The sequence below is a fragment of the Setaria viridis genome, chromosome 5 (genome assembly GCF_005286985.2).
Source record: "Setaria viridis chromosome 5, Setaria_viridis_v4.0, whole genome shotgun sequence".
Taxonomy (NCBI): Eukaryota; Viridiplantae; Streptophyta; class Magnoliopsida; order Poales; family Poaceae; genus Setaria; species Setaria viridis.
Genome location: NC_048267.2, coordinates 25,607,730 through 25,890,980, shown reverse-complemented (window position 1 = coordinate 25,890,980; position 283,251 = coordinate 25,607,730). Strand labels below are relative to the sequence as shown.

Here is a 283,251-nt window from a genome sequence, read left to right as displayed (position 1 = left end):
TTTTCCTATAATTTTTAGCTAATTTCCAATACTGTAGAAATAAAAAAGGAAAAAAAAGATGACGTTAGTGGTCGGCCGCAGGCTTACGCCAGCAACGAAGACGCGAGCCCGTGGCCGGCCGCGAGCGATCGTGTGGATGGGGTGATAAGGGGCGCGGTAGCCAACGGCGGGCGACGAGGCGCGATGGCTGTCGACGGGGGCGACGAGGCGAGGCGGTCAACGGTCGATGGTGGGGATGAGGAGGGGCGGCGGCGGTCGACGGGGGCGACGAGGGGGCACGGCCGGCAGTTGATGACGGCGACAAGGAGGGGCGGTGGCAGTTGACAGCGAGCGATGAGAGGGTGGCGGTGGGCGATGAGGGCAATGAGGGGTTGCGGCGCTCGACGGTAGCGATGAGGGGCGGTAGCGATCGACGGTGGCGACGAGGGGGAGCGGCCAGCGATCATCGGCAGCAATGAGGAGGGGCGGCGACGGTCGACGGCGGCGACGAGGGGGTGCGGCGGTTGACGGGGGTGACAGCGGCGACGGGATGACGAGGGCAACAACGGCGACGAGGCGCGCGACGTGGAGTAGGGCAGCGGCGGATTCGGACGACAAAGATCGCTCTAAGTGTTGGGGACGAAGCTCATGCTACTTTAATCCCCCATAGTACTGGGCAAGAACCCCACCCGGTACTAATGCCCTTTAGTACCGGGTGGTGGCAACACCCGGTACCAAAGGCTTTAGTACCAGGTGTTGCCACTACCTAGGGAGGTGCGCGCGCGTGAAACGAAAACCACCCCAATAGTATCGGGTGTAGCTACCACCCGGTACTAAAGGGGTTGCATCCTACTATTTCAGTTCCCACCTAAACATCTTTTTATTTTTGTTTCTTTTACAATTGCCATCGTATTAATTTATTGCATAGTACATCAAATAACATTCATAAAAATTGCAAAAATAATTTGTTATCTTGATTTTGATTAGATATACACTATAAAAATATTAGATGCATTTAAATATCAAACATAGTAAAATTATTAATTTTAACTTACTAATAGGGTATAATGGTTATAATACTTATGTTAACTTTAAACTTTGAAAAATAGATACTTTGACCATGAAAAAATTTAGAAGAATAGTGCCTATAGTGTTATTGACATGTTTATCGTGACTTAATCATCTACTTGTTTAATTGTACGTAAATTTAATGTTTAATATTTAATGGTGCTACAAAAAATTAAAATATTTAATATTTTAACCATGCAAAAATCAGTTCTTGTTTAATAGGGTAAGATTTTTGCAAATAATATTATTAATAAACCCAACGCATACATGACACATCAATATAATGCATTATTACATTAATTTGTTCCTTTATTGATAACCTCAAAACGCAGCATAATGGTTCTAATAGATTACACAACATCATCTAATGGAACCTTAATAACCTTCCTCTTGACGAACGTCCCTTGGTTGTCATCTCAGCGTAAGTATGGAGCGTCCTCTTTAGCTAACAGGATGCTTGGGTCAACCTCAACTGAAAATGGAGGAAGATCATCGAACTGATCATAATCTTCTGAAATGTTAGTCTTATCCTCAACTCCAATGATTTTTATTTTCTCTGGAAGACCTATGTGGCACTTTGGCTGGTCATATGACTTATTAGCACCCTTCCTTATTGGTTTGCTTGACATGTCCTTCATGTAGAAAACTTGACTCACATTATTGGCTAGGACGAATGGTTTGTCTCTGTATCCAATCTTGTTGAGGTCCACTATTGTCATCCCATAGTTGTCTGTCGTTATGCCTCCTCCAGTAAATTTCACCCATTGGCACCGAAATAGAGGGATTTTCAAAGGTCCATAGTCTAGTTCCCATAACTCCTCAATGACACCATAGTATCTATCTTTTTTTCCATTGTTCTCTATTGCATCTATACGGACACCACTATTTTAGTTTGTGCTATTTTGGTCTTGGGCTCTCGTGTAAAATGTGTACCTATTTATCTCGTATCCTTTGAATGTCGATACTGAGATAGATGGACCCCTAGCCAACCATGCTAGTTGTTCTTCAATCGTGTCATCACCCATCAGTCGTCGCCACAACCAAGAGGCGAAAGTGTCAATGTGATGACGTGTAATCCAGGCCTCAGTCTTCCCTTGGTTTGAGGACTATACAATAGCCTCGTGCTCCTCCATATATGGAGCGACCAAAGATGATTGTTGCAGGACCATGAAGTGTGCTTTGTGAAATGTATCCTCATCGAAGTCCATCCCAGCTTTACTCCCTAGTGTGCCCTTTCCCTTCAGTCTCCCCTCATGGCATGATACAAGGACTCCAATCGAACTCAGATTGTTAATAAAGTCAACACAAAACTCAATGTCCTCCTCTATTCCATATCCCTTTGTGATGCTTCCTTCTGGATAGGCACGATTACAAACATACTTCTTCAGAACTACCATAAACCTCTCAAAAGGGGACATATTGTGTAGGAATACAGGATCGAGAACAAAAATCTCTTCAACAAGGTGGACTAGAAGGTGGGTCATGATATTACAGAAGGAAGGTGGAAAGACCATCTCAAAGCTGACAAGGCATTGCACCACGTCATTCTGCAGCTTTAGTAGATTATTCGGATAGATTGACTTCTGAGAAATCATGTTGAGGAATGCACATAGCTTCACGATTGCCATTCTCACATTCTTTGGTAGAATACCCCTCAGTCCAACAAGTAGAAATTGTATCATCAGGACATGGCAGTGATGAACCTTTAGATTTATGAATTTCTTCTCTTTAAAATTTATTATTCCCTGTATATTCGAGGAGTAGCCTGATGGGACCTTGATACTATTCAAGCAAACATACTTTCCTTCTCTTCCTTGCTGAGAGTGTAACTGGTAGTATGCAAGTAATGTCCATCATCTCTCTTTTTCAGATGTAGGCTATCTCGTTGCTTCATATGTTTCAGGTCCTGACATGCTTCTATTGTATCCTTTGCCTTTCCATATGTACCCAAGAAGCCAAGCACGTTCACACAAATATTTTTCATCAGGTGCATCACATCGATTGCATTACAGACCACAAGGATTTCCCAATAAGGTTGCTCCCAAAATATAGACTGCTTCTTCCACATGGGTGCATATCCGTCCTCGTCGTCAGAATAGGTTGGCTACCAAATCCCTTGCTAAAGATTACCCTCACATCCTTTATCATAGAAAATACACATTTACCATTATGGTGAATGGGCTTAGTACATTTTTCTTCCTCCCCTTCAAAATGCTTCCCTTTCTTTCTTAACAGGTGCTTAGCAGGAAAAAATCAACGATAGCCCGTATACACAACCTTCCAACAATGTTTCAAATACATGCTACAAGTATCATCTAAACTGTACGTACAGGCTCGATATCCCTTGTTTGACTTTCCGGAAAGATTACCAAGCGCCGGCCAGTCATTGATGGTTACAAACAACAATTCTCGTAGATTAAAAATCTCCTTTTTGTCATCATTCCACACACGTACACCTTCTTCCTTCCATAACAGTAAATGTTCATCAACCAATGGTCTTAGGTAAACATCAATGTCGTTGCCAGGTTGTTTTGGGTCTTGGATAATTAACGGCATCATAATGAACTTCCGCTTCATGCACATCCAGGATGGAAGTTTGAAAATACATAAGGTCACATGCCAAGTGCTATGACCACTACTGAACTCACTGAATGGATTGAATCCATTTGTACTTAAATCAAAACATATGTTCCTTGCCTCCTTTTCAAACTCGGAAAATTTTCTATCAACTGTTCTCCAATGGGACCCATCAGTAGGATGTCTGATTATTTCATCTTGCTTACATTCTTCTTTGTGCCAATACATAAACTTTGCATGTGCCTTGTTTCTAAACAAATGCTTTAATTGTGGTACTACAGGGAAATACCACATTACCTTCGCAGGAACTGTCTTCTTGCTGGCCTGCCCCTCAACATCGTTGGGGTCATCTCGCTTGATCTTATAATGTAGCACTTCGCACACAGTACAAGTCTCCAATTTCTCGTATTCCTCACCGCGATAGATGATACAATTATTAGGACATGCATGTATTTTTTGTACCTCCAAACCTAGAGTGCAAACTACCATTTTTGGTTCATACGTTGACGACGGCAATTCATTCCCCTCGGGAAGCATGTTCTTTATGATTTTCATTAACTCATCAAAACCCTTGTTAGAAACTCCTTTTTTGCTTTCCATTGCAGCATTTCCAGTGTGGTACCCAACTTTTTGTGTTCCTGTTTGCAATCTGGGTACAACAATTTCTTATGATCATCTACCATACGCTCGAACTTTCTTGACTCCTTCATATTCTTGCAGTCTTCCTTTGCATCTCGCAACACCTAACCTAGATCATCGATAGGACCTTCTACCTCGCCCATCTCTTCTTCAGCCTCGCCTATTGGAGCATCTGCAAAGGCACCTCCTTGAATCCAGTCAAGAATGTTGTCATCTTCTTCTTCATCATCATCTTCCATCATAACTCCACCTTTCCCCGTGCTTGATCCAAACAAAATAGTTAGGCATGAATCCAAAACTGTATATGTGGGCATGAATATTCTTTCTAGATGAGTAAGTCTTCTCATTTTTGCAATTTCTGCATGTACAACAAATCCAACCGGACAGCATTGTGGCGGAACCACTCAAATTAACTTAGCTAAAGCACAATTAAGTCGTCTAACACGCGATCATGTACTTTAATTAAGTTAACTCGGCAGTCCGTCGGATTTCATCCAATAAACCACTTCACAGGATCGAGAAAGCATAGCTCACACGAAGGTGAGTGGTTCCAGAGATTACAATAGATCATCCAAATTAACCAAGTGCATTAATTTATTACAACATCGGGTTCGAAATTCAAACATAGTTTGCAGAGTTCTTAAGCAGCGAAAATAAACAAACGAAAGCTAACACCGATGCCGGACATCATGACGAAGCTGATCATGACATCAATGATCCCGGTCCTCGCCGTCCAAGGAGGGGTCCCACTCGATCGTCCACCCAGGAGGGAGCTGGGGAGGCCAAGTGCCACTTGTAGCAAGCTCAGAGACGTCGACATCACCTAAAAGAGATATGCCACAACAAGGCTGAGCGACTACACTCAACAAGACTTAACCGACCGATGGTACTATTTCATCAACACCTTGACATGCAAGCTTTTTGGCTAGAGGGATTTGTTTTTGCCAAAAGCAACTAGTGTAGGTCCTTGTTTTCAATATTTTAGCCACCAGTTCTATGTTCCATTACCAATCTAAGTTAGCAGCTATACTAAACAAGCATAGTTTCCAAGCAATTAATTACAGGTAACCAAATTTGATCATCGTCATCTTTCATTCTTACTCAGTGTAGCATAGCGATCAAGTAGTCCCAAACTGTGAGAGGCAGATGAATCAATTTGAATATCTTAACCATGCATGGCGAACCTAATCTCACGACATCCGCGCACCACGAAGGGTCACTTCATTTGTCAGCCGTCCCCATCAATTCCCAGACTCATGTCGGGCCCACTTCCCTTGGTACAAGGCTCCATAGATCTGGCCTCTGCCGTCCTATGACCGCACCTGTCACCACATGTGGCCGCAAGGGAACTCCGTTCCAGAGACAGTGGAACGAACCGCTCACGGCCTGGTTCAATCAGGTAGTAGGCTTCCCCATCCCATACTAGGTATGAAATTAGTACTTTCAAACACTTGATCACGAACACTATCACATCTCGACCTTAGTCCAATTTCATGTAGAAGGATGGGGTGATCCACCGGCCACCATAATAGTTCACCGAGCCCTGCCCCGTCCATCATCCTTATAGTTGTATCAAGGAAAAAAAGCAAACAACTCCTATAACTCGCGAGTGATAGTCAATCACTCGACTTTTACCGAGTCCTATTAAGCATTGCAACTACTCGACTTAACATACTAGTGTTCATATCAAAAGGGTACCTATCTCATGCATCTATGGTTCCAAACAAATCCTGTAATGTAAATGCACAAACAAGGCAAGCAATTGTAGTGCAAGTAATTAAAAGATAGGAATTTATGCTCCGAGGCTTGCCTTCAAGTGGGGCGGTAGCGAACTGGTCTTCGGTGTGCTCAGGCTCGGCTCCTGCAAGCGGCGGCTCAGCTACAGCTCCTTCTTCCGGCGCCGGGTGCAGCTCGTAAGTTCCGTCTCCGAAGTTCAGCTCTACACGAAATGCAATGCATCAAGTTACATTCCTTATAGGATGTGAACACGAGTTAAAGCTAAAGAAGAAAAAGTTATAACATGGCCACATTCACCTAACCAAGTTCCTGAACTTTCTTTAATTACATAAGGAAGATGGGGTGTGGTACACGCTGGGGGTTGATTTGATGGCGATTATGTACATATATACATCTCCACTTTATTTAACTTTAGATCGGAAAGTTATCCTATTTCTGAATGTTCTTTTGTATCTCTTCCAATATTGCCTTTATTACCTTAAGGTAGCTTGTATTTAATAATTTTTGCAAAGGGTATCTTTTTCTTTGCATTTACCCTATTTATTCTTCTCTAAACAGGAAAGTGGTTCACCTATTTATTTCTGGTGGTTTTCATATCTTTATCTTCTCAGGTTGAATTATTATAAAAAAGATGAAAATAAGCCTATTTACACATGGTAAAACTGAAACAGGGATTTAAACACCTGAGCCAAGCTCCAAAATATTTTTCCAAGCTTATACTGTTTGAAATAGACATATGAGAGTTGGATTCATCTTTTTATCATTTTACCATGATTTGTTATGATTTAAATGGCTTAAACAAGAATTAAAACATATCACATTAATTCCAACAGTGACATATGCCAAAAGTATTTTTATTCAAAACTACACTTTATACTGATCCTAGCAAAAGTGGTTTGACATTTTTCTGAATTTTCTACAAATTTTGGTGAATTTCCAAAGTTAAACACATTTTCTGCCAATTAAAACCTTTTAATCGAGGTAAACTTGCGGTCTAACCCTCACGTCTACACTTTATTTGTGTACTGGTCCCTGGTCTATGCACTAAAGCCCTTGAGTCGACTTTCGAAACCGCAATTGGGTCCTCGAGCACGCGTGCGTCGGCGGCGGGTAAAATCCAGGCGATGCGCTAGCGGCGGGTAAAATCCCGGCGATGCGCCAGCGGCCTTGGGACGGTGAGTGACCGGGAGGGCTTACGGGCTCACCTTGGTCCAGTTTGAAGCGGTTGGGGGCGACGGGGTGGCTTGGCCGGGGCGGAACGATGGAAGGCGGAAAGCTTCGGGTGGCGGCGGAGTTCGGCGGTGTTCTAGCGGTGGTGGCGCTTCTCGCGGGCAACAAGCTGCGCTAGAGCTGCGCGAGAGGGAGGCAAAGCGACTGGTGGTGTCGGCAAGGCGCGGGGTTGAGCAAAAGGGGGAGCTCCACGGAGAGGGTGTACGGTGGAGCGGGGAGTAGAAACAGGGGAGGCGCGGCAAGGTTCGGGCGAGCGGGGGGGGGGGGGGGCGTCGAAGGCGCTGGGCTCCTATTTATAGGGCTAGGGCAGAATGGCGAACGAGGTGGGGTCGTGGCTCTAGCAGGCGGGGCTGGAGGGAACCTGAGGTGCTGCTACAACCATTAATGGCGACGGCACCATTGGCGGGCAGAGGAGAGGGAAGTGGCGCGGCAGGCGAGGGCGCTGCAAGCAAGGTAGGCAGGCGCGAGCGGAGCGGGCGTGCGCGGGAGTGACGGCTTTGTCGGGGCATCGGGTTAGCGAGGCTAGGCCCGAAGCGTCGCGGCCGGGGTGGCAGTTGGCGGAGGTGGCGGTGTTGCAGGGCGCGAGCGAACAACGTGACCGGGGAGGAGTCTTGACGGGAGGGTCGGAAGGCGTTGGGGCGCGGCCGGGGATCCTGGTGGGGCGGATTGTGCGCGGGACGCAAGGCAGCACTGGCGTGGTAGCGGCCGGCTTCGACCAAGGAGTGGCAGAGGCGATGGCGGAGCTGCGGGCAGCGCGCCTGGTGCGGCCGGCAATGCCTCGAGCAAGACAAGATGGAGCGGAGGAGCTGCAGGGCGTCGTCGCACACTACTGGGAAGCGAGGTGTGTCGACCCATCTTGTCACGGCCGATGACGGGGCGAGGCGGCTTCGTCGGTGAGGTCAAGCCACATGGCGGCGACGCTCTGGGCATGCGGCGCGCGTGCGCGGGCACGCTCTAGCGCGACAGGATATGCGGGATCCTTTCGCCGGGCCGATTTCCAAGCGTGATTTCCCCATATTCTTGAACGAGACAACATTTACTCCCTTAACAAAAGTTGTAGTACTCCGATCCAAGATCAACTTTCATAATTGGATCGAGTTCAAAATTATGTTGGATTTGGAGATTCAAAATTTCAAAATTTGGAGGAACGCCGGTTTCCGGGATTTAGAGAAAAACGGCGACTTTGGGCTGTTTTCAAGGTTTTTGGCTAGCATGAGCTGCAGTTTTGAAAGGCTTCGGAGGTGAATTGGATCAGGGTCCAATTAACAAAGTTGTTGTAGAAACTTAGTTATCAAACTCTTATAAAGGTACTTTCTGATGTTCTGTTCCACTTTTAAGAGATAAACCCGCCCTAAGGTGCCAGGTTGGGCTGATTTCCAGACTTAGCCGAGATTACCAAAGAGGCTGAGTTGACCAAACTATGTGACTTTGATCAGGATTTTGAAGGCTTTCGGGGCCGATTTAGAACTGACTCCTTTAAGCAAAATTGTTAAGGTCCCGAAGATCTAAACCTTTTGTATAGAGCTTAGCTTGAGTTCATATTAGAAATTTTGAAATAGACAGGCCCAAAGTTTGAACTTTACCTGTTTTTAAAACAATAACACAGATTGGTATTTCGGGTTTTTGAAGGGCTTCTGCTCAGATCCAAGAAAAACACCAAAAATAAAATTTGTTGAGAAGGTGTAGTTCTACAATTCTTAGTTGGACAAATTTTTAAGTTCTTGTTGACGCCAGATTTCGTCACAAGTAAAATCGGCACCAGGGGAAGAGGAAATGGGAAGGTACAGAAGAATGCGGGGGTGACCGTTGGAAATCGGCCGAATGGCGCTACAGTTAGAGATCGGTTGGTTGGCGCTGCAGTCCAAGATCGTCCAATGCTACAGTACAGGATCGGCCGATGGATCTTTAGGACTTCTGCCTCGCTTAACCCTTGGGGTTTGGATCGGACACGCCAGGTTCCTGATCGGTTACCCTTTGCCAATAAGGAATCGGCCGATTAGGAGGTTGGAATAATTGGGCCGGTATGGGCTTGGAAGGGAGCAGAAGGATGAAGAGGAAATTAGCCCATGAAGCGTATAGTAACCAACCTAGTATGAATCGTACTTGTAAATATTCGTTTTCTATTTAAATTAGGAGTAGAGTTCTAGTCAGATAAGGAGTCGTCTGTATGGGGCTATAAATAGCTACCTTTGTAGATCTGTAATCATCATCAATTCAATACAACCAATTACTATTTCATCGTACTTACTTTCAAGCAGGCGACTTCGCCAAATACTTTCTTCTCTTTCACGAGTTCGTACGGGTTGGCAGGGCTGCATCAACTTGATCTCCGGCCGATCTTGTAAGTTCCGTTTACCGAGTAAATTCTAAGCTTTAACTTCGGGCGCATCGCTGTTGTTTCGTTTAGATTTATTCACTAGTTATCGATATTTACTAGAATTGTAGGTTTTACCTGTGTTTCTAGTTTTTATCACCAGTTATCCAGCTAGGAATCAGCAGTTTCGGCTTTTCTCATATTCTGTTGTTTAAATTACTTATTCCACACATAGCCGATTAGATCTGTTCCTAGTGTTGCCACTGTAGCGTTGTACCGATTACTTCAATTAGTCATCGATTCACGCTGCCTGATAGTCGGCTATTTCATAGCCGATTTCTTTATTACGGCAAATCGGCCGATTCGCTGATAAGCTCCCTCGAGATCGGAAATTTAGCCAATCGTGATTTTTGGATCTGACACGTATTCTTCCTTGCCAATCAACAGGTCAGATTGGCTGGCACGCCGCGCGAACCGCACCAGGGCAATCACCCGAACATGAGTTAAGCAGATTCTCCCGGGTCGTGTGTCAGACGCTGGGGATTCGGTTGACCGATTTCTAGCACCAACACACTTTTGGCACACCCGGTGGGACCAGTACAACCGCCGCCATGTCGAAAGCTGCTGAAGTATCCGAAGATAACGTCATCGAAGTGACAGAGGCAGATCTCAGGGACGACCAAAAGGAAGAACTCGAGAAGCAGACGGCACAATACCGGAAAGCTTGCCTACAGTCCTTCAGTCGCACCAGAAGCGGGGAGACTATCAAAAAGTCTCCGTTTCCAACTCCCCGCCAAATCACAATCACCGAGGACTCGGACAGGATGGCCGAGATGGTCTAACAGTCCGTTTATCACGCCTTCATTGATCAAGCCCCGGTGCTTGCAAATACGGTGTACAATGCCGTCATCAGCTCCAAGGCTAGCGGAGCATCTCAAGGATACAAGGGACCGGCATATGCTCAGCCGATTCCACCAAACAAGGGTTATTCGGCTTCTCAGCCGATCCAATTTCCCGTTGGGGGTTTAGGCGCTTCCTCATCGTCAAACCCTATGGGGTATAATGGTACACAACACCTTCAGCCACACCCCGTCCAGCTGTCCTCTGCGCCGTTCCCTCCAGTTAGCCCAGCGCCTTGGGGGGCACCATCAGCTACGGTCGTTCAGGATCAATCGGCTGGTCAGGGAAGTCCTCAATTCCAGGCATCTTTCCAAGCAGCCACTCGACCGACCATGCCGCCGTACCAGCCTGTTGCACCAGAGATGAGTAAAGCAGCAGAGCTCGTACTATACGATGAAACAAGTGGCTCATTCAAACAGCCGACCCTGAATACATAGCCGGCTTTCACTCAGATGCCACCTACTTTCACTCAACATCAGGCCATTCCACCTCCGATATACCAACACGTGCCAGTCCCTCAGCCAACAGTTTACCAGCAACAGCCGGACTGGTCGGCACGTATAGCAGAAGTGATTCAGGAACAATTCGGCTTGAAGCCGAAAGTACAGACTTACACTTATAGGACACCATACCCGTCTACGTACGACCTACTGCCGTTTCCCCATCGGTATAAAGTTCCGGACTTCACCAAGTTCTCGGGGATGGATGACACTTCAACCGTGGAACACGTTAACAGGTTCATCATCCAATGTGGAGAGGCAGCAGCGCAAGACGCTCTACGGGTGCGACTATTCTCGTCATCTCTGTCTGGGTCGGCCTTCCAGTGGTTCACGACATTACCGCCGAACTCGATTATTACATGGGCCGATTTGGAAAGACAGTTTCATAAATACTTCTACGCCGGGGTGCATGAGATGAAGCTGTCCGATTTGACCAGCCTCAAGCAGAGAAGCAACGAACCGATATCCTCATATGTACAGAGGTTTCGGGAAATCAGGAACAAGTGCTACTCTTTGGCTCTAAACGACGCACAGCTGGCTGATATAGCCTTCCAAGGTCTCCTGCCCCACATTAAAGAGAAGTACGCCTCACAGGAGTTTGAGAGCTTAAGCCAGATTGTCCACCGATTTTCTGGACAGGAGGTACGTTCTTTCGATCCACGGAGGAACTTCCAGAAGAAGGTTGCGTTCCTGGAAGAGGTTGAAGCCGAAGAAGATGCTGAGGTCGGTCTTGCGGAGTGGGTCAAGGGAAAGAAGCCAATATCATGCCCGTTCGGCAAGAAAGAGCCAGAAACGTTCGGTTTTGACACGACGAAGGCCGATAAAATCTTCGACCTTCTCCTCCAGGAAGGACAAATCAAGCTCTCGCCATATCATACAATACCTTCTGCCGAACAATTGAAGAAAATGAAATATTGCAAGTGGCACAACGCTACATCCCATGACACTAATGAGTGCAAAATCTTCCGGCAACAGATACAGTCGGCCATTGAGCAGGGCAGACTTAAATTCGACGTGCCGACAAAATCAGCCAAGCCGATGAAGATCGACCAGCACCCCTTCCCCACCAACATGGTTGACATAGGGAAGAACTCGCTCCAAACAAAGGTGCTAACGTCCGAATCGGCTAAAAAGAGTGGTGCCGTAGACCCCAGAAATCAAGCGACGCCTGAAGACGTCAAGGGGAAGCGGCGGATGGAGGATGACGATGGCAAATCAGGTGAGCCACGCATTACTTCCCAGTTCCTGCTGCAAAAATATCAGCATCAACATGAACGCTCGAGATCCCGGGAAGAAGCGATGCGACAACACGAAGATCACTGGAGATGCCCGTTCTTCATCCACTGTTGGGAAAGCAACCTCAGGCTACCTTCGGCCGATAATTGCCCGGAATGCAACGGCCCGTATCGTAACAATCGGCCGTTCAACAGGTCTCGCTCCAGAGACGGAAGACCAGAACCGATCAGCAGGAACTGGCGCGACCAAGACGACCGGCGCCCTCCCGTGCGTGATCGGCTGGGGGGCAGAAGTGACCGATATGACCGGTCGGAAGACAAACGCCATGACAGGCCGGGGGGCAGGTTCGATCAACGTGACCGATCAGAAAACACGGCCAACGTTCACAGTCGGCTTGAAGAGATGGCCGATGCTCGGGTGACAGACGAAAACCCTTTAGGACGTGAGCCGGAATGGGAACGCGCCAGGCCAAGAACCAAACCAGTAAACCCCAGGTGGTGTCCCGACGGATTGACCAAATCTCAAAAACGAAGGATCCAACATCTCCGCCAGTGGGAATAGCAGGAAGAAGAACAACAGAGCACGACGGACAAGAGGGAAGGTAGGCCTCGGGTATGGCGCCCCAAAAGAAACGATAGAGGGGGCGACGAATCGGCGGGTGATGAATCGGCAGCCGACATCGGCATGGTTTTCATACTGCCGATGGAATTTATGACTCCTGCCGATCGACAGGATGTATCGGCGATAGAAGAACAGATGGCACAATTGGCTTTGGAGCCAATGATAGCCACGTTTGAGAAGCCCGAGGACGACAAACGACAACATCTGAAAGCATTGTTCCTTAAAGGGCATGTCAACGGCCGCCCCCTCACCTGGTTAATGGTAGACGGAGGAGCTGCAGTCAACATCATGCCATATGCCGTGCTCCGGAAGCTTGGGAAAAGCGATGATGACTTGACCAAGACAGACATGATGCTCAAGGACTTCGAGGGCAACGTGTCTCCCGCTCGCGGCGCCCTCTGCGTCGACGTCACCATCGGCAGTAAGACCCTTCCCACTACCTTCTTTATTATTAATGGCAAGGGATCCTACAACATGCTACTCGGCCGAGACTGGATACACGCAAATTGCTGCATCCCATCGACGATGCATCAATGTCTTGTACAATGGGTCGGCGACGACATCGAGGTGGTCAATGCCGATTCCGCGTACAGCATCACGGCAGCCGACACGTAGCAGTGGAGCTGCGAAACCGTCAAGTGCATATCCGGTAGAGTATGGGATACCGACTTCCTGAAGGTGTCCGATTTTGGCCTACAGCCGATCCGAGCAGTCGGCTCCGAGGACTCAGATTAAATGGATCAGTTCGCCCGAGAAGATGGGAAGCTAGGGCACGGGTTCACGTCGGCCGATTCATTAGAGATGATAGACTTAGGCGATGGCACCAAATCAAGGCCGACTTATATTAGTGCAAATTTAGACCCGGAATACAAATGTAAACTAACAAATTTGTTAAGAGAATTTAAGGATTGTTTTGCTTGGGAGTATCATGAGATGCCTGGATTAGATCGATCTATTGTTGAACATCGGCTACCCATAAAACCAGGATATCGGCCGTATCAACAGCCGGCACGGCGGTGCAATCCTAAAATTCTACCAGACATAAAAGCCGAAATAACTCGGCTAATCGAAGCAAAATTTATTTGGCAATGCCGTTATGCCGAGTGGATCTCCAACATTGTACCAGTGTACAAGAAGAACGGAAAGCTACGCGTGTGCGTTGATTTCAGGAATCTTAATCAAGCCACACCGATGGACGGGTACCCCATGCCAACGGCCGATGTGCTGATAGACGCTGCCGCGGGACACAAGATTATTAGCTTCATGGACGGAAACGCTGGGTACAATCAAATACTTATGGCCGAAGAGGACATACCCAAAACGGCCTTCAGATGCCCGGGCCACTCTGGTTTATTCGAGTGGGTGGTGATGACCTTTGGTTTGAAAAACACCGGTGCCACGTATCAGAGAGCCATGAACTACATATTTCACAAACTCATCGGCATTCTGGTAGAAATCTACATCGACGACGTCGTAGTCAAGTCCAAAGGACACGAGGAGCATCTGACCGATTTGCGAAAAGTGCTGGAATGCACTAAGAAACATGGGCTGAAGATGAACCCGAATAAATGTGCTTTCGGCGTGTCCGCCGGACAGTTCTTAGGATTCATGGTGCACGAGCGGGGAATAGAAATCAATCGGAAGACCATAGCGGCTATCAACAAAGTCGTGGCCCCGCAGAATAAAACTGAATTACAGTCTCTAATCGGCAAGGTGAATTTCATCAGAAGATTCATATCTAATTTATCCGGGCGGATCCAGGCTTTCACACCACTATTAAAGTTGAAGCCTGACCAGGAGTTCATATGGGGGGAGGAGCAACACAAGGCACTGGAAGATATCAAGCAGTACTTGGTCTCGCCACCGGTATTGGTTCCTCCTCAAACTGGTAAGGCATTTAAATTATACTTATCAGCCGATGAAAAGGCTATTGGCTCGGCTCTAGTCCAGGAATTCGAAGGAAAAGAACGAGTAATTTATTATGTCAGTAGAAGACTTCTGGACGCTGAAACAAGATATCCTCCAGTAGAGCGGTTGTGCCTGTGTCTTTACTTCTCATGCACCAAACTCAGGCACTATTTACTCTCGGCGGAATGCGTGGTCATATGCAAAGATGACGTAGTAAAATACATGTTGTCACTGCCGATCTTGAAAGGACGAATCGGCAAATGGATCTTAGCTTTGTCAGAGTTTGACCTGCGGTATGAATCGGCAAAAGCCGTCAAGGGTCAGGTCATGGCCGATTTCGTCGCCCAACACTGCGGACCAGAGACTACCTTCGTAGAACCGGTGCCTTGGACGTTATACTTTGATGGATTGTCATGTGGGGTCGGATCAGGAATCGGCATCATCCTCATATCACCTCGGGGGGCAAGTTATGATTTTTCTCTGCCGATAGAAGCCACCGCCACTAACAATCAAGCAGAGTACCGGGCTATATTGATGGGTTTACAACTACTAAGAGAAGTCAAGGCCGATTCTGTTGAAGTCTTCGGAGATTCCATGCTTATTGTGGATCAATTAACCGGGAGGTCCGAATGCAAGGACGATGTATTGAGAATTTATTATGAAGATTGCCTGCAGCTCTTAAAAGAATTTAAATCGGCAGTAATCGAGCACATCCCAAGAGATTACAACGAGGACGCCAACAAACTCGCCCAGCACGCATCTGGATATTGGCCAATTCTAGGCGCTATGGCTCTGGAACTTGCGGCCGATGACTGGCGAAAAGAAATTGCCGACTACTTGAAAGATCCGTCTAAGAAAGTGGATCGACGAGTGCGTTTCCATGCTACTAAATACGTACTGCTTGAAGACGACTTGTTCTACCGAACAATTGACGGCGTCCTACTCAAATGTCTGGGAACAGAGGAGGCTAAGACTCTGATGGGAGAGATCCATGAAGGGGTATGTGGAGCCCACCAATCGGCCCACAAGATGAAATGGATGATTAGGAATAATGGGTATTACTGGCCAACGATCCTCGAAGATTGCTTCAAATATTATAAGGGATGCCAGGATTGTCAGAAATTTGGGAATGTCCAACGTGCACCCGCATCGGCCATGAATCCCATTATCAAGCCCTGGCCGTTCAGGGGATGGGGAATAGATATTATCGGTCAAATTTACCCTCCATCAAGCAAAGGGCACAAATTTATTCTGGTGGCTACCGATTACTTTACCAAATGGGTGGAAGCAATTCCGTTAAGAGCCGTGACATCGGCTACCATGGCCGACTTCGTAAGGGACCATATCGTCTACCGATTCGGCATTCCCCAGACTATTACAACCGATCAGGGAACAATGTTCACATCAGAGGAGTTCGAAGAATTCACAGCCGATATGGGGATCAAATTGTTAAACTCCTCTCCATATTACGCCCAAGCCAACGGCCAGGCCGAATCCTCCAACAAAGGGATAGTTAAGTTAATCAAAAGGAAAATAGAGGAGCAGCCGAAGAAATGGCACCTATGTTTAACTGAAGCCCTATGGGCGTACAGGATGGCTTGCCATGGGGCCACCAAGTTATCCCCTTATCAGTTGGTGTACGGTCACGATGCAGTACTACCGTGGGAGTGAAGGGCGGGGTCGAGGAGCATTTCGCTCCAAGACCAGCTAACGGCCAACGATTACTCGTCACTCATGAAAAGGGAACTTGATGACTTGGCTAGCCAGCGATTGAGAGCTTTGATAAGCATTGAGCAAAACAAGAAGAAAGTGGTCAGGTGGTACGATAAGAAGGTCAAAGTCAAACAATTCTCCCAAGGGGACCTGGTTTGGAAGTTAGTATTGCCGATTGGGTCGAAAGATTCTAAGTTCGGAAAGTGGTCCCCTACATGGGAAGGGCCGTATAAAATCGGCAGATGTGCTCCAGGAAATGCTTATATTTTGGAAACAATCGAGGGAGAAGAGTTTACTAGGGCTCTGAATGGAAGGTACCTGAAAAGATACTACCCTAGTATATGGGTCAGAGCATAAAGGATTGACCACAAAACAACAGTACATAGCCGATACAAAACGGTTCATCTAGAGAAAAACATGTAATCGTCCAAATCGGCCGATGTATTCATTCGGTACGGACGGTGGGTTACACGGCCGACAAGGTACAAGTCGCCCTTAGAACAAAAAATAATAATTAACCATTCTTCTTCTTACGCTCTCTCTCAGCCCGACCTAATTCTATCATAAGACGGATGTACTCCTCGTCCATCTCTTTCATTGAAGCCTCACCATTCTTTTTCTTACGCTCTCTCTCAGCCCGACCTAACTCTATCATACGACGGATGTACTCTTCTTCTGTCTCTTTCATCGAAGCCTCCGCTTCGACTTGACGAGGGAGAGGGTGGCTCCGGTCCATGGCCAGGCGCGAAGTTCCTGCCGCCGCATCTTTAAGGGCGACTCGTGGAGAAAGCGGATGACTTCGGTCGGCTTGAGGTCGCCGGCGGGCGTTGCCGTCCAGAAAGTCCCAAATCTGATGGATGTCAGCAGGGACATGTTCTTGAAGTTCGTCACGATGAGCCCTGATTAGATCCTTGTCCTCTGACGACAACGGTTCATCAGAGTGCATGAGCTCGATGGCGCGTTCAAGCTCGGGGCTAAGTCGCCGTGGCTGAAGAAAAGAATGATTAAAAAGACAATTCCCTTCAGAAGAGTTAAATAGAGAAGAAGGATCGAGGCCAGACTTTCACCTGGTTGACAGAGGAAGAGGAAGATGGAAGACATAATTGAAGGTCACGCCGATGAGAGAAGGTCGAGAAAACAAAGTCGAGCCAAATTGGTACTCTCGGAAGGAGGGTCTAGGTCGGTATTTATAAGAAAAGAGGCGTAAAGGTGCGTCCCGTCGGAAGTGGGAAAGGTAATAAATAAAAGAGGCGTCATGAAGGACGGTCAAAGCAGTCATTAAAGGTTTGTACAAAATAGTCAGTACTTTTACAGATTACCCAGAAGGGCATCGATAGCCGCAATCGCTCGACGCCGGATCTGATCGGCAGAGTCCAAGACCCGTTGGTCATCATCCGCCGATCCGGGGACTTCTGATGCACTACGGTGGAGTTTCAGGGCTTCATGGGCCAAATGTTGCCTCTCCTATTTTAGATCGGCAATGACGGAGGGGAGCTCTTGGAGCCTTTTCTCTTCGGCGTTTATTGCTCTAGTCACCTGCTCCATCTCCTTGGCGAGCTCTGCCCTTCGGCGTTTGAGGTGGTCTATCTCGCCGACGATCCCTGGGCGGGAGTCCTCCAGAAAATGAATACGTTGGTGCACCTCCTGGGCCTGACGTTTGTACGCATCCTTTTCTTCACGAGTCTTGACCAACTTGGCGCGATCGGCCATGTGACGAAGGGCTCTGAAGACCGGGATCCTCATCGACTCGATGTATGCGGCCGGCGCCAAGGCTTCCTCCGCTTCTTCTGGCACTCGTCCACTGACGTCACCAAAGAGCTGCCGAATCGGCGAGGCATCTTCTACCAATCGGCCGATGTCTCCTTGAAGAAGGGATCGGATGCTGGTAAGCTTGGCTCGGACATCGTTGGGGATGGAGCTCAAGGTGACCTGGCGGGAGGCGACTTCTTCGTCGTCAGAGAGGGTGACCGCAAAAGAGAAGAGGCTGTTGTCAGGGGTGTCCTGTTCCTGGAAATAGTTAAGAAGAAAAATAAATCGGCTGATGGTGATAGCAAGTCGGCTAAATTAAGTTGAAACATTTCTTACCTCTTTGAATCGGATCTCCTCAAGCTGCATTTGGGAAGCCGTCATCCTCGGTTCAGGGGCTGGTGCCATGGGTTCATCAGAAGAAGAAGACTCCACGATGATTGGCATTGTGCTTGGACCAGCTTCCCGAGAGGGGACCAGTGGTTGAGGAGCGCTTGGCGTGCCGATGACCTGTGTCAGAAGGTTGAGTAAGCATATTATTCAAATACTAGGGGAATCGGTGAGATGGTGTTATACCTCAACAGATGGAAGCAGGGGCGCATCGATGGCCGATTGGGTTGCTGCCGATTGTTGTGTGTCCATGGGGGTAATCTGTGCAGTCTAAGATAAGAAGGATTAATATCGAAACGACAATCGGAAGGGTTAAACATAAGTTTACCTGCACGGCCTCTAGCAGCAGTGATGCGGCGGCTGCCCCAGCTTGCGCGACGACTTGAGTGTCGATCTCTCTGGTAGCTTGAGGGGGTGGTGCGGCCGAAGTCTCTACCGATACGAGCATGGGAGGATCCGCCGATTCTATACGGGCCCGGACTCGGCGACTGGTCTTCTTGGTGACCTTTTTCTGCGCTTGCTTCGATCGGCCGGCAATTACGTCCACGGAAGGGGCGTCATAGCCGATAAGAGGAAAAGTGGTGTATGGATGATGATCTTCTATTAGCCGACCACTCCGGCTGTGTGTTGGGGGGACACGGTTCTCGGACTGAAACAATAGCAAAACGTTAGTGTTCAGCTGCGTTGATAAAAGAATAAAAATCGGCTAACGAAAAATACCTCGGCGTTTGGGTCGATGTTGGTTGGGTCCAGGAGATTGCAGTATGCCGATGCGGAGTTGCAGAAAAGGAATTGTTTCCATTCGGCCCACCAAAGCTTGAATGGCTGGACAGCGAAGGGAGCTACTATCCAGTTGTTCAGGTCAATGGTGGTAGAGTCTGGGATCCGGTCTCGCAGCCGACTGTAGTCCAGACCTGTTGTGAGCCCATCTCTGAACTTGGCTCGGCCAGCAAAATATACTTGAATCGGCAGCTGACCCATGCCGAGTTGGCGTGCTGCAACAGATGGATTGTAGAACTCATATGTAGGGGCATCTTTCCCCGAAAAGAAGTTGGCTGGCAGGATTCCTGGCTTGATTAACTCATCGGTGAGTTCTTCGTCGAATCGGCCAGTGGTCGAGTCGAAGCAAGTTGGAAGTTCGAAGATTGGGTCATCTCGCTGATAAGGAAACCAGGCGGTTGCATCTTCATTAAAGCCGTTGTAAAAGCATCGGAAATACTCGGCCACTTTTGTAGCAGAGTACAAGCAACCCGGGAAGGCCGACGCCGCTTCACCAAAAGATGTGCATCGACGACGAGCAGTAGGATCTTCTGCCGATTCAATGTTAGGGAATATCATATGTTCCACCCTCTGCTGAGAGATCTTGCTCATATAAAGGTTCAGCCACAAATTGATGAACCACCAGGGTCCGCCTGGATTTCCAATCGGCTCCCCCTTGGAAAGTTTGATGCCGATTTGGTGGAGCATGTGGTAGGCCACCCCTAGCAAGCGTTTTCCAAGGGGAACAGGGGTTCCTGCCGATAGTGCTTCAACTAAAGCCTGGGTGTTGGTTGATGGGCCGGCTGCTCTTCGGCAAAAGAAATGTTTTTCCAACCACATCATTAAGAAGGCCGTGTGCTCCCTGTTCTCAACAGACCCGGCCCTTTTGTTACATCTGATAAATCCTTTCCACCCGCCGATTCCTCTCGTGTCCAGCCGATGCGATGTTGCGGCTAAAAGGCGGAAAGGTGTGTTCGGGGAGGAGATGTCAAGGCCGGTCAACAGAACCACATCGACCAGTGTGGGGGTCATAGGTCCATGCCCAAACAAGAATGCATTGAGGGCATCAGACCAAAAGTAAGAGGCTGCTATCACCAATGGTTCATTTCGCTCCATCTGGGACAAAGACAGGTTGATGCATTGGCCGATTTTGAGCTCGTCCCATTGGACCCTCTTCGGTTCGGCTATCCGTTGGTACCACTCCCTCCAACCAGGGGTTTCATTCGGCCAAGACCTAAAGGTGCCCAACCAGTGATCCAGGTCCATGGTGGATTGTTTGAAGGGGATTCTGTGGGTTTCCAAATTGATGAGCTCGGTGGGATCTGGGTTCCCCATGGGTCCGAGACAGATAAGGCCGGGATTTCCCGTAAGATGGATAGTGATGCGATGTCTAACCTCCTAAAAAGGAAAGGGGGGGTGCAAAAGTAAGAAATAGATCTAAAGTAAATGCATTGCCGATAGAGGAAGGATTCGGTAATAACCTCTGGGATGAAGTTCCTTGTGGTCGGCGTGACCGCCGGTGCAGCTGCGGAGGATGAGGCCGCTATGGGGATCGCCGTTGGGATCTCCGTTGAAGCTCCTTCTTCTGACGACGGAGCCACCACTGTCGCCACTTCCGCCGGAGGCGCCATTTCAGGAGCATTGCGCGCGGGAGAGTTGCATGAAGGTGCCGCCATTGGAGGGGAGGAGGAGAAGCAACAGGAAGATGGTGCTAGGAAGCTTCGGAGCTAAGGCAAAGTGCTGGGGGAAGAAGAAGGCGCGCGCGCTGAGGAAGAAGGACGTGAGCTCGAAAAGGAGGTACGGGTGAACTGCTATTTAAAGGGTGCCTGATGAAGGGTAAGAATGGAATTTTTACCGCGCTGGCGTTTCGAGTTTTTCGGGAGTAGTGGTTGTCGTGGGCGCCCGTTTCGAAAAGATTGCAATCATCAGCTGGAAGACCGCGAAACGGAAGGATATTTTCATTGCGGCTGTTTCGGAGGGGAAGTTGAAAAGAATTTCGAAGTAAAAGACTATGTTTTACTCCGAAACTGGGGGGCATGTGTTGATGCCAGATTTCGTCACAAGTAAAATCGGCGCCAGGGGAAGAGGAAATGGGAAGGTACAGAAGAATGCGGGGGTGACCGTTGGAAATCGGCCGAATGGCGCTACAGTTAGAGATCGGTTGGTTGGCGCTGCAGTCCAAGATCGGCCAATGCTACAGTACAGTATCGGCCGATGGATCTTTAGGACTTCTGCCTCGCTTAACCCTTGGGGTTTGGATCGGACACGCCAGATTCCCGATCGGTTACCCTTTGCCGATGAGGAATCGGCCGATTAGGAGGTTTGAATAATTGGGCCGGTATGGGCTTGGAAGGGAGCAGAAGGATGAAGAGGAAATCAGCCCATGAAGCGTATAGTAACCAACCTAGTACGAATCGTACTTGTAAATATTCGTTTTCTATTTAAATTAGGGATAGAGTTCTAGTCAGATAAGGAGTCGTCTGTATGGGGCTATAAATAGCTACCTTTGTAGATCTGTAATCATCATCAATTCAATACAACCAATTACTATTTCATCGTACTTACTTTCAAGCAGGCGACTTCGCCAAATACTTTCTTCTCTTTCACGAGTTCGTACAGGTTGGCAGGGCTGCATCAACTTGATCTCCGGCCGATCTTGTAAGTTCCGTTTACCGAGTAAATTCTAAGCTTTAACTTCGGGCGCATCGCTGTTGTTTCGTTTAGATTTATTCACTAGTTATCGATATTTACTAGAATTGTAGGTTTTACCTGTGTTTCTAGTTTTTATCACCAGTTATCCAGCTAGGAATCGGCAGTTTCGGCTTTTCTCATATTCTGTTGTTTAAATTACTTATTCCACGCATAGCCGATTAGATCTGTTCCTAGTGTTGCCACTGTAGCGTTGTACCGATTACTTCAATTAGTCATCGATTCACGCTGCCTGATAGTCGGCTGTTTCATAGCCGATTTCTTTATTACGGAAAATCGGCCGATTCGCTGATAAGCTCCCTCGAGATCGGAAATTTAGCCGATCGTGATTTTTGGATCTGACACGTATTCTTCCTTGCCAATCAACAGGTCAGATTGGCTGGCACGCCGCGCGAGCCGCACCAGGGCAATCACCCGAACAGGAGTTAAGCAGATTCTCCCGGGTTGTGTGTCAGACGCTGGGGATTCGGTTGACCGATTTCTAGCGCCAACAGTTCTTAAGTAAAAATTTGAGTTACTGTTGGGCAGCGTTTCAAGCTTGTGAGGGGCAAAAGTGTACTTTCACTCGCCTTATTATTGCCAAACTTCTTCTTTAAGCACTAATGACTTGTTTAATACTCCCTCCGTCCACGGATACTAGGCGCGATTCAAAAATTGCAAAGACCAAGGAAGACATTAATCACGGCTCGTTGCCAGAAAAAACATTCGGTTCCTCCCCGTAATAACTTCACGCTCCGCATTCTCCGTAACGCGCCGTTAACCGAGCACGCTCCGCATTCTCCGTAACGCGCCGTTAACCGAGCACGCTCCGCATTCTCCGTCTCTAGTGCATGCATGCACCATGCATCTCCGTCTCCAGTGCATGCATGCACCATGCATCTCCGTCTCCAGTGCATGCATGCACCATGCAGCCGCTCGCGCGAGTTTTTCTGAGAGCCCGCGTTCCTTCCCGTTTCCACGCGCGTTTTTTCCTTCCAATTTTCACACCTGCATGCAGATCCAAATCTCACCCGCGCTATTTTTTCGGCTTTCATCTACATCCGCTAATTTTTCAGATTCATCTACGCCCGCACTATCTTTTCAGCTGTTGGCGCCTAACTAGTTTGGTTTTTCGGCATGCAAGTGGCGCCACTAATGGCTCGTTTGTGTTCCTATAAATAGGCAATGCAAGCACGCGTGCGGCTGACAACATTCCTTTCTCTAATCTTCCTTCTTTGTTTGAACACCATGCCTGGTTTAGATTTGAATGAACCTATCAACTGGGATGAGATTGGGGAATTTGAGGGAGAAGTACATGAGTTGAACTACGACTATGTTTGGGACGACGGCAACGAAGGTAATCACAGAGACTTTTCTCTGTTTTTTTTGTATTCTTTCATTGTACGAGCGGTGTACTTATTGGCAATGATACAGCTGACGGCGAAGACAACAACGACCAAGATGAAGATGGCCAAGGTGAAGGTGACGGCAACACAGCTGAAGCAGAAGCAGTCCATGGCGAACCTGAAGCAGTCCATGGCGAACCTGAAGCAGGCAGCGGTGCACACACAGTGCAGCAAGTTCAAGGGGCGGCCTCTGTGCAGCAAGTTGAGGAAGCTGGTTACGTGCCTCAAGCAGACGCCGGCGATGAAGCTGATGTTGTGGCATTTGACTCAGGTACTCCATTGCATGCACTCATTTTTTTATTTTTATTTTTATGCATGCAAAGCTGAATGAACAGTCCCATGCAAAATTTGAGTATGCCAATGTCTTTGTGTAGGCACTCCTGCCAATATCAAGAGGAGGCGGTACTACCCTCCTGAATTTAAAAGAATCATGTACGCGATGTGCTTAGAAAGAACAACTCCAGGCGTGCTGAAGGAGGGAGTGACGAAATCTGTTGCTAGTGATATGGGGGTGCCGTTGAGAGTTGTCCAGCGTGCATGGCGTGAAGGGAAAACTGGTGGTGGAATTTCAGCTTTTGATTCCAATAAGAAAAAAAATTGTGGCGGTAAAAAACATCCATTTAACCCAGATGTAATCAAAGATGTGCCACTTAGAGAGCGTCAAACTATCCGTAGCCTAGCCAATTCCATTAAGATGCCAAAGAGCACATTGCATAAGCGTCTACAAGAAGGAAAGTTTAGGCGCCATACAAATGCCATAAAGTTCACCTTAACTGAACAAAACATGAAGGAACGTGTGCGATTTTGCACACAAATGCTTGACAACCTTAGCTTACCAGATGACCCAACATTCAAATCTTTGTACAATGTCATTTTCATAGATGAGAAATGGTTTTATAGGACAAAGAAAAACCAAATTTATTACTTGGCGCCGGGCGAAGAGATCCCTCATAGAGCTGTGAAGAGCAAAAATTTCATTGAAAAGGTGATGTTTCTTGCTGTGACAGCCCGCCCAAGGTTTGAGAATGGTGTATGCACATTTGATGGTAAAATAGGAATTTTTCCCTTCACTAAATTGGAGCCGGCCAAGAGAAAAAGTCCCAATAGGCCGAGAGGTACGAATTTTAATTTTGTTTAAATAGGAGCACTAAGTATAGCAACTCTACTTATCTTGGTTACTCTACTTGCATGCATGGTTGATTACAGGAACCATGGAGCTAAAGGCCATGACATCGGTCAACAGAGAAACTATCCGTACGTTTCTAGTCGACAAGGTCTTGCCTGCCGTCAAAGAAAAATGGCCTGCTGAAGAACGAGGACGCCCAATATTCATTCAACAAGACAACGCGAAGACTCACATTGCAGTTGATGACCCGGATTTTTGCCGTGTTGCAAAAGAAGATGGGTGGGATATAAGGTTGACGTGTCAGCCACCCAATTCTCCTGATCTTAATGTTTTGGATCTAGGCTTTTTTGCAGCCTTGCAGGCATTGTTTGAAAAGTCATCTCCGTCAACCATCCAAGAAATTGAGGCTAATGTGGTTAAAGCCTATCTAGAATACCCGGTGGACAGGGCAAATCGTGTGTTCCTTACACTACAAGCATGCATGAGGGAGATTATGCTTGCAAAAGGAGGACAGCATTACAAAATTCTGCATATGAATAAGGGAACATTGGAGAGAACTGGTCAACTTCCAATAAGGCTGCAAGTAGAGAAGGAAATTTATGTAGATGCAGTGCGTTTCATCACTGCATAGCTTACAACATGTCTCTTTTTTGTTTGATCTTCAGCAAACTAGACTGCATGTAATCGATTACATCATGAAAACATTTAGATCATTCATGCAATTCAGGAAAACTAGGAAAAACGATTTTGTACATCATAGGACGGACGATTGCAAGGGCCTTCTCATTTGCTTCCCTTTCGTTTTCTCTTTCGGCAGCAACAGCTGCAGCAATGCTAGCTTCTTCCTCGACGTCCTCAAATGAGTCTGGAACATAGGTGTCGCCGGCTAGTGAGTCAGGGACATACCGAATGCTGTCAAAGTCGATCTCGACGCCATGATCGACATCGGCCTTGGTCGCGAGCGGATGACCTCCAGATTCACCGTTGGCTTGCTGCTGCATGGAGACGGCATCTTCATAGCTTTTCTTCGCCAGCTGCCGCGCGCGGATGGCACGGACACGAAAGGCTCGAGCGCGGCGGAGCTCTAGCTGCGCTTGCTGCTGCATGCATCGGGCGCGCATGCAACGGGCACTCACGACCTGCCGCTTCGCCATCGTCGGTCAAATGCAAGTGAAGTGGTAAGAGATGAGAAGCCAGCGAGAGATGCATGCAAGGACTACTACTCTGGGTAGATATATGGACTCAATTAACGCCGTAACGTGTAGATTCAACGGGAGGGGAGTGGTACGAGGAGTCCAGCGCTCCAGCAATTAATCCAGTCGCCGATCCAGCGCATGCGCAGCCCCTTGCGCCTAGTATCCGTGGACAAATAGAAAAAGTAGTTGCGCCTAGTATCCATGGACGGAGGGAGTACTTAAACATGGCTTAGTTAATCTAGGTTTTTACAAGCATTTTGTTGGATTCTGCCGGATCGAGAAAACCACGCAAGCTATTATTGTACTCCATGGAGCGTTTGTCTGCATTGTACATCCATTGTCGATTCATCTACAAAGTATTACCGAACGAAAGATATTCTAATCATCCATATAATTATACATGAAACATAACAAACATAATACAAATATCATTAAACTCAAATGTTGCTAAAACTTTACATAAAAATACATAAATTTAAATTTCAAACCCAAACAAAATGATACACTACAACAAACCATCGACTGAGTAATATCTAGAAGGATTTTAAGCATCCTTGGGCGGCGAAGACGAAGATTTCGTTGGCCTAGCCTCATCCTCTGGTTTATTTGTGCCTCCTGCAACGGTAGTACTAAGTGGATCTGAAACACTCGGGACTGGCAGTGGAGCATAACGACTACCAAAAGGAGATTCCTAACCCGCCGCAACAACATATTCATGACATCTTTGCAAATAACGAAGCATTGCTTTCTCCCACGTGCTCATTTTCTTCGGCTTATCATGAGGGCCAACTATGAATTTCCCCTTGCCACGAGAGAAACGACAATCACCCCTACCATCACCACTACCTCCAGCAGAAGAAGCCATCTCTATGTACCACAATTTATTTAGCTCATATTTGCAAATGACTAAACTATGAACAAATTATATATTTTTCCCACAATTTAGTTAGCTCAAACACAATATATAAATGAAAATTTTTACCATTGTAGTTTTTTCTAAAAATGACTAATTACGTACCTCTATTTCATCTTATAATCTCTATGTACCATAATTTATCTCGCTTACATTTGCCATAATTTATTTAGCTCATATTTGAAAAGTACTAAACTATGAAATTATTCCTCTAACCTCGTATCAATTTCTTTGACTAATACGAAACATAGCATCCAAAAAATTGTAGCTTATTCTAAAAATCACAAATATGAGCTCTAAATAACACATACATATAAATAAAAATTTTCTCCATTGTACCTTATTCTAAAAATCACAAATTACTCTATCTCTAAATCATAAAACCTAGTATACTAATTATGTATCAAGGGAGGATGAAGTTTCTAACCTTTAAAACACTTGAATGAGTAAAATCCCCATGAAATGGTCTTCAATCCGGCAACACCTTCCCTGTGGCGCCGTGGATAAGATGAAGCCCGAGCTGTGGTGAATGGCTCGGGCAGAAGGAAGAAGAAGACGGATTTATAGGAGGGAAGTTAGTACCGGGTGGAGGCTCCACCCGGTACTAAAGGTTGCATATTAGTATTGGGTGGAGCCTCCACCCAGTACTAAAGGTCTGGTGCCACATTAGTATGCAACTATCCCTAACCGGTACTAAAAAGGGTCACAGGTGGCTCCTAAGGAACTAGTCGTTGGGTTCAATACTAATGCTCACATTAGTACCGGATCATTTACAACCAGCACTGATACAGTAGATGGAAGGTACATTCACCTGTAGTGGTCGAAGCAAGTGGCGAAACGGGGGCGGGACGGTTAACAAAAATTATACCATCTCTGATGCTGTCAGCTCGATGAATCGATCGGGTCCAAAGTCCAATAATTGTCCAAACCTGTGTGGCTGTGTACTAATCCCATGCATCTGACAATTAACCAGCAGTAGCAAATAAAAAAAAGTACTGTCAAGATGACATGGTGTGGTAACCTCCTCAAATCGAAAAGTACAATACAGTAAAAAGGTGTGCCTTGTCTCTTCTTCCGTTTAACGGGAAGGTCCCGTCGTCTCCGCGTCCGCTGGGGCGGGGGCGCACCTTGACCGCACCGGACCCGTAGGTCCTCGTCGCCGTCCATCTCCCGTTCCGTCCCACTCCGTTTTCCACGGCTACGCTCCCGATACGGCTACAAGCTGCCAGAAACGAACGCTGTCACCTGCCAGCCTGCCAAAAACCCTTGGACAATCGTTCTCTCTCTTTCCATAAAGATCTCCACGCTGACCGACCATCTGATTCACTGACAATCAATTCTGCTTTCTGCAGCAGCAGGTCAAACTGACCGGGATCCCAGTATACGGCGAGGACAACAGCTAGAAAAAGAGACGAAGCACAATCCAAAGAAAAAGTTGCAGCATGAAACTGCTCAGAAATGAACATGCAAAGTTGGCCGGCCGCTCAGGTCAGGGGAAGCCGTTCTCATCTTCCAGGCTACCGGTCACTGCACGACTCTACTTTATGCTTCATTTTTACGACCACACAAATTCATTCAACTGCAGTACTGCATCTGCATCCCATCGAAAAGGCAAGGGCCTTGTTTATTTTGGGGGTGAAAGCTTCTACATTGTGCTCCACGTTTAATCAAATTACTAGCATCGTTAGTGTTTAAATTGATTCCTATTTCGCTTACTTTCATTTTAAATTTGTTCTTATCGGATGAAGCGACTTGTCACTACTAAAGAACTGACTTTAGATCCCACCCCTTTAGCCTCGGTTTAATTTCAGCCCGGAAGAAAAGGGGTGCGTCACGGTAGGCTGGAATGGGACGCACTTTTACCCTTAGTTCTTTTTTGCAACCGGAACTACAGGCCACCCTTTAGTCTCGGTTAAAACGGCTAGTTTTCGGGCACCGACGGAGCCACCCTTTACCTGCAGTTGAAGCCATCAACCCTTTAGTCTCGGTTAAAACGGCTAGTTTTCGGACACCGACGGAGCCACCCTTTACCCGCAGTTGAAGCCATCAACCGGGACAAAAGATCCAACCTTTTGTCCCGGTTGGATTTATCAACCAAGATAATCGGTTTACTCCCAGTTGGTAATTCCAACCGAGACAAAAGGTTGGAACTTTTGTCCCGGTTGGCGTTACCAACCAGGAGTAAACACCAACCGGGACAAAAGCTCTAATCTTTTGTCCCGGTTGGATTTACCAACCGGAATAAAATCTTATCTACAAGACCCTCCTCCACTCCTCCAGCCCGAGCCACTCCACTCCACAGAGACAGAGAAGCTCATCCTCTCCATGGCGCCGAAGCAAGCCTAGGGGAGGTGCTGCTGAATTTTTTTCCTCATTTCCGTGTGGATTTCACTCATCCAAAGTGTTGTGAAGGTTAGCTACTTCATGCTCTGTTCATTTATAGTTGTTAAGCTTTGTTTTATACTTTAGAGAGGGAGAAAAATGAGTTTGTTTGTTGTTAAGCATGTAGAGGATTTGTATTTATACATGTTTTTGAACTACAATGTGATGGATAGTTTGAATGTAAGGGAGAATGGAAAGTAAATGTGAGGTAGAATTGATATTATTTCAATTTTATGTATTAGGAAAAAATTAGAGTAAATGTGTTTTTAATATTTATAAATTAGCCATATAAATTGTACTGTAATTTCATACTTTAGTACTTTTCAGATAGAGGTATGGAATAAGACATTTTTAGAATAAGTAAATTATGTGAGAAATATTGAATTTTTTAATATTTTAGTTATTTGTAAATTAAATATGAGCTAAATAATTTGTGTATTTCTATGTAAATTTTCAGCAATATTCGAGTTTGTCGTAGTGCATCATGTTGTTTGCTTCTGAAATTTTAATTTGTGTATTTCTATCTAAAATTTTAGCAATGTGATGGATAGTTTTATTGTAATCCATTTTATTGATGGCTTGCGTAATACGATGCAGATGGACCGGCAATGGATGTATAACGCGGACAGGCGGAGCAAGATGTTTATTGCTGGTATGAATAATTTTCTTGAAGTGGCCAAAGCGAATAAGCCAGAGAACGGGTTCATATCTTGTCCATGCTCCCAATGCAGTAACCAGAAGTGCTATCAAAGGCTTCCTGGGGGACTATTCACAGCCACTTGTTTAGATACGGTTTCACACCTAACTATTTGGTTTGGACCCATCACGGGAAAGAGGGGCTGTAATGGAAGATGGTGAAGAGGAGGAGGAGGATGACAACATTTCGGATTGCGCTATAAGCCAAGCTTTTACAGATACTACAATGGGTGAGGCTGATCAAGATGAGTTTGCAGAACATGGTCATACTGATGACCTCGGTCAAGTGCTTAAGGATGCACACAAAGATTGAGAAACTCATAAGGAAATATCAAAGTAGCAGCGCATGATAGATGATCACAGGAAATTGCTATACCCAGATTGCCAGGGAGGCTGCTAGGTACCACACTAGAATTTATGCAATGGAAGGCCAAAAATGGTGTGTCTGATAAGGCATTTCAGGGAATGTTGGAAATTGTCAAGAAGATTCTTCCCGAGAATAATGAATTGACATCCACAACATATGAAGCTAAACAGATTATTTGCCCTCTAGGATTAATGATAGATGATAGTGATGCAGTAAAATAATTATTTAAGAAGGTAATATAACTAGTGTAGAATTAATTAGTCATTCAAACTTAATATAATTGCTAATTAAATATATTTTTGCATGTTTGAAATATGTAAAGTTTTAATTTTTGCTTCATGAAATCCAGCGAAACCCGGCGAGATCCGATGCCTACAAGTTTCATCGATGAGAAGAAATAGAATAAATTTTTAAATAGAAGCAAAAAGAAATAGTATAAAATTTATAACTAGTTAAACTTATTGTAAACAAACTTGCTAATTTAATATATTTTTCCATGTTTGAAATATGTAAATTTCTTATTTTTGGCTTCGTGAAATCCAGTGAAACATAAATAGAATAAAGTTTTAAATAGAAGAAAAAGAAATAGTATAGAATTTATGACTAGTTAAAACTTATTGTAAATAAACTTGCTAATTTAATATATTTTTTGATGTTTGAAATATGTAAATTTGTTATTTTTTGCTTCCTGAAATCCAATGAAAATATAAATCGAATAAATTTCCAAAAACCACTCGGGAGATGGAAAACAGGAGAAGGCCCCCATTTATCTCGGCTATAAAGTAGAATCGGTATAAAATGGCACTTTTCGATTCCCGTCTGGAAGTCGGTTGATCATAAACCGAGATAAAAGGGGGCCTTTTATCGAGGGTGATCATAAATCGAGATAAAAGGCCCCCCTTTTATTTTGGTTTTGTATTCGAAACCGGGGTTAAATGGCCTTTAATCCTGATTTCAGTTACAAACCGGGATAAAAAGGGGTACTGTATAAAAGTTATAGCGTCTTCTACACCCCCGCGCCCAACACTTAGTGCATTTTTCACTCATTCTCATCGTCCTCGTCCCGCCCGTTGCTACCTCCGTCGTCACCGTACCCGTCACTGCCGCCCGCCTATCCTATTCGCTAGTGTAATGACTTGGGTTAATCAGCCGAGTTGATCTTAACCCGAGTCCCAAATCCCGCTGACTCAGCTTTCCTGAGCTTGAGCACTCAAAATCCGGTTCTCAGCCCCGACCCTTGAAAACCCAAACCAAAACCGCCGGTTCATCACTGAGTCCAAAGCCAGTGTTCCTTTCCAATCTTGAAGCAGTGGACAACCCGAGACTGACTGGTGGACCCGCAATCTTTTCCCCCGGTTCTCTCGAGACCGACGTGCCTGAGCAGCATGCGCCGTTTCAGAGCTCCCCCGCCGCGTGGCTCAACTCTCCTACGCCTGCCGCCTCGCCCAGTCGCCGGTCGCGACAGGATGGATCAGCGCATCCTCCTCCCCAATCGCAGTGGAAGCCCCTACAACCCTTTCTGCCTCGCCTCGTCTCGCTCGCGCCCTCGCCGGCCGCGCCAAGGTGCCCTGTCGCCGCCATGGCAGAGTTTTGCCGTTGCTGTGTCAGACCGCCTCGCGACCCGCGCCCATCATCTCGCCCGGATCCCCGGCTGCAAGACCCGATGCCTTCCGGTTTTTCCCACCCCTCCACAGTTGCGCCGCCCACGAGCTCGCTCCGCGACGATACCTCCCTCGCCAACCACGACTCCGACAGCGACAGCTCCTTTTTCCGCCTCGCCAGTAATGTGCCCCGGCAAGCCGCTGTTTGTGCTTTCCCGCGCCGCCGCTCGCCCTGTCACCTCGCCTACTGCAACCTCGCTTGTAGCGCCTTCCTTCCTGTCACCCGCCAGTCAAATCTGCCGCTCGACGTGACCAGACTACGCCCGCCTTCGCCAAATCTAAATCCCAGCAAAGCCGCGCCTGCGCCGGCCTTGTCTCCAGTGCCCAATAGCCGAAGACCCTGTCTCCAAGGCTCTGTTCCGCCGCCCATCGCCGCTCAATCGCCGCCATGTCCGCGCACTCCATCCTTTTTCTTTCTGGTCTTCGTGCTGCTCGAAATCTCTCTCTTCCACGCAGATATAAAAAGGCATACCAGAGTTCCACCGGAGTTTCCTTCACCATCGTTGTTTCGCCGCCCCTACTCTGAGCGCACTTGAGCACTCCCGCTGAACTCTCGAGAAGTTCCCCTCTCCGCTCAAACCCGCTTCTCCCCAACCCACCAGCCGTCTGCTCCTCCGCGCTGTGCTAGAGCTTTCTTGTTGCCCACAAGTAGCACCGTCGCCGCCGGAGCACCGTCAAACCTCACCGCCACCCAAGCCTTAGTGCTTTAGTCTTTCTGCCCAAGTCTGTTCCTTCCCGACCCCAAAGCTTCACTAGTAGACTTGAAGGTAAGCTGCTGACCCTTTCCCAGTTCGGCCGACCCCTTTTCCGTCTCGCCCGACCCTGTCTGTTCCGCCGACCCTTATCCACCTCACTCGAGGGCTCGGCTGTATCTTTTTCCTTGACCCGAGGGTATATGTGTAAATTATTGGGGATTTCTCTGCGTTAAGTATGAGGATCCCGGCACATCATTCCTTAAAGTTTAAGGGTTAGATCACAAGATTATCTCCATCCGACCCTTTTACCCTGTTCTCCCCCACCTTTCTGTAGCTTTGCTACAAGTGTCTGAGCTTAAACGTGCAAGTGTTGTTGAAATAACCGTCTAAACACTAACTCCTGCATTTGCATTCGTGTAGAGTTACATCTCGCCGACGACACCTACAAGCTACATCCGACGCCTGAAGACGGAGCTCTAGCTGAGCTGCCGATCCCAGAAGCCGAAGCAGCCCCCGCTGAAGACTAGTTCACCTCCACTCCGCTTCAAGGCAAGCTCCGGAGCATGAACCCAATTTTCTAAACTTGCACATGCCTTCCTTCTTATGAATGTGCATTTACGTATAGGAGTTGTTTGCAACCCTAGATGCATGACTTAGTTCCGTTGCTTGAACACTAGTCTGTTGGGTCGAGTAGTGGCAATGCTTAATAGGGCTCGATAAAAGTCGAGTGATTTCCTATCACTCGCGAGTTATAGGAGTTGGTTGTCCTCTTCTGTTTACAACTATAAGGACGATGGACGGGGCAGGGTTTTGGTTAACTCTTTTGGTGGTCGGTTGATCGCCCCGTCAGTTTACTAAATCTGTTAAGGACCGACAGTGGTGGTGTTCGTGATCAAGTGTTTGAAAGTACTAATCTCATACCCATTATGGGATGGGGAAGCCTAGTACCTAATTGAACCTAGACATGAGTGGTTCGATCCACTGTCCCTGGAACGAAGTTCCCTTGCAGTCGCACGTGGTGGCAAGTGTGGTCACAGAACGGCAGAGGCCGGGTCTGTGGAGCCTTCCACCAAGGGAAGTGGGCCCGACACGGGTTAGGGAATTGATGGGGAAGGCCGACACAGGAAGCGACCCTCGGTGGTGCGCGGATGTCGTGAGGTTAGGTTCACCATGCATGGTTAAAGAACTCAAATCGATTCATCTGCCTCTCACAGTTTGAGACTGCTTGATCGCTATGCTACACTGAGTAATGAAGGAGTCTGATGATGACATGGTCTTGATGATAAGCTTATATACACAATGTGTTGGGATACAAGGTAGGCTACACTAGCGCAAAATAAAATTTCTACCGCGTAAAACCGGGAAGAACTGCCGTATAAGGATCACGGGATTACCACTCGACGCACTACTGGTGCGCAAGATGTAGATTTGCGTCGATGCAGCGAAGACGATCAACGTAGTCGTACGTAGTCGATCAACGTAGTCGTACGTAGTCGATCACGTCAACGTCCAGCAGCTCCTCAGCAGCTCGTCCACGTGCAGCAAGATCGCCCTCGTGCCGCGGCTCGTCGTGGCTCGTCGGCGCCTCGTCCAAGTGCTGCAGGCGCAACACCTCCAAGGTATCCACACATGTAGGGAGGAAGCGTCGCAAGCCAGACTGCTAGATCCGTGAGTTGCAACAGGCGAGGGCGTGGGAGGCACGCCAGATGTGTTTCGCCAAAAAGGTGTAAACCCTAGGGCACCTCCACCCCTCTACTTATAGAGGTTCCTAACGGGCCTCTAGGTCCGAGGCCCATTAGTACTTCTAAACCTAATCCAACTCAGATCATATCCGAATTGGGCTTCCAGCCCCTTAAGTGTGTGACCCTATGGGTTCGGATACATATAGACATGGCCCGAGTACTCCTACTCGGCCCAATAGTTGGTAGCGGCCTCTAGCAAGACGTGCCAACTCCTATACGCACACGGAGATCATATCAAACGAACCATCACAACATAATATACATGCTATTCCCTTTGCCTCACGATATTTGGTCTAGCTTCAAGTCGACCGCTCTTTCTCGATCCTGTGATTCGGAATCCCTTTGTAGGTTAACTCTTAACCGTACGTAGCATGGCCATGCATTTTCGGATCCGATCACTCGAGGGGCCCAGAGATATCACTCTCAATCAGAGAGGGGCAAATCCCATCTTGATTGACCATGTCTCATAGCATGCTTCTTGACAAACCCGAAAGCTACCTTTATAACTACCCTGTTACGACGTAGCGTTTGATAGCCCCTAAGTAGGTCGATCCACATCTTGAATACATGCGACAATCTCAGGTCTAAGGACAAAGCGTATATGTTGTTTAAAGAGAGAACTACTTCTCGTGTTGGGTCAGTCCTAGCACATGTCTCCACATGTGCCCACATTACTAGTTCAACATCTCCACGTCCATGACTTGTGAAACATAGTCATCAACTAATACATGTGCTAGTCTAATATTCATGTGTGTCCTCATATGAACTCCGACTAGGGACAACTTTAGAATAACCATACAAGTAAAGAGTTTCACACACAATTCACATAATTGCAAATCAATTCAAGTAGCCTTTGATGGATATTCAAGGAACACAATATAAATCATGGATACAAATGGAATATCATCATCTCTATGATTGCCTCTAGGGCATACCTCCAACAGTCTCCCACTTGCACTAGAGTCAACCTAGAAGGTACCTAATACCCATAGCTCTTACATGCGCATCATGCTCAGCCTGCGGGAGTGGTTTTGTCAACGGATCAGAAATGTTTAGATCCGTGTGTATTTTGCATATCTTGATCTCACCCCGGTTAACGAAGTCTCAAATGAGATGAAATCGCCGCATTACGTGTTTGTTCTTCTGGTGGTTCCTTGGCTCCTTTGCTTGCGCAATTGCCCCATTGTTATCACAGTAGAGATTCAATGGGCTGGACGCATTCGGGAACACACCAAGCTCAATGAGGAAATTCCTTATCCAAACACCCTCCTTCGCGGCTTCCGAATCCGCGATGTACTCGGCTTCTGTCGTAGAATCGGCCATCGTCTCCTGCTTGGAACTCTTCCAACTAACAGCACCACCATTTAGCGTGAACACAAATCCTGATTGTGACTTTGAATCATCTCTGTCGGTTTGGAAACTAGCATCGGTGTAACTTGTTACAACGAGCTCCTCCTCACCTCCATAGACGAGGAACATATCTTTAGTCCTTCTCAAGAACTTAAGAATGTTTTTCACCGCTGTCCAGTGACTCTCACCTGGATCAGACTGGTAGGTCCGACTGGCTCATCATTGATCGAACCATGTCTAACAAAGTTCGATTACGTTGCTCGGATACACCGTTTCTCTGAGGTGTTCCAGGCGGCATAAGTTGTGGAACAATTCCGCAACTCTTTAGATGATTGCTAAACTCGTGGCTCAAATACTCGCCTCCACGATCAGATCGTAAGGCCTTAATTTTCTTGCCACGCTGATTTTCAACTTCATTCTGAAATTCCTTGAACATTTCAAAGGTTTCAGACTTGTGCTTCATCAAGTAGACATAGCCATATCTACTAAAATCATCAGTGAAAGTTATGAAGTATTGGAATCCTCCTCTAGCCGTCGTGCTCATTGGTCCGCATACATCACTATGTACGAGTTCCAACAAGTCTACTGCTCTCTCAGGAAATCCTGTGAAAGGCGTCTTGGTCATCTTGCCTAGCAAGCAAGCCTCACATGTCTCGTATGATTCAAAATCAAACGAAGTTAGAAGTCCATCAGAATGGAGCTTCTTCATGCGCTTTTCACTTATATGACCCAAATGACAATGCCACAAGTAGGTAGGACTCAAATCATTAGGCTGAGGCCTTTTAGCACTTACGTTACAGACAGGTGAACCATCAAGATTTAAAACAAATAATCCATTCACAATGGGTGCAAAAGCCATAAACATATCATTCTTAGAGATCACACAACCATTGTTTTCACTCGCAAATAAATAACCATCCTTCATCAAGCATGCAGGAGACAAAATGTTTCGACTTAAACTAGGAACGAAATAAGAATTATTCAACTCCATAATAAATCCTGACGGGAGGTGGAGTTGCATCATTCCGACGGTCAACGCAGCAACTCTTGCATTATTGCCCATGCGGAAATCAACTTCTTTTTTTTATGCTTCTACTTCTTATCATTCCTTGCATCGAATTGCAAATATGAGCAACCGATCCGGTATCAAATACCTAAGAATTAATAATTGTATCAGCGAGAAAAATGTTGTCTATAACATTAACAACAAGCGTACCTGAGGTAGAAGTACTCTTACTTTCGCCATTCTTCAATGAAGTTAGGTACTGCTTGCAGTTTCTCTTCCAGTGACCAGGTTCATGACAATAAAAGCACTTTTTATCTGGAGCAGGTCCAGCTTTAGCCTTGGGCGCTGGGTTTGGCTTGGACACTCCAGCCTTACCCTTCTTCTTCCAAGAATTGCCCTTCTTCTTGAAGGTAGGCTTGTTCTGTACAGCCATCACATGGCTGGTACTAGCACTTTTCTTAATGTCTACCTCTGCTGTCTTGAGCATACCACACAGTTCATTCAGACCCTTCTTTGTCCCATGCATATGGTAGTTCGAGATGAAGTTCCCATAGCTAGGCAGAAGAGATGAAAGAATGAAGTCAGTGGCCAACTCTTTGCCCATTGGGAAGCTCAGCTTCTCCAATCGCTGAGTGTAACCAACCATCTTGATTACATGTGGTCCTACTACTGCGCCTTCTGCTAGCTTGCACTCCAGAAAGGCTTTGGACACATTGAACCTTTCAGTCCTAGTCGGTGTCTGGAACATGTCCTTGAGCGCCACGATCATATCATGTGCCTCATGATTTGTTTCGAACTGCATCTGCAGCTCGGGTTCCATGCAAGCAAGCATAAGGTAGCTTACCTCAAGATTAGCATCAAATGTCTTCTTGTAAGCAGCCTTAACGGCAGCAGATGCATCATCAGCAGGTACTGGTGGTAGTGGGGTGTCTAGAACATCTTCCTTTTTATCAGCCCTGAGAACAATTCTCAGGTTACAGATCCAATCCGAGTAGTTTGTTCCATTCAACTTGTCCTTCTCAAGGACCGAACGCAAAGCAAACGGTGTGGTGTTGCTATGTGCCATTTAATCTACAACAAAAGTAATGCAAAATACACTAAGACAAACGTATCCATGATAGAGCAAATCACATTAAACTATTTTAACAGAATCTACTCCCACTAAAATCAATATCCCTCTATTGATACTTAGTGATTCAGGATCCACAACTAACAAGTCTACTAGTGAGCTTTAGCATCACCGCTAGCAAAACAAGGTAGATCGGTAAGAACCTTTTGCTAATCATATCACATATGACTCCTGTTGTTGGGTGACATCTCCATGTCTCGGCGCCCAACCTTTATGCCCCAAGGTCCTTAACCATTAAGTTAACCTTGTTAAGCAAACCAACCCTTATGCGTGTAAGTGTCCGACACAAACCCGTCTAATCAAGGAAAACTAGTGGCACCCTATTTTCATAGACCCACCGCTAATTGTACAAGACATGGGACGGTGCAAGTTTTAGTTGGGAGGGCATACTAACTTAAACTTTGTGAGGGATCGTTCTACTTCTAACATCACAGCATGCAGAAAGTAAAACATAAACAGAATAGCATTCACACAGTTGTGACACAGTATGGCCCATTTTCATATGGTGATCTCCATCTCCATAGAACCTGTTCACCATGGTGATCTCCATCTCCATGTTCCATGTGCGCCATCCTCCTGGTGATGAGTCCTCCAAGAACTAGAACATGCTATTACACCTAATAGCTAGTAAGGAAGCTAGTAATGAAGATTACATAGTTGCTTGGATCATCACAGATTGGTACGCAGACCATTAAATACAATAAAGTGACAACACATATGGCTCCTGCCGTGTTGCCGTACGCGCGACACGCAGGTCACGAATGAGTTACACACATGCATCACATACACAAAGGGGCCATACTGATCACAAGATACATACATCCTGCAAAACAGAGTTAGGCGTTCTTACGTACCAAACTTTGGATGCCCGAAACTCCATCTTCCAAGCCAAATTTGGGAAATCTAATTTCACTGAAAATGGCAAAGCGTTGAATTTCATGTGTAACTTTTTCTGTAGATCAATTTTCATATAAAATTCGCCCCAATCCGATATCGTACCGAAAAGTTACGGCTGATTTACCGAAGCATACGCACACGGCAAAAATCCCGACCCCGGTAGTAGATCCCATCTACTATTGCACATCTCATGCGCCTGGCGTATGAACCTGAATTTCGATTCGACCAATCACATTGATCTTCGCTCACTGCAACTGGAATTACGTGTATCACTTAACTCCGATGGCAGAAACCGAACGGTAGGAGTATGTCGTTACACTACCATTGCAGCAAGAACACGAAACCAGGATATAGATCAAACTGAAAACTCGCATATCTCCATATGCACACATCCCGAATCCAAAACAAGGCAGCTACGGCTCTGATACCACTGTTGGGATATGAGGTAGGCTACACTAGCGCAAAACAAAATTTCTACCGCGTAAAACCAGGAAGAACTGTCGTATAAGGATCACGGGATTACCACTCGACGCACTACTGGTGCGGAAGATGTAGATTTGCGTCGATGCAGCGAAGATGATCAACGTAGTCGTACGTAGTCGATCAACGTAGTCGTACGTAGTCGATCACGTCAACGTCCAGCAGCTCCTCAGCAGCTCGTCCACGTGCAGCAAGATCGCCCTCGTACCGCGGCTCGTCGTCGGCTCGTCGTGGCTCGTCGGCGGCTCGTCCAAGTGCTGCAGGCGCAACACCTCCAAGGTATCCACACGTGCAGGGAGGAAGCGTCGCAAGCCGGACTGCTAGATCCGTGAGTTGCAACAGGCGAGGGCGTGGGAGGCGCGGTAGATGTGTTTCGCCAAAAAGGTGTAAACCCTAGGGCGCCCCCACCCCTCTATTTATAGAGGTTCCTAACGGGCCTCTAGGTCCGAGGCCCATTAGTACTTCTAAACCTAATCCAACTCGGATCATATCCGAATTGGGCTTCCAGCCCCTTAAGTGTGTGACCCTATGGGTTCGAATACATATAGACATGGCCCGAGTACTCCTACTCGGCCCAATAGTTGGTAGCGGCCTCTAGCAAGACGTGCCAACTCCTATACGCACACGAAGATCATATCAGACGAACCATCACAACATAATATACATGATATTCCCTTTGCCTCACGATATTTGGTCTAGCTTCAAGCCGACCGCTCTTTCTCAATCCTGTGATTCGGAATCCCTTTGTAGGTTAACTCTTAACCGTACGTAGCATGGCCATGCATTTTCGGATCCGATCACTCGAGGGGCCCAGAGATATCACTCTCAATCAAAGAGGGGCAAATCCCATCTTGATTGACCATGTCTCATAGCATGCTTCTTGACAAACCCGAAAGCTACCTTTATAACTACCTTGTTACGGCATAGCGTTTGATAGCCCCTAAGTAGGTCGATCCACATCTTGAATACATACGACAATCTCAGGTCTAAGGACAAAGCGTATATGTTGTTTAAAGAGAGAACTACTGCTCGTGTTGGGTCAGTCCTAGCACATGTCTCCACATGTGCCCACATTATTAGTTCAACATCACAATGTTGGATCTATACTTGCTTAGTGTAAGTTGCCAATGTAGACTAGTTAATGAACTGAGAATTTGAGCTAAAACCTTGAAAGTAAGGACCTACCATAGTTGCTTTTTGGCAAACAAACCCCTCAGCCAAAGAGCCTTGCATGTCTAGAGGTGGTGGAGTAGTTCTTCCCACCGATCGGTTAAGTTTTGTTGAGCCTAGAAGCTCAGCCTTGTTTGTGGCATCTCTTTTCAGGTGAAGTTGAAACTTCAGAGCTTGCTGCTGGCACTTGGCTGCCCCAGCTCCCTCCTGGGTGGACGGTCGAGTGGGATCCTTCCTCGGACGGCGGGGAATGGGATCATTGATGTCCTGTCTGGTCTCACCAGGGACATCCGACCCCGACGCTAGCTTCCGCGATGTTTTTATCTTCTGTGGTTTCCTTCATAACTTGTAAAACTCTAATTTTCAACCAGCGTGCCATGAATTGTTAATCAAATGGTGAATCTGTTGTATTCTCTGGAACCACTCACCTTCGTGTGAACTATGCTAACTCGATCCTGTTAAGTGGTTAAATCGGATGAAACCCGACGGCACATCGAGTTAACTTGATTAAGGCATGAGTATCGCGTGTCAGGCGACTTAACCCTGCTTTAGTTAAGTTAATCCGAGGTGTTCCGCCACAACTGGTATCAGAGCTGGTTTAGCAGGATAGAGAAAACAATGGGTTCCAAAATACGTCTTTTTGAATAAAATTTGCAAGAAAACTGTTGAAAAATCTCATACAATCGTTAAGGATGACTTTAGTACGAGAGGCCCTAGGGGATTTTGGGGTTATTTTAGGTGGCTATTACTTATTGGTTATTTTGCTAACCCCCAGCACTTCGCCACGTGTATCATACGTGTGCCGAGTTCCGCATCACAAGTATGTGAGGGTTGATAGGGAGTTCTATTCAAAGGACCCTATCATCGCGGTTGTTTCGCCCACGTTTATCATACGTGCGCAGGTTCCGTATGTTAAACTCATACGAAGGGTGGTATGGTTCGATTCCAACGAGCTTATCATCACGGTTGTTCGCCCACATCTATTATACGTGCGCCGATTCCGCATCTCGAGTATGCGAAGGGTTATATGGTTCCATTCAAAGGGGACCTATTTCCACGGTTGTTGTGCTGTCCATGCAGCGTTAAACGCATGGGTGCCGTTTCTATAGTGAACGGTAATGCTTGGGGACGCTTTCGTGGGTGCTGGCACGAAAGGTTCGGGTGGTTGTGTTTTCTGCAAGTACACTAACCGCGTTCGCTTAGGGAAACGCTACTAGAAATCGACTAGTTACTACAGGGAGAGACGTACTGGTTGCCTTGCCACCAGCACTGACCGCGTAAGACCAAAGTTTTTGGCAGTTGTTTTGGTTAAGAGGACGAAGTAGGTCGTGCATGCGTCATGAACTAAAATCTGTGAAACCACCTCCCTAAAACAACCTTGCCTTGGTAAAAGCTCCTCTTCACTTTAAGGATTTCTAGCTACCTTTCCAGCTCGCGCTCTGGTCAAGGTCCGAGTGCTTTTCCTACCTGATCTGTTCTTCTTGGGGTTTCCATCTCACGCTTGTTTCGGTGCTTGGTTCCAGATGGCTGCTCCTGGACACGTGTTTTACGGCGCTGGTGGCACTTCCCACTCTACGTGCCTGCACTTTGAGGGCTTTCCTGCTATTTTGTGGGATACCTTAAGGTGGTTTGGGTACCAGTCCCCACCTCTGTACGTGGGACGGGCGTACCAGGAGCACGGAGTGCAGAGATGCAACGTGCAGGTGGTTGTACCTCCACCCCTTGTGCAGCCCGAGTGGCCCCCGCTCGAGGTCTTGACCTACGGTCACGCTCTCGAAGACACCTGAGAGTCGGCTGCCCTGCAGGCCCTCACCCAGTTTTGCCGGCTACACCCACTTGAGGTCCTTTTGGACCCGATCGGTTTGTTTCCCGCCAGGGATCGGCTGGACCCGGCCTGGCTTGACCGCGTCAACAACATGGAGGTGTTGGCAACCTCCCACTCGTTGGTCACCCTCTCCACCACCACCAGGTGCATGTCAGCCTGTATCGGCTGATTGAGCTTCAAGGCCGAGCTATGGCTGTCTTGGCTCGGATAGCCGTAGATACCCAAGAGCATTTCAACGCCGCCAAGAGGGACTTGGTGGAGAGGTCATATCAGCTCCTCCAGAGAGGCATAGAGATCCATGACATGCAAGCTAGGATTTCCAAGCTTGAGGAAGAAGTGACAGACATGGAGGATGACATGATCCAGCTTGCCGAATAAAAAATGGAAGCTGAGATGGAGCTCGCAGTTGCTAATGCTCATTTGGACGAGCACCACGCCAAGCTCGATGCCATCCATGCCCTGGAGATGCAGCTAGACGAACAAGAAGACCCTGCGGAGGTAGTGGGAGCATCCAGTATGGACATTGAAGATGGCGACGCCCCTTCTCCGACTCATAGTGTTCCCTCAGTAGGCAACCTAGATAACTTTTAGGTTGAAGACTGTAGGAAGCTAATCTTTTGTTGTACTCCTCGGCAACCTAAATTTTGGATAATAATGTAATAGGTTAGCCTTGAGTTGAGTGTTCCTCCCATGCTATGAGAACAGCAATGAAATGGTCTTGGTGGAATCAGTTCTTGACTTGACTTTTGACCCTTTGTGACCCGCCTTGGATACCAAGTTGTGTGAGTTTTGTGCTGTGACCACACACAAGTTTCCGTTCTGTGGGTCTGTCCAAAGCTTGGCCGACCCCGAGTCGCAAGGTCGAATGCGCTCGACCCCTCGAGACAGGTCTCCGCCTCGCCCGACCCCTGGTTGCACGGTTTCGCTTCACCCGACCCGAGTGCCTAAGGTCGGATATAGTGGAACCTATGGGATACGGTTTTGACTCGCCCGAGGTTGTGTGCAGAACCGAGATAGTTGCTGACTAAGATGGCAAGGAGAAGTGTATATCTCCTTAATGAGAAATGTTGTTGTGTTGCACTATCGGCAAGAGTCGCATTGAGGGTTTAACGTATACGTTCCCGCATGGTTGGAATACTTCTGAGGTTATGGAAATTAATGGAACGTTGACTCTTGCAGATGGCGCACCGCACCCGATCTGGCTTTGTGCCCAGTGGTAGCGAGCAGAGGTAGGACCTTCCTCCGCCTCTGCCCCCACCTTCGCTGGAAGCCATCTTAGCGGCTCAGACTGAGCTGCTAAGGCACATTCTACAAGGGCAACAACAGCAGCACCATGAAGGGAGGGCTCATCAGCAACCTCAAGTTGCTCGTTATGAAGACTTCCTGAGCACGCAGCCCCCGACCTTCCACAAGACTGAAGACCTGCTCGATGCCGATGCATGGGTTCGTACAATCGAATCCAAGTTCGAACTCCTCACCGCCCCGTGCCCCGACCAGAACAAAGCCCGGTTCGCGGCTCAAAAGTTGCGTGGTTCCGCCCGACTTTGGTGGGACCACTACCATGCCATGCTGCCGGCCGACCATGCTGTCTATTGGAACAAGTTCAAGACCGCTTTTAGAGGGCATCACATTCCAGAAGGTCTTCTGGAGCGCAAACTCAATGAGTTCCTGACCCTTACCCAGGAAAGCCGAGACGTCCTACACTACGCACAAGCCTTCAACGACCTGTGCCGCTACGCCGGCTATCATGCGGATACTGACGAGAAGAAGAGGGATAGGTTCCGTAGAGGCTTGAGCCTGGAGCTCAAGGAGAGGTTGAATCCTATCAAGGTGGATACCTATAACGAGTTGGTGAATCTGGCCATCTCTCAAGAAGACTGCATGCAGGCCCTCAAGGCCGACCAGAAGCAGAAGGCCTCCGTGGCATTACCGAGCTCGCCCGCTCGAAGATTCAGGATGGTTCCCCCTCAGGTGCCTCACAGGCCACAGCAATCGGGACGATGGATTGCTCACCCTCCACCGCCAGCGGCACCTCGTTTCCCCGGTTTCCAACCGCAGGCGCCCCGGCCGATCTTACCGCCGCCGCGCCCTGTGAATGGCAACCGCTGTTTCACCTGCGGTACGGAAGGACACTTTGCCAAGGACTGCCCCAGAAACAAGAATCAGCGACCTGACCAAAACTCCACGGCCAACAGAGGAAGAAGGCCCAAGGTGCAGGTTCGCCAAGGACGGCTCAACTACACCAGCCTGACCGAGCTCCCCGAAGGTGCGCCAGTGATGACGGGTACCTTCCTTGTCCATAATCAAACTGTTGTTGTTTTGTTTGATTCGGGAGCCTCCCATAGCTTCATCGGGAATAAGAATGGTGAGAGATGTAAGCTGAGCGTTGGTCGCACAAAAGGGTCATATGTGCTCTCCACCCCGGGAAGGAAGATAGCTTCAGACAAGATAGTTAACCTTGTACCTATCCAGCTAGGCCAAACTCTTTTTAGGGAAAATCTCATCATCCTTGACCTAGAAGGAATAGATATCATCCTTGGGATGGATTGGATGACCCGACACCAGGTGGTTATAGACGTAGCTGCCCGAGCTCTCCACATCAATTCCCCCTTTCATGGCAGCTCTGCCCTACGCTTGACCCACCCTGAGTATGCAAATCCTTGTGCATACCCCGTATCAGAAGCCCGGATAGAAAAAACTTACATGAAGAATAGAGCCGGTACGTATGAAGTCTGCACATTTTGTACATTCTATAGCGCGAATATTTAATAACTTAATTATTTTTCCCACTTAGTGCTTAAGACAGGAATCTGGGAAGATAATCTATGTGGCTACTATGTCTGTGAGCACATGCACAATTTATTGGGACCCAAGACCATCAAGGCCACGGAGCACGAATTTAAAGTATGTAAAATAAAACTATTAATAGTTATTTATTTTCTACAATTGTTCGTGTAAAATTCACATATATGTATCCAAATTACAGATGTGGAATATTCAATGGGAATTCTTGAAGAAGGAAAGAGTAGCGGCAATATGTGAAGGTCTCGTTAGATTCCTGATGGACGAGGTGGTAAATCCACAAGGAGACTGTCATTACGATGGACAAAAATTAGACATTCCCAGCACCTCGACGGGAAGATCATCGTAGATATATATATAGTTTGATTTAGTTTGTATATATATGTAATGCGTACGCTAATTAGATTTGTATATATATATATATATATAGTACGCTAAGAATTGTATAGTATTTGTATAAATACTTGTTTGATTTATTTAAATACTAGTTTGATTCGTTTAAATACTAGTTTGATTGATTTCATTATAAAAAAAACTTCTCAACTACTAAAGGTTAACTAAAGGGGTACGTGATATGCAAGAAATTATAGGTGCCATGCAGGCGCCTGCATGGCGCTGTATGCACGAACTTTAGTCCCGGTTTGTTTTACAAACCGTGACTAAAGAGGCGACCTTTAGTCCCGGTTTGTAACACCAACCGGGACTAAAGGGGTCTGTCCAGCGCTTGCCGTGGTAGCCCCGTTAGTCCCGGTTGGTTTTACAAACCGGGACTAAAAGGGGTTCTTATATCCCGGTTGAGGGACCCGTGATAAAAGATCCTCCTTTTATCTCGACAGATTAATCCCGGATGCATTTTCGGGAGATATGCACCCTATGAACCGGTACTAATACTGAGTTCTCTAGTAGTGTGTGTTATTTCGAGATGAAATATATATATGCACCATAATGCTGATGCATCCTACCATTACAAATGATAATGGAAGAAGAAAAATGATACACCGAAACTAATGTACACTGAGCGTCAGAACCCAGACTTAGAAATCTACGCGTGCAGCAACATGCATACGACTCGAAAGACCGAAATCAAACATAATACTGCATCCGATTTTAAATATACGTAGTTTGGGGCAAATTTAATTAGTTTACTCCTAAGCACTAAGGAGGACGTACATGTGAAGCGGGGCCGTAAATGGAGCGTCTAGCAGCCGTGCCTTTAGTTCGAAATTGACTTGACTGTTTAGACACTGCACACAGGTAACTACTACTCTCCATTTAGGAAGCCACCGAGCACCCATCACAAAACTGTTAACGACACGCTGACATTACCAAGGATTCGCGTTTTCTAAAGGTGGCATCCTGATGTACTTTGTGCAAACTGTGTGGTGGCTGCTACGGCGCGGCTTCGCACGAGCTTGCCCTGCCATGCACGCATGCTCAAGTTGCACCAATACAGTGTTGCAACTTCTGATTTTGTCCGGCCAGTACTTCATCATAAAGCTTTATTTCTCTAATATCCTCTTTTTGAATGGAAAACAGTGCCTTCGACTAATTTCCACAGAATTTCCAGACCCAGCTCCACGTTGACTGCAAGATAGTATGATTGACTGATAACTCTGCCGCAGGAGAGCAGCTCATCGATCAAGTGGGGTTCCGGCGTAACAAGAGAACCAAGGCTATCTAGTGCTACCATGTTGCATTCTTTCTTCCATTTTAATGCCTTCTTTTCTGTTAATTTGTGTGCATTCTTTTCCTTTCTTCTCTGTGGGCTGGTTCATCAGCAGCACCTGTAATTAAGCATTCACTTGCATCTTAAGACCTTGGTTTCATTTGTTTCATGATGAAAATATAAAAACTATGCCACGAGATTACATGAAAGAAAAAAAACAATACACAACCACAAAGAAAGTGTACCTGCTTTCTAAATGACATTCAACGTAACCGAATTGATGATATATTATTTTTCAGGCACCGAACTGAGGATACCCTTTCTTTTCTAATTTTCCAGAAATCAAACAGTTATGTGGAGTCACATATATACCAGAGTCTGAGCAATTTATCTCAATCATTTTTCCTTCCACAAATCAAGACGAAAGGACAAAAAAAAAAGGCCGCTGCTGTATAAGTTGCTTGCCGGAGGAAACTGCTCAGAAATGGGGACTTCACAAAGTTGGCCGGCTGCTTTATGAGGTCAAGACATTCCTCTGTGATCTTTTGGCCATTCCACACGATTCTGCTTCTAGTGCATGATCCCCCCCTAATTACTACCACAGAGTAAGTTACAAACCACCACACTGTAACTGGGGTAGTAATAATAACCATGTATAAGGTTAGGAGTTGACTGATTGTTTGATGCAGATGATGATTCTCTCTTTTTTTGAAAGTACTGGGCAATGATCACATGCCCGTTGCATGCATGCAATGTTGTCTATAACACCCATGTACTAATTAATTTACTTCTCAATCCTTGCCAGTCCAAAAGGTGATCATAATTCAAATGATTCATGATCCAAATTAAATTCGCAAAATTCCAGATATTTAGTGTAATTAAATGATCACTTTATATATGCAGAAATCAATTCTATAAATAGATGATTGTAAAATTTCTCGACTTATATACTTTTTGGGGCCCATACTTTTTACGTGTTTAATGTGATAAAACACACAAAGACCCCACGGTATGATTGGTGCATGGATACACAAAGTCAATCACTTTTAATAGGAGGCAACTACTTGTCTCCTTCACATCCAGCAATCAACCAGCTGGTCATCATCACCATTAATCCAATCGACATCCTAATGGAATGTGACCGCTGGTACATCTCCTTTGGTTTGCTATCATCAATGCAGGTGCGGACCACGGCTCATGATAAAGAAAAAAGTGACCGCTCAATTTTGCAACGAGCTAGCTTTAAGCATCTTGCTAGCATGGAATGAAAAATGTGAAATGTAGTAGAGGACTCAATTCGTCACTTAGTGTCCTTGGCATGCTTGAGGATTAGAGGATAATAGATCGCTGTGTTTAGAGCTCCTTTTTCCACACGATACTCATCATAAGGAGTGAAATGTTAGTATCAATATTCTTGACAAGTGATAGCAAACACTCAACGGATGAAATTTTCATATAATGCATACATTGGCATACAAACTAAAAAATATTCTATTAATGTATTTTAATTCAAAAGTGGCATGTGCACAGTTTTGTTTACTTTTTCAAATAGTACGGTCACCAAATTATTTTAAAAATTGAATGAGTTGCCGAGCTCTCATTTCCCATACATACTAGTCTTACAAAATAAATGTCATGAGATTGTCAAGTTGTCTTGGGCCGCATTAACTTCTGGTATCACGATTTCTTTATTTTTCTTGCAATAACTCTATATATGATCCTTGCATTTTTTTTTCTTCAGCAAATGCATGTAGTTATATAAACTTTGAATCTATTATGTACATCATTCTTGCGATATAAAATATTGGAACACAATTAACTCTTCCTTGTCACTTACACGTATCTAAAGTGTCGCAATATATATGAAGTATGCACAAATATGCCAATATAAACATAGTATTTTAGTAGCTGACATTTTCATACTATTCTATGGCATTTCCCTCTGCAAAGTGATGAAAATATACAGCTCAGGAAGCACTTGATAGCTTTATGTGGGTGTTGGGCTATATATATATATATATATATATATATATATATATATATATAAAAATTCAAGTCCTATAAATACTCAATTGTCAAATGACTCATTGAAAATTTGAAATATCCTAGTGAGTAGAACTACCAATATCACATAAATCTAATAGGTGCCTAACGTTTCGGAAACATTTACCAAATGACAAACATAATTTCTTAGCAAATTTATATTGTTGCAGGACGTTACCCAATACAAATCAGCTAATATATGGCCCATACCTATAAGAAAGCTTTAAGCAATTGGTATCAAAATATTCTACAAAAATAAAAAACAAAAGAAAATAATGTAAGCTAGCTGTAAAGAGTATGTAGCTTGTGAATAAGCTTATAAATTCTATAAAACATCTTTCCAAGCCATTAAACTATAAAATGATTGTAAACCTTCTAATGAGGATAATAGTGTCATTTAGTTCAAAAGAATAGCTTTCTAGAAGATAACGCCAGCCTTGGACAGCTAGAAGATCATAGGCACTTACATGGAACTTGCGGTAATGTTGCTACATATTATAGGTATTTACTCCCCACGTTTTCTTTTGTTTGAAATTTTGACTTTGACGATCTCTATAGGAGAGAGATGTAAGCCTTACACCTCTAGTAAATATTTCAATGACTCGGAAAGACGCATGTGGAACGGCTCACAATATTGTACCACCGGGGGAGTTGAGAGTCAAAGCATTGTGGAACAAGATAGCAAGATAACTAAATCAATGCCACATCATGCATGGCAGCCATCATGATAGTGATAGTATCTAGTAGTAAGGCGAAGCAACAGTATCATATTGAGGATCATCATCAGGATACGCATATATATTTGATAAATGTCATGGCGCGTCAACAATCCATGAAATAAGCTTATATAATTAATAAATGTAATAATACATGGTACGGAATCTAAACAAGAAAAGTCCATCCCTTCTTGTCAGATTGTAACTTTTTTTCTTTTAGACAAAAAAGATGTAGCCTTAGAGTTCTCCCCCAAGTAATCTAACGTTTTCATGATCGGTGTGGCATCGATATTAATATATCATATGTTTCTTTTCCTATGTAGACTCTACAAATATGTAAAAATAAATAAAATTAAATGAAAAAAGTTGTTTTTTTAACCTTGTTCTTGCTGAGAACAGCACTTATTTATGACCCAGAGAAGCAGTATACTAATACAGTGAACCGTAAATGGTCAAAGTTAGGGAATGCGGTAACTCTCGGAGTCTCTGGGCCCAAGAGACCAGCGAAAGAAACAAAAAGTTGACTGTACGTGCTTGGTCGGCAGCTAGGTCGAGCGCGGTAACAAAAGTCGTGTGTTATGTGTACGTGTCCAGTGTGCATCCATCAAGAGATCACTACTGCATGGTACCGTACGTGTTTGGTTGATGTTTCCCCGGTTGATCGCTTCAACCGGCCAACCAACGCCGAGCATCCCTGTCGTGCATACGGACCTTTGCTGGGCGAGGCGGACTCGAATGGACGCCTGGCTCGGCTGCTCGCTTCCGTTCCAACCAAGACCAAACAACGCCGGATACGGCCGCGCTGACGTGCGAAACCGGGCTGGGCAGGGACGCGGAGGCTTCGTCGGCAACCCCAGGGCCATCCCCCGCTCGCGCGGCAACGACCGGTCGCTCGGTCCCAGTCGTCGTCCTCGTCGTCTCCCGCACCAGACCGCACGCCCCCTGCCTCCGCAACGCACAACTTGGACTCGTACTCCTCTGCCTCCATAGTCTCCATGGAGCTGGCGCATGTATATATGGGCGCCCCCATCCTGCCCCGAGAGTGCCAGCCACGGACCAACAACAACTGAAACCTCAAAGCAACGCCACACCTACGGGCTACGGCGGCGAGCTCTCGACCTCCGGTTCTCCTTCTCCCATCCGCTCTCTGGGTATGCACCGATGCTACGAATTTACCAGTTACCACCTGTTTTTTCTTCCTTCTTCTTCTGGTGTGCTGCTGGTGTACTCTGTTGGGAGATTTTAGGTCGTTTGAGTGGTTGTGATTTCTCTTAATCTCCTGCCCTGCCCTATAGTACGGCGCTCGCAATAAAGGCCAAGCTTCCGTTTTGCTGCCATTCCTGAGACTTTTCTTCTCTCAGGATAAGATAGATGCTGGTTTTATTTTATTTTATATAAGGCCAAGCATGTCCCTCGCTTGGATAATTGCATTTAGCTCTGCAAACAATTGCTGATATGCTAGCCCTGCAACCACCAGCCTGATTCTCTGACGAACTCCTAAACTACTAGGATTTTCGTTGTCCAGCAACATACTAGTTTCCTAAGCTGATCATCACCATGCCCATGATTCACCTGCAGGAACGATCGGCTCTCCGGCAGCAGCGACACCGTCCCTGCAGGGAGGACCCAGCCGGGAGATGTCTCTGAGTCTGCTCAACACAGAGCGCAACCACCTCCTGTCCCCGAAGCCGCGCAGCCCCCGGGATGGCTGCTTCTCGCCGGTGAGGACATCATCGCCCAGGGCCACCGCCAAGATGGCGCGCGGCGGCCTCGAGCGCTCGCTCAGCTTCAAGAACTGGGAGGCGCAGGTGGCGGCGCCCCCTCAAGAGCCTGAGTCGGCGGCCCCCGCCGGCCGGGGCGGCAGCGGCATCAACGGCGCGCGCCCGGGGACTCTGGCGCTGCAGCCGGCGCCGCAGCAGCAGAGCCCCCGCCAGGCGGCGTCCCCGGCGCAGGCCATGATCGAGTACATCTCCCCGCGGCCCCGCGTGGAGCTCGACGAGGCGGCCACCAAGCTGCAGAAGATCTACAAGGGCCACCGCACGCGCCGGAGCCTCGCCGACAGCGCCATCATCGCCGAGGAGCTCTGGTGGAAGACCTACGACTCGGTCTACCTCAACATCAAGTCCATCTCCTTCTTCGACGGGGGGAAGCAGGAGACCGCCGTGTCGCGATGGTCCAGGGCGGGCAAGAGGATCGCCAAGGTCGGCAAGGGCCTCTCCAAGGATGAGAAGGCCCAGAAGCTCGCGCTCCAGCACTGGCTCGAAGCGGTAAGCTGCCTTCTCTTGTTCATTTCTTTTCTATTTTTGTTCTTGGATTAATTGGAGGAAATGTTTCTCATCTGGTATCTGTTTCTTCTTCCTCCTCGATTCAATTAGATTGACCCGCGCCACCGCTACGGCCACAACCTGCACCTCTACTACGACATCTGGTCCGCCAGCTCCAGCTGCGAGCCCTTCTTCTACTGGCTGGACATCGGCGCCGGTAGAGACCAGCATCACCCCAAATGCCCAAGAAGCAAGCTCTATTCGCAACTCATCATGTACCTCGGACCGGTATGTACTGTGCCCACAACATCCTTCTAAATAAACATATCAAAAAAATAATTCTAATTGTATTGCAACATATATAAATAAGCTTGCGACTGATCTGAATGTTACTCCAAAATCAATCAATGGCAGAACGAGAGGGCGGCGTACGAGGTGATCGTGGAGGGAGGGCGTCTGCTGTACAAGCAGAGCGGGGAGCTGGTGAACACGAACGAGGAGTCCAAGTGGATCTTCGTGCTGAGCACAAGCCGGTCGCTGTACGTCGGGCAGAAGAGGAAGGGCAGGTTCCAACACTCGAGCTTCCTGTCCGGCGCCGCCACGACGGCCGCCGGGAGGCTCGTCGCCAAGGAGGGCGTCCTCAGGGCGATCTGGCCATACAGCGGGCACTACCACCCCACGGAGGAGAACTTCAGGGAGTTCATCGCCTTCCTCGAGGAGAACAGCGTCGACCTCGCCAACGTCAAGCGCTGCTCCGTCGACGACGACGAGTACCCGTCGTTCAAGAAGGCGCCGGAGGAGGCCGAAGCGCCCACCGCCGAAGCTGCGGCGCACGGCGAGACCGTGGAGACGGACCAGCCGGTGGAGCTGCCGGAGGTGGACATCGTGAAGGAGGAGGTGGCGGCCGAGATGGCCGTCGGCGGCGGCGAGGAGGAGGATGCCGCGGAGCCGGAGATGATGGCGAGGCGGCCGTCGTTCAAGTGGTCGACGCCGACGGGCGCGCGCATCGGGTGCCTCCGGGACTACCCGGCGGACCTGCAGAGCATGGCGCTGGAGCAGGTGAACCTGTCGCCGCGGGTGGCGCCGTCGCCGGGCGCGGCGGGCAGGCTGCCGCTGCCGATCCCGTCGCCGCGCCCCAGCCCGAGGATCAGGCTGTCGCCGCGGCTCCACTACATGGGGCTCCCGACCCCGACCAGCGCCAGGCTCCCAATCCCGAGCCCGGCGCCGGGGGCCACCAGGCGGTCGCCCAAGCAGCAGTTCATGGGGTTCCAGACGCCGGCCGTGGCGCTCACGCTCCCCAAGCACAAAGGCAAGTGAGCCGGCGGCGCTGCTCATTGACATGGCCGGCCGGCCTCGCCGTGTCGCCGCAGTTGCAGACTTTGCACCGCCGTTTTCGAAGGCGTTGCAGCGTTCGTTCAATTGGTTAGATGAGGGTTAACAATTTTGTTGGTTGTTTGTCGTAAGATGTTTTTTGATCTTGTACAATGCATTCTTTCGTATGTTTGTTCATCTTCTTCTTCTTTGACCTGAGGTGCATACTCTGCACGTTGTATAAGTGTAAACCACAAGCTGCGAGGCCTGTATAACATGAACCTGCAGTTCTAAGAGGAATGTAACACTGCAGATACTTTTTGATTAAGAGAACATCCTTCTTCCTTAAAAAAATGTTAATGTTCAGTGACAGTAAGTCATGAGTCTCATTGGTAGTGTGTGCGTGTTTAGATGCAGAAGCCGTGATGCTTCATTGCAGTGTCCAAATAGCTAAGGTGAAAATTGTTCTTTGCAGAGCAAATCCTTTTTTGGTTTCCCCTGCACCAGCTTCGGTGCAATGGGATTTGCAAATTTCCATGAGATGAAAACAGCAGCTCTCCTAAAAAGCTAAAACAAAATCAAATCTTGCCGAAAAGGTAAAGTTAAAGGCGATCGAAATCTGGGGTCACAATCCTGGTAGTAGAATTATGGAACCGGAAATCCGCAGGAAAAGGGTCATGCGACGAAACAGGCGCCCGGGCGCGTGTTTCTGACCCTCAATTCTTCCCTTATCTTGGGCTAACGTTTCGCGTCTTGCAGCTGGAATTCTGCGTTGTTTTCGAGCGCAACTTGGGTTCTGACTTGGAGAGGCCAACAAGTCCATCTTCTGAACCAGAGCTCAAGTGGTTAAGCCAGTAAGCCTGAGTGCATATACTACTGTATCACAAGTCTACAAGTCTCTGCTGCTGTGTGTGTGAACTTGTTCCACTTGCTTTTCATCTTTGGATCATGACATTTCTGAAAACTGGTAGGTCCCTTTTTGGCCCCAGTCCCAGTGTCTCCTTGCGTCTTCGGCTTGTTTTTTACGCAATGCCGTGTTGGACTTGTGAAGACTCGCTCTGATTACAATGACAGGGGAGCTAGCTTAATGGATTTTCTTAAGTAGTGGATGATTGAAACCTTGGGTTGGATTCTGAAAAACCTTTGGCTCCTGATTACAGTGGCACAAATGGGCTCTGTGGCACAAATGGGCTCTGCTGTTTCCTAACAATACTGCAGGGTGCTGTTCCCCAGATTTGTCACGGTGACTCCATATTCCAAGTCTCATTACATAAAGTTTTAGTGAATTCGAGTCATTTCTTTTGTGAAGGTTTCCAAATCACGTTTGACCACAGGGTCAATGTGGATGCGCGTCTGCTCGGCACGAGCGCCTCCTCCCGTCGCAGGGACAAGGCTACGAGAAAAGGTCCAAGTCCATGCTGTCTTTCCGGAATTATCTGTCACGTCATCTCAACGTGTCTACGGCAGCGAGATTGCCTGTTGCCCACGCGGTTCCGTCAGGTCATTCCTCAGAAACACGTGCCTAAGACTCTGTGCCATTTCTTTTTTTTTTTTGTGACAATCAAAAACTGTATCCAATCCCTCATGATCAAGGTTTTATTCATGATGAAACAGGCCGAGTCCCTTCACGACACGTCAGGTCCGGCTCTGTCCACACACGGGCAGCACGAGTCTAACTCACTGTTCCTTCCACATCCATATGTACACCATATAAGAAACTACTTAGTCGGATCAAAGTATAACAATTATGATTAACACCAAGTATGAAGTATGTGTTTGGTTGATTGTATAATTTAATTCATGTATGAAATGATTCAAAATAATAATGGTTTTTCTATTTGGTTGGGTGAATTATACCAACCAATTCACTCAATACATTATTTTATTAATAGTAGAGGTGAGCAATTTGGCTCGGCCTGATGGCCCAGCCTGTGACCTTTAGGGTCAAGCATGGTGTTCATTTTCCGGCCCGAAAAAAATCTGGACAGTCTAAGCCCGACCCAATTATTTTTTTGAATTGTTTTCTAATTGAAAAGGAGTGGGCGATCCAGCCCGAAAGCTGTTCGTGGGCCCAAATCATTCCGAGCTTTTTGCCAGCCCGGCCCGCATTTTGCTCAGCTTTAACTAATAGGAGTGCAAACAAATTGGTTGAACCACACCATCCAGGATCATCCATACATGCATCATGTGCTGCATGCAACCAAACATAGCTTATGTGTGATTCACAACAAGGATTAAAAAAATATGATACATACAAAGTGCAAATAGTCTGACACGCAACACTGGTGTACTAGTTGAATGGTGTACTAGTGAATGCACAGCACTCCTTGGCCTCCCTTAGGTAGCACAACACAACCCTCCTTGCCCATGATAAGCACCCGGTTAGCAAAGCGATGATACGATTCTTGATCTCCCTTTTGCAACATCAAACACCTACCTGCATATCCAAAGCCATTCACAAAGTCCAACAGTTCAAAACCTGAAGGTAACTTGTAATTACAGTGCTCGTACTAGGATCACGCAATCAGCTAATATAAGACCACAGTAGACTTTGTTCTGCGAACTGAAGAAACATGATGTATACGTTCAGGGAAGACTACTTAGACCAATGCAAGACAGACAGACAGTAGACTAGATGCTCACTACCATAAAAACTAAGAACATGGAGCGAGTATAACTGTGTAAGTGTCACGTAAGATATTTTTTTTTGAAAAGAAGCAGGAGCACTGCTCGTTCATTTAAGTGGAAAGAAGTGCATGATTACATAGAGTTCAATATTATAGAAATGAATAAAAACTCGTCTCTTGAACATGGAAATAAACTAAGATACACTACCCAATTCCGGGTATCCATGGGCTCTTTGTCTCAGCTCAACTTCTTCCAGAATTCTGCGAAAGACTTGCATTGCTCGAAGTTTCTATCCTTGAAGATTCTTCTGTTTCTCTCATTCCAGATGTTCTATGCTGTTAGTGTCAAGAAGGCCGCCTTAGATCTTCTCTTCTTTGCATTTGCCTTGCAATGTTCTTGTTCACCATGCTTCAATGTCTTGTTCTTCATTTTCTGGAATGGGGATCTCACTCCCGTCCAATTGCTCACTAGGAACCAGACTTCCTTGGAGTAGCTGCATCGTAGACACAAGTGTACTGCTATTTCTAGCTCTTGATCACATAGTGGGCATATGGTGCCAATGCTGAGTAACAATTTATCTACTGTCAATAGCTTGCTTTGTATGAGCAGCCATGCAAAGAACTTGTGCTTAGATTCATTATGAGCCTTCCAGATTGTGGCGCCATCAAATGAGTTGTATGTTCCTCTGAATTGAGCTTCATAGGCAGATTTGGCTGTGTAGTCATCTTCGTCACGTAAGATATCTTGGTGCAGAATGATAATGATGCTTCATCAGAAAATGCCTTCACCTGATCGTTCATCAGTTTATCAACCTTGGATTTCATTCAAGCATGAGGACCAATTAAAGCCGCTCGGAGCGAGGTTTACAGAGTAATATCGGAGCAGGAACAATCGCCATTGAGCAACCGCTTTCTTATGTTCAGAGTTTACAAACCTGGGAAGCCAAATATCAAAGATCATCGCGTCGGGAACCAAAGCGTTCGTGGTGGAAGACAAAATCGTTCCTGACGCCAGAGAATATTAGTTAGCAACAGAGAGGGTCAAACGATGGGGCACAGCTCTCCTAGGGTGGGTGCCATCCACAACTGGTCCACTTCAACTCTTCAAGGCACCACAGTTTTGAACGGTGATTGCCTTCCACAGGATTGAGCTTTCAGGGCAACCGAAGAACAGTGGCTGTCTTGATTCAGCAGCAGCACCATGCCGCTGGTATTCTTCAGAGTGGAGAACATGCTTGTAGTGGGTATCACGTCACTCTTACACACTGAAGGTCTCCAGTTTGATCCTGGGCAGCAACAAAAGCATGTATACTACTGCATTCTATAGGACACCGTATCCAATAGAATGGAGGTCTGACATGAGCAGATAATCTGAACTTTCTTGCCAATAACGACAAGCACAAGCAAATTAGTTCACAAAACAAAGTACAGTGTAATTAACAGCAGACCGAATTCAATCATTCATAAAACAATATCCAGGGATATGCTAATCATGTTTGAAGTAGTACAGACAATAGAATCATTGGTAGACCTAAGACGTTTTGGGCTCAGGACAGTAGCAAGGGCTGAATAAGTAGCAGAGCCAAAATACTTATTTATAATCATAAACAGCAGGATAACAAAGGCTACAGATGAAAACAACAATCTTGGGCTCAAGATTGGGCAAGATGCTGCCCACCCTAATCCATCAAGTTTTCCATTTGTCTAACATTCGACTGATACTGCATGCTTACATTTGGGAATGCATGCAGCAGGTGCATGGATGCTAACAAGTACACAATAATATCAAGAGATGTGGTTTTCGGTTAACGCTAGGCTCACATTACATGAAAAGGGGAGACCCCTCTAAGGGGCGGTTTGTGCTGCTGCTTGCAAGTCTGGTGATGCATCAGCAATTTGGAAGTAATCTTGCAACGCAAGGGTCTCGATTGACTTGTTCTTCAGGCTCTTGATGGCATCCATGGTTGCTCGTGCCCCATCCACAGTTGTGATTATCGGGACCTTGTAGGCCAGGGCCAGCCTGCGGAGTTGGAGGCCATCTTTTGAGTCTAGTGCGTCACCAGAGCTTGTTATAACCATGACCTGAATCTGACCATTCTTCAGCATATCTCTGGCATTTGGTCGCCCCTCATGTATTTTCAGAACTGGCTCCACCGGGATGCCCTCCAGCTGGAGCACTTTAGCTGTACCAGATGTGGCAATAATGTTGAAACCAAGGTCCTGGAATCCTCGTCCAATCTCAGCAAGGTGCCGTTTTGTCAGGTCATTGAGGCTAAGGAACACAGTGCCACTTAAAGTGAGCTTCTGTCCAGCAGCAATCTGCGCCTTGGCAAAGGCACCAGAGAACTCGTAGTCAATGCCCATCACCTCTCCAGTGCTGCGCATCTCTGGTCCAAGAAGAATGTCACAACCTTGGAATTTCTCAAATGGAAGAACAGCTTCCTTAACAGATACGTGCTTAGGAACCACTTCTTTAGTGAAGCCTAGTTCATGCAAAGTCACACCAGACATGACCAATGATGCATACTTAGCCAATGGATGCCCAATTGCCTTTGACACAAAAGGGACTGTACGTGAAGCCCTCGGATTCGCCTCAAGCAGGAACACCTCACCAGTAGTAGATATAGCATACTGGCAGTTCATCAATCCACAGACATTCAGACGCTTTGCTAAATTTGCGGTCCATGAACGGATAACTTCTAAACACTGAGCTGAGATTGTTCTAGTTGGCAGGGAACACGCTGAATCACCAGAATGAATACCAGCCTGCTCAATGTGCTCCATAATCCCACCAATTACAACATTCCCAGCTGAGTCAGCCAATGCATCAACATCAATTTCAACTGCATCAATTAGATACTTGTCCACCAAAACAGGTCGTTCTGGATCTACTTGCACTGCAGTTGCAAGGTACTTAATCAGTTTTTCATCGTTGTACACAATCTCCATTGCTCGTCCACCAAGAACATACGAGGGACGGACCACAACAGGGTAACCTATTTCTGAGGCAATTGCCAAGGCATCAGATTCACTTCTTGCAATCCCTCCCTTCGGCTGTTCAATTCCAAGCTCTTCAAGAATTGCATTAAATCTTTTTCTGTCCTCAGCAGCATCAATCGAATCTGGTGATGTTCCCCATATCTTCACATTCCCAGTGCCTGAAGCAGAAATCATTTTGTTCTCCTCTATATACTGTTGTATAGGAAGTGCAATCTTTAAAGGAGTTTGCCCTCCAAATTGCACAATTATACCATCCGGGCGCTCCAAATCAAGAACATTTGATACATCCTCAACTGTCAATGGCTCAAAGTACAAACGATCACTGGTATCATAGTCGGTTGAGACCGTCTCAGGATTGGAGTTCATCATAATAGTCTCGAATCCAGCCTGAAAAGAGTTGAAAAAGGAACAAGACATTAGTATCATCGACACTAAAATAGAAAAACAGAGGGCCATACAATATAATGTAGTTGACTAAGAAAACTTGCAATTTGGCTTTGCTCACTACAAGAATCCATTTATACAGATATAAACAGCACAAATGAGGAAAAATATTAGTGAAAGATGGAAATCAATTATGCAGAAACAAACCTCTCGGAGTGCAAATGAAGCATGACAGCAGCAGTAATCAAACTCAATGCCCTGGCCTATGCGATTAGGCCCACCACCCAATATCAGCACCTTCTTCCTATTGGTTGGAGCTGATTCACATTCATATTCATAAGAAGAGTACATGTAAGGGGTGTTTGCTTCAAACTCAGCAGCACAAGTATCAACACGCTTATATGTTGGAGTGACGCCTAATGCTAAACGCCTTGATCTGACATCACTTTCTGATGAAGAAGTCGCAAATGCAATCTGCTTGTCACTAAAACCCCTCCTCTTCACCTGATATAAGTCATCCTTTGACAATTGATCTAAGCTCCTTGATAAAAGGTACTGCTCAACATCCACAAGCTCCTTGAGCTCAGTGAGGAACCATTTGTCAATGAAGCTAATTTCGTGAATATCTTCAACCCCCATACCTTTCTTGAAAGCTGCATAAATAGCATGGATACGATCCGGATTAGGTACCCGCAAGCTATATTTTATTTTCTCCCAATCCCAGTCAAGTTCCTTGATAGGTCCACAACCCCATCCTGCAAAGCCAGTCTCTAGTGAACGTACAGCTTTCTGGAAAGACTCCTGGAACGTGCGCCCCAGTGCCATTGCCTCACCAACAGACTTCATCTGTGTGGTTAGTATTGGCTCTGAACCAGGAAATTTCTCAAATGCAAAGCGTGGTATCTGCATAGTAAATTCAAGGTGAGTCAGAAAAGTAGATCATGAAAAATATTGTGTGATAAACATATCAGGTATAAATATGGGCTTGTAACAAAACAATAAAAATAAGTTTATCCTAGAGCATATCCTGAAAAGGTAAATATTTTTATGCATGTCGAATAGCAGAGTAATATGCTTCGGATAGTGAAAGAATGATATCAGACAATATAGCCATGAGACAGAGAGAAATTCACAGGTTAAGACAATGTAACTGATCTCAGGTTATAATGTAAAGATTCATCAGGGGAAGGTTCAGTCAACATACAAATCTCCAAGATATGCACATATCGAGAAAAACTATTGATGTGATGATTTCATCCTTATTTGACAAATATGTCAACAAGAAAATATTACTGTTGCTAGACTAAGATGGCAATGACAGATATGCGAACAAGAAAATATTAATGTTGCTTGACTAAGAGAGTGATGGAGCACTACTCAGCAAGCATGAAAAATAAAATAAAATGATAACTGGACAAGTATATGCCTGCAAAAAGCTACTGCCTTCACCTTTAAAATGATATAAATGACTCTGTTTTACTATTAAGTAGTAGGTAGATGCCAGAGCATATGTGACAATTCATTCAGTCTACCAACATATTCAACAGTCAAACAATGCATGAAGAACAGGATAGGCAATCGGACGGACTTATCCAGTTCAATTAGTTTGATATTATTATTGAGGTATTAATCATTACAAGTTGATAGGTGACAACTGACAAGGAGTGAGCAAGCAAAGAAGATACAGAAAAGTCAAATTTGTACTGCAGATGCATATTTCCAGCAAAACTCATTTGTGCAACACTAAGAAACCTGAGAAATGGAGACAGAATCATACCTTTGTGACCACATAATCAATGGAAGGCTCGAAGCTGGCAGGAGTCTTCTTGGTAATATCATTGGGAATCTGGTCCAGAGTGTAACCTACTGAGAGCTTAGCAGCCATCTTGGCTATGGGAAACCCTGTGGCCTTTGAGGCAAGCGCCGATGACCTGGACACCCTGGGATTCATCTCGATGACCATCACCTCCCCGTCCGCAGGATTCACGGCGAATTGAACATTGGAGCCACCGCACTCCACACCAATCTCCCTGATGATGGCCACAGAGTAGTCCCTGAGCCTCTGGTACTCCTTGTCAGTGAGCGTCTGCGCAGGAGCCACAGTGATGGAGTCTCCCGTGTGCACGCCCATGGGATCGATGTTCTCGATGGAGCAGATGATGACGACATTGTCGGCCATGTCGCGCATGACCTCCAGCTCGTACTCCTTCCACCCAAGAAGCGACTTCTCGATTAGCACCTGCTGCGTGTGTGACGCGGCGAGGCCCGCCCTGCAGATTTCCTCGAACTCGGCCCTGTTGTAGGCGATGCCGCCGCCCGTGCCGCCGAGCGTGAAGGCCGGGCGCACGATGAGCGGGAACTCCCCGATTTCCACGGCGATGGCGAGGCACTCCTCGAGCGTGGTGCCGATGCCAGAGGGCGGCGTCTTGAGGCCGATGCGGTCCATGGCCAGCTTGAAGAGCTGTCGGTCCTCGGCGGCGCGGATGGCGGGGAGTGAGGCCCCGATGAGGCGCACGCCGAGGCGGTCGAGCGCGCCCGACTCGGCGAGCGAGACGGCGAGGTTGAGTGCGGTCTGGCCGCCCATGGTGGGGAGCAGCGCGTCGGGGCGCTCGGCTTCGATGATGCGCTCGACGAGCGGCGGCGTCATGGGCCCGATGTAGGTGCGGTGGGCGAGGTCCGGGTCGGTCATGATGGTGGCCGGGTTGGAGTTGATGAGCACCACCTCGTAGCCTTCCTCGGCGAGCGCCTTGCACGCCTGCGTGCCGGAGTAGTCGAACTCGCACGCCTGGCCGATCACGATGGGCCCCGCGCCGAGGATCATGATCTTCTTGACGCCCTCCAGGCGGCCGGCCTTGGTCGGCGCGGCCGGGAAGCGACGCACCGTGACGGCGTCGCCGCCATCGGCGCTGGCGCGCACGGAGAGGGCGCCGGCGCGGCGCGGGACGGGGCGGCGCGCGACGGAGACGCGCGGGTAGGGGACGAGGAGGTGGCCGCGGCGCACGGCCTGGGAGGGGGAAGGGCGGAGCTGGGACGGGGTGGAGAGCGAGGTGGCCATGGCGGCGCGAGGGGGGAAGGGGGGAGGCGGCGAGCGGGGGAGTGTTTGGATTGGATGGAGAGGGTGGAAGGTAGGGTTTTTTGTAGCGCGGCGGATTAGGTGGTAACCCCAGGGTTTAGCCCCGCCAAAGCCAAATTTTATATTTGCCCGAAGAAGCCAAGAAGGGTCCGCATATGCTCCAAAATTTGCTGATTCTCCAAATCTCACACTCTTATCTTATAGCACCAGTGTACGAATAGTATTTGCATCGGATGCGAATTCGAACATGTACTTCTTTACGTGCTAGGCTATTTTGCACGAATCTGGATCAAACATTTGATCAAGCTTTGCAAAGTTTGCTCAGTCGGATTAGGAAACGACGTCGGATTCAGATTTCAGAACGATGTACTGGAAAGAGGCAGCAGCATTTTTCCTCTTCTTTAGATGATGACTGCAAAGGTTACGGCAAGGGTTGCAGAAAGGTGAACAACAAAAGTGGCTGGAGAAGACGAACTTTTTTATCCTCTTTTTATATGATGATGAAAGACAAAAGATTGGGAATATTTTGTAGCTAGTTTAAAATATAATCTCCACGATCATGGGCTAAAGTGACATGTGGAAGGGTGTACTGTCACACTAATTACTCCACTCATGTCTCTGTAAACCATTCGTTTTCTGTCCTTCAAGTGGAAAAGGATGTGCGTGACAAAGTTTCGAGAAAAGTCGTATGAAAGGTTAAGTAAATTTGCTCACCCCCAGATCAAAAAAAAACATACAGAATTTCACGTATCGGGAGTCAAACCAAATTACATCCAAATCAAAACCAACATCATCTCGAAGAAATCAAATTAAATTACATCCAAATCAAAACCAACATCATCTCGAGGCCGGTCCATTCTTCAAGAAAATCGATTCACTTGTAGAAAAAAAAGGGCTCACAACTTAAAATTTGGAAAACTAATCTCAAGATTGCGACTAAAACGCAGTCGGGATTGGTGATCATTTTTGTTTAGCAGATAAACCAATTATAAATGGTTCCATTACGAATATACAGGTCAAAGTAAATCAGAAGATGAGTCACAATTTTGTAGTGGAACGTGTGAACACGGGAGCAGCGCCGGCGCACGGTGGACCCGGAGAGGCTGGCTGCCATATAAGTCCGGAGATTGTGATACTAATATACCAGGACAGTGAGATAATACCATGAATGGTCCCTCTAATCAAGAAGCCAAATATTACTTTGAAAAAAAAACAAGAAGCCAAATAGGAACGGAGCACTGGGGGTAGTTGAGGGTCAAACTTCACATCCAGTCAAATTGACCAATTATTTTTTTTCTCTGAAATTTGACCATATCCCTTTCAGTGCACTTGTTCACGCTGAGAGGGACGTTTGCCATATCTCGTGCGTAATTGAGGAACCTTTTGTGCCGATTTGCAGTTTGGATTAAGTTCGTGCCACCTAAACTGAAAAGATCAGCTTTATGCTATTCTTTTTCTTGGTATCTCATCAATCCTTAATATATTGAGTAAATGAAAGGTCACAACTAGTAATGAAGTCCAATCTTGTAATGATTTGGAAAAACTCTCTTGATCAGAACTCTGAAAACGATGGACAGAAGCAATGCAACGATTCACATGCCTATTCCATGCTTTCTAGGAAGGATATTGACTTGGGTGGCAAACTGTTTTAGTTGGATCCGATTGCCATTTTAATGACACAAAGCTGGTAAGGGCTGAGCAAACCGGTGTGAGGATCGTAGATTTACTACTGAGATACATGTGTATCGTTATACAACTTTTTGGAAGAAAAAATGGTGTGATATAAAACAGCTGGAAGGTTAAAACCCATGAAAATAATAGCAAAGTTTCAAAAAGAATATTTTAAACCGTTTCAAAAAAAGAGAGAAAATAACAGCAAAGGGTAAGGGTCCAAATATAACGCAATGGTCGAACGATTTCATTTTCATTCATGCATGAGCGATCGATTCCCATCTTTTTCGACATTTCTCCTCGCTTGCCGCTTCGCACCCTACTCGGAAGCAAGTGGCTGAGCTGCAACACCAGGGGGGGCACATTGTCAACTAAAGAAACAAAACGGACATGCTCACGCACTCACTTGCACGAGCTGGCGGTAGAAACGATTTGGATGTGACATGCTCGAGTTTCCACGAACATAGCGAATATCGCTGATGCAGTATTTTTCTGATTTAAATTTGTTCAAGATATATGACGAAAGCTTCAGCTCACCTACCAGGGATAGGTATGCGGACAGCGAGATCCGACTGGTCAGCAGCCCGACGAAGATGCAGCGTGCCTGGGTCGTTCGTCCATGCACTTGCAGGCTTGCAGCTACTACTTCCTACGATTTGATTTAGCACGTGTGTAAAAAGATTTTGAATTCAAGTTTATCCAAATTCGCAATTCCCAACTACTACGACAGCAAAGTTATTTGCCAAGACTACACATGTATGGAGGTGGCTCTTCTTCTCAGGAAGTCGTTTTTTCAACTCTCCACGTTTTGCTTTGGTGCATTCGTTATTTCGTCCGATTGCAGACTTGAAACTTGACGATTTGTTTGGTAGGGTTCTGAATTCTCAAAAAAAAAAACTTTTATGATTCAGTTCACGTTTCTTCCAAGTTTGGCTAGCTAGTTAATTTCTGATTCTGGAATGGGGGAAATGGTTCAATTGACCAACATACCCTGTAACCGTATCCGTACGCGCCCAATTTTTTTGGCAAACAAAATGAAAAATCGGCTGCGCAATAATAATAACACAAGAACGTAAAAGATCCATGATCCACCACCATCACAAAAGCAAGTGGAAGCAATTGTGTGATGGGCTGCCAATTTCCAAGCCCATCACCACTTCACCATCTCACTTCTCGCTGAAATGGGCTACCAATTCCCTCCTCGTCTCTTTTTTTTTTTTTGCCCTTGGTTTCGTTGGATGTCGATGGTGTTAATCCAGCCGCTGTATGTTCTCCTTTGTCACTTCTCACGTTATGACTATACATTTTTTTTTAAACGAGGAGAGCTGCTGCTATATTAAAAAAAGAAAAAGCCCGACAGATCGTATACAAACGTACTGTACAAGGTGTACACTCGCACGTTATGACTATACATGGGACCCAATCACCCGATCTAGTTAATTTCTACGGGACTCATTGGTTTATGGCGATATACTATAACACTTTATCATGTCTAAGGTCACGCAAGGTTGAATGTTTGATTGAGTTAAACATTTGTTTGGTTCATGGCCACAGTAATTATCCTACCTTTCTATTAAGGACAACCACAGTCAGAACTCAGAAGTGATGGCGAGTGAGGGTAGAATTGAGCCGGAAATGGATTGACAGATAATGTACACATATATACGCAAAAGAAATGACAATGGTAAAAGAAAATCATGCGCCATAGCCCATGAGGCAAGTAGCATCACACAACAAAAGAATAGAAGCCACGACGCACAGCGGTAGCACTGCACGCGAGGGGAGCCTGGAACTGCCTTCCATCCGTTTTGGCCTTTTGGGGGTGGACACGATAGCTGGTAGCGGGTTGACTGGTCAACCGTCCCCTTGCACGCGGCGCCTGCACGCTTCAGCTCCCATCGCGTCTCTTCCGTTTTACCGGCTGATGGAGCTGAACTGGCCAGCCCACTCGCGCCACCTTTCCCGGATCAACTGCCTCCATCACTCCTACGTCTCCATGCACGTCCGCACAAAAACATGCGTCGCATCTGTCGCAGTAGTAACTGCTCGATCTTCGCGCGGCCGATCAGACACCAGCACTACAGATTATCAGCAAACTAACCGGTAGCAGGGTAGCCAGAGAGACCGCTCTGCGCCTGATCATCTTCCACCTTGATTGGCACCACCTCCCAATGGCAAGAGCGTACCCTACTACCTCGGCGTCGTCGAAGCAGATCACGGCCGCCACCTCCTCCTCCCCCGCGCTCCTCCACGCCGCGTGGGTCGCGGCCGCCGTCGCCGTCTGCGTCGCTCTCTGCACCATCCACGCGCGCAAGCCTTCGTCGTCGTCGTCGCGCCGGCGCGGCTCGCGCTCGGCGTCCAACCGCTGCGGGTCCAGGGAGAGCGGCGGCGGCGGCGGTGGCGGTGGCGCGGCCAGCGGTGCCACGCCGGCGGCCAAGGTCTCCCCGACGCCGAGCGACACGGCCAAGGCCAGCGGAGCCGCCGTCGAGACTGACGGCGGCGGGGGGCCGGTCACGGTGATCGACGTCGGGACGCACGGGCCCATCGCGCCGGCGTTCCTGCCGCCGCCGGCGGAGCCGCTCCCGCCGCGCCGGAGCCTGTCGTCGAAGCACATCCGCTTCACGGAGCGGCTCGGGAGGATACGGTCGATGCGGCGCGCCGTGTCGTCGGGGGAGGCGGCCGCCACAGCCGCCGCGGAGGACGACGTCTTCGTGGGGTGCCGCCGCGGCGGCGGCGGCGAGGTCGGGGAGGAGGGCACGCTGTGGACCAAGACGATCATCCTCGGGGAGAGGTGCCGCGTCCCGAGCGCCGGCGACGAGGGCGACGTCGACGGCGGCGGCGGCGACGGGACGGTGCCGTGGAGGAGCTACCGGCCCAGGCAGCCGCGGTCGGTGCCCGTCACGCGGAGCAACTCCTTCGCCGGCGTGGGCAGCGCCGGCGCGTGCAGACTTGCCGATCCACGTTTCTAGCTGCCTCCACCAAGGGCCTCTTCCAAGTATCGATAAAATGCGATCGACGTGGCCGACGACGGTGCTTTGTTAATCTCGATCCGATGAACAACTGTATCCGCTGCGACGCATCGCATGTTCATAGGCTAAATTCTTGATTTCCGTTGAAGGTCATATTTTCCTTTGATGGGTTCTTAGCAGCTCTGGGTAGCTAGGGAGTATATAAGGTCATGTTTGTTTAGGCTTTCTAGCAGCTTTCCACCATATAAGAAGTTAAAAGCTCAAACAAACAGCTAGTTTCTGGGTTGAGCTTTTCGAAAGCTAGAAGCCCACAGAATCCTCGGCCTCTCCTCCCAGCTTCCGCTACCGCCACAGCAGATGCCCTCACGGCGCCGCTCACCGTCCCCTCCGACATCTCCCCCGGCCTCGACTCCGCTTGCCGTCGAGGAGCCTAGATCCGGCGAGCTCAGGAAGCCACTGCAGGGGAGCTCCAAGGTTGAAGAAAAGCTTGACACGTGGACCTCACAGAACAGACACTCCATCCCACCATTCCAAAAGCCAGCTTTCAGAAAGCCACCCTTCCAGGGAGCAAAAGCCAAAAGCCAGCTTTCATATGGCTTGTTACAGTGATCGGTCTGTTTTTACCTTATTATATCAACTCCATCAGTTCCTCCATAACTTTATATCCCAAACTAATAAAAAACGTTATCACTACTAGGGATTTCACCATTCTAACAAATCCTAAATAGGTCATCTTATCCCCCAAAAATTATTGATGATCAACAACTAGTGGGAAAGTTGGAGCTCCCTTAATACAATAATTTTTCCGTTTGCTCGTAGTGCGCGCAAGCTAATGTTGTGTGACTGTTGCTCACCGTAATCACCCTACATTGCAAACACCCTGTTCTTATTATGTTCCCCAGCCCTAGAAGGTCGGGCACCTACATGGCTCATGGGGGAGGGCGAGTGCCATTTCATTGTTGCACAACTGTGGGCTTTAGGAGCCCACTCACTATCATTTGTCCTTAGGCTCGAGGAAGCCCGCTGCTACCACCGGATGAGTGGCTCAGCCGTCGTTGCTTGAAGGAGCTTGGGTGCTTGCGCAACCAAAGGAGCCTTGACGACCATGAGATCCCTCCCCTGATCCTCTTCCTGGGTTCACGGGGGAGGGCGAGTGCCATTTCATTGTTGCACGACTGTGGGCTTAAGGAACCTACTCACTGTCATGTGTCCTTAGGCTCGAGGAAGCCCGCTACTACCACCGGGTGAGTGGCTCAGCCGTTGTCGCTTGAAGGAGCTTGGGCGCTTGCACAACCAAAGGAGCCTTGACGGCCATGAGATCCCTCCCCCGATCCTCCTCCTCCCTTCCCCCCCCCCCCCCCCCGGGGAGATCTCAGGGGCATGGATCAAGCTCCACTTCTCTGCCCAAGCCAATGGTACCCCGACCACTCGTGCTATAGCTAGGAAGAGACAGTGAAATAAATGGGGGGGATCCACTAACATGTGGTCCCGACACATGGATCCACATGACAGGTAGGTATATATTGGGGGGAGTGTGTTGTGTCTGGTTTGCCTGCACGATTTCATCACCAGGTGCCCTAGCAACACCCTCGGGGAAACTAAGGACTTCCCGAACCACATAGTGAGAACATATACTTCCTTGCATGGCATCAGCTCTGACAAGTCGACCTTGATGCTAGAAAGATCCTCCTCACTATCAGCACCAGCCTCGGAATCACTGCCACCTGCGGTACCCTCGTCACCGTAGGTTAACTTCGCGGCGTCCTCAACAGCCTTGCCCAGATCCAGGTCTTCCTCAGCCTCATTGCGAAACCCAGATTGTTAAGCAAACTCCTCTGCTGTCATGAGTCTTGCAGTTTGAATAATATGAGACAGTTGTAAGGCAGCAAAGCACCATCTCAGAAATAAAAACAAGGCAAAAACTCACACCAAAAGAGAGATGCAAATAACATCGTTACCTTCGAGATCTTCGAGGCCAAGGACAACAGCATACAACGCATGAATCTCAAAGCATGAAAGCAGCGAGCAAACTAGGAGCGCAAAGGTCTGAGCCGTGAGGGTAAAAACAAAAGCGACCCGCGCCACCCCTTTTATAAGCGCGATAAAAGGCGCGAAATGGCGCCTGAAACCTTGAGCCGAATACGAAAAGTCATCCAATAGGAAATCGACACGTAAGACTAAAAAGGTAACCGTTGGCTCGTTTCTAGCCAACGCTCGAGGGTGATGTTTTTTGGGAGAAGATCCTTAAGTCGCAGGTTCGGTCGTTGGTGTCGAGCCTCGGCCACGAGGGGCTACTATTGGGGATCGCCCAAAAAGATAGTCACCTTGGTGGTCGTTTTGTTTTGCATGTTTAACATAGCCCCGCAAAATAAGTAGCTTCGGGGGAGGGTCCCTAACCTTGGGCGAGGGTCCCTAACCTTGAAGGACAAATTTGACGTGAAAGAGTAGTTCCAACCTCGCCACGCTGCTAAGAGCTCTGCCTTGAAGCCAAGAGACAATCACCGATTACCAGACAATAACTAAGTTGGCCCTCGAACGCTCAAAGCTAACCCCGAGCGCCGAGTTGTCTGCTGTCTCGTGCAGGGTTATGAAACAAGGATCAGGACGCACGGCTGGCGCCTCTCCGGTGCGAAGTTAGGACGATCTCAAAGCTCGAGGTTAAAATGGCTTCGGGTCCGAGGTTAAAAGAGTGAAGGCATTGGAAACGTGAAGATGTGATTCGCGGAATCGTCTGAGAGCATGATTCACGGGGCTGATTGGAGGCGCTAGAAGCGTGACTCGTCGGAGGAGACCAAGTCGTACAAGTAATCTTCAAAAGATCTTCGTGTATAGCATATTCTAGGATTGTAGTGGTTGAATAAGGGTAACTGTGGAATATAAAATGTCCTTCGGGACACTCTAAAAGGGGAGTCCTACCCCGATGTAAACAGAGGCTCAATTTTTCCGAGTTGAACCACGAGTGCTTCCCAACATCGTCGTGTCTTAGTCTCCCTAAGACTTATTTCCCAACAAAGGGAGTAATAATTAACTGTCTCATAGCACCGGAACGGCAACAATCTTACACCGAGAAACCAGGAGGCTATCTCGTAGACACAGCCGGCACCACGGCAGCATGACCGTCAGGTTCTGCGCTTACCGGCGCGCCCATCATGCCTGGACCTATGTCGCTGCTCTCTCCTCTCGGCGCCACGATTGGCACTGCAGGAGCTCGTGTGCAGCGACTGGCTTGTCCTCGGCTCATTGCTCCCGCGCCATTGCGATTGGCACCCGGCCCCCTTAGTTTTACCTCATGGTTCATCACTGCTGCAAAGAGTTCATTGTCATGGATAAAACTGAAGTAATCAAAACGCACACATTTAAGCAACATGAAATCTTATGTATACCCGCTATTGTTGCAAGACATGTAACCATTGCTTATTTGGTTGTTTAACATCGTAATTTACTTAGCAAAGTGTCATGTATTGCAAAAAGCGGGGAAATAAATGATGAGCTCTGCGTGATGAAGGTTTGGCCAAAAAAAGGGAAAGAAAAAGAAAGAAAGAGGGAGTATATTGTCAACGCGTACGGTAAACGGGCTGTAAGGTTGGAGTGTTGCAGGACACTTCCACAACAATGTATGCGCATGATTGGCTTCTACTCCCTCTATTTCTTCCTATAGTGCAAATTGCAATTTTAGAGGAGTAAAACTTCATGAATTTTGACTAACAATTAGTCAAATTACATGGTTGAGCAATGTATAAAAAGTTACAGCAGTAGATTCATCATAATTCACAAATCTTCTAATATGACATTGATTTTGTAGCAGTTGATCATATACTTTGAACAATTGATGGTCAAAGTACACTAATATTAGATTTTTTCTAACCCAATATGTCTTGTTAAAAAAATGGAGTACGTAACAAATGCTAAGCATTCCAGCCTTTGAATCAAAACCAAGCACGCCCACATGTTGTCTCCTGCTCACTGAAACGTGAACACGGGGTTAACACTTTCACTTGAGATTGCATCCTTTTGTTCCACGTTTTATGAGATGCCAAAAGGCCACAACCTGCCCGCACATGACACTCCAAAACACTTGAATAACAATCACATTTGGTTACTTACAATTTGCAATCCTTCACAAATAGGCATTGCATTCAGAAACGAGCCGCTGGAGCACGAGCCAGCTGACAGCTTGAGACGCGATATTATGTGGAAAATACTAAAGCAGAATCTCAAAGCACAATAAGAACACATTAGAACCTGTACAGAGCCTAAAACATAGCCAAGATGCCTTTTTAAGGCAAAAGCTGCTCAAGAAAACAGACAGCCCTTTATTTTGCCAATCATTGCTTTGGATCAGCATGCTGCCTTGCTGCTCCAGCATGTAGCTTGTAGATCACACAGGGCATGAGACTAAAGGTAGCTCGGACACTACCTTGCACTTCATCTGGACTTCAAGAGATCATATAGATACTAGTAGTGGATCCTATCATTGGCATCGAAATTTAGACCTTGGATGCCCCTTAAAGTGGACTCGTAGTTCTTGGAGTTGGGCATGAGCCTGCCAGACGATGAAAGCCTGGGGTCCGAGTACTCCAGTGTTTGCGAGGTCCTACGTGGGGGAGCATTTCTTTGGAAAGTCCCTGGGCTTGTATCTGGTGTACGGCTGTGTGTTTCAGCTTCACCGGTTGGAACTCGGCTACTAGAAACAGCAGGACGCCTCAAGGATCCGCTTGACCGACCCAAAAAAGTCGAACTGGGGAACTATAAGTCATTTGAGGGTCAGAAATTACACAGAAAAATCTCAGGCACCTAAATAAGAAGATGCCACATCAGCAATTCAAGATAACGAAAAATTAAATAAAAACTCACCACAGCATCTTTTGATGAGGACTGTTCTTGTCTAATTGGAGATTTCTGTTTTGACAAGCTGACTACATTTATTCCTGCAGGTGGAACCTGACGCCGCAAAGGATCAGCTGACCACCCACTTCTCCTTCCCTCTTCAGTGGCTAAATTAATTCAGGAGACAGTTAGCCCTAAGCAGATCTAACCAACTATTTTTTTGTTGAATGCGCAGGAGGGCTATGTGTCGTTTCATTAAAGAAGAGAATAAGTTACAGTTCCAATAGCATCCCATTTAAATAATGCAAATCCATCAGAGATACATGATATTTAATAGTAACCAAACAGAAGAATGCTTTTGAAAATTCATCTGCATCAAGATGTTTGGCATGAACTAACAGTTTTTTTGGGCAAAAGTAGGTTATGCAATTAGCATATAGAGCAAATATGGTTGTACTTCTAATTGGTGTTACTGTTACATATTTCTAATTGTGCAGGTATTGTTATCATGTAGAACAAATATTTCATGTATTTATAATCAAACGGAACACAAGACATTGCTTGCTACCAACATGGCAACATATCCCACAATGTTTCCTATAATTTTGTTTACAACCAATTGGTGTTGCAGCTCATTTTGCATGAAATATCAAATCCTAAGTATCCATAAATTATACATGCATACAGTTATCGGTGATAGAAGTGATGGAATAAGAAATTATTGTTACATCAATCACAACACAGGCGCACCTGACAGTCTATTATTTGCCATAGGAGCCATCCCAGAGCTTTGACCTGCTGCTGCAGCCTACAAGAACAGAACGATGTCATAAGGATATTAACCCGTGGTTGTAAACAAGGGCAGAAAGAAAGCACCATGGATTGTACCAACCATAGCACGCGGTGGAACAGCCATTTGCGATTGCTGATACTTAAGAATGGTCCAGTCAAAAACATAATCAAACTGAAATCCTACAGGTAGAATAAATTCCCTCTTAGAAGGGTCTCCAATGGAGAATTTCCTGAGCATGCTGGAAAACAGTAGCTATCAAGTTATAAACAGAAAACCAACCCTCTCGAATAAAAAGGTCTCTGAATAATCTCTTCAGGTATTGATAGTCAGGCGTATCTTCGAAACGTAATGAGCGGCAGTAATGGAAGTAGGATACAAATTCAGTAGGGTATCCACGACATAGAGCCTGAAATTAATAAAAATCATAATAAGCACTGGTTCCTAGATAATCTTGATTAAATTTTCAGCAAAGAAAATGCACCTCAACTGAAGTAGCAATCTTCCTTTCACTAATTTTCTCGTACTTTTGTTTCTTGGTCCCAGCTTTTAGACCCTGCCATGGAAGGCTGGAACAATAAGGGCAATTGTTAGTACACAACAGGTTACAAGAGGCAGAAATAGAATAACAACACAGGAGCACCCATAAGACCAACCTTCCTTTTAAGAAGTACATGAGTACATATCCCAAAGATTCCAAGTCATCCCTCCTACTTTGTTCTATTGGAAAAGCAGAAGAAACAAAGTTACTATTTTGTGAATATACGCACAGCAGGATATTGAAAAAAGAAATCCAAAACTTAACTTGAAATGTTAACTTACCAATTCCAAGATGCGTGTTTACACTTGCGTAACGTGCTGTCCCAGTCAAATTTTTGTTCTCTCTGTACTTCAGAAGATAAATGTCATAGATCATCTTAGGCAGGGCAAATAGTATGCTTAACTAAGTCTTGGTAATTCATATCTATCCATCTATTGACAAGATCTAATATACATTAAACATCAGGAAGTACAACACTAAAATCATGATGCAGATGAAAAATAAAGAAAGGTTCACTGTCAACATCAGAGTCACAGATTGATGAACTGCGACATATTACCTGTATGGAATGTGCTGGTGTGTTGCACTGTCCCTGTATTTCTTTGCCAGTCCAAAATCAATCATGTATACCTGTAGGAGAATAGAGAGAATGTGAAAATCCCAACTACCTAAGGGAAGACGATCAAAACTATAGGTACATAAACTAAGCCTACATAAGTGAATGCCTCAGTGCTAAAGGACTTGCCTGATTTGCTCTCTTTCCGAGGCCCATGAGAAAATTGTCTGGCTTAATATCTCGGTGCAAGAAGGACTTAATATGAACATACTCGACCCGGTTAATCTACAAAAAGTTTGAAGTTAAAAACTCTGACATAGACTAAATCCGCTAGGATTATATTGTATAACAATGGAGGTTATGCTTGCAAATATAACCTACCATCTGATCGGCAAGCATCAAAACAGTCTTCAGGGACAGTTTTCTGTTGCAAAAGCTGAAAAGGTCTTCAAGGCTTGGCCCCAAGAGGTCCATAACGAGAACATTGTAGTCACCTTCAACACCAAACCACTTGACGTTTGGAATTCCAGCTGCAAGAGAAAACAGAATGTAAGTTACAACCTGAACAAAATAAATAAATAAATGCAGGACAACCAACTAAAAGGAACATGATTACTTCCGCCCTGCAGTATCCTATACAGCTTTGACTCATACAGCAACTGAGGATGTTTTGTCTTCACACTTTCCTGGACAAAACACAAAGAGAAAGGTCTTGTCAGTAAGTACAGTCCAAACCCTGCAGTTGATTAAAGTGATAATCAAGAGAAGTAGACTGAATGAGACATTATAACGATTCCTACACAAATAATCATTTTGCAAAGCATAACATAGTGAAGTGGGTTCCATTTAGGACAGAATCAAACAAGTTGATCATTTTCAAATAGGAACCAAACATGCTGTTTCTTTTTATTTTCTTAAAGAAAAAGAAGGGGACTACATTGATGCTTATGATTATGAGATTTATCAGAAGGGTCTGGCTGCACCTTCTTTCACATGAAATCTATCTATGAAGTTTAACTCTATGGAACTAACATGAATACAGTTTACTAAATACTCCAAGGTTGCTATGAAAGTGAGTTATAGGCAGCATTAGATTGACAAAACATACATATGAAACCACAGATAAGCTTTTGCTATCAATACCCTAATATTACATAATTCAGCAAGTTAAAACTCCACACCAAGTTTAGTACATTTTCCTAGAGACGGGATATACAATCAGTTAACAACCCTGAATCGAAACTGCGCGCATCAGAAGAAAGTATCTTAACTGACCAATGTATAACGGAACAGAACGAAGGGACTCGGGGACCATTGAAATAGATTATCGCTTTGCGTGAACTCACCAGCTTAATCGCGACCTCCTCGTTGGTCTGCACGTGGGTACCTGCAGCAACACCGCCAGACAAACCAACCGTCCATTAGAACCATGGGTAAAGAAAGATAAAAGGCGAGAGCTTTCGCATCGGGACGCAACATTTAAGCGGGGGAGCCGGCGGCACGAACCGAGGTAGATCTCCCCGAAGGAGCCGCTCCCAAGCTTGCGCCCGAGGCGGAACTTGTTGGCCACGCGCGGCTCCATCGGCGGCGCGTCCCCGCCCGCCGGCCGAACTCTGCCGCCCCTAGGCCGCGCGGGTCGGGGGCATCCGGATACGGGGCGAATTGAGGGAGTGCGGGGGCTGGGGATTTGGGAGCTGCTAGGGTTTGGGAGGAGGATCGGAGTGCGGCGGAAATTGGGGATTTTTGTTTGCTTTGTGGGGGCGGTGGTGCTTTGTTTCCGCGAGCGAGCAGGAGCAGAGCCGCACCACCCGGGCAGGCCGGCACCCACCTCACCTCATCGGCTTGCCTCGCGAAGGGAATTGGTGGAAAGTGGAGGGGTTGCAGTGGGAAAGTAACGTCCCCATCCTCCCAAGTTGAGAGCTCAAGCATCGTGGCGGTTGCAGTTCCGCGGTTTACTTCTTGGTGGCTACTTTTTTTCGTTTTTAGTGTATACTTCTTCATTTTTTTTTGGAGTCGCATGCAATCTATACCTACTTTATTATACTGTATGTAAACATCGCCTCCACTCCACGTACATACTCAAAATGAGGCAAGTACGAGCCGTCCCAGAGAACAGGAACCATATGCTTAATAAATATCTATGGCCCCGCGTACCATGCTTGTACTGAATATGTGATATGCTCCTGTGTCCCTATCCATTGACACACCCTCGTACCTTCACCCTGCTGTAGATACTAGACCAATTGCATCCCATCTACTCAATCCATACCACGTGAGGGAAAAGGGTACTCTGTAGGTCCCCACCGATCGGGATACTAGTTAGTCCTAACAAATGAACTCATCCGATCAAAACGTGCGGCCCAAGGACATGAAAATACTTGGATTACACGTCAAGGAGGCCGGCCGACTCAAATTAGCCCGGATATTACGGGACACGTATTGTAGTCTGACTCAGATTACCTTCCATGTAACTACCAGTAGATTAGATTCAAACCGACTTGTAATCCTAGGTCGTCAGCCTATATGGCGGCCACGGGAACCTCCCGAGGGTAATCCAATCCAATCTGTAAACCACGCACCAGCGCAAAGCAATACAAGCCACCAGCATACATGACGTAGGGTATTACTCTCCGGAGGTCCGAACCTGTCTAAAACTCCTGTGTTCTTCGTGTTCTCGTTATCACCTTCGAGTTCTCGGTCTCGCGATCCTCTTTGCCTACAAATCAACCAATTGGGTAACTCCCTATGGACTGTCGGGCTACTAAATCCAACAGTTGGTGCTCCAGGTAGGGGAATACCTGCATGTCTACATACGGCCAACAAAATCAAACTATAGGGAGAATAAGTGAACAGGGAATACTCTTTCTTCTATTTTCCTCTATCCCATCTCAAGTGTTATTTTATTTGTTTGATGAGCAAAAGTTTATTCTAATATCTCTTTTTTCTACAACATCATACATGCGTGGTCGTCCATAAGGCCGACTTGTCGAGCACCGAACAACGGATTGCGCATGCTCGGTGCGCTCGGAGACGGCATCCATGAGACGGCCAACAACGTCGTACAACCAAGGCAGTCCGACCTGCTGCCCCATAGCCGGCATCGTTGACACACCACCTACCTTTTTTGATGCCTCGATCCCGGTGTACAAGTTGGGGACGAGCCTCGGACGATCGACAGCCGACCACAACGCCCAAGATGATACCCACGAGCCTAATCACGAGGACGGTACACGACCCTTCGACTCGGCCACGAATCAAGTTAAGTCTTATTTACAATTAAATAGTTTATAGCTTTCGTATATCTACATATACCTCAGCTCTCCGATGTCCCCGTGACTTTTGCCGACCGCCTCGGTTCTCCCATGTTTCCGTAACTTTCACCGACTGTTTATATAGCTTGGTCTGTCCACTACATGAGCGGTTGGGGGCTACACCCCATAGGTGCCTAGCTCATGCTGGTGCTTTTCCGTACAGTTCCGACTGCTTTGCGGCTTGTCCGTCCCTCTTAATGGTTGCTAAAGTATTCGGGTAGCACACGCCTTAATCCGTGAAATCTTGACTCATCCTGCGCGCCTCCTATGCGAGCATCGAGTCAGCCCCAGCGCTATAGCCTGAGATAAGCCATCCTCTCCATGAGCAGTGATTAGTAGGGCTACGTGCTTAAACGTAACAGGCTAACTACGTGGGGAAATTAAACGACCTACGAGAGCAGGACGTGCATGAATTTACTATTACTGCGAATTAAACTTCCGAGTTGTTCAATTATTAAATGATCTACATTATGCTACATAATGTCTGTATTGTCCTTTTACAGCTCAAAAACTATTCGGCGCGCCTCCTGTCGCCCGGTCGATGTCTCTTGCTTGGGGCGGGAGGCGACTTGGCGTGCTTCTGTGGCTCGACCAGCTCCCAGGCTTGGGGGCTAGGCGCCACAGACGATTCGGCATGTCTCCCGCCCGACCGACCTCTCTGGCTCAGGGCGAGAGGCGACTCTACGTGCTTCCGTGACTCGTCCAGCTCCCAAGCTCGGGGGCTGAACGCCGCAGACGACTCGGCTTGCCTCCTGTCGCCCGGCCGATCTTTCTAGCTCGAGGCGGGATGCGACACGGCATGCCTTCGTGGCTTAGCCAGTCCTCGTGCTCACGCTCGGGGGTTGGATGCTTCTTCAGTTCGGCGTGCCTCCGTGGCTCAGCCAATCCTCGCACTCACGCTTGGGGGCTGGACACTTACTTTAGGTTGGCGTACCTCCGTGGCTCCGCCAGTCCTCACACTCCTGCTCAAGGGCTGGGCACCTACTTCAGGTCGGTGTGCCTTCGCGGCTCCACCAGTCCTTGTTCTTGGGGGCTGGATGCCTACTTCAGGTCAGCGTGCCTCGTGGCTCCGCCTATCCTTGTGCTCAGGCACTAGGACATGCTTCTAGGATCAATTTTTTCTTCTTTTTAACCATTGGACTGATTATACAAATTGCTTCAATGCTGGGGACTACTCCATATGCAGTGCGTCTTGCGAAGCCCTCCATATTCTTCGCTTCGACTTACTGGATGTCCGCCATCCATCAATTTGGCAATCGACTTTGCTTTGCACAGATGGCTCTGCGTTTGTTCGGATTTTCTTCTTTTTTGAGCACTGTGCAGCCTCTCCGTCACCATGATGCCATCGCAGCTTCAGCTGACTACATTCCGAGCTTCGCTGTGATGACCTGAAGTTTCTGTTTACCCACACATCGCTCGGGGGCTTAAGGGATATGGGTACCCCATGGGTCCCCACCGAACAGAATACTGGCCAGTCCTGACAAGTGGACCTGCCTGACCAGAACGTGCAGACTGAGGACATGAACATACTTGGAGTACACGTCAAGGAGACCGAGCGACTCAAATTAGCCCGGATATGGCGGGACACGTATTGTAGTGTGACTCAGATTATCTTCCATGTAACTATCAAGTAGATTAGATTCAAACCGACTTATAACTCTAGGTTGTCAGCGTATATAAGGCGGCCAAGGGAACCTCCCAAGGGTAATCCAATCCAATCTGTAAACCACGCACCAGCGCAAAGCAATACAAGCCACCAGCATACAGGACGTAGGGTATTAGTCTCCGGAGGCTCGAGCTTATCTAAAATCCCTGTGTCTTTCGTGTTCTCGCGATCACCTTCAAATTCTTGGTCTCATGATTCTCCCTACCTACAAATCAACCATTTAGACTATCAGGATACCAAATCTGACAAACTCATACAGAGTATCTCATAAGCCCTTAGCATGTGCCATGTGGAAAGAGGGTGAGAGAGTCGGATGACCATTATTTCAAAGGATGCCACTACTAAATGGCTAGCAGAACGGCCGATGGGCCGAAGAAAGCTGCTCCTTTGTGGGCTCAAGCCCAAGCTTTAATTTTTCACCTCCTTTACTTGGAAAGCTCGAGCTAAAAGCCCAAGCTCAGCGTACCACATTCTTCGTTCCCTTTTTTTTTATTTGTCGTCTCTCTCACTCCCTTGTCGTGATCTCAATCTCTCCCACCGCACCGACCAGAGCATGGGCTGAGCACGATTGAAAGATTTAGAAACAACAGAGCATAAGATTCAAATTCGGCCCAAGAATTAAACTGAAGAACATGAGACTGCAACATTTCCATCACAAGAAACCTTAGCTTAATAAAAATACTTAGGTACGAGATATGAGATCTTTTCATTTGAAAACGATATAGACACAGCCGCACATGCACTTACTTATGAAATTATCATAAGTGCATCGCTATAGAAGGACAAACATCATCTTTTTTTTTCCCGAGACTGAGATTCAATCCCATTTCCATTTCACAGAACAGAAAGTGTTTTGTATACATCACCTTGAAACAGACAGACAGGACCGGGAAAGGAAAGAGATTAACTTAATCTACGGGTCTCTAACCTGATTCGAAGTAGATACCGCAGAAACACAGGACATATGTGTCTCCCAGATTCCAGGAGAGAAGGTCCCACATACATCATGCAGACTTCTACAACCAAACCGTCCAAAAGGAAGAAAATAACTACTCACTGCAGAAGTCCTACGCGGTGAAGCCTGATGCCAACGGGCAGAAAACATCATATTGCACCCCACTGATTCCATTTGCGCCTCAATTCTGTTTCCTGATCCGCCACAGTTGCACGGGACGAGTATCACTGAATGACTGAAAGATTAGTTAGCTGAAATGCAAACACTTGTGCTGAGCGACATTGGCAAGTTGTACCGCAGAGAACCTAACCCACCACATACACGCAAGTTCGCAAAATATGCAGTCTTTGCATCTCTATTAGGCTCTCATCATCACCAGAATCGTGCATGTAACATGTTGCTGTAAGTGAACAATCAACTATGGTTTTGTTCGATTCCATATTTTATAAGGACCCATCGATTTTCGATAACGTACGCATACTCGCCCCTACGAATATACACACACAACCCTACCCTTACGAGCACATCCAAAAGATTGAGCCGGGTAATCCTCGAGATTGACGAAATCACCACTGACGCCTCGCTGTCAACGAGCACGTTGCCTACCACAGCTGAGCGTAAGTAGCTGACCTACTTTCCGAGAAGTTCCTCCAAGGCTTGATAAGGTGTAATAAGTCAAGAAAAGCCATCCAGTCTAGAAGGATTTTGCCGTTATGACTGACTATGATTTCAGAGATGCAGGCAAGCATGCACGTTTCTCTTGCTGTACTTAATGTGGACGTATGCAGCAACTAGCGATGTGTTCTCACGTTGATATAGATCGACAGGGTAAAAATTCGAAACTCAATGACAAGGGTGGACAATCAGTTATTTGGTGCGTCGTGTCTCTCTAGGCTATTAAATTTATATGCAGACATTGTGGATAGAATTGGCACTACCAGAATCATATTTCGAAATACCTTTCATATATATGACCATGATTTTATTGTCTTGAGTAATATGGTTTAAGAGAAATAAACTATTAGAGTGTAACGTTGGAGAGAAATTAACCATCAAAGTATTGAATCAAAGTTAGTATTCTCAATACTAACAATGGCAAAAATAGGTAATTTGAAGTTAATGGGGAGATCTGCCACTTGAAAACTACAAAGTTCTCTCTTCCTATATCGTAAGGATGAGCCCCAATCCCAGTCAATGGATCATAGAGATCTTGATATTTCAATTTTACCGTGTAGATTCGCTTGCTGCCATCACCTACACTCAACTGTATAAACAATCCCATGAAAAAGAAACGGTTGACCTAATAAGTAAATCAGTAGTAGGAAGCTTGTTTTTTTGAAACGAAGTAGTAGGAAGCTTGTTTAATCTTAACCTCCTGTCACCATGCCTTTTTTAGAACATTTTGAACACCATGTATACTTAACCGTGAAGTAACATAATGCTAATCCAGGGAGGGTTCGATTCCTTCTCCCAGCTGACTTTTTGAGAACATGAGCAGAAAGTTCCTGCAAGTCATCGTCGTTGCTGGATTGCATGAAAATTATCCGGATCAAATCGGAAACTCGTGGGAACTGGGAACTAACTAATGTCACATCTAGTGAACTAACTAATTCATTCCCCCTCCCACACACGGCATCGGTATAAGCATGTGGTCATAAGTTGACGTCATAATTTCAAAGGTTTAATCGGCACATTGCAACTAATATTTTCTCAAGATGAATACGCAAAGCTCTACTGTACACACACACACACGTAGCTATATATACACTACTTTCTTCGTAGCTGATACACCTTCCACCCACCATGCGCATCCAGTCCCTCCTCGTCTTCCTTACGGCCGTGCTCCTCTCGTCATCGACGCCAACAGCCGGCAATGACGACGACGGCGTGACGGCGGAGGTGACCTTGCTATGCTACAGCTGCCGAGGGGATTGTGGCCGTGTTGGCGGGAGGATTCTCGGGCCCAGGTGTAACCTGCGGTACGAGAAAGAACTGATCTTCAGGGAGAACTATGGCACACTCCAAATTGATTTGCCCAAAGGTATGGTCTGTATCACTATATGTATTCCCTTCATCCCAAATTACTATTTATTTTGACTTTTCTAGGTACGTAGCTTTTGACACAGTTGCTTGGGAAAGAAAATCTATACTATCACAAGAAATTCTTTTAAGGTGGAACGGGAGATCGTGGAGAGCTTGGGTTAGGCACATATTGAACAAGTGTGCACATATTGAGCTCCGGTTTGGTGTTAGCCAACAACATCGTCCCCATATCCCTTTCATCAAATTTATTTCCGGTTTGCAGTAGACTTGAACATGCATGACAGCCTGAAGAACTGAACAAAATTTTCGGGCCAATAATGGATATGACCAGATCTAGCCTTAGAGTCTCTCTTATTGGCAGCATAAAAGGGCATTGGTTGGACCGTCGGTTATTTTCACATGAGAAAATAATTAGAGGTACTTCAGCTTACAACTTGTTGCCCAAGCTTGTCCCAGACTCCAGCACAGGGAGCAACCAACTAACTAGAATTCTTAGGTGTGGGCGGAAATCAGTCTCTAGGCCTGTTTTCCCCCATTAGGTTTAGTTTTAATTAGGAACTGAAAATTGGATTATGTAATATGGAAGAGAGGAGGGGGCACACCAAATATATTTATTCACCTTTGCTGTTTTGTCGTTCCCCTCTGTTATGAAATAAAAAGAATTATTTTTTGCAAGGAAAATAAAAATAATATGTTTTCTTATCTTAGAAATACATTTAATTCCATCCAAAGAAATGGATAATATTAAGTAGCCTGAATTGTTGCTTATCTCATGATAGCTTATCCCTCTTTTCTACCTATCTAGCTAGTATCCCATTCCACAATTCCACTGGGATGCCAACAGGTACTATGCACTACTACTGTATTTTGGATAAGGAGCTCCCTCCTAGAATAGTGGTGGTGACCACCAGTATAAGAGGAAATGGCAAAGAAACTTTGGACACAGACTGGGGACACGTTTGGACTGAAAAAAAAAGGAAAAATACTGCATCTTTATGAAACCGGCTATTGTCGTATGTGGTCATTTTGGCTGAACAGGTTAGGATAGGAACAAGAAAAAAAAGAGTCCGAGGAAAATGTTCCACCATTGAGATCAATAAATAAGACGGACCTAGCTACTTAATACTCCCTCCATTCCAAATTGTAGGTCGTTTTGACTTTTCTATGTTCATAGATATCTATACACCTAGAAAAGTTAAAACGGCCTACAATTTGGAATAGAGAGAATACTGTCTTGATTGACTATTGAGTCATTTGCTCCTCCATACATTCTTAATTTAGTTCATTGCAGGTTTTACAACATATATGTGATTGACAACTTCATAGCCATTTATGCATGCATATATATTATATAAATTGTCACTTTGGGCAGACTAGTCTTAGGGGTGTTTGGATCCATGGACTAATTTTCAGTTCAGGTCAAATCGGATATTTGGATACCAATTAGAAGGACTAAACGTGAATTAATTATAAAACTAATTACATAAACCATGGCTAATTCACGAGATAAATCTATTAAGTCTAATTAATCCATGATTAGCACATATTTACTGTAGCATCATATGGTTAAATCACGTTAATGGCGAGGTTCAAAAGAGGAAAGGCTTGCGGTGGATACCTAGGCACCCAGAGACGAGGAAGGGCGTAGCAAGCGACGAAATGCTTCGGGGAGTTGAAAATAAGCATAGATCCGAAGATTCCCAAATAGGTCAACCTTTTGAACTGCCTGCTGAATCCATGAGCAGGCAAGAGACAACCTGGTGAACTGAAACATCTTAGTAGCCAGAGGAAAAGAAAGCAAAAGCGATTCCCGTAGTAGCGGCGAGCGAAATGGGAGTAGGTTTAATAGATTTGTCTCACGAATTAGCCTTTATTTATGCAATTAGTTTTGTAATTAACTTATATTTAATATTCCTAATTAGTATCTAAACATTCGATGTGATAGGGATTAAACTTTAGTCCTGTTGGCTCCTTACAACACTTGTTATCCTGTATATCTTCAGGTAAAATATTGAGCACAGTGGCTATCGCATTAATTACTGGGTCCATTGTTTTCATTCTCTGCCTAGTTCTGACTGGAGGTGTCATACAAAGAATAAAAGGTACCCAGCGTTTGACTTATTAGCAGAAGCATTAATAACTTGATACATTTAAGCTTACTTTTCTCCTTATCTTCTGTTCGAATAACTGCAGGTGGCAAGCTACAGAGAGAACTAGGTGACTGGCACAACGAAGTCACACGAACAATTGTGTCCAGGTTTTCACTTTGTCAATCCCCCATATTTAGAGTTACCAAAGCCAATTTCCAAGAAGATAACAGACTTGGACACGGCTCTTTTAGTCTTGTTTCCCGAGTAAGTTCATCTTAAATATTTCTTTCTGAAAAATTCCGTAGGATTAACTTAAGGTGAAAGTAAGGTCCAGCAAAGCTCTATAAATGCTCCTCACCACTTGCAGCCCACCCTCCTCCTGGTCATCGTCACGGCGCTGCCCCTCTCAACCACGGCAGTAGCAGCTGAATGCGACAGGCTCGAGGAAATGACGACGAGGGTGAACCCGCTGTACTACGACTGCGGCTGTTCGAAGTACAATCGCAGCGACAGCTACCACAACGACCTCGGGATTCTTGCCGGCAAGCTCAGGTCAAATATCAGCGCTTCGGACAGCAACTTCTTCGCCTTCGCCAATGTCGGCTCAGTTTACGGCTTCGTGCTTTGCCGCGGGGACTACAAGGGCCCCCAGTGCGCCAACAGCCTCAACCAGACCATCCAGGACGCCGTCTTAAATCCATTCATCTGCCCATTCTACAAGGACGTCACCATCTACTCCGACCAGCACATGCTCAGCTTCTCCGGCGACCAGTACCTGATCTACAAGGACGACAGGCCAGCATGGGTCGCCTCCAACATGAACTACGTGAAGAACGGCACCGCCAGTGATGGCGTGTCTTACGGCGAACGCGTCGAGGAGCTGCTCAACAGGACCGCCGACTACGCGGCGTTCAACTCGTCGGACCTGTACGCGACGGGGGAGTCCTGGTTCGGAGAAGGAGGGGTGAGCATGGTGTACGGGCTGGTGCAGTGTAGGCCTGACCTCAAGAGGGAGCTTTGCCGTCAGTGCCTCGCCGAGCTCATCTCGAGTATACCCAAGCAGTTTACTACTAATAGTGGAGATCACCGTGTGGGCGGGAGGATTCTTGGCGTTCGATGTAACCTGCGGTTTGAGAAAGATCTCTTCTTCAAGGAGACCAACGAAACCAGCAAGCTCCACATGCCTAAAAGTGAGTACTATACGTTTAGGTTTCACTAATGCTATTTTTACCTATTTTTGGTATATTAAACACATTTATCTTGATTTTATTTATATAAATTAACCTACTTATTGAAAGCATGCCAATTTCAATGCCACCAATATCAAAACATGCTATCTATTCTCTCCACTCCAAAAAAAATATCATTCTAGGTTTGTCCTAAGCCAAACTAATTTAAATCCGACAAGTTTATAGATGAGAGTACCAATATTCATGGTCACGAATGGCTCTTGCTCTACCTCTTCATCGTCATCTCCCTCTCCATCCCTTCAAAATTCATAATAAGTTAATAACCATCCATACATGTAAAATGGCAACCTTTGTCAGACTACTAACCTTCAAAAGTTTGTTATGAGTGTCTTTCAGGTCGACTAAGCAAAGTGAATATCACATTAATTACCATTGCTGGGTTCGTTATTTTAGTTCTTTGCCTAAACCTGATTGGAGGGATCATACAAAGAATAAGAGGTACCAAGAGTTTATCTCAGAAGATGCATTATCATGGTATTTGAGCCTAATTTTTCATTTTCTTTTGTTTACACAACTGCAGATCGCAAATTACAGAGAGAGTTAGGTGACTGGCACAATGAAGTCACACGAGAAATTGACTCGAGGTTTTCACTTTACCATTTCCCCGTAGTAAGAGATGCAACAGGAAATTTCTCCGAAGAAAATAAACTTGGGCGTGGCTCTTTTGGTTTTGTTTACCGAGTAAGTTTGTTCTCAATTAGTATTTATTTTCTGAGGAACTTGACATAAATTCATATGCACCGCATCATTAGTTCATATATAAAGGAATACACGTTCTATTGTTCAGGTTTGTAGTTTTTGTATATATTTTAGATTTATCAAAGAAATATGTATGAACAAATAAACATCAAACTATTCATGTAAATTTAAAGGATTCCTAATAAATACACCACCAGTCTTACAACAGCACTACAAGAACCGCTGGCTACATACCTGTGAAGTGCAAAATTGGGTTTAATTTGAGCAAATTCTCTGTTGCACGTTTGTATTATGCTTTCAGGGCATATTACCCGATGGAGTTGAGATTGCTGTTAAAAGGCTTGACGCATCTTCTTGGCAAGGTTCGAGTGAGTTTCTAAATGAAATCAAGCTTATTGTCAAGCTTCAACACGCCAATCTGGTTAGACTTCTTGGTTGCTGTCTTCAGCACAGTGAAATGATACTTGTCTATGAATACATGCCAAACAGAAGCTTGGACTATGTCTTCTCAGGTCTGTTTCGCCCCATCTAACTAAAGGTTCACGGACCCGAAACAATGTGCTAGTTTATTTCAAATTGTTCATAAGCTGTATCATCTTTGCAGATCCTGCAAGCAGGGACTCACTAAATTGGTCAAATCGTCTGCGTGTAATTGACGGGATAGCACAAGGACTTGTTTATCTTCATAATTTTTCAGAGCCACAAAAATTTATTATTCACAGAGACATGAAGCTAAGCAACATTCTCTTGGACAGTGAAATGAATCCCAAAATTTCCGACTTTGGGATCGCAAGGATATATGATTTAGGACCAGTGGAACCTGAACCGACAGATGTAGTAGGAACACGGTACAAGCCTGATAGCTGGCCTGTACACTTCGAATGCAGCAAAAAAAAAAAAAAAACTAGATGCAATTGCACTCATCGGTCTTGTGACAAGACTTAAGACAGCTATACTCCTATCTTAAGTGCAACTAAATCATTGACAAGTGCTACTAAAATAGTTTTAGTGAGAATTATGACCTGTTTATGTACTTTCAACTTCATTCATATGCTGTTAGCTTTTAATATCCTAGCTTGAATCTTGAAAGGGTTAGACTAGTTTCCGTCAGCTACTTTGTTTTTGTACTAATTACCAAATTAAATTAGTTCGAATTGCTTAACCAGCTAAGCAAATCTTAATTTTATATTCGTGTTAATAATTAATGCTGATACCATTTTAACTTGATTTGTTTTTTCTAGTGGTTACATGGCACCTGAGTACATGCGGGAGCGGATGTTATCTGTAAAATATGATGTTTTTAGCTTTGGTGTTTTGCTTCTTGAGATCATAAGTGGCAGGAGGGTGAATGCCGCAGTATTCACTGAATATGGAAGATCAGATCATCTGCTGACTCATGTGAGTGATCTTTCCCCACTCTGTACTAGCTTGTGCAGTTCGATTCTTCATTCTGTATGTATTGTATTGGTTGTCTGTGTAACAATAATTCACTTGATTCTGTACTTGGACTAATTAATTTTACGCCTGCTAATCTGATAGGCTTGGTATATTTGGCACTATGAGAGGTACAATCAGCTTGTGGACCCTTCTTTGCGTGGAGTATATCAAATGCTGGAACTAAGGAGGCGCATTCAGATTGCTCTGCTTTGCGTCCAAGAAAATCCAGACCATCGGCCTCATATGCGGGAGGTGACCACCATGCTGAGCAACAACGATGTGAGCCTGCCTGTCCCTCAACCTCCAGCCTACTTCAACGTGCAGCTTGGGGATGCCGAAGCATCAGCATCAAACAACAGCACGGTGTTTTACACCACACGGTCCCAGCAAGGCGCAATAGAATTATTCAGATGAACTACATGGATTCAAGTGTATTTGCTTGCCTTCGAAAAGCTAAATAAGATCTGCCCGATCCATGCACATCGAGGCAATTGTGAGAAGGCGAATACTTTTTTTCCCCCCCAAACGCTCGGCGAGAGACTTGCCTAGTATTTTATTAGAAGAGGACAACAGCAACGTGCATATCAGCATACTAATCATGTGGTCTTTTCATGTCTTGGTCTGTTCAGTTAATTATTGTGCTTCTGTTGTTGTGTGCGAACCATATATTCTTTTGTAGTCGAGGCTACAAAAGAATATATTTTGCTTCTGTTCAGTTAATTTAATTTTTATGCCACATCACTAATTTTGCTGATTTGACAACATATTTATGAGGAGAAAGAAGGAGGAGTTTCATCATATGTGAGAGAAGTTTCATCCCCATAATACTCAATAGGCATAGTTACTTAGTGCCCAATCTTGGTAATTGAAACTGTGCTAAGACTGACTTTAGGCAATCCCAACCCTCCAACTAGAATAGTTTCCTTAGCATTAATTTGATTGCCACATAGGAATTTTAGCTTACGTGGCACTATATTAAATGAGAGAGAGCATGGGGAGAGCAAGAAACTGGGTCTCATGCAAGACCCAGTGTCAACACGAGAACCTATGGAGAACCTATGCACTAGACACCACCAAATTTTACATTGGGAGAAGTTAATGTCTCCATAATTACTAATATGATTGGTTGAGGGAGAGATGATGAATTTATGAATGACCCATATAGAGAAATCATAGGTCGTAGAGTGTAATTTCTAAAGTGGTGTCTTGTGGGAGGGTAGTCGCCGAGGTAGTAGTGTGCATGTTAAATATTTTAAGATTTAGTTTACTTGTACTTATACCTTATTCATAGTATATTTTCTTTGTTACTCTGCTAATCATGCAAAGAAGCTTATTACTAATGAGTTTCGATTATTCTGTTTCAGGATGGCGGATCCAGCCTACCTGCTCTTGAGGCCATGTACGACATGAACCACCACGGCCACCTCCTTATCGACCGCCACGAGGTACTACATACTCCATTTAATCCCATTTATTTCCATTTAATTTCCATTTAATTTCATGTTTGCACTTATTTGATTGTTTTGCAGGAGTTGACGCCATTACGGTCGCGGGTGCACTTCCCACTTAGGTAACGTTCTGTGGCAGGTGAATATTATAGGCATCATGAGAATTATCAAAACACATACATGATTGCATTGCCAAATGTAGCTAAATAAATTCTCTTTATAGTATAGATATATAAAAATAAATATGATGACCTGATTAAGTATATAAATTGGACGGCAACTCAAGTTCACATAAACTAAGTTTTAATTCCGGTTGCTCTAAATATAAATAATTATAATGCCATTTTTTGAATTATATTCAAATGCATGTTATGTTTGAATTAATACAACATGAATGTGGAAATATGGCCACCAAAGCTCGTGATTAGATGCAAACCGAGGGGTGCACGGAGCATTTTTCGGCGACGCCAGCAGCGAGGGCGATCGTGCCGCAATCAACATCGGGATCATCGCAGCCGGCAATGATTGTGTGTCCCATCAGATGATCACAGGCCAATCATGTAAATAATTGTGTGTCAAATTCATTTGCAAATTAAATAGGACACAAATCAAATTGCGCTGTAGGCGCATGTGGAGACCAATATATATAATAAGGAATCAAATATTATGTAAGGAATCGCAGGGTTGTTTTCAGATCGCACGGTTTCATTTTGATCATTAATCAAGATATGTAAGGAATCTAATTCAAACACATATGCCGGTGCAAACAAGAATGTCGCGGTGGTTCATGAATTGGTTGCCATACATTAATGTTTGGTAATGTTTGAATTGGTTGTCATATTGACGAAATGATGGATCGGATTGCATTTGCTTCCATATAAAGCCTTCCTGATCCAATTGCATGGTTAAATATGACTTTGCTTTGTCATATTTAACCATAATTGGAACATAGAGATTATGGCTATTTCACTTTAGTTTCCTTCCAAACACAATTCTGAAGGCTCGGTGTGAGCGTAAGCCTCTATATAAACTCGTGATAATTGCAATCACATATCCACAGATTCAAATTGTACTCTTTGCCCAACGAAGACGACGACGATGATCTCATCTGCCTCGTTAGTGGATCTAGCGGATGCTATGTCAGAACCTCATGGTACCGAGGTAGACGTCTTTGCAGTTGTTGCTTCAGTTGGCCCTTGGGACTACCAACAATATAGTCCATTTGGTACTCGCGAAATTTGCTTGAAAGACACAAGGTTGGGCTTCCTATCTAAACTTCATGCAATCGATTATGCATTGTATCACTTTTCCTGTGTAGCTGTTGCATTGTATTCCTCCGAGTTCTAACTACCTACGGACAGGGGCATAGTGCAGAATTTGTTGAACCAGAGATGAAGAATAAGTTTGTAATTGCTACTAGGGTTCTTGTCAATCGGGATAGAAGTATGAGTTCATTGTTTAAATCTTATCTTAATCATAAATAAAACAAAATTGATTTTTTCTCCCATGTACACCCACAGGTTCTTTGGAGGCTTATTCACATAGTACCATTATTTTTTATAAGGAAACATGCCCATGGAAATCATTGATGCAAGCCGATATCATGATTTATTTATTTTTTAAATGATAGATATTCTACTAATATATAATTTTCATTTCATGATCGTGCAGTAATCAGAGAAGGGCTACAAGTTTACGATGGTGCATGTGATGATATAAAAAAAGCTGTTGACACCCGCTCTTACCGTGTAAGGAACCTAGGAAAACGTTCACGTGGAGGATGTATACCAGCATATGATTAACGGCAATCATCAGGACGCGGAGGTGTTCGAAGAAAATAATACTCGTACATGTGGGAGTGTCAATTGATCAATGTAGTTTGCTTATTTTTAAATAAATATTTGAATTTGGATTGTTAGTTATATGTTATTTCAGTTTCAATTTCAGTAATAATATAGTAACTATTTATTATTACATTATACATGGTCTTGTATGCAATCCTTTTTGTATCACGTGTGTGCCGCACGTGCACGTTCACTAGTGTTTTAATGCAAAGATACGCACAACTGTGTGCTGAAGGGGAAGATATCTATCTACAGCTCCTCATGGGCTTTCGCCTTATCAGGGGTAGCAGCAGGCTGCTCGTGCTCGAGCAGATAGTGAGCAGCCAACGCTGCTTGCGCAGCCGCGCCGTAGGGGAGGGCATCCTCATTGACGGTGAAGTAGGTGGAGTGGTGGGATGCCTGCGGTCCGCGAGTCTTGTTGTACATGCCTACAAAGTAGTAGTAGGTGGACGGGATCACCTCGGCATAGAAGGCGAAGTCCTCGGCACCCATCAGCGGCTGCCTGTCCCTCACGTTCTTGGAGCCAACCATCTCACCGGCCATATTCACGAAGAAACTGTGGAGCTCAGGGCTGTTGATGGTTGGGGGGAAGAAAGGGATACGATTGGTGAGGAAGTCCACAGTAGCATTGCATCGCTGCACGGATGCTTGAGACACAATCACCTGGGACAAAAAAGAGAGAGAGAGTAGTTGAGGGTCCTCTGCAGGACAATCCAGAGTGAACTTTTCTTTTAGGCCCCGTTTGGATCCAAGGAATTGGAATCTATTTAATGGAGTAGGCTAATTTATGTTGGAATGTGACATTCCACAACTTTCCAAAGTTTAGATATAAGCCTATCTTAAATTCATGGGGTGGGAGATGGAAATTGATTCTATAGATTATGGTTATTAGAATGGAATTCAATTCTTATAGCACGCTCTTAGACTCGCTTCTCTATAGTAGAAGTGCAGCATACAAGTATCTCTCCCATATTACCAACTATAATATACAATTATATTCCACATACAATTATATTAGCTTAATTAATTTGTATCTAAATTATGATTATTAGGATGGAATTCAATTCCAATGATCCAAACGGGGCCTTAGTAAAATGTTGAGATACTCTAGAGGGGGTTAGCTGAGAACTTGGCACATATGAATGTCCGAGTTCCGACCATTGTGACCCAGACACCTCCATCCACTATCCTACCAACCTGTAAAAACTATGAAAACTAGTTTTCTAAGAGCAGTAAAACTATCTACTTAGGTAAAAGCTCCAAACCTACATCCCTACAAGTGTAACTTTCATTTAATTAAAATGCGAAACAGCATTTTTTTTTGTGAGTACTCAAACAACAAATTACACATGAGCCTGTATCCATGTAACGTGGGTTCCCGTATTAGCAGCATGCGTAACTTTAAGACAACTTCAAGTACTATTTATTCCCAGTATAAAAAAAGTAGGTATTTATTTAAGGCAACTTTTTATCCTGTTTATTTCAGAACCTAATTTGCAGAAAATACTTGATAAATTGACTACTTAAATAGTAGCGCAAAATTTCCATATCATAATGCAATTACCTGTTCAATTCGCTGCTTCAACTGATTAAAACTTTCTTTCAAAAAGGCTCGGAAGGTGCCACCTATTGTTACAGAATCAGGGATCACATTGAAGGCCCCACCACCTTGAAATTTCCCAATTGTTACAACCTGCGGAACAAGCATGGACCCCAAGGAAACAATTGTATGCTGGAATGTAAAAAAAGGATAAAATCCCAAAGTTTCAACATAGCAGAAGTACTACAGTCAGTGCACTGAACAAACTGATGGGGACCTGGGAGTAACAAATCGAACAAGCAATTTGTATAATCCTTGTGGTGTAAACTCAATTTCATATACGAAACTACAAATGCCTATATTGAAAAACTTATGAGTGTAAACTTAAGTTTTGAATATTATGTAGCATAATGGATATGGAACAATCTGTGCAGTTATTATACATCCAGGCAAACTAGGGTTGGCCTCCTAGGTAGTTTACTACTTTCCAACTTTCCATGACAAAGTATCAGGAAAAACTTCAACCAGATCTTGAATGAATTTCCTAACACATGACAAAATCATTTTATGAAATTTCTATTCTTGTTCTGTAATACAGACCAACAGAACAGTATAGCAGAGAACTTCAGTAGAAAGGCAGACACGTAAATCATATTATGGCAACTGAGAACAGAAATAGAAAAGGTGAACCAAGAACATGCTTCCTTGCTTGGAAACTTATGTCATACAACAACAAATTAAGTCGGACAAAGATGGGACCGTACCTGTGAGTCCAATGGATCAGCTTCCCGCGAAATAAGTTGCTGAAGGCTCACAATAACATTAGAGGCAGCTAAGATCGGATCTATAGTATGATGAGGAAGTGCAGCATGCCCTCCCTTTCCACTTATTACGGCCTCAAAGCATCCACTCCCAGCCATGATAGGCCCTGGCCTGGATGCCAGCACACCAATAGGAACAGAGTCAGCTACATGAGCCCCAAAAATAGCATCTACGTTTTCCAAAGCTCCAGCTTCTATCATTTTCTGCGCCCCACCGCCACCTTCCTCGGCTGGTTGGAAAACCAGCACTACTGTGCCCTACAGTAATTAACAAGATATTCTTAACCATATATGGTTAATATTCAAAGATTAGAAGACAAATCATATAACTGTGATTTAACAACAAGGAATTTGTTGATGTGGACTACCAGGATTAGTTGTGTGCTTTATGCAATGAAACTAGCTTAATTCAATGGAAGTAAGTGAACGATCGCAATATACAAGTGTTAACATCTTCTATATGTTTTGAAGGCTACCCATCTCAGTATTTAGTTACACAAATCTCCGTTGTCATTGCCGGACATGCAGAACAGGAGCCAAGGAACCACGATGATTAATTTAATGTGACAAAAAATGCATCTAATCAAATAGATATCAATGTCCACTGGAATTCTGAAAAGAATCATCGGACATCCAACTGTTGCTAAATCTCAATACTTTAACTATTTACGATTTATTCAATTTAAGTTCAAAATTCAGAGATCTCACTCAAAGCTTGAAGACAAAATATCGATTATGTCAGAACTTCTCATTGTACAATGAGAATTCTCGTTTCGCTATAACCAAAGCAAAATATTTTAACCAACCTTCAACTCGTCATGATGCTCCTGAAGAATCTTGGCAGATCCCAATAGCATAGCAACATTCGCATCATGTCCACATCCATGCATCTTTCCAGGAACTTTGCTCTTGTGTTCCCATTCCACACTTTCCTGTAAAATAAGACATCAATTTTAACTAATGGACAAATACAGAATATTATACTTCAGATTGGGATACCAAAGGTTTTAATTTAGGGATTAGCACACTCTGAAGCAGCTCTCGACATATCGACTATGCACAAGTCTAGTTGTTTTCCGGTGTACAGCACAAAGTTCTTTGGATCCCCGGCGTTCCTCTGCCCTTAATTAAAGTCAAATTTTGTTATATGACCGCTAGAACACAAGTACGCAGGTCGATTTATAATCAAAGCTCACGATCGGAACGGATTCGATAACCAGAGCAAAGTATTTTGTTATATGGCCGTTAGAACATAATAGTACGCGCACTACGCAGCACCTTTGCCTCTATTCCTTCGAAAAACCAGTAATTATTTTACCAGGATCCGCAGCGAAATCAAGAAGCAGAGGTATCCAAACACAGTAGATGAAGAGCAGTGATGGACCTGCATAGGTAGCGCGTCCATGTCCGCCCGGAGAGCGACGAAGGGCGGGCCGCCGGTGCCGATCGTCGCCACCACCCCGGTGACGGCGAACGGGTGCCTGTAGGGGATCCCCATGGCGTCGAGCTCCCGGCGCACGAGCTCGCTGGTCTCGAACTCCTCGTACCCCAGCTCTGGGTTCTCGTGGATGCGCCGCCGAACCGCGACCATCCAGTCCGCGAACGCCGGCTCCTTGGCCCGTCGCAGGAGCCCCGCGGGGTCATCCAGCAGCGACGCTCCCGCCCCTAGCGACGGCCATACCGCGGCGGCGAGGACGGCGAGGGCGAAGCACGCGAGCAGTGGAGGTGGCGCCGCGGCGGCCATGATTCTCAGCTTGTTTCGGTTGGTTCACTGATGAGTGCTGAGTGATGAGGCCGGGGGTCAAACCGATCAGGTGAGAGTGTTGGTAGTCCTTGTTTCATAGGCCTAGGCAAGGCAATCGAAGTATGGAACGGTTTTTCCATTAAAAAAAGTATGGAACGGTTTGTTCTTTCTTTTGGTCATTTGCTGCGAGATTGGACCAGGAGGTGCACGGAGCTTCTCATGTTAGTTGGCCCAAATGGGCTTAGTGGCATGCATAATTGGAGATGAAATGTAGGTAAAGTTGTTATTAGAAAAAAAAAAGGTGTCTGCATTTTTTAAACAATTTGTAGAGGATGGTGTAGAACTCATAGCCGCTAGGCTTCTGCTGCTTTGAGAAGTCAACCGAATGCTTATTTGCTTATTTGTAAGGGTGTCACGGGTAGCCTTGAGCTAATTGAATTAATATTATATTCATCGAATATTTGGAAAAGTACAATGTAAATGCGGGATGGAGCAACAGTCTCGCATGTATCCTGATACTACTCCCTCTCACAGCACGACTGCCGAGCTACCTGCTACATATGTTCCTCGTTTCTCCATCCCAGCTTAGAGCTAGCAGCTATCTCATTGTGTTGGAGAAGTCCAAAGCGTGCTCTCTAGCTCAACCAATCAAACCATGTCTATCGATTCCGTTTTCTGTGTTGTTGTACCTCAGTTTAAATTTACACTAAACATCACAAGGTTGAACATACTTTTTATGTGCAAGATGCACACAGCACGAGCTTTAAACGGTGTAGATTTAAACATGTTTTAAACGGTACTTTAAATTTCCAGGATTCCTATGTAAGCATGTGTACTTTAAATTTATGATTAGATAAGCATCATTTTTTATTTAAAAAAAGATAAACATCACTTGATGCAAAATATGGTGTCCAGGCTAGTACATGTTCTACTGGACGCACCTCCCTGTCTTTCTAGGGTCCTACTCCTAGCTAAACATTCGACCGACATATTTGACCGACATATTTTTCGCGAACGCTTTTGTAAACAACATGATTCAAAATCGCCACAAAAGAACTGTGGCGCATGTACAAAGGTAGATGCATACCTTTAGAAATAAGAAAACAACGAACAGTTGCCATAATATACTTAAAATAAGTGATCTTAAGCAATAAATGCAATCTTGTGATACACCTTACACATTGTGCAAGGCAAAAGATTCTTATGGTGTACCTCAAGCTTATTGCTCAACCATAATCGAATAAATGACTGCTGCATGTTGATGTTTTTTATTCCAAGTGCAAACTATAAGGGAAGCTCCAGCGGTATAAGATAGTAGCCAGCTCAAACCGGGAGAGAGAAGTAAGGCAGTAAGGCAGCTTGGAGTTCATGCAGTGAGAGGGTGAAGCTACGGGAAATGTGCAAGACCAGCGCGGAAGGAAGCGCTAGCCTAATGCTTTTTCACCTGTTTATCGAGTAAAATAATATTTGGACTAGCTCAATGTTGGACCTGGACCTTGTTTAGTCCCCTAAAATTTCAACTTTGGCACTATGTAAAAAGAAGATTTCCCATCACATCAAATTTGCGGTACATACATGGACGAAATTAAAAACTAATTGCACAGTTTTGTTGTACTTTGCGAGACGAATCTTTTGAGCCTAATTAGTCAATGTTTGGACAATAATTCACAAATACAAACGAAACGCTACAGTATGCTACAGTGCTGACACAGTGATTTTGGCACTCTAAAATTGGGCAACTAAACAGGACCTGAGCTTTGTGAAATGTACTACAATAAAATTCAGCCATTGCCCTTACCTTTAAAGTGGTGTTTGGTAAAGATTTGGATAGGGAAAGGGAAAAATAGAATGGGATAAGAAGGGGGAGGGTTGGGGATAGGGATATGAGATCTTATGCCAAACCCATGTTTGGTTTTTCTTGAACCGGGTTAGGGATATGTTGTGGGACCCACAGTAATCAAAAAAAAAAATGGAGGGCATCCCGAAGACGAAAACTACCAGGATAGAGGTTTGAACGTATAACCTGGGGTCTACACAGGTCGCATGATACTACCATGCCATGCACATGATTTTGATTTTCCTAAGCAATTTTACTGGTTTGAAGTATGATACCATGTTTTTGGCCTAATGGCCAATCCATGAAATGGTTCAATAGCCGGCAAATCTTATTAATTATGCTTTCCGAGCACATGTGGTCATCACCAAATTAAGTATTATCTACTCTATGAGAGAAGTGGAGAGAAGATTTTGCTTCAAATATCTTGCACATATATACTAAGCTCAAGCACATATCATGTTTTATAGTTTTTTATTGCTTTTCTAACAATACGTATCAAATTGACAAAACATCCATAATTACATGATGAGTACAAATCTATTATTTTCTTATTGCTTTTTTAACAATATGGATTAATTGGATAAAATTAATATAGAAAATTTAATATTTTACTGTAGCATCGCATGGACATTATGCTAGTTATATTAAAATAAAATACCAATTTTTCTCCTCCGTCACGCCCAGAACACCCATGACCGTCTACAACCTTCTCCTACTCCATCTGATCAGCTCACTTTTCCCCACGACATGCTCCATCCCGCACCTTTGTCCGCCCGGCAGGGCAAGCAGCAGCTCCGCCGGTAACCATCTACGCTCGTCTCTCCATCTGAAATCTACAGTCAGCACGAATCGACCTTTCAATTCTTCGGCCCCCGCAATGGCCTGCGGGTGTAGCGGTCGAGCTGCGTCTCCTGCGGCGCAAGCACGCGAGGTAAGCAACGGCTTTGGCCGCATGGCGGCCTACGCCCGCACGGGCGGGCGGCGCGGATTTTACAGCCCACACGTGCGGGGCGGCGGCGGCTCCGGCGGCATGTGCGTGAGGGCTCCGACGACCCGTGAGGCAGCGCGGCTGAGGCGAGCGACGGCTCTGACGATCCAGGGAGCAGCGCGGCTGTGGGGAGCGACGGCTCCGACGACTTTGGGGGCAGTGCGGCTGACGGCACCCATACCTCACACCGGGATGAGATTGCGGGGAAAAGGGGGCCTGATTTCCCTATCCTAATCCCTGTTAATTTCCCTATCCCACTCCCTCCTCCTTTTCCCTATCCTAGCTCCTATTTCCAACTTACCAAATGTCACCTAAAATTGCTACTGATTAAAAGCCACAGCAAGAAGTTTTGAAGGTCTTCAACAATTATCAATCATCCAATAATTCCCGGTGCAGATCCATCGTCCAAAGAATTCCGGGTATAGATCAATTACGTTTTCTTTGTTTTTTTTGAATGGGTCAATTACTTTTTCTACCCAGCAGCTCGTTTGAAGCCGCGAGGGAAAAAAGCCTCCTACCATCCAAAAATACGCTTTCGATGGCGGTTTGCGTAAAAGTCCCCTGACGCTCACGGCCCCAGCCGTGTCCTCCTTCCCCAATTCCAGTTCCTTCGCCGCGACTCCTCCGGACTCGGTGGCCACAGGACGAGCCTGATCGCACCGCACGAGCGAAGATTTCGAGGGGTTTAGCCCGGTCGGCGTCTCGGATCGAGATCGGGACGCCATGAGCGAGGTCTTCGAGGGCTACGAGCGCCAGTACTGCGAGGCCTCCGCCTCCCTCACTCGCAAATGCACCGCTGCCGCAGCCCTCCAAGGAGGTAACCCATTCCACCCAAATCTCTCCGTCCAAGAAATCTTTGGTGGATCCCGCTCCGAATCGTATTATTCTCTCATCATTGGATGCTTGGTTGATTCCGTTGCAGAGAAGCTGAAGCAGAAGGCGGCGGAGATCAAATCTGGCATCGATGGCGCCGAGGCACTGGTATTCCCTTTCCCCCTTGTTTCTAGTAATGAAGCAATACACTACTATAGAAAATCGCACGGGGTTTGATTTTGGAATTTTATAAGCCGTTGTAAAAAAAAGAAACATGAAACTTCCTTCTTAGAAGAGCTGTATTGCATCGACCATGGAAGAATTTCAACGCCAAGGATTATGTCGTTGTGTAAATTTTCTTCTTAGAATCAGGCTAGGCAGTGTGGGAACTGGAGTTATCTTTTCTGGTGCTAGATATGTTGGATTGGATATTCTGAAATAGTGGTGATGTTGTTTTTCTTCTCAGATAAGGAAGATGGATCTTGAAGCAAGGAGCCTCCAACCAAGCGTTAGAGCTGGGCTCCTAGCAAAGATCAGGGAGTACAAGTCAGATCTTAATAACCTCAAGGGAGCGTTGAAGAGGATTACCAGTGGTAACGCACAGCAAGGGGCGAGAGAGGAATTGCTGGAGTCAGGAATGGCAGATGCATTGGGGGTATGTTATTATTTGGAAATCATGAATGATTCCTACTTTGGAGTGAATCGTGCTTGTTTGTTTGTTAACAAGGTTTTGCATGATGTGTCTATATTTGAACCATCATTTTCTATTGGTTACTAGATACACAGAATTGTATGTGTTTGGTCGGTGTTAATTTGGCTTAAGTTCAGGAATTTTACCCCTATGATTTGGATACAAGTGTCTCTAAGGCTCCTTCCAATACTGCAGTGAATGAAGCATTAAACCCTCCAAATTAGATATGTGGAGCTGATTGGGACAAAAACAATGCCTTGTATGAGTAGATAATGTCAGAATGTGCTCTTCGGTTGTTTGCTGGACTTACGGTGATGTGGACACTCTGAATGAAAAAAAAATACCTGTTTCCCCATGTTGTTCATCAAAGATAGGAATCAATATTTGTTGAAGCACTTCTTCTAGAAATTCTAAAGAGTACATCCTGTATAGCATGAATAAGCCAAAGCTATGAATAATGTCTGCAAAGTTCTACTAATGTGTGCTGCATGCTATAGCACATGCTGTCCGTAATCCAGATAACTAGGCTCTAGCCATATCATCTGGCAACATTCATATTCTGATGAAGTATGAGGTTCTTGTCCTTTCGGACAGGCGTATTTCTTACTTATCGTCAATTTTAGTTTATTTTACTTGTTATAAGCACATGGGTTTATTCTTCAACCTTGTCAATCAAAAGTTGCCGGTCTCCATGTAAGTCCATTGATGTATTTGGATAATAATGCAGGTTTCTGCTGATCAAAGATCAAGACTGCTCAGGACAACTGAAAGACAGAACCAAACAACTGATAGGCTCAGAGATAGCCATAGAACTATGCTGGAGACTGAAGATCTTGGAGTCTCCATCTTGCATGATCTGAGTCAACAACGCCAATCTCTCTTGCATGCTCATCGTGCAGTAAGTAACTGTTTACCTAATTCTACATGTTTGAACTAATTCTCTGTTTTTTGTGTGCCATTTGGTTTTGTTTCAAATCATTTTAATGCAACAGTACTATGCAATTTGTTGAAAGGAAGTCATTGACAAGCTTCTACTTACCTTAATGTGTGGCAGATTAGATGAAATGTACCTTTCCGTCATAGTCTACTATTAAAAAATGCTTATCCACACTAGTTTGTATTTGTATATTAATATTTATCATGCCTTTTGATATCAGAAAACTGTAAAGAAGATACTGTAGACCCTAACATACTTTTCTTCACCATTTTTCCTGGTTCTTTGTAGTTTGTAGTATCTACATAGATGATAGACTACATTGGTTGGGTTCTACTGATTCTTCACTGTTTTTCATTTCTTGTCATGCATAGACTTACTTAAAGTTCCCTCTTTCCATTTTTTCTTACTTGTGACTGATGTAATTGACAAGTACCACTCTGATTACATGCCTAAAGACATACATACAAACATACCATTGTGCGGCGTGTGCTTAAAACACTGAACCAAGTCACCAACTTATCAATTTGGAGAGAGGTTTAGAACAATTAATTGCTGAGTGGAGATGTCTTGTATGTTTTTTTAGCCCTTATTGATCTAAAGACAGCATGTGTTTTCAAGAACTAGCCCTTTTGATCACGCCAAAGAGCTTAGCATGACTCTTCAACTTGGTAACGCCAAGTTACTTGGCATGACTCCAGAGGCGAGGTGCGCCAGGCTACTTGGTGTCACGAATTCGACCAAGTTAAGGAGTCATGGTATAAGCAAAAGGGCTACTTATTGAAAATTTAGTTTGACACATGTTATTATTAAAATTTTAGATTAAAAGGGGCTGTCATTTTTAAAAAATAAGCAAGATGAATTTAACAAAATGTCACGAAGTGCATAAGGTTATAAGATCATCTAATGCTTCAACTTGTTTTATGGAAAAAAAGAGCTTCAACTTGGATTAGTCAAACGTGGTATAAGCTTTGATCATGTACCAACCCTTAGTACTTAGTTTGACTAAACAAAGTAAGTCCATGCTGCTATGCACGACTTAAATGTAGTTGGTATCCACCATTACCAACATGCGGATGTCTATTTTGTTCAAATCTCCTGTTCTTTTTAACCCCTGTTGTGCAATCCTTATTTGGCACTGCAGTTGGATGACGTCGATGTCAACGTTAGCAAGAGCAGGAAGACCATTGGAAGCATGGTGAGGAGAATGGATAGAAATAAGTGGATCATCGGTCTCATCATAGCCCTCCTTGTCTTGGCCATCCTAGTAATCCTGTATTTCAAGCTCGTGCACTAGGGGATTGCTTTGCATTGGACAGTAGTTTCTACCGCAACCAGGACGGAGGACGGCAGCTGTGAATTTCTTTTATTCTATCTGCATTTTGTAACCTGTGTGTATTTCTTTTGTATTTCCTATTTCTTTTGTTCAGACCATATTTGTGTGTTGTGTGCTTGTATGGGGTGCCAATGTTGAGGTAACAAGTTCAGACCATCAGTCAGAGTCTTGTATATCTGATTGGTTTCTGTTTGAAAGAAAAACTGAACAGATAAGCAATACGGAAGCAGATTTGAGCAAGTGCTGTCATTTTTTTACGTGTGAAAGCCCCATTCAGTTGAAGTCATTTATTTACGAGAGATCCATGGGCGTTGCGGCGTTGCTTTCATGGCATTGGCATTCAGTTCATGTCTATATGTTTGACATGTGTGTGGTTTCTAGTTATAGAGATTCCAGATTCCACAATTCAAGTAACCAATTCTTCTATATCCTGGCTCGTCTCTGTAATATCTACCGGATGTGTGTACATGTCACCACATGACTTATCTGTTGATTTCTCTCCATCCTACTACCTACCTCATGTGCTTCTCATCTACACATGATCTATCTTACCATTGATTTAAAAATGAATGGCTTGGATAGCTCATGATCACATTTACATGTGTGGTTCTATTCGAAATGCTGAATTATTGTAAGATCTGGAACATGGATTTTTCATATGTATATGTGACCACATGAGCTATCCATGATATTCATTTTTTTAATCAACGGTGATATAGATTATAGGTAGGTGAGAAGTACATGGAGTAGCTAGTGGATCGACAGTTGGATGGAGAGACATCGACAATTGAGATAAGTGGTCACATGTACATGTAGTTTTACATTTTTCTAAAGATCTGCACTTGTCTTGTCTAAAAAAATGCCCATATATTTCGAAAATAAAAGAAATGTCCGAAATGTTATTATCATTTTGCCGGACACGAAGGTATAAAAGGAAGTTTCGTGGTAAGCGATGACCAATAGTCTACTTGCCTTGAGGCTGAGATAAGCCATCCAGCCACAACCCACGAGTACATGTGATCCCGTGGAGCTGACTTGCGGTTAGGGATGAATATGGATGTCTGGAAATTTGAATTATCCAAATTTGTATTCACCAAAAAAGTTAATATGGATATTCGTATTCGTATTCATATTCATTATTAATATGGATGTCAAATGGATGTATCCGGATTCGATTTTAGTATTTTATAGATTCCAAATTCATATTCGACCAAAATGTGGAATATCCGACACTATCTGTATCCGTGAAGAATAAAGTATTTGATAAAACCATTTAAAACTTATTTTTATGACTAATAACTTATTACAAATGATGTTAATTTTAGTATTATTAGTAAAATAATGATGTACATCATTTAAACAATAAAAATATCTATATGGCAAATGAATAATTACGTTAATCTAATATTAGTAGCGATATACAATGATAAAGTTTAATTAATTTTAATATGGCTAATCATATTAATTTTAAATACATTGTACTATTTATTTAATGAATAACTTATATTTGTATGTATTAACGTACTTATTTTTATTTTTAAAGGATATATATTTATGGAAATATTTATTTTGATATATTTAATTATTTAAATCTTTACTAGTAAAGGCCCTCAGGCACATTAGTATCGGTTGGAGACCTCAACCGGTACTAATGGGTGACCTTTAGTACCGGGTGCAGGCTTCACCCGGTACTAAAGGGGGTCACGGTGGGTTCCTCGGGCCAAAATGCAACCGGTACAGAGCCTCAGGACGAATGTTGAGCCTCGGGACGAATGTTGATTTTTCCAGTAGTGTGGTGACAGACCTGTATGGAAGAAATTTTGGAGTTTGTTGATCCCTCGGAAAGTGAAAGTCTTTGCTTGGAAGCTTGCACACAGTGGACTGGCCTCTCAAGCAAACAAGAAGGCACGCAAGATGGAGATACTGAGTACTTGCAACATTTGTGGGGGCGAGGAAACAGATCATCATGCAGTGGTCCAGTGTCCGCACGCAAGAAGCTTGAGAGAAGCTATATATGCGAGAGAAGTGGGTGATCCCAGCGGAGGAAGAGCTCCAGCACGCAGGGCATGAGTGGCTGCTTAGGTTGATTGATCAGAACGATGTGGAGACAGCAGGCCGTCTTGTCCTCATTTTATGGCGGGCCTGGTTCATCCGTAATGAGCTGACACACTCCTCGCGTAAGCTGTCTATCACGAGCTCAGTTGGATTCCTTCTGAACTATTGGGCAACACTGTGCAGCATCCGACAAGAGGATGGGCTGGACGATAAAGGCAAGAAGCCAATGTTTGCTAGCCGGCTTCCCCGGGAGGGATGGATAAAGATCAATGTGGATGGTGCATTCACAGAACGAGGGGAGGCGGGCATTGGAGTGGTAATACGAGCTATCTTTAATGCAGCTAGCGCAGAGGAGGTGGAGATTACGGCTTGCAAGGAAGGAATCATGCTGGCAGCTGAGTGGTCCCCTAAACCGGCCGTGCTGGAGTCTGATTGCCTATCTGCGATTAACCTCCTATCGAAGCCAGAATGCCAAAGATCCCCCTCGGCGTTCATCATCAAGGAGGCGGCAAGGGCAGCTGAGGGTCTGCCAGCAGTTTTATTCAGACATGTAAAGAGAGAGCAGAATAGTGTAGCACATGAGTTAGCACAGCTCGCCAGAAGGTTGTTCCATAGTGCAGTATGGCGCACCCGAGCTCCGGCCTGTGTTGAGCATCTAGTTGCTCGAGATTGTAATTCTCCTTTGAGTAACTAATAAAGCTCTCTCTTTATTCGCAAAAAAAAAAAGAGGGAGAATCAGCGCAAGGAACCCCCACTTTCTGCGAGCGCCTGCTTTCTTGCTTCGACCTTTGCTCTTAATGTGACTACAATGTGAGAGCTCAAATGCTGATGAAGCCTGTAATTATTTGAATCAAGGTCAGGATTCAGGACCCTATTATATCTTGATATTGTGCCTGTTATACCAAGAAAAATGCGTGTCAAACGTCTTTCGCTTTCCGAAATCCGAAGGTTACTCTTAAAAATGAACTTTTGGTCCTTTTTCCTCCCCCTTACGTGAGACAGGATTTATACACAACTGCACATTAGGCTTCGCCATAGCTTTTGTGTCTATTTTTCATACTCATTTACCGATTTGGATCAATAAATTACAGCATAAGTGCTCTAACAAAGGTTTTGGCAGAATCAAAGCACATATTATTTTGAAAAAAAAAGGGAAGTACGGATGAGTTCCGCAGACGAAGGAAAGGAACAAGCAAACTTGGCTTCTTCGATCCTTCATCCCTATGTAAACAGAAACGAGAGATAGCATCGAGTACAAGTAAAGGCAGCTAACGGGGGTTTAAATGTCATAAGTTGCCTCACCTGCAAAGCCGTTTGTAACGGCTTAAGTATGAGAAGGTGTGCACTGCGTGACGCTAAAGCAAAACATGCAACACATGATAACATGAAGACCACCGCGCAAGCGGAGATGCGTCTCTGAGAATTTACACTGCACATGTCCCCTTGTGATGAATTCAGACCCATCAGAGCCATAGGAAACGGTGTTCAAAATTTATCAACATGTTTGAGCATTATAAGATCAGAAGACCAGTTCGGACTGCTGGACTCGAGAGCGCACATATAGAACATTGCAATCAGTCCAGGGTCATGCCTCTGTGAGCACTGTATCACAGAAAAGCTTCACATAGTTCACAGCATCCACAGAACCAACAGAAAAAGGAAAGGACATCTGATTATGCATGACCTTTATCCCAAATTCACGATTTATACACCTTCAGTTCCAATACCTGACGATTCCCATGTCACTGGGTCTAGACGAATCTAGTCTTCCCACCCCTCTCATGCTTCTTCACCTGTTGCCAATCACAGGAATTGCAACAACGATAAATATGAATTGTATCGTGTTTGCTGGTACATGATGCAAGTGCCTACTTACCACTTTGAATGTTGACTGCAGCTTGCCTAACTCAACAGGGCATTCTCCCTTCTCATCATACTCAGAAAATTCACCTTCAGAGCAGTCTATGTCAAAAGGAGTCCCATGGACCTTAAAATGAAAGAGATGATTGACTGTTAGCGCAACAGGCACAAGTGAACAATTGTGGCAGTGACGTACAGGGAAAAGAAAATAAATAATACCCTAGCAACAAATTCCACAAAATATCAATCAATTCAGTTGGTAGTGAACAAATAGGAGGTTTCCAATCAAGTTCCCAATTTGCTCAAAAATTGTAAATTTCCATTCAAAAGAAAAATTCATTGATTTACTGCTGCTAAAGAAAGCAAAGATGTATTCATATCTTCTTGGGGAATGAAGATAGTCAATTAATGTATGAACTTATGGGGAGTTTGGTTAAGGGAATTGCCTCATCCATCTAGAAATGGAATGGCGCATCCCATGAATTTTGGCGCATGAAACCATTCATCATTATAATTAAATTAACCATGTGCTTGTGAGGGATGAGGTAGTGACAGATCAAACCATTACATTCACCAAACCAAACAAAAATGTGAGGATTGAGAAAGTGATAAATCACCCCATCCCTCAAACTAAACACCCATTAAAGAATCAGCATATCAACTCAAAGAAAAATATATATGCAGCTCAGATGCCATACAAGCAGGAATGATAAACTGGAATGGAAAACTGGAACGAAAAACACAGGGCCAACCCTGTGCCAATGTAAAAATAGAAACCACGTATCCTTCTATGCTTAAGATAGCTCAATGTGAAAACAAATTACTCTAGTACAAATACATGTATGTTTCTAAGTAATGTGTGATGTGACCTTGCATTTCTTAAGTAAAGTGCCATGTGAAAACAAAAGGTTGTATCTCCAGATATGTGATTACGGAAAACACAAGACACAATCATGCATTTAACAAGACAAGTTAACAGAAGTGGAATAACAAGGCAAGATTACATAGAATAGAATATCAGACTGAGCTCATTTCTAGAATATGAATAACCTTGACGAGATTAATTGTTCGTTACAGATTAAATATTGGTTTTTGCATATTTAAGCAGTCATCAATATTCACGATGAAAGCTCAAAAAGTACTTACAGATTCAGCCTTCCAGCCAGCACCAAAGGAAAACTCAACAGGTTCATAGCCTCTGCAGTCAAAGACCATCAAACAAGTCTTTTCTTCTTTCTGGCTCTGCTCAATAGTTAGTGGCGTCCCCTGCCCAGGAATCATCACAATCGTTCCTTCTCTCCCACAAAGCTTGCACTGAGACAAAAGTAAACCAAAACATCATACATTGGGCATAATAACAAATAGATCTACTATATACTGAAACAAGTTTTTCCTCCTTTACGCCTTTCTTAGAAGCCTAAAGGCTAAAAATTAGACAAAGAACCTTTATTGCACAGAAAAGCCATTCAGCAATATAACCTCCACATCAGGCATTGAAAAGGACTGTTATCATTAAAAAAACCATGAACTGGAAATATGAGGTCTGTCACACATTGGTGTGTGCAGACATAACTACTGATAAGGTACAGTGGTGCACTCAAACATAATAATGCCACAAAAAGAATGTGACACATAGCTGTTTGCATTTGGTCAGTGAATAATAATAAAATAATTCATTCAAGAATTGTTTAAAAAATAGATTTTCTTAGCCTAAAAAATGGCATCTTTTGCATCTGGTGACGTTTGATATTCGTAGTCCTACACACACTAAGAAGTTTTATGCAAAAAAGCGATAATAGTACATATTCACCTAGATGACATAATAAAATAAACATGAGAGAAGAAGACATAGCAACCATAATCATGTATCTAAGTGCAGAACACACCATGATAAGATATAACTATGATTTATTAGGCTGTTTTCAGTTAGGCTACAGAAAATTATTTTTCTACTATGGATGAGGACAATGGTACAGAAACACAATCATAATAGGATAATAGCCAAAAATAACTGCATTGAATGCGTAGACAAAAGTCAACACAGACGCTGAGGTGCTTTCCCATCATGAACAGTGGCCAAGCAATCTTGTGTCCTATGGCTCACAGTGCACCTAGAACTTTTGCATCTTAAACTTTGTGTAGAATATTTAAAAAGATACGAAGAACCTCAGGGGAAAAACTATACTATCACAAATTAAGGAAAAATTCATCACTCTATCAACGATTACAAGTAAACAAATCACATTAACAAAGAAAATATCATTTCTTCCCAATCAAAAGGCATGTATCCCAACCCAAAAGCATATATTTGCAAGGACACCTAGTTGGCAAGAATCCAGGAGAAGGCAACAACCTTTTGCTGCTGCCTTTCTACACAAATATGACCCTCCTCTGCACAATGCAATCCCCATTTTAATCATGACAACAGAAGTTCTCACAGAATCCTTTACCAAAAAACATAAAAAGAAAGAAATGTGAAGCAAGGGAATCTCAATGAACCACGGCATTCTAGCCTTCTAAATTTCTTTCCTTAAACCACGCTAGTTCATCAAACAGCATAATAGCTAGCCAGTCGATATCAACTCCTATCAGAAACATTAACAAGCACACCCTGTCTCATCAATCACATTCGCCACAGGAAAAATTGCATTACTTACAGAAATACTTAGAAGGTTTAACCAAGTTAATAGCACAACTAGATTCCTTAAGAAGACAACAAACACTTGTGGTTACCTTTATACACGTATGTAACCCTCTGCTGCCCAATCTAATGCCCTTTTACGCAAGGAAACAAAAATCGTTCGCCAAATCCACAGTAAACAAGGGCAAACGGATGTATGCACAAAGGAGTCATCTACCAGAACCTACCACATTATAGACATACTAACAAGCCCGATTGATGCCATCTGCCATACTAACAAGTACTCTTCTTAGGCAAGTCTCATCAATCACACGAACATTACTGCATGACAAAAACCGAATCCATCTGGCTAGAGGAGGAATGTGTTGTTTGCGAGGGTACCTTCTGGACGAGGTGGGCGGTGCCGTGTCCTTTGGGGAGGTCGACTTGCTCGCTGAGGGTGACGTAGGTGGACTTGGCGGTGACCTCCCCGCAGTTCTCGCACTTGAGCTGCGATCCAGCACACAGAAGCGAGCGAGGAATCCCCCATCAGAGCGGTTCGCAATCAAAAGGGAGGGGAAGCGGAGCCGATCGAGCCAGGGAAAGGAGGAGAAGGGAAGGGGAACACCGACCTTGAGGTAGTAGGGGAAGTTGGGGTCGTCGCAGCCGCCGCGGGGCTGCAGGTTGGTGAGGCCGTCCAGCTCCGCACCCACATACAGCGCGAAGTACACCATCTCGGCCGCCGCCTTCCTCCTAGGGTTAGGGCTCCCGCTCGGGTCCGGTCCGCCGCCGCCGACGGAAACGAAGAGGAATGGGAAGGGAAGGGGGTTTTGCTTCGCTTCGCCTTGCGGGCTGCGGGGAAAGGAACGGAGGACGGAAGGAAAAAGTCTACGGGACCCTGACCCGCGGACTACTTCACCCCACGAACTATCGGATTAACCCACATTAAACTTTGCAATACCATTCCAATAACCTCTTGGATAGTTTTGCAGGATGATTTTGCCACCCTGGCATGCCATGCTGATATGGATCTACTTGCTAAATTATTCTTTATTTCTTCTACCTCCCCTCCCCTCCTTCGCCAGTTGCGCTCGACTCGCACTCAAGAAGGGAAGATAATGGGCGGTGGCTGGTTTTGGGGAAAAAACTGATAGGTGAGTCCAAATGCTACGTTGTCATCTCTTATCCAACATAGCATGCTAACTCACTGAAACTGGTATGCAAAACTACCTCAAGGGCTACATAAATGGTTTTACCTAATTTAGGGGTAAAAAGCCAGTTTTAAGGGTTAGGAGTGAGGTAAACCATTTAGTACATGTTAGGGGTTATATCGACTTTTTCTTGAGGACGGAACGGGAATACGTGAAGTCGAGATTCCCTAGAGTTCGTGCGTGCAATTGGATTGCGGCAGGTCGAGGGTAAATTAGTCATTTTCACTGCCCGAGTGGTGAGTGGGGTTCGCGAATCAGATTCGACGGGATTTTCAGTTCCAACCGCCCGTTTCGCTGCTCTGATCAAAATCCACTTGAGAGACACGAGCTGGACCCCGACTTTGAAGCGAACTTCGATAATTGTTTTAACTGAAAACAATATATAGTGAAGCTAGGAAGAGACAAAGGCCAAACCGTCGACAATGAACGGAAAGGAGTACGGGAGGCACAACACGCATGGTAACAAAATCTTGGCAAACAGCCATCATGAATGAGGATGAGATCGTTGATATCAAAGCATGAGATACCAGTTCTGCTTCCTGATGAACAGATGACACAAAGGAAATCTCCAGATCGTAAATCCATGGACCCTTGAATCAAATAAGCATAGCTAAGTATGACATCGTCTGCCCCCCAGACAGAACATGTACCAAGGCCGCACATATTCAAATATGCCTCTAAGATGTCAAACTCTTATGAAAGTTCGGTGCTCCATCAAACCAATCATCAAAGAAACCATACGGATCAAAGAGAAGCTAAGAATATGGTGACTCAGCACATCATAGTCAATAGGTGCACAAAGATATACACTTGACCCCTTTAGCAGGGTTTTTACTGTAGCTTCTCCTATGGCTTCAAGCAAAGCTGGACCAAACGAGCATAAAAAAAACAGCTTCTCATGGGAAGCTCAAAAGAAATCGGTCTTAGATTTGTACTAGAGGGGTGTAGCTCAAAAGAAATCGATCTTAGATTTGTACTAGAGGGGTGTAGCTGAAAAACTAGCTTCCCGCGGCTCCGCTCCTTGACCCCCACCTTTCGGTACGAAACTGCCCCCCACCATGTCCGTAATTACATCAAAATTGCCACCACATACCTCCGAACGGATATATGCCTCGTCCCCATCCGCGATTCTTTCGTCTCCCTCTCACGATCCGTCAGCGGCGACAGCGCATATGGATGAAGGGGCGGTGGCTGCGCAGCCGGAAAAGAAGCGCCGATGGCTCAAAGCGATGGATCCAGTGGCCCGGCGGAGCAGCAGCAGTAGTGGACGGGCAAACAGCAGCAAGCGGAGTAGCAACAACAGTGGACGGGCAAGAGCGGCAGGCCGACAGGTGGGGCAACAGCAGCAGCCAGCAGGAGCAACAGGTCCAACGAAGGAGTTTGCGTCGTGCGACGGTTCTAGCAGGGGCAACGATAAGAAAGGAAGGGAATGGATAAAGTAGAAAAAAATAAAGGGAGAGAATAAGTATTATTTGGAGAATAAAGAAAAATTAAAACACACTAATTATTGATTAAACAACACTAATCCTTTTAATTTATTTTTTATACTTCTAATGAACTCAAATTATAAAGTAATATTAAATATTCAATTCATTTATACAAACAAGCCACATCGTCTGAGGGCATACAGGACATTTGACATCCATTCTAAAAAAATATATAGAAGAAGTCGTTTTGTCAAACACTTTTCAGAGTGGCTTCAGCTCCACCAGAGAAACTGCTCCACCAGAGGAGCCACAGCCGGAGCTATTTCAACCACAGCCGCAGCCCTGCCAAATGAGCATACAGGACATTTGATCTTTCACATCCATTCTAAAAAAAATATAGGAGAAGTTTGTCAAACACTTTTCAGAGGGGCTTCAGCTCCACCAGAGAAGCTGCTCTACCACAGGAGCCACAGTCGGAGCTATTTCAACCACAGCCGCAGCCCTGCCAAATGAGCCTGGGTCGATCCCTGATGCAAAAAAAGGATGGGACTTGCAGAAGCTGCCCGCTAGGTTAGTGCCCACATTCAGCTTAGAGAAGCAATGCTTGCGATCGCAATTCACGGTACATCAACCCCTGAGGTTCCATCAAGAACATCATTAATACAACAGAAGCAACAATATGCTAATACTTTCTCCGTATCACTATCTATTTGGTACCAGTTCTGAAGCAAGCAAGAGAGCATTGCTCCATACAAACCAGATACCAAATAGTAAATCACAGTAATTCGCATCCATCTTAGAAGTAAGTACGAAACAACTGCTTGTCTGAACAAGTGAACATGCTGTAGCCGCGCGTCTGTCAGCTACCGAAGCACAAGCACACTCAGAAGAAACAAGATCAGAATCACTTTATACTATAGGATCTTTCAGGAGAAAAAAAAATCAATCAGTTCAAAGATCAGGAGCAACACCCAAATCTTAACTCCAATGATTTGCATTCGAATTCTAATCAGCAGTAAGAAAGAGACACTGTCTAAACTTGCATACGAGTGGTCTGAACTCTGAACTGTAAAGGCCTCACCAAGATCGCAGTTCCAACTAACCACAAATCTTATCGCCAAAGATTTGCACTCCAGTCACGATTACAATACAACAGCAACATAGCTAGTAGAAGCAAAGTAAGAGATAAATGGTCCGCGTGAAACGCAAACCAGATCGAAAGTTCGCATAAATTTTGTATGGTGTTGTATCAACTCAGAAGCCAAAGAAGCCCCTTCTGTGCTGGCTCAGATCAGTTAGGGCGGCCGGCGCGGAGGGAGCGGAGGCGGTCGACCCACTGGTCCTCGGGGACGCTGCCCGCCCACGCCGGCGGCGTGCCGGGAAACTCGACGCCGCGCATCGCGTCCACGATCCGCGCCGCGGCGCCCTCGGGAAGCGGGGCGCGGCGACGGCGCTCGTCCTCCGAGAACGCCCGCGCCGCCGCCTCCACCGCAGTCACGTCCTCCTCCTCCCGCTCCCCTTCCTCCCCATCCGCCTCCTCGTCCGCGTCGGAGGCGAGATCCAGGGCGGAGATGCCGTTGCCGGTCTCGTCGAGACGGTGGTGGGGCATGGCAGCGTCCGGGTCGGTGTCCGACTCGGAGTCGGAGGCGGCGCCGGCGATGGGGCTGTAGTTGGCTTCCGGCTCGGCGTCGGAATCGGAGGCGGAGGAGTGGTCGGGGAGGGAGGCGGAGGCGGGAAGGTGGCCGTTGCCGGGGATCGACATGGTGGCCGCCGGCGACGAGGAGAAAAGTGTGCACGGGAAAAAATTTGTCTGGAAGAATTTGGGAGCCCGGGCCCCCGTTGTTGTATCTGTAGCGACAAGCACTTGGCCTTTGTAGGCCGTGTAAGCCCATGATTGGAGCCTTTCTTCGACGAGTTGCTGCTCTGTTGAATGTGTCAATACCAGCCCAAAGACTAAATTCAAGTCTAATAGACGCTTTTCATACGGAATTATTTGGAAAAATAAACAAAAAGGAAACGTTTCGAAATTAATTTATAAAAATATAAACCTGACCAAAGTTCTAAAAAAACTGATAAAGCTCCAATGCTCTGTTTGTAACCACTAGCAATGAGTACACGGGGCAAAAAAGAAAGGCGAAGAGCATGAACCTGTCCAATTTTGGATTTGTGGATTAGATTTTCGTTGCCACCATCTGAACTTATGAATGCCATTTTTCTTCTACAATTTTTGCGTATGATTTTTCCCTCTTTCTAGTTCTTTTCTTTTGCGATATCTTGAATTCCAAAGCTATTTGGTGGTATTTTTGTTTGTCTATTTTGGCGCCAATTTTAGGTCATCTTTTGTGGCTCCAAGTGTTAGGACATGTGTGAGAACCCTATGATTATCCTTTTATCCATATTCCACACAAAGTACCTCACATCTATGAGTTCTCTAAAGAGTTACCATTTTTCTTAACCTTCCCGAAATCCGTAAATTTGAAACTTACATCAGGTTCCAGAGAAAACGGTCACTAGGAAAAGAGGAAGGCAATGCAGCATTTTGCCTGTGAGGCTGTGACTTTGAACCTAACGTCTCTAGGCATTCGTTGGGGAATGGATGCTCTCCATGAGCCATTTTATTACCTCTAATTACGCTCACTAATTGGCATAATCTCATTGTCGGCCAATTAACACCACGATTATGATATTATTATGTGGGTATAAATCAGCTAGCATTCAAAAATCAAAAGTAATATTATGCACAGGTGACAAAGGATTACAAAAGACTTGGTTGTTCACGGAGCCAGAATCGCATGTTATAAGTCACGTGGATTTTCACGTGGTATATACACTGATAATGTGACATGTGTCTGTGCACACATTAGCTCTATTCTCTCATTTCTGTATTTGAAAGAAACCGGACTAGACTCCATGTATGATAATATGCTATTGCTTTGGAATTCTCATAATTTACCATCTCATGTGCCAAATCCCATATAAATGAACTTGTATATCTTCCTTTTCCAATGGAAAATAGGGCAGGCCATTGGCCTGTCTTTCTAAAAATAATTGTAATGCGCTATTTGTTCTTCATCGTAATTGTTCTATCCCCGCCATTGGAAAAGCTTGTCCAGAGACTAAAACAAGAAATTAATATTTTAGTTTGTTGTTGGCGTCGCAGGCTAGCACCAAACTGCACTGCACTATGTGTTTGGTTATCAAAACAAGAAACTTCATAAGGGAGCGAGCAACATATATTGTAAGGGTTCATTATTAATTAATTAAGGAAACAACTATTTTGAAGGGTAAACTGTGGGAGAGTTCCCCACAGCACTTCATTTCATCAGAAAAAAGGTTAGGGGGTTAAAACAGTCATACTTACAGATATAAGGTTAGGGGGTTAAAAAAGCCATACTTACAGATATTTACAACAGGAAGATGTGTGTGTGTGGGGGGGGGGGGGGTTACTACGAGATTACAAATGAGATTCTAGCCATTGCGAAAAAAGAAGTCTACGATCTTCCCAAAAGCGTAGGAGCTAGAGAAGAACTTGTTCTTTAAACCTCAAGGTCCAAAGATGAATGCTGGGGTGTGCCGCATCAGAGATTACTGCATTACGCATTTTCCATATTTTCCATGATGCAATAATGAAGATGTCCATAAAGAAACATTTTGCTGACGCCAATCTTGCAGCTTTGATCTTGTCATGTATATCTAAAAAATTTCCCCATGAAATCTGCAACTTGGATCAGCAAGTTTTGGCAAACATGCAGTCAAAGAAGAGATGATCTCTATCTTCAGCAATTGCCATATCACACAGAACACAGTAAATGCCCATTTGGACATTGAAGTGTCTTCTTCTCATGATATCCTTTGTATTGAGACGATCAACGATGAGTAACCATGCAAAAAACTTCAATCTGGGGTACACTTGGACTGCCATAACCAAGCGAAGGCCGGTTGTGCCTGCCACCCAGAGAAAACACGCTTGTAGAGTCTGCTAGATGTGTATGTAGCATTGCTCCATATGAATGACCACTGGTCTCCCATGCTGGCATTGTAAGGCACATGTTGCAAGTACAAATGTAATTGTTGCAACTCTGAGAATGCTTCCTGGGAGAGAGGAAGTGAAAATAGGGTTTCTAGATCTTCTGCATTTATCACATCCCTTACTGATACTTGGGTGTTACTTGCAAAAGAGAATAACCTGGGGAATAGGTCAGCCACCACATTCGAGCTCCATAGATCATCCCAAAACAAAACTGTAGAATCATCCCCTAATTTACACATGGCCACTCCTCTATATAGCACGTTCAGTCTAAAAACATCTTTCCACCAGAAGAAACCCACTTCTCTTGCACCATGAGAAACCTTTTCTGTGTAGTAAGTTGACCATATTAGCTGGACCCATGGGATTTGCTTTGAGCGTAGCTAAGTTAATAAAGTTTGTTCTTTTAGTGATAATATGGTTGTAGGCGACCAGCCTATTGACAACTTGATACATATAATGACTTCATTGATATCAATATATGTTAGCCCAATCTCTCAAAAATATTCATAAGAGTGAGGATGCGTGCGTGTAGTTAGGATTGTGCCTTTGTTTTCGCTTCATACAAAGAAAAAAACTCTTTAGAACATCAACAAAAATTACTATTTAACAATGATGGTAGAGTTGGAAAATAGTATTACATAGTAAAAAAAAGGAAAATACTACTTCAGTGACAAGTTCCATATGCTAGTAACCTAACAAGTTGATCATGGCTTATGCAACTTCCGGAACAACCGTGCGCACTGACCTTTATTTCTGCAGTGAACATAAGGATTTGAGCCAAACTGGAGAGGGCCAATTCAGCACTGAATCAGGAAGTGACAGATCGGTGAAACTTCCATCCTCCAAATCCACGCAAGCCAACTGCCGTGCACAATGCAGATACGATTCGAGGTTAAATATAGTGGAAAATCTCGAGCTTGAAGCATGAACGCGTCGTTGAACTCGACACGTAGCACCTTTATCCCGCAGGTTTTGTACTTCAGTTGCCTCTCGTTTGGCAAGATCAACCCTGTGGACCGTTAGTTTTCCCGTCCTGTCCAGTTCATGCAACAAGTTGTTTTCCACCTCGGAATCGTCATTTGGTTGGTCAGTATCGTCAGAATCATCCTCTTCATCCAACGAACTGTCTTCTACCTCCTGGTTACTTGATTGATGGTATCCATCATCCGATTCTGCAATATCTCGAGGAGGGTCGGGATATTGCCTCTTTACACGAAGGAGATCACCCCATGGTGTCTGAACAATATAGTTCTTGGACATGAAGATGTGAGACTCAACTTCAAAGATAACCTTAACCACTGGAGAATGGTCATTGAGATCAATAGTATGGATCTCGCCATTGCCTTTGATAGCATAGAACAAGATGTCGTCATCATTGTAGAAGATATCCTCGTACCAATTGCAGCACTCCATTGCATCAAGCCAAGTCCATTTGGTGTCCCCAATCTGTGCAAAGGAGAGGTGTTCCTATGGCCGATGCAAAAGCAAGGCCGTGCAGTCACCACTAGATGGATGCGAAGACAGGATCACCTTCCTGTAGAGGAAGTTACGGGTCTTCTTCGATCGCCAGAAATGATCTAGCTCCCTCTCATCAACGATGAGCCGATCCTCGATATCAAGATCGTGGATGTAGTGGCCATGAAGCACCCCGTGTCGGTTGAAAGAAGCCTAACACCGACCGCAGACTCCGGTGGCGGAAGAGCGATCTGGGCGCTGGTGACAGGGTTGAGGACACTAATAGAGAACTGAACTTTCATCCAACTCTTTTTGTCCCGGTTAATTTTGGACCCGGGTCCCGGGTAAAAAATGAGGCATCAAAAGGACACCGACGGGAGGGAATTTAGTCCCGATGGTAAAGATCTGGCAGCGACGCCCCTCCTTTTGTCACGGTTGGAAATTCCGACCGACACAAAAACCCCTTTTGTCCTGGTTGGTAATTACAACCGGGACAAAAGATTTAGTCCCGGTTGGAATTACCAACCGGGATAAAATGAGGACTTTTGTCCCGGTTGGAATTTCCAACTGGGACAAAAGGGGGGCACGCGGCTCTCAAGGTAGCCCTCTCCACCTTATCTCCCTCCTACAGGCAACGCTCTCCACACACTTGTCTTCTCACCCTCACTCTCCTTTTCTCTCCATAGGCCTCATCCCCTCCTCCCTCTCCTCTCCTCCCCCTCTCTGCTCCGCCACCGTCCCCTCCCCCTGCTGCCCCTCCTCTTCCCCCTTTGCTTGCCCTTTACTGGCAGCGAGGAGCGGCAGCAGGGCGAGGGTGGGCGGCGGGCCAGCAGCATGGAGCAGAGCGACGCTGGCAGAGCGAAGGAGGGCAACAATGGACGGCGGTGGGTGGAGGCCAGCATGGGTGTAGATGGAGGCAGGCGGGCGGAGGTGGGCGGTGGACGGGCGTGGGGGCTTTGTTTTTTATTTTTTTTGAAATTTTTTTACCAACCGGGACTAAAGGGATCCTTTAGTCCGGGGGACCACTTTTATCTCGAAAAATTAATTTCGGTTGCGCATTGGAGAGATATGGCCCTTACCATCCGGGAGTAACGCTCGGTGGGAGGTGCAGGTTGGACTACACGTCGGCGGTGACGAGCCAGTCGTGGGAGGAGCCGACGATGTAGCGGCTGCGGAACGGAGGGTCCGGGAGCGCGACGTGGAAGGACCTGCTGGTGGAGATGTTGCGCAGGGTGGCCTCACCGGCGTTGCGGTTAGAGGAGTGGACAAGGTAGGGGCCCTGGTCGGGCCACCGCCCGAGCTCGCGGATGGTGGCGCAGCCGGCACGCCAGGCGAGGGAGACGGCAGCGGAGGAGAAGAGGTTGCGGATCTCCATGAGGCTGAGGATGCTGACGAGGAGGTTCGGAGGGAGATCGGACCAGTCGCTCGCAGGGCTTGAGTTGTCGCCCATGGCTTCCGGCCGGATTCAGATCAGTTCTCCAGCAGCGGAGGCGAATTCCGACGACTCCGGCACGCGTCGCTGCTCAGTATATTTTTTTCGCTTCCAATTTCCACCGTGTACGATTTCATTACGTTAAATATACTGTTGGTGGCAAGAGATGAAGTCAATACGACCTCATCAGCGCCTGCCGTGTTGTAAACAAATGCAAATAGCTGACGTAGATTCTTATAACATTGCAGGCACTAATAGCAATTAAGAACACTTTATTAGCACATATATAGCTCACTTTATTATCATTATAATTTTAGCAAGATTGCAATGTGTTTGGTAGAACTTCCAGAGCTGATTCTCTCCTGAATTCAAGCTCCGCCAATCAGTTTTTTTAGAGAGTTCTCTACTGATTCAAATTTTGTAAAGTGATTCTCTGAAATGACCCAAGAGGATGGGAGTTGAAAATTTGTGAAGTGATTTTCCATCCTTAAAAGTTTATGTTAAAGAATCAAAGAAAATCAATTCTCTCAAAGAATCAACTCCAATAGAGAATCATAATAAGATGGAGCTCTACAACAGACACACCTTAAGCATACTCGTGTTGGAAAAAATAACTGCATTTACCACCCCACAAGCCTAATCATAACGTAAAATTCCATTTCAGATTTCCTTCATGATGCAATATCTTGCTGCAATATGAACTTGAATGTTCCGTATGAGCTACTAGAAGGTTTGAATGCATATTAGGGCTTGCCAGACTTCTCCAGACTTCGTCGGCGCACCAGGCGAGGGAGACGGCGGCGGAGGAGAAGAGGTCACGGATCTCCAGGAGGACACTGATGAGGAGGTCCGGAGGGAGATTGGACCAGTCACGTGCAGGACTTGAGTCGTCGCCCATGGCTTCCGGCCGGATTCAGATCAGTTCTCCAGTGGCGGAGGCGAATTCCAACGACTCCGGCACGCGTCGCTGCTAAGTAGTTTTCCACCGTGTAACAATTTCATTGCGTTAAATATACTTCTGGTGGCAAGAGAACGTACTCAATACGATCTCATCAGCACCTGCCGTTTTGTTATACAAATGCAAATAGTAGCCGTAGTGTTGGAGTAGATTCTTCTAACAATTGCAGGCGCTAGCAATTAAGAACAGTTTATTCTCACGCGTATAGCCCACTTTATTATCATTATAATTTAGAAGACACCTTGAGCATACCCCGATAAGAAAAATAATTGCATTTACCACCCCGTGAGCCTGCAATCCCCTTTCATATTTCTTTCAAGATGCAATGTCAACATATCTTGCTGCAATATTTTTTTGAACGAACTGCACCTAATGTGTACGTTTCTATTGATATAGTAGAAAAATATAAAATTATGTCCTTGGAAGGTCATAACTAAAAAAATCAAAGAGAACTAATGGAAAAACATCTAAAACAAACACCAGTGGGTCAGATCATCGTCACCGCCAGCGTTGTCGTTCTGCAATATGAAACTGTATGAGCTACTAGAAGGGAGAAGGGAAGGTTTGAATGCCTATTAGGGCTTGCAAGACTTCTCATACATACATTGATCTAATTACAAAAGGAATTACAATGAAGCAATTGTCACGCCCTGTCACCCCAATAATCTCTGCATGGTGTACACATCCTCTTTTGGTGATACAGAACAGGCATACCAAAATGATCAGCCCCAGCCTAAAAGGGACGGTAGTTTTGTCCCAAATGATCGATGAGCAGAACAGGTTTTGGTACAGCCTCAGGGTAGCAGTGGTTCGCAATTTTTCAGGACACCTTCAAGACGTTGCACGTATCCATCTCGTTACCTATGTATGATCTAGAACTTGTCTACGACGACACCATCCCTGACAACCTCGTAAGCATCCCGATTCCGGGTCTTGTTCATGCCGGCGGCAAAGTGCACCTTGGTGGCCTCGGCCCTGACCTCCGTCACCTTGGTCCAGATCAGGATCTTGGTCTTGAGGCCCTCGACGTGGGTCAGCTTTCCCTTCTCCAGGTAACCCGTCACGTTGGTGGAGAACCTCAGGACTGACGAGTCCTTGAAGCCCACCTCGCAGGGAGATGTAATGTACACGGTGAGCAGCTTTGTGTCTTCAGCCAGCTCGTAGTTGGTCGCATCCTGGGGGAACAGGCCCATTGGGAGGTCATGTTCCTTGAGAAATTCAGGCAGTGGTTTCTGCATCTTCCCTGAAAGTCAGGCAGTGCTTATATAAGTGGACAAAGGAAGCAAGTTTGTGATGGGAATATGAAAAACAGATATATAGTGTGAACTGTATGCGGGACAGATCGTAAGAACTGGGATATGGCATTAATCAAATAGTAAGTTATTCTGAACTCAATTAAAAACTAAGATAAATTCCTCATTGTTGTATTATTCTTTGGAAATAAAAGAAAGGAGCATAAGCTCATTTCATCTCCCTTGTTCGCCCTCGAATAAAAGAGGGGGGCTCTTTTGATTCTAATAGGAAAAGAGGGGAGAGGAAGATAAGAGGGGAGAAGAGAGATCGAAGACATGCAAGAACAATGGGAGTTGATTTACGCATCATTAATTAGTCTCTCTAATGCTCTTTGGAGAATGGCACATTGAAGTTATGTTCATTGCAGTTTACATGACAAATGGGAGCTTTCAAGTGGAATATCACAATTCATCATCTCACTCAGATCACATCCAACAATGATTTAAAGGGTGCATGTGTTTACGTAGAACAGAAAGATCATCTTGTAACTTAAAATCTGCAAATCTAACTGTAACAGCGATACCTTTTATTTTGTTGACCATCCATTTAGCTCTATCCCCAATGCTGCTAGAGACTGACTGAAAATTGCAAAAAGGTTAGCATAGTCAATACAAAGGAGTTTCAGTCTGTTGCAAGAATGTCTCAACACAGCTTACAGCAATATAAATAGATCATATAGTTTGGATCTCATGCTAAGAAGTAGAACAAGGAAGACATTCACGAATTGCTCAAGCCAAGTAACAAAATGGAGAGCACAAGGCATGAAAAAAATTGATTTTATTTTTACAGTTCTTGAATTAGATGTAATTGACAACATGAATTCAATCCCCAATCCACAAGGCCTTGACCCATTGTAACCTGTTCAGGACGTTCTGGTGGCATCACTGAAGCAGAAGACGATCCTAAACTGACAGAAAATGAGAATAACTTCAATTATGGTACAGTTATGCAGCTCTGCACCATGGTCGACAATGATCGATACTTGATCGGGCGAATCCATTAGGAGAAAACAGGGTTCCTGAATGCTAAGTCTGTAACTTTTCTCTCTGCGTCGATTGATAACTAAAAGAATTCTGAAATCATGATCCAGTACTCATCTTTAATTATACACTGCTTAGTCATTTGGTTCAATGGATCTGTCCAATGTTACAAAAGCCCATGAAAGCATGTGTATTGTCCGATTTGCTACAGGTCGTTTAGTTTTGTTTTATTCCTACAGGTCGTTAAGTTGGTAAATATAATAGCAGCTTCCTGAGCCCTTGCGCCACCTAGATCGACCCGGCTCCATTAACACGCCCACATGCTACGCAGTTAGGAATCGAATTATCGAAATGGCAGAAATTATGGCACTGATTGCTTAAGTCAGGCTATCCTGCTACCATGGTCATGTTTGTTTCCGCTTATACACAGCTTGGTGAAAATTAGTGAGAATCCCATCAAATATCTTACTCATTTTTTTCAGGTTCTCACTTATATGGTAACACGCTTTAGAGGTTTGAACTATAAGAAGTGAGAAACAAGAAAATCTTAACTTAGATTATAATCCAAAAATGGCAGAGAGAAATGGAAATAAACAGGATCATGTCTAAATCGATGCCCAGTCATTTTGGGATGCAGAGATGATCACACAGACCTACCAAAAAGGCAATGGGTAGGCTGAAACGGCAGACATGTACTGGTTCAGATACAGTACGCAGAATTGATCGACCCTTGAAAAATCGGCGTCACCATTAATTAATATCATAGATCTCTATTTTCTATTATAAAAAAAGGGCATGGCATGTGGTGAGACCGATAATGCATAAGGAGAGAGCGAGCAAGAATGACGAATGGAACCAGAAACGAAAGCCAAGATATTTTTTCAAGAAAATCATGGAACCAAACGGAAACGGCGATCTCTGGGTGAGGAGTACAGCATCTTTTTCTTACGTTGAGGTCATCGCCGGCGCCGTTCATATTGGCGTTGGCCTTCTGGCTGAACCAGTACCCACCCACCTTCCCCATGATCTGATCCATCCCCTGCTTCCTCCGCTTCCCAGGATCAAATCAATTCCAACACCTGGTGCAACAATCCGCTTGGCCGGAAATCCACCAGCGCGGGGGATGAGGGAAAGAGGGAGGGAACGCCGGCAACTTCGTTCTTGTTTTCGTCGCGGCGCGGGTGGGTGGTGGCAATTTTTAGCACGTGGGGCCGGGTGACCTGGATACACGTGGGGCCACCGTTGCCCCCGGCAACTGGGCTGCTTCTGTCCATGGACCTTAACCGAACCCAAAAGTGAGTGGCTAGGGCTCGGAGGCCTGTTGGGCTGGTACGTAGGCCCACCACGTTAAAAGCAATCCGTCCGTGCACGACGAAGGCAAAACCGTTTTCCGTTTCGCTTTGTTTGCGGGCCGGGCTCCGACGACCCGACCCGTTGGTCGTCGCGTCGCGTCGTCCAATCAGATCGCGCGCTGCACGTCATCAGTCTCGGAGCGGATCTCGTTCCGGACCGGACGCCACCCGGAACCGGGGCGTATATGAACGCGGCGGGGTCAGACGCGGAGGGCGCACGCCGCGCTTGGATCTCGCTCGGGCATCAGACTTCAGACTCTGAAAGGAAGGACGAGAAGAGAAGAAACCGCGCATTCATCCCCGTCAGGTACGCGCGCCTCCCTCGATCCAGCACCCAGACGGTGGATTCGTACGCGATCTTCTGATTCAGTGCCCGTAGAAGGGGGCGATTCTCTTGGTTTGTTTCGGTTTAGATCCCTCCGCATGTTGTTGCGCTGCCGATTGCCTGGGAGCTTGCCTTAGATCTGCGTGTTTAGCCTCTTCGAATTCGTGCGTCAAGGTTAGCTGGATGGTTTCCGTTGTTTGGGTTCCGCGGAAATTGGATTCTAGTTGTACTGCTCGCAGAATTCCGCCGAAATTGTTTCACTTATCGGCTACTGATGCCTATGCCCCCGCGTGATTGAAAACGTAGATTAGATACATTTCGAATAGTTCACCTGATGGCCTTTGGTTGCACACTGAATGCTGATGGTAAATTCCGCGGTCCTGCTGGACCTGGTTAACGGCTTCTGTCTTGGTTTGTGTTGTTAGATCATCCCTATGTAGATCCAGTGTGAACATGCCTTGTTGAGTTTTGTAGTACTCTTTGCAATGAACATATCTGCCTGCAGTTGTGGTGTTAGAAATCTACGGTTTCAGGCTTTTGTACACGTTTGATATTGTTTTCATGCTTTGAGTCCTTGTGTTGCAGAATCTGATGCGATGTCAGGTCATTGCTTATGTAATTCTGATGTGAAGCTTGTGCATTATGCTTTAAGTGCAAATTAGGAACTGAGTTTCAGTTTAGATATCCCAGTTTAGCTTTGCCCCTTAACAGCAGGTTATCAAATCGGAATTTTAACTTGTGCTTGTTGCATAGTGCTGTAAATGTTTTTGTTTCATCAATGAACCGCCAATTGCATAAAGATGGCATACTGTAGGTGTCCTTAGGTGGAATATGTGGTACCTGCTATTTGATGATCAAACACTATGTATGTTGTGGCACTTTGACAATTTTAGTGCTGTGAGTCTTATGCCTGAACCTATTGTTGACATGCAGAGGGTGCTAAGACAAGATGGTGGCCAACGGTGATGCACCCGCGAGAGGGAGTGCAGCAGCAGCTGCAAGCCTGCGCAGGCGTAGAACAACAAGCGGTGCTGCTGGTGGTGGAGGCGGTGCCAGCTCGATGCTCCAGTTCTACACCGATGAGGCTGCTGGCGCCAAGATGTCCCCGAACACTGTTCTGATCATGAGCATTGGGTTCATTGCCGTCGTGGCTATGCTGCATGTTTTCGGGAAGCTGTACCGCACTGCTAATTAGGTTGCTGTTTACCATGCCGAAGAAAGCTTAGTCTATCAAGAGAGAGAAACCTTGTAGAGCGATTTAAATGGATATCAAGTGACTATCAGATTCTGAAAAGAATATGCTGTTGCAGAAGTTTATGCAGCTTGCAATGCTGAGCTGTCATGGTTAAAATCCTTTCCAGTCTTGTTTGGTCTTTTCTGCATATTTTGATGTCTATGCTCTGTCTTTCTGCCAACCAATCCTTGTTGCTCCTACTTGAACTGCCTGATGCAAGGTCAGTGGATCTGTTTTAGTTTCAAGTGGGCATCAGTATGTAGCTGATCATTAGCCGATGAAGATATGTTATGGGTAGTGTTTTAAATGTGCTAATGCCTAATGCTACCTGATGCGGTAACTGGTTAGTGGTTACTGGTGATGGCAATCTGATGCATGGTTACTGTTACTGGTGCACGATAATATCATATGGATTTATGGCTTCATTGCATGATTAGGGTGCACGTATGCTAAAGTTTTGACAGTACTATGTCATTGTGAGAAACTGAGAATGCTAGCCGTGTCGATGATCTCTAGATTTCTAAGATTGGAGCGATACTGCTGCAACCTGCAAGTTACCAGCAGGGTTGAATCCTTCTGCAAGACCGTGACCATAATGTACTTACTCAATAGAGTGGGAGAAGTTGATCAAACTAATGTGGGGCCTTCGGCCTTGTGGGCACACCTGACGAAATGAAGCCATAATCGCTGTGTTTTCAAATGATCGTCACTTTTGATCAGCAAATTATACTCTCTCAAGAACCTAGCGATGTCAGTCTGTCATTTTGCTACACATTCTCAAATAACAACACTAGTGCCAGACGCTCACATAAACAGCATTGGTCAGCCAAGTTTATAATAACCGGAAAAGGTAAGAAAAACACGTAAATAACAAACTACTCCAACAGATCATATGCATTAGATCAAACTCGCTAATAGCAAAACAAGCGCCTCTCCGATTGATTTGAGTCCTGCCAAGAAGTGGATCAAGTGGAACACAAAACCAGCTGCAGGCTTGAAGCTGGAACTGGAAGGATGAATCACAAGAACAGTACTGTATTTGCAACAAAACCACAGACAGGCTAACCGCACCTCAAGCTTAATCCGTAGTCTCACCATCCATATAAACATGTTTGTAGTATATAAAAAATGGGAAGCAAATCCTCTGCAGTTACTGCAGACAGACTGAGCCTATATAAAAATGGAGGCAGTAATCAATTAGCATGCACATGAACACCAGAAAAGCACGTGTTCATCATTGACAACATAAGCCTATAGGAACCAGGTACAGCAACTGATCCCATGCATCAGAACTCACAAGAGAACCAGAACAGGCTCACCACACCTCTCAAGTTGATTCATGTTCCCAGAAATTTGATCAAACACTACATAAAACCTTGTAAGGCATCACGTACGATTTATGAAGTCAGTACCAAACATGATGCAGCCCCAGGTGAAGCATTGACCAAGTAGGACTCACAAATCACAAGAACACTGCACCTTTCAACCCATTTTGATCCACCAGCCTGGCTGCTAACCATATTAAACCACCATTTGTGTTCGATAAAGAAGTTTATTAGTTTGTAAATAAACTGACACCTACTAACTACTAAATCATTTATTCTCTACTTTCTTGCTTTCAGTATTTTACCTATTTTATCTAACATACATCGCCTAGGTAAGCACATGAAAACGGAGGCAGTAACTGATTGTGATTTAGAAAAATTTATTAACATGCTTACGAATACACCATAAACACTTGTTCATCATTAACAACATTCTCTATGCAAAAATAACAATCACTCCCATAAACAATATTGAACCATAGACTAGTACCAAGCCCACAGAAATATCTAAACTATTTATAACCCATTGATAACGAAACAGGCTTGCCCCTCGGGTCGATTGATCCTGCCAAAGAAAATGGACTAAGTGGGATATAAAACCAGCAGGCCAGCCTGCATGAATGCTCATGATGCCAATGCTAAAGAAGATCCAGGCCAGAAGGCCTGACCAATTAGGACTCACAAATCACAGGAGCTGCAAACACAAATTGTTGAAACAAATCTCAACTAAACAAAGCATTGGTCATCCATTTTCATCCAAAATGTCACCAGCCATCAGATGCACATCAAACACATGATTCCATCACTTCATACTGGTTCATATGTAGCATCAAGTGACGCATAAAACACTTGATTCATGTTACCAGGAAATGGATCGAGCAAGGCATAAAACGTTGTAAGAATATGCATCACGTACTGACTTATGCAGTCAATACCAAGTATGATGAAGCCCCAGGTGAGGAAGCAATGACCAAGTAGGACTCAAATCATGCACTTGCAAACAGAAATGGTTAACTGACATAGTTAAACTGTCTCAAGTAAACAACAATCAATCCATTTTGATCCGCCAGCCATCAAGTGCACATCAGCACGTAATTCCGTCACATCATATTAGTAATTAGGTTGTACTTCTTACTGCTAACCATATTAAACCACCATTTGTGTTCGATCAAGAAGTTTATTTGCAAACACAATCACCTACTGACTACATCATTCTTCTCTGCATCCTCACATTCAGTATTTTTCCCATTTTATCTAATATACATCTGACGAGGTAAGCAATGACAATGGAGGCAGTAACTAATTAACATGTCATTTAGAAAACTAATTAACACGTTCACGAACACAGCATAAACACTTGTCCATCATTAACAACATTCATTCTCTGTGCTAAAAGTACCGCCACTCCCATAAACAGCATTGAAATATAGATTACTGCCAAGCCCGCACAAATATCTAAATAATCCAAACCACGTTAGAAATTTGGAACCACTGATACCACAACAGCTCGCCCTCTCGGGTCGATTAACGCTGCCACAAAAATGTATCAAGTGGGACATAAAACCAGCAAGCCAGCTTGTATGAATGCATCATGATGCCAATGCTAAAAAAAGATCCAGGCAAGAATGCGCTAACCAAATAGGACTCAAAAACACAGGAATTGCAAACACAAATTGTTGAACCACATCTCAGCTAAACAAAGCATTGATCATCCATTTTCATCCCAAATGTCACCAGCCATCAGGCACATAAAACGCATGATTCCATCACTGCATACTGGTTCGTAGCTTCAACTACTACTACCACCATATCAAGCCAGTATTTTGCATCTGCATTGCATATACTACGCCACTACTACTGATACCTTGCTACACCATACTGATAAGGATGATCATACCAACTAACGTAACAGAGCAAATTAAACGCAGCAGCAAAAACTTAGCGATCGATACGCCGAGCCATGTTCAGATCATGACGGCTAGTGAGACAGGACGGCGGCGGGGCGCACCATACCAACGGTCGCGACAGCCGGCTTGGCGCTCGAGCTCGACGATCCGGCGGCGTTGGGTTCGAGGAGTTTCTCGAAGCAGCGAGCCGCGATCTCGAAGCAGAGGTACGCGTCGCGGGTGGCGTACGCCCACTCCTCCTCGCCCAGGTAGTAGCTGCCCCAGTCCGCATGCGCCACCTTCGGCGGGCAGCGCGCGAGACGCATCTCCGGCCCGAGCGCCACCCTCGCCATGCGCTCGAGGCTCAGGCCGCTCACCACCTTGCGCGGCCGCAGCGTCCGGCCGAGATTGTTGAGCCTCTCCTCCTCGTCGGTGTCGTACTCGTCCCGCTCGGCCTTGGCCTTCTCCCTCTTGAGCGCCGCCTTCCCCATCCAGTACTTCTCGGGCTTCTTCGGTAGCAGCCTCTCCTCGCGCTCCACCCCGGCGACCTTCCCGTAGGCGCGCGCGAACAGATCCGTGAGCTCCTCCGGCCAGGCCACGTGCAGGCCCCACTCCTTGGCCAGCTTCCTCGTGACCTCCCGCGCGCCGAAGCAAGCGACGGTGATGCGGTTGTCGTCCAGGAACGCGCGGAGCTGGGTCATGTTGTTGTCGTAGAACTTGAGTAGGTCGCCGGCGTAGGCGGGCTTGCGGACGCGGTAGCCGTGGGTGTCGGGGCTGTAGACGAGGGCGCGGGAGCCGCCGAGGCAGAGGGCGACGCAGCGGATCGGGTTGGCGTGGTCGGTGGGCTTGAAGCCACCGCGGCCCCTCCCCCGGTAGTTGTCCCGGTCGGCGGGGTCGAGGCCGCGCAGCGCGACGAGGCCCGCGAGGAAGGGCTTGCGTAGGTGGCGACCGCGGGCCGCTGCGGAGGCCTCGGCGAGCCAGCGCTTGGTGACTTCGTCGGTGGAGGAGAAGGTGGTGTCCACGGCGGCCAGGCCGCGGCCGATCCGGAGGACGCCGACGTCGCCGTCGTCCACGAGGTCGTCGTCGCGCCGCCACCAGCAGCGGCGGGCGGAGGGGGTGTCCCTCGTCAGGGTGACCTCCACGGGGCCCTTCATGGCGGCGGCGGATGGGGGGGAGGTGGGGAATGGGGTTTGGGGTTTTCGTGGCGTGGGGGAGGAGTTGGTTGTCGACTGGCTCAGTGGCGTGGAAGCCAGCCAGGCTTTGGAGGAGGAGGGGAAAGAGGTTGTCTTATAGCAAGATCGGTGTCTCCACGTGTCTCGATCAGGGGCGTCCGCTTGCTTCCTGGGGTGCATCGATGGGGGCAGGCAAGCCGCGAGTCCTAGAAAGTGCGGCTGCCTGGCGTTGCGGACACGGTGTCGGAAATGGGCTGGGCTGGCTGTCTTTCTACAGTTAACGAGCTTTGAGCGAAAAACCACAGTCCACGACATATTGGATCGGTTTGTTTTCGCTTCTTTCAGTCATGCTTAGATTATAATCTAAAATCTAAATGAAGAACGGAAGGAGTGTCAAACTATTCCAGGCAAGCTCCTCTTCAAGGTTGATTAATTGGTCTCAATGCAACACTGTTAGTAGGAAGTGGCGGAGCTAGGATTGAAGTTAAGGAGGGGCCAATTTCACCATGATCTCAACAGCTACATAACTCCATGCAATACTATGTAAAGCTAAACAAATCAAATGCTTTCAAATATTAGAACTAGTATGAGAAAGCAATCAAATATGTCAAAGGCTTAAGGAGAATCGGCAAATGAACTGCGTAAGCTTACTAGCTTGCATACTAGCTGTTAAAAGCCAGATGAGAGCAAGCGAAGGTGCAGGCATGCATGCATCCATGCAAAATTATAGCGCAACGGGCAGGCATGCAGTACTAGTTAATGCGATTGGCTCTCACTTCTTCATAACTTTCTCCAAAGAAAGAGGGCGCCATGGCCCACCTTGGCCACCACGTAGCTCCACCAGTGTAGGATCGAAACAGGGAGGCAATGTGCAAATGACCAGGGTAGGAGCGGACTAGCAAGAAACATCTGCAACGTTGACGTTGTACTCCCTCCATTTCAAATTATAGATCATTTTGATTTTTTTAGATTTATAGATATTATTATGCACCTAAAAATACGCTGTATCTAGATGCATAATAATATCTATGAACTAAAAAAACTAAAACGGTCTACAATTTAGAACAAAGGGAGTAGCACGACAACAAAAACAGCATTCCGTGCACATCCCACAAGAACACGGCTTGATATCAGCACGTACTAATTAACTGACAAGCATCATTTGAAGTCTCCATTTGCATTGCTTAATGCCAAGGCATTACTGATCCTTGCAGAATTACAAACTAACGACAGAACCAACTAAACGCAGAAGCAAAACTGAAATGACGATGTCCAGAGTCCAACTGTCCACTGATCACCGCCGCGCAAGCCGCTTGCCGCGCCTCGATCAGGCGCCGAGCTTCTGCAGGCAGCGGGCGGCGGGCCGCGATCTCGAAGCAGAGGTAGGCGTCGCGGGTCGCGTGCAGGCGTGCAGCCACTCTGCCTTGCCCAGTTCGGAGCTGCCCCAGTCCGCCCCCGCGCCGAGGCAGGCCACGGTGACGCGCCTGTCGTCCAGGAACGCGCGGAGCTGGCGCATGTTGTTGTCGCCCTGGACGTAGCGGAGGCGGCGTGGCGCACGTGGTGGCACCGGCCGTACTCGTCGGGGCGGTAGACGAGGACGCGGGAGCTGCCGAGGCAGAGCGCGACGGGGGTGGCGAGCGCCAGGAGGTCCTCCAGGAGAAGAGGGCGGGGGGCTCGCGGCCCCGCAGCGCGACGACGTCGGCGACGAGGGGCGCGCGGAGGCTGCGCTCGCGGGCGACGGACGCGGCCTGGCGGATCCAGGCGCCCGTGACGTCGTCGTTGTGGGATCGGCTCGATGACGGCCGGGCTGCGGCCGATCCGGACAACGCCGACCTCGCCATCGTTGACGTCGTCGTTGTAGTAGTTGCACCGCGGCCACCCCTGGCGGCGCGGTGTGATGACCTTCGTCAGGGTGACATCCACTGGCCCCTTCATGTCGGCGGCGCCGGCGGGAAACGGAGGCGGTGGGGCTTGGGCTTTTGCGACTTGGGATGGAAGTTGGTGGTGAGGGCTTGGAGGGGTAATGGCAAAGCAGTTACGCTGTTACGCACGACGGCCTTCCCGGGGGGGAGGGTTTTATAGCAAGAAAATATGCTTCGATGCCATTGCCATGGCCCATGGCGCGAGTGCACGCCGTGAGTTCTAGAAGGCATGATTCCCTGCAAGCGTGGTGTTCAATTCAAATGTTTCTATCCTGAGGTTGCTGCATCGCTTCCACATCAGGTCTGATACATAATCTGGCAAAATCCTCGTTCAAGCAAACGGGAAGGGCAATAATACAAGAACGGAAGAACTAGTAATGGATACATAACAATCCAGAGCTTTCGTTTAATCCACAAGCAATGTTCAGAACAGAAACAGAGCAAAAGATGGTTTCCAGCATTAAATTCTTGCAATCTGATTCATTGCCCAGAACGCTTTACAAAGCTTGCACTTGCACATACTGTACAACAAGATAAAACACTGAATTGTACAGAAGCCTATACTACCAGTATACACCAAACATTCCCCCATACGAGCAGTCAGCTGCTTGTTCCTACTGTACCACTCACTGTCCATTGCATGCTACAGAAATACTGCTGCCTGCTGGTGAACTGAACACAATGGAAAAGTATCCTATATATACCAATTCCGGTCACTGCATAACCATGAAAGCCTCATAACTTCAGGGCCATCACTTTGGCGCAGGCCCTGCACTACAACTCTGCAGTGAACAGAAGATTGTATTATCGAATCTACAACTGTCAGGTATATCATCGAATCTACAACTATCAGGTAAGTGCAATCACTGGTCAGAATATAGGAGCTACCACAATATAGAGCTCGGGATGACCTGTAAACTGCATTTAAGCTGTGATTGGATGAGTAGATGACATAACAGCATACGGTCACCAGCTATGGGTCATTTTGTCGCCTCTCCATCTGTATTGAACGGAAAATCCGTGCTGCTGACTCTGAAGCAGTCTGCGCATTATGTGGGACAACCCTGATCACATGGTTCTGCTGGTCCCTGCTTCCAGATGAGGGCTGAGGCTGGGCATTCTGAGCTGGAGCCGAGGGAAAGACTGACACCAGGCCACTTCCATCACCTTGAACTTGAATTCTATCAAAAGGGCTGCTGGCGCTGCTGGCTTGTGGCTCTCTGTCCCTTGATGCATGAAATCTCCAAATGCCACTCGGATGCGACATGTTGCACGAGATCAGCGACTGTTGTTCCGCACGCCCATGAGGCTGCGGCACAGCAGCATGGCTCCCTTGCTCGACTGCAGATGCTGGTGCCCCTGGGTTCATCACCGGCACACTGAAAGGCGGGAAGTAGTTCATATGCATGGCAGGAGCACCAGGAGGGGCCATATGCTGTGGCTGGTGAGGCATAGGAACGCCATATGGTGTAGATGGGAGCTTTAACGGAGTACAATTGGCGTAAAATGGCGCCAACAAACTTCCAACTGGGGGACAGGGACCAGCATAAGGCTTATAGACAAGACCTTCAGAGGGAGACATAACTGGGACAAGCCACTGATTCTGTGGTGGATTCATGCACCAGTTATTCTGTTTGTTGTCAGGAGCAGCAGGCATGACTGGAGGGTTGCTTGTAAAGGTTTCGTTTGTTGCAGCTTGATCATGACCGTTGCCCCCAAGCCCATCATCACGACAAGGGGATGGTGGGTTTCCTTCAGTGTTTTGTTTCGATAATTCCGGTTGCTCTGGAGTTGGTTGGATATCATCCTTGTTTGCAATCGACAGGGTTTGCACTTTCAAATTTCCTTTAGGCAGTTTGGTCTTCTTTCCCACTAAGGCACTGCCAAGGACAGGATCTCCTTCAATAAGCAAATGTGGAGATGCTGCAATTAACTTCTGCACCTGCTTGGAAGTTAATACATTGTAGGTTATAATTACATCCTGCACAAGATTGCATCCACAAGCTAACCAACTTATGAATAGAAAAGGATGAAAGCTTTGTTTATTTTCTGAAGACTCACTTTTATCAGCTTATGCAGCTCGAATACTTGGACAGCAAAAACCCTCTGCTGACTGTAGACGTTTAGACAAAACAAAGTGTGAAGCCACAAAAAACAATGAACATTATACAGCAATTTAGAAAGCAAGAAAGCAATATTCATGGTATAAGTCTAACAAGCACACATGTACAGTTCTTTTGGATAAATTTGTGCTTCTGTTTTAAAAAAGAATGAAAACTAAAGGCATCGGCGATTTATCTTATATATACAGTTTTTTAAAAATTTAGACAGCATAGATGGGGCAATGAGAAACAAACAAAGATATATATCATCTTCACGTCGTCTTCTCATAAGACAATCAGCTGAAACTAAAAGAAAATGAAAATAACTAAACTGAAACAGAACATGGTAATTTTCTAATGAATGCAAGAAATACTTGACACAAAACAGTTACTTAAGTACTGTACACTTACTTCTGAATAGCTTTTCTTGCCTTCCAGAAATGCTTTGGACCAATAGCACCAACAATTTCATCTGGAGAGACCTCCCACCCAGGTATGCATTCCACTGAAGAGTCTGATAGATCATCATTTTGCTCTACATCCTGATGTCCTCGTTTTCTCTTTGAACCAGCTTCCCGCAAACTTCTATCCAGTAAATTAGAATTCTTGTTAGAGTCATTTAAATCAGTGCATGGTTTACAGGACACTGTATTTCTAGTTGTTGTAGGGTTCTTTGCTTCCATGGAACTTCCGTTCATGCTTGTAGGTTGACGCCTGCTATTCCCAAAATGTGGGTTATCATAACTATCTATATTAGTCGCATTATCCCCCATCTGACATGCTTTAGCATCTTTGTTTTTGAACTTTTCTTTGAATGCCTGAACTGGTAAACTCTTTTCTTCAACTTCCACAATTTTTGATCCTTGCACTGATTCTTTCTCCTTTATCTTTGAAGAGCTCATTGATCTCATATCAGATTCATCGATTCTCTCCAAGTGCCTGTTCACAGCACTATAACATTCTGCGGATGATTTGGGCATTGCAGAAGGACTTTTGTGTGGGTTTGTAGCGGATAGTGGATTTGATTTGTCTTGAACCCCTGCATGCTCTTGAGTAGAATATCGAGAAAATCTGGGAGAACAGATGGAAGGAACCATAAATTCATCATTATTAGCCACTTTCTTCCCAGAAGAATTCTTATTGATGTTGCCCACCCTATGCTGTGAGGTGGACTCAGCAATTGATTTTGAAGCATAAACATCGTTGTTCTTGGTCTGTGTGGGCATCCTCCCAGATTCTCTTCTTGTGCTATTGGACTGCCCATTGATAGAGTTTCCTTTGAACTTTTCAGATGAATGAGCAGGCCCATTTGAAGGCACGTCAAAAGGCTGGAACAGAGGCCTGTCATAACTGTAAACCTGGATGGAGAAAGTCTGTCAGCACTTTGTAAAATTCAATGAAAATTTGTTAATGGAATGCTAAGTTCATATCCACGTTTGCCAAGGCCCATCCAGTGAGGATTCCTCCATGCAAACTGGTAGATAGCACCTTTAAAGTATACAGGAACTTTCATTTAAAACTGGATTAGAGGTGAGAAATGGAATACCCAATGGTCAAAATCTCAATTCTTTCATTGTTCACTTCTCTACCCCCCAAAAAAGGAGAGAACAGGGACAGCAACACCTGTTTTCTTTTTCCTTTTCCTCTTCCCGTTTGCCTTTATGTCTATGGGAATCAAATTATCCAGTATGTTGAACTTTTGTCATTGATTCTTCTTGTCTATAACTAGTTTTCTACTTCCATATTTGCAAAGTAATTGATCTCCTGCAGGTGGTTGTCACATGTTTCTACATCGGAATATTCTTCCAGTCCAACAAACTTGTAGAGAATAGGATAGTCAAGCATGTCGCTACACTACACATATTGAAGATCATAACAAATGGACCTGCAAACCTTTCCATTTATGTACCACAAAGTACACATCTCAGAAAAGAAACTTCCTACAAAGTTTGGTCCCAAGCAAGTCATAAAATGGTAAGATGGTGGACTGAGCTCAAGTGAGCGGGAACCTACTCGATCCAAAAGCTTGGCTGCAAATCCACTAGCTAGGTATAGCCATAAGATAAGAACCTACCCACACAATCGGCCCCTAGAGAAATGGAGCCCAAGGGAATTTGTTGTGGACACAAAGATCACCCTCTTGTGTTTGCAAACACATACACTGGTTGTGGAGATAGGGCAAATGTGCGTATTGAAAGGTTCATAGGCTTCATGTCAGGAATTAATTATCTAACTCTATATATTTAAAAGAACTACTTACCAAGCATCAAAATTTGGAGCCTAAACTGTAATACAACTACAAGAGAGGGAGGCTCAACATTTCAGCCTCACATAGAAGAGTACTGGCTGAGTGGAGTGCACAGTTTCAGTGCAGAGGCCAGAACAATATTTCATCTTGAAATAAAGATTCCATTATCTAAAAAAAGATAGAAGAGAACTGAGAAAGTTGTGCCAAAGACACTACCAGCATGGATAGCACTAGCCAAATTAGGAAACCGACAGCAGCAGAGCTACCTCTCTGGGAATATTTCCCTAGACACGCAACATAATCACTCATTATCTGAAGGCATTTGGGTCAGCATTCTTTCCATTTGTTCTGTTACCTCTGATGGTCAAAGTGGACTAGCTCCTAAAATCATGCCATCTTACAGGTATCTATCAAGTATGCAACTACATACAACTTGCCCAATTTGCCAATTGCCATGAGCTCAACTAGCAGCAAACAACATGGTGAAGGGGGTATATAGATCAATTCTCCATTCCTCAAAATGGGAACCCAATCCTGAAAGGGTGGGAACTGGAAATTAAGTACCTAATAAGCAATTGACTGCTCTACCCCCCCAAAAGGGGGAGGGGGTAGAGCAGGGACAGCAACAAGACTGCAAGCAACCCAGTTTTCTTTTCTTTCCTTTTTGCTTTTATCTCTATGGGAATCTACTTATCAAGTATCTGCGGCTTGGACTTTTGCCATTGATTCTATTTGTCTATACCTAGTTTGCTACCTCCATATTTTCAAAGTAATTGGTGTATTGTGGGTGGTTCTCACACATTTGTTCTCTGGAATATTTTCCTGTCCTACAAACTTGTAGAAAAATGGACACTCAAGCATATGTATTTACACAGCATACATAACAAATGAACCTGCAAATAAATTTGTTTCAACCACTAGCTTTTCCTGCTGATTGCTGATCATTTTCCATTTGCTTCTGGAACTGTCTATTAATGTACTACAAAGATACATCTCAGTGAAGAAACTTCCTAGAAAAATTTGGTCACATACATTTCGCGAAATGGGTAGAATGGTGAGATTGTGGAAACCGAGCTCAAGTGAGTGAGAGCCTCCTCAATGCAAAAGCTTGGTTGCAAATAATGCCACAAGGGAATTTGTTATCGACACAATATGGCACTCTTGTATACTAGGCCGGCATATGCACTGTGTTTTTGCACATAGGGCAAATATGCTTACAGAGAGGTTCTTAGGCTGCAATGCATGTCAGGAATTGATTCTAGCTATTTGAAACACCTAACTGCCAAACAGAAACATTTGGAGTCTAAACTCCAAAGGCCAGTACATGAGGGAAACTCAACATTTCAACGAGCACCAAGGAAGTTGTGCCAGCGACACTAGCAGCCTGGTAGCGAAATAGCTGCTGCGGATAGCACCAGCAAAATTAGGAAAGATAACAGCAGCAAAGCTACCGAACAGAACCACGGAGGCACAGGCACTGACCATGTGAAGTGCTTACAGTCACTGCTGTTTCCATTTGCGCTGTTACCTTTGATTGGTCACAGTGTGGCCTAACTTCTAATCATACCATCTTACTGGTATCTATGCAAGTATGCAGCTACATACAACTTGCCCAATTTGCAATGAGCTCAACTCAGCGTCAAACAACACAGTGACGGGTGTGGACAGGTCAATTCTGCATTCCTTGAACCGGGAAACTCGATCCTGAAAGCAAAGCAGAAAAATCAGCGAGCGGCTGACCTGGCTCGCCGACGTGGAGGTCACGAGGCTGCCCCCCGCGGCGCGGGTGGAGGCGGCGGAGGAGCTGAAGCGGTTGGACGGCACGGTGAACTGCTCGTAGAGCGCCATCTTGTTCCTGGGCGGCGCCCGCGGTCCGCCGCCCTTGCCGGCGTCGCTGACGTGGAGGCGCGGGAACAGCGGGCCCATCACCTTCCCCTGCTCCTCCCTGCCTCCGCCTCCTGCCGCACCTCCCCTCGTCATCCTCTGCGCGCCGTATCAATCAGGAAGGCAGCTCAAAGCAAATGAAGAAAATCGCGAACTGGGAGCAGCAGCTTCGGCCACTTCCTTCCTGTCAGGGCCGGCGACGAGGGAGCACGGCGGGGCTCTGGCGCGTTGCTGCCGCCGCGGCCATGGCGGCTTTCTAGAATCGAGAGGGAAATCAAACCGGGAGAGCAGCAGGGAAGCGGAGAAGATTGGGAGCAGCAGCAGGAGGAGGGGGAAGCGTTTGTGGCCTTGTGGGATTGGGGGTCATTTTCATTTGGGCCCTTTTCTAATGGAGAGTTTCTGGATGCCGGAAAGAAGAGAAGGAGAGGGGAAGGGAGGCTCATCCATAGAGGCGGAGGTGGGGCCCACTCTGAGAGGGAGATGGAAAGGCAGGAGTGGACGCTACGCTCTGCACACACCAGTGTTGGTGCTTCCACTGATCCGCTTTTGCATAGTGCTTGCTCAGAGACGCAGGTGACCGTGTCGGTTCTGTTTTTTTTTTTTTAATTTTAGCAGCGAGGCGACTCGCTAATGCCAAATTTCCTATTTTGTACCTCCTTCGTTCCAAATTGTAGGTCGTTTTGATATTTCTAAATTTATAGTCTTTACTATGTATTTAGACATAAAGATAAATAACAAAATTTATGAAACCAAAAATACCAAAACGACCTATAATTTGGGACAGAGGGAGTATATGTTTAGCGTTCATGTTTTATCTAAACTCAAAAGAATTTTATCTATATATTTGAGAGTTGCTCCTAAGAATGTTGACTCTGTACGTCGTGTCATTATGAATTTCGTAACAAAAATTAGCTCGAGACAAGATTACATAATGTAATATCTTCGAGCCAATGATCTATATGATACTTTGTATTCGCATTAAATGTGACTATAAACAATTATTCATGGATAACAAAAGTAGACGAAAAGCCTAGGAAATAACAATTTCAAAATACAAATAAGAGCAATTAATTAGAATCTCTCTGTTGTAGTCTTTCAGTAGTAGCTTCTTATTTATCGAATTATCATGTTGACTATAGCACGTAATAATCATATTCGTTCCCACTTTAATTCTCTATTCCTTTTTCTTTTGATAAGGAATCCTCTATTCCTTAAAGTGGCAGTGGCAAATGCCTAACAAACCTTTTATTTCTAGGGCAAAGAAAAGAGTATGTGCTCCTTTCTAAGAACTATCTAGCCAAGCCGTGTGAGCTTAGCATTATCCACTAGTGAAGGTTCTTGCGCTACCCAGGGCCCACAGCGCTAGAGGGTGAGCTCCACGGCCAACACGTAAACACTTGGCCTTTGGATGAAAATCTGATATTCCTTTGCTTTGTTCATGTTGGATATCTCTGGGCCCACTTGAAGCGCCACCTGGGACGAGTGTCTACCTGTGCTGTGATGCTCAGTTGTCAGTCGTTACAGTAGAGAAATTTTGAAGGAATTTTGGAGCTTTGAATTTGTATAGGAACTTTTTAATGAAACCTTTTGGAGGTAACATAGGATTGCATTGAAGAAACTATATAGAATTCAGTACCATCTGTCACATTTTTGGACGATTTTAAGCATGGGCCTCATACTTATGATTTCTTTTTTTTAAAAGAACTGTTTCAAAGAAAACTGTGTTTTTCCTATAACATATCCAAAATTCCAAACAGTTTTGTTGTATAATTCCTACATCTTAAGATCACGTAAGCGCGTCCTGTAGACAAATTTGAAATCCTAAATTTCAAAGGAGGCCTAATGGGAGCAACTACAGCTCTGTTTGATTATAGCGAAACAATTTTGTCTTCGTACAAAAGATTGTACGTTCCTGTTATACATATATAGGCTCAACAACTGATAGGTCATAATTTAGTTAAAAGTTACAATCAGAGTTGCAAGAACCTGATCTAGTTGCTCAGTTTATGTTTGAGTATAATCTCTGGATATTTAAGCCGGAAGAATATAGAGAATCTTATGAGTATCAAACGAAAAAAAGGAAGTATACCCTTTTGGCGTGGAAGAAAGCAAAAAGGAAGAGGAAGACAATAGCCAGATATTTCCTCCTTTTTGATAGGCATATTTTCATTGGAATAAGACTGTGACCAACAACTACTCTACTGATATTTTACTTATCTGATATAAAATTATAATCATAAGTATTTTCTTAATACTACCAAATAACATCAATTTTACGTGATAAAATTATGTATTAACAGAGTAACTATGGTCAAAAGCTTGTCTTAGTGAAATAAAATAAGTCTTGTAATTTCAAATGGAGGGAGTTAAAAATTTTCTAATTTAGCACTATGACTAATGTCAACCATTGACACAGTACCCAATAATATATTGAACCAATTATCACATATCAAAGACATAATTTTTGGGTATAAGGTACTATGGCCTATGGGTAGTTTTCGTACTTTTTCTTTAAATTTTTGCTAGTACTCTAGTTGATCTATGTAAGGTAATTAAAAAAACAAATTCAATTGGGTACTCGTCCTACTATTTTTTGTACTTGGTCCCACCTATTTACTCTCTCTTGATATTTTTCTCTAGTTACCTCTGGGTATCTCCTATATATCTTTTCACCATACTATTACCCTGGATGGACGGATATCATTTTCTCCTACCATGAAAAGCAATTCAGAAGAAAAAAAAAGAAATGTGGAAAGGTTTGCAAAGAAAAATGGAGAAAAACATTCAAGAAAAGTTTTAGAAAAGAAAGAGATGTAAATTTTTCTTAAATATAAAACAAAAGCAAAGACAAGACACAGATTGTTCGAATCATGCACGAGTTGACCTGTGCACGGATTTAGTATGCGACTGGCCGTCTCCCATCCCTTGTCGTGGCATATATAGTTAGATGGACCTATGAATTAATATTAATTCCACGTTCAGCAAGGGACCTAGCAGTTGCAACCTGCAAACATACACCTGCCAAAATGCCAAAGAGTGGACATGCGCATGCATGCATGGCGATGATAATAAAAACAAAAAAAAACATTTAGGGAAGAGCAGAGCGGAGGTGGTCGCCTGAGCCTTTCAAATATTAAACAAAAGGGAAATATGTAGTCCACGGAATGGTAGTGGCTCCTCGCCGAGAGAAAAGATATATATCTATCGCATCATAAAGAAATCTGTATGATTCGGCGATGCATGTATGCATGATTAGATTGTGAGCGATCGAGCTGGCGAAGGGATGTCGGCACCGATAGGCGATGGCGCGCAGGAAAGAAATATGGGTAAGGTACGAGAAGCCGACCCAGAAGGAGAGGCTGCCAAGCGGCCAGCAGGTCACGGCGGTTCGCCGCCCGCACAGCCCGTCGCGATCTTGCATTGCATGCGCTGCAGCATGCAGGACGCATGCATGCAAATCCTAAAAGATCATTCGGAAGGCTGGCTGGACCCGGCAGGGCCAAGCATTCCGCTCCTATTCATGTGCTTGCTCAACGGCGGCGGAGCTGCGTGACCCACCGGTAGCACAGCAACTTGTTCGTCCTTGGCTGGCATTTTTTTATTTTGAAAATTTTCGTTCTTGGCTCTGGATGCATTGATGTTGCCATGTTGATGCATGCATGATGCCAGTGGCAGGGCGCACGCGCACGCAATGTAGTCGATCGAGCGTACAGTACACAACACGGTTTCAGTTTCAGATATCTCTATTTAGGGGTGCGTATATCTCTATTTAGGGTTGCGTGGATTTTAGTCCGAACTAAATTCATGTCACATCGAATATTTGGAAGCTAATTAGGATGATCAAATATGAGCTAATTATAAAATTAACTACACAGATGGAGGCTAATTCCCAAGACGAATCTATTAAGCCTAATTAATCCATCATTAGCACATATTTACTGTAGCACCACATTATCAAATCATGAACTAATTAGTCTTAATAGATTCGTCTCGCAAATTAGCCTCCATCTATGCAATTGGTTTTGTAATTAATCTATGTTTAATACTCCTAATTAGTATCTAAATATTCGATATAACAAGAATTTTAGAAACTCCTGAAGAAATAAAAAGAAATAAACAAGTCCTTAGTCCACGACTCCACGCTGCATTTTCTTTGGGGGCATGAGCCCGAACAGAACTTTATTGTTGGAAACAAAACTTTTCCTCCTGGACCTGGACCGTGTCCTCTTTTTTCTTGAGAGCAAACCTGGATCGTGTCCTGGGAATCGGTGCCAGAAACTACGCGGGTCATGGACTCGGTGTGGGCTGGGCCGCAATACATGGGGTGGCTAAAGCCCACGGCAGTAACAGCCTTACAAAAGAAAGAACAAAAAAGGAAGCAGCGGCCTTCTTCCTCCGCTGGTCATGCCCCCCACAAGTTAGCATCAACCCCTTCCTCCCTCCTTGTGCTCGCGGTGCTGGCTGCCGATTCCGCTTATCCTCGACGTGTTAGGGTTTTTTTTCAAAAATACGCAGAAGAGCTGCTTATTTTTATATTAAGAAGAAAAGAATAGTTCAAATTACATCACGGACCTTCCGGACCCATGCACACGGTTCGGTTTTATTAGGTATTACATTTCGGAAACAAACAACTAAAGGGTTGTGGCCTTGACAAGTGACAAGTTACTGACGTTGAGCTTCCACTGGTGCCGGCCAACATATGATGGAGAGCTGCTCAGCGCCTGCGCAAGACCAAAGCAGCGCCTCCTCCAAAATGCTTTGCACCAGCTGAGCCGGTTGCTTGGATGTGCCTCTAGTGAACACCCAATCTTCCGTTCCTTCCATAATTTCCAAGAGGTTAGCATAAAGGTGGAGTCCAAGCCTTTCCTCAGCTGAGCATTTGTTGCCTCTCGTTTGTAGATCCACCGGTCCATGATTCCCATACCATCATCAGGTGAGTGGTGTTGCAAATGCAGGAGTGCGTCGACGTTCTGCCAAACCTGCTGGGAGTAAGGACAGTGAGTGAAAAGATGATCAACAGTCTCAGGTTCCTGATTGCTCGACGTGTTAGGGTTAGGGTTTGGGTATTCACGTTCGATGCTTTGGGGTTGGGGTATTGAGGTTGGGGAGTTGTCTTTGTGAGATCCTGCTGTTGAGAGAACGCCTTGAACGACCACTACTAGAAATATTAGAAATATGAGCCTTAGTACCGGTTGTTTTTTAACCCGATACTAATGTTAGTATTAGTACCATGTCCAAAACTGAGCACCTCCTAAGACCTTTTAGTACCGGATCTAACACCACCCGGTACTAAAACCTTTTAGTACCGGGTGGTGTTATGACCCGGTACTAAAGGTCCTCGTGGCTTTTAGTACCGGGTCATAATACCACTCGGTACTAAAAGACCACGTTTAGTACTAAGTGGTGTTATGATCCGGTACTAAAGGCCTCTCCACGAGTTACTTCAAAAGGAAAGCATATCTAACTCCATCACATGTGCAGTGAGGTGAGATAGTAAGGAAGGCTCGCGCGAGGCTGGAGATCGTGGGTTCGATCCCACGAACCACGCACATGTATATAACGATGTGTGTGTGCGGGGGCCTCCCGGCGGTCAACAAATTTTTTTTCCTTTTTTTTTGCAAGAAACATATTATTATTTTTGGGAAAAAACATATTAGTATTGGTTGGTAACACCAACCGGTACTAATACGAACCCTTTAATACCGGTTATTTGACTCGATACTAAAGGGGGTCCTTTAGTACTGACATAGCAGTACTGGTTGCGTAACCAGTACTAAAGGGAGGTTGGGGACCGGTATTGAAGGTCACTTCCCCTGTAGTCGACGTCGGTGGTGGTGGGGTGTAGTTGGAGCGGTGAGGCGGCGAAGCACCCTCGGCGGCGGGTGGTGAGGGACATACGGTGAGCAATGGTGGAGGCATGGGCATCTCAACGTGATCCGAGCTCGCCGGGGTTAGGGCAACAAGGGGTGGTGGGTGGATTCAGCGGCTTTGGCCACCGAAGGCGGTAAAAGAGGTGGTGGAGATAAGACGGGGGGTTAGCATGCGGCAGCAGATTCGGTGGTACCAGCCGTTGGAGACGAAGAACGATGGTGGCGTACTAGGTGTCGGAAGATGACATCCTCGTGGGCCACATGGTTATTGAACCACGTGGTGGTGCTCCTTTAGACGACATTGATAGATTTTGTCACTTTCAGCGATATCCAACCGCTGTTGGAGGTATGCCCTAGAGGCAATCATAGAGATGATGATATTCCATTTGTATCCATGATTTGTATATTGTGTTCATTGAATATCCATTGAAGGCTACTTGAATTGATTTGCAATTATGTGAATTGTATGTGAAACTCTTTACTTGTATGGTTATTCTAATGTTGTCCCTAGTCGGAGTTCATGTGAGGACACACATGAATATTAGACTAGCACATGTATTAGTTGATGACTATGTTTCACAAGTCATGGACATGGAGATGTTGAACTAATAATGTGGACACATGTAGAGACATGTGCTAGGACTGACCCAACACGAGAAGTAGTTCTCTCTTTAAACAACATATACGCTTTGTCCTTAGACCTGAGATTGTGGCATGTATTCTAGATGTGGATCGACCTACTTAGGGGCTATCAAACGCTACGCCGTAACAGGGTAGTTATAAAGGTAGCTTTCGGGTTTGTCAAGAAGCATGCTATGAGACATGGTCAATCAAGATGGGATTTTCCCCTCTCTGATTGAGAGTGATATCTCTGGGCCCCTCGAGTGATCGGATCCGAAAATGCATGGCCATGCTACGTACGGTTAAGAGTTAACCTACAAAGGGATTCCGAAGCACAGGATCGAGAAAGAGCGATCGGCTTGAAGCTAGACCAAATATCATGAGGCAAAGGGAATAGCATGTATATTATGTTGTGATGGTTCGTCTGATATGATCTTCGTGTGCGTATAGGAGTTGGCACGTCTTGCTAGAGGCCGCTACCGACTATTGGGCCGAGTAGGAGTACTCGGGCCATGTCTATACGTATCCGAACCCATAGGGTCACACACTTAAGGGGCTGGAAGCCCAATTCGGATCTGATCCGAGTTGGATTAGGTTTAGAAGTACTAATGGGCCTCGGACCCAGAGGCCCGTTAGGAACCTCTATAAATAGAGGGGTGGGGGCGCCCTAGGGTTTACACGTTTTTGGCGAAACACACCTGCTGCGCCTCCCACGCCCTCGCCTGTTGCAACTCGCGGATCTAGCAGTCCGGCTTGCGACGCTTCCTCCCTACACGTGTGGATACCTTGGAGGTGTTGCACCTGCAGCACTTGGACGAGCCGCCGACGAGCCACGACGAGCCGACGACGAGCCGCGGCACCGGAGGCGATCTTGTTGCACGTGGACGAGCTGCTGAGAAGCTGCTGGACGTGATCGACTACGTACGACTACGTTGATCGACTACGTATGACTACGTGATCGTCTTCACTGCATCGACGCATATCTACATCTTCTGCACCAGTAGTGCGTCGGGTGGTAATCCCGTGATCCTTATACGGCAGTTATTCCTGGTTTTACGCGGTAGAAATTTTGATTTGCGCTAGCGTAGCCTACCTCGTAACCCGACAGTGGTATCAGAGCCGTAGCTGCTTAGTTTTGGATTCAGGATGTGTGCATATGGAGATATGCGAGTTTTCCGTTTGATCTATGTCCTGGTTTCGTGCCCTTGCTGCAATGGTAGTGTAACGACATACTTCTACCGGTCGGTTTCTGCCATCGGAGTTAAGTGATACACGTAAATCCAGTTGCAGTGAGCGAAGATCAATATTATTGGTCGAATCGAAATCCAGGGTCATACGCCAGACGCATTAGATGTGCAATAGTAGATGAGATCTACTGCCGGGGTCGGGATTTTTGCCGTATGCGTATGCTTCGGTAAAACAGCCGTAACTTTTCGGTACGATCTCGGATCGAGGCGAATTGTATATGAAAATTGATCTACAGAAAAAGTTACACATGATTACGACTGACTTTGTCAGTTTCGACGAAATTAGATTTCCCAAATTCGGCCTCTAAGATGGAGTTTCGGGCCTCTGAAGTTTAGAACGTTAGAACGCCTAACTCTGTTTTGCAGGATGTATGTATCTTGTGATCAGTATGGCCCCTTTGTGTATGTGATGCATGTGTGTAACTCATTCGTGACCTGCGTGTCGCGCGTACGGCAACACGGCAGGAGCCATAAGTGTTGTCACATGCTAGGAGACGCACTCATGAATCATGCAGGCACGGCCGTGGCGGAAATACAGCAGATTAATGGGGACCCCACAGATTAGAGCGGCGACATCGGCTCCGAGCGTCCACCGTCACTACATGTCATCCATCCTTTTGTTTGTATCACCAACTGTACTGCATAGCCCTGCTGGCTGCGACCTTCGGGCTCTTACTCTTCCACGCCCTGCTGGCTTCGACCTTCGGGCATCTATTTGTATCACGAACCTAAAAACTACCGTACAACTTAGGGGGCCTGCTACCCACGTCGTTATTAGGCCATGCCTAACAGCATCAACAACCACAAGCAGCACCGTCTACAAAACCACCGAAGAAACTTATCGACCAACACACTGCTGCGACAGATACTACTACATGCGGTCAAAAACTGATCCATGACGCACGGCAACGTGGACATTTTATCGTGGAACGTTCGAGGTCTAAACGCGGCAGCACGCTGCCTACCTGTACATGACTTGTTGAGATCGACACCGTGTCAAATTGCATGTCTCCAAGAAACAAAACTACAATCCATCGACTCCAGACTGGCCGCCTTTCTAGGAGCCTACAAATTAAACAGCTTTGCATATAAGCCGGCGTAGGCACGAAAGGAGGGATTCTCCTACTATGGAACGATACGGTGGTACAAACGCAAAACGTAACAATTGGTAGATATTCCATATCGGCGGAAATAACAATCCGCCACTGCATGACCACCTTCAAGCTGACCGCGGTATATGGCCCGGTACGACGACCTGAAAAAGAAACCTTCCTAAGACATATGCGGCCGCTAAAACCATCAGACGACACAAAATGGCTAATCCTAGGGGATTTCAATTTAATCTACCGCGCAAGAGATAAGAACAATATGAACCTCAACCGGCGACTTATGAATAGATTCAGAAACACCATCGCTTACTGTGGCTTAAAGGAGCTAAATCTGCAAAACAGACGATTCACATGGAGCAATGAACGTAGAACACCAACGCTTGTCCGCCTCGACAGAGTTTTCTGCAATCAAAGCTGGGACCTCCGATTTGATAATTGCCTTCTGCACGCGCTATCATCAGACCACTCCGACCACTCTCCCCTACTACTCACCAACCATGCCACCCTACAACGCCCGCCTACCTTCAAATTCGAAAACTTCTGGGTACGCTTGCCAAACTTCCAACAGATCGTCTCCACGGCTTGGAACAGGCCGACTCATCACACGGAGCCTTTTCACAGATTGGGCCATAAGCTTTACGTGACATCGCAGGCGCTCAGATGCTGGAGCGAATCCATGCTTTCGGATATGAAAATGAAGATGCATATGGCTCGAGAGGTCATACTACGTCTAGATGAGGCACAAGATAACCGTGCACTTTCTGCGGTGGAAACACTACTAAGGGGCAAACTCAAACAGAGACTCATGGGATGGGCAGTCATCGAAAGAGCTAGGAAAAAACAATGCTCCAGAGTCACATATCTAAAAGAAGGGGATGCCAACACAAGATTTTTTCACCTGAAGGCAAACGGTCGGAAGCGAAAAAACTTCATTCAAAAACTAAGTAGCGACAATGGCTGGGCCTTCACCCATAACGACAAACAACACATCGTGCAAGATCATTTCCAAAATGTTATGCGGGAACCGCCGCATAGAACGCTTGACTTAAACTGGTCAGCCCTAACCTTCCCGACTGTCGACCTGTCTTCGCTCGATAACCCGTTCTCGGAAGATGAAATCCGACGGGCCATCTCACAGATGCCAAAAAACAAAGCGCCCGGACCAGACAGTTATACAGGTCTCTTCTTCACCACCTGCTGGGAGACGATCAAAGGCGACCTCATGGCGGCAATATCTTCTTTCTTCAACTCTCGCTGTGCAGATTTCAACCTACTTAACAAAGCCACTATAATTCTAATACCCAAAAAGGAAGGGGCAGAGAGCATAACTGATTACCGGCCCATCAGCCTGATCCACGCCATTGCGAAGATCATAACTAAGACCTTAGCCCTGCGCCTAGCCCCCTTCATGAACCAACTAGTCTCACCGTGCCAAAGCGCTTTCATCAAAGGATGAAGCATTCATGATAATTTCCTCTACGTCCAGAACCTGGCACGCCGATTCCATAGACACAGTCAGCCAACCCTGCTTATGAAGCTCGATATATCCAAAGCTTTTGACTCAGTACGATGGGACTACCTCCTCACCATGATGCAACGAAGAGGATTCCCACCGAAATGGAGGGACTGGATCGCAGCTATCCTGTCCACGTCAACATCATGAATTTCACTCAACGGCCTACCCCTGGAACACATACAACATGGAAGAGGACTCCGCCAAGGGGACCCGCTCTCACCACTTCTTTTCATCCTAGCGATAGACCCCCTACAGTACCTGCTATCGGCCGCCACGGAAAAGAGACTGCTCCAAAAACTAAATAACCGTGCGGCAAAAATGAGAACATCAATGTACGCTGATGACGCGGTGATTTTCATTAAACCTACTACAAGGGACGTCACAAATCTGAAGAACCTCCTGCAAAATTTCGGGGAAGCGACAGGCCTCAAGACGAACATCCAAAAGACTAGCGTTACAACGATAAGCTGCTCCCACATTAACATCCCAGAAGCGCTCCGCAACCTCCCAGTGACACAAAGGAATTTCCTGATAAAATACCTGGGCCTTCCCCTAACGGTTGAACGGCTCCGTCGAATAGATTTCCAACCACTGATCGACAGAGTGGCGAGCAAGCTGTCAAAGTGGAAGGGAAGGAACCTCACGCAGGCCGGTCGATTATGCCTCACCAAATCCGTTCTATCCTCACAGCCCATCTACACCCTCACGGCTCTCAGAACTCCCAAAGAAGTGCTAGAGGAAATCGACAAAATCAGAAAACGTTTTCTATGGGCGGGAGACAGCAAGCTCACCGGGGGAAAAATGCAAGATCAACTGGACAAGGACAACTTTACCGAAAGAGCATGGCGGCGTGGGTATTCTGGACCTTCACAAATTCGCAAGAGCACTCCGCCTCAGATGGCTATGGCATGAATGGGTTCCCCTGGACAAGACGTGGGTCGGAACCGCAACTCCATGTGACGACCGTGATAGACTGCTCTTCGCTGCATGTACGACGATCCAACTCGGCAATGGGGACAGGACACGTTTCTGGCAAGATGCGTGGGTTGCAGGCCGACGACCAAAAGACATTGCTCCACAACTCTACGCAAAAACCAAAGGGAAGAAGAAGTCAGTGCGAGCGGCAATCGACAACAATAACTGGATCAGGGATCTTCAGCTCACAACAGGCCTTACAAACACCCTATTGAACGAATTTGTAGCTCTCTGGCCTCTAATCCAACAATCCCATTTAAACCCGACCTAGGAGGACGCCATTACATGGAAATTCACACGGAGCGGTCAGTACACCACTGCTTCAGCATATAAGGCCCAACTCCTAGGCACCGTGAAGACGCCTAATCTTGCAACAGTGTGGCAAACCTGGGCACCAGCAAAATGCAAAGTTTTTGCCTGGCTAATTCTCCAAAATAGGGTCTGGACTTCGGACAGATTAGCGAAACGGGGCTGGGACCACACCCCAACATGCACCCTGTGCCGATGCACGATAAAAGACTGCACACCATCTCCTAGCTGACTGCAGATACACAAAACAGATCTGGAAACTCGTAGCCCAATGGTTGTCACAGGAGAGTCTGAAACCAAACCAATGGAAACACAGCACAACGGCCATAGAGTGGTGGACCAATATCACATCAACAACAGGAATCCCGCGTAAAGCGTCCCGAAGCCTCACTCTCCTTATTATGTGGGAAATATGGAACGAGCGAAACTCACGCATCTTCCGCCATCAGGGTTCCCCGACGACATCGCTAATAGCAAAAATCAAACTTTCAACCAACATGTGGGTAGCAGCAGGAGCGAGAGCCTTAGCGGCGCTCCTTTTATAGATGCAACACGCGGGGTGCCTCTTAGCCTTTTCCTTTTATCCTTTTTTCCTTAACCGGCTAGCCGGCTGTAACCCATCTTTATCAATGAAATAGGCACACTCTCGTGCCCTTTTCCATCTTTATCAATGAAATAGGCACACTCTCGTGCCCTTTTCCTTTCAAAAAAAACAATCTCGCAGTGACCGCCAGTCAAGTGCCAAAAGGAAAAGGGCACCAGTGGCGGAACCAAGAGTACTTTGCAAAGCTCAACATAGTAGGTCATTAATGCACCACTGTTTTGCACCTCACTACCGTCCTGCACAGAATGACGAACAAAGCAAACCCAAAACTACACACATAGAGGACGGTAGGTGCATGTGATTCCCAACAGGCTAGCGACTCCTGGCCAACATTGCGGGCCGTAGCTAGCTGCTCGCGTTCGAACCTCTGCCCTCGGCTGACTGCAGTCTGCAGCAGAGAACGCAGCGAGAGCTAGCAGCCCAGCAAAAGCCGACCGCTTTAACCCCTGGCGAGGAGACAGGGCACATATGCTTCACACATATATAGGTCATTAGGCATAGTGATTCTTATTCTCGAATGTCCCTGTCTATTTTGATTGGTCTTAATGCAAGTAGTTTAACCTGGAAAGCTAAAACTAACGTTATAATCTTTTAAGAAAAATATGTTTAAACTGAAAAGGAAGGCATTAAATTTGACATTATTTTACAAGAAGAAAGACTCTAGTATGCCTAAATGAGACTTTTTCCCTATCTCAAAATTGTAATAAGTATTGGAAACTTTGATAAAAACATATATATAGTAGATCTTGATATGTTTTTATCACATGTATGTGGTATGAGGTGTCGATCATGTTTGATTGGTCTCCTGTTCAAAATTTCTAGTTCCGCCACTGGAACACTGGAAATGACCTTTTTCTTGTCTTTTTATTCAAGTTGCATTAAATTTGCATTATAGTGAACTGAGCATAGCTCAGCTGGTAAAGTTTCTTGTAGTGAAACCTGCCCATCAAGGTTCAAGTCCTTGACTCGATGCTGGTGCTCTTATTTTCCTAGATTTAATTCATGATTTAACTGGTGCTATTCTTTTAGTGGTAGGCGATATGCCCGCCGACGGCGAGACGCCAAACTTCGTCAATTTCGAGAATTGCCGGCTCAGTCTTTCAGAGGTGCTAATACGGATGGTTGTGTGCGTATGTTCGTAGGGATAAGTGTGCGTGCGTGTACGTGAGCGTCTACTTCTGTACCGTATGATTTGAAAAAAAAAAATAGTTTCGTACGGAGTATGAACTTATAAGTGGGTATATATATAAACTATAGACAGTTATTCAAACACCTCGTAAAACTCTACTGATGGGCCATGTAGGCCATATGGCATATTAGCTCGTTGGTTTGTTTTTATAGAATGAAAATGGTCGCTAAAACAAGTTCTATTTGACCACATGGTTAATTTTTAATTCTAATTTGCTAGCATCTATAAGTTTTGCGAGGTATTTGAGCACCTGTTTAGTTCTAATTAAGGCTAATTTACACGCACCTTACAAATTTGTGTATTGCACCCATTTACAAGTTTTGCGAGGTATTTGACCTGCTGTCACGATGCACGCCGCCTGTGCTATGCCGACAGTCGAAGCTGGTGGGCGTGGATGACATGCACGGCGCCGCCACCGCATGCGTATTCGAGGGAAAAGGAAGCACGCATGCCTTGCGGGCCAGCACAGCATGGCTCCCCTGCTATGCTGCTGCTGCTGTGTGGGCTGGTCGGACGAGGAGGGAGGACCATTGCCATTGCTGCTGGTGGGCTTCTCCAGAGCACGCTCACGCTCTCGGCTCGCGAATATATACACTGGACAGACCCTGCCACACCGTAGGCCTAGGCCCAATGGGACTGAATGTCCCTACACCCTTTTCATTTACGTTTGGGATTTGTGTCTATCTACGTGCTCCAAGACGCTTAAAACTAAAGGGGTGTTTGGAAAGCCCACTTTTAACTTTTTTTATCACATTGCCTTCCAAACAGTTGTGTTGAAAGGGTTGTGTTAAAGTTTAACACCCCCAATTTCATAAACACATCAAAAGGGTGTTAAAATTGGTTAAACTTGTTAAAAGTGGTCCTTAGTCCACTTATTCCATGGTTGCCCCCCTTCTCTCTCCTCTCCTCTCTCTCCTCCCCGCCACCAACACCGGCCATGCCTCATCCACCGGCCTCCTCCGCACGATCCCGCTGCCAACGACGGCCATGCCTCATCCGCCGGCGCGTGGATCTAGAGGGGGCGCGAGGGAGGAGCGGGGAGGGAGGCGGCGGCGTAGCTCTTGGCGCTACCACTGGCCCTCATAGAAGTCCCCATTAGCGTAGCTCTTGGCGTTGACGCTGTGGTGGCGGTCCGCCACCCACGTGCCGCGGTAGGTGGCGCTGTCGGGCCCGACGAATGTGCCCTGGACCTTGATCCGGCCGCCGCGGAACTCCCCCTCGAACATGGCCTGCCGCCTCACCGTCGAGGCGCAGCTTGCCGCCGCGGGGGCCTCCTCCGCCCGGCCATGCCTCCTCCGCCGGCGCGTGGATCTGGAGGAGCGGGGAGGGAGGTGGTGACAGTGGTGGCGGGAGGGAAGGTTGGGCCCAGCGCCGGCGTAGGCAGGGCCTCATCCGCCGGGCCAGCGCACGCGACGGACATGCATGGACGTCGTGTGAACCGGTCTGCTGGTGAGTAGGAGCAGCTGGAGGTGGAGCTGTGGCCGGCTGCTGTCTTGGGGGAGAGAGAAGAAGAGAGAGGAGGAAGGAAGGAAGGGAGTAGGGGTATAATTGTCATTTTCAACTTAAGGTGTTAAAGTTTAGCAGACCATCCAAACATCCCAATGTGCTAAACTTTAACACCTTGCTAAAGTTTAACACAAGGTATCCAAACAGGTCCTAAATTTCTTGAGCTTGAGAATGAAGCTTTTCGCACAAAAAGTTACTATCTACTGGGCCAGACAAAACAAATGACGTCGGCAAAATGTACATAAAGTTGAAGCACCTGCATTGTCCTAGTATAGGGTGATAATGGATCATGACCCTTTACCTTCTTCACGATCCAAACGAGTCTAATTAATTTTAGTTCAAAAATATATAATATTTTAGCTCGGTTCTTATGGAGCCAAAAATGGTTAGGGACATAAATCACCCCTCTCGTGTAACACCAGCAAGCTTCTGAACACAATACAAATGCAAGTTTTGGTTAAGACAAGGCATGCCAATTTTTGCCAACCACACAAAAATAAACACACACTACGGGAATCAGAAACTTTGCCGAGTGCCACAGGCACTCGGCGAAACCCCAAAAACACTCGGCAAAGGCTTTGCCGAGTGTACAGCACACGACAAATTTTGTGTCGGCGAAGACTAGTTTGCCGAGTGTCAAAACGCGAGCACTCAGCAAACATTTTGCTGACGGCTAAAAAACACTCGGTGAAAAGATGTACTCGGCGAAATATGCGCTGACGGCGTCGGGCGTAACGACGGGTTTGCCGAGTGCCACATGTATATCATCTGCAAAGTGTCTGGTACAATACAATGCTCCAAATCTGTAATTAGGAATTTGGGATAGGTTATTGGCGTTCACAAAGAGAGAGAGAGAGATCACGTCTTCTTTTTTCTTTTTAGTCTCCAACAAAAACTGTGGACTATTCCAAGCTCATGGCGATACCCGGTTATTTACACGTGGGTGAAGTGGTAGTGATGTCAATGGTCGTGGGCTCCAAAGAAGACTAAGCCGGTGTGTCGTCAAAAGTAAAGCAGATGCAGGTGGCTAGATGCTGTGAATTAGGCAATGTTGCCACCCTATCGAAGGCTAACGAGAGGTTTTCTTGAGAAAACAAGGATGAATGAGAGGAAGAGAAGATCAGACGAGGCAAATCATACCATCCTTCGTTCCAAATTACTATTCGTTTTTATAAATACATAATTTTTTATATGCACATAAATATGTATTATTCTAGATACGTAGTAAAATTTATGTATTTAGAAAAATCAAAACGAATAGTAATTTAATAGTAATTTAGGACGGAGTTGGTATACCTTTGTTTGGGGGCAGAAATTAAAGGGGAGGTCAAAAGAGTTGGTATAACAGCATTGATTTGCGATACCATTTGCCCCTGTGCACCTACCGAAGAGCAAGGATATTGATGCATATGGTTTAAATGATAAAACACCAGATTTATAAGAAAATCGAAGCTAAATAATTGCTCCCACGGTTTGTTTCTCATGTTTAAAATTAACATCCAAACTAAAGCTAAATACACATCGACTAGCTAGTAGCGAAATAAGTAAGAAAAAAACAGTAGAACGAATCCGATTAAGATTCAACATCCCATCAAGAATTTTTGGGCACGCTGCCCGAGGAGCAAAAGGCAGGCCGGCCCGTTTTCCTTGCCTTTTAAACAAAGCGCTGGATTGAATCAAAAGGGAAAGGGAATGATTCCTTTACATCCCTTTTGATGCAGTGTGCCGCCTCCGCCTGCAGGCTGCCCAGGCAGGCCTGTCTAGAAAAGCTCACCGCTCACCCGGCCGGTCCTGACCGGTGGGCCTCGGCGCATCGGCATCGCCATGGACACGAGGCTCCGTCGTCGTCCTCCTCGCCTCGGCGACGCCATTAAAATACCATTAAGCTATGCTTTTCACCGTCGCTTTTGCTTCGCCGCCTGCGACTGCGATGCCTTCCCTCCGATCGACGACGACGGCGACGAGAAAGTAAGCAATGATAGCCCTATGATAACCTTGAATCACCTTTGCTAGGGTTTTTGCACGCACGAAGGATGGGAAAAGGGCCTTTGATCTCAGCAGGTCGATAATGCGTGTTAGAAAGGCGCCATGATGGTGTTTGGAGCTGCAAGTACGACCTGATGACCCCCCTCTCTCTTCCATCACCTCGCCATTTGGATCGGGACTCGGAAAGCTCGTCAAGCACTTGCTGCTAGCACACACGCACTGGAAAGCAGCTTGCTTACTTGCATGGATACATGCACGCACATGAAAAGATGGAGACGACTAAGCTGCTGCTTGGACTCGATAACCCTAGAAAAGCTAGCTCAGAAAAGGCGTAAACTTTTCCAAGCCCCTTCTCCTTGTGCTCGGCAAAAAGGGGTTTTAATTTAGTTATATATATAATCTCCAAAATCAAGTTTCAAGACATGCACATGCAACTGGATTGATTTTTCAAAGAAAGATCTTTTTCTCAAAAAAAAGAGAGAAAAGAAACAGAGGCTAATAATTAACTAATTAAGCCAATTTGCATCCTTGTTGATAGATCCCATCATCGATATGATCATCATCTCCCTAGTCTTTGTCTCTTTGAGCTAACAATGATGATGAATACATACATCATAAGATGGTCTCATGCACATTGGACAGGCATAAAAAGTGTTAACAACAACATGCATGCGTGTTACAAATCTACCATGCACCATCCAACTAAATGACTAAATCAGTTGCTTGCTCGATCGTAGGGTTTCGGCATGGCACCGCCGTTGCCATTGTTGAAGCTCTCAGTGACCCAGCCATGGTGGCGGCGCCGCCGCTGCGGTGATGTTCACGTTGCTGGCGTTCGCGGCATAGTTCCGGCGGTCTAGGGTTTGCAGCTCCCGGACCTGGGACTTGAGGAATCGGAGGTAATTGGCCGCCTCGTCCAGCATGGAGGCGGTGTCCATCTTGGCGCCGCCGGGGACGAGCTTCTGCAGCACACGGAGGCGCTCGCTGATGCGCTCCCGCCGCTGCCGCGCCGCCACCGTCTGCGGGTCGGAGGAGATGCGCACGTTGCGCCGGCGCGGCCGCTCGCCGGCGTCCTCGGAGCCGAGGGAGACGGGGCGCATCGCCGCCGCGCGGTAGATCATCTCTTTCACCTGCGCCAGCGCCTCCGTGTCCGGCTCGTACATGGGGTCGTCCGCGCCGCCGCTGGCCCCGCCGGCGCCGCCCCTGCCGTCGAAGCTGATGCTCGACGACCCGCTGCCGCTCAGTGAAGGCTTCGCCCTCTTGGCCTGAGCGCCGCCGCTCGTGTTGAAGGCGATCTGGATGCCGCCCTCGCTCGCGGTGGTCGACGACGCCAGGAGGCTGCACAGGGTGCTCTCCTGTGCCGGCACAGAGGACGGATCGGCGGCGGCCTTGCGCTTCCTGTTGGGCCGGCGCTGCCTCCGTCCACCGCCTTTTCCTTCTTCACACTGCTGCTGGCTTGTCGTCGCCGTCATGGCCGCCACCGCTGGCGCGTCGGTGTCGTTGCTGGAGAAGACCGGCCCATCGACGAGGCCGCCGCCGTTGCTGTCAACCGCCGCTGCGGCGTTCGCGAACGCGGCCGGCACAGTAGTTACCGCGACAGCGGCTGTTGCTGGTGTGAGGTCGTAGTCGGGAGGCATCCCCATCGCGCCGTGATGGCGATGGCGATGCTGCTGTCGCTGCAGGACATCCGCGTCAACGTCCGCGTAGGCGGGCGTTGGCGTCGCCATCGCGGCGAAGGCGACGGTCTCCCCAACCACGCCGCCACCGGCCGCCGCCGGCACCTTGCCGGCGCAGGCGGCGGGCACCTGGATGCCCTGCAGCTCCAGGATCGCCGCCGCCAGGGCCTCGTCGAGCACCAGCCTCTCCAGCACCGTCATGCTTCCCCCCTCGACGACGCCCACCTCCGGTGGCAGCAAGACCGCCCCTCCGTCGCCGCCGCCGCCGCTCCACGCGCTCTCGCTCAAGATCATGTCGCTGAAGCTATGATCCATCTTGTAAATATAAAACCTATCAGGAAGAAGGAATTTTGCTCGTTAGCTAGCTATATCGAGGTGGTCTGATACGCAGGACGAAGCCAAAGTTGCAAGAAGAAAGCTGTGCTCCAGCCACAGACGCCATTAAATCCATCGATCAAGAACTTGCACAGAAGCATGATATACCGGCGCCAGTATGAGATATTGCGGCCAACGTACACATACCGTGATTAAATGCGAGGCAAGGCTACAGGTCTGATGGAGGTGATGAGTGCCGGCCGGTGGGGGGTGGCTGGCGCTACACACACTTTCACTGCACTGTTGATCTAATACTCGCGAGCTAGGTGATGCTGCTGCTGCTGCGAGCTATGGCGAGGGAGGTGCAGAAGGAGCATTCATGCGCTAAACGATATAGCTGGAGGGGAGGGGAGGGCCCTGCAGCTGCAAAAGCGCCATGGACGGATCAAGGAAAGAGCAACAAGACAAGATGCCTGCCCGCGGCGAGGTACTCTACTCAGGGCTCAACTTTTGGATTTGCAATGGAGCAATTTATCTCTCTCTGAGCCTGAGCTCTCTCTCTCTCCTCTCTCCAAGGGCTCTCTCTCCTCTCTCTCCTGTGTGCGCAGTGAGTGTGCTGTAGCAAAAGGCTGCAGGGAGGAAAAGTATGCTCATATAAAGAGGCAGAGGCCAACCAAGGAAATAGATGGGATAGATGTGTTTGTGTGCACGGCATTTGCATAAGCATAAGCATATATGGGGCTAGTAGGGAGGGGGGGACTACATGCACACACACTTGCAACAGTAGAGTACTTGGTCCTCACACAGTTGTGTGCACACTCGACACTTGCTTTGTGCAGTGACAGATGCACACACACATGACATCTAGCTAAGCTTAGCCGCTTGTAGTAGGATATGCTAGCTGCCCCGGCCTTTTAATGTAGTGCTTTGGTGTGCACCTATAGCTAATTAATGGCCTCATTAACTGGGTTCTGAAAGATAAGCTCTAGGCTCTACCTAGCTAGAGGGCCTCACTTTACTCGGCAGTCAGCACAGTCCTACTCGCTGCCTAGCGAGCTACCTAAAGAGACCCTAGACATGGATTGATAGGGGCAGGCAAGGCTCAATTATATGGTGCAGGCAATACTCCCTTAAGTCATGAAAGAGAATCCTTTGGACTTTGACAAAAATATGATTATTACTAATATCTAATATGATGCAAAATTAGCAAAGCTGTAGTATTATGGAAAAACTACTTTCTCAAATATAAACGTGTACATAGCTATATATACCATCTTTACAAGTTCAATGAAAATATTCAAGAAGATGGTATTGAAAATTTGAACTGCTGGCAACCTTAGGTATATAGAGACTAGAGAGGGGCATAGTACACACATCAATCCTATCAGAGCATATAGGAGGGCAGGGATCTGATTGGATTACTTCATCAGTTAACTTGAATGATCATACTTGTAATAGTCAGCAAAGGTAGTAGAGGCAAAAGACTAGAGGTGGCATTAATTAAATTAGGTGCATCTCTATCTAGTTGCATCCGCTATGATTTCATTATGATTAAGTGCGAGAAAGGGATCAATCAAAGTACCAGTGTCTTTTGGGCTACATGCATATATGTCTTGCATGCATGGAGAATTGGAAGAGAGAGGAGAGAGCTCATGGGCACCACTGACCCTTGTCGCCTATACTCTCATGGCATGCACATACATACCTGCTGTCTGCACATGTTGTATTAGCTACTCCTTCGTATTAAATTATAGGTCGTTTTAATTTTTCTAAATTCATAGCTATTGCTATGTATCTAGACATGTCGTATATCTATACGCATAGCAAAATCTATGAATCTAAAAAAGTTAAAATGATCTATAATTTGGGATGAAGGAAGCAGATCGTTGTTGATTAATTGTACAGCTAGAAAGAATGAAGAAAAAGAGGTACTAGCAGTCCTATCAGCAAATCAAAAGGTTTTTTACTTGCCTTTACTACTACCCTTAGTTACTGTGGCTGACAGCTTTATTAACTTTGGGCACTTTGATGCATACATGCATGAATGTGTGCTGCTGCCCTGCTGCTGCTGCAGAGATTTACCCCACAAGGACACTAGTATGTGCTGATGTAGCGTCTGGTGTGTGTAGCGTACAAAGCTACGACAACCAACGCCTGCATGACGAACGCTGGATAGACCATAGATGCATATATAGCATCTATCCTATCATGCCGTTATTGGCTACGACAGCTAGTGGACACCTGCGCGCGATAGATACCTGCAACTATGCGGCAGCCAGCAGGTATTCGTGAGTGGCATGCATGTAGGCTGACACGCGGTGATATATAATGCTCCAGCGCTGTGGAAACCGGAGCTAAACATTCGTACTGGCCGTGGCGTGAATAGGAGCGGCGCAGAGCAGGTGATCTAGCTCCATGGATTGGATGGACGGATCGGATGCCCGCGGCCGGGTGACATTGACGGCTTGGATCCTGCCGTGCGTGGTACGTGTGTATCCTGTGGTTGCTGCGAGGAGTGTCAGCCCGGCCTGGCCGTATGGCGGTGACACATCTGATCCTGCTATACTGCTAGCTTGGGGTTTCTTCCTTTCCTTTCCTTCTTTCTACTTTGGCTACTGATCGTTTCACATTTATGAAAGTCCAGATGAAATTGCAGAGATCTCTGTACTGCGCGGGCAGGTTTGGAATTGCAGGGGAGTTCAGGGGGAAACAACGTTTGAACTTTGCATTGGTAAGGTTTTAGGGTTCACTATAAAAAAAATGAGATTTCATATATGTGTTAGTACCGGTCACATTTTGATCCGATACTAATGCTAACATTAGTACCGGGTCCAATTTTAGGGTTCCCGGAGGCCTTTTAGGGTGTGTTTGGTTTGGGGGTCGATGTGGGTTGGAACAGGTTTGACCCCCATCGACCCCCTTTTGGTTGAAAATGCATCTAGGTTGGGTCGGACCCAGGAGGGAATATTCCTCCCAGATGCGGGTCGAATGCATCCGCCCAAAACGAGTAGACGCACTCGACCCGCACGGATGCCGTCGTCTCCGTTCGTGCGCGCCCTGCTGCCTGCCCGCCGCCTCGGCCGACGTCACCTCCTCCCGCCGCCACCCTCTGCCAGTTCGCCGGCCCCGCCGCCTCCTCTCACCGTCCCCGCCGCCGCCCTCTGCCTGTTCGCCGGCCCTGCCACCTTCCGCGCGCTCGCCGGTCCCCGCCCGCCTCCGCGCAGAGAGATGTAGAGACACAAAGAAGGGAGGCGGCGGTGGGACGAGCCTGGGAGCCCGGGGGAGAAGTGGAAAAGAAGTTGGATAAAAAAAATTATACGTACAACAGTTACAAACGGTGTTGAAATGACATCCAATCGATCCGTCTCAACTCTTTCAACCAAACACGAAATGGGTTGGACCCATCCCTTTCAACCAAACACGAGATGGGTTGGACCCAACCCACAAAAGTGGAATGGAGCCAACCTGTTTCACTTGATCTCAAAACCAAACACATGCTTAGTACCATTATATAACACTAGCTGGTACTAAAAGTGACCTTTTAGTATCAGGTGGTGTTACGACCCGGTACTAAAAGTCCTTTAGTACCGGGTCGTAACACCACCCGGTACTAAAATGTCACTTTTAGCACCGGATGGCATTAATTATGATCCGGTACTAAAGTCTCCTCAACGGGTTGTTTTAAGCATATCTAACTCCATCATATGTGCTGTGTAGATGCATGAGATGGTAAGGAAGGGTCGTGTGAGGCTTAAGGTCGTGAGTTCGAATCCTTGGCACCGCGTACGCGCATGTTACACGTGAAAATCGCGTGACTTGTGACTTGCATGTGCGTGACTGGTACTAATAGGTACCTAGTACCGGGGTCATTTGACCTGGTACTAAAGGATCCCCTTTAGTGCCGACATAGCGGTAATGGTTGTGAAACCGATCCTAAACGACCCCTTCAGTGCCGACATAGCGGTACTGGTTGTGAAACCGGTACTAAAGGGTGTTCCTCCGGTTGTGGTTTATGAAAATGCAATGTCTGTTCCAACTTCCAAATATTCATGTCCAAGAAAATTTGTGTCAAATCGACAACATAGCTTTATTCAGTAAAGAGGATTTGGGGTGCCAAAAGTTCCAAACCTCTTAGAAAACAAACCATAAAGATTATTTTGTTCAAACATGATGCGAATTAAGTTGAAAGGATTTAGATCCTAATTCAGGATATAAAAACTTGGCTTTGAATGTTTCCATTTTTTCTAACACCTACGCCAGGTGTTTATTGTGTCTGGCTGGCCGCAGGCAGGAGATATTAATCAAAGAGAAGTTAGGAATGCAGGATGTGGGGAGAGCTTGTACAAGGACCAGATCAATATATAGGGGGATCCGGGAGGGGCCGTAGCCCTGCTGCTACTGTGTCATCAACTCATCATTCTGTAGCTATATAGAGGTAGATCCAAGTAATAACTGCCGAGTTTTTTTTTTATAAAGGACTGCCGAGGTTTACTGTCACGGAAAACACATTCTCACGTGTACGTAGAAACCGTACTCCTATAAACAGACTCATATTTTCAAAAATTCTGCAACAATTATCCAACCATTTTCTCTTGTGTTTATTATTAATGTCAACTAGCTAGCAGAGGATCTCAAAATGAGATAAGCGCTCCAATGCAATATAATACCGCTGAATTTTGGTCCATCTTTGCAATTGCAAAAGAACAATGGCATGGCTACAAAAATGATATCCAAAACGATATATTGTTCAATAGTGTTATCTGCGGCATGCATATGGTAGAAATAGTAAGGCTGGTGGAAAAGCTCGAGGCTCGTGAGCTGACTCGGCTCGCTCATAGGTTCAGTTCGGTTCGGTTTGGCTTGACCTTTAAACGAACTAAGCCAAGCTTCAATTTCAGCTCATTTTCTTACTGAGTCAAGCTCGTAAACCGCTCGTGAGATGTTCAATTGGCTCATTAGGCTCGATAAAAATGATAATACTTGACTTATTTTGTATCAATACAGTTGCACTACTATTATTTGATTAAAATAAACTTTTCATTCAATTTTTAAGTTAAATTTGTTACTAATTAAGTCTATTTGATTATCCAAATATAGTATCCAAATTTTTTGACTTATATTATTTATTTCCGTAATATCATTGTGAGCTAAATTTTTAGGTATTATAAACATGTTTAAATTATTTTATATTAATTAATATTATTGTTGATCTTAATTTTAATGTTGAACAATGCTTGGCTCATGAGCCAAACGAGCCGGCTCGAACTCTCGAACGAAACGAGCCAAACTCGTTTTTTAGCTTGTCAAATATAACGAGCCAAGCCGGCTCGTCAGCCACTCCTAAGAAGTAGAAGTAAATATATTCCAAAAATAAGATGTTCAATCTCGTGCCGACAATTAAACCAACTGATTCTGATTCAGTAGATACATAGCTAGTAGTAGGTTTCAGTTCTTGTACTACATATTAGTTCGTTCACTGATAAAGAAAGACTTATTGCTAGTTACTACTTGTCAGCTACCCCAGCACAACATAATAAAAAAAACACACGAGAAAGGCATGTGATCAATTCGGGAAACAAAGGAAACGGCTAAACGGAGGATTAGACAAGGAGGAGAGGACAAGATTATTGTGGCCGGCCTTGATGTAGTATCTATCACGTTGTTGCTAGCTCTCCAGCCAGTGAATGACGAAGGTGGTGACAAGAGGGAAAACAACACTGCAGGAAAGAGGCTGCTGCGCTGCTTTCATTGGAGCCTAACAACTTCTCTGGTGTGATCCAATCCAACACTGCCTAACATCTAACTAACTGCAGCTATCTAGTAACTGCTACTGAGTATTACATCTGCATGTAAACCAAGGAGAAAGACACAATAGTGAGATTTAGGCACACATTTTTTTTTTGTATACACACACAAGATCATGCTCCACATAGTAATAGCTGCAGCATTTTTTTTAATGTGCTACCCATGAGGCCATATATGCTTGTGAGTACTAGACGACAAGTCTGGGGCATGTTGGAATAGCCCTGGGGAGAGAGAGTTTGTGGCGCAGCCTTGGACACCAGATAAAAAAAATAGATAGAGAGATAATTTTATCCGTGTGCGCAGGCAAAGAGACAAGAGCTGGGTGGAGTGCAAGTGCAGTTGTCGTTGAAAAGGGAGAATAAAAAATGCTTTTATCCAAATTATTTTACAGCATGACGACTATTTTAAGAGATCTCCATTAGTCTGCCGTCTCTCGACGATCACTGTCGTAAAATTCGATCTGCGGCGAGTAGCGTGTTGCAGGTGAGTTGTGTGCGTCGTTCTCCCGGCCTGTACCTCTCAACAAGGGTATAAAAAATCAATTCTGGAGTAATAGTGTTATCTGTTATTCAATTGAAGGGGCCTTACCTTAATTTTCTTTTTCAGAATTTCGTGTGCAGAAACTAATTAGTAGCTATAGCTATGGGTTTCTTATAAGTATATAGTTAGCGAAGCAGTTTTTTTTTTATGAAACTAGAGGATTGCCCCTACTATACAAGTTAATTACAGTATATTTATAAAAAACTGTAGTAAGGTTTTAAAAAGAGCGGAAAACAGAAAAGAAGAAACAAAATTAGTATGGACAGGCGGAGGCCGCCGCCGCGAGGCCCTCCGAACTCTGCCCCTCTTCTCCCTCATCGCCATCAGAGTGGCCCACCAGAAGCCCGTGCGGCCATCGGGATGGTGGCGGCAGGGCCTCTCTTTCGCGGAAGGCGGCTTCATGGTGGCCCGGCTCCGGCAGCTCGGGCAACCAACATCGACGGGGCTGCGCATATCCGTGACCAGTGATCGGATCCGGTGGAGGCGCCCCCGGCGAGCCTGGAGCTGCGGTGGCTTCGTCAATTTCCTCTTCTCTACCCCTTCCCTCCCTTCCTTCCCTCCTCCCCTTCTCACCGACGTGCTTCAGGGACTTCTGGGCGTGGCTGGTGGGCGTATCCGGTGGTGGCGTATTGGAGCTACGCGTTGGCCACCGGTCTTTCCTGGATCTGGTGGTGGTGGCCGATGCGGCGTCATGGGCAGCGGGTGTTGCTCTTGCTGCTCCGCGCTGCGCCGATAAGCTATGGTGGTTCGCCGTGGCTTCGCGTCGCCGCATAGGGGCGCCCTGGCGGGGCACCTACTGCGCCGGACGCCGGCTGCACCCGGGGGCGAGGGGCGTCGTGGCGGTCGGCGGTGGCTCCTCCTGTTGTCCGATGGCATATTCTTTATTGCTAGTCTATCTTCCATGATGAAAAATAGCCGGTCACAACGTTTAACTTTAAATGCTAAATACTTGAGAGAGCAATGTGTCTTGTTATGTATTACTGAGTGCAGGGACGACATCGAAGGGCAACACTGATTTCTTGATTAAGCAAGTATCCTAAACTTACTCGACGACGAGCAAGGTTCAAGCATTGGGGAATTGTTGATGCTCGTTATTTACACACTTTTAGTGCCATTTAAGTGATGTTTTCATACATATTCTTATACTAACCCGTCACTTGGCACATGAAATAACCCCGTTTTCGCATATGCATTGTATTTTGGAGGACATTCTATTTTTACAAGAAATTGGACCCAAAAATATATTTTTGAATAAAGTCTTGAACGAGCAATGAACCTGTCAAAGACAAAGGCCAGCAGACTCCGAAAGAGCCCAGGCCGATTGGCCTGGTGAAGCCCAAGCCGATCGGCCAGGGGTCTTCTGGCCTCCTCTGATGCTTATTTTTGGCAAACACTCCTCAAGATTACTTAAGAGCTAAGTTTATGAAGATATGGCAAGGATTACTTCGGGATCAAAGAGAATCAAGCAAAGATTTGGAAAGTTATTGAAGATCAATCTCATCCCGAAGCTACCGACGTGCCAAACCCATATGCAAGTGAAAATAAGACTTCAGGACACTTAGGGCGTGATTGGTTTGCGTACGTGACTAGCCTAGCTCGTATCTTGAAACCAGGCTCCCGCTGGATAGGCTGAGCGCATGCAACACTGCGATGTTCGGTTGCTTGTATGTACTCAACCTGGTTGAAATGAGATGATGTTTGGTTGGTTGCATGGAAACATGTTGCGTGAGATAAAAATAGAGAAACAACCATCACTATGATATTTAATATGTGTAACTATTCTCTTATAGCCTATGATTCATCTTATTACTCTTAATATTATTTAAAATAGGCTAATATCATTTAATATATCATATATGCTAATCATACACTAATAAAGTTATTAACTGATTAATTGCCCGCATCCAGCAAGCCTAGCCCAGGAGAAACGGCCACCATCCTCATTTCCCCGGAGCCAGGCTGGGCGATGCATTTTGCATCCGAAGAGCCAGGCCTCGAGCATTAATGCAAGCAACCAATCAAAGAGATCCTGCATCTGGCGAGCCTGGCCCGAGCGGAAGCAGGCAACCAATCGCACCCCTAAGAAGACTTGGGGATGAAGGAGGACGTGAGAGGCCACAAGGAAGGGCCAGGCCGATCGGCCTGGGGCTTTTCTTGCTCCTCTCACCTTCCAATTTCTGGCACGCGCTCTCCAGACTATAAATACTCCGATATTTATTAAGCACAGAGATCCATCCACTAGAAGTCGATGAATAGAGGGACACACACCAGAGGAAGCTGAGGGCCGCTGCAAGTCTTCGAGGTTGTTTAGGAGATGGTTTAGGCTAGACTCTAGCCGCCATGGTCGTCCCTACGCGGTGAAGCCATGGTGGAGTTCTGGAACCGAGCCTTGTGATCATCAAAACTTATGTACACACGATGGTGATATCATTCTAATCTTGTGCTTACTTTGATCTACTATGATGCATGCTTATTCTCATATATTTAACTAGTATATGTTCTTAGTAGGAATAGATGTAATCGTGGTGATTAGTCTATATCTTGCGGATACATCCTAGTAGTATGTAGGAAGTCGGCGTGATTACCCTTACATGATGACAACATGTGGGAGGGAAAAGGCCGAACGATTGCATAATGTTGAGTAGAATCGATTGCGAGTATTGTCGGAGTCATTTGAGGTAAAGCTTTGGGAAATCGGAGGCATTAACATGCACCTCGCAGTAGTGACCACAAGAAAGTAAGCTGCTTGCGAGCCTCCTTTCTAAGAGATTACTCTTTATCAAGGTGCTACATAGATTGGTTACCATTTTGGCTGGAACTACAACAAGAAGACAATAGACTCATGCTATCTTTGGTTGTGTTACCTCATATATATAGATTTGATCTGTTTACCCTATCTATAATACTTATCTCACGATTGGGTTTACCTTTATATGCAATGCATGCTTCATGATAGGATTATATCTGTTTAGCTAGATAGAAAACCCTAGTCAGTTCACTGCCGATCCACGGATTGATAAACCTTGGATGGAATACTCTAAGGGAAAAGCTCCGATGATCCGTGCGCTTGCGGTTCACAACTTGGTGTGCTAACTGCTGTCAACACCTGTAGGAGGGCGACGGCGGGGACTTCCAGCCGGGGTGGCGCGAGCTCCAAGGTCACTTCTTTCTCTTCCTTCTCCTCCTCCTCCCTTCACCCCACCTACCTTGGTCATGTTCTGGTCGCTCTTCAAGGATGGCGTGGGGGTGCTTGCCGCTGATGTCCCACCCTGTCGCTGTGGGTCGCTCGCTCTTTGGTTGCTCACTCTTCTACCGATGGTTGTCGCTCATGGGGCTATGCCTCCTCTAGCTGTCTTCTTCGCTGGTAGGGATGGAAGGATGGGTCTTCGTCTTCCCCGTGGTGCTTCAGGTGGCCACCTCATCATCGAGTGTTGCTGGGAAGAGGAAGGGCTTCAGCGTGGGCTCCTTTGGCGGGCTCGCCTGCTTCCCCTTCGGTCACCTGGTCACTCCTTGGTCGCTCCATGGTCATTTTTTAGTCGTCATGATGGTGACCCCTTTCTACTATGCCTGTGGATGTTCCTCACCATCGTTATCATGGATTACTCACTGCCATCCCTTTGCTTTGGCTATCATCCTGGCCTCGGCGGTCTGATGTGCGGAGTTGGTTTTGGGGGCCTTTGGCGAAAGCCTGGCCGGGCATTTGCCGGGGCTGATGACGGTTGCATCCTTGGACGTAGCTCACCTCGCTGGGGGCGTTGTTGCGGCCACTAAATCCAGTAGTTTTTGCTAGGTGAATACTTGGTCTGCTCCCCTGGAGACAGACGGACGATGGCGGCGATGGCATCGCTTCCTCCCTGGAGGCATCATTTTGCAGGACCTTCTCACTCAACCTCCGCTGGCTTCTGTTTGTTAGACAGTCAGTGACGTGCGTGTGTTCATGGTGTCTTTCTCTCCTGCGCTTCAGTCATCTTAGGTCGTGTTTTGTGTAGTGGTGGTGAGATGGTTTTCTTTTCTATTGTCATGTTTGTAGGCCATGGCTCTTGTAACTCTGCGTTTTGGGGTTTCTCCTGAAGCTACATCGTTGTAATTCTCCTCTTAAAAAACGTGCGTCTTAAAAAAAATTAGTATAGCTCAAGACAATTTCGCAAAAAAAAAAGTATAGCTTAAGACAAATCTTCAAATCATTCACAGTTTGTATCTATCTTTTGCCTTTGGATATATAACCATTTTCAAACTCCTTAGATATATTCAAGCCTTGGTCTGCAAGCCTCTATTATTGTTGGTTGGGACTGATTGAAGATGAAGCAATCTCATGTCGTCCCAAATGTTCCAGCACATATATATTAATAAGATGGCCACTTTCCATGAAAAAAGTGGAGACAAAGGTATTTTTGAAATGTTGCAGTGTCGCCAGAGTCGTGTTAATTGTAGGCTGGAGAAATCTTGCATTACTTCTACTATTGTAACCCAGGCAAAAGTGTATTATTCCATTGTGCATGCTGCTAAATGCTGTGAGATCGATATATCGGGCGGTCCTGTATACACATGATGCATGCCGTTTTGTAGTTGAGTCTCATATGATGGACTGGCGGGGACCGCTTGATTTTTCCTTGGATCACTTCGATTGCAAGTTGCAGCTTGCATTGATACAGGTTACATTGGTCCATGCATGATGATCATGTTTGAGGGAGACGCCTGCATGAGTTGAGTCATAGTAAGAAAATAGTGCAGAAGCTCTCCTGTGAGTAAATTATCCCTGCATATATGTGGAGTGTGTTCTTACTGCTAATTCAATTTCCCACGACATTTTGTCACCCCTCTTTGTGGTTTGATCCAGACATGTACTCCCTCCGATCCGTTCCAAAATACTATTTGTTTTGATTTTTCTAGGTACATGATTTTTACTATGTGTATCTAAACATAGCATATATTTAAGTGTATACCAAAAGTTATGAAATTTAGAAAAGTTAAAATAAATAGTAATTTAGAACGGAGGAATTAGTCATCTAGTATGCCAATTAATCTTCAGTTGATTCTGAAGTCAAGCTTGATACATATCGCCTTTTATTATACCATCTGGACAGTGCAATTCTATGGGGCCATGGTAGTCAAATATTTCCTTGGAAGTAGAATAATTGAGGCGGTGCCACTTGCAATTGACCTCAGGCCTTGTTTAGTTACCCCAAAATCTCAATTTTGGCACTATGCAAAAAAAAAGATTCCCCATCATATCAAAATTACGGTACATGCATGGAGTACTGAATGTAAACGAAATCAAAAACTAATTGCATAATTTTGTTGTACTTTGCGAGATGAATCTTTTGATTCTAATTAGTCAATATTTGGACAATAATTCACAAATACAAACGAAACGCTACAGTATGCTACAGTGCTGGCATAGTGATTTTGATTGTCCAAAATCGGGCAACTAAACAGACCCTCAAACTCAGGCTGATCTTTACACCATTAATATTCCCCTCCCGACCTTGCGTTGAGCTTTCACACACACTTCTCTTTTGTCATCACTTAGCTTCCACTCCCTTTTTGCCCCTGCTCATGCATGATGAGGCTTCTTCGGAACGCACGAATTTTCAGTGATTTTGTCAGAAACTATTTGATATGATGATTCACATTAGGAAAATGGTGAAAACAATTCTGACGTTCCATGTAGATCTTAACAAAGGTAGCTCCTCAAATGATTCTAGCTTGGCGCCATGGCATGATGACATCCTATTAACATGTAGATTGGGGTTTGAGCAGCGGGAAGATCAAGCTGAACTGCTTTCATCATGTGTGAACTCTGAAGTACTCAAATCCAGAAGAGATCAAGTGACCGGGATTGTGATCTGCCGGGGACCCCTTGTTCACCTAATACTTTTCTTCTGCAGTCCCTTGCATGCTTGCGGACCCTTGTACCTTATCATATTCTTACATGGATTGTGCAGGTGACCTAGAGAAGTGTCACATCCCGGTCTAAAGGGAGGATGGATAAGCACAAACGAGTCTTGATGGCGCCATGTCCTGATCCCTAGTTTTCTTTGCAACTCCTTGTTACAACCCAATAAACTAGATTGTAGAATATGTGGTCAAAGCTAGTTATTTGTTTCATCTAATCTAAGGATTATAAAAGCTATAATCCCCAATCTCTAGATAAAACAAACAGTCCCTTAAAAACATACTCCCTCCATCCTAAAAAATAAATGTCTTTTTAGCCTTCAAATTTTATCCCGGAAAGAGTGATATTTTAAAACTCATTTGATTGAAGCAGCACTCACAACAATAAAAAAATATACGGAGAAGCACGTCGAGCTAATCAAGTAATCAACTGATGCTATTTTTCTAGTTCTAATGCACATGCATTTATTCAGGATCTAAAAACTAAATAAACAATAAACAACTATGTATGAAATTTGCTAAGTGGCCACTTATTTTGGACGGAGGGAGTAGTCAGTAATCAATAAGGCCCTCTCCAATGGTTGAGCTAGTGCACTAGCTCAAAGCTTATCCACCTCATATAAGAGATAGTAAAAAAATTACCTCTCCAATGATTTATCTAGTAGCACATTGTTCAAAGTATTTTGGGTCCTACAACATCTCTCTTATCAATAAAGTGTGCAACCCACTTTCTCTCTATGAGCTATCTCTTGAAGAAGAGATAGTATACTCTCTCTCCTCACATTCTCTCTCTCCTATGTAAGCAAATTGAGTTTCCTATGAGCCAGCTGAAGTGGCATTGTTGGAGGAGGCCTAAGGATATTGGTCGATTCTTTAGACCATTGTAGAGGCTGGTCATTGACACAAATTTCGAAACAAATTGGATTTGGTCAGCTGCTCAACCTGCATTAAGTTTACATCAGGGTGTGATAGAGTATGTACAATTGGAAAAAAAAAACCCACTTTACCCTCCACACCCACCCTGTCACCAACTACCCAATATATTGAATATTAGTCTTTGTACGAATGTAAGCATGCCGATTGGCGCAGGAACTCTAGGAATTGATTCATGACATTCGTCGTTTTTACCTACTTTTAGTTAAAACAATCAATGAACAAAAGAATCACAAGGATTGACACCATAACTTATTATTAATATAAATTGGCATTCAAAAGTACCACCTTATGTGTATACGGCTTCTTTTTCTTATAGAGGGTTATTTAGCGCTTGTCAAGCATATTTCTCATGTGGTTTCTTGTGATGCCGTCATGGGCACATGTATGGTTAAAACAGAAACGTGCCTTGTAGGAAACTCAATCGGTTTTCGAAGTGTTTGTCCTTGATGATTGCGACTTTGTACTCAATCTGACCTTCAATTATTCAGTGTTAGTCATAGTGCTGTACATAATTTTGTACCACTAGATTGAAAGACCACAATAAACCAGTGAAAAGCTAGCACTCCAAGGAACATGGAAGTGGGAGTATGGTCGGTATTTCACCAAGCTCAATATAGCACTGTACCACAACGGCTGCTGTACCACAAGGTCAGCTCCGAGGATTACGTTGCATCGACCGCTGGATCGCCGCAGTTAATTAATGCCACGTCAAGCCTGGAGAAGCGACACGTAACGGCTTCGAATAGGCAACACGTAACTATCCCTTTCCGGCCGATCGAGCGCGCACCAGGGGCGGCCGCACTCCGCCGGACATGGACCACGCGGACCGGCCATCTCCGTCGCCGTCGGCCCCCTCGGCCCGTTGTCCGTATGCGAGTTATGCGGGCGGCCCACGAGGCCAGCCCCGACAGCCAGGCGCAAGGCCCGTCGCGGTCCTCCGGTCACCTCTCATCACACGTCGGACGCCGCCGGTCGCCGTCGCGCGTGGGTGCCGCGTGGGGGCAGGCGACGGATCCCGATCGGCCAGCCGGCCTGCGCCGCAGCTTCGCCCGGCGATGTGAGAGCACGGCGGCGTTCATCCTAGTACCAGGACGCGGAAAATCTTTGCTGGCGAAATTTCCCACTTCCAGGCCGGAGTTGCGCAGCCAGAGAGTTTACTGTCGTGTGGATTTTTGATAGCGGATATTCCGACAGCAGTCGCCACTCCTGACACGTCAGTCTTTACCAAACACTATACTCGACTGTGCTAAAAACATACGACTCCGGGTTGCAGGAACATCAGAAGTCTCGTCTGTGCCCAAACAAGATCATTCCGAACTCCGAAGCGAAAAGCACAAAAAAAACGTAAAAACGTGTTAAAGACGAGCTTAGGAGCAGATAGGCAAGGCATGAGAGAAGGAAGAACCAAGAGGTGATGGCGAAAAGAGGAGTTCGTTCCAGAAGAGCTGGGAGCTGACTTAACGATCGACCAGGAGGAGGAACAGTGGTAAGAAGCGATAGACAGCGGTGTATCTATCACACACGAGGAATAGTGAAACACAAGAGGTGGTCCTCCTGGGACGTACCCATCCTCCGTGCCGGGTCCATCCGGTTTGTTGCGGAGCCCCGGATTTTTGGCCTCTGCATCAAGTTGATGGACCTCATGTGGGGCTCCCCCTCTTTCCCCTTACATGAGCTTTAGCAGGATATCCAGGCAAAGCATAGCTAATTTGTTCCCAGCCACCGAGTTGCTATCTGCATTCAAAGCAAGATCTCCGAGCCAAATCCTGCGCGACGGACCTAACAGTGATGGTAGGACAGCAGCAGGCTCCAGTTCCTTCTTTTGGTGGTCACTCTGCTTTGAGCAGCCGGATGGAGGACCAGATGACGGAATCAATGCGCCACGATTATCATGTTTAAGGCACAGGTGAAGGCTTATTAAGCTTCCGGATCGGATGCGTTAAGCTAAGATGGGCCAGGATCTTATGGTTTAACAAGATAGCAGAGAGCATGGGGAACACTAACATCAGCCAAGTTGACTTTATTTTGTTTTGTTTCGGTGATTCATGTCACGGACGATCAAGAGATCCACAACACTCACGGTACCGCCATACGCTTTTTGTATACCCCCTTTTGTGTTCATTCAAAAGATAAGGCAGTTGAAACCTGGGTCACAGAGGGGTAGCATCTCAGAACTCCAGCATTCGGCCCCTGAGGATGGCCTCAGCCTTTCTGACTTCCTTCACTGGTCCAATGATGAACACCTACATGTAGCACACAAATAAAAGAGGATCAGTAAAGCCAACAATACGTTTATTTGGTTCAGTCGCTGCAGAATGCTTCGAGCTTATTAATTAATTAAATTGAACGGATAACTGTTCAATGTCTGTGCATTAGGAAGAACCCCCTAATGTGATCCCATGATCTTATTCCAACACTAACACCAATCGCTTTCAAGCAGGTGTTGGCTTGTGGGAGCATACAGCTGGAATGATTCAAGGTCAGGCTTGCATACGTGCAAATGGGATCGAAATATTTCATCAGGACTGAGCCCCGTTCAGGCCAGCCTATTGTGGTATAGACCACACCTCAGCCACAAAATCACTGAAAATATGCTATCAATGTTTTATGACATGCGGGCCAACTGGCCAAGGACTACTTGTAGTAGACACGGGCAATGGATATATCCAGGATTAAGCATAAGACCAACGATAAAGCCTCCACTATATGCAGTCTAACGGTGAAGACAAAGATTGAAGGGGAAATAAAACCAAATTCTCCGTTGGGCAAAACAAAAGAAAGGAAAAACATAAATACTTATGCAGAACTACATATCATTTACAACTATTTCCTGTCAAGAACCATGCAGTTTGAATCCATCGTGTCATATGTTTGTGTCTTTGTGGCATTTCAAATTTAGAAATGAGTTAGCAACACAATGTGCTGAGCTTAGCTTTGAGAAAAATAGTTCAGTGTGTATCAATGAAAATGCATTGTTAGTTGATTTCTCTAGAAAAGACTCTAGCTATTGCAGTTCAACATTCAAACAAGAACACTGAATCAGCAATTAAGCAAAGCACAGCATGACTCTCCAGTATGAATAAATTATGTGTGATGAATAAGGTTATCGGAAACCTACCCTGTCTGGAGGTCCCTTAGCACCACCAATATGAATTTCAACGCTGCAGAGAGGAACCAAAAAAACAGAGAGAAGATCAATGAAGTTTAATAGCATAGAGGATGGGATATTTACAAAATCAAAGTCAAGATGCTTACTTGCAAGATTCTTTGACAGACATTATCGTCGATCCCTTTCTGCCAATAACCCGTCCCATTTTCCCAGGAGGCACATCTAAGACTGATAGGATATCCACTTCAGGAACATAAACATCAGCTTCAATGTCATCTGTCTCACAAATATGAAATATGAATCAGCACAGATGCTCAGCAATGCTAAAAATGTTCTATTGATTCGATTGAAAAAATGGAAATTCTTTGGCCAAAGAAATAAAAAAGAATGTATCGGATTTGGTGACCAGCAGTCCACCAAGGGGTTACCCAGGTGGTAGATTTGTAGGCAGGGGAGATCGTAAGATCAAGAACTCGAATGGTAACACAGAGACGCAAGGTTTAGACAGGTTCGGGCCTTGTAGTTCAGGACGGAGGGAGTACATTAAACTCACATTAAAACAACAGTCATACATTCACATTTATCTGAAAGGCTCAAAGAAAAAGGTAAAATGGATATAGTATGGGGCAAGCTCCTTAATTTTGAAAAGGAATGTAGAAAATCTTATTATATGTACTGACCAGGGACTGGAGGAAGAAGTGGCCAATCTGCAAACTGGTTGTCGTTTAAGCAAAAGCACCTACAGTATAGCTCACTGCGAACTGCCAGACGCCATAAAGATACTTTGCTTAACTTCTCCATCATTTTCTCATGGATATTGAGAAGGAAGCGGACATCATCCGTGGCTGCTCGAACCATCATATCAGACAAGGGCCTAATTTTCCAAAAGTTCGGGTCCTGAAATCCATTAAATTAATATTATTTGTCAGGTTTCCTCAGGAAGACATACTATCAAAACAACAGAACATCTAACAGCAAGGCATTATCATAGAAAGTAAACAGTAAACGCAATATGAGCAACAAGGATGTTCTAAACAGCAGGTTGCTAACCTGCCTTAGAAGGGTACGGACTTCTTCCTTTTCAGGATATGGTATGCCTACATAAAGCAGTACCACGATATCACACCACACGGACAATCAAACATTAAAACAGAAAATAATGGTGGATGAAATGCACCACAGCATACACCAAATAAACATATACAGTGTGCATAAAGCAGGATAAACAGATATGATGTTTTACAGAAACAGCACACTTTAACAATATGAATGATTGAGACGATACCAATAATATGCTTCTAGCCAAGCTGCATGCACCCGTGCGAGTAGTTAATGCAGAATTATCAGCTCAACAAAGATATCAGCTCAATTAGCCCAAACAATCAGATCAAGATCAACTACCAACAAGCTGACAAACATGGATCTAGAATTGGATAGTGTGGTCTCCATGCCATGGACTGGCTGAAGCTCACTAGTAGCGATGTCTTTAAGCCTTTGTCTCAACCATGAGCTACTTGCTAGTTGTTACCAATAATTCACTTTGCCCTACCACCTACTGCAACTTAGCATAATCTACATCTGCAGCCTCATGTTGCCTGTTCCTGCTAGTTTGCTGCTACTATATCTAGATCTAGAACAGAGCGGGAAAAAAATACGAAAGAGAGGAAGAGAGAAGGCTGAGTGATGTAGGAGACAAAGGGAGGACGTGAATGAAGAGTAATAAGGTGACGGTGATGGCTGACAGCAAGGTCTGGTCAACTATGAAAGGTGCTGGTGGCAAGGGCTACGATGCACAAAAGCTCACGAGTTGATGAGAGGAAGTTGCAGCAATGTAGGACGAATGGTGACTGCAGGGCAATGGGTACTTTTCTAGTTTTCACGCCATATGTGATATTGGTCTAGGACTTTGGGGTTTCATCAAAGCTGCATGTTCTTGTGGTTCCATTAATCCTTGATAAGCTGTTGTAATGATGTGGCTAGCTGAGCAGTAGGAATTGTGTGTTAATCTATACATCACATGGCTTTTTCTCACACTCAAGACCTTCGAGCCTTCTCAACCCACCCTCCTTCCCTCTGTCTCTTGAACTGATTCTAGCCTCTGGCCATTTCTGTCCAGTCAACTTACCCTGCTAGTTGAGTCAAAGGTCCCAGTAGGCCTACCCAGGCAGGTTGGTATCCCCAAACACACCACTCAATAGCTAACATGGAATTGAAAGCACATCATGTCAAAATTCTACTGTTTAAAAATATATTGAACTTTTATTTCAAAAGTATTAATCAAATGAAGACATCATCTCAGTTTTTTATATTTGTATACGAAAATTGAAAGCATTCTAATCATATTTAGGTAACTGAGTATACAGGAAGTCATAAAGTCCGCCATGAGATAAAAATTTCAGACTACCGAATCGTGGTAACTGAGTATACAGTTAGGCGTAAAGTCCACCATGACATAAAAATTTCAGACTACCAAATCGTGTCAACAAGAATTTCATCAAACAATTCCAAAGCTCCCATGGCATATGACATGAGCATAAGCACAACCAACAAAAAGTATCAACTAAGCAAACAGCATCAGGAAATGCAAGCTGCAATATAAAGTGGAAGTTGCAGTGAATAAATATACCAAGGAAACTATGTAAAATGATCTGCTAGCATTCATGCAAAGATAGACAACTCAAATCAGAGTTTAGTACATACCACAGTACCGAGGATCAGCAAGAAGGCTGACAAAAGAAATGTAATCATCAGATGTTCTCTTTTTTCCTTCCTGCTCTCCTATCAGGGAATAAGCAATCTGCACACAATAATGGTAATTGAAGCTTTTTTTGTGAAGAATAACCATCATAGCTAGTACTACAGCGAACTTTCTATAAAAGTGGAGGTCAGATAAGTACTTCTGCAGAGTACATGGTCTCTAACTCGTGATAATGCTCAGTTCTAAAGCTTGTCGCCAAAAAAGAGAACACTATAATGCTTGGGTAATGGGTAGTACAGGGAAATTACCGTGCTTATTAAAATCACTAGAAATCGATCCTATGAGTGGGTAAATGCATATGATGATTACCTGTGTATCCATCACATTATGCAATTTGATGCCAAACTGAAAATACAAAGCCTGCAAAAAGAGAGAAACTCTAATCTAGTTAGTCAAGTCTAAAATCTCCTAAAAGTTAAAAAAAACATAGCAATTCGCAAATACATAGTTAGGCACCTCACTGTCTCTTTTACAATCATGAATAACTTTGGTGATATGATCAGACTCAAGTGCGGGCTTACAAGCTTGAATGAGTTCTTTTCCACCCTCAATAGCATCAACTAAGTAAACAGCATCAGGAAATGCAAGCTGCAATATCAAGACAACCAACAAAAAGTATCTCGCATCAGCATCTTAGAAACAGAGAAATTGCTACTTTAGGACAACTTCAGGAAAAATATAAGCATATATAAGAAGTTGGACAAAATAACAGATATAAAGTCTAGGTGCATGAAAAAGAATTACATGTGAATGAATGTCTCATGAATTGAAGGTAATGAATTAGCATTACTAGCAGGATTAATGCAACATTGTAGGCCAGTTAAGAAAAATGTATGGCTGCTGCATACAGTTTTGTGATGTCAAAATCATGAAATGGAAGTCCCTAATACAAATATCATGCCTGCTGAGGTTTAGTTCAGCTCACCTGCATGATACAGAGAGCCCCATTGCGACAGAGATCAACACCTTCACAGTCAAATCCGATTACCAACTTTTGGGCAGCTGAGGGTTCAAGAAACTCGACTGGGAGTTGACCAGGTTTGGTGACGATATGATAGGATGGGGATGGCAATTCTGGGCTATTATCTGCACAAGGAATCAAATGATCACAACAAAGGTTAATTGGTGCACATATGTACAGACAACACCAAGTCAAGGGGATTTAAGATATGGACAAAAGCAGTTCTGAGTTGTGAGCAAGATAACCCATCCTAGCGAGCGAAAATCTCCCGTAAAACACAGAGCCAGCTACATGCAACTAATTCAATGCCAAACTATTAATTAAACGGATAAGGTGCATGCAAATGGAATCATAAGAATCGTCCTGTTCCAGAATTTCAGACACAATGCTGCTGCACAAACGATTCAGCATCATCAATGCTAAAAGGTACCGATGGAGGCTAGTGGCAAACACCTATCAGCAGGTAACTAAAGCACAAATCATCACAAGATCAGGCACAAGGACCTCTACAAATGATTTACATACAAAGCACAGGGCATTTCAACAAGCACAAGCATTCCACTTGGAACTATCAGCATTCACCATTTCAAAATCGTCCTGCAATCCCACGAAATAGGGCAATCCGCACGAAGCAGCTAGCGGCACAATCAAAGCCATGTCCATTACATCCCAGTCCCAGCATTACCAGCCCTAAAACCCTTAGGATTAAACCATCGCACAGAACATTCGAACAAAACAAAGCAAGGTAGAAGCTAGAACACAAGTTACAAGGACTAAAACAAACTCCCGGAACCCTAAAAGCAGCGGACCCCGATGCGGCCGCACGAGCACGCAAGCAAGCACTCACGCGCTCGCGCCGTACGGGCGCAGCACTCTGAGCGCAAATCCGAGGCCACTTCAACCGCAGCGGAGTTCTGGGGCAACAGGATCGCAGCGACCGGACCCCCACGACCTACGCTGCGAGCAGAGCAGCGCTTGCGGGGAGCCCGAGACACCAGGAGTGGAGGATCGAGAGCGAGAGGGAGAGGCAGAGGCGGGCGCCGCACCTGCGGGGACGTCGGCGGCGGGGGCGGGGTCGAGGGGCTCGGAATGGTGGGAGGCCATCCCAATCCCCTCCCGAACGCTCCGCCGAGGGAGGGAGACAGGCCGCGGGCGCACCGGCGACGGGAGAGAGGAACGAGGACGAAAAGGGAACACGGGGAGCGAGTCTGCGCCTTGGCTGGCTCAAGTACTGTGCTCGCCGCGCCCCCGGTGCTGCGGCGACGGTTACGGCCGTGTTCCGCGGCTGTCGGCTGGGCCTGGGCTTTGTGTCGGCCTTATTCGCGAGGGCCTGATTGTTCGGTGTTATTGGGCTCAATTTTATATTCGGGCCGGTCTGAAGATACTCCGGACTGAGAAGTTTTTTCCTTTTCTTTTACTCTAATATAAGAGACTAAGCCCTATTTGGATCCTTAAACTAGGACAGTACCCGTGCGTTACCACGGGCAAAATAAAAATCCATCTAATTCAGATAGATGATGCAGTTACTATACATTTTGAAGCTCAAAGTACATGACCTACTAAGGTTTCTGTTATTGGTTCAGCCCAATTCAAATAGATCAATGCACCTAAGATGATCTTAGAAATGCATTCTCCATCAGCTTCGACTTTGAGACACTTTCAACATTGAGGGGGTGTTTGGGAGACGGGGCTAAAATCATATCGGATGTTCGGATGCTAATTAGGAGGACTAAATATGAGCTAATTACAAAACTAATAGCAGAACCCCTAGGCTAAATCACGAGACGAATCTATTGAGCCTAATTAATTCTTCATTAGCGAATGATTACTGTAGCACCACATTGTCAAATTATGGACTAATTAGGCTTAATAGATTCATCTCGCGATTTAGCCTAGGGGTTGTGTAATTAGTTTTGTAATTAGTCTAGTGTAATACTTCTAATTAGTGTCCAAACATTCGATGTGATGGGGACTAAAATTTAGTCCCCTCCTCCCAAACACCCCCTGAAAAGACTAAGCATGAACATCAATGAAGGAGCTAAGCTAATATTTATGTTCCTACATACCGTCATGATTCCCACAGGTGCACTAAAAAAAAGCAAACAAAAGAAACCCCCTTGCGATACACAAGAGTGTTCCTCTCCCAGAGCTGAACCAAAACGATGCAGCTAGTGAAGGGCTGCATCATGAAGCAAGGAGTTCACCTAGTTCAGTGGCATGGAGATCCTGCTCGCCGCTGGCAAATTGCCATGGATGTGTGCGCTCCTGAGCATGCCATGCAGGTGTAGTTGCCTAGTTGGTAGGTACGTCAGGCCACACTCTTGCAGGGTGGCGCCGGATCAGCCCAACGAGCGTATCCGGAAGCTTCACGCCACGCAGGACATAGAATACATCCCCGCCGTGCACTGGAGTAGCGTCCTTGGATCCGGCAATGAGAAATAATTTTTGCCAGCATATGAGAAATGACAGTATGATAAATTTTAAAAAATATTTTGAATGCATGTAGAGGCCTGGAATAAATCAAAGCTAATAGATTATATATTGAACTAATAGTATAGGTCAGATTATATTAGCAGCCTGAATGCCTATCCAGTCATGCAGGGGATTTAGAAAGATAGCTGAACATAATTTAAATGAAATATGTAAAAGAAACTGAATTCTCGCAGATCATAGTATCATGAAACATTGAACTAAGCAAGATCTGACCATACCAAACAGGAAGAGATCAACAAGAATCGCTGAAATTACTATTCAAAGCACGTTAGCATACCAACTGCTATTCAGTATTCAAATTTCAGAGAAGCCAACTAAGACGAAAACAGTGGTGGCAGTGGCACTGCAGCCTGCAAAAAGATCAAAGTGCTCTTATTGGAAGTCGAATTTGCGTATAATATCAGAGCACTGGAAAATTAAAACAACTTGATTATTATTGGCAAGCGCCTGTGCATTCCCCTTTTCTACCACATACCTGGAGTAGATACTCCAACTGCAACTCACATGTTTATCAGAAAAAAAGGGTGGTGATTTTTGTTGCATATACTGAAATTATGATTTTTAGGCAAGGTTGGCTACCTCGATGATGAGTTGCGGATTTAAGGAGACTCGATCGATCGAGGACAGGATCTCATGAAGCGCTTCGGACCGGAGGTAGATCAGCGCATTGGCGGCAAGCAGCGCCGCGGTCACGGGCGGCTAGGAGGCGCCCGCGTGGCCATACTCCATTAGCCCCTGGAGCGCCAACTGGGGCAGCATTCCCCTCGACGCCAAAGCCGCGCCGCCGGCCTCTACTCATGCTCTCCGCCAACTACCGCGGGGGCCGCCGCGCTCATCCTCTCCGCCGACTACTGCCTCGCCCCCGAGCACCATCTATGGGCCACCATCGACACCGCCGCCACGATCCTCCTCTAGCTCCGCGGCCAGATCTGCCTCTTCCCCGGTGCCGGTACCGACGACGCCGACCCCTGGCTGGCCGAGCTCACCGACCCGGGCAGGATCTTCATCACCGAGGAGTCAGCGGAAGGAAAGAGGGGCGGCGATGGGCTTGTCGCAGGGGAGGGCGGCGTGCGGCGGCAGGCGCAGGGGTGAGGGGAAAGATGGGGTGGCGAGGTGGCGGAGACGGCGGGCATAGGGTGGGATTGAGGGCGGGGGCTGAAGAACGGACAAAGGGAAAGGGTGCGGGACTGCCGAAGGAGATCGGAGGGTCAAAAACACGCGTTGCGAGAGGAGGTGGACAAAAAACTTTCTACATTGTTGTTTTGACAGTTCTGGTTTCAATAGTTATAGAATTGAATTCTATTCTAATAATCATAATTTAAACAAAAATTAATTAAGCTAATATAGTTGAACGTGGAATATATTTGTATATTATTGTTGGCATGGAAGACATACTTTCTGCTATAGGGAAGCGAGTCGAAGAGCGTGCTATAAGTTGCACATTAGAAACATAGCGTGATGATCTATAGAATCAATTTCCATCTCCCACACCCATGAATTTAAGATAGGCTTATATCTAAACTTTGGAAAGTTGTGGAATACCACGTTCCAAGACAAATAGCTTACTCCATTTAGTAGATTCCAAATCCTTCAAAAAATGAAGGGATCCAAACGGGGCCTAAGAGTCTTTGGTTCGGTCGGGTGGTAGAGGGCCCTCCAATTTAGCCTATCAAATTTAAGGATCGGGCTCCATAAAAACCGGATCATAATAATATATAATTTTTAGTTAAAAATAAATAGAGCTGAGTTAGATTGTGAAGTAGGCATGAGGGACATGATTCATTACCACCCCTAAATGTAATGGAAAAAACTATTCCACGCTCACGCGGAAACATGCGACCCCCACCGCCCGCGTATGCGTTAAAGGGACCTATTTGCATGCGGTGACTGCTTACGTATATCTTATTAGGCTTTTTTTTTTATCATGGGCTTGCAGGGTGGATGGGAAGTAGGACATGCATGAATGTTGCCAGATAGGACACACCCATGCGGCCTGTTTCGGCTCTCAGGACGGTACTAGGCTGCCGCTATCCACGCATTTTTATTTTTGTTTTATCTTTTTAAAATATGATAACTTTCTTATTAATTGGCCCTTTTCAATTCTGATTGCACCACTATATTTCCTACAATAAGACCTACAAAACTAGACCCATGATGCATATGTTTCAATAAATTTTATGTGCTAGCAACTTATGTTGAATGTGGAGTAACTACTTCTATACCAAGTGTAGCAATTTATGTGTAAACTTAACAACAATATATATATATATATATATATATATATATATATATATATATATATATATAGAGAGAGAGAGAGAGAGAGAGAGAGGGGGGTTGCTACAACATATTCTTTTACTTGAAATTATTGCATCTATAGAATACCTAAGTAGTTGCCAAATTTTCTCTACAAAAATTGATACATTGTTACAATTTAATTTTTATCAAACATACAATTAGATTTGAATGTACATGCCTTATAGTTATAGTTTGGGTGTACATAAATTACAAATTTTACCCTCATGTTATTATCTATCTAAAATATCTACATAGGTTGCTAAATTATCTCTACATAGGTTTTAATATCATACATACTATACAAATTGTTATGATTTTTGCACACAAGTGGTTACACATTCTTTTGTATAAGTTGATACATTTGTCTCTACATAAATTTGCTACTAGATTAGTAGACATATGACATATAGTATGGTCTAAACAGTCTTTAGATAAGTTTACATTGCCTCTAAATAATATGCCACACTGTATGTATAAAAGTTGTCTCTCGGTCAACACATAAGTTTTCATACATAAACTGCTATACACTTTATACATAAGTTGCGACGTACAATCAAAATAAGTTGTCTCTCACATAAAAACACTTTAAAACATATCGAATATGAATCTTGTTTTGTAGATTTTATTATAAGGAGTGCAATGGTGCAAACGGATACTTTGTGAGAGAGTAATGCTTATTTAAAGAAAAGGTGGCTAATTTTCTTGTTGATGTTAGACATCATTTGAAAAGCAACGTCTCCGCATATATTGCTCTGCTTCTGTGAGGTGTCCTTATTCGTGCGTGTTCCAAACCAACTAGAGACACGTGGTGACACCAGATAGAGGTCGTGCGCATGAAGTTTGTGCGACCCATCGCGCGTTATCTCGGTCCAAATGTAATTGTATTACAGGAATGCGTAATCGGACATCGGGCAGTTCACGGCCCATTCCGCTCCTCCCCGACCACTATCACATTGATTACGCTACACTCGGCTTCCTCTACTATTAACTGGTTACTACATCCAGTCAAACAAAGTCTGCAATCAACGATTCCACCACCAAATACCTGTAACCTAATTCTCTTATTGTTTACATTATGTGACCGTGAACCAAACATCCTAAGATTATTTTTTTTTCGTTCGCCATAGTGGACTTCAAAGTGACCGCCCATGATTTTGCTAAATTAGGCTCTTTTTTAGGCGGGTTAGCTAAATCGGACTCTAGTGCACGCTCGACTCCCGGACTAAACACTAAGCCAACGTTTTTCCTTTCGGGAATTGTTAGTTGAATATTGGTTGCTAGTTTACCTCAGAGATTGTATAAAATAAAATATGAAACTCTCACCACTAAGAGGAAATTATACTCCATTTTTTTACGTGTTGCATTTGCTTGTCCTAAGGCAAATTTATCCAATTTAATATTACTATTAAAATATAATATTATATGAGGATTTAATGAAATAAATTTGGTATTGTAAATGTTGATATATTTTTTCTATAAATTTGATTAAAGTGAATAAATTTAAATTAGTGCAAACCAAACGTGACATGTAAAAAAACAAAGGGGTAAGAAAGAACAATAATGCTTAGCTTTTTGGAAAAGCACTTAAAAATATTAAGTATGCTTTATTATATATTTGTAGTTATTATATGTTCTACTTACATAGTACCACATTAACAACATAAAGGAGAAATTCGAAAGTTTTTTTCCCCGTTGACCGACTACACTATGATCAATCATCATGGCAAGTTGTCGTATCCCTACACTGAGGATAAATATCGTTGTCAGACTAGAGCATTTGCACCTTATGACAACTATGTGTGTCATGCAGTATTTACCGATACTAATGATCAAATTTTGAGGCACCAATTGATTATGTTTAGGATCAAACACGCCTATATTTTTGTGTCTGCTGATTAGCTGATATTACTGGTCCGGTGTTCAATGAGCAGCAGCAGCTTCCTCTTCCCAACCAAGAGAAAACCTTTGATGCCCATATAGTTGTGACGTCATCAGATGGTAGAACAAACCCGTAGTCAAATACGGCAGATTTGCCGCCGTCCCAATGCCCGACCCATGACTCCCTCCTCCCCGTCGCTCCGCCGCCTTCTCTTCTCCCGCCGCCACCCCTTCGCTACGCACCATCACCGCTGCCGCCACAGCCTCTCCGCCTCCGCCGCCACCACCCCAGCTCCCTCCCGCGACCGCGCCGCGCGCCTCGCCGCCGCCGTCCACGGCGCGGCAGCGGCCAAGAACTTCGCGCACGCTATCCGTTTGACGAAATCCCTCGTTCAGGCCTCCTCCTCCCCCGGCCAAAGCCGCGGCTCCACCGCCCCCACCGCCGGCGGAGCAGCCTTCGCCGCGCTCGCCTCCACATCCAGCACCCCGGCCCCCGCGCTCGGCGTGCTCGTCATCGCCCTCTGCCAGATGCGGCTGCTCGACGAGGCGCTGTCCGTGTTCCGCCGCCTGCGGACGCTGCCGGAGCTACCGGCGTGTAACGCGATTCTAGACGGGCTCGTCAAAGCCCGCAGGTTCGGGTGCGCCTGGGAGCTGTTCGACGAAATGCATAGCCGGGGGATGGTGCCCAGTGTGGTGACGTACAATACACTCATCAACGCGTGCCGGCATCAGGGTGCTGTGGCAAAGGCTCAGGAGGTGTGGGATCAGATGGTGGCAAGGCGGATTGATCCGAATGTGGTCACGTACACGACGATGATATGTGCACTTTGTGAAGAGGGCTGCATTGGTGATGCTGAGCAGGTGTTTGACGCTATGAAGGAATCAGGGATGCAGCCTAATCTTTACACATACAATGTGCTGATGAGCAGCCACTGTCAGAGACATGATGTCAACCGTGCATTTGCGCTGTACCAGGAACTGCTGAAGAGTGGTCTAGTTCCAAATGCTGTTATCTTTACAACCCTGATTGATGGTTTCTGCAAGGTGAAGAGGTTCAGTGAAGCAAAGGAGATGTTTCTTGGCATGCCCAGGTTTGGGGTTGCTCCTACAGTTCCTGTGTATAACAGTTTGATGGATGGAGCTTTCAAATCTGGAAATGCACGAGAAGCATTAGCAGTTTATCAGGAGATGACTCACCTAGGGTTGTGCCCGGATGAGTTCACCTGCAGCATAGTTGTGAGAGGCCTTTGTGACGGAGGGCAGATTGAGGTAGCGGCCAGGTTCCTTGAAGGAGTGAGGCAATCTGGGGCTAATCTGAATGCAGCTGCTTACAATGCACTGATTGATGAGTACTGCAAGAATGGGAATTTGGAGGAAGCGCTAGCAACATGCACTAGAATGACTGAGGTTGGAATTGAGCCCAATGTGGTGTCGTACTCCTCGTTGATAGATGGGCATTCAGAGGTAGGGAATATGCAAATAGCAATGGCTATATACACTGAGATGGTGGCTAAGGGGATCGAGCCCAATGTGGTCACATACACTGCTCTTATTCATGGTCATGCCAAGAATGGTGGCATAGATGCTGCTTTTCGGTTGCATAAGGAGATGCTAGAGAAAGGTATCTCACCTAATGCTATCACCGTGTCAGTTCTTGTTGATGGTCTGTGCAGAGAGAATAGGGTTCAGGATGCAGTCAGGTTTGTGATGGAGTACTCAGGAATGAAGTACAATGATCTTCATTCTTTCTTCTCAAACTCTACAACTGAAGAAGACCATTTAATTCCAAATGGTGTGATATATATGACATTGATATATGGCCTCTACATAGATAGCCAACACTATGAGGCTGGTAAGCTCTTCTCTTACATGAGAAAATCAGGTATGGTGCCTGATAGCTTTACCTACACATTACTTATTCGTGGGCAGTGCATGCTTGGCTATGTCTTGAATGCCATGATGCTCTATGCTGATATGATGAAGATTGGTGTCAAACCAATGAGGCACAAGATAGTCTGCCCTGAGATTTGGTAACGGGTACCACTGAATGACACCAGAACTGTTGTAAGTTAAGAATCGGCTTTCAACTACAGACTCGAGCCTCATCTCTATCTTCCCTACTACAACCTACAGATGGACGAAATACCACATTGTTAAGGTTGCTTCATTTTATTTATATGTTTATATATATGGATAAGCACATATACTTTAAACTCTTTAAGGATTTCTTTTGCAAGTTTAGCACAAGGATTTATTAAAACATGCTTGACCATTGCACTATCCATTACTTGATTTCTCAAGTGATAGGTTTCAGACTTACAGTTGCACCAAGGTGCCAATTGGTGCCCCCTAGGGGCACCACTGACCCTCTTTAGTCCAATTAATTGAACCAAAATTTTAAACTATGGCAGATTTTGAAAAATAGTTCAACTAATTAAACCTGAGGGTCAGTGCTGACCCTTAGGGGCACTAATTGGCACCCCTCCGGTTGCAATTTACGATTATATGCAATTTTGAGCAAAGTTTACTGGATTGCTTAATTTGCCTAACTCTCAGCTAGTAGAGCAAATGTGGTGTGGTGATGATATTTTTGTTACTTTTAACTGGAAGTTATGCACCACATTCCTCATTTAGTTATCTATATGAATGTGATCAATACATTGTTAGTCTTAAATGATGTTTATCGATGTTAGTATGTAAGCATGTAGGTGGTTCGAAAGCTCTAGCTTTGTAGTCTCTAGAGGGTGTACATGTTTTTAGTATTTTTCATTGATGAAATCCACTAACCAGGATGGTTTTACAAGTCCAACAGAGCAAATTTGGAGTTTTATGCTTGTCTAGCCTAACACCTAAATATGAGAACATGAGGTGTCTAATTTACAGATGTTTCTTTATTGGCCATCATTCTCATTAACTATACCTGTAATGTGTATTGGTACGTGCTCTGATTCTGCTGTGTTGGTTTGAATAACAGGGAAAATAGCTGATGTCGGCCGTGGGAGCCCTATAGAAAGTGCTGGTTGCAAACTGACATGCCGGCCATGTGCCTATGTTTAGTTAGGCTATGGAGTAGCAAATCCTCAAAATTTCTTTTGCTGTGAGGTGTTTACTATTTCAGGAACTAACCAAAGTCACTTTAAATGATGGTTTTGTCAGGTAATATTACTTCTGTTATTTAGCATGCCTTCCTGATCTCACATTAGTGGATGTATGTTATTTGTCTTAGCCTGCTGGATCTCAGATCCAATGAATACATGATTGCAATAACTTAGTTTCTTAAGATTGGGTTTCAAAGTGTTGCATGTCTAGATATGTCCATTTAATTGTTTTTTTTCGCTTGCATATAAGAATGCCAACTTGTATGTCTGTAAGATTGCACATGAATTTTTGGTTACTGGTAGGTTAGTATAGCATGCCAACACTAATAATGCCTGCAGGACGAGCTTATGTGGGTCAACTTTCTGTCTGTTGAAATATTCTGTTTCAATGGTTGGAAGCTTATCAAATCCCTATAACATTGTTTTCTAAGTCTGATATGTGTACCAGTCGTCTGTTGTAATGTTAAAGATACTACACATACAACAAGCAAGCATTGTTATGTCATAACTACTACACTGAGACTTGGTCTGATGTGCATGTGGACTTTCATGACTTTTGATATTCCTATAGGAAAATGAAATATTGAATTTAACGTTATTTGCCATTGCTGCCATACTGTCCAAGAAAGTTTGTAACCTTACTGAAATATTCAAGGTCTAGGGCATCTAGAACCATAGTGAATCAGCTTTCGTGTCTTAACTTTACAAAGATCACACATTTTAAGCTTGATTTTGGAGCTACAAGGCTAGATATTTCTAGCCAATCGAGTTTAACATTTGACAAAAAAATTGTGTTGGCAATCCTAGTTAGCTTAAAATATTGTCTGGTTCGCTTAGTTGCCATATTAGCAAGGTTGAGTCAAGGAGCGTTTGGAACTTTGGTTTGCTTGCCCGTCCAGCTCACCTCACTTGGTAAGCCTATCCTAGCTAGAGTCGGAGGTTGGTGTTCACTCGGCTGTGTTAGTGATGGATATCCTACAAAGTGCAGGAAACAAGGTAGCAAGCAAGGCAACCAAAAGCTGCTTTTCTTGTCCAGCCAGGCAAAGCAAGCCACAATTGGCAAGGGATCCAAACGACCCTTCATTTTCTTTAGAAAGAATTAAGATGGTTTCTTCAAACAAATGCTGCATCTAATTCTTGCCAATTATCATGGCAGTAGTTGAAAGTAAGTATTGTGTAGTATGATGCTCATTCGTTCATCCTGTACTGCAAAATACAATAGTTATAGCTAAGTGCACCAAGAGATCTGATATAGTCAGAAAGATTGTAGACCTAATGTTATGTTTTGAATAACTGCAGCAAAAGCCACGGTTTAACTAGTTCCTTCCCTTAGCTCTCTGGGTCCCATTGCTAGCCTTTCACCACCATTTGTAGGGATTTAACGGTTTGCGCCTAATTGTTGTGTTTAGCACTAATGCTAACTATTGAATGTTTATCTATAAGTCATGTGTAATGATAGATGATAATTAATGCAAGAGTAGAATAAGGTTTGGAACTTTATTCTGTTTCCTGACCATGCCTTCTTTCAGTGGAAGCACTAGGCACATATATTCTGTCAATGACAATTGCATTGTTTAGAAATTACCTACTTTATTACTCCCCCGTCCCAGTATATAGTTAGTTTTAGACTTTCTGACATAGATTATGGAGAGCGATTAAAAAGGTCTAAGTTACCCTTGCTACATTTGCAAAGTCCAAATTTATTTGCACACAGTAAAATTAAACATGCATGCTGCACCTGCATGCCTGCTAATTGTTTACCACCAACACCTTGCCATGTGTTTGTATGAATCTAAATTAAACCTGCATAGCAGAATGCGAATGCAGATAGATGGGAGGGATATTTCTGACAGTTTACGGCTCAAATCACCCCTAGGAACTCATAAATAGCTATATTTTGGGACAAACTTTGAACGCTAAAACTAGCTATATTTTAGGATGGAGTATGCTTTTGTAGTTTGTACTCATTATGTTGCTTAGCGAGACATATATACACGTCAATATGGTTAATGGTCAATCGATGTTGTGTATTGAATAATCATCTAGCAATTATGTATTTATTATTCTTATGACCTAATGAGATAGTTATTAGCATGTCTCTGTTATCAAAGTTGAAGTTTTTATCCAGTTGACTGAATATCTCTAAGGCCCTCTGAATGGTTTGAATGTGCATTATGGCATTTCTTGCACTATTTTTTTGGGTGAAGTTTCCATGATAAATGTACGATGTTTGTTTACAAGAGTGGCATTATTACTGCTGTCTTCTACCCTCTGTTAATTAGTGATTAATTTTCAGTTTGCTTTCCCTGTTCCAGAAAGAAAAACCACGAAGAACTGCAGCAGCAGCAGCAGCAGGAGACACTATCGGAATCTGAGGCACCCATCCACATGCATGCATCCTCAAGACATGGGGAGGTTTGCTAGTGGAAAACCACTACTGCAGAAGCTGAAGGCTGGAGTAGACTCAAGCAGGGAAGCCTCTTCTGAAGGCATCCGACAACAGTGGAGTATCACATTGATGTCATATATAATTGTTGCCAGTTCAGTGCAGGGTGCAACTTTGGCATTGTTGCAGGCCAATATCCCCTCCATCGTAGTGGAGGGTCCACTCTATTTATCAGCCCAATTAATGAACTTCTGAAGGCACAACATTTCTGCTCAGCTTCAGCAATGGAGGAATGAATGATAGCTAGACAAACAATGGCAGCACCAAAAATATTGCGTATTGTACCTTCACTCGCAATTTGGCAGGTGAGAGTTTTTGTGTTCGGTTGGGAATGTTTTGGAATGCTTATTTATGGGTTCACCCGTTCACTCGTTTATTTACCTCTTTCAAATGTACAGTTATGCTGAATGGGCCTCAGCTAAATTGACAAAGGGATATTAGCTCTAATGTAAGATACCGTGAGCAAAGTACTTGAACTAAACATTATTGCTTTGATTGGTTATAGGAAATCAGATTTTGATTGTCTTATCCTCTTGACCTGTATGGATACTGCAAAGTCGCTGAAAACAATGTTTGGACGGTGTTGAAGAACCCAACTGACCATGATGACGCATGCTTAAAGTATTATTTGGATTTTTTTTCTTAGATGCCATTGTCCATAATGGAAGGGTGATCGCTGTTGACAAACATCGGTGCATCTTTTCATGGAGCATGGATGGTCGGAACCTCTATTCCATAGACCTGCAAGATCAGAGACTAGTGCCAGCGAAGACTCAATGGAACGCGTGCTTAGCCCCTGTTTATTTCACCCCCAACTCCTAACTTTAGCACTATGCAAAAAGAAGATTTTCCATCACATCAAACTTGTGGTGCATGCATGGAGTACTAAATGTAGATGAAATTAAAAACTAATTGCATAGTTTTGTTGTACTTTGCGAGACGAATCTTTTGAGCCTAATTAGTCAATGTTTGGACAATAATTCACAAATACAAACGAAACGCTACAGTGTGCTACAGTGCTGTAACAGTAATTTGGCGCCTCCCAACTTTGACAACTAAATAAGGCCTTAATATGAGTACACATCCTTATATAGGCACGGTGGCTTCTAATACAAGTAGCATGATGGTGCATATCCGGCGCGCCAAATTTTCACGACAACTGAGAAATCAGGGTTTTTATGGTATAATTAATAACTAATTAAATTATAGTTAGTAATATAGTTTGATCTCAGGTCTTAATTGGAATGTGCCATTATATCTATATCTATATCTATATATATATATTATGCTGATAAAAATAACGCTGGTGACCAATGTTTATTACATTGTTAGGCACCCCAGATAACAACTTTGACGACCAAGTAAAGAAATAGATGATCTAAGACAGGCGCTGGCATTCAGTAACTACAAGCCATTTATAAGATAGGCTAAGGCACGCCTCCATAACTTGATCGATCAAAAGAAACAACAGAATAAGAATGCTTCACAATACGATGCCAAACAAGCATTAAAAAAAATCAGATGCACTCCTATCAAACAGGTTTTAATCATTAGTCGGTACATCATATCCCGTACTGCACAAATTTCTGAACTACTATTATGTTTTTTAAAAACTAAAGATCATGAATCTATGTGTGCTTCACATACTGTAGTCTTGCTGGAAAATGCTGCTCCCTGAAATAAAGATAAATAAATTAAGACATCAGCTACAAGTCTCAAGTCGGATCATCCATGATAATCATGTAAATTGCTACAGAAGAACGTCTCTGTCTAAACAATTTTCTTGTGCAAAGCTTTCACATTGCTGATGCATTCACAATATAAACAATATTATTCTCAAATCAAAGCCAAACCAAGAGAGTGATCTCACCTTGGTAGCCCAGCCAATAGCACCATATGCATATTTCATCAAACACTCTTTGAGCAGCCAAATATGACGAAAATATGGCAATTGGACTATGATGTAAGAAGAGACATTACATATAAATTCATGACCATAAACATTTGAGAGTAATAATGCACTGCGATATAAGAAAATGAAATTTTATAAACTTCTACTGCTGTACAGTTCATTTTAGGTTAGACAATGAAATTTGTAAACTTCTAGCTTCGGACTACGATGTAAGAAGACAGTACATATAGATTCATTGGCCATAAACACTCAGAGTAATAAAGCACTGCAATATAAGAAAATGAAATTTATAAACTTCTACTGATGCTTGGTGGAAAATGAAAGTTATAATTTTTTCTGATATCGATCGAGTTCTAGTACCGGTTTAGAACCCTTTAGTACTGGAGGCCCGACCGGTACCACTAGTTAATGCATTTAGTACCGGCAAAAAATAACCGATACTAAATGCGCCATTTAGTACCGGTCGGTAATACCAACCGGTACTAAAATGCGAGCCACGTCGTGCTGTTGCGGACGACAGTTTAGTGCCAGTTGGTTTTACCAACCGGTACTAAAGAGGTTATTCTTTTTTTATTTTCCTTTTTTTAATTTGTATTCGTATCCGCTTGTGTTAATATATCAAGCCATTCAAATCCAACACTCAGAGAACATTATATATGCAATGAAATATATATGACCAGTCTTACAAGTTCGTACATCAATACTTAAAAAGTTTTGGAGAGAGCAAGTTCAAATCCATATGAAAAAGGGTAGGAAGGAGTATATCCAATGCATGCTACATATTTCACACTCCGCTTTGCTTCCTTAGATATTCAACATAGTTTAAGTCTCCAATCCTAAATTCTAGAACTTCATCAATTTAAATTAGAGCATGAATTAGTGCACTCTCTATCGCTTAACATGGACGATCACATACACTACTATAAATCTCGAACCATGGAGAGATAAACTCATATGGCCTGTAGAAAGTAAGATTAGCTTGGAGCTTGAAATCTCTGGTGCGTATCGGGCTTCCACCCATGTAGCTGTAATTTAACACATCCAAGACTTGAGCCAGAATTGCATAAAAGCTCATTGCCACAATGGTTTGGCCAAAGAGATCCTAAAAGATGAGAATAACGTGATGAAAGTTAAAAGATGTAACATAACTAAAAATGTAACATAACTAAAGATGAAAGTATAATTAGAATGATAAAAAATTTCCATACCATGTTATGTTGATTCAGTTGATAAAGCCTCTCAGTAGTCATAGTCACATTGCTTTCTCCCTCGAGTACCTTTATTCGAAAATATGAAAAGTCTGACATAAAGTACCTATGATCCTTAAGGTGTTGTAGGCCGGCCTCTACAACGGTCCTTTCAAAAGTTACCCTATTTGGTGCTACTTGACCCCATTCGGCAATTGAAACCATCAGGATGGCCTGTCCTGGTACCATCCGATTAGCCTGTCCTTCTCGAACAAGTACTTTAAAAAAGATCTTTACTCTTTTAAAATTCCGCTCACTAACAACCTCGGATTGCACTAAAGGAGAAGTACCACCTAGAGCTTCGATAACATCTTTGAGCCATCTAATTGGGTTGATAAACTACGTTGTATGTAAGTAAATTTAGGAATTATTCATGTGTTGTAAAAAAACAATTACAAGAGGGAAGGAATTGCTTCTTTGCTTCGATCGCCAGTAGGCAAGTCAATGATGCTATTAGGAAAGTAAATTCTTGGAGGACGAGCTAGCAGTGGCTCCTTGAAAATATAGTGTCCACGGCCACCACCATAGCCGCCACCTCTATGGCCGCCACCACCATGGCGAAAAGAATGACCACTTGCCGTAGTTAGACCAAACTATCAAAATAAAATTATAATAAGATAGATTATTTCACAAACATCAACTTCAATAATAATTACGCTGTAAAACATCATAATTCATGAAATGTTAAGAATAAAAGATTGTCCATACTTCTAGGAATAAAAGATAGGCTACAAAATAATGGAAGAAATTTACAATTATTGTTTTAGATCTTATGTATATTGTGATAACTAATCGTATCAGCAGAAATTCACGAAATTATTAAAAAATCACTTTCACGCATCAAAATCAAAATTATCAAAAAAGAAAAACTAAGCTGGAAGGGGCGACGATGGCATGCGGGGAGACGCAGCGGCGGGAAGGGGCAGTGGTTCCCGCGGAGCCTGCAGGGGAGGTGAGACAGCGGGGAAGGGAGAGGCGCGGCAGGGGAGGGGAGAGGTGCGACGGTGGTTGGGAGGCGGCGGCGCGCGGGGAAGAGGAGAGAGTGGTGTGGTGATGGGGGAAGTAGCGAGGCGATAGTGGAGAGGGGAGGGAGAGAAGGTGGGCGACAGGGATGGGGACAGGGCGACGCGGACGGCGCCGGCGTGGCGTAGAGGGGCCGGAGGGGATGGCGACGGCGGGCTGGTGAGGACGGGCCAGGGTGGCGGCAGTGGGTGACAGGGACGGGGCTGGGGCAGCGGCGGTGGGGGACGGAGACGGGGACGGGGTGACACGGACGGGGCGGAGCGGCACAGAGGGTCCGGGGAGAATGAGAATGCTAAGTGTTGGAGAAGATGATGCAGTTGTTGTAGGGGCGACAGTATAGTACCGGTGCTAGCCACTACCCGGTACTAAATTACTCCATTTAGTACCGGGCAGGATTTCCAACCGGTACTAAAGTCGCCAAAATGGCAGGAGCTGAAAGTAGGGGCATGTAGTAATAGCTCGACTCATTTTAGTACCGGGCAGCGCTTCCAACCGGTACTAAAGTCGCTAAAATGGTGGGAGCTGAAATTGTCGGCCTCCAGCAGTTTCCTTTCCTGCACGACACTCTATTTTCTTTTATTATTTGTTTTTATGTTGTTATATTTATTTTATATATAATAAATGGAGTAAATATAGGAAAAAAAATGGAAAATAGCAAAACATCGTCCACATCATGACCGTTAATCCTCATTACATATGTAGAGTATTAATAACTAGAGTATATTACATATATGAAATCCATCATACATATTAATGCTTACATATATCTCACACATGAATGAGATACTTAGAATATTAAAGCTTACATATATCTCATGTTGGGATACGAGGTAGGCTACGCTAGCGCAAAATATATTTTTTCTACTACGTAAATCAGGAAAACTGCCGTACATGGATCACGGGATTACCACTCGATGCACAGGTGCGAAAGATGTAGAAACGCGTCGGGGCAGTGAAGTCGATCAGGCATCGACGCAGTGTAGTCGAACACGTCGACGTTGAGCAGGAGCTCAGCAGCTCGTCCACGTGCAGCGACTCCCTCCTCGTGCCGTGGCTCGTCAGGCTCGTCGTCGGCTTGTCAGGTTCCTCGTCGGAGCTCTCGTGCAGTGGCTCGTCCAAGTGCTGCAGATGCAACACCTCCAAGGTATCCACATGTGCGGGGAGGAAGCGTCACAAACCAGACTGCTAGGTCCGCGAGTTGCAACAAGGTGAGGGCGTGGGAGGCGCGGCTGCTGCTGGTGCAAAAAGGGGTTCAACCCTAGGGTGCCCCCACCCCTCAATATATAGGGGTTCCTAACGGGTCTCTGGGTCCGATGCCCATTCGTACTCCTAAACCTGGTCCAATTTAGATCACATCTGAATTGGGCGTCCAGCCCTTTAAGTGTGTGACCCTATAGGTTCATATACGTATAGACATGGCCCGAGTACTCCTACTCGACCAATAGTTAGTAGCGGCCTCTAGCAAGACATACTAACTCCAATACGCACATGAAGATCATATCAGACGAACCATCACAACATCACGTACATGCTATTCCCTTTGCCTCACGATATTCGATCTAGCTCCAAGCCGACCACTCTTTCTCGATGCTGTGATTTGGAATCTCTTTCTAGGTTAACTCTTAACCTCACGTAGCATGGCCATGCATTTCCGGATCTGATCACTCGAGGAGCCTAAAGATATCTCTCTCAAATAGAGAGGGGCAAATTCCATCTTGATTGACCATGCCTCACAGCATGCTTCTTGACAAACCCGAAAGCTACCTTTATAACTACCCAGTTATGGTGTAGCGTTTGATAGCCCCTAAGTAAGTCGATCCACATCTTGAGTACATACGGCAGTCTCAGGTCTAAGGACAAAGCGTACACATTGTGTAAAGAGAGAACTATGTAATTCGTGTTGGGTCAGTCCTAGCACGTGTCTCTACACGTGCCCACATTATTAGTTTGACATCTCCATATCCATGACTTGTGAAACATAGTCATCAACTAATACATGTGCTAGTCTAAGATTCATGTGTGTCCTCACATGAACTCCGACTAGGGACAACTTTTTAGAATAGCCATACAAGTAAAGAGTTTCACACACAATTCACATAATTGCCAATCAATTCAAGTAGGCTTTAATGGATATTCAAGGAACACAATATAAAATATGGATACAATGGAATATCATCATCGCTATGATTGCCTCTAGGGCATACCTCCAACATCTCATACATGAATTAGATACTTAGAACCAAGATCGTCCACATCATGACCATTAATCATACAGACAGACACACTATAATTAATATCAATAATGTCAATTCCTAATAACCTATCGACATAATTGTTGGTATATTTAATGATCACGCATAAATTTGCAAGCGCATGGATGTACCGTTATAGCATTTCACCTAAGAGTATTCCCAAGGGTATTGTATTTCCCAAAGGAAGGCGAGTAGGTCAAAAGAGTTTACTATGCATATTAGTATATCATAAGATGGATAGAGACACTACTTAAGGTAGGGGTAAGATAATGATAGATAGGGTAGTGCGACACACACAAGAATCATCTCAAGATAATTAAGCTAGGGAGAAGGACTAAGAGTTAGCTCTAGGTTCATATGTACTTCTTATATACCGCACAGATCATACAAGCATAACATACATACACATGGTATAGAACTTAGTTCTATGCACCCAGGTACACACGAGGAGATAGTACCCGTACTAGGGTGCCGACACAGTTACTGCTAATTTTTGAACTCCTATAGTGTACCCGAACATGGGGGGTTACAAAGGATGGATAGGGCTGTCACCACATGCCGCCTACCCCTAGCAACCCGTGGGGCAAACTGATATCCAATGAAGCTAAGCAATCCAAGCATCATGCTTGCATTGTTAACAACACTCCAACCATCCTGAGCTATTGTATCAAAGGCTGAAGTCACCATAAACATGGCCATTGAACTGATGCCGTAGCATAGATCGACTAGCCTAGACATGGTATATACGCACACAAAGTATGTACTATAGCATGGTCTAAAGGCACACATGAGAGCATATAAGCCTATACTATGAGCAAGGGTATACGACTAGTATACGAACGTATAAGCCTAGCATATCAACATAGCAAGGGTATAAGACTAACTCATGCATATCAGAACCAAGCATAACACTATATGAAGAAGATAAATACTTAGAATATAAAGTCAATCTAGGAATAAAAGATACAAGAGCCATACCCTGAACTCCAAGAAGATTGGAACCCTGAAGTAGAGTTACTCTATCCTAACTCCACTAATTTTGAAACTATGATGGAGAGAATGATTCAACTTGTGGTGTGTGTGTGTGTGTGAGGGGGGGGGAGCTACTCTATTTATAGGATCTTGGAGGCAGTTCTGCTAGGGAATATCCAGGGAATCTTTCACAACCAACGTAGGGGCCCTGTTAATCGTCGCCACGCATCAGCTGGGGATGATAGGAGGCAAAGGCGGTTTGACTGACCCCCTATGGGCCGCCTCGCAACCGCCTTCGCCTGGGTGACTACCTGGTGGGTCCCAATGGTGGTTGTGTGTCTTATCCGGTGGATTGAGGTGGTTCTGGTAGTTTGTGGGCCCTTCAATCCATGGGATGCACATGGGGCAACCTCCTATTGGTTGGAGTTGTGTTTCTTGCTCCTTAGAGTGTGTTTTTTTTCTCTCCTTTTGTGTTTATTCATTTGCACTCTAATAATCTCCAAGGACATGTGGAACTATATTATTCTTAACTAAATATGCATGTAAGAAATGCTAATTCTCCTTTATTCTTGAGCATATTGACTGTCATATTTGGTACTTAACGACCGTCAACAACTCCCCCAAGCTAGCCCTTTGCTCATCTTGAGTAAACGCTAAGACTTAGGTTGATTGATCAGGAGTTGCTACTATGTTGTATTCCTAATCTTATGCCATGCGTACAACAAAATATTCTACCAAGAATTGAATAAGTTGGCATAGATCTTACTCTTACCTTACTCCTGTTGGGCATGTAGCTTCACCTTGTCTTAGGAGGTTGAGAGATAGAATGGTTTTGTAGAGCACCATCACACTCATCCCTTGATCAGCTATCAATCCGGAGGTTTTGCAAAGTTTTTCAAAATAAATCAAAGTTTCTCAAATGATACTCTCGGATCGCTCAATGTGTATGATTCCTCACCATGGCATAGGATTGCCTTTCTTTCATAACCTACTCCTAATAGGATAATATGTGGAGCTGTAGGTAGAGAAGAATGAAGGCATACATGTTTTTCATGTATTGCTAAGTCAAAAACCGGATCCTTTGGAGAAGTAAGTTATACAACGTGATCAAGATATGCATGTATGTGCATGGTGGATATGGTGGAAAGTGTATGGACTCCTTTTTGTAGGATCCATCTCTCTCCTTTGCTTTTCCTTTTGGGACATAGTCTATCTTTTCTCTCTTTTCTTTTGTTTTCTTTTTTTCATCATGCTTTCATGAGCATGTCTTTTATTTCTTTTTGCATAGCCCATGTCTCTTTTGTAAGGATAACTTGGAGAGAGAGGTCATAGAACAACATGAAGCTTTATTTTGTGGATGGATGGATGACATGATTGCTAACTTCCAGTGTAGAAATTTAGCATGTGGTGGTGGTGTGTACGTGATCTTTATCATGGGAGTATGAAAAACATCTCACCAAGGGTCACAACAATTTGACAAAGCTCAATGAGAGAACATGTTGCATATGTGGAAGCTATTCAATAGGATCAACATATGGCCTTGGATAGGAATTTCTCATCATTGAGGAACTTATAATTTTAGCATTTTCAAAAGTAAAACTCCGGATATCAAGCATCACGTAGAACAAGATTATAGCAACTCTATTCTACCATATCGTATCTCACAACAACCTAGACTTAGATCATGCTTTTTGCTATCCACAAGTTTCAAGCTAAGGTTTGATCATGCAAGCCAACAAACTCAAAAACTAAGTAGGATACTAAGTTTTAGCTAGACATATGAGAGGAAATAAACAAAGCAACTATTCATCATTTCAACCATGAGGAATTAAAGCATTCTTACCACACATAGGAAAGCAATAAATATTTTTGGTCTTTTTAGTTTTTCAGATTTTTATTTGTTTTTAGCATGCATATTCTGAAAGTGGTAAAGATACAAGTTACCTCTCATGGGGGTCCTCTCATTGGTTGGGGTTGTACCATATCCAACGAAAGTAAGCCCTCAACTCCTCCTCCTCCTGCTGCATGGCATGGATCCTCTCGCCAGTCTGTCGCTTCCAATCCTGAGTGGACTGGATATACTGGTTCAGCGACTCCTCCATGTTGCCTGTACGTATGGTGAGCTCACTCAGCTGCTGAGCAAGACCAGAGTGGTCTCGAGCTGAGAACGAGCGCCGGGTGGCATACGTGGAAGGAACAAAACCGGAGCTGGAACTAGTGGATCGGTTCCGATGGATCGATTGTGTCTACTCGTCACTGCCCGTGCTTTTCCACGTTGAACCACTAGCCTCCGTGTTGATAGGAGGGTTGGTCCCAATCGGAAGTGTACTCGGGTGTTACCCCGGGCACATAACCAGCTGTGGCCCATCCCGCCTAAGCTGGGTACATGGGAGGCTGTGGCTGTGGATGCGGTGGTGGCGGCGGCTGCATGGCTGCACTCCTTGACATGCTTCGTGTCATCCTACCATGAACACTACAAGCATTGATCCTGCGAGCTTCCTCTTGTGGCACAAGAAGCATGGTTAGCAACCGGCAATTATACAAACAAAGCCCCGGGTTAGGTAACGGGATCTCATTTGTATAGCCGGGAAAGAAGAAAACCAAAGAATCATTCGTACCCATCTTGAGTGTGTGGTCATAAACCAAATACACTTCACCAATATGAAGACGAGGTGTCTCCATGAAAGGAATAACATTCCCATCTCTAGCCCCGATCCTCGAAGGGACGCGAGTGATCAAAGAAGTGCACTCAACGGGACCCGTCATCTTAAAATTCTCAAGCCATTGCCTAACCATAGCCTTGATAGGGGAGATCTTGATCTTCTTGACCGTGGCATATAAGATCATCAACTCATCATTGCGCATGGGTCTAACATCCTCCCTTGGAAAGAGAGTGATGGCCAGCCACTTGTGCAAATAAATCAAGAGAGAGATTGTTTGCACTCAACTTTTGAGCCAAACGTCATAGAAAACCCTAAGAGCAAAGAGTAGAGAGGGAGTGAATGGATGAAAAATGAGAAATGGATGAAGATCACCCCCTCTTGGGCTCTATTTATAGAGCAAATGGGGCCAACGGTCAGATTCCGACTGTGGCCAACGACTACTAGCCGTGGGCACTGGTGGGACCTAGGGATTGTTCGGCCAAACCCAGGGGTCAACCAACCCCTGGTGGGCCCTACTAGCTGCCCCCTTTGGCCTAGGACTCCCCAATGGCTACATGACATCATGCTTGATTGCCTCAGCCAAAGTTTGCTCCATAAATGCTCAAAAGATTTTTCAAAGAGATTTTTAACTCAAAATTATTTTTAGAAATTTTTTATGAAAAGGGAAAATGGCCAAAAAAATTCCAGCATACAATGTGGGTTTGAAAAATCAAATATGCAATGGGAAAAATCAAATAATGGGGAAATCAAAATTTGGAAAGCGAATATGAGATAGCTACCGATTTACCTGTTGGTGAAGGACTCACCATTTTGAGTTCGACAAGCGGGACTCTTCTCCGTTGTGTTTACCATTCGGTGTCCATTCCTGGAGAAGTGGATGAGGACGCTCATTCTACCTTTCGCCATACCTTCTTCGATTTATTTGGCTTCAATGGTGTGGTTGGTAGCTTCTTGAATTGGGGCTTTGGCTCCATCCACTCCCCGTGCCACTCACATTCTTGATTGATCAGGTAGCATTGCTCCTCCCTTTGCTAAAACCTGAATTTCTCGTTCCTCTTTCCAATGATCGATCCTTGCCTTGACAAAATTTAGGAATAGGTGCCCAAGAATGAGCGGCATTCCTGGATCTTCCTCCATGTCGAGGACCACGAAATCCACGGGGATGTGGGAACCTCAGATTTTCATCAGAAGATTCTCTACTATTCCCGGATCGACGAGTCCATTAGTTGCAATCTTATCAAGGTAGGGGAAAGAGTAGGATAATTCCACCTTTCAAAAATTACCTTGGGCATGATGATGACGCTTGCTCCAAGATCGCAAAGGGCCTGCTTGATGTAGTAGTCATATATCGAGCAGCTGATCGCTGGGTATCCCGGATCTTCCTTGCTTTCTACCCGTTCATCCCATGATTCCTTCTTTGGTGTATGGGATGTTCTTGCATGGTTAGCAACAAATGGCCTTCGAGATGGCTTACCCCATCTGGCGATCAATGCACTAACATTTTCATGAGAAGATTCGGATTGCCCTGGAATCTTCCCGATCTTAGCAGAAGGAGTAGCAGCAGCCAGCTGAGCTAACTGGGTTTCTAGCATTTTATTAAAACTCAGCTGGTTCTTGAAACCAGAAGAAAGACCATCAAGTTTTATGTTGAGGCTATCCAAGGTATTCTCATTGTCAGCTAACTTCCTTTTAAGGTTTTCATTTATCTTAGCTTGCCCAAAAATAAGATCTCTAAAGGAGGGTTGGTTAGGATTGAAAGAATTACCGTTGCTACCTCCTTGGTAAGGGCGTTGCTGATTCCACCCTTGGCCTCCTTGTGAACGATATCCATTGTTGTTGCCGTTCATGTACAATATGTTCTCTTGAGTCTTGGGGTAGCTATTCCCCGAGTGTCCAATATTTCCACAAACCTCACATGTCATGTGAGAATTCATAGCTTGGACGGCATTTGACATGGCAGCTTTCTCTTTAGTGTAGTCATCCAATCTCTTCACGAGGAGATCCATTTTTGAGGTAAGCATGTCTGATTCCTTGATGGTATGTGTACCTCTCTATCGGGGTTGGAGTCGTTCATCGCTCCACCCAAAATTAGAGACCATCTTCTTGATCAAAGTTGTAGCAGCTTCAATAGTAAGCGAGAAGAAGGCCCCTCCAGCAGCAGCATCAACATGGCCTTGGGATGTCGGAGTCAACCCATTGTAGAAGTTCTAAAGAATGAGCCACCTATCCATCCGTGGTGAGGATAGGCCAGGATGTACTCCTGAAGCCTTTCCTATGCCTCGGGAATTGACTCAGTAGCTACTGGAAACTCGAAATCCTTCCATGAAGGGCATTGGTTTTACCCAACGGAAAAACTTCGCAAGGAATGCCGCTGAGCATTTATCCCATGTATTCACCTCTGTACAGCTCACGTAGAACCATTGCCTCGATCTCCCAAGGAGAGATAACGGGAACAATTGGAGACGAATAGTATCTTCACTCACCCCTCTGATGGTCAAGGTACTGCAGAGCTCAAGGAACTGTTGCAGATGGATGCTTGCGTCCTCGTTGGCTTTCCCATAGAATGGGCTAGCTTGGACCATGGTAACAAGACCCGTCTTGATCTCGACGTTGACATTTCCTATGTCCACCTCATGGCCTTTCAGCACCTGAGAGGCTGAGGGAGCGGAGTACTCACAAAGAGTCTTCTGGGCCATCGTGGTTGACATAGATGGTGAAAAGAAGGCTGGGTTGACTGCCCAGAGAGTAATTTGAGGAGGAAAGACGCGAGATCATACCCTTCTCACAAGTGATTCTGGATTCTTAGTGAAATTTGTCGGCAAGTCGAAACCAGTCATACACTACCTGTCTTCACATCAAAGATAGAGAAGACAATCAAGGTTAGCCTGCTTGAGTAAGGATCTATCAACTATGAATATAAACATATACAAAGTAAAAACTTTTAACCAGTGCCTTCCCCGGCAACTGCGCCATAAATGCTTGCTGGTATATTTAACGACCACGAATAAATCTGCAAGTGCACGGATATACCGTTGTAGCATTTCAACCAAGAGTATTCCTAAGGTATCGTATTTCCCAAAGGAAGGCGGGTACATCAAAAGAGTTTACTATGGATATTAGTATATCATAAGATGGATAGAGACACTACTCAAGGTAGGGGTAAGATAATGATAGATAGGGTAGTCTTGAAATAACTGCAGTCTTGAAATATGTGATTTGTTTGACGTTCTATTTGGGTCAGTGCCTGCCTCACTGCATTACATGTGGCAACATGTGCCATGTCTTTGTGCTCGCATGCCTACATAATTAATGGCCAAACAAACCATACATCTACCTTGTGTCAGACTCGTTTGTTCAGGTACCACCATAGGAGCTTGTTCAGTCATGTTAGTTATTACTTGACATAACCACTCGATTGGTGAAACAAGCTTCAATAAAAATTATAAAAAATCATTAGTATGATATAATGAGTAATAAAATCAATATTACAATACAAAGGGCGTAAGTACAATGTTCCGGCATAAGTGCGGTTGTGTAATGGGCTTGGGTCTGTGACCGACGGGGAAGGAAGTGTCAGCAGGCTGCGCTGGGGGATCGTTGACGGTAGTTAACACACCAAGTTGTGAACCGCAAGCACATGGATCATCATAGCTTTTCCCCTTAGAGTATTCCATACAAGGTTTATCAATCCGTGGATCGGCAGCAAACTGACTAGGGTTCTCTATCTAGCTAAACAGATCTAATCCTATCATGAAGCATGAATTGCATATAAAGGTAAACCCAATCGTGAGATAAGTATTATAGATAGGGTAAACATATCACATCCATATATATATGAGGTAACACAACCAAAGGTAGCATGAGCCTATTATCTTCTTGTTTTAGCTCCAACCAAAGTGGTAACCAATCTATATAGCACCTTGATAAAGAGTCATCTCTCAGAAAAGTGGCTCGCAAGCGGCCTACTTTATTGTGGTCCTACTGTGAGGTGCGTGTTAACGCCTCCGGTTTTCTAAAGCTTTACCTCAAATGACTCCCATAATACTCACCATCGATCCTACTGAGTATCACGCAATGGTTCGGCCTTTTCCCTCCCACATGCCGTCACCACGCAAGGGTCATCACACCGACTTCCTACGCACTACTAAGATGTATCTGCAAGACATAGACTAACCACCACGATTACATCTATTCCTACTAAGAACATATGCTAGGTAAACATATGAGAATAAGCATGCATCATAGTAGATCAAAATAAGCACAAGATTAGATTGATATCACCAGCGTGTGTACATAAGCCTTGATGATCATAGGGCTCAGCTCCAGAACTCCACCATGGCTTCGCCGCGCAGGGACGACCATGGCGGCTAGGGCCTAGCCTAAGCCATCTCCTAGATAACCTCGAAGACTTGTAGTGGCCCTCAGCTCCCTCTGGTGTGTGTCCCTCTATTCATCGACTTCTAGTGGATGGATCTGCGGGTTCGGTGGATTTTTGGAGTATTTATAGTCTGGAGAGTGCGTGGTAGAAACTGGAAGGCAAGACGAGCAAGGAAAGCCTCAGGCCGATCCACCTGGCCCTTCCTTGTGGCCTCTCGCACCCTCCTTCGTCCCAAAGTCTTCTTAGGTGTTCTGGAGTTTTATTTTTTACTTGCATGTGGGACTGGCATGTCGATAGCTTTGGGATAAGGTTGATGTTTGATAACTTTCTAAATCTTCACTTGATCCTCTTTGATGCCGAACTCATCTTGTCATATCTTTGCAAACTTAGCCCTTAAGTAATCTTTGTGGAGTGCTTGCCAAAAATGAGCATCAGAGGAGCCCAGAAGATCCTAGGTTGATCAGCCTGGGCCTCCATAGGCTGATCGGCCTGGGCCCTTTTTGGACCCATTGGCCTTCATCTTTCTCTGGGTCATCGCTTGTTCTGGGCTTTATCCAATTATGCTCCATTTAGTCCAATTTTCAGAAAAACACATTATGCTCCAAAATACATTGCATATGCAAAAACGGGGTTATTTCAGGTGCCAAGTGGTGGGTTAGTATAAGAATATGTATGAAAACACCACTTAAATGGCACTAAAAGTGTATCAATAATGAGCGTCAACAGGGATGCGGGGGAAACAATGGCACAAAGTTGCGACGTATCGGCATTTTGTGCTACAAGATTTTATCAAATATATAACAAAATTATTAGAGCATCAGATACAGTATTTGGGGGACATATATGGATATGGATATGGATAAATTCATTTAAAATAATGCCTTCTCCCGCAAGATTACACAACTCGACTAGGAGAGTAGATGCAATGATTATTTCAGTGCTTTATTACCTTCCCAATTAAGCTGTGTAATCATGCAATAGGAATAGTATGCAGGACAATTCATCATGATCTGCACATTTTTGAAATTTATACTAGTAAGTTTTGCCTAAAAATTAGTTCATGCATCATATTAATGCCTAAAAATTAGTTAATGCATCAAATTTATATAAAAAATTGTAAACATTTATTTGAACTCTAATTTCCCTCTATCCTCATAGGTAAAAATCTCCATTCTCCTCATTCTAAAAAGCATAAATTTCTCTAGGTACAAAGCATAAAACATATAATATTGACCACGATAGGAGGGAGGATGAAGTTGCTAACCTTTACCCTAGTTGGATGAGTGAAATTCCCACAAATTGTGGAAAGAATGGGTAGCACCTCCCTAGGTCAACATGGGAGTGAAGTAGAGGCTCAAGCTCTCGGCTAAATGGTGGAGCTCGGGCTTGGGGAGGAAGAAGAAGGGTGATTTATAGGGTGTAAGTTAGTACCGGTTCGTTGGTCAATCCAGTACTAAATGGTGATAGTACCGGTTGAAGCAACCAACCAGTACTAACGTGTATGAACACCATTTAGTACCGACTCGACCCACCAGCCGGTACTAAATAGCTTCAAGGGGAATCTAGCCATTGGCCACGCGGTCCTCGTGTTGCCCTTTAATACTAGCTAAAACCCAAAATCGGTACTAAAGGGGATCCGGTGGCACTGTGCGTGACGATCGGTACTAACTCCGCGCGTTAGTACCGAACCAAAAACCTTATGGTACTAATGGCATGGATGAATGCTTACTTCTCCAGCAGTGTATAAGTATTCCCCCCTCCAAGTTCACTGCTAACCTGAAACTCCAAAGCACATAAGTATGAATCACTTTGTCACCTACTCACCACCAAAAAAGTCTGCTCAACATATAAAATATCTAGAATAAGATAATGGCTACTGACAAACATAATGAAAACAAGAAGTCAGCTCAACATATAAAATATCTAGAATAAGATAATGGTTACTGATGACCATAATGAAAACTCAGAATCAGTTACATTTAACCTTTGCCTATAAAAATTGGATAAACACATCATGATGGCCTGAATAGCTGTAGGTCACTGAGTATATTATAATCCATCTATAAAAACAGATGACCACGATTTTCAACTTGCGAGTTTTTTCCAGGTTGATGGTGTATACAAAAAAAAAGAATGGCTAAAAAGGATTCAGTGAGTAAAAAGTAATATCTACAATTTTTTTGTTCAGAAAAAGTCAAAAGCATATAATAGTACCGAAAGATTCAAATTTGCAGGCTATCGCAAAATGACAATACTTACATTCCCACTAGCTTACAAAAATTGATCTAATAGTACGTATGCACCCACTACTTCCAGATCCAGCGATAGCTCCTTGTCAAGTCTTGTAAATATAGATTGTTTTAGAGCAAAGCTGAAAGACGACCGAATTGGAGATGAAATACTTATGTGTTAACATGCTCTCTCCATTGTACAAAAGATTAGAGCAATTAAAATGTGATCGATAACAACATTTCAATGGTAATAGGTAGGCAGACAAAACTGATCTTGTTCATGGCATTCAGATAACCACATGTCAAAGTATATATAATCTACTTTCTTAATCTGTTCAGAGAGCTTCTTGAGATGTGCATTTGGATTAGTCACCTAGTTGACATGTAGCATCAAATACCTATCTCGATTTATTTTTTTGTGAGAAATTTCTTGGACATAAGCACCAATTTTGTCACTTAAGGATTGATGCAGAACATAGTCTTTTTGATGATACAATCATGTCAGACTGTCAATGATAGAAATTAATTTAAATAAATTCCTAATCACATTGCAGCTCCTTTTTTTCAAAAGTTACTCTTTTATTAACTAATTGTGTTTAAATTTAAATTAAACTCAAATATATGAATTTATATTTATGACTTATTTGGTGTTGAAATAATTATGAGTTATTTGGATGTCTAAATAGAACATTCCATAGTGTTCATGTTCAATTATAAAGAGAAGTGGAGCAGAATATATTATTGGGGATTGGGGAATGCAAAAACAACTCCCCCAATAATCTTGAAACTGATATTAGGACATCTCCCAATATCAATTATTGGGATATGATTATTAGAGGATGCTGGAGATCCTATTACACCTTAAAAAACAACAAGATATGTTTTTTTGGAACTCAAATATGCGCAGACAATTCACAGTTAGATCAATGTATCTTGCTTGGCTAGACCATGCTTTCATTCGAAATAATTGTTACTCATGGAAGTTAAAACTCTTATTTGAAATTAGATGTTCCTTTGGTTCTTACAAAAGGAGTTGTTTTAACTTGGTCAAGAGATGATGCAATGTAGCAAAAATGTTGCTTTTATACTAATAAAGAAACTATTTAAATTTTTCTATGAATGCCATTTGGCTAAGTATCTTTGGAGGATTGTACCCATTATATTATTGTACACTTTACATTTGGCCTAATTCCAACGTGCAATGCATCCCATATGTTTGGTCATGGCTTAATGGAATATTGATAATAAGAAATTCAAAATGCCAATTTTAGTTCTTTTGTGTGTGTGTGTGCGCGCGCGCGTGTGTGTGGTGGGGTGGGGGTATTAAGCGATTTGGCTCAATGAAATAAAGGTTGGTGGGCAATATAATGGATTAGGTTTGGGCACTCCTGCACGAGAGGACAAGCAATGGAGTCTTCTGATGAGAATGTGGAGGCTACTGCCTTGGAGATCTTCACCAAGCATGGATGGTAGTCTACTGATAGGATGCACAACTCCTGAGAATTTTTTTTATCTTACTATGGTGATGAATAGGTATATGCACTGTTCTGCAGAGGCATGGAATGTTTGATTTTACGTTACGTAAAAATTGGATATTCATTTTTAAAACAGGTTTCATGGTATTTTTCAAAATCTAATGTACAGCACCTTCATTTTCCTGCCATGGATAAAAATAGTTAATTGTTTCACAAAGTGGGCGTACCCGACAGGTGTAGGTTTCCTCCATCCAATCACAGATAAGTGACATTTTTGACATCAATATAGTCTCCAAAGCATAACTTTAACTAGTACCCTTTTGTTATAAAATACTTGTAAAACATGAAAAAGTATAATTTTATAAAACTAAATCTTCTCATATCACTTTTTTAATTTTCGAAAATCAGACATAAAAAAGTAAGCAATTAGAGTTGTAGTTAAACCATCACTTATTTGTGATTGCAGGGAGCATTTGCCATGGTTTCAGGGTGTACAAAAGCTAAACTGATGGGAAACAGGCTCCGTTTTCGCTGTTCAGTCACATATGCACATATCCTTTCTTGTTGAGTTAGGGCAGAAATAATGTCCTTTCGACACCGTTCAGGAAGTTGTAATCCCAGTGGAGTAGTTTTTGAAGATCCGCAGAAACCAAACAGTGATTGCTTTCTTTGTTCTTATATACATTTTAAATAGTCAAAACCAATTAGCTTAGCCGCGTGAGGCACCCGGCACCAACCACGTTGTCCATGTTCATGTGCGCCAGGAATATATGTGTGTGTGTTGACCACCGGCAGCGGTCAACTGGATGTTGGATCGAGGACATCTGCGTCCATTGTTGAGTTTGTGGTGCTATGGGATTCCATGGAGCCATGCCAATGGCTGCGATGGTCATATCAGGCAGGCCATCTCCATGGGTAGCAAAGCTGCACCATCATCATTCACTACATGCAAGTGCAACTATGCAAGGATGGTGATGGATGCATTGGCAGATTTTGCTCAAAGATTTGTTAAAAAAAACCCCCTACATTCTAAGCACTAGCATGTTGTTTTCACTACCTCCTCTGTTTTTTTTTTACGAAACCTCTCTGGTTAACCAGTACATGCAGACAAAAGTAGAGTGAGACTTCGCAAAATATTCGCCACCTTATGTCCATTTCATTCACGTACAAAAGAAATACATTTATCGCGTAAGCTCGATTATATGTACGTTCATCTAGTGCACCCAGAAACAAACAAAATAAAGTTTCAAACCATACTTGTTGGTTGAGACGACGGCTGTACATACGTCGAATTGATCGTACTATGTTGGTATAGTAATGTTGAATACTTGTGTCAAGAACTCGTAAAAAAACAGAGTCGTGTAATGGGAATACGGTATGTTGGAGGGCACCACCATGGAGAATTGGAGATCTTCATCGACCATCTATGGAAAACTAATAATAGGATTGTAAAGATGTAAAGCTATTTGGTAAACGTGGTTAGCAAACTCGCATCCCACGGTTCCGCGTTTATATGCCGGAGGCTGTCACAATTACATGGAGATAGATTACAGCTTGACTTTCAAATACACGGTTAAACCTCCCTATCTCTAACTATCTTCTTATCTATTACAAGATTGTTACAATATTCTACATCTTTATCTCGTGGAATCAGATAGCTTCATGCGCCTAATCCTTGCTGTACGACGTACCTTGACAGGATTGCCATGCGCTGTACGTGAGCAGGTCTTTAACAAAGTCCTACACCAACACGTTTTCTTAACAGCCCCTCTCAATCTTAACCCGGTTTCTTAACCATATTAAGATTGTTTCTGAACATCTTGAACTTCTGTGTAGCAAGCGCTTTTGTGAAACCATCCGCTAGTTGATCTCCTGAGGGTATAAACCGAATCTCCAACTGTTTTCTTGTAACCCTTTCTCGAACAAAGTGAAAATCAATCTCAATATGTTTAGCCCTTGCATGAAACACTGGATTTGCTGATAGATATGTTGCTCCAAGGTTATCACACCATAAGCGAGGAATTTGATATTTTACTCCCAATTCTTTTAGCAACGTCTCTACCCAAATTAACTTAGCAGTAGCATTGGCAAGAGATTTGTACTCAGCTTCTGTACTGGATCTTGACACCGTAGGCTGTTTCCTAGCACTCCAGGAAATCAGGTTTGGTCCAAAGAATACATCAAACCCTCCTGTCGATCGACGATCATCAACACATCCTGCCCAATCAGCATCAGAGAACGCACTAACAAGGACGGAATCTGAAGCTTTAATACTCAATCCCATACTGATTGTTCCTTTGATATATCTCAAAATCCTCTTTGCTGCACTCCAATGAGATGTCGTAGGCGCATGCAAGAACTGACAAACTTTATTTACAGCAAATGCTATATCTAGCCGAGTCAGAGTCAAATACTGCAACGCTCCAACTATACTTCGATATCGAGTTGAGTCACCCGTTGACAGGAGCTCACCATCTTCCCTTGACATCTTTTCGATTGACGACAAGGGAGCTGGTGACTCCTTGCAGTTCAGCATACCAACTCTTGTCAAGATATCTCTTGCATATTTTTCTTGGCATAATTGAATACCACCTCGCATTGGCTGCACTTCAATATCAAGAAAATAATTTAAGCTTCCAAGATCCTTGAGAGCAAACTCCTCTTTCAAATCCGTCAGCAGTGCTGTGATAGCCTTGGGTGACGAGCTAGTCACAATAATGTCATCCACATATATAAGCATGAAAATTGTGACACCTCCTTTTGAATAAATAAATAGCGACATATCTGATTTTGAAGCTTTGAACCCAAGATCATACAACTTTGAGCTGAGCCGAGCATACTAGGCTCTAGGAGCTTGTTTCAACCCATATAATGCTTTGTCTAACCTGCACACAAAATTGGGATGTTTTGGATCCTCAAAGCCTGGCGGCTGTCTCATGTACACCTCTTCTTCAAGAACGCCATGTAAAAACGCATTCTGAACGTCCAACTGTCGTAGGCACCATCCTCTGGCAACAGCTATAGACAAGACCAATCGAACCGTAGCAATTTTTACAACAGGACTAAAAGTATCTTCATAATCAATTCCATACCTTTGTTTAAACCCTTTTGCTACGAGCCGAGCTTTGTATCTATCAATGCTTCCATCAGACTTCCTTTTCACCTTGTAGACCCATTTGCAATCAATGAGATTTACACCTTGCTTGGGTGGAACTAATCGCCATGTTTTATTTCGGTGTAATGCACCAATCTCCTCCTTCATAGCTTGAGTCCAGCGAGGATGACCAAGTGCCTCAACTAGGCCATCAGGCTCTCCTGTCGAGCAAAATCCTGTATACCGAATAGTACCATCTGTATACATTTTGGGTTTGAATATTCCACGCTGCGATCTGGTTGTAACTCGTTGTTGCCCGTCAGCCGTAGAAAATCCGCCGTCCGCGGATGGTCTGTCGTCCGTAGGAGACTCCGCAGCAAATCCGGAGTCGTTCCCCCTTGGCGCTGACGCAGAAGCTGACGCAGGGGCAGCAGATGAAGCGAGAGTATCCGCTGGAGCTACGCCAGCCGGGTACGGCGTATCCACTTGGAAGTTGGAGTCGTCCGCCAGCGGATCCATCTGGCCTTTTGTGCCCCCCTGGCTGTTAACCAGAGATGGCAATCCAGTGCCTGAAACAGGATCCGATGCCTCTGTTTGATTCCTGGAGACTTCCTGCGCATCACAATCATCACTGAAAAAATTGTTATGAGGATTAGATAATACCATATCATCACTATTTGCTTCCCCATAGCTAGAACGAAGATGTGAAGGAAGGAGTAATATTTCTTGACGGAGCCTTGCTCCAGCACTTTCATGTAAAGCTTCAAAGGGGAACACTGCTTCATCAAATATGACATCCCGAGAGATATACACTCGCCCTGTCGATATATCGAGGCACTTGTAACCTTTATGGAGAGAACTATAACCGAGGAAAGCACATCGGACAGAGCGGAAAGATAGCTTTTTAGCATTAAAGGGTCTAAGGTTCGGCTAGCAGGCACACCCAAATATACGAAGAAAGGAATAGTTTGGTTGTTCACGACATAGAAGCTCAAGAGGAGATTGATAATCAGTGACCTTGCTAGGGAGGCGATGTATAAGATAGGTGGCTGCAAGGAATGCCTCATCCCAAAATTTCAAAGGCATAGATGCTTTAGCAAGAAGAGCTAGCCCAACTTCTACTATGTGACGATGTTTTCTTTCAGCAGACCCATTCTGTTGATGCGCATGGGGACATGAGACCCGAAGGGTTATCCTACTCCTTTGAAAGAAGACGTTTAACTTTTTATACTCACCACCCCAATCTATTTGCATAGAGAGGATTTTCTTATCAAATTGTCTTTCAACTAATTTTTGGAAGTCTAGAAACACATTGAACACATCTGATTTGTTTTTAAGGAGGTAAATCCAAGTGTAGCGACTAAAATCATCAATGAAGCTGACATAATAGGTGAACATCCCAACAGATGTAGGCGCTGGCCCCCATACATCGGAGTGGATCAAAACAAGAGGAGCAGGAGCGGAATTCTCAGATGTGGAATAAGGTAGCTGATGACTTTTAGCTCTTTGGCAAGAATCACACACTGAATCGGTAGTATTATTGCTAATAAAAGGTAGGTTATGATCTCTAAGAATACGAGATACTATAGGAAAAGCAGAATGTCCTAGACGACTATGCCACCGTTCTATCGTCGGTTTAACTACGGTGATGACTTCTTTGCTTGGGCTGCCATCTGAGTTCTGCGGCACCAAGGGATAGAGACCCCCTTCACATCTTCCTCGATGAAGAATTTTTCTCGTTGCCCGATCCTTGATAAGGAAAAAGTTTGGATGAAATTCAAAAAGAACATTATTGTCAAGGGTGAGGCGATGGACAGATGCAAGATTTTTATGTGAGCTTGGAACATGAAGAATATTTCTCAAGACCAGATTGCGAGAGGGGGTTTGCAAAATAGAATGACCGATATTATTAATCCTCATACCTTGGCCACTTGCAGAGTATACTTGATCTCGACCGTCGTACTTTTCTTGCACAATCAGCTTCTCCAAGTTGGAAGTGATGTGATCTGAGGCGCCACTATCTGCATACCAATTTGTATCAATCCCATATGCTGCAGCAGGGCTAGAGTTGGATGTCTTGTTGCTGTTCGCTTGATTGTCATCATCATATCTATACCAACACTCTCTTGCTGTGTGATTTGGCCGAGCACAAATTTGGCACTTTGGCTTGTTGTTTCCCTGGCCGCCACTCCTAAAAGATTGACGAGCATCATCGGCACCACCATAGCTTCGGCCTCCACGATTTCCTCCACGGCCACGGCCAAAGTTTCCACGACCACGTGGGTTATAGCCACCACCGCGACCTCTAGATGCAGAATTGGCAGACGACATGTACTGGCTGCCAGAGTTGTCACGCAACATCTCCAGCCTTGTTTCATATGCCATCACCTGAGCGTATAATTCGCTCAAAGGAATCTGATCAGTACGACCCATGACAGAAGTAACAATAGGATTATACTCACTGTCCAAGCCAGAAAGAATGAAGGATATCATCTCATCGTCTTCTACTTTCTTCCCAGCGCCGGCAAGCTCGTCGGCCAGTGCTTTCATCTTGTTGAAGTAGACTGATGTCGTCATGCTTCCCTTCTTGAGAGTTGATAATTGCATCCGTAGATGAGTCACTCTTGCTCGGGATTGGGTGGAAAACATATTTTCCAATGCCGCCCACACTTCTGCAGATGAGGACAGGGTTGCAACCTGTCCGAGCACGTCCTTTGTAACTGAGTTGAACAGGAACGCGAGAATTTGCTGGTCTTGCGCCAGCCATGAGGAATATGCCGGGTTGCTGACAATCTCCTTGGATTTGTCCTCCCTGACGATCTCCAGAAACTCAGATGGGGCTTTGACGGATCCCTCTAGGATTCCCAATAGCTGCGCCCCTCTGATGGGTGGAAGAACTTGCGCCTTCCACAACACGTAATTATCTCTGGTAAGCTTCTCGGTGACTTGGGGACCAAGCGGCGCCAATGCTGTCGCCGAGGAAGAGGATGTCGCCATGACGTCGACGCTTCTTAGATGAAGATGGCTCTGATTACCATGTAAAGATGTAAAGCTATTTGGTAAACGTGGTTAGCAAACTCGCATCCCACGGTTCCGCGTTTATATAGTGCCGGAGGCTGTCACAATTACATGGAGATAGATTACAGCTTGACTTTCAAATACACGGTTAAACCTCCCTATCTCTAACTATCTTCTTATCTGTTACAAGATTGTTACAATATTCTACGTCTTTATCTCGTGGAATCAGATAGCTTCATGCGCCTAATCCTTGCTGTACGACGTACCTTGACAGGATTGCCATGCGCTGTACGTGAGCAGGTCTTTAACAAAGTCCTACACCAACACGTTTTCTTAACAAGGATATGCAACTCTTGAGATTATTTTCTTATTTTAATGATGAATATATGCACGGTTATGCAGAGGCCTTGAATGTTTGCTTTTCCTTTATCTAAAAAAACTCGGATGTCCATTTTTAAAACAGTTCCAGGGTGTTCAAAATCAGTGACGATTGGAACTATTGGAAACTCGCCATGGCTTCAGGGTGTACAAAACTAAACCGATGGGAAACAGGCTCCGTTTCTCTTTTTTAATCACATATTCACCTATCATTCCTTGGAGTGAAATCATGTCGTTTTGACATTGTTTAGTAAGTTCTAATCCTTGTGGAGAAGTTTTGAAAGATCCGCAGCAACCAAACAATGATTGTTTTCCTTGTCCTTATATAAATTTGAAATAGTCAAAACCAAGTTGCGGAAACTCTGTTTAACAAAGAAAGCAGTGGAAACGTTGGATAATGGCTTTTTCCTCTTTCTCTTTCTGTGTACGAATCCCCCGGGGTGCAAATTAACCAATCCATAATCGTCCGATTGCTAACTCATGTAAAGCCAGTTGCAAGAGCATTCTTTTAGCGAAGCATTACTTTCGAGATCTACACAAACTAGCAATATTTATATGGTTACTAAGCTCACAAACAAAAAAAATTGGCGGGAAGCTCACAAACAACTTGATGGTGCATGGACAGTAAGATTTGAACCCTAGTGTGCTTTAATTCGATATAAATAGGAAAAAACATGCATCATATTAAACTTAATCAGGCTGGCTCAGTAGTTACGTTGATGGTAAAGTTTAATTTGGAATATCCGATCCTCTAGAGAATTGGAGGTCTTGGTTGAAAAGGTTGACGCCCTGCCTGGGCACTGACGGAGCTTAGTTGAGACCAAAGGGGGCCTTAAATCCACGTGTTGGCCTTGGCCCCCTCTGATTTGTTTGTCAAGCTCTGCCTCTGCGTCCGGGCCTCCTCAGTTTTTGGTTCGACGGTTAGAGAGAATTGGAACGGAAGAATTTTGGGGTTCGCTTTCAGCTGCGCGCGTGGTAGTGACAGCAACAGGGACAGGGCCGTCAGGTTCAAGTAGCTTAGCCGCGTGAGGCACCCGGCACCACGTTGTCCTTGTCCACGCGCGCCAGGAATATCTGTGTGTGTTGACCACGGCGGCTGTCAACTGGCCGTTGGATCGAGCACATCTACGCCCATTATTGAGCTTGTGGTGCTCTGAGATTGGGGATTCCATGGAGCCAAGGCAATGGTTTCGATGGTCATATCAGGCAATCTCCATTGGTTGCAAAGCTGCGCCATCATCACTCACACTACATGCAAGTGCAACTATGCAAGGTCGAAGATGATGGATGTATTGGTGGAATTTTGCTCAAAGATTTGTCCAAAAAAACCCTACATTCTAACCAAGCCCTTGCATGTTGTTTTCACATCAGGTCATGCATATATTTTACCATAAAGAAAAATCGTTCGATGACCTTTTTATTCTTTGGTAGTTAATCACATGTACAGTTGAGGCCTAACTATGTTCCAAAAAAATCAAACTGTGATCTAGCTAATCAACCTGATAGAAAATTATCAGAATCCACTTTGGCGCTGATCTCCCTTTAAGATTCAACAGGGTGAGTGGGGTAACTAGCTAGGTAGCTAACTAAGAACTACTTGCTTCAGCTCCCCATCCTGGACCAACTGTGGCCGCCGCTGGCCATCCTGCCGCCGCCATGTGTGTTATAGTGGTATAGCAATGTTGAAGACTTGTGTCAAGAACTCGTCAAAGAAAAAAAAAACAGAGGAGAGAGGCATGCTGTGGGTGTGGCTTATGTCATCGACGCCAACCGATCCATACTGAAAGACAAAGCTATTTCCTACGCCCTTCCACGCACGCTAGCTACTATCTAGCAATAACTCATTCCACACACGCAAAGCTAATTGCATCAGCGCTCAATAATTGACCAGAAAAGAGTTGGACTAACTCAAAGCGCTTATGTCTAAACACAGCTCATCTAGAAGAACAATTTGTTTCCATCGATTGATCACCCGATGGATCGATTCATCCAAGAACAATTCGAAACAACAAACCCATTCATTTGGTTACATCATCATCATCATCATCAGACACTTGACTGGTTCATTGGCATCATCAAGAACAACATCTACCAATAAAGCTCCCAAAAGAAAAGAAAAAGGTTTATACCGTTTGTTGATATGCACTCGTACTCACCATGATCGAAGCAAAGCATGAACAGAGAGAGGGAGAATCGAAGAAGGCAGCCAAAACTAGAGACATGCGCGATCGAAGCGAGTTGTTTCGATCAGGACCATCCGTAGACGAGGTGGAGGTAGCGGTCCTTGATCCACTTGAAGCTCTTGCGGAAGGAGCCCTTCACCTTGCCCTCCACGGCGTAGGCCTTGTACGCCGCCACCCGCCGCTTGCGCTCCATGTCCGGGTCCCCTAGCGCCAGCCACCGCCGCTTCGACGACTTGCTCCGCTTCAGGTCCCCGTCCGCCGCCGCCCCTGCCGCGCCGCCGCCGTACTCGTACTGGTACGAGTACGACGACATCCCCATACCGCCGCCCCCGCCGGCGCTGTACGAGTAGGACCGGAAGTCCGGCCGCGCGCCTCCGCCGTAGTAGGGCTCGATCTGCATGCGCCCGCCCGCGTACGACTTGGACCGGTCCATGGCAGCCAGCTGGTGGCTCTTCTTGGCGACGAGCAAGCTACTGAGAGCGGAGGAGGGAGGGGAGGGAGACGAGCGCGAAGATTAGTAGGGAGGTCAGCGACGGTTGGGACGAAGCAGAGAAGAAACGGAGGGAGGCGGAGGCTTTTTGGTGGTTGGGAATACTCGCTCGCTCGATCGGTGGAAACGGCAGATTAGACTAAGTATCCAAGCGCGCAGTTTTGTCAACCGTCGCGTGCTGAAATAATGCCAATTGCCCCGTGACCGTGAGAATTTCTCTCAATATATTGGTATACAAGAACAGAGTATTGAACCTGAAGGAGGCGCCGGCGGCCGGCCTGAGTGGTTGATGTGGATTTGATTTAATTTGAGTTGGAGCGAGTTGCTGTGGTGGCAGTGGTATCTTCTGGTAGGTTTACACATGGGATGCCAAGGAATTAGTGCCGATTAGTGCCGACGCGGGTAGGATTATGTGCGAGTGACAGGCATGGTTTGGTTGGTTGGAGGCGCCAGCAGAGTATGTGAGGCCATATGTGCATTGGTTAGCTCATGCTAAAACTGACAGATTAAGCCTGCTCTAATGGCCCTGAAAACCGAAATGGCGAGAGAAGGAAGCTAGCTAAATGAGACCTGGGCTGCAAACATACAAGCCGCAGTTAGCTGCATTTGCGGAAAAGGAATAAAAGAAAAGAAACAGACTGGGATAAACTGGAGCAGCAAAGTTTTGTGGGCTTTGCACCCAGCTTCCGTTCCGTGCTTGTGCTGGATGGGAACGGGAAGATAAGGAACATCACGAACTAAACTCTTGTCTTGTGACAGGACACCAAATGAATTATTCCAGGCTTTCAGACGTGCGGGAACAAGAGGGGGTGGAAATGACAGCACGGAAGGCGGCATATAATTTTTCTCCGTTCATAAACCACTAACACTTCTGATTCAACGAACTGGAGCTGTACATATAGCAACCCATGGTCGACTGATTTTGCCGACCTGTTGGCTGGACATGAATGGCAACAAGAACAGTGTCGATGCACTTAGATACACAATTTCAGGTAAATGAAGTCCGCATCCTACAGCATGGTTCATCAAATTACAGGGTGACCTAAACACATTGAAGTTAGGGTGCGTTGAGATACTCTAAACATTAAACTCAGGGCTCTCTCCCAGTTTATCATCTACATGTAAAAGATGCCGGCAGCCCTGTTTCGTAAAGATTCAAGGAAAAAGGAAAAAAGGAAAAATAAACTGAACAAAGGATTAAACCTCATGTCAATTCTTGCCACCAACACACATTTAAGACTTGACAACCAAGCGATGCGAGATATTTGAATTGTCAGTATCAGCTATAGTTCAGTTCACTAGCCACTCGTTGGTAGTACACAGAATTAGTTAACAGAGTGCAAATGTCAAACTCTTGATTAGCAGCACTTACGGTTATTGTCAACGACTCAAGGGCTGGTAACATCTTGCAGGGTAAATAACAATCAACCTCGAGACAGGAGTGAAAAAATGTAGTGATGAACCAATCACACACCTTTCTTACTATTTTCAGTAATACCTAGTGGGTTAGCTGGGAGCATCTTCAGTTCCACTACCAGATTCTGGAAGAGAAAAATGGTTAGCCAACGGGGAAGCACCGAATGACGGTTCTGATACAGGAAAACTTGCAAGAGAAAAGGGTGAATACATTGAACAGCTGCTAAATTTTCTTCTTTGTAGACCCCAAGAGGTGAACCATGCACAGATAGGAGCATCTCGCCATTCTTGGGTAACCTCACGGTTTTGGGTGTCATGCCAAGGGACAACTGGTTACTCACAGCCTGTTAAAGGATTATGTTTAAACGCAGAAGGTGAAATTTCAAGGCAATCCAGAAGCAACCCATCCACTTGGAGCAAACACGATATATAGTATGGAATTACAATGTAAAACAATGTTTTACCAGACGTGTAAACTGCAAAGAGGAAAAATGCATACCCCAGGCGTCTGAAAAGCATCCGCTGCTCCTGCCATTTGGCCTTCAGGTAGCTCACTCCAAGCCTTAAAGCAACATACACTCATAAGACTTGTGAAGGGTAAACCAGAAACATCTGGTATCAGTACATGTAGAATACTTACAAAATCACTGAAACTGCCAGTGCGCCTATAGAAGTCCTTCCCAACTGCATATTTAGCAACACGATGATTTAAGCATGATGCTACTGGTTAGTTCCCATCAAGTAAATAAACTATGAGTAGGTAGATGACATGGTCAAACCTGAATCCCCTAGGAACTGAAGGACACCGGCAGTTGGCAATGATGCAATTGAAGCTTGCAGAATATTATCATCTACGAAGTCTCCAATTATGCATCTATCACCATCATTCCATTTCAGCTCAAGCACATCATATTTTTCATTAGGGACAACTGATAAATTGGGAAAGTTCTCCTGAAAATACTCCAACACATTTGCCTCCAGCTGCTCCTTGGATAAATAAGACTGCACCAATTGCAACCAAGAACGTATGTCCCCGGCCTCTGCATCTTTGATCGCTTTGATGGCAGTAATCCGGCATTCACCTGTTTATTGGAACTCTGGATTAGGAGTTTGAAAGTTTGAATCATAATCATTGCAGGAGAATCTCAAATGCAATGAACAGTTAGTTTGTGCCACGCATTGCTGATGGACAAAGAAAACAATTGGCTTCAACATTAGCACCTCACAGGATTTAAGGAATCATAATTTAAAGCCACTCTTCTAAGTCTGCTAAAACAGAACTACTTTAAACTTTTAAACCCAACATCAGGTTTTTCTGGTGCGATCCTTATGGTTATTTCACTTAATTTTTGTAAGGTTCAGATGATTCCTCAGTCTAAGAACTCGAATATAGCTTGCCCAGTTAGTTGTGGAAGTGGATTTTTGCTGCCAATAAGAGGTTCTGAGAAAGAGGGCCAAGTGAGCCACCCATTCCGGTTAGTCAACCAGTACAGATAGCACGATATACTTGAGAGCAACAAAATCCTTCGCATCCTAATCTTGCCCTGCTTGCGACGTGCATCAATGAAGTCTGAAGAAGTGAAATTTCGCATTCCTGTAGCATAGATTGGGAAGGAGGGAGTGGGGAGGGGTGCAGGGTGCCGTACTTTCTTGGCGGCTGTTCCATGCCAGTCGCTCCTCCAACGGCGCGTCGGCGCCTGGAGGCTCCTCCGGCTGCGGTTTGGTGGGGGGCGCTCGCCGCCGCCGCCTCGGCGGCATTGAGTTGGATCTCGCGGAGGCGGAGGCATGCGGGGTTCGGGGCCAGAATTTCGGAGGAGAGAAACCGGCGCAAAAGATACAAAAGATCGAATCGCACAGCCGGCAACGGCCCATTGGTTTTTTGCCCAAGCCAGCAGCGGGAAGCCTAAAGCACAACGGTACCAAGAATAGAATCCGGTATAATAGATTGAACTCAGTCTCCTGCCCACTCCCCCCTATTTAATGCCCCCGCCACTCCATTCCCCCAATCCCCCTCACACCCAACAATCCTTAATTCCTTAGAGCAGTACAAGACTTAGGGGCCAAGATAACTCTGTTCACGGATTGGACCGAAACCAACTGACCCGCAAGCCCAACCCAGACCAAACCAATCAACTAGTATTGAGCGGGCTAGCTGGTTTCCGGGTTGAATCCATTCATGTTAGGAGAGGGTGCGGTTCAATAGGTTTAGAACCAACCAGAACCATCTCAACCGGGTGGCAGAGGTCAACATGTCGCATCCTCCCCATCTGCCGCCGCCGCCAACGCCGGCTGAGGAGATCGCGACTTCTCCCGACAGGGGCGGCGAAATTGGAGATGAAGACATCCTTGGGGTGCAATTTCCTCGCCGCAGCTGTGAAGGAAGACGAGGATGAGGAGATCCTGGCCTCTCCGTGCAGCAGCCGAAGAAGATGAGGAGGCCGTGACCCAAGTTCCTCGCTGCAGCAGCGAAGGAAGTCAAAGACCCATTCCTCGCAGTGGCATCTTCACGGTGGCGACCCAAGGACAGGTAGACTGCTGCTGGTTTGATCTGTTGATGCATAGGTTCAAGTCTGAATAAATTAGCCGTGCCTTTGTGTTGTTGGGCCATGAGAAGAGAGACTTTCTGTTGATGGTGCTCGCTAGTAACAAGGTGATACAAGTATAGTTGTTGGTGCTGTTGCCATCTCTGGCATCATTTTGGAATGTGTTTTTTTAAAGATCAAGCTGGCTCATTCATTTAACTAAAACAATACTATTCATTTAACTTAAGATCCACTACATTGTTATTTTATACTATGTCTATATGATATTTATCATTTCAACTTTCTGCTGAAGTAGCAGTACTGTTGTTTTTAAGTTTTAAGTAGTTGCATCAGTAATATCTAAACTAAAACCTTTCTTGCAGAATAGTGATGAGATAAATGTGGAAAATGAACTCGATTCAACTGCATCAACGCCACCATCTCCGGTGGTTGCAAGGTCAAGGACTGAATATCAAGGCAGAAAAACAAGCTTGGTAGTGATAAACAGAGGGGTGAACCTTCATACACTGGAAAGCAGCGGGCAAACAAAGGAGGTATTATTCTATTTTCTAACTTATGTATTATTGTTAGCTAACACTGATCATTTATTCTTAGCATATGGTCAAGACTACAATGATAGTTTATTAATATTTATTGCTGCAGCAGGTATATAGGCAACCTAGTAGCACATCTACCAAGTCATCTCTCCAGTGAAAATTACAAAGCATGTGCAGATAAAGAGAAGGCATGGTTCCAGAGCAAGTTCTGATGTTTGGGATCATTTTACTCCACATGAAACAGAAGAGAGTCCAATCGCAGTATGCAATTATTGTCATCAAGTTTATACATGTGACCGATCTTTCCATGGTACAAGCACACTTCGAAGACATGTGATGAATCTATGCACATCCTCTCCATTCTGGGACCCAGAAAAGCGAAGAAAGACAGCTGAACAGCAAGACCATTTCAGTATAGAAGATTGTCGTAGAGCACTTAGAAAGGTGGTTATACTTGATGAGATGCCTTTTAATGTCGTAGAAGGTGAAGGATTTAAGGAATACTCGAAGACACTTGAACCAAGATTTGTGCTACCTTCAAGAATTACTGTGGCAAGGGATTGCATGAAAGTTTACTTGGAAGAGAAAACAAGGTTGAAGAAAAGTTTGAATGGACATCGGATTTGTCTCACAACATATACTTGGACGTCAAACCAAAATCTTAACTACATGAGTTTGACTGGTCATTGGGTGGATGATAACTAGAAACTTTAGAAAAGGGTTCTGAACTTTTGCGTGGTACCTGATCAAAGGGGGAAACATTTGGAGAAAAGATTGAAGAATGCCTTTTAGAGTGGGACATTGGCAACATATTAACTATTACCATCGACAATGCTTCTTCAAACAATTCTGCAATTTCTTATATGAAGACAGTCAGCAAGGATTGGCAGGGGGTCATTTTAGAGAATGAGTTCCTACGTATCAGATGTTGTGCCCATATTGTTAATCTGATAGTTAAGAGTGGACTAAAATTCATTAGTAGCTCTGTGACAAAAATAAGAAATGCTAATCTATATGTGAGATCCTCTCCTGGAAGATTAGTTCAGTTCAAGAAGTGTGTGAAAAAAGAGAAAATTCCTGAGTGGAGCCTCCTCTCGCTAGATGTAGAAACTAGATGGAATGCCACTTACCTCATGTTGGATTCCGCTGTAAAATTCGAGAAGGCATTCTTTAGATTAGCTAAAGACAACAAAAGCTATTAATGTCATTTTGGTGCAGATGGTATTCCAAATGAAGTGGACTGGACATATGCAAGGGAGTTCCTTATGGTTATGAAGCCATTTTGCGATGTGACGGTAAGACTCTCTGGTTCGCAATATGTGACATCGAGTATCTTTTTCCATGATTTTATCTCCATACATGACAAGCTAGACAAACTATCTAGAATAAATGACCATGCTTAGAGTATGATGGTTGTACAGATGAAAAAGAAATTTGATAAGTATTGGGGAAATTGTGCCATCATGAATCCATTGTTATTTATGGCTGTTGCTTTGGACCCAAGGTTCAAGCTGAAATTTATAGAGTTTTTCTCTAAAATTCTGTATGACAAAGTGAAGGCAAAGGAATTTTGTAGCACAATTGTTGGAGGGAAATATTAACGATCCCCTACGACACCATTTAAGGAAGCAGACGCGGAGACCCGGGCCCACCTAGGCGTAATCAAAGTCCCGCCTCGCCCGACCAAGGCGCCAGGATCGAGAACGTCCGACCCCCCTCCGCAAAGTTTCCGCCTCGCCCGACTGCGACCCCGGGGTCGGGGGCGCCCGACCCCTCGCCACGGAGTTCCGCCTCGTCCGACCCCAAGCGAAGGGGTCGGGCGCACTGGGGCCCCCGGGGGAGGCACCCACCTCGGATACGGTCCCGATGGGCAAGACAGACAAAATCCTGTGGGTCCCCCCGTCGGCCTCGCCATAAATGCGCCGCAGGACTGGCGGAGGGCAGGGCGACCGCGCCCCCCACACAACCCAACACAAGTACCCGTGCACGACCGCTCTGTGCAGGCTACAGTGCCGGCGGCCAGCTCCCATTCGACGCAGGGTACTCATGGCCTGCGCCGGCCGGAGCACAGGAGAGAGCGGCCTGTCCTCGGGCCCCGCGCACCCCCGGGTCCCGCGTGCCCAGCAGCACGGATGTGACGCTCTCCCTCTCAGCAGCCATCGCCTGAGTGTCAGCATCCACCGTCCTCCCTAACGGACGCTGGGATAACGACGGAACGCCCTCATCATGATCTGACGCCTACGAGCATCAAAGAAGCTATCTGCAGGGAGCAACAACACTTGGCACACGGTGACCTCCCCCTCCGGCATGCGCGCCGGTGCTCGCCCAGGTCCGGCAGAGGCATCGGATGCCTGGGATCTCGCTCCTCCTTCCTGCCGTGATTTTTACCATACTACGCTTTACTCTATACAGTCCTTTTTACCCGATCCCAACTGTAACTCCGGCCACCCCCTTGCGATATAAAAGGAGGAACCCAAGGCCGGAGGGGGGATCGGCTTCAGCTCCCACAAGCCATAGCACACGACAACTCTCCCTGAGAGCGCAAGCACCAAAGAGACTTGGGACCAATCCCTCTCTCGTCAACCTGTAACCCCTACTACAGAACCCCCGCGTGGGCAACACGAACATCCTCGATACTGGACGTAGGTCTTCCTTTGCCCGAACCAGTCTAAACCCGTGTCTCCCGCGCATAAAAGAAATTTACTAGTCTAAGTCTCCAGCCTCAGATGGCCAATTGCGATAGCAGCTTTGCTCCGAGCTCTCTGATCCGTTTCGGGAGCCTGGACTTCCTGGCCACCGGGGAAGGGATCGAGCTGATCCCTGTCCTCGTCTTGCCCGCTCGTCCTGCAGCCCTCGGCCCCGCCGCCAGGACGGCGGCGAGCGGCCGGTCGCCTACCAGAGGGACCTCGCCAAAGGAACAGCCCTTCGGGCTACGCAACGCCACGGGGGCTTACGGTCGCCTCTTAGCGCGGTCCTTGATCACGTCGCCCGCGAGCAACGAGCTCGTGGACGCGGCGAGGACAATCACCGACGCTGGCTCCAGTAACGGGAGTCCCCGCCCCTTGCGCGAGTGCCTTATGGTCGACGCGCACTCCGAGGGGTCTAACGGCGATGGTGCCGAGGGGAACAACAGGTTCCCCCCTCGCGCGCCGCAGCTACAACTGGAGCCTTGCCCAGGGCCCCAGAGTGCTCTCGGCAACCAGAAGCGCACGCGGGCGCTCGCCAAGAGGTAGAGCACCCCCACCACGAGGGGGGAGCGCGGCAACGGGCGCGCGACGTCCAGGAACGCATCTGTGCGGACGGAGAGCGTCCGCCGCTCTTTGCCCGCACTAGCCAAAACGTCGCCGCCGCGGCGGTGTTGCTCCGACAGCTCCCCGAGCCAGCGACGCCCGAGGAGCGACGGGCACGCCAAGAGATGCACAACCTGCTCGAGTGCGCTGCCGTCCAGCAGGTCGAAAGTTCAGCGTCTCGGCGACGCGGGCAGAACGCCAGCCGGGCGATGCAGGGCGCGCCCCCGGAACGGCGGGGGGAATCTGTCCATCAACCCTCTCCGGGGGCGAATCAGGCCGCGTCCGCCCGACGAACCCCGCCGCCCGCGGTAGGCGAGGCTCGGTCCGTCCACCAGCGCGTCGGTCTCGTCCGCGACGCCCGCGACACCCTGAACGCGCGGAGACACTCCCGCGCGGATAGGGGAGACGGGGCAGATCGAGGCTACCACGTCCACCGTGGCGGGCGCTACGACAGCGGGGAAGACCGCAGCCCGAGCCCAGGAGCGGCTGGGCCACGGGCCTTCTCCGCACGTATCCTAAATGCACCCTTTCCGCCGCGCTTCAGGCAACCCACGAGTGTAGCCAAATACTCGGGGGAGACAAATCCTGGAGTGTGGCTCAGCGACTACCGGCTTGCATGTCAAGCCGGCGGAGCGGATGATGACCTGTTCATCATTCGCAACTTACCCCTTTTTCTGGCGGACTCCACGCGAGCCTGGCTAGAACATATCCCTTTAGGACGCATTCGCAACTGGAACGACCTGAAAGAGGTTTTCGTAGGAAACTTCCAAGGGACGTACACGCGCCCCGGCAACTCCTAGGATCTCCGGAGCTGCCACCAGGGGGCGGACGAGTCCCTCCGGGATTACATCCGGCGCTTCTCCAGAAAGCGCACCGAGCTCTTCAACGTCGCCGACGCCGACGTCATAGGAGCCTTCCTAGCAGGGACCTCTTGCTGACCCCTCGTCCACGAGCAAAGGCGCTGAGGCCCGCGAACCACGGAAGAGCTCCTCAACATCGGCACTAGCTACGCCTCTGGCGCAGAGGCTGTCGGAGCGATCTTCGATCGTTCCAAGGGCAAGGCGAAACGGGAGGAGGACGCCGACGAAGGCACCTCCAACCGCCAGCAGAAGAAGAAGTGCAAACAGCGGCGCGAGGCCCCCCTCGTGGCCGCGGTCGAGCGCAAGCGAGGGCAGCCGCCCCCCGAGGGCGCCCCCGGCTTCTTCGACAAGCTGCTCGAGGGACCGTGCCCGAACCACGAGTTCCCCGTCAAGCACGCCTACAAAGACTGTAACCTCATGAAGAGGTACTTTGTGGGCAATCCGGTGAAAGGTGACCGGAAGCGGAAGCCCGATGAGGAAAAGAAGGGCGACGAAGAGAAGGAAGACGGCTTTCCTAAGGTTGACGGCTGCTTCATGATCTTCGGGGGCTCCGCAGCGTACGACACCAAGCGCCAGCAAAAGCTGGAGCGCCGGGAGGTCTACGCGGCCGAGCCTGCGATCCGGCTTTCCTCGATTGGTCCGGACCGGCCATCACCTTCGATAGGTCCGACCACCCTGGACGCGTCCGGCATCCGGGGTGTTACCCTCTCGTCGTCGACCCCATCGTCGGTACGACGCGCCTCACCAAGGTACTCATGGATGGGGGCAGCGGCCTCAACCTCCTCTACGCCGAGACTCTCGACGCTATGGGGATCGACCGCTCTCGCCTCCGTCCCAGCATGGCACCCTTCCATGGCGTCGTGCCAGGGAAGTAGGCGACGCCCCTCGGGCAAATCGACCTGCCCGTCACGTTCGGGACCCCTTCCAACTATAGGAAGGAGGTCCTCACCTTCGAGGTGGTAGGGTTTCGCGGAACCTACCATGCCATCTTGGGACGGCCGTGCTACGCGAAGTTCATGGCAATCCCCAACTACACCTACCTCAAGCTCAAGCTGCCGGGGCCCAACGGGGTCATCACCGTTGGCACAACCTTCCAGAAGGCATATGAGTGCGGCGTGGAGTGTTGCGAGTATGCCGCGGCCATCACCGTCACCAGCGACATGGCGGTCTAGCTTGCCGAGGTAATCGAAGATCAGCCCGACGCCAAGCAGTCGAGCACCTCCTCTGAGCCCACTGAAGGTATCGAAGAAGTTCCCCTCGATCCCAGCTGTTCCAATGGTGGGGTTGTGCGGATCAGCGCGGCCCTATCCCCCAAATAGGAAAGCGCGCTCGTCGACTTCCTCCGCGCGAACAGCGACGTCTTCGCGTGGAAGCCCTCGGATATGCCGGGCATCCCGAGAGAAGTCGCCGAGCATTCCTTGAACATCAGGGCTGGCTCCAAACCAGTGAAGCAAGGCTTGCGCCGTTTCGACGAAGAAAGGCGCAGGGCCATTGGTGAAGAGCTCCAGAAGCTCCTGGCGGCCGGATTCGTCAAGGAAGTGCGCCACCCCGAGTGGCTAGCCAATCCTGTCCTTGTACCAAAAAAGAACGGGAAATGGAGGATGTATATCGATTATACCGGTCTCAACAAAGCGTGTCCAAAGGATCCGTTTCCTTTGCCACGCATAGATCAAATAGTCGACTCAACCGTCGGGTGCGAAACCCTCAGCTTCCTCGACGCATATTCCGGCTACCACCAGATCACGATGAAAGAGGCCGACTAGCTCGCTACCTCCTTCATCACCCCCTTTGGTCCCTACTGCTACGTTAAGATGCCGTTCGGCCTCAAAAACGCGAGGGCTACCTTCCAACGATGCATGCTGAAATGCTTCGGAGATCTCATCGGGCGGACCGTTGAGGCCTACGTCGACGACATCGTTGTAAAATCCAGGAAGGGCGACCAGCTCGTTCCCGACCTGGAGCTAGCCTTCGAAAGGCTGAGGGATAAGCGTATTAAGCTTAATCCTGAGAAATGTGTGTTCGGTGTCCCAAGGGGTATGCTGTTGGGCTTCATCGTCTCCGTGCGCGGCATCGAGGCAAACCCGGAGAAGATAGCAGCAATCAGCGACATAGGGCCAATCCGGAACATAAAGGGAGTGCAGCGCGTCATGGGATGCTTAGCATCCCTAAGCCGCTTCATCTCGCGCCTCGGCGAGCGAGGTCTTCCTCTCTATCGGCTCCTGAAGAAATCTGACCGCTTCGAATGGACCAGCGAGGCCCAGGAGGCACTTGACCGACTCAAGGACCTCCTGACGAAGGCCCCAATACTAGTCCCGCCCGCCGACGGCGAGACCCTTCTGCTCTACGTCATGGCGACCACCCAAGTGGTCAGCACGGCCCTAGTAGTGGAGCGGGAGGAGGAGGGGCGCGCTCTTAAGGTACAACGCCCGGTGTACTTCATCAGCGAAGTCTTGTCCGAGTCCAAGGCACGATATCCGTAGATCCAGAAGCTCGTCTACGCCGTCCTCATCACGAAGAGGAAGCTGCGTCACTACTTCACCTCCCACCCGGTAACGGTCGTCTCTTCATTCCCGCTCGGTGAAGTAATCCGGAACCCAAATGCAACAGGAAGGATCGCGAAGTGGGCGCTTGAGCTTATGGATCAGGGTATCACCTACGTCCCCCGCACCGCCATCAAGTCCCAGGTACTTGCCGACTTCGTGGCCGAGTGGACGGAGGTACAAGCACCGTCGGCGACAAAGGAGCAGGAGTACTGGACAATGTACTTCGACGGGTCACTGATGAGGGCCCGCGCCGGAGCAGGCCTCATCTTCGTCTCTCCGTTGGGCGTACGCATCAGGTACATGATCCGCCTCCATTTTCCTGCATCCAATAATGTCGCTGAGTATGAAGCCCTGCTCAACGGGCTCCGCATCGCCATCGAGCTGGGCATCCGTCGGCTAGACGTCCGAGGCGATTCCCAGTTGGTCGTCGAGCAAGTCATGAAGGAGTGGAGCTGCCACGACCCTAAAATGGCCGCCTACTGCAATGAGGTCCGTAAGCTCAAGGACAGGTTCGACGGGTTGGAGCTCAACCACGTCGCAAGGCGCTTCAACGAAGCCGCTGACGAGCTAGCGAAGGCAGCGTCCGGCCGGATGCCCGTCCCCGACGGCGTTTTCGTTAGCGACCAGCTGAAGCCTTCAATCCATTATCTGGAGCCTGCAGGGGTCGGCGAGGCATGCCCAGCCCTGGGGTCGGGATCCGAGCCGGGGGAGATCGGCAGCGCGCCACCTGTCCCGGGCCCGAGCGCCGGTCCCGAGGGAATCAACGCTGCCTTACCCGACCTGGCCCTGGGAGCCAAGCCATCCGACCTCGTGGTTATGGAAATTGTGGCGGGCCCCGCGGTGGGGGCCGACCCCCCGACCGATTGGAGAGCCCCGTACCTCGACTACCTTGTCCGCGACACGCTCCCGGCAGACAAAACAGAAGCCCGCAGGATCGCGCGCCGTGCAAAATCCTTCACCATCATCGACCAGGAGCTCTACAAGAGAAGTCACACTGGGATCCTCCAACGCTGCATCCCGATCGAGCAGGGAAAGGCGCCTCTGATCCCGCCACGGCAGCAGGGGAATCCGCCCTGCCTCCCGTCGCTGCCGTCTCCTCCGCCTCGTCGGCATCGAGGTCGATCACCTCCCCGGCTTGAGAGCCCGGGGGCATCGCGCCCTGAGCTGAAGGGGCGACCGGAGGGGCCGAAGGCGGAGTAGAGCCCGCTCCACCCCCCGCAGCTAACGCCGCCGCCGCTCCGCCAGCCGCCTCCGCAGGGGCCACCTCCGCGGGGGGACCTGCGGCCGCACCAGGAACCCCGCCGCTTGCCGATGGCGGGGCCACGGCCCGTCCCCCGGAGGAGGTCGACATCCGCAACGCCTTCTTGGGCGCCAGCTGCAGGGTGAGGCCACGGGGGGAAGTGCTGCACATCGACGGCCAGGCGTCAGCAGAAACAAACGAAAAAAGAGGAGAAGAATGACACATAGGGAAAGCCAACTTACGCCCTCAAAGCGTAGGGGCGGCGCGCGCGCTTCGACTCGGAGCCGGACGCCGACCCCGGGGCATCTGGCAGCAGCCGCTTGTCGCCGCCTCGCTGCTCTCCGCCAGCGGGCACGGCGGTGGAGGCAGGCTCCACGTACCCCCGAGGAGCGCCCCGAGGGGACTCCTGGGGAGCGCCCCGCGCCGGACCCAAGGCTGCGGCAGGGGCAGGCTCTGAAGACCCCCGAGGGGCGCTCCGTGTCGCCACCGGGGGGGCATCCCTTGCCGACCCCGGGGGAGCGTTCCGCGCCCGCTCCTGGGGGACGCCCTGTGCCGACCCCGAGGGAGCGGCCCGCGCCCGCTCCTGGGGGACGCCCTGAGCCGACCCCGGGGGGGGGGGCCGCGCCCGTTCCTGGGGGACGCCCTGCGCCGACCCTTGGGTGGCGTCCCGCACCTGCTCGCGGGGGACGCCCTACGCCGACCCCTGAGGGGCGGTCCGCGCCAGCTCCTGAGGCGCGCGCCGTGTTGGCCCCTGAGGCACAGCCCCAGGGCCCGGGGGAGCCGAAGCCCGGGCGGACGCTTCCGCCGCTTCACCCCCCACGGTCGTCTGCGGGGGCACATCACGAATCACCAAAGCCCCCGATCGGGGGGGAACCAGCTCTTCCTCCTCTTCCTCTTCCTCATCTTCATCCTCTTCATCTTCATCGTCGTCATCGTCGTCGCCAGACACGACCGCCCCCCTCCGCCGCTGCTGGAACTCCTTGGCGGCCTTCTTCCGCCTCCTCGCCGTCTCCTTGTCCTTGCGGCGCTTCTGCGCCTCAGCTTGGAGACGGTTGCGAGCCCTCCGCTCGGCATCTTCCGGCACCGGCGGAAGGGAGTCCGCGACCCGGGTTAGCGAGCCCTGCAAGCGCCAAAGGGCTCCGCATCAGAGCAGCAAATAGCAAGACATAAAGAAAAGAAAAATGATGTCCCAACTCCTTACCAGGTCTATGAAGCCCGGCTCCGGGCGCATCGGCGGGTGCTCGGGGATCGGGTACTCGACGTCCCTGTCCTCCAGCGCCTCCCGGAGCCGTTGCCGGATCTCGGAGGTGGCGAGCGCACCCGTCGCCAGGGCGGTGCCCTCGGGCGGCGCGTCAGGAGTCATGGTGCCGAGCGACCGGGCCCGGAGCATCAGCGGCGCCACCCGCCTGGCGTGGTACGCGCCGATGACCCCGGCGCCGGTGAGCCCGCTCCTCTTCAGCTGCTCGATGGCCTGCAGCAGGTCGGAGAACCGCTTCTTCTCCTTCTCCACCGGCCCGTACGCCCATACCTCGGGCGCCACATCGATGGTGCGGCCGGTGAAGGCCGGAAGGGGGGAATCCGGGTAGCTCTTCACGTAGAACCACTGGTTGTGCCACCCCTTGTGGGACACCGAGGTTTTCAGCGTCATGTACTCCCTGGAGCGAGTATGACAGAGATGGATCCCGGCGCACCCGATCGGCACCGGAGGCGACCGCTGCTGGCTCCCGGCCTTCCCCGTCTTCTGGTACATGCTCACTGTGAAAAAGTACTTCCACAGCGCGAAGTGGGGCTCGATGCCCAGGAATCCCTCGCACAGCGCGACGAACGCCGCGATGTGCTGGATTCCGTTGGGGTTGAGGTGCTGGAGCTCAAGCCCGTAGTGGTGGAGGAGTCCGCGGAAGAAGCGGCTCGGAGGAGAAGCGAATCCCCGCTCATGGAAGTGAGCGAAGGAGACGACGTAGCCGGCGGGAGGTGACGAAACCTGCTCCGGCCCCGGCAGCTCCCACTCGCTCGCCTCCGTCCTCTCGCAGAGGAGCCCCTTCCGCACCAGGCCCTCGGCGCGAGAGGAGGTGAAGTGAGAAACTCCCCAGGTAGCCATCGCCGGGGGGAGAAGGAGATCGATGGAGATGGAAGAAGAGCGAGCGGCTTGGAGCGAAGGAAACGAGGCGAGCGCGGATGAACTGAGTAGGAGGCAAGAAGGCCCGAATGCGAGAGGAGAGAGGAACCGGCGCGGCGGGCTCCTGCTTTTATAAGAAGGGTACCGGGGAAGCCAAATCGACGCCCCGGCCGCCATAAATGCGGCGCCAGGTACGCCCCTGCCACGCCCATTTCCTTTTCGAAAACCGCGCGCACGATCGGCCGCGAAAACATCCTATCTTCCTCAATTCGCGGGACGGCGCTTCCATAACTCCATTTCCCGGGTAACGCGCCCACGACGCCCCCCACGTTCGGCCCAGGCGCAACAACCGCTCCGCTCCGGCCCAAGGCCCACAGGGAGGTAAGAAAGGGATACGGGGCTGAAAACGCCCCTACGGCCCATTATGGTCCAGAGGTTCGAAAGCTGGCCCAACACGGGTTCGACAGCTGCCTCAGGACATCCCCCGAGCAAGGGGTGAGAAGGGACGGGTCCGCTAGCGGCCAATACCCAGGCGAGCGAAAGCCAAGGGCGCCCCAACCTCACGTTCGAGTCCCGCCCGGTATAAAGTTCATGGTTTTTCCACGGGGAAAGGCAACGAGCCCCCAGATCCGGTCGAACGGGTCCGGGAACTATATGAACTGGCAGGCGGGAAATTGGAGTACGCCACCAGCTTGGCCCGAGTCGGACCCCCCTGAACGGGGACCGGGACTCCACTCGAACCTACCCGTTTGCAGCTCAAACGAGCACCACGGTTCGTCCAACGCGGATAACGTGGCCCGGCTCAAACCCCTCCGTCCTAGCGAACGGACGCTTGAGGGGCAGCGATCAAAAAGTCGACCTAGCCTCCCGATCGGTTTCCTGCAACGAGTAGGAGCTCGGGGGCTAGTCTCGCAACCAACTACCACGCGTGTGGTCACGAATTGCAGGTTTCCCCCAGCCAGGCTGAAACAAAGCAAGCGCGCCATAACACAGAACTCGCGGCAAAAAAGCGAAAGAAGCCTCCGGAGGAGCACTCCTGCTCCACCACAGGCTCGGGGGCTACTGTTGGGGGGAAATATTAACGATCCCCTACGACACCATTTAAGGAAGCAGACGCGGAGACCCGAGCCCACCTAGGCGTAATCAAAGTCCCGCCTCGCCCGACCAAGGCGCCAGGATCGAGAACGTCCGACCCCCCTCCGCAAAGTTTCCGCCTCGCCCGACTGTGACCCCGGGGTCGGGGGCGCCCGACCCCTCGCCACGGAGTTCCGCCTCGTCCGACCCCAAGCGAAGGGGTCGGGCACACTGGGGCCCCCGGGGGAGGCACCCACCTCGGATACGGTCCCGATGGGCAAGACAGACAAAATCCTGTGGGTCCCCCCGTCGGCCTCGCCATAAATACGCCGCAGGACTGGCGGAGGGCAGGGCGACCGCACCCCCCACGCAACCCAACACAAGTACCCGTGCACGACCGCTCTGTGCAGGCTACAGTGCCGGCGGCCGGCTCCCATTCGACGCAGGGTACTCATGGCCTGCGCCGGCCGGAGCACAGGAGAGAGCGGCCTGTCCTCGGGCCCCGCGCACCCCCGGGTTCCGCGTGCCCAGCAGCACGGATGTGACGCTCTCCCTCTCAGCAGCCATCGCCTGAGCGTCAGCATCCACCGTCCTCCCTAACGGACGCTGGGATAACGACGGAACGCCCTCATCATGATCTGACGCCTAAGAGCATCAAAGAAGCTATCTGCAGGGAGCAACAACACTTGGCACACGGTGACCTCCCCCTCCGGCATGCGCGCCGACGCTCGCCCAGGTCCGGCAGAGGCATCGGACGCCTGGGATCTCGCTCCTCCTTCCTGCCGTGCTTTTTACCGTACTACGCTTTACTCTATACAGTCCTTTTTTACCCGATCCCAACTGTAACTGCGGCCACCCCCTTGCGATATAAAAGGAGGAACCCAAGGCCGGAGGGGGGATCGGCTTCAGCTCCCACAAGCCATAGCACACGACAACTCTCCCTGAGAGCGCAAGCACCAAAGAGACTTGGGACCAGTCCCTCTCTCGTCAACCTGTAACCCCTACTACAGAACCCCCGCGTGGGCAACATGAACATCCTCGATACTGGACATAGGGCTTCCTTTGCCCGAACTAGTCTAAACCCGTGTCTCCCGCGCAACCACCCGAGGCTTACGCGCATAAAAGAAATTTACTAGTCTAAGTCTTGATCCGCTGATCTTGACAACGACAACAATTGAAGCTGGTCTTAGTCACTTATATGATTTTTATGTTGAGGCTGCTGCTGGTACTTCATCATATGGTGCTAGAAACAACAGTGATCAGCTTCCAATCGATATTGGAGAGCATGTCGTCGACATTTCTCACAGCTTAGTGTCACAGTTTGCTCTTCACCTCAAAGAGATCGAAACCAAGGAAATCAATTCAGAGTTATCAAGATATCTGAAAGATAATTGTGAGAAGAACATAGAACAGTTTGACATCTTGAATTGGTGGAAAGTGAACTCCAGTAAATATCCTGTATTGTCAAAAGTAGCCAAAGATGTTTTAGTGGTACAAGTGTCTACGGTAGCTTCAGAGTCTGCTTTTAGCACCAGTGGTCGAGTGGTTTCTCCCTTTCGGAGCTCTTTGTCATCCAAGATGGTCGAGGCACTGATATGTGCACAAAGCTGGCTACGTTCATCGCCCAGGAATGTGGATCTAGAAGAAATCATAAGAGATTTAAAAAATTGTGAAGCATTTGAAGAAGGTATCAATTATATTCATTTGTCATCAAGGTTTCCGATTACAACTTGTTAGCTTACATTAATCATCTCACTATTAGCTTATATTAATCATCTAACTGTAGAGCTTGCAAAGTTGAATTGTGGAGATTAGAGTTCCTTCCTGTCATTTGAAGCAAGAGGTATGTCACCAATCCTTTGGATGTGAGTCTGACATGTTAGGAACAGGCTCCTAGTTACATGCTTGCTCAACACTGTTGTTCTATTGTGTTTATTTGAACTACTTCATATTGCTTTATTTTGAATTGATGAGTGATTGTCTTCTCTATCTTCTCTATTTTTATTGTCTTATAGGTTGATTGAAGATGCATTCTTATTCCCGTCACTCACCAAGCAGTGAATACGTTAAAATGGAAGTCTCACAAGCAACACTGGAAGTCTGTCATTTAGTATGATGATGGATAATTAGTGACATAAATTGAGTGGTTGTTTATTGTAATAATTTTATTTTGTAGCACATAATGTTACTACTAGATGCCCACTGCAGATTTGGACAAGGCCTTAATGGCGAATGGCCTGGGTATTACGTTAGTAAAGGCATTAACTTAATTAAACAGATGAAGCTCTGCATTTAATTGGAGCGGCTTTGCATTTAACTGGAGCAGCTCTGCATTTAACTGATGAAGCCTGCGAACTGATTCCAAACCAATTAAACCGTTGAACCAGCCAGCCCAACCCGCTTAACCACCACTTGCTTACGGCACTCAGACCAGGCCAACCCAAGCAAACTGTCCACTGACGGGCTGGGCTCAAAAACTAGTGGAAACCGGTGTAACCCACGAGTGAACAGGGCTAGGGCAAGACTTCCCCGGATACATATGGCAGTCTACGATACATATATCTACAACTACCAGATATACTCTAACATCCCCTTGCAATCACAGAGGGAGCACTGTAGACGGTGAGACTGGAGAAGAAGTGTTGGCGCTAAAAACCAGCCGATGATCTTCAGCATCGGACACACGACCCGGGAGAATATGCTTAGCTCCTGTTTGGGTTATCGCCCTGGTGCGGTTCGTGCGGCGTGCCAGTCAATCTGACCTGTTGATTGACAAGGAAAAGGATGTATTAAATTCCAGGGGTTTCGATCGGCTAAAGTTCCGATCTGTCTCGAGAAGCGTATCAGCGAATCGGCCGATTGACAAGGCTATAGAACAGTCGATAACCGTGCAGCGATTAAAAAGAAACTACTAGAGTAAGCTAAACAACGCTACTAATGCAGCACTTGAAATAGATCTAATTGGCTGTATAACAATGAATAAGAATAAGAGTAACAAAGTCGACAGTTCAAATCTCAAGCTGGATAACTGGTGATAAAACTAGAACAATAGATAAAACCTATAATTCTAGTAAATATCGATAACTTGTGAATAAATCTAAACGAAACGACAGCGATGCACCCGAAGTTAAAGCTTAGATATTACTCGATAAACGGATCTTACAGAATCGGCCGGAGATCGTGTCGATGCAACCCTACCAACCCGTACGAACTCATGAAAGAAAAGATGTATTGGCGAAGTCGCCGACTTGAAAGTAAAGTATGATGAAAAGTAAGTTGTTTGTATTGATTGATGTGTTCTTTTACAAATTTCTAAAGATGGTCATTTATAGCCTGTTACAACTGATTTCCTAACCGACTAGGATCTATCTCTAATTTTAAACGAAAATGAATATTTACAAACACAACTCGTATCGGAGTTGGTTATCATACTCCCACGGGCCAATCTTTCTCTATCTTCTTTTTCTGGCCCACCTTAAGCCCATATTGGCCCAATCGCTCCAGCCTTCCAATCGGCCGACCCCCACCAACTTCGTCTGCCAATCGCTCAAAACACTGTAGCGCCAATCGGCCGATTCCCAACTATAGCGCCAATCGGCCAATTCCCAATCGTAACCTTTTAATTTGCCGCATCGGCCAATCCTTTCCTCTCTTGACGCCGATCCAAATGTGTCAAAATCTGGCGTCAACACATGCCCCCCAGTTTCAGAGTAAAACATAACTTTTACTTCAAAATTCTTTTTTAACTCTCCCTCCGAAACAAACGCGGCAAAAATCCCCTTCTATTTCACGGTTTTCTACCTGATGATTGCAATCTTTTCGAACTGGGCGCCTGAGACAACCGCTCCTCCGAAAGTCGTGTAGACGGCACGGTAAAAATCCCACCTTTACCCCTTCTCTCGGATCGTCTTTAAATACCGGCGTTCTCTGCCGCTTCTTCTCCACGAGCTCAATAACTTTCTCTCCGGCAAATCACTTCCCATCTTCTCCCAGTGCCCCTTTGGCTTCCAGTCGCATCCTCCGGTGATCTTTCTTTCGTCTACATCCCACTTCATTTTCCCTCAATGGCGGCGCCATCGGCAACTCCACCAGCAGTGGAGGCTCCGTCGGCAACTCCATCAGCAACGGCAGTTCCATCGACGATCCCATCAGCAACGATGAGCTTCATTCCAGAGGTAAACATTTGAAACTTTTCCTCTTTACTTTTTACCACCCATGCTCCTTTTAGATCTATTCTTAGTTCTTTCTTTTTTGCCTTCCCTAGGCGGTCAGACAGCAAATCACCATCCGCCTTTCCGACGCACCTGGTCTTATCTGTTTAGGCCCTATGGGGAACCCAGACCCGACTGATTTGATCAATTTAGAAACCCATAGAATCCCTTTTAAGCAATCACCTATGGTTTTGAGCTAGTGGTCAAGCACTTTTAGATCTTGGCCGAATGAGACTCCCGGTTCGAAAGAATGGTATCAAAGAATGGCCAAGTCCAAGAGAGTTCAATGGGACGAATTAAAAATCGGCCAGTGCATCAATCTATCTTTGTCCCAGATGGAGAAAAATGAATCCTTGGTGATAGCAGCCTCCTATTTTTGGTCTGACGCACTCAATGTGTTTCTCTTTGGGCACGGACCCATGACCCCAACTCTGGCCGATGTTCTGATGCTGACCGGTCTCGACATTTCCTTCCCTGATACACCCTTCAATTATCTGATCAAGCCGACCCATCGGTTGGAGACAAAAGGAATCGGCGGGTGGAAAGGGTATATCAACAGAAACATGAGGACCAGGACGATTTTGGAGAGAGAATACACAGCCTTCTTGATGATGTGGCTGGAGAAGCACCTTTTCTGCGGCAGAGCAGTCAGCCCTTCTTCCAACACACAAGCTCTGGCCGAAGCCCTGGCAAGAGGATCCACTATTCCTCTAGGGAAACATCTGTTAGGTTCGGCCTACCACATGATGCACCAGATTGCTGTCAAACTGTCAAAGGGAGAGCTGATTGGTAATCCTGGTGGTCCCTAGTGGTTGATCACCCTCTAGCTCAACTTGTACATGAGCAAGGTCTTCCAGCAGCAGATAGAGACCAAGACTTTCCCAAACATCGAATCAGAGAAAAATCCTACAGTACGACGTCGATGCACCTCTTTTGGCGAGGCAGCATTGGCCTTTCCTAGTTGCCAGTTCACCCCCACCTAGACAGCCGAGTATTTCAGATGCTTTTACAACGGCTTTAGTGAAGAAACTACCAGTTGGTATCCATACCAGTGAACTGAGCTCCTTTTTGAGCTTCCCTTCTGCTTCAACTCGACGTCCAACTCCTTCGACAATGATCTTACAGACGCTTTGATCAAACCAGGGATTTTACCGGCGAACTGTTTCTTCACGATCTGATCTTGCTTGACAACGGAGGGTGGCAGATTAACTGGATCTGCCGTGGAGACGGAAGGCGCTGCCCCCGGCGGAGGTCATAGGCAACCTCCCCGGGGGCACGCTAGGAGGCCGTCGAGGGGGCGCACTGGATGCGCGCCATGAAGGACGGCTGGTGGCACACGGGAGGCAGGGAAGACTAGCGGAAGCGGAAGGTTTGGCCTAGGATCTGAAACCTTAAACTCGTGATACCATGTAGGAAGAATAGAATTGAGTATAATAGATTGATTGTATTGCATTGAGCCTCTCAACCAGTATATATTGAGTGCAAGTGTGGCGGAACCACCTCGGATTAGCTTGAATAAGCAGGGTTAAGCCGCCTAACATGCGACACTCCTGCCTAACCCGAGCTAACACGAAGTGCCGTCGGATTTCATCCGATTTAACCACTTAAACATGATCGAGTCTAGCAAACCCACACGAAGGTGAGTGGTTACAGAGAATACAACAAGTCCACTAAGTTAACAAGTTTTTACCCCAAAAGTTTAGCCATAAAGTCCAACACCAGAGTTTTACAAAACAGAATAACAACAGAGAAAACACTAGCAGAAGGCTTCGTCGGGGTCGGATGTCCTGGCCGAGGCCAGCCAGAGCATCACTGAGTCCTTTCCTCGCCGTCCGAGGAGAGGTCCCACTCGACCGTCCAGCCTGGCGGGAGCTGGGGCGGCCAAACACCAACCAGAGAGGGGTCGGACGCAGCAACTTCACCTAAAAACAGAAGCCACGACAAGGCTGAGCTACTAAGCTCAACAAGACTTAACCGATAGGAGTAAGGACCACTCCTCCTTCTAGACATGCAAGGCTTCTTGGCTGAGGGGTTTGTTTGCCAAAAAGCACTAAGTAACCCTCTTTCAGTTTTTAGCTCAGGTTCTATGTTCATTTACCAGTCTAGGTTGTGCAACCTATGTTAAGCAATCATAGAGCCAAACAAGATGTATAGATACAACAACAAGCATTGCCATCATTAGATTCCTCATTTACTCAGGGTGACATAGCGATCAAGCAATCTCAAGCTGTGAGAAGCAGACGAATCGATTCGAGTTCTTTAACCATGCATGGTGAACCTAGCCTCACGACATCCGCGCACCCGGAGGTCGCTTCCTGTGTCGGCCTTGCCCATCAATCCCCTAACCCGTGTCGGGCCCATTTCCTTTGGTGCAAGGTTCCACAGACCCGGCCTCTGCCGTCCTGTGACCACGCATTGCCACCACGTGCGACAACCAGCAGGGGAAACTCCGTTCCAAGAACAATGGGGCGACCGCTCACGTCTAGGTTCAATCCGGTACTAGGCTTCCTCATCCCATACTAAGTATGAGGCTAGTACTTTCAAACACTTGATCACGAACACCACCACTGTCGGGCCTTAGCAAAAATTTTATAGACAGACGGGGCTACCATCCGACCACCAAAGAGTTACCCAAAACCCTACCCCGTCCATCGTCCTTATAGTTATAACAGGAGAGTAAACATGCAACTCCTATAACTCGCGAGTGACAGGAAATCACTCGGCTTTTACCGTTTTCCTAGTTAAGCAATGCAGCTACTCGGTCCAACAGCTAGTGTTCAGATCATGGGTCAATGAGTCATGCATCTAGGGTTTCACACAACTCCTATACGTAAATGCACAACCATGACACCGAAGGCATGCGCAAGTCTGGTAAAACACATAGGACTTTCATGCAACCGGGGCTTGCCTTTAAGCAAGGAGGACGGGAACTGCTCGGCTTCGGGGGCGACTTCGGCTTCGGAGGGCAGGAGCTCGGCTACAGCTTCTTCTTCTGGCGCCGGGTGAAGCTCGTAGAAACCGTCGGCGAGGTGCAGCTCTACACGAATGCAATGCAAGGGTTAGCTTAGACGGTTAGTTGAACAGCAACACTGGCTCGCCTGAGCCCAGAAACTCGCGACAAAGAGCAGGAGGTGATCGTGGTTCGAGAGCTGATGATGATCAAAAGGTAAGGGTAGGAAGGAACTAGTGGTCTGATCCTTGAACTAGAGGATGTGAGAACTAGGGGTCCTTAGACGCAAGCGCTGAAGGGTTCCCAAGTTTTACACATACACCCTCGAGTTGAAGAAAAAGATCACAGCCAAGCCCTCGGGCGAGGCGGATAAGGGTCGGCGGAACAGACAGGGTCGGGCGAGACGGAACCGGGGTCGGGCGGATAGGAGGGGTCGGGCGAGGCGGACTGGGGTCGGCAACTCACCTTCTTCCTGAAAGGAAAGCTTGGGGTCGGGAAGGAGCAGACTTTGGGCGGAGGGACTAAAGCTTCGAGCAAGGGCTAAGACTGGCGATGCTCCGGCGGCGGCGCTGCTTCTTGCGGATCACAAGAGAGCCTTTTACGCAGCACGGAGGAGCACGCTGCTGGGTGACTTGGAGAAACCGAGAGGGAACTGGGAGAAGAACTTCTCAAGAACTGGGTGGGTGGCGCTAGGAGCTTGAGCAGGGAGCTAGAGGAAGCTGAAGGCAACAGAGGCGGAGGGAACTCCAGCGACGGGGGCATTCCTTTTATAGCTGCTGGAGCAGAGGAACGGAAACGGCGTGGAGAGAGAAGGGGAGTGGCGCGAAGGTCGGGGAGAGGCAATGGAGTGCTCTGCCGGGGCGGCGATTGAGCAAAGAGGGAGGTGCTGCAGAACTCCGGGGATGACGCCAGCGATCATTGCGTTCTGCCGTCAGGGCGGCGTAGGAGCGGTAGACTGGTGATTGAGATTTGGCGGAAAGCGGGCGTCGTCGTGCGGAAGGGGCGATAGAAGCGACCGGTTAAACGGCGCTAGAATCGAGGGCGCACAGGTGAGAAGACAGGCGGAACGCGGGCGCGGGGGAGAGCGCAGAGCAACAAATTGTCGGGCGGCGTCTGACAGAGCGGGGAAAGGAACTGTCGCGGCCGCGGTCGGGGTTGGCGGTGGAGGAATCGTCGTGTAGCGGCGACCGGGCGGCGCAACTGTGGCTGAAAGGGACGGAAAAGACGGGCGAGATCGGGCTCTGGGGCCGGGATCTGGTGGCGTGATGATGGGCGGGGGAGGCGAGGCTCTGCAGAAAGGGGTGCAGAGGGCTTCCGCTGCTATATGGGAAAAGGGGCGCGGGAACCCACTCTGTTGCTTGCCAGAGACAAAACTTGGCGATGGCGTCGGAGAAGACGAGCCACGCGGCAGGAAGACTCTGAGGCGGCCATGCAACTCGAGTGCGGCTGGCGCGGGGGATCTGGAAAAGATCTCGCGGGTCCATCGGTGGATAGATCGGACGCGTGAGGAAGATCAGAAGAATTCGACGGGGGACTGAGCTCGCCGGGGTCGGGAGAGGAGCGAAGCGGGAAGGGGTCGGATCTCAGGGGTCGGGATCGGCGGAAAACTGGGCACTTAGGTGCGGTCGAGCAAAACAGCTGACTAAGGTTAAGGGCTGAGGTCAAGCCTAACTGGAAGGCTTAGGGGTCGGTCGTTACAGCCTACCCCTCTTAAAAAGAATCTCGTCCCGAGATTCAAGGATAAAAGGGTGTGCTGTTCTCACCTCCTTGATGGGACAGAAAACCTAGGAACTGCTTGTTCAGATATTCGTTCGTTTCCCATGTTGCTTCATCTTCAGTGTGGTTTCTCCAAAGGATCTTGTACATCTTTACCACTTGGCGTCGGGTGTGCCTTTCCTTTTGGTCAAGAACTCGATCTGGGTACTCGGCGTAGGTCAGGTCGGGCTCTACCTGAAGCTTTTCTTGTTCTAAGATCTCTGCTGGAACTCGGACACACTTCTTCAGTTGAGACACATGAAAAACATCATGCATGGCTGATAGCTGCTCTGGGAGTTGGATCCGGTAAGCAACGGGTCCACATATCTCCACAATCTCATAAGGGCCAACATAGCGGGGAGCTAACTTGCCTTTTATTCCAAACCGTTGCACTCCTTTGGTCGGGGAGACTCGAAGGTACACATGATCACCAAGGTCGAACTGCAGGGGTCTTCTGCGCTGGTCGGAGTAACTCTTCTGTCGAGATTGGGCAGTCTTGAGATTTGCTTGAATTACCTTCACTTGCTCTTCGGCTTCGGCCACTAAGTCAGGGCCATAAACCTGTCTCTCTCCTGGTTGGGACCAGTTCAAGGGTGCTCTGCATCTCCGGCCGTACAGGGCCTCAAACGGTGCCATCTTCAAACTGGCCTGATAGCTGTTATTGTAGGAGAACTCTGCTAAGGGCAGACACTTGTCCCAGCTTTTATCGTAATGGATAACACAGGCTCTTAGCATATCTTCAAGAATCTGGTTAACTCTCTCGGTTTGGCCATCGGTTTGAGGATGATACGTTGAGCTTCGGATGAGCTTGGTGCCCATAGATGCTTGTAATTGCTCCCAGAAACGGGCCACAAACTGAACTCCTCGATCAGAGATGATGGTCTTGGGTACACCATGTAGGGAAACGATACGGTCGAGATACAACTCTGCATATTGCTTGACTGTGTAGGTGGTACGAACAGGAAGGAAATGTGCGGTCTTGGTCAGACGGTCCACTATAACCCAGATGGAATCACACCGTTGAGTTGTAAGGGGTAATCCAACTATGAAGTCCATGCTGATGTCTTCCCATTTCCAAGAGGGGATAGGTAGCGACTGCAAGGTTCCTGCGACCTTCAAATGACTGGCCTTGACACGTTGACAGGTGTCACATTCTGAAACATAACGAGCTATCTCTGGTTTCATTCCACTCCACCAAAAGGTTTGATGAAGATCATGGTACATCTTATTGCTGTCAGGATGGATTGAGAACTTGGAAAGGTGAGCTTCATCTAGGATTTGCTTCCTTATCTCGGGGTCGGCGGGCACTACTAGTCGGTTTCCATAATACACACCTCCCGTTTTGTCCTGACGGAATTGCTTATATCCTTTATCCTTTACTGAGATCTTACTGATGATCCGTTTTATTTCTTCATCCTTAACTTGTGCTGACCGAATTCGGTCCTCCAAAACTGAGTCAAGGGTGATGTGAACAAGGGTTCCATGAGGAACAATTTCCAAACTTAGTTTTCCCATCTCGTGGCATAGAGTCTTGGTGAAGGCTGTTGACAACAAGCAGTGGCAATGGGGTTTGCGACTGAGGGCATCGGCTACCACATTGGCCTTGCCAGGATGATAGTGCACTTCCAACTCATAATCCTTTATCAACTCCAGCCATCTTCTCTGACGCATGTTGAGGTCGGCTTGAGTGAAGATGTACTTGAGGCTCTTGTGGTCGGTGTAGATGTTGCAGTGAGCTCCCATTAGGTAGTGCCTCCATATCTTCAAGGCATGTATCACTGCTGCCAACTCAAGGTCATGGGTCGGGTAGTTTAGCTCATGAGGTCGTAACGCACGTGAGGCATAGGCAATGACTCGGCTGTCTTGCATAAGAACACATCCGAGTCCAGTGCCAGAGGCATCACAGTATACGTCATACGGCCTAGAGGGGTCGGGTTGAGCCAAAACTGGGGCGGTGGTCAGCAAGTGTTTCAGGGTCTTGAAGGCCTCTTCACACTTGGTGTCCCACACAAATTTGACCTCCTTCTTCAGCAACTCGGTCATCGGCTTAGCTATCTTGGAGAAATCCGGTATGAAACGCCGATAGTAACCTGCAAGTCCAAGGAAACTCCTGATCTGGTGTACTGAGGTAGGAGACTTCCATTCCATGACTTCTTGCACCTTGCTGGGGTCCACGGCAATACCATTCTTCGAGATAGTGTGTCCTAGAAACTTGACACTATCTAACCAAAACTCACACTTGGAGAACTTGGCATAGAGCTGGTGATCTCTCAGCCATTGGAGAACTATATGAAGATGGTCGGCATGCTCTTCCTCGTCCTTCGAGTACACTAGGATATCATCAATGAACACCACTACAAACTTGTCCAGCTCGGGCATAAACACCGAGTTCATAAGGTACATGAAATAGGCGGGTGCATTGGTGAGTCCAAAGGACATGACTAGGTACTCGTACAGTCCATATCTGGTAGAGAAAGCTGTCTTGGGTACGTCGCAAGGTCGAATCTTGATTTGGTGATAACCAGAACGAAGATCGATCTTGGAGAACACTTTTGCTCCGGCTAACTGATCGAACAAGACATCAATACGTGGCAGTGGGTACTTGTTCTTGACTGTTACCGCATTGAGGGGTCGGTAATCCACACACATCCGTAAACTGCCGTCTTTCTTCTTCACAAACAGGGTGGGGCAACCCCAAGACGATGTACTGGGTCGAATGAAACCCTTTTCCAACAGATCATGCAACTGGGTCTTCAACACGGCTAACTCAGCGGGTGGCATCCGATAGGGTCTCTTAGATATCGGGGCTGTGCCAGGAATCAACTCTATGGAAAACTCAACTTCTCTATCAGGTGGCATACCCGGCAAATCTTCTGGAAACACATCAGGGTACTCACAGATAACAGGGAGGTCCTCTAGACGGGCTCCCAAGAGAGGGTAAGCACAAGGAGTCGAAGACTCAGGATGGGTCAAGGATAGGGTAGAACTACCATGAGAGGGCGAGCTGATGTAAAGAGATCGGGCTGATGTATCTAGAACAACATGATGTCGGGCCATCCAATCCATGCCAAGGATGACATCTAGGCCTTCTAGGTCAAGGATGATAAGGTTTTCTTTGAAGAGGGTGGGACCTAGCTAGAGAGGTACAAGAATAACGACCTGATCCGACGTTATCCTTCCTCCAGGAGTGGCGATCACATAAGGTTCCTTAGTGTGACCGACACTTAGCCCACATCTTTCCCTTGCCTTACTCCCGATAAAGCTATGAGAGGCTCCCAAATCAAACAACACAACAACAGCTTGATTTAAAACAAGGAAGGTACCCGTCATTACTGGCGCACCTTCGGGGAGTTCGGTCAAGCTGGTGTAGTTGAGTTGGCCTTGTCGGACTTGTACCTTGGGCCTTCTTCCTCTGGCTGCCATAGGGTTCTGACCTTGCTGCTGATTCTTGTTCCTGGGGCAGTCCTTTGCGAAGTGTCCTTCATTGCCACAGGTAAAACATCGATTACTGGCTGCCGGGCGAGGTGGCGTTGGCAGGGTCGGCCGGGGCACTTGCAGCTGGAAGCCTGGAAAACGAGGCATTGTTGCCGGCGGGGGTCGGGCGATCCATTTCCCTGACTGCTGGGGTCGGCCAGGGGCTTGTGGAGGAATCATCCGGAACCTTCGAGTTGACGGGCTCGGAAATGCCACAGAGGCCTTCCTCTTCTGGTCGGCCTTGAGAGCTTGCATGCAGTCCTCCTGAGAGATGGCCAGGTTGACCAACTCGTTGTAGGTGTCCACCCTGATGGGGTTCAGCCTTTCCCTGAGCTCCAAGCTTAGTCCTCGGTGGAATCTGTCCCTCTTCTTCTCGTCGGTGTCCGCATGATAGCCAGCATAACGGCATAGGTCATTGAAAGCTTGGGCGTAATGCAGCACATCCCGAGTTACTTGAGTGAGGGCAAGAAACTCGTTGAGCTTGCGCTCCAGGAGACCTTCGGGAATGTGATGCGCCTTAAACGCCGTCTTGAACTCGTTCCAACTGACCACGTGGCTAGCAGGTAGCATGGCATGGTAGTGGTCCCACCAAAGCCGTGCGGAGCCACGCAGCTGCTGAGCTGCAAACCGCGCCTTGTTGTTGTCGGGGCATGGAGCGGTGAGGAGCTCGAACTTGGATTCGATCGTACGAACTCATGCATCAGCGTCGAGCGGTTCTTGGGTCTTTTGGAACAGCGGGGGCTGTGTCCCCAGAAAGTCCTCGTACCGCGCGATATGCGGCTGCTGCTGTGCTCTTCCACCCTGTGGCTGTTGCTGTTGTCCCTGCACCAGATGCCTTAGCAGCTCGGTTTGAGTTGCTAGGATTGCCTCCAATGGCGATGGGGGCGGGGGCGGGGGAAGATCCTGTCGCTGATTACTACCACTGGGCACAGATCCAGACCTAGTGCGGTGCGCCATCTGCAAGAGTTAACGCCCCATTAATTTCATAACCTCAGGTGTACTCCAACAAATGGAACGTATGAATTAAATCCCTCAATGCGACTCTTGCCAATGGTGCATCACACGTCCTCATAGAGGAAGCACATTCCTCCCATTCTCGGCATAGGTAACCTCTATTTGACCTGGTACTCCACTTCAGGCAACACATGCCACATACAGACTCCCGTGATCGGATCCGCTCAAACCAAGGGGTCGGACACGGTCCGTACTTGAAAAGGGTCGGACGAGGCGGAGACTGCCTCAAAGGTCGGCGCACTCTGGCTCACAAACTAGGGTCAGCCAGCTGAACAGGCTCCCCGAAAACAGCATAGGGCTAGGCGCAACTTACTCAACCCTAGCATCCATACCATACGGAAAGGATAAAACTATGCACCGGGTCGACTTTATACACAGCGATGTTTCAACACAGGGAGTACTCAACTCAAGGCTAACCTATTACAGCTTTCCAAAATCTAGGCTGCCGAGGAGTACAACAAAAAGAAAGAAGGTTCCCTGAGAACCCTTAAGCTACCCATGGACACTATGAGTCGGAGAAGGGGCGCCATCTTCTTCTATGTCCATGCTGGACGCTCCCTCGTCTTCCTCAGGGTCCTCCTGAGCTTCGAGCTGCATGTTGAGGGCATGCATATCCTCGAGCTCGGCTTGGTGCTCCTCCAGGTGGGCATTGGCGACTGCTAGCTCCATTTCCACCTCCATCTTTTCCTCCGAGAGCTCTATCATGCCGCCCACGAGGTCGGCAACTTCTCCTTCTAGCTCGGAGATCCGATCTTGCATATCGTGGATCTGGATACCACGCTGGATCAGCTGGTAGGTTTGGCCTACCATGTCTCTTCTTGCTGCTTGGAGGTAACCGTGGGTATCTGCAGCCGTACAGGTGAAGAGGGTCATGGCTCTTCCCTGGAGCTCTATCAACCTGTAGAGGGCGGCCATGCACCGGACGTTGGTGGAGATGGTGACCATAGCACAGGTAGTGGCCAACACCTCGATGTTTCCGACGCGGTCAAGCCAGGCCGGGTCCAGCCGACTCCTGACGGGAAAGAGACCGATCGGGTCCAGCGTGATCTCCACAGGGTGCAACTGACAGAACTGGGTGAGCAACTGAAGGGCGGCGGATTCCCATGTGTCTTCCAGAGCGAGACCATAGGCTATTATGCCCAGAGAGGGCCAGTCGGGCCGTGCAAGGGGAGGTGGTACCAACGCTTGCACCTGGCACGTCTGAATGCCCTGTTCCATATATAACCGCCCGGCATACAAGGGCGGGGACTGATACCCAAACCACTTCAGCGTATCCCACAAAATCGCGGGAAATCCCTCGAAATGCAGGCACGTTGACTGGAAGGTACCGTCCGCTCCAAAAACCACATGTCCGGGAACAGCCATCTGGAACCAAGAAACCGAAACCACGTGAGATAGATCCAAGGATCAGGGGTCGGACAGAAAAACAGACGGGTTTCACCGAGAGCGACTAGAAATCCTTAGATCCAAAGGAACTCTTCCGAACAGGGTTACTGTTGAGAAAGAAAACATTACAGATTTTAGGTATGACGCATGCACGGCCTACCGTACTCTTAACCAAAAACAACTGCCCGAACATTGGGTCTTACGCGGTCAGCGCCGGTGACAAGGCAACAGTACGTCTCTCCCTATAATACTAGTCGGTTCTAGCAACGTCTCTTAACGAGCGCAGTTAGCAACCTGCAGGAAACACCACACACGAACCTTTCGTGCCAGCACCCACGAAAGCGTTCTCAAACATTACCGCTCACTATAGGAACGGCACCCATGCGTTTAAGGCTGCATGGACAACACTCAACCGTGGAAATAGGCTCCTTTTGAATGGATCCGTATAACCCTTCGCATACTCGTGATGCGGAATCGGCACACGTGTGACAAACGTGGCGAAACAACCGTGCTGATAGGTTCGTTGGAATCGAGCCGTATCAACCTTCGTATGGAACACATACAGAACCTGCGCACGTATAATAGACGTGGGCGAAAGCAACCGCGAAGATAGGGTCCTTTGAATGGAGCTCCCTATCAACCCTCGCATACTCATGATGCGGAACTCGGCACACGTATGATAGACATGGCGAAGTGCTGGAAGAGTTAGCAAAATAACCAAGTACTTATTAGTCACCTAAAACAACCCCAAAATCCCCTAGGGCCTCTCGCACTAAGCCATCCTTAACGATCGTACGAGGTTTTCGAAAAGTTTCTTGCAACTTTTATCCTTTTCAAAGAAGTGTTTAGGGCTCATTGGGTTCTCTGGATGCTAAACACGGCTCTGATACCAGCTGTGGCGGAACCACCTCGAATTAGCTTGAATAAGCAGGGTTAAGCCGCCTAACATGCGACACTCCTGCCTAACCCGAGCTAACACGAAGTGCCGTCGGATTTCATCCGATTTAACCACTTAAACATGATCGAGTCTAGCAAACCCACACGAAGGTGAGTGGTTACAGAGAATACAACAAGTCCACTAAGTTAACAAGTTTTTACCCCAAAAGTTTAGCCATAAAGTCCAACACCAGAGTTTTACAAAACAGAATAACAACAGAGAAAACACTAGCAGAAGGCTTCGTCGGGGTCGGATGTCCTGGCCGAGGCCAGCCAGAGCATCACTGAGTCCTTTCCTCGCCGTCCGAGGAGAGGTCCCACTCGACCGTCCAGCCTGGCGGGAGCTGGGGCGGCCAAACACCAACCAGAGAGGGGTCGGACGCAGCAACTTCACCTAAAAACAGAAGCCACGACAAGGCTGAGCTACTAAGCTCAACAAGACTTAACCGATAGGAGTAAGGACCACTCCTCCTTCTAGACATGCAAGGCTTCTTGGCTGAGGGGTTTGTTTGCCAAAAAACACTAAGTAACCCTCTTTCAGTTTTTAGCTCAGGTTCTATGTTCATTTACCAGTCTAGGTTGTGCAACCTATGTTAAGCAATCATAGAGCCAAACAAGATGTATAGATACAACAACAAGCATTGCCATCATTAGATTCCTCATTTACTCAGGGTGACATAGCGATCAAGCAATCTCAAGCTGTGAGAAGCAGACGAATCGATTCGAGTTCTTTAACCATGCATGGTGAACCTAGCCTCACGACATCCGCGCACCCGGAGGTCGCTTCCTGTGTCGGCCTTGCCCATCAATCCCCTAACCCGTGTCGGGCCCATTTCCTTTGGTGCAAGGTTCCACAGACCCGGCCTCTGCCGTCCTGTGACCACGCATTGCCACCACGTGCGACAACCAGCAGGGGAAACTCCGTTCCAAGAACAATGGGGCGACCGCTCACGTCTAGGTTCAATCCGGTACTAGGCTTCCTCATCCCATACTAAGTATGAGGCTAGTACTTTCAAACACTTGATCACGAACACCACCACTGTCGGGCCTTAGCAAAAATTTTATAGACAGACGGGGCTACCATCCGACCACCAAAGAGTTACCCAAAACCCTACCCCGTCCATCGTCCTTATAGTTATAACAGGAGAGTAAACATGCAACTCCTATAACTCGCGAGTGACAGGAAATCACTCGGCTTTTACCGTTTTCCTAGTTAAGCAATGCAGCTACTCGGTCCAACAGCTAGTGTTCAGATCATGGGTCAATGAGTCATGCATCTAGGGTTTCACACAACTCCTATACGTAAATGCACAATCATGACACCGAAGGCATGCGCAAGTCTGGTAAAACACATAGGACTTTCATGCAACCGGGGCTTGCCTTTAAGCAAGGAGGACGGGAACTGCTCGGCTTCGGGGGCGACTTCGGCTTCGGAGGGCAGGAGCTCGGCTACAGCTTCTTCTTCTGGCGCCGGGTGAAGCTCGTAGAAACCGTCGGCGAGGTGCAGCTCTACACGAATGCAATGCAAGGGTTAGCTTAGACGGTTAGTTGAACAGCAACACTGGCTCGCCTGAGCCCAGAAACTCGCGACAAAGAGCAGGAGGTGATCGTGGTTCGAGAGCTGATGATGATCAAAAGGTAAGGGTAGGAAGGAACTAGTGGTCTGATCCTTGAACTAGAGGATGTGAGAACTAGGGGTCCTTAGACGCAAGCGCTGAAGGGTTCCCAAGTTTTACACATACACCCTCGAGTTGAAGAAAAAGATCACAGCCAAGCCCTCGGGCGAGGCGGATAAGGGTCGGCGGAACAGACAGGGTCGGGCGAGACGGAACCGGGGTCGGGCGGATAGGAGGGGTCGGGCGAGGCGGACTGGGGTCGGCAACTCACCTTCTTCCTGAAAGGAAAGCTTGGGGTCGGGAAGGAGCAGACTTTGGGCGGAGGGACTAAAGCTTCGAGCAAGGGCTAAGACTGGCGATGCTCCGGCGGCGGCGCTGCTTCTTGCGGATCACAAGAGAGCCTTTTACGCAGCACGGAGGAGCACGCTGCTGGGTGACTTGGAGGAACCGAGAGGGAACTGGGAGAAGAACTTCTCAAGAACTGGGTGGGTGGCGCTAGGAGCTTGAGCAGGGAGCTAGAGGAAGCTGAAGGCAACAGAGGCGGAGGGAACTCCAGCGACGGGGGCATTCCTTTTATAGCTGCTGGAGCAGAGGAACGGAAACGGCGTGGAGAGAGAGAAGGGGAGCGGCGCGAAGGCCGGGGAGAGGCAATGGAGTGCTCTGCCGGGGCGGCGATTGAGCAAAGAGGGCGGTGCTGCAGAACTCCGGGGATGACGCCAGCGATCATTGCGTTCTGCCGTCAGGGCGGCGTAGGAGCGGTAGACTGGTGGTTGAGATTTGGCGGAAAGCGGGCGTCGTCGTGCGGAAGGGGCGATAGAAGCGACCGGTTAAACGGCGCTAGAATCAAGGGCGCACAGGTGAGAAGACAGGCGGAACGCGGGCGCGGGGGAGAGCGTGGAGCAACAGATTGTCGGGCGGCGTCTGACAGAGCGGGGAAAGGAACTGTCGCGGCCGCAGTCGGGGTTGGCGGTGGAGGAATCGTCGTGTAGCGGCGACCGGGCGGCGCAACTGTGGCTAAAAGGGACGGAAAAGACGGGCGAGATCGGGCTCTGGGGCCGGGATCTGGTGGCGTGATGATGGGCGCGGGAGGCGAGGCTCTGCAGAAAGGGGTGCAGAGGGCTTCCGCTGCTATTGGGGAAAAGGGGCAGGAAGACTCTGAGGCGGCCATGCAACTCGAGTGCGGCTGGCGCGGGGGATCTGGAAAAGATCTCGCGGGTCCATCGGTGGATAGATCGGACGGGTGAGGAAGATCAGCAGAATCCGACGGGGGACTGAGCTCGCCGGGGTCGGGAGAGGAGCGAAGCGGGAAGGGGTCGGATCTCAGGGGTCGGGATCGGCGGAAAACTGGGCACTTAGGTGCGGTCGAGCAAAACAGCTGACTAAGGTTAAGGGCTGAGGTCAAGCCTAACTGGAAGGCTTAGGGGTCGGTCGTTACAGCAAGACTTGGGGGGGCAAGGCTCCCCGAATACATATGGCAGTATACGATATATATATCTACAACTACTAAATATACTCGGACAACAACAATGAACGGAGGTTCGAAATGAACGAGTAGGATAGCTGCCCATTATATTAAAAAGAAGATGAAAGTTCAGATTGAACAAATAATAAAATGAAAAAATAACAACCCAACACCAAGCATCAAAACAAACATATTGCACAACTCAACACACCCCAAACATCAAGCCAGTATTCCAAACATTGCGCACCACTCAGTCCTCGCAAACTCCACAACTCACAGTCATCATTGGCCGCCACTTGACTGTTACATCCATCACCAGACGGAGACTTACCTCAAGCAGGTTCATGTACTATCACATCTAGTAGGTCATCAACACCTTCCCCAACCATGTTGATTAGGGCATTGTCCATCGCCTTCGCCCTTGTTGTCGTTGAGGTTGAACATCTCATTCAGAGCAGCGTCCACATCAGCTAGTAGATTGAACATGTCAACAAACTCTTGCAGCGCAACCTCAGTTGGGGCAACCTTATCATTTAAAATACCAAGTTTGCGACAAAGGTTACGTTGCACTCGCTGCATTTGATTAATCGAACGGTGGTGGAGAGACGCGTGTTGTGTCGTACCGATGATATGTTGAAAGTGCGCTACTGGCGTCGGCGAGGAGCTGGCGTTGGTGTTGGATCCCTCTATGGTGCAGGTGGCACCTGGTCAGCAAGCTGCTGCAGCAAGGGCTGAGTCAGAGTCATGAAGAGGGTGCGCCACCTGCAGCTTCGCTGGCCGCTGCATCCCGGGTGGTGCCGTCTAGAAATGGAGGTTAGCCTTTTTCAGTTTTTGTTCTTTTCTCTTTCTTTTTTCTTAAACCTTGAGATTAGTAATTTGTTGTATTTGTAGTTTTTAAGTATTACATACACATGTAAAAATATTCAATATTTTTAAAACCTATTTCAACATGTTGAAAATTTTGTTCAGCATTTTAGAAAAATATTGAAACACGAACAGAATATTTTTTGAGGCAAAACACGAATAGAATATCTGAATTGTAAACCTTGTAACATCGGCCGAGGCTGAGAGCGTGAAGGTGCTATCAGCATCCCTACCGGGAACAGCAACAAAGGGATTGACAAGAAGATTAAAACAAATAGTACAATTTCTAATTTTCTAAACATGTAATATCTCATAATTGTTTGAGTGATAACTTCAATAATTTAGCAATTAGCTTTCCATGTATTGTTATATATGAAAAAAGGAGCTTTTGAGAAGTGTCATCTGAAATCTTATATATCGTTTATTTGGCGCTGCGCTATAATTTATACCGCTTTATTTTGTGGATCCAGAACGTCTCACCTAATATTTTTTTTACTTTTTTCATTAGCATAAAAAAATATTTTTTCCACCATCATCCAGGACTCACCTTCCAAATAAAAATTGAACACCGATGTTTTGGCCTCATATATTTGTAGTCACTTCTGAATTAGATTGGCAACTAGGAACAAGTTGTGTCTTCTTCTCGATCTTATCATCTCTCGTGCTCATATGTCTATAACATGCTATTTTCCTGCTGAGTATCATAATTTTTAGCCATTCTACCCCCTCCGTTCCTAATTATAGGTTGTTTTGACTTTTCTAGATTCATAGATATTACTATACATCTAGATATGTAAAAAAAGCTATGACAACCTACAATTTGGAACGAAGGTATGATACAAAATAGAAAAGTAATGTTTCCAGAAAGCTAACACTTGCCGAATCTGGAAGTGCAGATTGTTCAGCTCAGTTTGAAACATCCTGTGGACTGCATTTGTGGTAAATACCACATGCTACTCTTCAGACTCAATATATATTAAGTCCTAATATTATTTACCATTGTAGGCACTACAGTAATGTATATGACACCCAAAGATATGTTCATCAGCGTTCAACAACATTCAACACTAGAACAATATTAAGTGTCAGCACGGACATGGACTGGCATTTTCCCGGCCTCTAGATAAAAATTTTTGCACGATTTTCTGACTGATGACTGTCATACGGCGGTGGACATCTGCTGGACCTTGGCGTTGCCGTCGACGAATCGCCTCCAGTACCAGTGGTTGCCCCAGATGGTGTCCATCTCCTCGATGGGGATGCCCTTGGTCTCCGGCAGGAAGAAGTAGACGAAGAGCGTCATGACCACCTCCCAGGCTCCGAAGAAGTAGAAGAGCCCGAACTTGAGGCGGCAGAGCAGCATGAGGAAGATCTGCGCGATGACGAAGGTGAAGACCATGTTGAAGACCACCACCGCGCTCTGCGCCGCCGACCTGATCTCCAGCGGGAAGATCTCGCTCGGCACCAGCCATCCCAGCGGGCCCCACGACCACGCGAACGCCGACACGAACACGCAGATGCACAGCACCACCCCGATCGCGTACGGCCGCGAGATCTCCGCCACGCCGCTCGTCCCGAACTTGATCGCGATCAGCGTCCCAAGCACGAACTGCATGTTACAGTAGTGTTATTTGATATCGACAATGTTATTGCAGCGATCGAGTTAAAAAAGGAAATGATTTTGTAGGTACCTGGGCGATGATCATCTGTGCGCCGCCCTGGAGGAGGAGCTTGCGGCGGCCGAGGCGGTCGACGGTGGCGATGGAGACGAAGGTGGCGAACATGTTGACGAGGCCGGTGATGACGGCGGACATGAGCGAGGCGGTGCCGCCGAAGCCGATGGTCTTGAAGAGCACGGGGGCGTAGAACATGACGACGTTGATGCCCGTGAGCTGCTGCAGCGTCGGGATGATGATGGCCATGGCCAGCTGCGGCCGGTACCGGCGCTGCAGGAGGGTGCTCCAGGGGTTCCCGATGGCCGCGCTGGCCTCGCTGGCGGCGACGAGGTCGTCGAACTCGAGGCCCACGTCGTCGGTGCCCCGGATGCGGCGGAGCATGGCGCGGGCCCTGTCCGGCTTGCCGCGGGCCACGAGGGAGTTGGGCGTGTCGGGGAGGAAGATGGAGCCGCCGACCATGATCACGGCCGGGACGGCGGCGAGCCCGAGGCCGATGCGCCAGCCCCAGCCACCGGCGATCTTGGCCGTGAAGTAGTTGATGAGGTTCGCGGCCAGGATGCCGATGGTGATCATCAGCTGGAAGCTGATGTTGAGCATGCCGCGCATCTTCGCCGGCGCCATCTCAGACAGGTACAGCGGAACGGACTGCATGCACGGAGGAATTATTTTCACATCACAGATGAATACACGTGGCATGCAAATTAGATCCAATTTCCTTTCTAAAATACTATCTGATCCGATCTTAATTATAGCAGATCTCATCCGGTTGGCGATTCTACTGATGAGTAGGAAGCCGTTACGCATGCATGCATGGATGCATGCAATGCAAAAAAAAAAAAGAAAAGAAAATCGATCGATTCGATGGTGGTCACCTGATTGCTGAAGCCGACGCCGATGCCGAGGAAGATCCTCCCGACTATGAGCATGGCGACGTTCTGAGCGAACCCGTTGAGGATGGCACCGACGAGGAAGATGACGCCGCCGCCGAGCATGGAGACCCTGCGGCCGCAGCTCTTGGTGATGTACCCGGCGAAGAGGGATGCGACGAGCGCGGCGAGGTAGAGCGAGGAGGTGAAGAGCGTGAGCAGCGTGCTGTCGAACTTGCAGTACTGGTTGGTCTCCACCACCTCCTGCTCCTTGGCGTACACCGACGGGAAGAACTTGATCAGGAACGGGTCCATGGAGGTCACGCCGCCTGCATCGCATTTGCATCGCATCAGGAACAGTTCATGCATGGCGAACGCAACAGATCCATGCATGGTCGATGGAACTTACCGGAGATGCCGATGTCGTATCCGAAGATGAGGCCGCCGGAGGAGGCGACGAGGCAGGCGAGGAAGACGAAGACCGTCATCTTCCCGGGGTACTGCTTGCCCTTCTCGGTGAAGCTGCCGCCCGCCATGATCGATCTCGATGCGCCGAAACAACTCCCGGAAAGCAGAGAGAGGGAGGAGGAATTGGCAGTCGAGTTAACGTAGGTATTTATATGGAGTAGAAGGGAGTTAGAAAGAGATAATAGAGGCCTATCCTATCTTATCCAGTCTAATCCCAAAGTAAATCCATCCAGCAAGAGTTGTAGCTAGTACTGTCTATTAATTAAAAGGTTTTTGGATAATGACCGTACACATACTACTCGTTGCCAGCTACTAGTACTAATAGCTCGATCCGTTATCCCATCCTACCGCTAGGACGCGTGCGACCGAGTCCCTCGGACCCACGGTAACAAACTCTCATAAAAAACGGTCGGTCCCTCGCCGCCACGATCCATCTCCCTCTCATCTCATCTCGTCCGCGTGCAGCAAAATAGGATCCATCTCCCTCTCATCTCATCTCGTCCGCGTGCAGCAAAATAGGATCCATCTCCCTCTCATCTCATCTCGTCCGCGTGCAGCAAAATAGGATCCATCTCCTCTACACTTCGCTGACGCCGCACTCTACGTTACAGAGGAGATCGCGCCCATGGATATAGGGCTCCACGTCAGAATATGATACGGATGAGAATTGGCTCCTCCGTTCGATTGGTTTAGCATGCTTTCGGTTTAGGGAGTTCTTCCCTAGTCTCTAATTTTGTACCGCTAAGGTTAATTTATCATTAGATGTATCAAAACAACCATGAAAAAAAAATCAATGTGTTTTTAATATGTCTCATGACGTCACTACGGGAAACCTTAAATTTGCCGAGTGTTTTCTTTTTGCCGAGTGTTTTTTCTCGGACACTCGGCAAACAAGCTCTTTGCCGAGTGCCAAGCCAAAAACACTCGGCAAAAAAAAAACACTCGGCAAATCGGGGCTTTGCCGAGTGTCAAATAAAAAACACTCGGCAAAGCCCCCTCTTTGCCGAGTGTCAAAAAAAACACTCGGCAAAGAGGGGGGTTTGCCTAGTGTTTTTTTTTACACTCGGCAAAAAAATAATTTTTTTTTTCTCTTTTCACCATGAAATTTTTTCTACTCCCCACATACAACATGTGGTACTCCATGTTAAAATTTGGTATATTTTTAAATTTATTTGCTATATTTATTTAATTAATTGCATTTCAAGGGAATTTTTGGTATAAGTCAAATTTGAACTGCAAGTGATTCAAATTATGGAATAAAATGAGTAGAAAAATGATATTCATGTTATTTGGACCAATTTGAGACCTGACCCATGAAATGAAAAGAAATTTCGAACATCTTGTTCAGGAAACACGACCATGAACGTGTGGCAGTAGTATTTTTAAATTGTAAAAAAAACAATCAAAGTCTGAAAATTATGAGATTTGCTATGATGTGATGATATAATACGTGGAGGCTGTGGAAAAAAATTGAGAAGGTTTTGCACATTTCATCATGTACGATGATTACAAACCGAAGCATCTCAGAAGAAGAATAGTAACTTTGAGAAGGATTCGATAAAATTTAGAGTCGAGTTTGGTTTGACTACAAAACTTTTTGTATAGTCAGTAGAGAACCTATATTGGTTCGTGTGAAAATTTGGTATTTTTTTGAAACTGTTGGATATTTTTTAAATTTTTTTCAAAAAACATTTGCCGAGTGTCCTATGGTGGACACTCGGCAAATCAACCGTTTACCGAGTGTCCACGTAGAACACTCGACAAACAGACGGCCCACAACAAATTAAAACACCCCCCCCGGCCCGGCCCCCTTCCCCCACTCTCCTCTCTTCCCCTGCTAGCCTCTTCCCCTCCTGCCTCCTGCCTCCTGCATGCCTCCTGCCGCCGCCACCGCCGCACGCCTCCTGCCACCGCCGCCGCACGCGCGCCTCGAGGCCGGATCCGGTGGGTCCCCTCCCCTCTCCTCTCCTCCAGCCCCGCCGCCACACCTTCCCCCGGCCCCGCCGCCAGCGCCGCCCGGCGCCCGGCGCCCCCGGCCCCGCCGCCCGGCGCCCCCGGCCCCGCCACCCCCGGATCCGCCGCCGCCCGACGCCCCCGGCCCCGGATCCGCCGCCGCCCGACGCCCCTCCACCGGATCTGCTTCATGGCGTGGCGGCTTGAAGCAGTGGCGGTGGCTGGCGGCGGTGTGGATGGTGGCGGCGGCGGCAGCGGAGCAGGAGCAGGTGGCGGCGGCGGATGGTTTGGAACATGATTTTTTTATTTTTTTCAATAATTGTTCGCCGAGTGTTTTCTGGGCACTCGGCAAAGACTTTGCCGAGTGCCCGACACAAAACACTCGGCGAACCAGTGTTTGCCGTCAAGATTTTTGCCGTGTGTCGTTTGCCGAGTGTTACACTCGGCAAACGCTTTGCCGAGTGTTTTTGGGGCTTCGCCGAGTGCCCCTGGCACTCGGCATCTTTCCTGTTTCCCGTAGTGCGTCCGCTATCACACCATAAATTTTTAATCCAAAACTCTCACTTGTGTGTGGAGAAATAAAAGAACCTTATTAACCGATTGGACCAATTGAAATAGTAGGGGAGAATTTAAAAAAAATGTTAAGGACTTATCTGGATTTAGGTTAAACTTGGCGAGTAATTTGAACTTTTATCTTTGGAGTAACCTATAATTGTAAGCTCTGATATAATGTTTTCCATAGAAATCAGGGGGTGTTCTGTAATAATATTTCGTTTCAAAGATTTTACTTTTTTTAATCTATAATTGTAAGTAGCGTATAAACTTGTGCAAAAACATACATATATACCAACCAGGATGTGGATGCATAGCAAAACGCGTCTGATATTGAAGACGAGAAAGCAGCAGCAGTAACTGGGCTTACGGAGATGATGCTAGGCCCCATTTGCGAGCTTTTGATGGGCTTTATTGGCTCTTCATCGGTGGGCTGATTCATCATCGAAGGGAGAGAGCACGACGGAGAATTAATTCCTGTCCATCTTCCGCCGGAAATTCTTTGAAGTTACCGTTCGAGATTCCTAAAAAAACGAGATCCATCAGATCTACATCAAACCCAAACCTTAGCTCCCTCTCCTGCCTGCACTGCCACCCCCACGCAGGTCCCGCCACGCCGCCATCTCCTCCCTCCCCTGCCTACGCTGCCGCCCCTTCGCGCACCCGTGTGCCGCTGCTCAGCGCCGCCGCGCCTCCCCACGCCATCGCTAGCCGCCGGTGCCAGAAAAGAAAGTTGGATTCAACTTTTTTTAAAAAAAATGTTGGATTCAACTTTTTTAAAGAAATGTTGGCTCAACTTTTTCAAAGAAATGTTGGCTCAACTTTTTTTCAAGAAATGTTGGTCCAACTTTTTCTAAAAACTGTTGACAGTATTTTTTCAGTTAAATATGTTTTGGTGGACTTTCGGTAGTCATGCGCATAGTTGTTGTGCTAGATGATGCACAATTTGCTGGGTCATCTCTTATACATCTTTCATAAGATGTATAGGAGCCTCCGAGCATGACGTACCGCCGAAAGCCCAACCCAGTAGAAGAAGAAAGTAGAAATGGAACATAACGTAGTGGTGCTCCCGCGGGTTCGTGTACTCCACACTACCATTCAAAAAACCCACCACTAGGTGCACATGAAAAATTGCAACAAAAATATGTACCGTCATGCAAAATTTGAGTTGCAATGGATACTTGTGCTGGGAGAAAAAAAAAATGAAACCAGCCTTCAAACAGTAACGGGTTTCGGGTTGAAAAACAGTGCAACCCGCACTATTCATAGGCTGATTTTTCTTTTTTGTTTATCCTTGAACAAAAATTTTTTCAACACCAAAATTTGCATGAACATAGATCCTACATCGTCTATGCATCTATATTTTTGGTTGAATTTTTCCATGCACCATTTGCATTTATTTTCTTTGGGAGTACGGGAGCACCTAAAGGTGCTGGAGCACCAGAACTGCTCTCCGCAAGGGACGCCTCTTCTTCGACACCGCGCATTTCCACGGTCCCACCATACAGGTGCTCCGCCCTGCAGCCGCCCGCCGTCACGGGCTCGCGGCGATCTGGTGCCATGCAGGCAGCGATGAGGTTCATTGAGTTCGATACTGCATTCCACCACCGATTAGGAAGCCTCACGTCGTCCCTACTCCCTAGCGCCGCTATGGCCCCCACCAAGTTACAGCAAAACACCCTTGCTCGCTCGCCGGCATCTCTACTACGGCGAATGCCAGCCGTGTAGTGGCGGCTCAATGCACTTGAGATCCGCATTTTCCATGGAAGTTTTGACATCGTCAAGGTAATCATCCCTTTTATTTGCTCTCGTTTATTTTTTGCTTTACAGAATCTTGACTAGAAATTGGGTAAAGGTTCATTCTCCATTTCAAAAATGTGCTTATGCATCTTCAGAAATAGAGAGGAAAATGTATTCTTGTAGATGGTGACACACAATTTTGTTTTCCAAAACTTGACCATATGCGTGCTACGAAAGAAAGACAAATTACTTATTATTTTTCTTCACAATAATGATAGACTCTTTGTATTTTTTTTTCACAGAAGGCGTATGGTCAAACTTTTTCGTGAAATTTTGTGTCAATGTAATTATCCATTATCTACTTGTAGGCATTTTTTCCATAAATTTTAGAAACACTCAAAGTGCATTTTGTGTGTATATTTTAAATGGGGGTATAGATGAGCCTATGCTCGGTCTAGCTGCACTTGTAGAAATTGTGCTTGAACCCCTGCGCGTCCATCCATTCGCATAGTAAATATACAATACCTAGGATTGGGAATAAACATTGACATGATTGGCTACACTATACAGGATGCTCCTGTGGAGTTTTCCACCTAGTACTGAATATTTGACACACTGGGTCACTGGTTGCGCCAACAGATCATGTTCCTTTTTGATGAGGAGTGCAGCAAAGAAGGCTAGTGGTGGACCCAATGAATTTATAGAGCCTGGGTAGAGTACACTCGGCAGACTGAGCAGTCAGCTTCGTGCGCTCACGTGGTGCAAGAAGCACATAGCACATATAGCTAAAGAGATGAAGACTAGAATAGTTAGGCATCTTATTCGTAAGTAGCTGTAGCACAGCCTCAGCCTAAAAATGCGGAACAGAAGAAGCGAGCATAAAAGCATGAGCGGTCTCAAGAAGACGACAATGCTTGCGCTCAGCCACACCACTCTGAGCATGGGCACTAGGATAAGAAAACTAAGCAAGAGTGCTTTGCTCAGAGAGAACCTGACTAAGAGCTACAGAAAGATACTCGCCTGCAGAATTAACACGAAAAATATGAATAGAGGTGTCAAAATGAGTGCGAATCATAACAGTAAAAGTCTGTAGATAGATAAGATCTCACTATGATGTTTCATAAAGTAAATCCATGTATGATGAGAAAAATCATCTATGAATATAATATAGTATCAATAGTCCCCTTTAGAGACAAAAGAACCAAGACCTAGACATCCGAATGAACAAGATCAAAAGGACGCTGCGACACAGACTCACTAGAATGATAGGGAAGCTGAATCTGCTTGCCCAACCAACAACCCTGACACTGAGCTAAACACTCATGACCTGAAACGTACCCTAAAAGACCATGATGAATCAAACTAGATAGACGAGAGCCACATAGATGACCCAAACGATGATGCCACTGATCAAACGATGAGGTCGACAAAGCAGCCAAAGTGGAGCCAACTAGACTGACGGGCGCAGTGGAAGGAAGATGAAGCTAGTCAAGCTCCCAAAGATGCTAGGAATCACGATGACGAGGGCTAGTACCAACCAGCTGACCTGTGCGACGATCCTGAACATAGTAAAAATTAGGATCAAGAATAACACAACAGTCATGATCAGTGAGCTGGCCAGCGGACATGAGTTGCATGGTCACATCGAGAACATAAGAGACATCAGGGACGTGAAAAGAATCAGATAGAAGAGTGCCATGTCCTACAACGGGAAGAGAAGAACTATCGGTTGTATGAACAGTGGGAGAACTAGATGGAGAACATATGGAAGAAAGATAGGTGCAATAAGGAGTCATATGAAACGAAGCACCAGAATCAAGAATCCATGGACAAGTACCTGGAGTTGACGTGGAAGGTAGTCCTGGAGTGGAAGACTGAGAAGCAGCAGCAGAACCTGTAGGTGTAGAAGGCTGAGTCACAGAATCCGCAGCTCCTAGTGGCGTAGAGGAGACAAGGTGGCTGAGCAACCTGATGATCTCCTGTGTCTCAGAACCAGCAGAAATCCTTTGAGGACCTCTAGAATCAGAACCACTAGTACCCTATGAAGAACGATCACCTCGACAAGACTGAGCCTTCTTCTTCCTGTAACAATATGCCTCCACATGGTTATCCTTACCACACCAGTCACATTTAAGACCTCCACCCCCTCGACTCTCAGAAGAAGGCACCATAGGTGGAGGAACAGCAGGTCAAGTGGAGGAGCTAGCGGCCAAAACTGAAGAGTACCACAACAATCTAGTAGCAAGAAGGTGAGTCTCCTCATTACGATAAGCAGAAAGAGCCTCCATCAGAGAGACACAAGAATGTCAAGCAAGCAGCTGTGCACGAAGTGGCTCAAACTCATCCTGAAGACACGTCAAGAAGTTGTAGGTGCGACGAAGCTCAAGGGCCTGCTGCTAACCCAGGCGGGACTGACAAAGTGCTAGGTGACAACTAAGGACCAAGAGTGTTAATCTGGCGCCAAATAGCAGAAATCTGAGCGTAGAAGTTATCAACTGTACCATCACCCTATCGAACAAGCTCCTCCTGACGAATGGTTGCAAGAAAAGTAGACTGACCAGTGAGCTCATAGTGCTTATGAAGAAAGGCCCACATGAGATGTGCAAAGTCAAGCTCAACAATATCAGCCGAAACCCTATCCTCCATGCTAGCAACAAGAATAGAAGCAGTTCGAGCATCCTCATCAACCCATGTCCTGTATGCAGTAAACTGAGACTCATACAATGCAAGACCATCATCATAATTAGCAAGCAGCTTTGCCACATCCGCATCGTAAGCAGCAAACAACTGATCCATCTCTTCAGCCGTAGCCTTCTCTGGAATCACAAGCTTCTCAAGAATCACTGGGTATATAGGAGCAGTGGGATGAGGTGGACAAGGCAACTCGCTAGTCAAAAACTCCCAAAGACGAAGACCACGCATATGAATCCATAGACGAGGAACCCAATCTCGATAGTTGGTGCCATTGAACAGCACTGGACAACGTAGCACTCGGACATCACCAGGCGAAGGAGCCAAAGAAGGAGCCACGACAACGGCAAGAGCACAAGTAGAGCAGCGGCGGGCGACGGCGAGAGCGCAGAGAAACAGCGATGCACGCGGTTTTTTTCTTTTCTTTTCTTTTTTTACTCGACCCTTATCCACGGACTCGTTTCAACTGAATGAGCCCATGTGGAGCGAACCGACCCGCATGAACGAGCGGTGGGCGGGTGGCCGGACCTGCACGAACTCCCTGCCCTTGTAGTATTTGCATTCCTTGCTCACAAGTGCTGGAAAACAAGGATAACAATCGATGCAGTGGAGAAGTTCCTCTGGATGCAACAAATGCTTGGTCCAATTAGGTTTGCCTATACTGATATCACTGCCATCACTAGCCATTTTAGAGACAAGCTGGGTGAGGGAGGATATGGCTCCGTATACAAGGTTGTGCTACTCCCAGGCAATGTGCTGGTAGCCGTCAAGATGGTGGGAAACTCCAATTGCAATGGGGATGAATTCATCAGCGAGGTCTCGACGATTGGTAGGATCCACCACATCAATGTGGTTCATCTTGTGGGCTTCTGTGCATAGGAAATGAGGAGGGTGCTTGTCTACGAGTACATGCTCTGTGGTTCTCTGGACAAGTACATTTTCTCATCCGAGAGAAGTTTCTCTTGGGATAAGCTTAATGAGATTGCTTTGGGTATTGCTACAGGCATCAACTACTTACATCGGGGATGTGATATGCAGATCCTTCACTTTGATATCAAGCCACACAATATCCTTCTCGATAGCAATTTTGTCCCAAAAGTTGCTGATTTTTAGCCTTGCTAAGTTGTACCCAAGGGACAAGAGCTTTGTGCCAGTGAGCACCTTAAGGGGAACTATTGGGTACATTGCTCCTGAAATGATATCTCGTAGCTTTGGTGTGATTTCAAGCAAATCTGATGTTTATAGCTTTGGTATGCTTTTGCTGGAGATGGCTGGAGGGCGGAGGAATGCAGACCCGAACGTAGCAAAATCAAGCCAGGCATACTACCCGTCGTGGGTGTATGATGATCAGCTAGCTAAACAAGAAGCCGGTGAGATACCTTCCGCTGTTGTTGCTTATATGCATGTGTTGGAGAGGATGTGCATTGTTGGGCTACGGTGCATTCAGATGAAGCCTCACGATCGCCCGACCATGAGTGGGGTCATAGAGATGCTTGAATGTGGCACAGATGGCCTACAAATGCCTTCTAGGCCATTCTTCTGTGACGATGATCATATCGCTGCAGCGGAATCTTACCATTTCTTTTCTGATCTGATGACGGCAATCTCGAAGGAAGATGAGTGAAACATTTATAAATATTTGTGGTCTGGAAATAAGATCTGGCAAAGCGCTAGCTTGTGAAACGCTGAAGTTGCAACAGCCGATCAATAGCTTGTGATCCTGTAAGCCTTTTCATGATTATACTATAAATTTGTGGTATGGTAATAATCCGCTATCTTTCCTGAGTTCAGACTTCCTGATTTCTGTAAAGATACTAAATGTGAAAAATATGTATAATATTAGATGGAGAATTGTGTCTGCTCGCTTTATTTTTTTACCCTCGAAGAGATATGCATCGTGGAAGTCTGATACTGCCAAATGCATTAACAGAGATTCAATTGGATATTGGCAAATGCACCCTAAAAAAATATTGGCTGAAAAAAGGTACATACTCCCTTTGCCCTAAATTACTTTTCGTTTTGATTTTTTTTACGTAACTTTTAATATGCACCTAGATATATATACTATGTCTAGATACATAGCAAAAGCAATGTATCTAGAAAAGCCAAAATTAATTGTAATTCAGGACGGAGTAGCTTGTTAACCAGCCTAAAAAAATTGCACGGCCAACATCATGTATCAAGTCAATCATTTGATCACTACTACTATCTATGGGGGTATATGTGTGTGGTGCTGGACGCTGGCCTCTTGTAGCAACAACACTGTTTTCTGTGAGCCTCTCTAAGTCTTTGTCTAGTTATAAATTAGATGTGGAGTCTCTTCATGAGACGGATGACAGAGTCCAACATCCATTATTCCATTCTTTCCATTGACAAGTTGTTGTTTCTATTTGTCGTCTCTGAGCAACAGCTAATATGGTTGGGAGGAATTCATTTGGATTGAGATGGGTGACGGGCAGGATCCCAGGTCTATCATTTACATTGGAAAAGTAAAAGTTGGTGCTCCTTTCGTTTCCTCATATGATTGTTCATGACCTCGGGATAATTTTTATAGTTTTTGCATGTTGAGGATATCTAGTACAGTATTTATGGTTCCTCTCTCTACTCCTATGCTTGGATTGAAGAGTGTTATGTATCATGTTATTTTAATAGGGATATGGATGGTCATTTACTCATTTTACATAGTTAGTTGTTAGAACTTTTAGCATCTTAGGTAGTGGGCATAGCGTGATATGGATCGGAGAAACATAGAAATGGAGGGTCTAGTACATTTTCAAAGGTAGCATAAAAAAAAAACTTTGAATGCCTGGTGGAAGAGATGGATTTCTCTAAAACTTTAAAATTTAACTAAAAATCCTTTTGAACCATGAGAATTTGAACGTCGATCATGTTTTCAGTCCTGCCTAACTAAATTGACAATTTACTTTTTTCTGTCATGCCTAACTAAATCGACAATTTAGTTTTTTTTCGTGACCGTACTTTACCACGTACGTTTTCGGAGATGATAAATCACAATTTACTAGGAGGCACGGTACGCTGCTGCCGCACGGTGGTCCACCGGATGCGGATCCCGTCGTTGCGGACAGAGTTACACGCTCCTCTGGAGTCTGGAACAAGTGGTAGACCGGTAGAGGTGCGACGCATATACGCAGTGACGGTAGAGGATCATGAACTTTATTAGTCCGTGTTATGAGAGACGATCATCTCTTTCTCCCAAATGATATTGCTTAGCGATTCGCGTCGGGAGTAACGACAGAGACAAGATTGATCACCTTTGCATTGGTGACCAAGCTCTGAGTGCTGAAGCCAGCAGCAGAGGTACCTTTTTAGTAGTTTTTCAGTGATGAAACAATAAGGGCGTGACTGGTTCTCGCATGTGGCCGGACCAGGCTGCGCACCAGAGCCAGGCCGAGCGTGGCCAGGTTTTGTGCGTGATTGGTTTGCCTGTTTCGCGGGACCAGGCTGCGTAGCGACGGTGATTGGAACGTTACTAGTCTCAGACTTATATTGAATCTACATGGAGGAAAGCTTATGGCTGAGGCCGACAATATCTGGTACCTGCATTGGCTGAGGCCCTAATGCTTCCTTCTGTTAGCTCCCTGAAGAAGGGTAGTCCTCTACGAACTTCTGCTTTGGACTGATGCACGCTGAAGAAGAGCGTGAAACCTGACTGCCTGAGCCGATGCAGTAGTGGTGGACAGCAGCCGGCACCAACCAAGCACGACTGACTCGTAGTCGTAGCAGCGGAAGCAATCTCCAAAACCAAACATGATTATTTGTGTGTAAGTGGGGAAACAAATTCCAAAGATGTATATGCCCGTTGACTTCAGTCAACAGTCAGCACGCCCTAACCTAGCAAGATTGCCATTGTCATTATCTATGAAGACTTGAACAATCCAGCGGGTTTGATCATGGATTATTGAGTCGATACTGAAATGTAAATTTCACATTGCCAAAAGGCGAGGCAGTCCAGTGTCCACGTTATTTGTTCAGTGTCGATTCCTGATTTTTTTTTCCGGATGCAAATGCAGAAGCAGGATTCCTTATCTGTTACGGCCGGGCTTCCGGCGGTAACACTTGGGCCTACCTCCGAGATTTTCAGTGGGCTGGTCCATCAAGCCCAACACACCGCAAAAGTACGAAACCCAGCCCAATTTTATTAGAAACGCCGAATCACAGATGCCTCTTCCCACCGCCGGTGCTCCGGCCGCGGCCGCGGCCGCCGCCGGGCGGCGATCCCTTGTAACTAATCACGCGCCGGGGAGGAAGCGTCACGTCTCTCCTAGCGCGCCGCTGTCGATTCCCCCTACTTTACCATTCTACACCGATGCTGTTTCTCGTCGTCGCCGGCCTCTCTGCTCTTGCAAGGGTGCCTGCCGTAGTGCCGACCCACGGCAGCTCGATGCAATCTAGATCTGCCTTCTCCTTGGCACTGGCAAAGGTAAGCCCTTCGACTTGATTTCCTTTTGTTTTCTGTTCTGCAAAATCTCGAGTAGGAATAGTGGTCAGAGTCTCAGACCCCATGCTTACGCATCCATTCACATTGTAAAACCTGTAGCACCTGGGAATAGAGATGGCATTATCTACCACATGCGAATGCTCTTGACAGTGAGTTCTCCATCTAACACTAATTATTGGTTGACTGAAAACAGAACACATTTCCTCTTTCCTGGGAAATTCAGTGAGGAAGAACGTACTTGGTATTCCAGAATATGAAATTTAAAAATTATTGCCTTCGGATTACTGAATACATCAACTCCAAATCTGATATATTGCAAATAAATAGTATTACATGGTGACATCTTACTATTCATATGTCATGTGCTAATACCCGTCAAAAGACTGAACAACCATCACATGCTATAGTACTATGCATTACTATGCAACACAGGAGGAACTAAGTTTATCTCTCTCTCAAATATTCATTAAATCATGTGGCATAGTATTCTCCATGCTCTATGGCACAGGATGACTTTCCGATGAGATGAAAGGCTTTGGGGGCATCTGTAGGTTCTCCAACCTCCCTGTCAACATGTTCACCACCTTTGTCATCGAGGGTCGATTTCTTGGGTTCCATTGAATGCACCACAGAGCCACAATGGCTAGCTGTCTGATCTTTTCTCTCTCATCTCCTGTCATTTCTCGAGCAAGCACCAAGTCATGCCCTGTGATTACCTTCTCGAAGATCCACTCTGGGAGGTAAACTTCATTTTGGCTGGCAACACCTGGATCTGAGTTCCTCCTCCCACTTACCATTTCTAACACCAGCATGCCAAAACTGTAAACATCTGACTTGTAGGATACTTCTCCAAAATTCCGAGAATACAACTCTGGTGCAATATAGCCCATAGTACCTCTTGCTGTTGTCAAGGTAACAATGCTTTGATCCCTCGCACAAAGTTTTGCAAGGCCGAAGTCTGAGATCTTTGGGTTGAACTTGTAGTCCAGCAAGATGTTGTGAGGCTTGATGTCAAAGTGGAGGATGCGCTTGTTGCATCCGTGATGTAAATATTCCATTCCTCGGGCAATGCCTAAAGCAATATCTACCATTTTGTTTGGTACTAGGATTTGTTGAGATGCTCCAGAAGCATGCAAGAATATATATTTCTCCAATGACTCATTAGGCATGAATTCATAAATAAGGGCACGTCTTGTTCCTTGAGAGCAAAATCCCAAGAGGCGCACAATACTTGCATGGTGGATTAGTCCTATGGTTGCAACTTCATTGATGAATTCGTCTCCCTCTCCTGTAGAGTTCTCTAGCATTTTGACGGCCACAGGCACTCCATTTGGTAGCTCGCCTTTGTATACACTTCCAAATCCACCTTGGCCTACCTTTTCCTTAAACTGCCTTGCTATCTACTTAACTTCAGCGAAAGTGTACCTTGTGGGTTTTGTTGTGCCGTATGTCTTGAGAAACATTTCAACCTTCAAGTGTATCTCTTCATTATATCTTGACTTAAGTGAAAGATAGAGTGCAGTGGCCACCATCAACAGAATAACAACTAATGCTGCTGCCGATGATGTGGCTGACAAGCAGAAACCAGAGAATGAGAAATCAGGATAGAAAACAACCACTTGTTGATGGGATCAGAGAATGTAAGGATCATTAGTTTTCTTTGCAGCATTACCTGCAATGACTTTGACGCGTGAACCTGTAATTACCAAAGAAGAAATAAGACTTCATTAGCGATTTAGTACAAAAAGGGAAATTATCTTGTTGGTTAAGAAAAGGTACGATCTAACATTTTAATACGAGTGGCCAGAAGACATGGTCCAGATCCCCAATGGATACAATAAGTTTTAACTTTTTAAGTTTATGCGAATATATATATATATATATGTAAAAGAGAAATATTCCTTGCATATTATTCAGCAGATATCATCGAAGGGAGGTTCGTTCCAAACAATCTAAACATCCGAAGCCAATTGGTGGTGCCAACTCTGGTGATCAAGTGATTTGAGTTGTAGTTCCTCCATGTATTACCTAAGTTTTCCACAGACTAAGACTAATGTCTATTAGGGTCTCAAGTAAGAACCTGCACTATTAACCTGATCTTCTACCAACAAACAATGTCGCATTGGTTCTTTATTCAGTTACTTTATGCAGCTATTTGGCTGGGATCTTCTCTACCAATAGAAAACCGTGGGGGTGGTCTTTCCCACTGGCTGAGTTTTTTACTCTATGCAACTATTTCTTCTTTTACTTTTGTCTCCCCTTTCGTTTCTTAGGTGGTTCTTATCATACAAAGCACTTCTTAAGTCGCTCGTTCTATCTTCTGCTTGCACCTTTTATTTTTGTAACGAAATAGGCATGAGAGTTGCCAATTGTGTTAAAAAGAAGAAACCCAAAGGGGTAAAGCAACCAACTGTTGGAGTATAAATAAATTGCTCATTTTTCCATATTAACTTAAGCTTGTGGGTTTAACCGGTTGGTGCATGCAACTTAATACTAAGCAACAACACCAACCACAACAACCTACAACAATCTACTATGGCAGGTTGGCCAAGCCAGAACAAGCGCTGAACAACACACTACAATCACAACATTGCCGATCTTCGCAGCACGGGTCTCCACTGCACTGCACTACACCGTTGTCACTTGCAAGTCTTCGTCAATCGTTGGCAACCACACTGCCAAACCACAACAGCTCACACCACTAGCCCCCAAACTACAATCCACACAGCCATACCAGCACCACTCCCCACAAAAAACCTTGCTCTGCCCTTCTCTTCACCATCTGCATGTGCAATGGCATCCAAGCACAGGGCGCCACCTAAGACCAGGTCAGCTCCCTGCACCAGATTAGCCGCCGCTCCGCAGGACTAGCCATCATGGTGTGGTCCTGGCTGCAATAAGGCGATGGAAGCTGCCACCCCTGTCGCACCACCAGCCATCTTGCTGACCTGCACACTGTCACGAATACTGATGTCGGCCTCTGCTCCTCACACCACACCACCAACGCAACCTCTGTAATTACTGCAATGGCACATGGACCGGGAGCACCAAATGCCAACCAATGCCACAGTGCACCACCATATAGTCACATTTTTCTCCTTTTTTCCCCTTCATTATTTGTGAAGTGTGGGTCCTCTTTAGTAGTGTTAGAGCGATAGTGTTATGGAGTGGCAGCTCATGTGCTAGCTGGTTTAGGTGAGGGGTTAGGGCAGTTGCAGAGAGGGCTAGAGCACCCACCACCTACTTTTTTGGGGCATACGGAGATTGCCTGCTTGTCAAGATGGCCCTACACTTAAGTTAGGTTGTTGTGAGTAAGTTAGAGAGTCATGGATCTACGACCCTAGCAGTACTACGCACCCATAACACAAACACATAACAGTTAGGCTCTAAAAATTCTTTATAGTAATGGTTGCTTACTACTACTGGATTAACATATAATTCCCTGTTGTTTGCTTTTCTTAAAAGATTTTGATCAGAATTGGTCCATGTTCTGCAGTGGTGACTATTATTTTGTAGGATAGTCTGGCAGCAAATTCTTGCGAATGTCAATGAACCAGGAATAGCAGTGTCTTTGTAATTTCTATACTGAAAATTATAAGGATTTCTAGTGCATGAAAGTATGAAACCCATGTAAGAAAAGGTGGTATGGTGCTACTAGATATGGTGAACCCATGTAAGAAAAGGTGGTATGGTGCTACTAGATATGGTGTTAGCCAGTTAGAAATCATACCGTGGCGCATGCAGAATGTTTGGTTCATCTGTGAGTTGAATGCACAGTGTTGACCTTGACGTTCACATTGTGTGCAGTTGTATGCAATTCCTGGTTCATAGTTACACTGACCGACAAACATTGGGAAACCATTGACGGTTCTTCCTGCGAAGCTGCACCCTTGACGTCCGCATTGTCTGCCGCTGAAAGCAAATTCTGGAGGATGCTCATGATTCCACCAACTGACAGTCATTGTGGCACCCTTGAGGATCATTTCTACTTGTTCCTTGAATGTTGTATATGGCATGATATCTGCCACTGGAATTGGAATTATGGCATCTGAAACAGCTTTGCAGTCCAACGGAAAAATAGACATGTCTGCATCAGCATACACCAAATACAAAAGATGTGTTGTGTTGCTGAGGCAAGAGACTGGGCCAACTATATAATCACCATCATTCTTACTTGGTGTGAACTTTTTTAAACAGCGTACTGCAAATCCACTATAGAAAGTATAGCAAGGATAGTCTAAAGGGTAATCGATATCATATGGGATCATAGAAGCTGACATGAAGTTGGCAATCAAGTGGCAGGGAGAGTAGTTTAAATGAGGGATGATTGTCAGGGTTGCGCTCCTGTAATCTATCGCAGTCACTTTGTATGGGGCAAGGATTGGGTGAACGAAAATGGTGTCCTGGCCAGAGCATCCTAGCTTTATGCATGGTGATCCGCATAATGATGATAAAGATGTATTGGTGTTGCTGGATTGAAGCTGTAATGGGAACCTGATCTCTGACCCATGCTTACTACACCGGGATGGTGGAGAGTAGTTGGAGAGGTCTTCATCTGCCGATGCAATGGCCGTGTACACTCCATCTCGGTGAAGGCAGAGCAGAAGGGCTACGACAAGAAATCCACTCATGTTTCTGTGTCAGTGGTAACTGAGAGAAAGAGTTAGAGGAGGTGGAAGCAAATAAGAATGCTGTGAGTTTATGGAGACTTCAGTTCCTGACTTCTTGTGGGTCAGCTTCAAGGTTGTGCTGTAGTATTATTAATTCTAGTTGTGTGCCTGAGGAGAAATTACAAGTTTACATGAAAATTCCTGCTGTGCTCAAGTACACGCAGAGTCAAGGAAACCCAGTCCTGTAGAAAAAGACTACCAGTAAAAAATTCCATCTGGAAGGGGATGGAACTTGACTTGGAAAGTATTTTGGTCCAAGTCAAAGGGCATCTCAATCATGCCAGGCCTGTTGTGCTCAAGTACACGCAGAGTCAAGGAAACCCAGTCCTGCAGAAAAAGACTACCAGTAAAAAATTCCATGGGGATGGAACTTGACTTGGAAAGTATTTTGGTCCAAGTCAAAGGGCATCTCAATCATGCCAGGCCTGTTGTGCTCAAGTAACTAAGAGCCCTTCTTGGCTTGTCCATAATCAACACTCCTATAGCATTCTTGCATCTAAAAAATCTCTCATGGTGAGCTCATGTGCGTTTCATCCTGCTGCTACCTGGCAAGCTATACTGGTCTCTATTTCTGCAATTGCAGTTCAATTAGCTGATGCGATGGGCCAAGGTCAGTGTCCTCCTTTCTCCTGTGGTGATCTTCACAACATATCCTACCCTTTCCGTAGGCCAGGTGACCCACCTGAGTGCGGCGTGCAAGCATACCAGCTAGTCTGTAACAGCAGCAAGGCTAGAATCCACATCAACACAGGGACATACTTTGTGACCAACATTAACCATACGGATCGGTCCTTCTGGGTTGTGGATGTTAACTTGGACATGCGCAGCAGCTGCCATCTTCCTCGCTGGGATCAGCTTCCTTACAACCAACTTGGATCTGTCTCCGGAAGCTGATCAGCTTCCTTACAACCAACTTGGATCTGTCTCCGGAAGCTGTCCGCATTCGCATTCCTATTTGGCCACTGCAGCCGATTATTGGGCATGCTTCGTTAATTGTTCACAAGCAGTAACAAATATCAGTTCGTACAAGCCCGTTCCTTGCTTGACTGTGAACGATTCGTTTGTTTATGTTTTGGTTTCTGATTGTCCAGTCAACTCTCTTAAACCTTCATGTGGATACTTGGCTAAGATTCCCTTTGATGACCCCCGTTCCTCGGACCTACTGCCAGAGGATGCAACTTATGCAAGTATCATAGAATCGGTAACGAAGGGGTTTCGTGTTAATTTTCCTAGTGATGTTTACTGCTCGTCAACTTACCGACATGTAAACCTGAGCAGGAAACTCAGGACATGCTTAAATTATACAAACAGGTGAGTGTATGCTCTTGACTCTTAGGAGTTGCATTACCTCATTATTTGATTTCCTTTGGTATTTGGATTCTCATATAATTATCAGGAAAACTGTGTGCATCTTTAATCCGTTCCGTGTAATTGTAATATACTTACAGGTTCTTCCATGAGAAAATATCTGGCACAAGCCCCCTGAATTGGACTATTGCTTTCTTCTGGAGTGAGATATATTTCGCACAACGCTTCTATGGTTATTACTATAATCAAACTACCAATAAGTTATTCTTGGTAATCGAAGTCATATTATATGCTATTGGTGTCACCAAGCTACTTATTGGTACGTGAGAGTTGCCTGCTCACAAATTCTAACCATCATGAATCTTGTAACTATCTAACATACATATTTATTTTGGCGGTTGTTTGAAAAGTACTATGCAGGCTTGTGTTCCCACCTCTGGTAGTATACACATTTCTTTCCCACAAGTATTGGAAAACAAGGATAGCAGTTGACGCAGTCGAGAAGTTTCTCCGGATGCAACAAATGATTGGTCCAACTAGGTTTGCCTATACAGGCATCACAGCAATCACGAGCCATTTTAGAGACAAGCTTGGCCAGGGAGGGTATGGATCCGTGTACAAGGGTGTGCTCCTCCCAGGATCTTGCTGTGAAGATATTGAGCAACTCCAATTGCAATGGGGACGAGTTCATCAGTGAAGTTTCAACAATTGGTAGGATCCATCACATCAATGTGGTTCGTCTGGTGGGCTTTTGTGCAGAGGACATGAGGAGGGCACTGGTATATGAGTACATGCCCCATGGTTCTTTGGATAAGTACATATTCTCATCTGAGAGAAGTTTCTCATGGGATAAGCTCAATGAGATCGCTTTGGGCATCGCACGAGGCATCGACTACTTGCATAGGGGTTGTGATATGCAGATCCTTCACTTTGACATCAAGCCACACAACATCCTTCTCGATATCAACTTTGTCCCGAAAGTTGCTGACTTTGGCCTTGCCAAGTTGTACCCAAGGGACAAGAGCTTTGTGTCAATGAGCGCCTCACGGGGAACTATTGGGTACATAGCCCCTGAAATGTATTGTCGGGGCTTTGGTGCCATATCAAGCAAATCCGATGTCTACAGCTTTGGTATGCTGTTGCTGGAGATGGCAGGAGGGCGAAGGAATTTTTACCAAAATGCAGCATCCCCAAGTCAGGCATACTACCCATCATGGGTGTATGGCCAGCTAGCTAAACATGAAGAGGATGAGATATCTTCTGCTTCTAATGTTCACATGCATGAGTTGGAGAGGAAGCTGTGTATTATTGGGCTACAGTGCATTCAATTGAACCCACAAGATCGTCCAACCATGAGTGAGGTCAAAGAGATGCTCGAATCTGGTGCCGATGGACTACAATTGCCCTCTACGAGGCCGTTCTTCTGTGGTGACGACGAGGCTGATGACCACATTGCTGCTGCAGATTCATGCCATTCTTTTTCTGAGCTAACTGCAATCTCGGAGGAAGATGAGTAAAACATTATTCATATATGTTTGTAGTCTTGTAATAAGATAAGGTGGTGGCCATTGCGTGTGTGAGTGTCGCGAGTCCTAATAATCACTTCCATGATATATGTTTGTGGTCTTCGTGATAATCTAATAAGTTTCCTGAGTCCAGGTTCCTGCTTCGTGTAAATAATGTTTGTGAACATGTGTAGCTTAAGATGGAGAATCGTGACTGATGCTGTCTTCATGCTGAGATGAAATGTATTTCCTAGAAGCGAGATATGCATTTTGTGGTTGACACATTGGAAAATGCTTTTGCCAGAGATTTGGTTGCAAACAAATTAATGCACAGGAGCCGGCTGCAAGCACTAGAACTGGGTATTAGTACCGGTTTGTAGGGTGCATATCTCTCGAAAATGAATCCGGGATTAACCCATCGAGATAAAAGGAGGGTCTTTTATCACGGGTCCCAAAACTGGGATAAAAGATCCATTTTAGTCCCGGTTGGTAATACCAACCGGGATAAAACGGTCGCCACGCTGGGGCTGCCTCCCGCCCCCTTTTGCAAAAAAATTGCAAAAATTAAGTCACAAGTCACGCAATTTTTCACGTGAAATATGCGTGCGCGCGGTCCATGGGATTCGAACCATGACCTCAAGCCTCACGTGTAGTTTTCTTGCCATCCCACCTACACACCACGTCTATCTATATATGGGATGCTATCCTTTTGTATTAACTCATGAAGGACCCTTTAATCCAGGTTGGTAACACCAACCGGGATTAAAGACCTCATTTAATCTCCGGGATAAAAAGGTTCGAGGGATTTAGTACTTTCCCAGCCACACCTGGGGGACCCTTTTTATCCCGGTTGGAAATACCAACCGGGATAAAAAGGGTCCGAGGGCTTTATTCTTTTTTCAGCCACCCGTGGGGGACCCTTTTATCCCGGTTAGAGTTTCCAACCGGGACTAAAGAACCCCCTTTTATCCCGGTTGCTTTACCCCCGGTTGATCCTACCAACCGGGACTAAAGGGTCCCCACGTGTGCCTAAATTTTTCAACCAGGACTAAAAGGTCCCCTTTAGTCTCGATTGCAAATACCGATCGGGAGTAAATTGTAGCGCACCCCTTTTTCTCCCGGGCCGAAATTAAACCGAGACTAAAGGGGGTGGTATCTAAAGTCAGTTCTCTAGTAGTGAAGGTGTAGAGCATCAGTTAAGTTTGGTGACTGTAGTGAACATGGTCCCATTAGACTATAGTTTGTGATTTTGGTGATTGAGTGACAATATAGTCATTGGGACTAATGCTTTATCTAGCATGTACCTTGTAGGTTTTCTAGGTCCTAAGAATGCAAATCAAACCATCACAATGTCCAAATCATAGTATTCAAGTATCCAAGCTATGGTATTCTTGATATCCAAATCATGGTATTCAAGTATCCAAGCTATGGTATTCTTGATATCCAAATCATGGTATTCAAGTATCCAAGTTATGGTATTCAAGTGACCAAGTCATGCTATCTAGGATTATTATGTGGTATTCAAGCATTCAAATGATAGAGAAAAAGGTATGTTTGGTGCTTGCATTGGATGAGTTGAAGAGAAAAAGGTACCATCGGATGTTCTGATGGTCCACAGAAAGAGCGTCGGATCAACCATCGGAGCAATTGGTACAACGCTTGGGAGGCTTCCTGAGTCAACACCATTGGATGTTCCGATGCCCTACTTTTTAGTAGCGTTGGACGAATTTGTGGAGTGAAGGCATAAAAGGAAGAAGCACCAGAAGATCCGATGGTAGGCCAATTGAAGCGTCGGATGAAACATATTTACTTTGCGAAGTTCCAGAGAGGTTTTGGCTAGCTCTTCAGCACTAGATGATTCGATGGTACCATCGGATGAAGTGTCGGATGAATTGGTTGCCCTGTCAGTGGGGAATCTGGGTGTGGGGAGGCCAACGGCTAGTAGCATCGGATGTTCCGATGATACCAAAATGACACTATCAGAACATCCGATGGTACACTTTAACTAGCCGTTAAAGCGATGGCTCTTTGACGCCTTGGGGTATTTATACCCCTTCCACTCGCCCATTTGGGGTTGCTGGATGAAGTTGGAGTGTGCAGAAGTCCATTGAAGATCAAGACTCATCAAGAACACATCCAAGCCACCAAAAGTGCATAAATGATTAATCAAAGGTTTAGCACAACCTTAGGAGAGTGATTAGTGCTAGGATAGGCCTAGAGAAGAGAGAATGCAAGGTGTGCCTACCTTGTGATCAGTTCTAAGAGTGAACCACAGTTGTACAAGGTGTGCCAGCGCCTTGGAGCCTTGGTGGCTCGCCGACAAGTCTTTGACCCTCCGGCTTGGTGTGAAGCGGCGTCGACGACCGTGTGCGGGGGATGTAGAGACCCCCTTCTTTCATGGAGAAGCTCCTTAGTGAAGGCGACATCAAAGTGACCGGGAACTTGGCGTGAGTCTTAGTGGCCAAGCCTTTGTGACAAATCAAGGGGTGTCTCGGAAGAGACTTTGTGACCGGGAAGCAATACTCTTTGAGTGCTTCAATAACGTGTATCAGTGTTTCATACCCGACAACCTACTGAGGGGTATCCCGAGGTAGTAGATTGGTTGGTGGGGATAGTCAGACCTAGAACTCGAAGGTAAAAGCGAGGACACAAGATACGGATTTATACAAGTTTGGGCTGATCCTACATCATGTTTGGAGTGTTGTATATTGCGCTTGGGTGTTGTTTTGGTATTGAGGATTTGATCCTCTTTTGTGGTTCTATGAGGTCTTCGCCTACCGATCTAGGGACCCCTACCCTCCTTTATATACTTCAGAGGGTGGGATTACTAGTTGGTTACAAGGTAGGAGTCTTAATAGGATTACATGGTATGAGTCCTGATAGGATTATAGAGAAATTCTAGTAGTAATCCATCTTCTTCCTTCCTACCAGGTACTGGGGATCTATCCTCAACAACATGGACTAGTTGCGTCTTAGTGCCTACCGATACCACGCGTAAGAGTTTGCTTCCCCTCATCCCCACTCCTTACATTTCCGCATTTCATATTTGTAGCTTGAGTGTCTTTAGAGTAGTATCTTGATAGGATTCTCTCTATGTTGTAAAACTTGTTCAGGGATGAGGGTTTCATACTAGAGGCACATTTTAAGATGAAATAGTTTATGTTCATGTAAAGTAGTGGAAGCCATATATTAAGGTTTTAGATTGCTTAATTTACCCTTCCCTCTTTTAAGATACGAGCATCAATTTGTTACAGTGACGTGCTGCCAGCATCATGGTAGCGGTAGCCCTGAGCAGAGGATATAAAAAGATGGAGAGGACGATGCGGCCACTAGCGTTCCAGCAGAGAAGTGTTGTTTATGATTTGACAGTGCAATTAATTAGGGCAGTGTTGTTTACTATTCGACAGTGCAATTAATCTCTTCCTCTCGATCCTTGGCCTTCTTTGCGCGGCCGCTAGCTGCCCATGCGTGCAGGGTAGTGTTGTTTACAATTCGACAGTACAATTAATCTCTTCCTCTCCATCCTTGGCCTTCTTTGCGTGGCCGCTAGCTGCCCATGCATGCAGGACAGTGTTGTTTACGATTCGACGGTGCAATTAATCTCTTCCTCTCGATCCTTGGCCTTTTTTGCGCGGCCGCTAGCTGCTCATGTGTGCAGGGCAGTATTGTTTACGATTCGACAATATTGTTTACGATTCGACAGTGCAATTAATCTCTTCCTCTCGATCCTTAGCCTTCTTTGTGCGGCTGCTAGCTGCCCATGCATGCAGGGGTAGTGTTGTTTACGATTCGACAGTGGAATTAATCTCTTCCTCTCGATCCTTAACCTTCTTTGCGCGGCCGCTAGCTGCCCATACGTGCAGGGCAGTGTTGTTTACCATTCGACAGTGCAATTAATCTCTTCCTCTAGATCCTTGTGCGGCCACTAGCTGCCCATACGTGCTCCTGCCCTGCTGCGGCGGGTAGAGTACCCGGAGCCACGGCAACCTGCTCCTAGCTATCCCCTCCTGCACAGTGCAGCTACCTGCTTGTCCGCTAAGAACCAAGGCCTTGTTTAGTTGCCCAACTTTGGGCAACCAAAATTACTGTAGCAATACTGTAGTGTTTCGTTTGTATTTGTGAATTATTGTCCAAATATTGACTAATTAGGCTCAAAAGATTCGTCTCGCAAAGTACAACAAAACTGTGCAATTAGTTTTTGATTTCGTCTACATTCAGTACTTCATGCATGTACCGTAAGTTTGATGTGATTGGGAATCTTCTTTTTGTATAGTGCTAAAGTTGGGATTTTGGAGTGAACTAAACATGGTCCAAAATAACCGAAACCAGACGAATAGAAAAATCAACGCTCGAGGGCTTGTTAGATTAGAAGAAAAGTAGACATAGTAGCAGCCATCGCAAAAGTCTAAAATGAAAATTAAAACGAATGGCAGGGAAGGATCAGTGATTTTTTTGCGTCATGTTTGAATCATGAACCATAGGAGAACTTACCTTCCATCCAAACTGATCTTCCGTCCAACCCTTTTTTTTATTCCGGTTGACTTTGATCCAGGACTAAAGTGCTTTTAGTCCCGGATTAAAAATAAACCACCGAAGATCATCGACGGGAAGCTTTAGTCCCAGTTGTAAAGACCAACCGGACCTCCCCTAGTCCCGGTTGTAACAGCTAGTGGGACGAGGGGGCGTTTTGTCCCGGTTGGAGCCATCAACTAGGACTAAAGGGCCCCTAGTCCCACTGGGACTAAATATCTTTAGTCCCGGTTGGTAATTTCAACCGGACTAAAGGCCACCTTTAGTCCCGGTTAGTGACTCCAACCAGGACAAAACGTCCTCCCCACGCGGCTCCCTCTCTCTCCACCTTATCTTCTCCTCACCCTTCCAGTCGCTTCCTCTCTCCTCCTCTCCACCAGCGCCTCCTCTCCTTCTCTCCTCCCTTTCTGCGCTGCCGCTGCCCCCTTCCCCTCTGCTGCCCCTCCCCTTCCCCCTCTGCTTGCCCCTCACTGGCAGTGAGGAGCGGCAGCGGGGCAAAGGTAGGGCAGCGGCGCGGCCGGGCGGGCGGCCTACCGGCGGGCGCGGCGCGGGCGGGTAGAGGCGGGCGGGCGTTGTGGTGGGCGGCGATATTGTTGATCGCTTTGAGGTAGCCTGTCCGGGCGTAGTAGGCCGCCGGGTCTAGGTCGGCGAACGTGACGAGCACCGGCAGCGCGCATCCCACTGGGATCACACTGGGAACCACCAGCGTCGTCACCTCGTGATGGATTATCAGCCTCTGTTAATTAGTACTTCTCGTTGGCGTTCTTGCAGATGGCGATGTGCGTACCTCTACAGCCATGGAGCGGGCGGCGGGCCAGCATGGGCAGCGAGCGCCGGCCTCTCTTGTTTTTTGAAATTTTTTAGTCTTATTTGGTTTTACCAATCGGGATCAAGGGATCTTTAGTCCTAGATATTACCTCAAATAGTTAGTCCCGATTGGATTTTTGAACTTATGACCCTTATCAACCGGACTAAAAGGTCTGTTCTGTTCCAGTAGTGATCTCGTGGTCGCGGCTGATGTCGCTGTCTCCCGTCTGGCTTAAGCAACGATCTCTCCGTCTGTTGCGACTTGGTGCCCATCCCATTCGCTCCAGGCTGTACTCTCACAGTCACAGCCTCACAGGTAATCTTACGAAGACCGACTACCGTGTTCCTCCTGAAGACCGGACGACCGACGCCATGCCGGACTGGTCAGGATGAGATCGACGGTCAAACTACCAGGCCCCAAAAGATTCTGACCGGTCTACGGTCTACAGGACAGTGACCTAGCATACGGCCAGGACGTGATTGCCATTGTCGTTATCTACGATGACTTGAAGGGTCCGGGCACGGAGGGTTTGATAACGGATACAGCTGGACGCGCCATCGCTGCTCCGCTAGGCGCTTCAGCCTTCAATTCAAGAGGTGATGGAGCGCCACCTTGCCACCTTTTAAGTCAGTCAGCTCGTTGGCAATCCACGAATTCAAATTTCTGCAAAATATATATGCTGCCGAAGAAGGAAGAAGGCCGAGAGGCGACCACAACACAGTCAAAAAGGAGTGGGCTTTATATGTCGTGGACGTTTCTTCATGAGTGCGTGGGCTGGGCTGACTCAATTCGCAAAGAAGCCCAACACACCGCGCCAATGCCCAACCTAACCGCACTTCCGCGGTGTTCCACTTCTTCCACCACCACAGTCGCTTGCAGAGCCGCGGTGGCTGCCGGCCGCCGTCGTGGCGATCTCGTGCCGGGACCGAACGGATCTGTTGAGCTCCATACCACTATATATTGCCCCTAGCGTGGGCATCTCGATGCATCTTAGATCCGCCTTTTCCTTTCAAATTGGGCCTTGTCAAAGGTAATCGAACCATTATACTTGTTTTCCTTCACCCTTTCTCTTTGCAAAATCCTGACTAGGTATTGTGGTCAAACCCATCTTCGCCCATCCATCCGCCACCTTATGGGGTACTTCTGTGGAGTTTTTCACCTAGTACTGAATTGCTAACTCACCTGCGCAAACAGAGCATGTTCCATTTCGCTGAGGTGTGCAATGACGAAGACTGCACTAAAGAAAGGGAAAAGGAATGTTGGACATAAATCATTGCCATAAGCGAATCAGCAAAAAGGGAAAAGCGCATTTCTTCGAAATTTTAAATTACAGCACAACTCCAATCTGATACGTTGCCAATAATTAGTATTACATGGTGATGATTGAGTCTATTCATAAGCCAGCTGCAAATACGATAGAAAGATCGAAATAGATTGCATACTAGTGCTATGAATTACCATGAAACACACTGGATTAACTAAGTTTCTCTCTCTGTTATTCATTAAACCATGGTAAGCTACTAGCTCCATGTTTTATGGCATCTCATGACTTCCAGATGAGACGAAAGGCTTTGGGGGCATCTGTAGATTCTCCAACCTGCCTGTTAACATGTTTACCACCTTTGTCATTGAGGGTCGGTTTCTTGGGTTCCACTGAATGCACCATAGTGCCATGATGGCAAGCTGTTTCACCCTTTCTTTCTCTTCTCCTGTCATGTCTCCAGCTACCAAGTCCTGCTCAGTGATTACTTTCTCAAAGACCCACTCTGGGAGGTAAACTTTATTTTGGCTGTCAACACTTGGGTCTGAGTTCCTCCTTCCGCTTACCATTTCTAACACCACCATACCAAAACTGTAAACATCTGACTTATAGGATACACCTCCAAAATTACGAGAATAGAGCTCTGGTGCAATATACCTCATTGTGCCTCTTGCTGCTGTCAAGGTAACAATGCTTTAATCCCTTGCACACAATTTTGCCAGGCCGAAGTCTGAGATCTTTGGATTGAAGTTGTAGTCCAGCAAGATGTTGTGAGGCTTGATGTCAAAGTGCAGGATGCGCATGTTGCATCCTTGATGTAGGTATTCCATTCCTCGGGCAATGCCTAAAGCAACAGCTACCATTTTTTTTGGAACTAGTAGTTCTTGAGAGGTATTAGAATGATGTAAGGATATATATTTCTCCAGTGACTCATTAGGCATGAATTCGTAAATAAGGGCACGTCGTGTTCCTTCGGAGCAAAATCTTAATAGGCGCACAATATTTGCATGATGGACTAGTCCAATTGTTGCAACTTCATTGATGAATTCTTCTCCCTCTCCTGTAGTGTTCTCTAACATTTTGACAGCCACAGGCACACCATTTGGTAGCTCGCCTTTGTATACACTTCCGAATCCACCCTGGCCTACTTTTTCCTTGAATCGCCTTGCTATCTTCTTAACTTCAGAGAAAGTGTACCTTGTGGGTTTCAAGGTGCCATATGTCTTGAGAAACATTTCGACCTTCAAGTGTATCTCCTCATTATATCTTGTCTTAAGGGAAAGATAAAGTGCCATAGCTACCATCAGCAAAAGAACAAATGCGGCTACCGATGATGTAGCTGACGCAAAAAGAATAGGAAAATCAGCATATTATGTCACCATAGAAAGGCACTACTTGGTTTATCTAATGGGTATAAGATAATGTCAAGAGTCATAGTAGAGTAAATTAAAATATGAATTTTTTTGTACTACATAGCTTTTTTTAATTCGGGATACAAGGAATGATTGATTAGCAGTACCTGCAATTACTTTGACGTGTGAACCTGCAAATACCAAAGAAGAAAATAAGACTCTTTAGTACAGAAAAGGTGAATTGTTGATGAAGAAAAAAGGCGAGGTCCAATATTGTAGTATGACTAGCTGCATGATGTGGCCCAGCCCCCAGCATACACAATAAAGGTTCTAATTTTTGTGAATGGTCATGCTGATGAATATAAATGTGAAAGAGTAATGCTCATATTTACATATTTTTCAACATATATCATAACAAAGAAGGTTCCTTCGCGAAAAGTATACATCAGAGGCAAGTTGGTGCTCCTATCTTTGGTTATTAACCGGGTCCCCGCCCTATTAATATGCATCATTTTGCCCCAGCAAATGTCCACTGTAGTCTCAAGTCCCAACCCACCGGACAGCTACCTGGTTTGCTATTGAGAACCAATGCCAAATGAGTTCCTTATTTAGTCTTTATGCAGGGCATTAATGTATTTTTTTCGTTTTCCTGCTTCACCATTTCTTTATCATCATGCAGGCATACCACTTTAGACACTCCTATACACCTTCAGCAGGCATATTATACATGAACTCGTTGCCTCTTTGGCTCTTTGCACATCTTAACTGGCTGTGTCAATTTGCTTTCTTCAGGCAAATTATCCATTCAAATCTATTACCCTTTTTTAGGAGCTAGCACACATCATTGATATTTGCATCTCTTTTGCTTACAGGCTCTACTACTACTGCAGCTCCAGCATAAGGAAGGTTGTCTGGCTGATGATGCATCCTTAATAATGTCAATGCCAATAAAGTAATCCAAAGCTGATAGACCCAAACAATCCTAGCAAAATTGTTGAGTAACATATGTTTCTGAGTCACGGCCTAAATTAATTCCATTTATCTGGTCATGTCAGTAGTGAAGAAGCCCATATGTTGCAGATCAAAAAGGGAAACATGAAGACAATTTTGTCTTAACCTTTTAACCTTATATCCAGTAGCCAGCCTTGCATCATGAATTTCTTGGAATCTTCTTGCAGGGTTGCTGAACTAAATGTGTTACAGTGGAGGAGTTGCTTTGCTTTTATTTGATCTCAATTATGTTTTTTCTGTGATTCTTATGAAAATGCTTAATTAGATCGGTGCAATGATTGTTGCATGCAAAATTTTGGTCTCTAATTGTTTAAAGGTACTCGTGCCAATTTGCATTATCCCACATCTAGTCATCTGTAGTTGAAATTGCGTTAGCATAATTATCACAAAGATTCTTAACAGTAGTGTCTATATTTTTGTTAGAATTCTGTTTTACCAATTTAACTTCTAATTTGTATCTTTTTCCCTTCATTATTTGAAGCATTATTTCATGGGTACTTTTTGGTAGTAGTCTCCACCTTGCAAGTTGCAAGATGTACTGAAGTGTTTTACGCACTTAAAATGCTTGTAAAAATTGGGCTGACTACTGCAAGATTAAGTGCACAACATATAATTCCCTCTTTCTTTTGTGATTTTGATCAGACTTCGTTGGCCTTAATTTGCTCACTGAAACTTGCTACCCAAATGATCTGCAGTACTACTTTGCATGATAAGCTGACAAGTATTTATGAAATTCAAGAATCGCATAGTAGCATCTCAGTAGATGAAGCTGAATGTTTTTCTAATGTATTGGACTCACATTATGAAAATTCAGACAGTATCATCAGTTAGAGATAATACCATGACTCATGCAGAAGGTTTGATTCCTCTGTGTGCTGAACCCACAGCGTTTCCCACCAAGCTCACACAGTGTGCAGTCGCTTAAAATACCACGTTCATCACACCAGAAAGTTATCTCAGAGAAATTGAGTATTCCTTCTGCTTTCTTCTTGAATATTGAGGGATCCGGCATCAGGTAATAATAATCAGCAATCATCGGGAAGAAGCTATCAGGCACGACCTTGCAATCTAATGGAAGCACATACAGGTCTGCAGAACCATCCACCAAATAGGAGAAGTGGGTCGTGTTGCTAAGGCACGAGGGCCGAAGATATAACTGGCAGCATGATTACTCGGTGTGAACTCTGTTAAGCAGCTTACTATCACAGCATAGCCAATATTGCATAATAGTGGGAAGGGGTCAGTGCTATGAGGTAGGGCTGCTGACATGAGCTTCTGCCTGCAGGAGGGAGATGACGAGTCCACACGCCGGACAAGCGTCAGGGTACCACGCCTGTAATCTATGGCAGTCACTATGTATGAGGCAAGAGCTGGGTGAACCAGAATGGTGTCCTGGCCAGAGCATGCTAGCTTCAGGTCTGGTGCTCCACATAATGATGATGTATTGCTGGATTCAAGCATGAAAGGGAACCTGATCTCCGGCCCTTGTTTGCTGCACCAGGATGGTGGACAGTAGCTGAAGAAATCCTTATCATCCCACGCCGTGGCCTTGTACGTTGCATCCTTGAGAAGACAGAGCAGCAGCGGCAGCAGCAGAGCTATGGCAAGAAATCCACTCATGCTTCTGTGTCAGTAGTAATTGAGAGAAGGACGAAGAGGAAGTGAGGTGGAAGAAAATGAAATGCTGTGAGTTTTTGAACTATGGTCTATGGAGGCTTCAAAGGTCGGACCGAGTTGTGAACTGATGGTACTAATTGTAATTGTGTGCCTGAGGAATACCTAATTTCCATGAAACTTCCTGCTGTGCTCTAGTCAATGCAGACCAGCCGCCTTGACGGCACTGGCGCGCAAAAGTCAACGGACTCGATCCGTCCAAGACGTCAGCTCCATCCTACGACACAGAGGTTGCCTGCTTCGACAGGTGCCTTTGATCTTTGATAGTGTGTTGATCCAAGTCAAAAAGAGCATGCCAACCATGCTGGGCCTGGGCCAGCCTCGCATAACTAAGCAACCTTCTTGCCTTCTCCTTATTCAGGGCATCATCAACGCTTCTAGTTTGCTCATGGCGAACTCATGTGCACTTCGTCACTCTGCTGCCTGGCAAGCTTTACTGGTCTCTGTTTCTGTGATTTCAGTTCGTGCTGCAGATGCTGGTGACCTTCGCAACGTATCCTACCCTTTCCGTAGGCCAGGTGACCCAACCGAGTGTGGTGTGGCAGCGTACACTACTAGAGAGCTGACTTTAGCTCCCACCCCCTTTAGTCTTGGTTTAATTTTGACCCGGGAGAAAAGGGGTGCACCACGGTAGGCTGGAATGGAGCGCACCTTTACTCTCGGTCTTTTTTGCAACCGTGACTACATGCCACCCTTTAATCTCGGTTAAAATGGCTAGTTTTCGGGCACCGACGGCGCCACCCTTTACCCCTTTTGTCCCGGTTGGAGTTACCAACCGGGATAACCGTTTTACTCCCGACCTTTTGTCCCGATTTGAATTACCAACCGGTTTTGTCCTGGTTGGATTTACCAACCGGGATAAAATCTTATCTACAGGAGGGACCACTCCTCTAGCCCGAGCCACTCCACCCTACAAAGACAGAGAAGCTCATCCTCTCCATGACGCCGAAGCAAGTCTAGGGGAAGTGCTGCTAAATTTTTTTCCTCATTTCCGTGGGGATTTAACTCATCCAAAGTGTTGTGAAGGTTAGCTACTTCATGCTTCGTTCATTTATTGTTGTTAAGCTTTATTTTATACTTTAGAGAGGGAGAAAAATGAGTTTGTTTGTTGTTAGCATGTAGAGAATTTGTATTTATACATGTTTTTGAGCTACAATGTGATGGATATTTATAAATTAGTCATATAAATTGTAGGTGTAATTTCACACTTTAGTACTTTTCAAATAGAGGTATGGAATTAGCCATTTTTAGAATAAGTAAATTATGTGAAAAATATTGAATTTTTTAATAGTTTAGTTATTTGTAAATTAAATATGAGCTAAATAATTTATGTATTTCTATGTAAACTTTCAGCAATATTTGAGTTTGCGATGTTGGAAATTATCAAGAAGATTTGGGAGAGAATAATGAATTGCCATCCACAACATATGAAGCTAAACAGATTGTTTGTCCTATAGGATTAATGATAGATGATAGTGATG

General features: G+C 46.1%; 21 protein-coding genes, 1 long non-coding RNA gene, 1 other non-coding gene and 4 pseudogenes across 26 annotated transcripts; 9 read left to right on the top strand and 18 right to left on the bottom strand.

The window, feature by feature from the left end:
* The first annotated feature begins 23,253 nt into the window (after positions 1-23,253).
* On the top strand, positions 23,254-25,168 carry LOC140222852 (uncharacterized). The gene is made up of 4 exons (XM_072293974.1): positions 23,254-23,362; positions 23,440-23,682; positions 23,786-24,526; positions 24,618-25,168. The coding sequence occupies exons 1-4, from the start codon at positions 23,254-23,256 to the stop codon at positions 25,166-25,168; spliced, it is 1,644 nt and encodes a 547-aa protein (XP_072150075.1).
* Positions 25,169-50,215: 25,047 nt separating this feature from the next.
* On the top strand, positions 50,216-53,188 carry LOC117859017 (IQ domain-containing protein IQM1). The gene is made up of 4 exons (XM_034742182.2): positions 50,216-50,424; positions 50,852-51,540; positions 51,649-51,825; positions 51,952-53,188. Exons 2-4 carry the CDS (start codon positions 50,911-50,913, stop codon positions 52,852-52,854), a joined length of 1,710 nt encoding a protein of 569 aa, XP_034598073.1. The 5' UTR covers positions 50,216-50,424; positions 50,852-50,910; the 3' UTR covers positions 52,855-53,188.
* Positions 53,189-57,045: 3,857 nt separating this feature from the next.
* Positions 57,046-61,946, bottom strand: LOC117859016 (carbamoyl phosphate synthase arginine-specific large chain, chloroplastic). The gene is made up of 3 exons (XM_034742181.2): positions 60,637-61,946; positions 59,067-59,762; positions 57,046-58,862 (listed from the first exon to the last, which is right to left on the bottom strand). Exons 1-3 carry the CDS (start codon positions 61,912-61,914, stop codon positions 57,321-57,323), a joined length of 3,516 nt encoding a protein of 1,171 aa, XP_034598072.1. The 5' UTR covers positions 61,915-61,946; the 3' UTR covers positions 57,046-57,320.
* Positions 61,947-70,631: 8,685 nt separating this feature from the next.
* LOC117857791 (casein kinase 1-like protein 1) lies at positions 70,632-75,128 on the bottom strand. The gene is made up of 14 exons (XM_034740649.2): positions 74,793-75,128; positions 74,633-74,673; positions 73,903-73,972; positions 73,668-73,816; positions 73,476-73,571; positions 73,290-73,360; positions 73,012-73,073; positions 72,846-72,909; positions 72,674-72,758; positions 72,472-72,598; positions 72,292-72,371; positions 72,150-72,207; positions 71,427-71,566; positions 70,632-71,318 (listed from the first exon to the last, which is right to left on the bottom strand). Exons 1-14 carry the CDS (start codon positions 74,866-74,868, stop codon positions 71,028-71,030), a joined length of 1,410 nt encoding a protein of 469 aa, XP_034596540.1. The 5' UTR covers positions 74,869-75,128; the 3' UTR covers positions 70,632-71,027.
* A 5,877-nt stretch (positions 75,129-81,005) lies between these two features.
* On the top strand, positions 81,006-87,370 carry LOC117858861 (cysteine-rich receptor-like protein kinase 15). The gene is made up of 10 exons (XM_034742003.2): positions 81,006-81,259; positions 83,265-83,363; positions 83,455-83,615; positions 83,719-84,541; positions 84,938-85,039; positions 85,122-85,282; positions 85,602-85,812; positions 85,905-86,148; positions 86,542-86,698; positions 86,840-87,370. The coding sequence occupies exons 1-10, from the start codon at positions 81,022-81,024 to the stop codon at positions 87,149-87,151; spliced, it is 2,508 nt and encodes an 835-aa protein (XP_034597894.1). The 5' UTR covers positions 81,006-81,021; the 3' UTR covers positions 87,152-87,370.
* A 2,756-nt stretch (positions 87,371-90,126) lies between these two features.
* On the bottom strand, positions 90,127-94,228 carry LOC117858862 (IAA-amino acid hydrolase ILR1-like 1). The gene is made up of 5 exons (XM_034742004.2): positions 93,775-94,228; positions 93,197-93,322; positions 92,334-92,648; positions 91,594-91,722; positions 90,127-90,692 (listed from the first exon to the last, which is right to left on the bottom strand). The coding sequence occupies exons 1-5, from the start codon at positions 94,132-94,134 to the stop codon at positions 90,279-90,281; spliced, it is 1,344 nt and encodes a 447-aa protein (XP_034597895.1). The 5' UTR covers positions 94,135-94,228; the 3' UTR covers positions 90,127-90,278.
* A 3,292-nt stretch (positions 94,229-97,520) lies between these two features.
* LOC117858821 (vesicle transport v-SNARE 13) lies at positions 97,521-100,990 on the top strand. The gene is made up of 5 exons (XM_034741959.2): positions 97,521-97,776; positions 97,882-97,940; positions 98,239-98,427; positions 99,191-99,361; positions 100,542-100,990. The coding sequence occupies exons 1-5, from the start codon at positions 97,683-97,685 to the stop codon at positions 100,692-100,694; spliced, it is 666 nt and encodes a 221-aa protein (XP_034597850.1). The 5' UTR covers positions 97,521-97,682; the 3' UTR covers positions 100,695-100,990.
* Positions 100,991-104,279: 3,289 nt separating this feature from the next.
* LOC117854439 (uncharacterized) lies at positions 104,280-108,161 on the bottom strand. Its single transcript, XM_034736625.2, has 5 exons — positions 107,901-108,161; positions 107,671-107,778; positions 105,795-105,962; positions 104,665-104,775; positions 104,280-104,581 (listed from the first exon to the last, which is right to left on the bottom strand). The coding sequence occupies exons 1-5, from the start codon at positions 108,000-108,002 to the stop codon at positions 104,540-104,542; spliced, it is 531 nt and encodes a 176-aa protein (XP_034592516.1). The 5' UTR covers positions 108,003-108,161; the 3' UTR covers positions 104,280-104,539.
* Positions 108,162-110,884: 2,723 nt separating this feature from the next.
* Positions 110,885-111,834, bottom strand: LOC117855424 (uncharacterized). Its single transcript, XM_034737775.2, has one exon. It carries the CDS (start codon positions 111,666-111,668, stop codon positions 111,198-111,200), a length of 471 nt encoding a protein of 156 aa, XP_034593666.1. The 5' UTR covers positions 111,669-111,834; the 3' UTR covers positions 110,885-111,197.
* A 1,231-nt stretch (positions 111,835-113,065) lies between these two features.
* Positions 113,066-116,293, bottom strand: LOC140222851 (uncharacterized; annotated as a pseudogene).
* A 2,055-nt stretch (positions 116,294-118,348) lies between these two features.
* LOC117854447 (uncharacterized protein At5g01610) lies at positions 118,349-121,502 on the bottom strand. The gene is made up of 3 exons (XM_034736637.2): positions 121,004-121,502; positions 119,598-119,652; positions 118,349-119,024 (listed from the first exon to the last, which is right to left on the bottom strand). The coding sequence occupies exons 1-3, from the start codon at positions 121,088-121,090 to the stop codon at positions 118,654-118,656; spliced, it is 513 nt and encodes a 170-aa protein (XP_034592528.1). The 5' UTR covers positions 121,091-121,502; the 3' UTR covers positions 118,349-118,653.
* Positions 121,503-121,553: 51 nt separating this feature from the next.
* LOC117854448 (uncharacterized) lies at positions 121,554-123,113 on the top strand. Its single transcript, XM_034736638.2, has 2 exons — positions 121,554-121,713; positions 122,665-123,113. Exon 2 carries the CDS (start codon positions 122,681-122,683, stop codon positions 122,924-122,926), a length of 246 nt encoding a protein of 81 aa, XP_034592529.1. The 5' UTR covers positions 121,554-121,713; positions 122,665-122,680; the 3' UTR covers positions 122,927-123,113.
* A 2,810-nt stretch (positions 123,114-125,923) lies between these two features.
* On the bottom strand, positions 125,924-127,346 carry LOC117858923 (uncharacterized). Its single transcript, XM_034742080.2, has one exon. The coding sequence runs from the start codon at positions 127,328-127,330 to the stop codon at positions 126,269-126,271; it is 1,062 nt and encodes a 353-aa protein (XP_034597971.1). The 5' UTR covers positions 127,331-127,346; the 3' UTR covers positions 125,924-126,268.
* A 2,306-nt stretch (positions 127,347-129,652) lies between these two features.
* Positions 129,653-135,907, bottom strand: LOC117856904 (protein HEADING DATE 3B). 2 transcript variants are annotated; one of them, XR_004640674.2, is made up of 5 exons: positions 135,361-135,907; positions 131,784-132,730; positions 131,332-131,383; positions 130,182-131,212; positions 129,653-130,052 (listed from the first exon to the last, which is right to left on the bottom strand). XR_004640674.2 is itself a non-coding variant. In XM_034739340.2 (4 exons), the coding sequence occupies exons 1-4, from the start codon at positions 135,598-135,600 to the stop codon at positions 130,244-130,246; spliced, it is 2,208 nt and encodes a 735-aa protein (XP_034595231.1). In that variant the 5' UTR covers positions 135,601-135,907; the 3' UTR covers positions 129,653-130,243. The 2 variants fall into 2 exon arrangements, 1 of the variants encoding a protein (XP_034595231.1); XM_034739340.2 differs by having other exon boundaries at positions 129,653-131,212.
* Positions 135,908-152,938: 17,031 nt separating this feature from the next.
* Positions 152,939-155,347, bottom strand: LOC117855194 (uncharacterized). Its single transcript, XM_034737492.2, has 2 exons — positions 154,635-155,347; positions 152,939-154,443 (listed from the first exon to the last, which is right to left on the bottom strand). Exon 2 carries the CDS (start codon positions 154,425-154,427, stop codon positions 153,213-153,215), a length of 1,215 nt encoding a protein of 404 aa, XP_034593383.1. The 5' UTR covers positions 154,428-154,443; positions 154,635-155,347; the 3' UTR covers positions 152,939-153,212.
* Positions 155,348-169,608: 14,261 nt separating this feature from the next.
* On the bottom strand, positions 169,609-175,657 carry LOC117858921 (uncharacterized). Its single transcript, XM_034742078.2, has 10 exons — positions 175,478-175,657; positions 174,396-174,556; positions 173,927-174,058; positions 173,780-173,830; positions 173,413-173,509; positions 171,763-171,809; positions 171,393-171,609; positions 170,859-170,988; positions 170,722-170,764; positions 169,609-169,846 (listed from the first exon to the last, which is right to left on the bottom strand). Exons 1-10 carry the CDS (start codon positions 175,533-175,535, stop codon positions 169,772-169,774), a joined length of 1,011 nt encoding a protein of 336 aa, XP_034597969.1. The 5' UTR covers positions 175,536-175,657; the 3' UTR covers positions 169,609-169,771.
* Positions 175,658-181,230: 5,573 nt separating this feature from the next.
* LOC117859154 (uncharacterized) lies at positions 181,231-184,256 on the top strand. Its single transcript, XM_034742353.2, has 2 exons — positions 181,231-183,258; positions 184,075-184,256. The coding sequence occupies exon 1, from the start codon at positions 181,278-181,280 to the stop codon at positions 183,132-183,134; it is 1,857 nt and encodes a 618-aa protein (XP_034598244.1). The 5' UTR covers positions 181,231-181,277; the 3' UTR covers positions 183,135-183,258; positions 184,075-184,256.
* A 7-nt stretch (positions 184,257-184,263) lies between these two features.
* LOC140222711 (uncharacterized) lies at positions 184,264-187,172 on the top strand. Its single transcript, XR_011898150.1, has 2 exons — positions 184,264-185,363; positions 186,514-187,172. It is a non-coding gene; the product is annotated as an uncharacterized lncRNA (long non-coding RNA).
* Positions 187,173-210,263: 23,091 nt separating this feature from the next.
* On the bottom strand, positions 210,264-210,402 carry LOC117859391 (small nucleolar RNA Z247). Its single transcript, XR_004641187.1, has one exon. It is a non-coding gene; the product is annotated as a small nucleolar RNA Z247 (small nucleolar RNA).
* Positions 210,403-213,226: 2,824 nt separating this feature from the next.
* LOC117854867 (uncharacterized) lies at positions 213,227-214,172 on the bottom strand. The gene has a single exon (XM_034737126.2). The coding sequence runs from the start codon at positions 213,901-213,903 to the stop codon at positions 213,535-213,537; it is 369 nt and encodes a 122-aa protein (XP_034593017.1). The 5' UTR covers positions 213,904-214,172; the 3' UTR covers positions 213,227-213,534.
* Positions 214,173-214,908: 736 nt separating this feature from the next.
* On the bottom strand, positions 214,909-217,304 carry LOC117854866 (uncharacterized). Of its 2 annotated transcripts, XM_034737125.2 has the most exons (6): positions 217,023-217,304; positions 216,156-216,458; positions 216,017-216,060; positions 215,876-215,938; positions 215,588-215,720; positions 214,909-215,501 (listed from the first exon to the last, which is right to left on the bottom strand). In XM_034737125.2, coding segments are annotated over exons 1-6 (771 nt in total). In that variant the 5' UTR covers positions 217,249-217,304; the 3' UTR covers positions 214,909-215,499. The 2 variants fall into 2 exon arrangements, with proteins under 2 accessions (XP_034593016.1, XP_072149682.1); XM_072293581.1 differs by having other exon boundaries at positions 214,909-215,720.
* Positions 217,305-250,170: 32,866 nt separating this feature from the next.
* On the bottom strand, positions 250,171-252,817 carry LOC117858434 (sugar transport protein MST8). The gene is made up of 4 exons (XM_034741503.2): positions 252,198-252,817; positions 251,795-252,117; positions 250,938-251,567; positions 250,171-250,855 (listed from the first exon to the last, which is right to left on the bottom strand). Exons 1-4 carry the CDS (start codon positions 252,322-252,324, stop codon positions 250,406-250,408), a joined length of 1,530 nt encoding a protein of 509 aa, XP_034597394.1. The 5' UTR covers positions 252,325-252,817; the 3' UTR covers positions 250,171-250,405.
* A 6,894-nt stretch (positions 252,818-259,711) lies between these two features.
* LOC117856352 (rust resistance kinase Lr10-like) lies at positions 259,712-260,816 on the top strand (annotated as a pseudogene).
* Positions 260,817-263,936: 3,120 nt separating this feature from the next.
* LOC140222710 (rust resistance kinase Lr10-like) lies at positions 263,937-264,958 on the bottom strand. Its single transcript, XM_072293580.1, has one exon. It carries the CDS (start codon positions 264,956-264,958, stop codon positions 264,149-264,151), a length of 810 nt encoding a protein of 269 aa, XP_072149681.1. The 3' UTR covers positions 263,937-264,148.
* Positions 264,959-265,051: 93 nt separating this feature from the next.
* Positions 265,052-268,282, bottom strand: LOC117857671 (rust resistance kinase Lr10-like). Of its 2 annotated transcripts, XM_072293578.1 has the most exons (3): positions 267,382-268,282; positions 265,324-265,347; positions 265,052-265,221 (listed from the first exon to the last, which is right to left on the bottom strand). In XM_072293578.1, exons 1-3 carry the CDS (start codon positions 268,280-268,282, stop codon positions 265,052-265,054), a joined length of 1,095 nt encoding a protein of 364 aa, XP_072149679.1. The 2 variants fall into 2 exon arrangements, with proteins under 2 accessions (XP_072149679.1, XP_072149680.1); XM_072293579.1 differs by lacking the exons at positions 265,052-265,221; positions 265,324-265,347 and adding an exon at positions 266,071-266,606.
* Positions 268,283-268,537: 255 nt separating this feature from the next.
* On the top strand, positions 268,538-271,376 carry LOC117857672 (LEAF RUST 10 DISEASE-RESISTANCE LOCUS RECEPTOR-LIKE PROTEIN KINASE-like 2.4; annotated as a pseudogene).
* A 6,389-nt stretch (positions 271,377-277,765) lies between these two features.
* On the bottom strand, positions 277,766-282,105 carry LOC117855685 (rust resistance kinase Lr10-like; annotated as a pseudogene).
* Between the last annotated feature and the right edge of the window lie 1,146 nt (positions 282,106-283,251).

Excerpts from the sequence above, each read along its gene's own strand:
- LOC117858862 (XM_034742004.2), bottom strand. The coding sequence starts at position 94,134 with ATGGCCGCCGCGGCGCCACCTCCACTGCTCGCGTGCTTCGCCCTCGCC. Across the intron at positions 93,323-93,774 it reads TGGACGCGCTACCTATGCAG|GAAAGTGTGGAATGGGAACA; the intron begins GTCCATCACTGC and ends CTTATTTTACAG. Across the intron at positions 92,649-93,196 it reads AGCATCATGACGAGTTGAAG|GGCACAGTAGTGCTGGTTTT; the intron begins GTTGGTTAAAAT and ends TAATTACTGTAG.
- LOC117858861 (XM_034742003.2), top strand. The coding sequence starts at position 81,022 with ATGCGCATCCAGTCCCTCCTCGTCTTCCTTACGGCCGTGCTCCTCTCG. Across the intron at positions 83,364-83,454 it reads TGTCATACAAAGAATAAAAG|GTGGCAAGCTACAGAGAGAA; the intron begins GTACCCAGCGTT and ends GAATAACTGCAG. Across the intron at positions 86,149-86,541 it reads ACAGATGTAGTAGGAACACG|TGGTTACATGGCACCTGAGT; the intron begins GTACAAGCCTGA and ends TGTTTTTTCTAG.
- LOC117858434 (XM_034741503.2), bottom strand. The coding sequence starts at position 252,324 with ATGGCGGGCGGCAGCTTCACCGAGAAGGGCAAGCAGTACCCCGGGAAG. Across the intron at positions 252,118-252,197 it reads ATACGACATCGGCATCTCCG|GCGGCGTGACCTCCATGGAC; the intron begins GTAAGTTCCATC and ends AATGCGATGCAG. Across the intron at positions 251,568-251,794 it reads GCGTCGGCTTCAGCAATCAG|TCCGTTCCGCTGTACCTGTC; the intron begins GTGACCACCATC and ends CCGTGCATGCAG.
- LOC117858921 (XM_034742078.2), bottom strand. The coding sequence starts at position 175,535 with ATGGCCTCCCACCATTCCGAGCCCCTCGACCCCGCCCCCGCCGCCGAC. Across the intron at positions 173,510-173,779 it reads ATAATGTGATGGATACACAG|ATTGCTTATTCCCTGATAGG; the intron begins GTAATCATCATA and ends TATTGTGTGCAG. Across the intron at positions 170,765-170,858 it reads TCTGTCAAAGAATCTTGCAA|CGTTGAAATTCATATTGGTG; the intron begins GTAAGCATCTTG and ends TCCTCTCTGCAG.
- LOC140222710 (XM_072293580.1), bottom strand. The coding sequence starts at position 264,958 with ATGCTAGAGAACTCTACAGGAGAGGGAGACGAATTCATCAATGAAGTT.
- LOC117856904 (XM_034739340.2), bottom strand. The coding sequence starts at position 135,600 with ATGACGAGGGGAGGTGCGGCAGGAGGCGGAGGCAGGGAGGAGCAGGGG. Across the intron at positions 132,731-135,360 it reads CCTCCACGTCGGCGAGCCAG|GTTTACAGTTATGACAGGCC; the intron begins GTCAGCCGCTCG and ends TTCTCCATCCAG. Across the intron at positions 131,213-131,331 it reads AGCTGCATAAGCTGATAAAA|GTGCAGAAGTTAATTGCAGC; the intron begins GTGAGTCTTCAG and ends ACTTCCAAGCAG.
- LOC117855424 (XM_034737775.2), bottom strand. The coding sequence starts at position 111,668 with ATGTCGATCCCCGGCAACGGCCACCTTCCCGCCTCCGCCTCCCTCCCC.
- LOC117854866 (XM_072293581.1), bottom strand. The coding sequence starts at position 217,248 with ATGGGCCGTTGCCGGCTGTGCGATTCGATCTTTTGTATCTTTTGCGCC. Across the intron at positions 216,061-216,155 it reads TCAGTTCCTAGGGGATTCAG|TTGGGAAGGACTTCTATAGG; the intron begins GTTTGACCATGT and ends CTAAATATGCAG. Across the intron at positions 215,939-216,016 it reads CTGGCAGTTTCAGTGATTTT|GCTTGGAGTGAGCTACCTGA; the intron begins GTAAGTATTCTA and ends TGTTGCTTTAAG.
- LOC117858821 (XM_034741959.2), top strand. The coding sequence starts at position 97,683 with ATGAGCGAGGTCTTCGAGGGCTACGAGCGCCAGTACTGCGAGGCCTCC. Across the intron at positions 97,777-97,881 it reads TGCCGCAGCCCTCCAAGGAG|AGAAGCTGAAGCAGAAGGCG; the intron begins GTAACCCATTCC and ends ATTCCGTTGCAG. Across the intron at positions 97,941-98,238 it reads TCGATGGCGCCGAGGCACTG|ATAAGGAAGATGGATCTTGA; the intron begins GTATTCCCTTTC and ends TTTTCTTCTCAG.
- LOC117857671 (XM_072293578.1), bottom strand. The coding sequence starts at position 268,282 with ATGAGTGGATTTCTTGTCGTAGCCCTTCTGCTCTGCCTTCACCGAGAT. Across the intron at positions 265,348-267,381 it reads AACATTCTGCATGCGCCACG|GTTCACGCGTCAAAGTCATT; the intron begins GTATGATTTCTA and ends TGGTAATTACAG. Across the intron at positions 265,222-265,323 it reads ACGCGTCAAAGTCATTGCAG|CCACATCATCGGCAGCAGCA; the intron begins GTAATGCTGCAA and ends TCTGCTTGTCAG.
- LOC117854447 (XM_034736637.2), bottom strand. The coding sequence starts at position 121,090 with ATGGATCAGATCATGGGGAAGGTGGGTGGGTACTGGTTCAGCCAGAAG. Across the intron at positions 119,653-121,003 it reads GCGCCGGCGATGACCTCAAC|TCAGTCTCTAGCAGCATTGG; the intron begins GTAAGAAAAAGA and ends TGCAATTTTCAG. Across the intron at positions 119,025-119,597 it reads GATGGTCAACAAAATAAAAG|GGAAGATGCAGAAACCACTG; the intron begins GTATCGCTGTTA and ends CCTGACTTTCAG.
- LOC117857791 (XM_034740649.2), bottom strand. The coding sequence starts at position 74,868 with ATGGAGCCGCGCGTGGCCAACAAGTTCCGCCTCGGGCGCAAGCTTGGG. Across the intron at positions 73,074-73,289 it reads CACCAGCACATTCCATACAG|AGAGAACAAAAATTTGACTG; the intron begins GTAATATGTCGC and ends TCTGAAGTACAG. Across the intron at positions 72,759-72,845 it reads ATGTACTTCTTAAAAGGAAG|CCTTCCATGGCAGGGTCTAA; the intron begins GTTGGTCTTATG and ends TTATTGTTCCAG.
- LOC117854439 (XM_034736625.2), bottom strand. The coding sequence starts at position 108,002 with ATGGTGTACTTCGCGCTGTATGTGGGTGCGGAGCTGGACGGCCTCACC. Across the intron at positions 107,779-107,900 it reads ACTTCCCCTACTACCTCAAG|CTCAAGTGCGAGAACTGCGG; the intron begins GTCGGTGTTCCC and ends GCTGGATCGCAG. Across the intron at positions 105,963-107,670 it reads CCGCCCACCTCGTCCAGAAG|TGCAAGCTTTGTGGGAGAGA; the intron begins GTACCCTCGCAA and ends CTTTTGTCTCAG.
- LOC117854867 (XM_034737126.2), bottom strand. The coding sequence starts at position 213,903 with ATGGACCGGTCCAAGTCGTACGCGGGCGGGCGCATGCAGATCGAGCCC.
- LOC117854448 (XM_034736638.2), top strand. The coding sequence starts at position 122,681 with ATGGTGGCCAACGGTGATGCACCCGCGAGAGGGAGTGCAGCAGCAGCT.
- LOC117859016 (XM_034742181.2), bottom strand. The coding sequence starts at position 61,914 with ATGGCCACCTCGCTCTCCACCCCGTCCCAGCTCCGCCCTTCCCCCTCC. Across the intron at positions 59,763-60,636 it reads TTGATTATGTGGTCACAAAG|ATACCACGCTTTGCATTTGA; the intron begins GTATGATTCTGT and ends TTTACTATGCAG. Across the intron at positions 58,863-59,066 it reads CTTCATTTGCACTCCGAGAG|GCTGGATTCGAGACTATTAT; the intron begins GTTTGTTTCTGC and ends AACTCTTTTCAG.
- LOC140222852 (XM_072293974.1), top strand. The coding sequence starts at position 23,254 with ATGCCTGGTTTAGATTTGAATGAACCTATCAACTGGGATGAGATTGGG. Across the intron at positions 23,363-23,439 it reads TTGGGACGACGGCAACGAAG|CTGACGGCGAAGACAACAAC; the intron begins GTAATCACAGAG and ends GCAATGATACAG. Across the intron at positions 24,527-24,617 it reads AAGTCCCAATAGGCCGAGAG|GAACCATGGAGCTAAAGGCC; the intron begins GTACGAATTTTA and ends GGTTGATTACAG.
- LOC117855194 (XM_034737492.2), bottom strand. The coding sequence starts at position 154,427 with ATGGATCATAGCTTCAGCGACATGATCTTGAGCGAGAGCGCGTGGAGC.
- LOC117859154 (XM_034742353.2), top strand. The coding sequence starts at position 181,278 with ATGACTCCCTCCTCCCCGTCGCTCCGCCGCCTTCTCTTCTCCCGCCGC.
- LOC117859017 (XM_034742182.2), top strand. The coding sequence starts at position 50,911 with ATGTCTCTGAGTCTGCTCAACACAGAGCGCAACCACCTCCTGTCCCCG. Across the intron at positions 51,541-51,648 it reads TCCAGCACTGGCTCGAAGCG|ATTGACCCGCGCCACCGCTA; the intron begins GTAAGCTGCCTT and ends CGATTCAATTAG. Across the intron at positions 51,826-51,951 it reads TCATCATGTACCTCGGACCG|AACGAGAGGGCGGCGTACGA; the intron begins GTATGTACTGTG and ends AATCAATGGCAG.
- LOC117858923 (XM_034742080.2), bottom strand. The coding sequence starts at position 127,330 with ATGAAGGGCCCCGTGGAGGTCACCCTGACGAGGGACACCCCCTCCGCC.